The following is a 288,358-nucleotide window of genomic DNA, read 5'->3' as shown; positions in this document are numbered from 1 at the left end:
TAGTTCAGCAGTGGAATCGACTGCCTACGGAGGTAGTAAGCTCCCAGTCATTGACAGTATTCAAGCTGGCAGGCAGGCAGACCAAGACTGGCAAGGATCCTCACATGTAAATGTGAGAAGAGAAGCCTAATTCTCTGGGAGAATTGACTGTGATGATCGCAGAAGTGGGGAGGGGTGTTGCAGGCCTCACAGAAAAAAAGAGTCATGCAGTGAGACAGAGGGAGGTCAGGGAGAGACAACCAAGCAGGCAGTTATCGTTGTGGTAGAACCCTGTTGTGGTTCACCCCTCTCCAGCCTTCTACTGTTTTTGTTCAGCTAAAATTGCTGAATATTTTTATTATTATTTAATTTATTACCCGCTATTCCAAAGCAGGCTCGTGGCAGGTTACAGATGTCCAGTAAACCCCCCTCCTTAAAACCCCAATAAAATGGACAGAAAAATATCAATACAGCCCAACAACATGGAGGAGAACCCCCCCCATCCCCAACCCCTTCCTCTAGAGAGAGGAGGAAGGAGATATGAGGTAATAAAAGTTGCAGCTTGACACCAGGGGGGCCCCCTCGATCTTTCCCCCAGCCTCAACCATAGACCTGGCTGGATCCTGGCACAATGGAATAGTCCTTGGCTGTTTCCTGTGCTCTTTTTAGTGCATCATCCATGACATTGATTCAATAACCCTGTTATATCAGCTATTTTAGTGGAGGATGTAAATACTTTATTTTGTGGTTTAGAATTTGCCATGTTACTGCATTTATCTGTTTTCTTGGTTAGGCACCATTGGAAACTTTGGGCTGAAGAGTGTTAAAGACTTTGTCTTTTAGCAAGAGTCAACCACTGACCACAGAAAAAAAAGGTCAAAAGATTTACTGTCACTTATTGCAGTGTGAACAGGCATAGTGGGTCATGTGATATGTTTTTTGGTATGCAAAGTGTTTGCCACCATTGATAAGGTGTCTATTTCCCAGGCACGCAAATGACCAGAAGAGAAGCAATTCTCCTTCCTGCTATTGTCATTGCTAGAACTGTTTAGGTCAGAGAGGGAGATCCATCTTGGAGTTTGACCATGTAACAGCTAGGGTTTAGGGCTCTGCCATGAGCTAAAAGAAGCTATGCATTTCTTCGTTTTATTTCCAAGTTCCCTACCCTGGTAGTGTAGTAAAATACTTTTTTATACTTTAATACTGCTTTGTGTGGTATCATCATTTATATGTTAACTTTGTTACTTTTGAATTACAATATACCCAACATACCAATAAATATATCAAAAAGCAGGTTCAAAAACACTGGAATACTGTATTCATGTACCCTTGGTAATTGAAAGTAGCAACATGTTTTTTGGCTATACAATGCCAAAAACAAAAAATAAAAAGTTTTTTTTCCTATACATCCTTTTTAATAAAAGGAAACATTGCATATGTGTACCCATTTATACAGAATTATGGTGCCACTGCTAGTCTTAACTAACCAATATTTCTGTTAACATGTATATTTGCCCATCTTTGAAAAGATAGATACATACACTGCAATTAAAACAAATAACAGCATACACAGGGTTTGTAGTCAATATCTTCTTTCAATTAGTAGTGAATCTTGTACAGAGCTACATCCAAAAGGAATAACTATATGTATGCACTGTACATTCCCTCCAATGGAGGAAAACTACTATCAAATGAATAAGTTTTAGCAGAAGACATTGGATACAAAACACTGTTAAGTAATTTCATTTCTCTAAAGTGTCCAAAAAGTTTTCCACAACCTCATTAAGAAATAGTTTGTTAGAATATTCAGTTTTTAAAAATGGACAGAGTAAGAAAAGCTACAGAACCTTGTCTTCATGTGAGGGACAAAGCACTATATGTATACCCATAGCTTAGCTAAGAGCATGCAAAAAGAGTACCAAAAACCTTGTGGTGCCTTAGAATTAAATACATTATTAAAGCTTATTCTTTAGCCATGCTACTGAAATAGCCAGTGCTCTTGGACTTTGGATAAACAGTCAGTGCAAGCATGTTTGGGGGAAAAAACTTATTAGCTCTCAGTTATTTTCTTCCTTTGTTGTCTTCTTAAACACACCCATCCCTTATTTTTTTCCAGGTTCCAGATTTGTCTAGCTGCAGGTGCATGTTGCCCAGCATGAAACAGCAAGGCTGAATCTCTCCTGCCTCCAAATGTTGCCCACTCACCAACATATAGCAAAACAATAATTTTCAATAGTATTCACCAAATAAGTGCTTTCAAGTTCCGCACAGAAAAGAAGTGCTGTGTCATCAGCTAAGTATTTAAATTCTAGAAATGTAGCCATGTTAGTATATTACAGCAAAAAAACAGATTGTAGCACCTTAAAGACTAACTGATTTATTAACCCATGAAAAGTTTACATTTTGATAAGTCTGTGACTTTAAAGTACCACAAGGTTCTGTTTGTTTTACCTATATAACATAAACATTCAAAGAGTTATAATCCACACACACACTCAAGTTCTTTCACAAATAAGTCCCTGTTATTTCAACTAGATTTTTTTTCTTTCTGCCTGATCAGAGCCACCAAAGTGGCTAACAATTAGATCTGAGTATTTTAAAATTGAGCACAAAAACATTTAAAACCAAAACAAAAATGTGTATGTAAAACAGGGCACTTAAAACAGGGCAGGGAGAAAAGACACTGAGGAAAACTGGACTTCACTTGCTGCAGGAAAGCACACACAGGACTGCAGCCTTAGAAACAGCAGAGCATTTGGGAACGGGACCCATTTGCTGTTCACAGGAAATATGTTTTGCCATTTTCCCATCTTTACTATCAACAATTAACTGGTGATACTTTTACTTTGAATACTTAAGGCCTTCTTCTGGATAATCAACTGTTATATTCCCCCTTCTCAAAGAGAGAGAAAATCAAGAAAAAGGCAGCTCATGGCCACCCAAATGTATGCCAGTCATTTGGAAAAAGCCAAGTTTAGCTGAGCAGAAATTGTGTACCTCCATATAGAATTACTGCACCAATACACAAAAGCGCGATTCTACACAAATGCCGCAGGTTTGCACCATAATTAGGAAGTACACTGGTGACTTTATGCTCAAGGCTGCAGCTCTGGCAACTTCCTTCTTTGATGTTATGAATGTTCAACACTCACTCTCTCTCCACCTTCTCTCTTCTGATCCTTTTTACCAGGAGTGGAGAAGAGAAGTAGCATTCATTTAGAGTTCCCCTGCTTACAAAGGTACACCCTTAAGCACACATATTCCAAACTAGACAAAATAATTTCAGTTCAGCTTGAAACTGGAATGGAAATACACTTCACTGGTTCAACACAATAAATTGTAAAAAATATCTCTGCTTCTAGCAAACAACTGTGGATGGTGCTTAAAAGCAAATCATATGAATGACGATAACAAGAGAAGGGCCTTAACATAAAGTAGCATGCTTGTGTATACTAATGCATTCTGTGATAACAATTTTTGTAGAAAAACCCCTTTTGGCTTCGGAAGCAAAATACAAGTGGGGAACTCACAAGCACTTGTAGATGTCATTTCATTTTACCCACATATCCTTTCTCCTTTCCCTGCTTCCTTCTCTTCTTTCCACTCATCAACAAACTTTTCTTCCTCCAATCTTCACCTTTAATTATTTACTTAATTTATACCTCACCTTACTTCCCAATGGAGATCCAAAGCAGCTTACATAATTTATTTATTTGTTTGTTTGTTTAATTTCTATACTGCCTTCCCAGCAAGCTGGATCAGGACAGTGTACAGTCACAAAACATAGCACTACAATAGATAAAATTATATTAAAATGTAAATTCTATTTAAAATAGTTAATTTTAATTTACAACTACCCAAATTAACAACTACCCATTTCAGAGATGTTTCCTATATTCTCGCCAAACCGGAGAACAGCCTCGGGCTTCTTATGATGGTAGTAAATAGTGAGTGATAAATGGTAAGTAGGTGGGGCCCTGTAGATGTTATCATGCCATTGATCCCAACCGGCAGAAGACCGGCATCTTGCAGGCCCTGCAGAGCTGTGCTAATTCCAACAGGGCCTAGATGTGTTCCAGTAGCTTGTTCCACTACGTCAGGGCTAGGACGGAAATGTCCTTGTCCTGGTTGAGGCCAAACCACCTCCTTGGGGCCAGGGACCATCAACTGATTGGTAGTCAAGCAGAGCTTTCTTCAGGGGATATATATAGACGGTCCCAAAAATACACATTCTTCTTTTTCCATTTTATCCTCACAACACTGTGAAGTGAATTAAGATGAAAGAGACTGGCCCAAGATCACTCAGCATACTTCTATGACAGAGTGATGATTTCAACTTTATCTCCCAGATCCTGATCTTACACCACACTGGCTCTTTTCCACTTTTACTCCCCACTGGCAGCCTCTCCCTGGTAAAGCTGCACAGTTGACACAAGTTGCAAAAGTCATAGAGTGACAAGTCACTCAAATGAGTTGTGTGCTGACCAGGCCAAGGCCCAGCCAAGGCTTCCAAGATTGTGTGTAGGCAGCTGCTGAATGCAGGTGAGTTGCATGGCATCAAATCATAGCTACTGTCACACCTTGGTGACTTGCACAAATTGCATGGAACCAAGTTGCTCAGTTCTTGCTGAACATGCCCCTGATGAGTTCTCCATCTGGGGCAGGAGGGAGGACAGCAGGGTAGAAAGACAAGTGGAAGTAGCCCTGGAAAGCCCATCCCCCTCCAACTTTTACTCACAGAAACCAGTGTTAAGACTCATAGAATTGGAAGGGATCTCCAGGGTCATCTAGTCCAATCCACTGCAGAATGCAGGAAATTCATAACTACCTGCCCACCAACAGTGACCCCAATTCCATGCCCAGATGATGCTTCCCCCCACAAAAAACACACACACACTAGAATCCCTGACAAGTCTGGCCTGGAAGAAATTTTCCTTCCGAATTCCAAAGTGGTGATTGGCATTTCCCTGGGCATGAAAGAAAAGGCCACAAGAGCCAAGCACTGACACAATCCCTTCTCACAATCTTCCTAAGTTCACAGAAACAGCATTTCTGTCAGATGGCTATCTAGCTTCTGCTTAAAAACTTTCAAAGATAGAGAACCCACCACCTGCCGAAGTAAGACTGTTCCACTAAGGAAGTGCTCTGTGAGGAACTTCTGCATATTTAGCCAAAAATTTGTTTGAATCAATTTCAACCCACTGGCTCTGGTCTGAGCCACTGGGGCAACAGAAAAGAACTCTGCTCCATACATGATAGTCCATCAAGTACTTGAAGATAGTTATCATATCCCTTCTTAGTCATTTTCTCTCCAAGCTAAAAAGACCAAACTCCCTAAACCTTTCCTCATATCGGTTTCATGTATTGTTCTATTACGTTCTATGTGAACCGCTCTGAGCCTTAGAGGATGACGGTATGCAAATATAATAAAATAAATAAAAATAAATGTCTTGGCCTCCATACTCCTAACCATTTTCATTGCCCTCCTCTGGACACACTCCAGTTTGTCCACATTCTTCTTCCAAAGCTGAACACAGTACTCTGAGGTCCAACCTGAGCAGAGTAAAGCGATATCATCACCTCACACAATCTGGACATTATACTTCTTTTTATACAGCCCCAAATCCTATTTACCTTTTGAGCCATGGAGTCACACTGCTGACTCATGTTCAGTGTATGGTCTGCTATAATCCTTGGAACCTTTTCACACATACGACTTCCAAGACTCCCCCATCCTATAACCATGCATCTAACACAGGTAATACTGTTGCAATTGCCCTGTAATTCCCACAATGGTTCCAGACATCTCATAGAACATGCATTTCTGAACGTTCATGTGCTACTATTATTTGGGGGAGTTAAGACACACACACCAACATTGGGAGAGAGGATTTAAGATTATTCTATAAATATGGAGCTTTTCTCACTGTTGAGAATTAGATATATTTGTTTACACATAGGCCCAGTAAGGCCACAAGCCTATTATCAGAATCCAGGCTTTAATTTTCACAAAGTATCAAAAGGACTTTGAAAACCAGTTCCATTATTCTATTTTTAAATGTACTTAAAACTATAATAGCCAAATTTTATTCAGACATCATAATCAAAATGTGATGTATTAGTTGTTGCTATTCCAACAACACTGAACATCATGCAAATTCATAGCTTTGGGGCTGGATGTCATCAATATGCAAATGATACACAGCTCTGTATATCCTTATCGTAATCCTCTGGTGATACAATAGAGGTCCTGGATGTTGCGGTAACTGGCTGAGTAACAAATTAAAACTGACCTCTGACCAAACAGAGGTAATATTGGTTGGGAGGTACATATCTTGAAGGACATTGTGCTCCCACTTCTGATGGGAATTCAGCTGACCCTTGCTGACTCAGTTTAGAGCCTTAAGGACCTAACATTATTACTGGAGAAGCAAGTTAATGCAGCTGCTGCCAACTCAGCTTGGCCTCTTATCTTGATCCACACAAAGGAAACATAGACTAATATAAAGCAGTGTCCATTGGTCTCAAAATCAATTCAGAAACTGTAGTTGATGCAGAATTTTGAAACTCAGCTGTTATGGGGAGATAGATGGAGCATGCATATTGTTCCCATCCTGCAAGCACTTCACTGGTTGTCCATCAGTTACCAGACTCTTCAGTTGCCAACCAACTTGCAAATGGGCAAAATCAGCAACTGCTCATATGCATACCCTCTCTGTTGCAACCCCCAGCTTATGCAATGACCTACCTTGAAGAGGTCAAGAAGGCTCCCACTCTCCTAGCTTTTCACAAAATATTCAAAACTAAATCATTCAAGATGACAATAGAATCACACTGTACTAAAGGTTTCACAAAGTTAATTGAATAAATTATTAGGGACTGTAGTCTACACTACTGTATGGAGCTTGCTGAAACTAGGGTCCTACTATGAAATTTTTGTATCATTAATTTGCCATTTTTATTCACACTGCTTCAGCTCTGTTTTTAGACTTCTTGTTGATTTAACAAGCCTAATTTCTATTGCATGTTTCATTGAATATCCCTTTTTGTCAATTGAATTGACTCATTCTGTTGTAATCTATCTCAAGTCCAAGAGAAAAAGGCCAACTGTTCAAAATGTGTATAATATAAATGAATAAATGTTTCCATTCACACATCTGGACACTCCTTTTTTGTGTGTTAATCTTTGACCTGTGCTCTAACAATCCCAATATGTCGGGAGAGGCCATCAAGCAGCAAAGGGAGTCTGCCAATAGATGGGAGAGTCTCAGAAGTATCAGCACAAACATTTCGTCTTGGATCTAACCATCTTGAATCATGAACCATTCCAATATCTGATGAACACAGAATTTGAGTCCTATGCTTCTATCAATATATCTGATTCTCAATGTGGGCCAACTTGTGGATACTTAAATTCAGAGGCTGTGGCCATGGACAGACAAGACAGCTCTTTCTAGAAGCCTGAAAAAAGCCCGAGGTTTACACTGATGGGATTAAAACCCTCCAAAATGACAGAAGCAATACCTCTAGCTTTCAGAAACAAAGGCCTTCAGTGACTATTTCTAGGCAACAACAAAAATATTAACAACCATACAGCCTTGGTTTCTATCTGCAAAAGGTGAGGCAGGGTGCTTACAGGGCTATTTTGGAGGATTTATCAGGGCCAGGTAGCAACTTATTCAGCCATGCCTGCCTGTTTGCTACTGATCAACCGCAACCAGCCTATGATAAACAGTGTTGTAAAGAGTTTCAGATTAGGATCTAAGAAACTCTGGTTTAAATCAATATTCTGCTGTAGACGTTTATTGGGTGACTCCAAAGTCACATATTCTTACCCTAACCTACTTCTAATGGATCAAATGAAGAAGAGAAGAATGATGTGAGCTGCTTTGGGTCCCCATATTGCAGAGAATGAAGTAAATAAAAAATATAGGTGAAGATGGGGCAGATAAATGGCAGGCTGGTGCATGAGAAGGAAAGAAGGAAGCAGAGAACGTTGAGGATATGCAAGCTGCCTGGAGTAGGGAAATAGGAAGTAGTATGGTAATGAGGACATAAGGAAAAGTGAGGTGTCCCCAGCAAATCCTTGCAAGTTCCCCACAATGCAAGTGGGCCTGGACCAGCCTGTACCACACAACCCAGCCTGACCCAGCCTACAACTGGTACTATGCAGTGTCCTCAGAGATATGCTGAGCCAGAGTTCTCCCAGGGATATGCTACCAAGTGGAGGGAAGGAGGGAGAGCTGGAAAATGGGAGGGGGTTTACATGAAAGGTAGGTTAGGTGATGAATGGGAAGGAGAGAAAACAGCAAGGACATGTGGGGGTATGGGGGTTACCAGGAGAAGAGAAAGATGAAACAGTGTGGGGAGAGAGATACAAGGGAAAGTGAGGTGCCCTGCCCCTCCAAAAGACCTTGTGGATTCCTTACCATGCAACGGGACCTGCTGCTGCTGCTCCACAACTGGGTCATAGTTTTCCCAGACAGAGGCTGGAGGGGTTTAGGGAAGGAGAGAAAGCTGAAGAATGGGGCCAATAAAGACAGATTGGCTGGTAAATGGGAAGGACAGAAGGTAGCAGAGTGACTACAGGGGCTTTCAAGGAAGGGAGAGAGGAAAGAGTAGGTGAGGATAAATTGTGATGCTACCTGCATGTCCCTAATTTATACATTTCTATCAATAGTAATCATTAAAGTATCCACAAACTTTTATGTAAAAATTAAAACCAAATATAAACATCAAATCATGGTTGATAATACAACTGTGCATTTAAGAGTAAAATAATTAGAAATCGAACTCTGATTGTTTATTTTTGCAAAAGCTTACACTGCATTAGATTATGAAATGAGGGCCAAATATGTATTACCTGCATTTCAATCAAATAATGACAAGTAATGATCCATCAGCATAATGAAAATCAACTGTTTAGAGTTCCTGATTCAGTATATTCATCCCCAGAAGACCAGTCTTTCCTTCTGAAATTTCTCATAAAACAGGAGACTCAATCTACATAATGCTTTACAACTATTTGGTACTATAAAAACAAAATCCCTTATGTGCATTAACACCTTTCATGCAGAAGGCTCCCAAAGTACTCTACATGCTACACAGCCATAGGCATCTTGCACTAACTGAGGCTAGAGGTTGACTCGCATGACTGGGATTATTTTACTCTGAACACAAGTTAATTTTTACTTTTACCCACAATATTCTCCACATAAAAGAGGATCACAGAACAACACAAGATCAACAAGCTCAAAAAGGCTACTTGCTCTTTGTATTATTCTGCAACACAAATGTATACTTTGGCTCCTAAGCATGATCTAACTGTACACAGTTGTCACCAAGAAATAATTGGTGAAATTTTGTTTCTTCACGGTCAGAGAAACATGATTGTGTGACCCCACATTTCTCACACCAGTAGCACAGAACATGGTAATATGCTCACTATGCTTCTCATTGTTAGAGGTTCAATTGTAAAACAGCTGAAAAAGGAACTTACTACTGCTTTAGAATGCTCTCATTTTACTTTACATATATGTAGTATGCCAAGGCCATAGAAGGAATAAAAAACAAGACAAGATTACAACCCTTCACATATTTCTACCACCCACATATATTTAGGAGGAATAAGAGAGCTTTATGTGAGTCAGTCAGATATACAGGAGAATATAGACAAACAACTTCATCCTATCTTTGCTAGAATTTCGCCAGGATACGGAATGCCAATCTCTTGTGAATATAAATGATGCCTATTTTTCTGTTCCTCGGAAATCATTTGCCTTAAATTTTCAACCAAAAAGGCTATTTTGTAGTCTCTTAGTACTCTTAATATCATTCTTTCTTTTAATACAGTCTCAAGCCAGGTATTGGGTCCATAATCATAAAAGTCTTTTTAAAATAATACTTCCAAGAGTCACAAAAGATTATCTAAAATACACGCTTCCTTTCCTTTTGAAGTATTTTTTAGTATTAAACAGAAGTTAAAAAGAACTGAACTCCCCTAAAAATATATCAAAAGGTACATGAAAAGTGTGCCAGGAGCAGAGAGCATTCTTCAGAGTAATTTGCTCGTTCTCTTTGCATTGTGTAAGGGATTAGTCAGAACAAGCAAATGTTCATTGTATCTGTAAAAGGAAAAGTCTCCCTGATCATTCACTGAATTTATTCTAAAATGCAACCTTCAGTGCTCTTGTCAATTAGGCTATGAAAATAGTTTCATTATGACCTGAAAATTAAAGAATTTTTTCTAATCACAAAATAAGGAAATATACAGAAAGGGCTGGGAGGGGAAAGTCTTAGGAAACAGTAAGAGAATCTGAATATAAACAAGCCATCATTCTGGTAAGAGGAAATACAAACAACTGGAATAAAAATAGTTGATGCACAAAAGCCATAATGAGGGGGTTGCTCCAAAAAAATAGCTCTGGCTTTGAATGGCTTGGATGAAATACAAATTATCCGCAGAAAATGTGGACTGGCATAAATGTTCACGCAAAATTGCAAGTGTATTTCTAGGAGTATTCAAGTAGCAACTAGAGGCATTCAACACAAGGTCCGAACAATGCTCTGCTTAAGTGATAACATAGAGTCCAAACCCCTGCATTTTAATTACTTTGCAGCCTCAGATATATTGCCTTTGATATGGAAATGTTCTTGTTCTCTCATCTTCACATACGGTCTCATGCACAGAAATCTTTATCTGATTCATAAAAAATAAACTAGAATCCAATCTCAACACCTGACCTCAGTGCTTAGAAGTTTTTTTCCTAAGCATAGTGTCACTATAAAAAGAATGGCTAATATTGGCGTAAAGTTAGATATTTTGAACAATGATATGAAGGGCCTGCAGTTAGGAATCAAATCAATACCGAATCTCCAAGATGTTAAGGTTTCATTCCATATTCTATCAGGGTACTAGACCAATAATGGATGATATACCTTTACAGTATATAAGTGGCAAACACAGCACACATTCCAACATTTTTCTTGCCTTCAACTTCTGAAAAAGGTATAACATTTTATCGCACCATATAGAAACAAAATATATCAACAAGATTCTTTAAAATATCAATGCAAAAATTATTTTGAAACAGGGCTGCATATAACTTCATATTGTATAATGTCAATATTTATATACAAGTTTTCACCATGTCTAATCAGTACAGCTCAACGGGGGTGGGGGACTCTGTTATTAACTGTCACTATTGAACAGCTTACATACAGTATATAGATAATAACTGTAACAGGTCAAGACTAATAATTGTGGTATGCTGCTTGTCAAATTCTATCAAACATTCAGTAAACAGTCAAATATTCAAATAAACAGCCAATAAGCAAAGATGAAAAATTTTGCTTACAAAGCTCCTTTCATTCATAAAAAAGACATGCTTTTACATTGCTGCTGCAGATACTGACACCACTGTAAATCATCTGGTGGTATTTTATCTGTGTTTCATCATTTCTGTTACCTATCTGTTCTCTTAAGTACATAAACCTGATGGAATGTTTTGCTTTACTTTTAAAAACATCAGCTTATCTATCTGCATTTTGAATGGCCAACCAGGTTCTCTAATTAACTTAGCTATTAAGGACTTCTAAACTGGGGGCATTTTCTTAAAATTTCAAGTGAGGAACCTCTTTCTTGGAGATGCATACAAGGCAACTACCGATAAAGACCTGTCAAATATGCAAGAAGGAGGGAAGAAATCAGTATGTACTGGTTCTTGTTTCTTTAACAGAAATCCATTTTTCAAGTTCTTGTTCTACTAATTGAAAGAGAATTATTTAAAACTTCACTGAATACTTGAATAAATGATGGCTGTGTGTAGCAGTTTCATCAATGTCAAATAACTCAGGACTTTCTAAGGTACAGCACAAAATTATTCATGAGAATACCAGCCAAATATTAAACCAAACAAAAGGAATTATAGGAATCATTTCCTATTACAGTATGCCACTTTTCAAAAATGGTGGATTTCAGTACTAATTTATTTCCTAGTTCTATTTGTAGTATGTTCAGAACAAAGATATTTCTACATTCTACATTTCTACATTCATGTGACAACTAACATGCCAGCTCAGAAATGCCCTCCTGAATGTCTGACGTCTATTACCATTCCTTTTTAATCAGCTTATATGGTCCTAGAAAACATAGATCCTGAAATACCATTAAATAACAGAAAAATATATTGAGCTCAAAAAGAAGTTTTCAGTGGCTCTACAGTAGTAACATATAACTGTTTTCCTGCCAAAACTGCGAGAAGAAACATTTTGGATTAACATTCTGATAGGAGATGAAATCTGGAACAAATGACATCCAAATTACCATAATATTGCATAAAGCATGTCAGAATTCTGGTATCATTCTAAAAGCACTAGTGAACTTTCATAATTTGCACCGTGATCCTAAACACATTGTTAAGACTGAGTCCCACTAACTTCAAGTCAGCGTTTTATAGTAGCTGCTAATTCAATAAAATATTTTTAAAAGCAGTGTGGAGAAACTATAAAATTCTTTGCTAAGTTATTCAATGCCAGGATGCAAAACAAAAGCAACCTTCCTTTTTTCCCCATCAAGTAAGATGTTAGCCTTTTCTCCATCCAGGGAGAGGTTGGCCCAAACTTATCCTCATTTACCTCTTATTAAAATATACCTGGTCAAAATATCAGATATGCACTACAACAGGGGATACAAAACTGATCAAAACAGATCTAAATTTTGTCTCAGGTTAAGAACTCAGCATGAAGTGATGCAGTATTTCCATGCCATTACATTCCATGAGTATTAAAAAAAAAACTTGCTTCTACTTAAGAACGAGGCGGCTGAAACATGTGCACTTTAAATCCCATTAACTCAATGTGTCTTACTTCTGAGTAAGCCTTCAGTCTTTCATTTCAACAGGTTGTAATTCAAAAGAAGGACTTTATTGTTTTTTTTTTTAGTAAGTGATTTGTATACTGACGCTCTTGGACACTGCCGTCTCGGGGCAGTGAACAACAATTGAATAAAACTGATAAATCAAGTAAAATTTTCACATAAAGATAAATAAAATCATAATCAAAACTGCTGTCAGCAGCCACAATAGTTATTGAGCTTAATCAGCCAGTAAGATATTAGATGTAAGGAGGGGTTGGAGGGAAAAGAGTGAAGGAGGGGGGAGGCTTGAAATTTTGATGTAGATATTTTCTAGTTTGCCTCAACCATAAACCAGGTGGAAGAGCTCCATCATACAGAACTTAGCAAGTTCAGGGTTCAAATTGATCCTGTGTTCTCCCATAATTGCTCCAGTCATTGGTTTCTGACTAATATGCCTTGAGGCACAGTGAGAATAACATGAATAAAAATAAAATTAAAATACATGAGAAATTTTGCTTTGTGAATATGAACTCAAGCTGGCCACATTCACTGGACTTCTCACTCTTGATACACTGTGCTCAGTAGTGTGCCCAAAAATATATATCCATATTTATTTGACTGCACATTATATCAATTGCAAACTCCTGTGTGTTTAAGGAAGCATGATCAGAATAGGAGAGTGCATATCACTAAGGTTTGTTTACCTTGGCTATATATGGTTTACTTTCCAAGATAAATTGTTCAAAACCACCTTAGTCAATAAGCATGAACTTTACTGAGAGACAGAAGTACACTCCCAACTATGTATGTAATTAAATGGCCATTGGGGGAAAATGGCCATGTTCCCATTACAATGATACAGTATCTGAATATATCTATGGGAACTGTAATGAATGTGCACTATCGGACACAGAAGTCACAACTCATTTATCCCAGAGGAGTCGTGAGACCGATCCACCGTAAACGGGTTTTGGCACTCTCACAAGTCGTCCACAGGTTTGGGAGGACGCCCTCCAGCTGCTTCCAGCAATGCTTCAAATGAATGAATGAAAGAAAGAGCGTGACTGGCAACCAGGAGAGGCATTTCCACCGCGCAGCCCTGTTGCGTGGGCCAGGCATGTTGTGGGGCTGAGGTTCTACAGCGTGTGACTTCGCTGCCCACCTGCCGCTCCTGGCTGCCACCGCCACACCAGCTGTGGGGAAACTTGCTCGAAAAGGCGCTCAACCCCAAGAATCACCTCACTGCCCCATATTGCCTGTGGGCCTTGCCGCGACCGAAGCACTTAACCGTCCGCATCTCCCTCCTCCTGCAATTCACTACTTGCTTCCAGGGTAGCAACATTTCAGCCCGAAGAAGTTCGACCTTCCCCCGGCGCGCGCGGCGTGCACGAGGACCACCGACTAACCCTAACTCAGTGTTCTCCTTCCGCAGGAATGAGGAGGTCACTGATTGGCGGGAAGGCGCTGAGAATGCAAATCACCTTCTCCCGGGCCCAACCGCCTGTTCTCTCGCCGCCTGCGGAAGAGCGTCCGTGCCCCTGGGCTTAGGCGGCGGCAGTGGCGCTCCCTGCTCCTCCCCACCACCACCACCACCACCACCACGCTCCGCTCTGCTCCTGGTGGCGGCAGAAAAAGCCCGCGCAGGCCGGCGGCGTTGCTTGAGTGCCATGCTCTTTCCCCCCCCCCCCCAGACTGTTTTCGCGCTTTTCCTGTGGGTTTCTCTCGACATCTGAGCTCAGAGTTAAGGGCAGGTGCCCTATCTTGCTCTTTGACTGCCGCTGCTTTAAAAGATGTTGCTGAATAGGTGGGCAGGTGGGTCGCTCTGTTGCTCTGCAGCAACGGAACAAAGTTCGAGTCCAGCGGCGTCTTGACAACCAGCCAAGTTTTATTCGCGGTAGAAGCTTCCGTGTGCACGCACACTGCCTCAGATGCGAAAGCTTATAGTTATCTCTACTAAAACTTTGCTGGTCTCCAAGGTGCCACTGGACTCGAGCTCTATTCTGTCGAGCAGGGCAGGAAGTCTGTTCCTCCCGCCCACGTCAGACTGGCTAACTTGGTTGGGTCACCCCCCACCCCACCCCGGCTCCAGAGTATGGGGGGGGAGGCTGTTGCCAAATTGGCATTTGATATATGGATTCCAGCTACATTGGGAGGATTGCCTTCTCTCTGTTCCTTGGCTTTTAATAGCACGCGGGGGGGGGGGGGGGAGCGACTGATTGTTTTCTTTCTCCCCTTTCTCTCACTGCCTATGCTAAATCTGATTCCCAAGTTGAAGTGGTTGAATTGGCTAATTCTGAATACAGGGTATTGAGAGAGGCCAGACACAGCAGTATATCCCTGTATAGCAATGGATACAATGTGCTGAATTGGCAGTCTAATTATAAATGTGGCATTTGGACCTCCTTTCAGACCCAGTGCCACCTTACCTTATGAGGGAACTTCAACTACAGCAACTGTTCAAAACAAAATGCCATTACAGGATCAGCTTCACCCAACACTGGGACTAGCCAGGGGATTGTTTTACAAACAGCCTTTCTCACTTAACACAAGAATGTATTATAGGGAACGCAGTTATGGAGAAGGAGGCAAGAGTTTAAAGAAAACGCTTAAGCGGGTCTCTGCCAGGTGTCAAGCTACTTCAAGCTGCAAACGTAATCCAAGTAACCTAATTATTTTCTGTAAAATATGTACCTCCCTAAAAATACACTGGGGGGAGGGGGGGAGCGATCAATTTTATTTTTAAAGAAGATGAAGTAGATATGGTTACCGGTTATAAAAAGGGGGTGTTAGACATGAAGAAATCGGATGCAAAAAATGCCCCCCCCCCTAAATTATTTGGTACAAGTTTCACCCAACAGGAACTGCTATGTCAAAGGTGATGTTCATTTATTTTAGAGGTGCTGCTTGGCCGGGGCGGTTGGATTCACAGCTCCAGCTCCAGCACAGCAGTCCAGAGTCCGGAGTTCCCAGCCCTTTCTCCCTCTCCCCCTCATCTTCTTCAGGCATTACGACGCAGTTTTTCCCAAGATGAAATGGGCACCGCTGGACCGACATGCCCATGGCCATTAAAAGACCGGAAAAGTTTAAACATGTCTTTCCTTTCATCCTCACCCCAGCGCCAAGAAAAGTAGCATTAGGCTACAAGTTGCCCATCCTACGTGGACAGGCTTTCTTTTTCTGTTCTTTAAAGAGTAAGTTATCTGTATAACAACAGAGGAGGAGACAGGCGCTTGCTTATCTCTGAAAGTTTCCCTGTCTGTACTTTTTGGAGAAACACCCTAGAGGGCATCGTTAATCTCTGGTCCGCAGGCTCCCAAGCCGCGGCAAGCTCACCCTGACACACCCAGGCCCAACCACACTCGGTCGCCTTTTCCCACTTGCCCCTGGCACTCTCTCTCCTTGCCGTCCTTTAAACACACACACCGGGGAAGGGAGCTCTGTGCGCGAAGCAGAGGCGGCGGCAAGCAAATCGATACGATCTGTTCCTCGGAATGACCCCGAGGCCCTGCTCTCCTCCGGAGCCAACCGCACAAGGGCCCCCGGCTGAAAACCGGTTCCGCACAGCGAGAAGAAAAATGGAAAGGTACAAGCTCGCCCCGCAACAGAAAGCCGGTTAAATTATTTACTCGTGTGTTGCTAGGTGTGCATCACTGGTGCGCGTGCCCACAGCTGCGTGCACCGTCTCACGCATGTACACACACACTGGTGACCATTCTATTTTAACACTGAGCCGAGCAACGAATTCTTCCCGAGGTCGTTCTTTCTCTTTAGACGTAGGTAACCTAAACTATGTAGTTCTAATGAGAATGATACATAAATCTTTGCAGGACCGTACTTAAAAACAACAACGTAAAGCAAAACTCATCACACGATCGTATGCAAACATAGAGTGGCGTGTAGTTTTGGAAGGTCATCCCAGGCTTAAACAAAGCAATAAAATGCTTTTTGAAACCCCTCCCCCAAATGCCATTAAAGATAAACGCAGCAACACATTTTACATGTCCGTAACTAAAAGAGATTCTTCATCAAGCAAGAAGCAGCACTGAAAAGGAAAAGAAAAGCAAAACTCCGTCTGACGCACCTTGCCTTACTCACATTTCTGCAAGTCCTTTTTAAAATTGTTCAGCATAGCTCCGCCGCGATTAGACTGGCAAGCAATAAGAATAGAAAATAACAAAATGAATGCAAGAAAGAAAATACTTCCCGAGAACTTACTTTGCATTTACTTTAGGCACTACTTTTTTCGTCCAGCTCGCAAAGGAAGCCGTTTTGTTCAGGTCAGGTATTGTCTGCTAATGGATCAGCCCGTGGCTACGGGGTTTATTTTAATTTATGGCTTATGCATTCTTTTAAGGTCGATTTGCATGACCTCCGGCAAGAGCTAAGACACAGCAAGAAATCCTCAGCTGAATGTTGGGCAAGCCCACAATGCAGCCAAGAGCTCCCCTTCTCATGGTGTAAGCAGAGCCCTGTCTGTTGTTGGGCTCTTTTTTCTCTCCCCCTCCCTGTGGAACACAAATTAGGGTGTGATATCAATTTTAAAGTTTTCAGTATAACTTTATCCCAGCCTCTGCCTGTACAAAGATAAGGAGCTACTGGAATGGCAAATGTTCCGTATACTGCCCCTCTGTGGTCAAATACAGCATCACCGCCTAGCGGTCCAATGCCGCTCGCTCTTTCTTTCCTTTCTGTCTTCTGGCTTTAAAAAGATCTGCTGCACAGATATATAAGCACACTATCGGCGAACTTCTCAGAAAGTTTACCCACCTCAAAGTTAACGGAGGACTTAAAGGCGACAAGAAAGCTCCTTGTTCTGCCATCTTTACTGTTTCTTGTAAGGACAACCCGCCACCCTCCACCCCCCTTCGGAGGAATGACAGCAGGTTTTTGCTCCTAAGACTGAGGGCTCTGCGTCGCGTCCCTCCCCCGCCTATGTTAGTCTCTCTCTTACGTACAGTATCTCTCTAGCGCCATGTGTTCGCAGACAGCGGGCGATCTTAAAATACAACGCTGATCTGTCACTACGTTTTAAAATAGACACCACTCGGAGGTCGGAAGGAGGAGGGAAAGAAACAGCAGTGTTGTGACTTCAGAGGAGCGGGATCTTTTGTGCGGCCCCGGGATCCACTACAGAAAACTCACCTAGGGTTGGAAGCTTAAGGATTTTCTCCACCAGTTCGCCTTTTCCCATCCCCTCCCAGACGCCGCCGCCAACACCATCACCCTCCCCCCCAAAATTAATAGTAAGCGCCCGTGCCGGGGATTCATTCACAAATCTCTTAACTTCACAATCTACCTCCGGACGCGGCAGCGGTTGCTGTGGCGGCGGCGGCGGCGGCGGCGGCGGCTGCTTTGGTCAATCGCAACTAACAAGCCCTTAAAGACAGCGCGGGAGGATACCGTATTCTCTAGTATAAAGCGTCACAGATAAAACGTGGAAATCCCTTTCAGACCACGACCCCCCTTCTCCGTAAGAAGGGGGAAAATAGAGCCCACAGCACAGGCAGGCTGCACCACACAAGACCACAACCAACAACAGGTATCAGCAACACGACAGCGTTGGGTTGTTTTCTTTTCCCAGTTACCTCCTTAGCGATCCAGTGTCGAGATTTTTTTTTAAAGCCTTGGGGTCCTTCCCGGGGGGCAGGGGGGTGCAGCAGCGGGAGGGAAGGAGCCAGAAAGAGGTGGCTGAATGACTGCAGGGTGAATAAGCTGCAAATAACGCACTAACGAGAGAAATCAAGTCAATGAGCTACAGGCAAGCTGCTGGTTGGTGTTTCTCCGGGCCATAGAGGTGCAGGATTGCAGGATCCCGATCGTCAGAAGAAGTTTGCTGACGGGTTGCCTGGAGATTTAGTTACAATCGGCTTCATTATTGTTTGTTGTCGGGCTTGGCTTCCCTTCCCTCCTCCCTCCCCTCCTCCCCTCCTCCCCTCTCCCTGCCCCCGCCTCTCTCTGTGTCTCTCTCCAGATACAAGTGAAGGCGCTGGTTTACTGCTGTCAATCTTGGCAATCAATGTGAGCGGCCATGTCGTAAGTATTCAAAGCATTTCCCGTCGTGCAACATCAGAAAGTGAGTGGCCAGGGGCATTGATCGGAGGAAGGCGAAAGGAGGCAGGGCTGCAACTGCCCCCACCCCCACCCCCACCCCCACCCCCACCCCCGACTGCAAAGGCAAGACGAGACGACACGCACAGCGAGCGCACAGCCGAGAGGAAAGGAGGGCGGGAGAGAGCGCGGAAGGGAGCCGCAGAAGGGAAAGTGAGCGGAAAAGAGAAAGTGAAATCTCTTTTTCCCCTCGCTCGCTTCTCCCCCCCCCCTCCCCGCGTCCCTTCCAAGTACACAGGCGCGCGCTCCTTACAGATTTCCTCCTTGTGCCGCAATCGTCCCTCGGGGAGCCAAAGGCTGCCATCTGGGCAATCTTTCTCGGGTTCGGAGTCAGCCCCATGGGGCTCACTTGGACCTGATCCCGAGGAAATAGTTCCTAGGCTCGGACTGGGAGATTCCCGGTATGCTTACTCGAAAGGAAGCCCCACGAAGACAGTTATGTGATTCCCAGTAGACGCCTTGACATGGATGACGTTTGCTCCCAAATAAGTACGCAAAGGATTGGCGTCTTCCTTGGAAATGACTTTGATTTCAAAGGAAGTCTGTCGAGGACGGGCAGCCCTGCAGCCCGATCGCGTAATGTTCACTCCAGTCATGTCCAACGGCTCGTTCCTAAATAACTGCACATAAAGCTGAAGTTCTGCACCGCGAGTCTGCATATTTGCTCACAAGTAAATAACACGGAGTTCCGTGTGTGCAGGCTTTCATCCTTCCTTGGATGTTAGAGACTTGCGTTCTAATATAACCAAGGACACGTGTATAATCCAACCTAATCTAATGGTTTCTGTTAAACCTTGTTAAAAGGGAGTAGGACAAGGATTACATGGAGCTGAATCGGGCGTTTTATTGTTTGGACTCCCGGTTTACAGTTCAAGTGTAGCAGTTAGGCGCTTTGCAGATGCGTCCTAAGTATCATAGTTAAGATTTTTAAGGAGACTTCTAATTAAGCATTGTAGGAGTGCAGCCGCGCAGACCGATCCTATGCGTGTCTGGTCAGATCTCGAATGACCGGTGATAAATCTGTCATCGTGATGCTTTCAGCCACAGTTCTAAAATAGTTCTGAAATCACCCACGGAACCCCCAAGGGTGTGTTGACCAGCAGGTCTCTGTTGTGTAAGCACCCTAACCGCCTGATCCTGACATACAGGGTTGGAGTAGATGTGCCCACAAACCGCAGCGTGCCATTGAAATAGACCGGATTTACTCGCAAGTAGGTGTACAAATAACAGTAGGTACCTTATCTCTCCTAAATCATACTAAAAAGGACCTGAATTTTGCGCAGGTTGCTTAAAAGTGAGCCCCACCGAATTCGGTGACTTTACTTCCGAGTCAGCATAGGATCGGGCTGCGCCATTGTCGAAGCAAGGAGACCAGAAAGATGAAGGGTAAAAATGGGAGGGAAGGCAGGGAGCGGTTGTTGGCTACAAGAAGTAACTTTGAGAGGAAGACAGCGTACACGAGGCACGGGTAGTGTGGAACCTGTGAGTACAGGAGCTGCCACAAGCAGAAAAGAACGAGGAGGTGACTTGCCAAAGTAAGGAAGGAGGCCTTAGCGGAAGCCCTCAACCTGCGTAGGTACGTCTCCTGCGTGCTGACTCGGAAGTGAATCCAGGGGCCTTCAGGATCCCTGGGTCAGTGCGCGCCTAACTAGCTCTTCATCTGCGATGTATTGATGGGGGCCGAACTCAAAAGTTACCAAGTTACTTGCAGGCGGACAGTTCAGTACGATCCGATCCCCACGTGGGAGAAGGAAGTCCTGGGGAATCCCGCGGGCACACTTCTTGGTCAACGCGCAGGGACCGGGCGGCCATCTCCGCATGAAGTCCGACCAAGTTAAGGGGGGGAGCGGAACCCGCCGCGTGCTTCCCTCGAAAGTCCCTGCAGGATTCGCTCCCAAGTCACCGGGCGGATGGGCGCGACTCAGGGGACGTTCCGCGACACATGACCCGAAAGGCTGCCACCTAGCAAAGGGAAGGAAGAGCCGTGCCGCCCAACCTGGATGCGAATCGCCAGGAGAACCCGCTTCCGCGAGTTGGGCTCGCTGCCGCCGTCCGCACTGACAAGTCCCCGGGGTGGGGGGGTGTAAGAAAGTGGGGGCACCAGACAGTCGAAGGGGAATAGGCTCTCTGGGGTCCCGGTTTTGAGAAGGCCCTTCTCTCCCCTCCGTTCCCCCCTCGCCTTGCCCGAAGGGAGAAGCCCTGGCCCCAAGGGGCGGCGCAGGACCTCCCAGTTCATTCAAAGCCGAGAGGAGGCGAGCTGTGCAGGGGAAAAGAGGCTCCTGGACTGTGGCGTGGAAGGTGAAAGGCTCTCGGTCTTTTCTTTTTCGCGATTCCAAAAAAGAGGGAGTGGGAGAGGCTGGAAAAGGTTTTCCAAACTGTCCGGGATCTTGTGAGCAAACCAAAGTGGGGAAACTTCACGCGGCGCTTTTCCACGGTATGATTCTCACCTGGGCAGAATGCCTTGTAGAGGGGGAGGGAGGATGGAGAGCCCAGAAGATACTTGCGGAGGTTTCTCTGTGCTTGGGATCCTTCTCCACCCGTCTTCTCCCCCCCCCCCTCACTTACCTCCCCCTCTCCAACGCACACACTCCTTTCCAGGAGGGTCAGGGAAACATTTTAGGTTTAGAATATCTATCCGAGCTCGCCAAGGCCAAGAAGGGAGCCTCAGGTCTCTGAAGTTCAAATCTGCGGGCTGGGGTAGAATCCTAAAATTCAGCAAGAGAGAGTGCTGGCATGATAAATATTCGTCCTTAAATCGTAATGGAAGAGAAAACGTTCCAGCTAGCTTCGATCTGTTTTTATCTTAATTCATTTGGGAAGGGGGTTCTTTTAATCCTTTTAACCTTTACAATGTAATAAACGCTTTTCTTCTTCCGAGCACTATGAGATATGTTCTCTTTCACTTAAGACTGTTGAAGCATGTAGTTCAAAAGTCCTATTCCCTTAAAACCGTCTGATTGTTGTTTAAGCGTTAATTAAAATAGCTCTGCCCAAATAAAAACTCAGCAGAGTTCAGCAACTATCTCGGTGCACCGTTCGAAGACCGGAGGTTTTAATTCATCCCGCCTTGCCGATTTTTTGGTAAATGCTATTAAACGCACATATATAACAAATCCTAATTCTATGTCCTTTTTATTCCGTTCAAACCTGGATCGCTAATTTGTTTTCAAAACTAAAAGTCAAGGATGAAGCTGCCGGAAATTGTTCTTTTAAAAAACTTGTTTTAAAATTCAGCTTTGTCTCGCTTGTCCCCCCCCCCCAGTTTATTACACAAATTAAGAAAACGTTATACAAATGTCACAGACATACAAGAAACTGGTACTTGATGAAGAGACCCGTGTAACTCGGTAAGCGGGCACAGCAGAAAACAACTGACATTGAGCTAGCCAAGGATGCTGCTACATCTGCTTCCTATCACTTACAAATGTGTCAATTTCTGATATCAACTTAGATATTGTCTTAGGTTGATTTATTTGGGGGGGGGGGAGTAGTCTGAGGTACCGAGACCCGTGTTTGCGGCGCTGCCAGCAGGGTGACATGCTTGACGCCTTGTATCAGTCAGTCCAGCGAAGAATCCTCAAGTGGCACGAATTCATTCGCAAGCAACCAGATCGCTAAAGCGCAATGAGGGACGTGTGGCGGCGGCATCTTTGCAGAGGATGGCGCAAACGCGCAGCTGAAAGGCCGGGCAGGGAAGCTCTCCTGAAGGAGCAGTTAGGCGGGCATGAAGAGGCTGCTGCTTAACTTTGTGCAGAGGGTGTGGCTACCTCGTAGCAGCCACGCTCCCCTCTGCTGGGCTGCTGGATTCGAGCCAAGCCCCTTGGAAGCGAGTCCGCCGGGCCAGCGCAACTTTCTGCCACAGGAGACTTCGTTCCAAGCAGCCCTGCGCCTCCGCGGCCCCGCTGCGTCTGCCAGGGAAAGAAGGAGGAGGAGGAGGCGGGGCAGCGGCCCGATCCTGAAAGGCCTCTGGGCAAGGGCGTCTCAGGGATGGGAGCGCAACCCGCTCCCGCGAGTAACCGTTCCGTGGTCGGGCGTGCCGGAGCCCCGGCGCTAGTGCCTGAGCCTTGCGGCCACCTGCCTCGCCTGCGCGGCGCTGGGCGTCTTGTGTCACGCCAGCCTAGCGGGGGCGCCGAGGAGGCGAGCGCCTTTCGCCCGTCCAGCAGCCGGGGCCTGGGGCCGCCGAGGGGCGGGGGAGACCGGTCCGGCGCGGTGCGGAACAGCGTCCTCGCCCTCTGCTCCCGCAGCCGACTCAACCTTTTGCGACGACGGGAGGGAGGGACTGAGAGAGCGCAGCTCTTCCAACCAGCCTCCCTCGCAAGTCGGCTACATCTCTCCCCCCCACCCCCACCCCCACCCCCACCCCCACCCCCACCCCCACCGCCGCCTGCACGCCACCTCCCGAGTCCTGCCGCATCCGCAGGACGGCCGGGACAAGTTAAACAACCCCCCCCCCCCGCCTCCCGCGGAGCAGTTCGGGGAGGGAAGTCCAGGGTTCCCTTCCCCGGGAAAGGTTTCGCTCCGGCGCTCTGGAGGTCCGTCGCTGGCCGGATGGTGTCCAGGCAGGTGGGGCAGCGGCGGGTCTCTTTAGGATTCGGAAGTAATACTTTGCAGAAAGTCTTCCTGACTAGTAAAGGCGCAGTCCCCGGCCCGGTTGCGCGGAGACCAAACTTAGCGGCACCTACTCCCAAAGAAGCATACTTAGGTTGGGGCTCCAGGTGCCATTCAGCTCCACGGGCGGCGCCTGTTTCCTCCCCCCCCCTCGCAAAAAAGTGATGCAGAAGCTGCAGGGACCTCATCCTGCCTCTGTCTGACAAGACAACAGTTCCGAAACAGAACTTGCTGCTACCGTGCGTTAGAGCACGAGGGTGTCGTTTCTCGGGCGCAAACTTGGAAACAAAATGTGTTAAGGCTGGAGGGGGAGAGAGAGAGAGTTCTGTCAGGGGAAGAGCGCCTCACGTTTCTCCACCCATCGGAGCGGTTCTGAACTCCCAGGCTGAAGCGCCTGCCCGATGCTCCCTCCCCAGAGAGATTTGCCTGCGGAGGGGGGGGGCAAGCCAGCCCACCGCCTGTCAGACCCAGCCCGGAGCAACCAACTCCAAACATTCCTCAGGTCTCCGATTGTCATCGCGCCTCATTGTCCTGCTGGCAGAAGTAGCATCTCATGGGCATCTGAAACCGAAGCTCGAGAAGCATCGCCCGCCACGAAAACCCCCCACCAACCAAGACCAACAACAAACACACACACCAACTTTGCATGTCTTCATCTCTCCCCCCCCCCGTGGCAAATCGGTTAGGTAACTCCCCCCCCCCCAACACGCAATCTCAAAAGAAAGTTGCACGTGAGCTCTTTCCCCAGTTTAGCAAAGTTGTTGAGAAAGATTCTCTCCTCTCCACCCCCCCCCCCTTCCTTGGCGTTCTCCGTGTGGAGGGCACACGCGCTGGGCGGCTGCTCCTGAGAGCGGGCTGGCTCTGAGGGTACTTACAGCGCGAGAGGGCAGGCTGCCTGCGGCAGGCTAGGAGTCAGCGAGGCTGCGAGGAGGAGGAGGAGGAGGAGAGAGAGAGAGAGAGGGAAGAGGGGAGTGCCAAACTGGATACACCTTCACCGCCGCTCATCACATCTGCCAGCCTCTCTCCCCTCTCTCTTTCATTTCCACATTCCCTTTGTTCCTGGGGAGAAAAAAAATCTGCACGTCACATCAGAGTCCCCAGATGCAGTCTTCTCTAGCCCCCCCAAAAGAGGGGGGGCTATGAATAATTCAATCAAACAGTAGAGAGTCTCTAAGGTAATAAAATGTACAGCACTTAAGGCTACCCAGAGTAATTATTACGGCGCAGGAATTCGAGGCAATCTAACAACAACAGCAAGTTCCTATCTCTACAAACTTCCAGGGGGCAAATGATACAGAAAGCAACTTTCCTTTTTCTTCTGTCCTCTAGTCTTTCCCCTTCAAAAGAAAACAAGAGAGTCCGAACTTGCTCCGGAGGGATGGGATGGGATGGGAAATGTCACCAGAGACGGGAGAAGTGTGGGAGCGAATGGCTTGCAAACAGAACAGGGCAAAGAGGTTCGTAGGTGACAACAGCAACCACCACCACCACCAGACTCTTGTCCTGAATTCTTTTGTTTGCTTGTTTGTTCTGGGAAGTGCTTTCCGCGCCTCACCTCCGGGGGTTCAGCCTGCGCCCCCCCCCCCGCCCGCCCGCCCGCCCGCCCGCCCGCCCGCGGATGCGACCACACACTCTGCGGCTCCTCCGCCGGCTCACTCGGCCCCAGCCTGCGCTGTCTTCCACTCCCTCGCGGCGCGCAGCCTTGGCAGCCTTACCTGCTTCCTAGAGCTCAACAGAAAGCCTCACAAGCAAAAAGTCATCCTGGCAAGCGGCTATTTGTTCCGCGCTCCAATGGAGGGGGGGGGGGAGAGGGAGAGGGAGGGGGACGGAGGGGAGGGGGGTAGGGACGCGTCGGATCCGAGGACAGAAGGCGCGCGTGAAGGCGGCTGCGGCGGCGGCGAAAGAGGCGGGGGGGGGGGGGCGAGACTCGCTGTCAATGGACTTCTGGGCTGCTGGGGCAGAAGAAGCGCGGGAAGAGGGGAAGGGAAGGAGGCGCGCGCGCCTGTCCCTCCGGGGCCAAAAGGGGGGAAAGGCGAGCTGGTGTGGAGGGGGTGTCGACTCCCGCCAGTCTCGGACGGCCCCCTCCCCCCCCACCCCTCAGGTCGCCCTTCGGCGGCGGGAGGTCCGCGTGGCTGCCTCCCTTGTGTTGCTGACTGTCCCCTCTGCCGCTGCTTGTGTGACTCGAGGTGGGCTCCCCTCAGCGCCTCAGCTGCTGTTGCTCGGCCGGGCCAGCGGCGGACGGGGCGACTCGGAACCGGCTGCACCGCACAGAGGCCCCCGTGGCGCCTGTCAAACCGCAGCGAGCAGGTAAAGGGCCGGCTGGGGAGGGGGCTGGCTGGCTGCCCGGCTAGGGCGCCGGGGGCGGGGGGGGGGCGGGCTGCTGAGGCTTTGGCTTAGCGTCCGGCCTCGGGCGCGGTGGCCTCGCTCTGTCTCCGGCGTGCAGGGGAGCCAGGAGCGTGTCTTGCAGCGTTTTCTCGACCTAACAAGGCAGACGTGACGGATGCGAAAACCCAAACATTAGTGGCCCGTTAGCCTAATAAGAGGTAAACGGCAGCAAGACACACGCTCGCTTGGCAGCCCGGCCGCCGTTTGGCGGCGCTTTTGTTTACGTGCCTGAAACGCCACCTCGAGGCCGACTCGTTCACAGCAGCCGAAGCCCTGGCAGCGGCGCGGGGTGGAGGAGAGGGCGAATCCCCAACTTGCCAAGGATGCAAAAGTGAAGAGTGTCAGGAGGATCCCCAAAGTAATCGAGGAATGGCACGAGAAGAGTGAGGTGGAGAGAAGAGGAAAACGCATTTCGGACCAGGACAGCAAAAAGCAATATGAGCGGCAGCGACAGCTCTGCCTAGCAGCTCAGTCAGGAATAGGAAAGATCAGGGTAGAAACGTTACCCATTCGAATGCAATTTTATATGAGGGAAGCTCTTGGACAGTAGGACTTGTTTCTTCCTCTCAGGCTATGCAGAGAGTTGTAAGGAAATATGAGGAAGAACAAGAACAAAGCAGGTCTGACTTTTCTTCTCCAAAATCCAGACTTTGCCCATTTTGGCAAGAACACCAGTCAGCTCTCCCCAGCCACTTGGTGTGGGAAACCAGCACTGAAATAGACCAGGGTGGAGGGAAGCTGCACCTTTCTCCATTCCTTTCCCAGGACTCCTCAACCCAGGTCTCCTTCCAAGGCAGGCAAATTCACATCTTTCTCTGAAAGTTCTTCCTCCAAGGTATCATGCTGTGTGTGTTTTTGGAGAGGACTGGAGAAACTTGATTTATGTATTAAAGGTTAAGTGGAACTTGAATAATTTTTTAAAGTGGAACTGGAATAGTTAAAACAACTTTTAAGTGGGCAAACACTTTTAAGTCTGTTTTATTGCATTCCTACTCACTGCACCTATACAACTGGACCCTATGCATAGTTATTTGAAAAGCTGTGCCACTGAATTCCGTGAGGTTTATTCCCCAGCAACTGTGAATATGAAAGGTATCTATAGCATGTACTCAACAATCATTTTATTATTCCCAGGTATGCCAAAGATACGCTTTGGCCCTAAGACAATGTCATATTCCACTAATATAATGCAACCATGTAACAGCATTATATTTGAAAGCGGGGTTGGATTAAAAATAAAGCCTACAAGTCATTCATACTAAGCATAAATACCAAAGGCACAGAGTAATGTTGTGTCTAGGTACAACCCATAGGCTCTGGTGTAGAAACAGGTTGAATGTTTTTTGCTAAACCTCAGGAAAAGAAGCATCCATCATCAGCCAGGCAAATACTCTTCCCTGGAGAAACTCTTATTTCTCTTCTACAGGTTGCGCTGAACAGACAGTCTGTTTACTACAGCTTGGAAGTTATTCAACTTAAAAAAAAATCCTGTTCCTCTCATTTTAGTTGTTTGAAAAAGAAGTTGAAATGATCTCCTTGGGGTTGGATGAGCAACAGTGTAGTGAAAGACTAAAATAATGAACATTGAGAGATGGGGTAGCTATATGCACCAACACTTCAGAAAATAAACTGTTCTCATAGACTGTCTCGTCATGCCTAGCTAGATTTTTTTAAAGGAAAAACTGACCTCATTATTTTAAAAAACACGCCTTCCTTTTAGACATTCCTTCAAAACCAGCAATATGAGCTCTAAAATATGTCTTGAGAGCTCTAGGCAAGGATCACACTTAGTGTTTGCCATTTCATCCAGCAATATGTCTAGCAATGCTGCATAACAGATGGCCTAAATCTATGCCTGTTCAGTGGTTTCTTCTGTAACTTGTAAAATCAGCAAAGAAAATAATGCTATAATTCTAGGCATACTTTTCCCAGGAGGAATCAGTGCCACTGAATGCAGTGGGACTTACCCACTTGGTAAGATCAGGTTCTATCCTGCTTTTCTTAGAATAGCTTAAAAATGGTCTGCAGAAGTTATACAAAAGGACAGCAAACCCCCTGAGAAACCATCATTTTGGCTTGGTAGTGCACAGCAAGTCACCTAAGTGAAGATGAGAATGTTTCTGACCTTTGGATGAATGCAAGTTACAGAAAATGCCTGTGCTGAACACCTCTTCCCCCAAAGAAATGTGAAAATCCTGAGTACTTATCACGTTACAGAATGCTATCAACAATAAAACACCAAATGATTTAAGTGAACATGGACTACTTTCTAAATGTGTTTATTTGTTAATACGGTCACCCTTGTTCTTAGATTTTCAAGAGACAATTTTTTATCACATCTGTACTAGGATGGAGATAATTATTCATCTAATTCATTTAGCCTCATATATTTACCCATACAGATATGTGTGTGTGCGTGTGCGCGCACACACCAATATGAAAAGTATATATAGATATGAAAAATGCCAATAAATGGTGGTGTCAGGAGTAAGAGACTTGGCTGTATAAAACCTTTCACCTGTATACATTTGTCTTGCAAATAAATGCACAGATGCTACAGGAAGATAATCCACTTGACAATCTTTTTGTGCCAGCTCTATTTAACTGAACAGGAGTTTCATTAGGAGTGCTGTGATCAAACAGTCACAGTCTTTTCAATGGGTTTGATGGGTTATTGTCTAAGCCATTTGCCTGCAAACACTCAGGAGGAAATTTTTTTTGGAAGACGCTGATTTCATTCCATGTTATCCCTATGTGTGTTATAATGTTATATGCATGTTGTGCTCACCAATAGCAATGATAATTTATTATTTCTTATAAGTATTAAGAAAACAAGATACTATGCAAAATTATTGCCTAATTGTTGGATTTGGAAGGCCTTGTCATTATCATTTACCAGTTCTTGTGGAAATGTTGCCTGAATTTTAAGATTTTGTTCAACATTCCAAATGTATTTCAGTGACCATAGGAAAAACAATGCAGCAGTTTCAGGGTTTAGCTTCTTCTGTCCTTAAGGAAAGGTTAAGATGTTGACTTCTGTTAGATATTATGGGGATCTAAATGGGCCATACTCAAAGTATGGTATCCTCCATTATTACCTGGTTTATACTTTAGTGGGACCTACTTCAAGTAGATGCCTTTATAAAAAGGGAGGCTAAGTATTAAATTGCACACCAGGAAGGAAAATGGATAAATCCAGACCTACAGAGTAAGATAATTGTCGGAAATCTTCCTTTCCCAAAGATAAAGAAATAATCATTATGTTAGATACCTCAACTGATATGCTTTATGGTTATAATCAGCACAGCTGCTAAAATGAGCATAATGTTCACAACACCTGCATTTTGCTGTTTTTTTTATTATTAGCTTTATTGGAAAAGAATCTGAGAAAAAATTGTATAGGTTACAATTAATCATGCTGATTCTTTAACCTTAACTTATCCTTAGCTTTTGAAACTGTGTCCTAATTTTGAATCCTTTAGTCAGATGCTAAGAGCAAACAGAATCTTTCTAAGAAAAAAATGTGAAGGATGTAGCCAACTGGATGACTTACCTGAACAATTAACAAATGAAAGCAGAAGTAGCCATTAACATTTGAAAGTGCTCATTAGCACATTCCATATGAAGTGTGTATTTTATTCCAACAGCAGAACAGTCTTAAATATAATATTCTCAACCCTTAATTAAGGATTAAATGGTAATAAGATATCTCGTAGGTAGTGAATCTCCAGTTTTGATGCAAAGTGATTTTTAAAATTTGCCTAATAAGTAATATAGCTTTTATAATAAGCGTATTTCAGAAAAAAACATACTCTAGCATTTAATTGTTTTGATAACCTACACAGCATTAACAGTTATTTGATGTATTAATGTCTAAATGCATTAAGTTCTGATACACAGTTTTGTACAATGTACTTTTGTCCCCCCCCCCACACACACACAGATATACACAATCATGGAGCTGTGATTTCCACATGTAATAATGGAAACTGAGACGTAGGTTGTCAATGTAAAGTCCATATTATATATAAGCAAAACAAAGTTATATTATAGTCAAAAGCTATGCTATGTTTTACAGTCACAAGTCACTGTGTACTTTCTATCTTTATATGAGAGAAGAAAGTATTAGTATTCACTGGCATTAATATCCTCAAAGTTTACATTATACCAATAATTCCAAAAGAAATATGAGAAAGAGAGAGAGAGAGAGAGAGAGAGAGAGAGAGAGACAGAGAGAGAGAGAGAGAGAACAAACAAAAAGACCATATCAATACTGAGACATCTTTGAAGTGAGTAAAACTGAAATGTATGGGATTTTTGGATTTAGGATTATATTGATTCTTATCCTGAACCCGTATGGTTACAAAATGGCAGGACTTTGGATATGAACTTTTTATTTTGGATTTGAACTGTATATATAGTAATCAAATCTTAATTCTATGTCCTTCCATTTACTAACTATACTTTTTAAATCTTTGAGATCATTGGCATCACTGTATGGTTGTGGCTAAAACTGCAGTTTAATTAAATTTTATACGCAGCAATGAGGTTTATGTTGATAGTTCAATAAAATGAGAGGGTAAGTGAAGATTCTAGAGCAAGGGAAATGAGATAAATATGTATAGCTTACATTTTTAATGTCCACCGGTCTATAAACTAACAGAACGATGTATCATTAAGTTAAAATTATAAGTTAACATGCAACAGAATGGATTTATTTATCAGAGGGTTTGAAATTAAGAGAAATACACAGAAAACATTTAATTGAGAAGTTCTACATGAAGAAAATGGTTAGAAGTTAGTGAAGCATGTCATATATATCTAATGAGAGAGAGATCTGTTCCAGTTTAATAAATATACATTAATAATACTTGAACTGCATGTATTTTTCTTCTTCCAAGTTGAGGAGCAAAAAGAGAAGAATTAAGCATGGCAACAGCAAGGTAATAAAAACAGTAATAATAATAATAACAATAATGTCATTTTAAAATAAAAAATCATCATGGATAGATTGGTTTCTTTTGCCTTTGCTAATGCAACAACTATATTGGTGAATACAACCTGAAGCAAATCATTGCCAAGTAGATTCCTGTGGCTTTAATTATTTGATTATTCGGGCAGAAAAATTTACTAAGACTGTATTCCACAAAAGTCAGTACATTACTATACTTATTTTCCATTGCATGATTTGCTATATAAGTAATCCAAGAACATTTGTTACAATTTTTAACCTGTGATTTTTCATAAAATACTGACTGCAAGGCTCAAATATATACAATTTTGCAAAGTTATTTGGCAGCATTAAAGTTTTGCTCAAATACAATACAAAGCAAGCCATGAAACATATAAAATTCTGCATTTTCCATGGCTGTTCACTGAGATTCAAAAAAAGGTTTGCACATATTTTTAAAAATCTACAGATTTATATAAGAAACAAGCTTGAAAACAAATGTAAACTAACATAATTTTTTGTTAAAGTCTGGAGTAGCTGCACTAGAAAAAAAAAGAGGGTAAGAATCCAGTGCTTTTCTTCTTACAAGATTAAGGAGCACAACAAAAGAAGCATTTAAATCTCTAATTTTTCCTGACAATTAACAATGAAAAGCAGATGTTTACAAAGCTGTTTTATATGCTGGTTTATAAGATGCTAAAAGATGGTTTGTGGATGGTGAGAAGGAAGAGCTGGATAACTGCTTGTCTGGTGTATTTTTAAAAGCATTTTCATTGGCTCAGTTATTGTTAATAATGAAAGAAACACTTTGTGCTACATGGTTGGGACTAAACTGCCATCATAAAGTCCTCAAGGAAAAAAAACACAACCAACTCTTAAGATGTAATTTACAAAAGATAATGATAACACAGAATGATTTCCCTTCCCTGAATGCAATGCATTTGCATACCAGGACTGTGTACAATGCACTCATAATGCACATTCATAATGACAAGGACTTCTTAGCAAGGCAAACTACCGTTCAAGATCTGCATGCTGCAAACAGTCGGGGAGAACCACATTCCTCTTTCCAGCTTGGGAGAAACTGCTTGTGGAGGGATCCCAGGTGCAAAAAAATGAAGTGTACATTCATTTCTACACCTTTTGGTGGACATGACAATCTAAATAACAACATTGTCTTTATATGGTTCAAAGCAATTGTGCTCAGAGTTATTTTAATTCATGTCATGGAGTAGAATAGAAAATCACCATTCACATTAATTGCTGTTTTGAAATAATTATTATTGTCTTTTCCGTAGCACTCGGTGTTTTATTAAGCCACACTGAAGGCCACTTCAGATTACAGATATTATACATGAAAGTATTAGCATACTCTTTTGTATGTAGGTTGCCATGCAGATTTTTAAGCCAGGTCATGGCCAGCATTTGGATAATCACACATTATGATTTGTGAGATATTGCATATTAATTCACACGTGGAACTTATTTTTCAGGAATGCATTTAGTAATGTGTGAAGCAGTCCTGAGACACATGGCTGAATTTTGACCTGGTATTGCAACTCATTAACCATTCTTCAGTTTATTCTTACCTAATTGTTGTATTCTACTCTGAACTAGGAATCAAGAAACATTGTTTCTAGTTCTTCCACCACCATACACATGGACCCTTGTAATGCGATGCAATGCACACTTGTACAAATATATGGAAAACATACACACCTATTTGAATGTGGCCAGTCCCAAAGCAGTAGCAGAACCTGGAAGGTGGAGGCAGGGATGTACACCTATATTCATACATTATGTTATATATATACCGAGGAGGTGTATTTGTGAACTGGGAGCCCTACAATGTTTACAGTATTCCTACACTGGACAAACATGTGAATCCATCTATTATTATTCCCATGCAGAAGAAGAAGGAGAAAAGGAGTTTGGTTTTATATCCCACTTTTCACTACCCAAAGGAGTCTCAAAGCAGCTTACAATTCCCTTGTCTTCCTCTCCCCACAACAGACACCTGATGCGGTAGGTGGGGTTGAGAGAGCCCTGACATTACTGCTCTGTGAGAACAGTTCTAATAGGACTGTAACTATGCCAAGGTCACCCAGCTGGCTGCATGCAGAGAAGTCGGGATATACACCAATCAGGCTTTCTGCATAGATAGCAAAGCAATATGGACAGTAAACTCATGATGAAATGAAAGTGTCATTTTTTGAGGCGTGAAAATGGTGGCCATATAATGCATGTGGTATTTTTTCTCAGATGTTTTATTTTTTCCTTTTTTATATAACTAAAGGCAGTCTCCAGAGGTGGTTAATTCCAACAGAGAAACAGTAACAGAAAGATATTTTAGCTCCTTCTCAGTTTTGCAAATCAGACTTTCCCTCCCTAGCAACACTGTGGATACTCAAAAGTTTACAGATCTCCCAAAGCAAACCAAACTAGGCTGGCTTATATAATCTTTCTTGTTATACAGAGCCCTGTCCTTTCTTTCATCTTTCCCTACAGAAATAAAGAGAGATTAAAGGAACACACTTTCACAAGAAAATGCTGCTGCTTTTAGTCTGTGTTATATTTCGGTCCAAACAACCCTGAGATCTCTTCACAAACACACACACACGTTAAAGAGACTTTTGACTATGGCCCCAGAAACCACAACAAAATGTTAGGGAACTGAAGGAGAAACAACAGATGCTATCTGTGCCTAGGGCTACCAACTTCAAGGTGGGACCAGGAGAATTCCCAGAATTACAGCAGATATCCAGACTACAGAAATCTTCCTCAGGAGAAGATAACTAAGATTCTATGGCATCACATGCCCACTGATGTCCCTCCCCAAACTCCACCCAGCCAGGCATTGTCCACAACTCTGCCCAGCTGGACTTGGCTACCTATCTCTACTATAGTGGGTTTTATACTAGTACAGGCTAATGGAAACAACTAACATGGTAAATGATTCTGGAGAACTGCTAGTAGGGAAGCAGGAAAATGGCACCATTCTGAAATCAACTTTCTGAAAAAGATTGTTCCATATCACTTCATGGCAAATCCATCTTATAAGGGCTTTTTCGGAGCAGCTGGTTATAGAGGATAGCCTGAGGAGGACACTAACCTATGTTATTTTATCCTCAAATCAATATTATAAGTAAGTTGAAAAGGGCAGCCTTTGTCCATTATGCCACACTGGCCCCTCCTATATTTGGGATATGGAAATAGAACCTTTATGAATACTCACCAACTGTTTGGTGCAGGGTTGAGACCAAAGAAGAAATGAGAATCTGACCAGTTTGAAAAAAGGAGTCAGAACACTTTAAGATCCAAAGTTCATGGTGGAACAGCCAGATGATATATTCTGTGTATAAGGAGGAGTTATCTAACACTGAAGTCTTGTAGAAAGTTCTAAATGTTGGCTAAGTTTAAATATGCCAAGGAGCACAACACGAAGCAGCTTAAACTAATAAAATAGTTTTATTTAGAAGAGAAGCAACCTTATGCAGCTTTGTTTAGGATTGTATGGTAGACTGTCAGCTTTATGAGAAATTGTGACAATGAACACAACCTTGGTTAGCTGTGGTGCCACAGGAACTGTTTTTATGTGATTTGTCCTCTTACTCCAGTAATGCTGGGTCTCACTTCAGTGACACTGCTTTACCAGGGTTACCTTGCATAGTAAAGTTGTGCCACAGCCTATGTCCTGTTGTTGGCTTTCCAGAGGAAATGGTTGACCACTGTGTGAGACAGGCTGCTAGACTAAATGGACCACTGATCTGATCCAGCAGGGCTCCTCTTATGTTTGTTATTTTTTAATTATTTATTTGCAGACTTGTATACCGCCCCTCCCCCCCTTCAAGGATCGCTGCCTTGTTGTGGCAAGGGGGCTTGCGTAGTTCAGTGAAGCTATGAGCTATACCGTGCAGGGCCACCCAAGACAGACAGGTCATAGCTGAGAGCTCTGACAAAAGGTGATCCACTGGAGAAGGAAATGGCAAACCACTCCAGTATCTTTGCCATGAAAACTCTCTGGACAGTTCCAATAGGCATAACGATATGACGCTGGAAGATGAGCCCCTCAGGTCGGAAGGTGTCCAATATGCTACTGGGGATGAGCAGACGGCTAGTACGAGTAGCGCCAGAATGAATGAAGCGGCTGGGCCAAAGCCGAAAGGACGCTCAGTTGTGGAAGTAACTGGTGGCGAAAAGACAGTCCGATGCTGTAAAGATTTTTATTCCATAGGAACCTGGAACGTCAGATCCATGAATCAAGGCAAGCTGGACGTGGTTAAACAAGAAATGAGAAGACTGAACATCGACATTTTAGGAATCAGTGAACTAAAATGGACAGGAATGGGTGAATTTAATTCAGATGACCATCAGGTATACTACTGTGGACAAGAATCTCGCAGAAGAAATGGAGTAGCCTTCATAATCAATAAGAGAGTAGGAAAAGCAGTCTTGGGATACAATCCCCAAAATGACAGAATGATCTCAGTTCGAATCCAAGGCAAACCATTCAACATCACAGTGATCCAGGTCTACGCCCCAACCACTGCTGCTGAAGAGGATGAAGTTGATCAGTTCTATGAAGCCCTACAACACCTTCTAGAAGCAACGCCCAAAAATGATGTGCTTATCATCATGGGGGATTGGAATGCTAAAGTAGGAAGCCAAAAGATAACCGGGATAACAGGCAAGTTTGGCCTTGGAGTACAAAATGAAGCAGGGCACAGGCTGGTAGAATTTTGTCAAGAGAATACAATGGTCATAGCAAACACTCTTTTCCAGCAACCCAAGAGACGACTCTACACATGGACATCACCAGACGGTCAACACAGAAATCAGATTGACTATGTGCTCTGCAGCCAAAGATGGAAAAGTTCTATCCAGTCAATAAAAACAAGACCAGGAGCTGATTGTGGTTCAGATCATGAGCTTCTTGTTGCAAAATTTAGGCTTAAATTGAAGAAAGTAGGGAAAAGCACTAGGCCACTCAGGTATGAACTAAATCATATCCCCGACGAATACACAGTGGAGGTGACAAATAGATTTAAGGAATTAGATCTGATAGACAGAGTGCCTGAAGAACTATGGACGGAGGTTCGCAACATTGTACAAGAGGTAGCAACTAAAACCATCCCAAAGAAAAAGAAATGCAAGAAATCAAAATGGCTGTCTGAGGAAGCTTTACAAATAGCTAAGGAGAGAAGGGAAGTGAAAGGCAAGGGAGAAAAAGAAAGATACACCCAATTGAATGCAGAATTCCAGAGAAAAGCTAGAAGAGATAAGAATGCCTTCTTAAATGAACAGTGCAAACAAATAGAAGAAAACAATAGAATGGGGAGGACCAGAGATCTTTTCAAGAAAATTGGAGATATGAAGAGAACGTTTCATGCAAAGGTGGGCATGATAAGGGACCAAAATGGTAGGGACCTCACAGAAGCAGAAGAACTATACAAGAGCGAGCTTAACATCCCTGATGACCACAATGGGGTAGTTACTGACCTGGAGCCAGACATCCTGGAATGTGAAGTCAAATGGGCCTTAGGAAGTCTGAGCAACAATAAAGCTAGTGGTAGTGACAGCATTCCAGTTGAACTATTCAAAATCTTAAAGGACGATGCAGTAAAAGTGCTACACTCAATATGCCAGCAAATTTGGAAAACTCAACAATGGCCACAGGATTGGAAAAGGTCAGTTTACATTCCAATCCCAAAGAAGGGCAATGCCAAAGAATGTTCAAACTACCGCACCATTGCACTCATTTCTCATGCTAGCAAAGTTATGCTCAAAATCCTACAAGCTAGGCTCCAGCAATATGTGGACCGAGAATTTCCAGAAGTACAGGCAGGATTTCGAAGAGGCAGAGGAACTAGAGATCAAATTGCCAACATACGCTGGATCATGGAGAAAGCTAGGGAGTACCAGAAGAACGTCTACTTCTGCTTCATTGACTATGCTAAAGCCTTTGATTGTGTGGAGCACAACAAATTGTGGCAAGTTCTTAAAGAGATGGGAATACCAGAGCATCTTATTTGTCTCTTGAGAAATTTATATGCAGGTCAAGAAGCAACAGTGAGAACTGAACATGGAATCACTGACTGGTTCAAAATTGAGAAAGGAGTTCGGCAAGGCTGTATACTGTCGCCTTGCCTATTTAACTTGTATGCAGAGCACATCATGAGAAATGCGGGATTAGAGGAGTCACAAATTGGGACCAAGATTGCAGGGAGAAATATCAACAACCTCAGATATGCAGATGATACCACTCTAATGGCAGAAAGTGAAGAGGAACTAAAGAGCCTGTTGATGCGGGTGAAGGAGGAGAGTGCAAAAGTTGGCTTGAAACTCAACATCAAGAAAACAAAGATCATGGCATCCGGCCCTCTCAATTCCTGGCAAATAGAAGGGGAAGAAATGGAGATAGTGACAGATTTTATTTTCCTGGGCTCCAAGATCACTGCAGATGGGGACTGCAGCAAAGAAATTAAAAGACGCTTGCTCCTGGGGAGGAAAGCTATGGCAAATCTAGACAGCATCCTAAAAAGCAGAGACATCACCCTGCCAACAAAAGTGCGTTTAGTCAAGGCTATGGTCTTCCCAGTTGCAATGTATGGCTGCGAAAGTTGGACCATAAGGAAGGCCGAGCGTCAAAGAATTGAGGCTTTTGAACTCTGGTGCTGGAGAAGACTCTTGCGAGTCCCTTGGACTGCAAGGCGAACAAACCGGTCAGTCCTAGAGGAGATCAACCCTGACTGCTCTTTAGAAGGCCAGATCCTGAAGATGAAACTCAAATATTTTGGCCACCTCATGAGAAGGAAGGACTCCCTGGAGAAGAGCCTAATGCTGGGAGCGATCGAGGGCAAAAGAAGAAGGGGACGACAGAGAATGAGGTGGCTGGATGGAGTCACTGAAGCAGTAGGTGCAAACTTAAATGGACTCCGGGGAATGGTAGAGGACAGGAAGGCCTGGAGGATCATTGTCCATGGGGTCGCGATGGGTCGGACACGACTTCGCACATAACAACAACATACCGCCCCTCCCAGTAAGCTGTCTGGGGATGGTTTAAATGCAATAATTACATAAGCAAACACTGCAGTCAATTAATATTAAATTTAGGATAATTAAAACCTATTAAAACTATTTAAAACCACAGTTATCATTGTTGCATCAGTGATGATGATAATAATAATAGTACGCAGCCAATCAGATGTCCTTATGTCAACTGCTGGGGTTGGAGAAAGGCAGGGTCCTATCTAACATCTTTGAATGGAATTGTATTACATTTTGTGCCTCTGCAGGCCTGAGAGGCTGGCATGAGCATCAGTGACTAAGTAAGAAAGTCAGTTTTGCCTCACTTCACTTATTTACTCAGTCTTTGAGTCCAGTGGCACCTTTAAAACCAACAACATTTTCTTCAAGGTATGAGCTTTCTTCATTGGCCTTAAAGGTGCCACTGCACTCTAAATTTGTTCTGTTGCTTCAGACCAACACAGCTACCACCTTGAACCTTACTCAGATGCAGGGTGCTTTGTACCGTTAACCTGCTGGGGTCACATTTCACTGCAAATAAGCAGTTTTTCAATCTTATGGAAATTTAAACCAATCTATAGGATTGGTTTGTAAAATTACAATGATAACTGTTCACATATAAATGGCCATTGCCAATTTGTGATTTATTTAATATACTAGATTCAAAGCCCGTTCATGAGAAAGACCCCCCCTCCCCGCTGTGGCCGCCCAGCAGAAACAAAGAGGCGGCGTAGCCCCCGGGTGCGGCGTTTCTGGGCCCGGTGGGAAGGCCTGCTTCCCCCCTCACCTCAGCAATGGGGAGGGGGTGCTTCTAGGTCTGAGGGGAAGGCCTCCTTCTTTACTCAAGATGTCCTGCCGCTTCCCTGTTGCTTTCTGGCCTGTCCTGATGAGGGCCTAGAAGCCTTTCTGTCCTGTCCTGGTGAGGGCCTAGATTGTGCCCTCACCCGATTGGCTAGAACTGCTATCTGTCCTGGTGAGGCCCCTCACCCGGACTAGTCCCGCCCACTCTCCACCCACTTAGCCCTTAAAGAATTATGAAGAAGGGAAAGATAAGCAGTTGTGCGCCTATTTATCAGAAATCCTTCAATGTAAAATCATACTTTTGAACAGACTTTTGAAATGTTTGGTGTAGTAGTTAGGAGTACGGACTTCTAATTTGGCATGCCGGGTTTGATTCTGCACTCCCCCACATGCAACCAGCTGGGTGACCTTGGGCTCGCCACGGCACTGATAAAGTTGTTCTGACCGAGCAGTAATATCACGGCTCTCTCAGCCTCATCCACCTCACAGGGTGTCTGTTGTGGGGAGAGGAAAGGGAAGGCGACTATAAGCCGCTTTGAGCCTCCTTTGGATAGAGAAAAGAAGCATATAAGAACCAATTCCTCCTCCTCCTCCTCCTCCTCCTCCTCCTTCTTGAGCAGAGTAACAAGGAAAAATAAATCCCTTAATTGATTTTCTAATATACTAATTTTTTTGGTAGTAAGAATAGCCAACTGGATATCTTAAAAACCATAGAAAGACATCCAGTCATGCATGTTCAAGACAGCAGTCCCCAATAGGAAACATGAGGAATAAAACCCAAAACTTTGATTTCAGTGGGAAAAGATGCAAAATTAGACAATGGGATGAATCTATTGATCTTATTCTTGCATTTGTCCAAATACCACATATTGATTTTCAAAACAATTATTCAATGTTAAAATAAGATATGTGGACAGATAATACTGTCCCAAGGTTACCAAGTAATCTTCATAGATGAACACCAGTTTTAATTTGTGTCTTTTTTAGCCAACTCGTTCTTCATCATACAATTCCCTGTCATAACCACTGCTCCATGGTGGCTCAGTATTATAATATTATATAATTCTCATGACTTTAGATGGCTTGCTGGCAACCAACACCGTTAAAGTAATTTTAAATTAAAAAATTAAAAAATTAAAAAAACAAACCTAGCGGTTGTATTAATATAAGCTGTGTTTTATTGCAATGGGGAACGCATGATGAATTCTGGCCATGAAACTTGTGTGTAAGGAACAGAAGCAGGGCAGTTTTGTCAGATGGATTGTGGGATGCTACCTCTCTGGCAGTAGAGTTTGATTGGGCACATTTCCCACCAGTGTGCTGCTTCACAAAAGATCCTCAGGCACGCACAGCTTCTGTGGAATGTGTCTTGGAATATAAAGAAGTTTCAGATAATTAAGATGCAAATAATTGTTTTTCTGCATTACCCAATTTAATGACTTGGGCATAGCAAGCAAAACAGATACAGCCTTGCCAATTTTTAATTTTATTGCTGAATCCTTAAAGAGCCTTTTCTGGTATAGCTTTGAGGCTCTTCATTTCTTAGAAACATATCCCTACCAAATATTATATATGACATATCTTTTTAAAGAGTAAAATCTAAAACTTTTCGAAGACCTTTCCATGAAGATCTTTAGTTTTTCTTCTTCCCTCAATAAAAATTAATAAATGTGCAACAGTATGATTTGAAGAAATGATTGATTTTTGCAAATATGATTTAAAGAATCCTGTTGTTGACATTTTCACATTAATATACATCTAAATAATCATTTTTCACATCTAATATACATCTAATAAATCATCTCAACAGGGTGGTGAAAACAAGGGAATTGCAAACCTCCAAAACCCTCGCAGGAATTGGGAATCTCTGTAATTGGTGGCAGCAGGGGACTCTTTGTGTTGCAAGTTACAGTCAAGGTTCTAGGAGGACATAAGTAATTGTGCTGAATAATGAGCAGACAGGAATATGCAAACAAGTTTCAGTTCAACACGGCAAGATTTCATTTCTACCAAATCTTACCAGGACTGATCTCCAGCATCTATTTTCAGTGTGAGTGTGGAAGGCCAGAATACGTAAACTAAGACTAGAACAAAGGGTTTGCAAGTAAGTTCAGGGAGCATTTCCTTCTCTCTAGTGAAAAATAGAGAAAGTTTTCAGGCAACAGAGATCAGGGAAAGCTGTGTTTCCAGAGAGATGTGAGCCCATGCTCTCTCTTTTTCTCAAAGTTAAGAACTGTGAGTGAGCACAAGACTTGCCCTATTATTAGCAAAGCAGTAATATATCGTCCTGTTTGCTAAATTTCATTTCAAAAAGTTAACTACATTTTCAAGCACCGTTACTGGACAAAGTAAACAGTTCTATATGTAGTCACTGGAATCTGACCAAGCTGTAGTTAAATATCTGGCACCTTTTCATTTTAGGTTTTATATGGAAACCTCAGAAATAATGTTTTCTCAGATGTTTTCATTGCTGTGTTAAAATTCTTTTGGGGGGAGCCAGACCATACAGCCCCTACAGTCCAAGTACATTTCTTTAAAAAAAAAATTCAAACCCTTGTATGATAGAATAACATGTAGATAATAGGCTGGGGTGCTGGTTCGGAATTTAGTGAAAGAGAGTGCTGTTCCTTGATACCTTGGTGGAGTGGCAGCAGTGCCCTCCTACCCATTACATTAGGAAGGAAGAGGGTTCAAATTATCCTGGGGGGAGACACTCTGCCTACCCTTTTCTCCAGATTACTCAAGGGCAGGCTCCCTTTGGAGAAGAATTCCCTCTTCCTCCTTCTGGGACAATCTGACTGAAAGTACTGCTCTTTTTTGCCTTATGGTCATGGTGGTTGTTTGTGTTTTGTTGGTGGGCTGGGAGTGGGTAAGATTCAGTTGGGGGCAAAAGCATGTAATTATTATATTCCAAAATTCCCCAACATGAATAGAGGATTGTAATTAGACTTATTGTAGAATCCTAATCATATATACATAAGTATGTCCCACTGAGTTCTGTGGGACCTACTTCTTAGTAAGGGTTTCAGTTATTATCTGATGTTCCTGATTGCAAAGAATGAAACAACGGTGGACAAGGAGAACAAAGTGCATTTATCTATGCAACAGTATTTCTGACTAGGGTGGCAACTAGGGTTGTGCAGGGAGGCCCCGATTTGGACCGTTTCGGATCCAAATCGGCCTGATTTGGATCCAAATCAGCCAATTCGGACTGATTCGGACCGGTCCAAATCGATTCGGGGCCAATGCAAGTCAATGACTTGCATTGAAAAGCCTCCCGAATCATTTCAGATGATTCGGGGCCAATGCAAGTCCATTGACTTGCATTGGAAATCCTTCCCCCGCCTTCCCCGGGGGCTGGGGGGGAGGGGGTGTAAGTTGCACCACTGAAACTTCTTGGGGAGCTCAGGAAGGGTCTTCCCTGAGTCCTCTGAAAGTTTCAAGAAGGTTGGACCAAGGGGTCCAATCCTAGGGGCTCACAAAGAGGGTGCCCCATCCGCTCCATTGGTTACAATGGACAGTCAGATTCTTTAGTCTGAACATGTTTCCCCATAGACTTCTATAGGGAATGTTCCTTGGGAGCCCCCAGGATGGGACCCCCTGGTGCAATCTTCCTGAAACTTGTAGGGGACTGAGGGAAGAGCTCCCCTGCAAGTTTCAAGAAGATTGGACCAAGGGGTCCCATCCTAGTGGCTCCCAAAAGCGTGAGAAAAAAATGATTTCAGAACAAGGAAATTGCCAATTTACCTGCTAAAATCATTTTTTTTCTTGATGGCTCTGGAAGAGTTTTCTGAATGAGTGGGACTTAATTTTTAATCTATTTTTTAAATTTGTTAAACATTTATCGGGTGATATGGTCATGCTGTCACCCCTCCCCCCAAAATGGACAATGATATGCTTGGAGGGGATGGGGAGGGGCCCCAGGTAGGTATGTACACAGCTATGCTTCCCAGCCATATTCTGCATGATTGTGCCACATCTGGGGTTGCTTGAAGCCTGAAGAATGTTTCAGGAGTTTCTCAATGGTAAAAAAGTTGAGAAAGGTTGCCATAGAGTTTCTACTAAATCCTTGAGCAATTTGATATTACTTCTGGGATCACCCTGGAAATGAGATCATGCTATCACACTGTTTTTGGCTTCATTTTTGCCCTGCTGACTTACCAATGTTGTTGGGGTTGTCAGCAGTTGGGAGACTGGTCAACTTTGAAACCAGTTAGGATAGAATAAGTGATCATAAAAGATTACTTCCTATATGAGGGAGAAAACAAAAATTTGCTATGTTTTGATGTTCTTTCAAAAAGCTGGCCAATTTGGGATCTAAAAACTTATGAAAGGGCCAGTGAAGACAACTGTAGAACTTTGTCCTTGCCCTTGTAGGAAGATCAGAAGCAGCTTCAATTCAACTAATTCTTATGTTGTTCCTGTGACACCTTTGTCAAGTGAGAACATCCTTCAGCTTCTGAGCCAGTTTGGTGTAGTGGTCAGGCGTGCGGACTTCTAATCTGGCATGCCAGGTTCGATTCTGCACTCCCCCACATGCAGCCAGCTGGGTGACCTTGGGCTCGCCACAGCACTGATGAAACTGTTCTGACTGAGCAGCGATATCAGGGCTCTCTCAGCCTCACCCACCTCACAGGGTGTCTGTTGTGGGGAGAGGAATGGGAAGGCCACTTTGAGCCTGCTTTGGGTAGGGAAAAGCGGCATATATGAACCAACTCTTCTTCTTCTTCTTCTGAGGCAGCAGAATTGGAGGAGGATGTCAGTATTTCCAGGATATTTGGAGCACATTGCGGAGGAATCAGGGGAAGAAAGAAAGTAATTATTTTGTCTGGGCACCCAGCAAGATAAAAATAGTCAAAAGACACTTCCCACAATCCAGCACAAATTTAGAATGCTCTGATTTCTGACCTTTCCTATGTTCCTATGCATTCTATTCCATTTGCTCTTAGTCAGGTAAGATGGGCTACTAGTCAGTCCTGCCCAATGGCCACACAAATCCTGGTCCTCCTGGGCCCATTGTAACTTGTTATAAAGTTTTGCAGACTTTGCAAATAGTTAAGGGTAAAGTCTTTCTTGCTCTCTGTGATTTCTCTGTCTTCTTGGTGTTCATATTAATGTCCTTTCATATTTGTGATTCATATACAGTAAAAGATGCTATTTTCCCCTGTGTAATTAACTCCCTATCTGCTGAAGAAAGGGTAAGAAACAATCAGCTGCAACAGCAACTTCAGGTCAAATATTAGGATGCTTTTTAATTAGAACTGATGCTTAACTGAGTTGTCACTGCTGGTGGTGGTAGAAAGCACTATCAAGTCACAGCTGATTTATGTCCATCCCATTGGGTTTTCAAGGCAAAACACATTCAGAGGCAATGTGCATTTCCTGCCCTCTGTATCTTGACCCTGGTATTCCTTGCAAGTGTCCTTTTAAAATATTAGTTAGGGCCCCTCTGCTTAGCTGCCAAAATCTGATGAGATCAGGTTAGCCTTCCCTATCCAGGGCTGATTCTGAACTTACTTTGCTTTTTCTGTTGTTGATCGAATTCGGCCACAGGTGGGGTGTTACTCCAGAGGGAGGACAGGAACTAACAGGCAATTTATGGCTTTATGACAGCAACCCCGGAGTCTCTGGAAGAACGCAGGTAAAACTTGGGTCAGGAACCCGGGTTCATGACAGCTACAAGGTATGGAGCAGGAAGTTAATTTGCAAAAAGGAGAAATATACACACTTACTGATGGCGATTAGGCCTGGGGAAGAAGCAGTGAAGTTGTTGGGAAAGGCCATGGGATACATAAATATATTATCACATTATTTTACTTGTAAAGTAGGTAAAGGAATACGGATTTTCATCCAGTTCAATTCTCAACATAGGGTTAGTGTTGCCTTATGTATGGCATAACAAGGCTTATCTCCACTCCTGGATATCATAAGGAAAAGGTAGAGTCACTGTGGATCAATCATATATGTTGCAGAGGGAAAATTTAAAGCGCTCAAAATCAAAATGGAAATCAAATTCAATGTAGTCAGGAGAGATTTATTTGAGCTGGGAATGAATAAAAAGCCCTGTGCACACTACACCCAGGTCAGGGCTAGTTGTTACTAAGATGTTCTTTGTTCAGTCTATATCACACAGTCACAAATCAAGTTATACATTTATAAGTCACATTTTAAAACACAAAGGTCCCATTAGAGTGGAATATAAATCCCAGAATAAATAAATGAAACAAAGATTATATGCTGTGCTCCTTTCATAGTATGTAGTATGTATTATAATAAATTGTATCTTTGTAGAATAATGTGTATAGCACAGAGGATCCTTTTAATCTATATCACTGATGTGTACCTACAAGTGGGCCAGTTTATTACCTCAGAATGCCTCTGCATAAAGAAAACCATCACCACCACAATCTGGTCCAGGCTGCTTTACTATAAGAGCACTTGGTGATTCTTAGTCTATTCCAGAACTTTTCTTATTGAAAGGAAAAAAAATGTCTGACAAGTGGTCTTTAAACACAGTCTTTAAGCACCGGCTTGGCAGATACTTATAATGCTTTAGGATGATCCTTCTAGTCCAAGGGGTTGGACTAGATGCCTGTATGGCCCCTTCCAACTCTATGATTCTAAAAAGACATGGATCAATAGTATGTCCTGTGCCTTAAAGTCACAATGAACTTACTATGCATGCTCCTTAAGAACATGAGAAGAGCCCTGCAGGATCAGGACAATGGTCCATCTAGTCCAGCTTCTTGTCTAATACTGTGACCCACCATTTCATAGGGCATTGAAGCTGAGACCTTCCCATTATGTTGCTTTCTGCCCTTGGGATTCAGAGATTCAGTGCCTCTGAATGTGGAGGTCCCATTCAGCCACCATGGCTAGTAGCCATTGATAGAACTATCCTCCATGAATCTATCTAATCCTCTTTTAAACCTGTTTATTCCTGTGGCCATCATTACATCCTCTGGCAGAAAATTCCATATTTTAATCTTCTTCTGGATAAATAGGTATTTTTTTCCTTCCTGAGTCTACTGCCCATCAGTTTCATTGAATGACCTTGAGTTCTAGTACTTCGGGACAGGAAGAAAAAGTTCACTTTTGTCAACTCTCTCCACCCCATGAATCCTTATCCATGGTTCCTCTATATATTTGTGCAACAAGCTGGGCGGTGGAACGTCCCCAGTAACCCACTGAAGTTGGGATTTTCTTTTGTCCCATGCATCCCTTTCCAATTACCAGCACTGAACTTCATTTGCCACACTATTACCCATTCACCCAGTTTGTGGAGGTCCTCTTGTATTCTTCACAGTCAGCCTTGTGTTTCACCATCCTGAATAATTTTGTGTCAGCTGCAAACTTGGTAATTACACTACTAACCCACCTAGATCATTTATGAATAAATGAAACAGTACTAGGCCCAATGCCCATCCTATGAAACCCCATTGCTTACATCCCTCCATTGTGAGAACTGTCCATTCATTCCTACTCTTTGCTTCCTGTCATTTAACCAGTTTTTAATCCATAAGAGAACGCATCACCTTACCCCATGACTGCTAAATTTACTCAGGAGTCTTTGTCAAAAGCCTTTTGAAAGTCAAGGCATATGTCTTCCAGGTCACCAATGTCTACATCAGGCATTTTCAACCAGTATGCAGCAGAAGCCCCTGAGGTGTGCCACGGTATAGAGAGATTTGTTGTTGTTGTCTCTTAATAATTTAATATTTCCCCCTTATATGGATTGGTCAACCCACTCCCCCCCAAAGTGGCCAATGATGAGCCTGGAAGGAGTGGGGAGGGGTGGGGGCCGAGCCATTCAAACTTCTGCAAGATGAGGCTCCTTTCATTTTGAGTCAACCTGCATCAGTAGCTATTTGATGAGAAAGGTGAGTGTTTTCGTTTTAACTTGGGGTATGTAGACTGGGAGAGGGCTTGGGCACTAGGCCACGGAAGGCCCCTGGTAAGGTGGGTGGCAGAAGTAAATAATACAGAAAATCATGCCCAAAATGAAACTAACTTCTCATTTAATACTTATTAGTAATGCCATGCACACTGTAAGCAAGTGAGAACTTATTTAGAGGGCTTTTACAAAAGTGTTTAGAGTTTCCCAGGATTTGTGTGTGTGAATCTATCATTTAGATTGCTTTCTTTGTCTTCCATGCAAGATCTAGGCTCTAGCTCAATTTGTAGTTCTTTGAAATCTCCAGGCCCCATCGGGAAATTGGCAGCCCTAGCAGTGCAGATGAGTTGTGGCTGGTTGATGTAACTTCTGGTGAAATGTCATTTCTGGGGGGCATTGCAGGGATGTCTGGCCAGCTGACATCATTTCAGGCGTGTCTCCACAATCAACAGTTGAAAAAGGCTAGTCTTCATGCTTGTTCACTTTCTCAAAGAACTCCTAAAGGCTGGTGAAGCAGGACTTCCCTTTGCAGAATCCATACCGATTTTCCTTCAGCAAGCTTTGTTCCTGTATGGGCCTAATAATTCTCTCCTTGATTACTTTTTAAATAATTTGCCTGGGACAAAGGTTAGACAGTCTTTCTCAACTTTTTTACCATTGAGAAACCCCTGAAACATTCTTCAGGCTTCGACAAATGCCAGAAGTGGCACAATTGCACAGAATATGGTTGGGAAAGAGTCTCATGGCGCAGGGTGGTAAGGCAGCCAACATGCTGTCTGAAGCTCTGACCATGAGGCTGGGAGTTTGACCCCAGCAGCCGGCTCAAGATTGACTCAGCCTTCCATCCTTCCGAGGTCGGTAAAGTGAGTACCCAGCTTGTTGCTGGGGGGTAAAATGGTAATGACTGGAGAAGGGAATGGCAAACCACCCTGTATTGAGTCTGCCAAGAAAATGCTGGAGGGCGTCACCCCAAGGGTCAGACATGACTCGGTGCATGCACAGGGGATACCTTTACCTTTATGGTTGGGAAGCACAGCAGTGTACATGCCCACCCAGGGCCCCTCCCCTTCCCTACTCCCTCCAGGTCCATCATTGGTCATTTTGGGAAGGAGCGCAGGTTGACATATGACCTGATAAATGTTTGACAAATTTTAAGAATATATTAAAAATGTATTAACTCCCACACATTTGGGAAACCCTTTTAGGGCTGTCAATTGGTGTAACATTTTCTCCTCTCCAATCTTCTGGGACAGTGGCTCCATTTACTGATAGGTTATATATATGGGGTGGATATAGGAGTGGAAAGTGCTGTCTTGCTAGATTAGAGTGAGAGTTTATGTAGTCCAGAATTCTTTAATGGTCCACCAGAGGTTTTATGAAGCCCACCAAATTCTTCAAGAGTGTAAGAGGCCGTATTGCAAAGATCAAGAATGTCATAGCGCAGGAAGATTTGGCAACAGCATTACACCTGCATGAACATAGACTTACTGTTCCCTTCTGTGGTGTATATCACAAAGGATACTAGATGCTTTGAATGCTTTAGTTGTTCCAGCTATGTAACTAATTAATCAATACAACTGTATAGAAGGGGTAAAAATCCTAAGCATATTCATGTCATAAATTTGAATGTTTTTTTTTAAATAATTGGAATTCTCAGACTGCATTTGTATTTCTTGCATCAAAGTTAGTTTGGTCCTATTGCTTTAGTGATGCCAGTTTAAGAGAATAATCCTATACAGTGTTACTTGAGTATAAATCCACTGAAATCAATGAACTTATCCTGGAATAATGTTGCACAGAATTGCATTTTGGATTGCCAACCTCCAAGTGGGGACTGGAGATCTGCTTTTATGCCAGATTTCCAGACTACCGTTCCCCTGGAGAAAAATGGCTGCTTTGGAGAATGAACTCTATAGCATTGTACCATACTAAGATCCCTCCCCTTCCTAAAGCCTACCTTCTCCAGGATCCATCCCCAAAATCTCTAGGTATTTCGCATCTAGAGCCGACAACCCTAATTGCTCTGTTAGTGCATCAAACCAAAGTTAATGCGCTCTTGAATGCTGGGGCCTCCTTCATGGACTATCCAGCAATACCACAAATCAATTCTGCCTTCCAAAGTGCAAATGACATGGAATATAAAATAGCTCATCTTTCCTCATGCATTTACCCTTCCGCTACAGTTACACAGAGAACCATGGTGAATTCTGCTTTCTGCTATATTAGATGTCACAGGAAAAAAAACCTTTAAAAGAGTAAATACCATTTCTTTTTTAGTTTATTTACAAATATATTTAATTAAAAAGCTTATTTTCTCCCATTCTGACTGTAGTTTTGCCATATGTTGTAAAAGACTGTCTCATATTACTAATAATATTGTAGTACAATCTGAGCATTATTATAGATCCTTAGTTTCACAGTGTCACAGTTTGGAAACTTTACAGTTACTTAAACAAAATGATCAATAAAGATGTAGATCAATCATCAGAAAGGCCAAAGCTGAGAGTGAGATAAGATTGGCCAGGGAAGCCCATTGTAACAAGAAAAGATTTTTCAGTTATGTGAGGAGCAAACGTAAAGTAAAGGAGGCAATAGGCCCACTGTTGGGTACAGATGGACAAACTCTAACGGAAGATGCAGAGAAAGCAGAAAGGCTTAGTGCCTATTTTACATCTGTTTTTTCCCACAGGTCAAAGGGTTTAGGCACATCTAGAGATGGCAGTAGCCAAAGGATAGTGTCTGGGTGGCAGGTTAACATGTATAGAGAGGTTGTCGAGAGGCATTTAGCTGCACTGGATGAGTTCAAATCGCCTGGGCCGGATGAAATGCAGCCGAGAGTGCTCAAAGAACTTTCCAGAGAACTTGCACAGCCCTTGTCCATCATCTTCGGGACCTCTTTAAGGACTGGAGATGTCCCGGAGGACTGGAAGAGGGCAAACGTTATTCCGATCTTCAAAAAAGGGAGGAAGGATGACCCAGGAAACTACAGACCAGTGAGTCTGACCTTTGTTGTGGGGAAGATAATGGAGCAGATATTAAAGGGAGCGATCTGCAAACATCTGGAGGACAATTTGGTGATCCAAGGAAGTCAGCATGGATTTGTCTCCAACAGGTCTTGCCAGACCAACCTGGTTTCCTTTTTTGACCAAGTAACAGGTTTGCTGGATCGGGGAAATTCGGTTGATGTCATTTACTTGGATTTTAGTAAAGCTTTTGACAAGGTTCCCCATGATGTTCTGATGGACAAGTTGAAGGACTGCAATCTGGATTTTCAGATAGTCAGGTAGATAGGGCATTGGTTAGAGAACCGCACTCAGAGTTGTTGTCAATGGTGTTTCATCAGACTGGAGAGAGGTGAGTAGCGGGGAACCTCAGGGCTCGGTGCTCGGTCCGGTACTTTTTAACGTATTTATTAATGATCTAGATGAGGGGGTGGAGGGACTACTCATCAAGTTTGCAGATGACACCAAATTTGGAGGACTGGCAAATACTCCAGAAGATAGAGACAGAGTTCAACGAGATCTGAACACAATGGAAAAATGGGCAAATGAGAACATGATGCAATTTAATAAAGATAAGTTTTGCATCTGGGTCAGAAAAATGAAAAGCATGCCTACTGGATGGGGGATACGCTTCTAGGTAACACTGTGTGTGAACGAGACCTTGGAGTACTTGTGGATTGTAAACTAAACATGAGATGTGTGATGCAGCGGTAAAAAAGGCAAATGCCATTTTGGGCTGTATCAACAGGGGCATCACATCAAAATCACAAGATGTCATAGTCCCATTGTATACGGCACTGGTCAGACCACACCTGGAGTACTGTGTGCAGTTCTGGAGGCCTCACTTCAAGAAGGACGTAGATAAAATTGAAAGGGTACAGAGGAGAGCGACAAAGATGATCTGGGGCCAAGGAACCAAGCCCTATGAAGATAGGTTGAGGGACTTGGGAATGTTCGGCCTGGAGAAAAGGAGGTTGAGAGGGGACATGATAGCCCTTTTTAAGTATTTGAAAGGTTGTCACTTGGAGGAGGGCAGGATGCTGTTTCTGTTGGCTGCAGAGGAGAGGACACGCAGTAATGGGTTTAAACTTCAAGTACAACGATATAGGCTAGATATCAGGAAAAACATTTTCACAGTCTGAGTAGTTCAGCAGTGGAATAGGCTGCCTAAGGAGGTGGTGAACTCCCCCTCACTGGCAGTCTTCAAGCAAAGGCTGGATACACACTTTTCTTGGATGCTTTAGGATGGTTAGGACTGATCCTGCGTAGAGCAGGGGGTTGGACTAGATGGCCTGTATGGCCCCTTCCAACTCTATGATTCTATGATTCTATGGCATTTCAGTTTAAATGACTGCAAATTAAGCTGAGTAACGCCCTATATAACTTGAAAAAATTAAGCTCATTTTTTTAGTCTATAAGTTTAAGTTTAGTTAATTTTAGATGCAAAACTTTCTTTGCGCCGTGCAAATCATGTCTAGATGTCAAAGTGAAATAACAACCCTAATGAGCAATGTAAAAAAAAGGCAGGGCCCATTAGTTTAAAGACACATGGAAACAGCCAAAGACGACAAACACACATAAAATTCAAAACATGATGGAAAAGAGAACAGGCAACTGAACCACATAAATCAGTGTTTTGAATTTTATTTCTCTGTGGGTATAATTGTACCTTAGTTTCTTATAATGATTTATTGAGGTAAATATTCTGTATGGTTTAACAGCTACAGCTTCAAAGTATCAGCCACACAGTCCCCCTTATTCATGAGGCAGCTGAGTACGGGAGTTGTGAATTAGCTTCTGTATTCTGGGACTTGGCAAAGTTTGATTTTTAAGGTCCTTATAAAGGATTCATATTGATGCAGCTATTCAAATGTGAAAAACACTGTGCTGTAATGGATGAAATAGAAAACCTTTACTGTAATTCCTGAGGAAAAAAAGTAAATAAATGGAAATAAACCATGCAGAATTGCCCTCAGCAAAAAGAAAAAAAGGAGGGGGGAAAAGGAAATGTCCTGAAGTTGGGACTGCCCACTGTTCAATATGCATATAAGGAGAATACAAAATATTAAGAAGAAAAATTAAAAGAAAAGATTAAAACAGGAGAACAAACTAGAACATAGTTTTAGACTGTGACATTTGCTGTTTGGGTTGAATACCAGACCACACTTTCTAGCGCTCTCTGACCAGAATAAACCAACCATTAACTAATAAAGGAGTCATAGTCTGTAAAAGCTATGATGGCATTTTAACAGTTCTTCATCTATTATTTAAGAAACTCTAATTTGCAAAATACAGCTCCTTGTCTGTTTATAGTTACAGGCCAATGATGGCAGAAATTATGTGTTCCCATGAAGTGGAAAGCCATGGAAGCTGTGAAAACGCACTGACTTTCCTTGTGGTCTATGCCAAGATATTCAGCAGGAAGCTTAGCCATTGCCAAGAAATTCGTGTGCCTCAGATACTGAAGACTTGCATGTGCTGATGTTTCAACATTCCTGGAGAGAAATCTGACCCCTTGATGCCTATCCTGGGCTCCCTGGCATTTCTGCACTTTCCCCCATCTGTCCAGAGTGGCATTGTGCCTTTACATGTGGTGTCACACCAGTTACAGAGCACAGGTGCCAAATATCAACTGAGCTCAAAATCTTGTGACGATGCAGTAAATGAGTTCCTTGTAAAAAAGCATGCAATTTCTTGCTAAATTAGTTCTATGCTTCATTAGAAAAAGGTGGCTCTGATTTTCCATTGAAGCCTCATTAAGAAACGACCAATGTATCTTCCAGTTTAAACTCCTTTTGCCCTGGAACTAAAAACCCACAGTTGTACTGGCATTACTGGAATTTGGATTGGCTGCTGACTATAGCACTTTCCCTGTATATTCCACATTAGATGTTTAGTCAGTTATGCTTCTGGGCAACTGAATTACATTAGGGTTTGGCCACCTCATGAGAAGGAAGGACTCCCTGGAGAAGAACCTAATGCTGGGAGCGATTGAGGGCAAAAGAAGAAGGGGACGAAAGAGAATGAGGTGGCTGGATGGAGTCACTGAAGCAGTAGGTGCAAACTTAAATGGACTCTGGGGAATGGTAGAGGACAGGAAGGCCTGGAGGATTATTGTCCATGGGGTCGCGATGGGTCGGACACAACTTCGCACCTAACAACAGCAAAGCTTTAACCCCCAAGTGACTGGGGGGCGAACTAGACATGATAATTGGAGACCTGTGTGTCAGAATTAGCTTTCTGTTCATTCTCTGTGGAGCAGTAGGTGAGCAGATTTAAAGTGCAGCTCCACTGGGTGGAAAGAAAAACTGAATTTGGTTTCAGGCTAGGCTATGGAGTGAAGGTGCTGGAAACCTTAATTGATTATTGTCTTCTGAATGTGGACAAAGGCTGAAGGACATAGTAGTTCCCAAGGAGTTTAGTTGACACTTGCTGACTTAGTCAAGGCTGCCAAGAGGCACCATAAACTTCTAAACAAAATTCTATCTGCTCTCCTTTTGGTCCCTTATTTTAAACCAAATTTTGATAGCAAAACAAATTACTTCCTGATAAAATGAATAGAATTGTTCATTAAGTAAAAAACAATAAAGGGGGGGAAATAAGCCCTACTCAACTGAAAACATGGCTTAAAATATTTCTATTCGCTCCAGACAACAAAAGCTAGTTCAAAACAATGTAAAGATGCTCACGAGGGAAGGCAAATTTGGGAGAAGTGAAAGTCCATTGCATTCTCTGAAGAGAGGAGGCACATTAGCTAGAGTCCTCAGATGGTGGTGTTAGTTGCTAAGGTAGCACAAGACTCCTTTTTAATTTTGCCACAACAGACTAATTTGACTATTCCTGATGGACCTGTATAATAAATTTGCCTAATTACCTTTTAAAACGTTCTGAACCAGTGGATAAAGTTTTCTGAACTTCATGCGGAGTATGATGTAGTTCTTCCTTTTGACTCTCCTGAACCTACACAGTCAAATTCACTGTGCATAAACTGTAATAGTAAGGCAACAAAAAAGTTTCATTTCCTTTACATCATTCATCTCTTTATATGCTTCTTTATTCATGTAGAGGCAGATAATGGCAAATTACCTCTTTTTATTTTATTGATTTATTATCAGATTTATAGACTGCCCCATCAGACCTGCTGTCTCAGGGCGGTTTACTGCATTTAGTAAGAAGAAGAAGTAGAGTTGGTTCTTATATGTCGCTTTTCTCTATCTGAAGGAGTCTCAAAGCGGCTTACAGTCACCTTCCCTTTCCTCTCCCCAGACAGACACCCTGTGAGGTGGGTGGGGATAAGAGAGCCCTGATATCACTGCTCGGTCAGAACAGTTTTATCAGCGCCGTGGCAAGCCCAAGGTCACCCAGCTGGCTGCATATGGGGGAGTGCAGAATCAAACCCGGCTCAGCAGGTTAGAAATCTGCACTCCTAACCACTATACCAAACTACATCAAGATTAAAATCATTAAAACAATTTAAAACCAACCAACAACTGGTGCCATCTTTGTGTAGTTCTTCTCATTAGAAAGCGGGGAGGGGGGGTGTGAGCCATTAGGGCCCTAATGTTCTCAGGAAGCCAAACACACCACAGGATGCCCTGTCGGGCCTGCTGGAGGCAGCGGTCACCTGGGCAATGCAGTTTCCCAAGCTTATAATCCTGGGTGACTTCAATGTCCAATGGATCTGTCATCCCCAGGCAACAATAGGGTTCTCACAGTTTGTTGCTGGTCCAACCCATCAGGAAGGCCATACCCTCAATCTGATCTTTGGCACAGGGGGAGAGGTGGATCTGATGGTACCAAACCTCATCCCATGTTCAGACCACCATGCCCTTACTGAGCATACCACCCCCTTCCTATTTGGGGGATGGGCATATTTTGGCCCACCCACAGAGACTTATGGAACCCGATGGATTCCTGAATACTCTGGGACCCAATGTCCTCTGGTGACATCTTTTTGCATGCTTATGAAGACATATGAGATGGCAGTGAAGGTGGCAAAACATGAGTTTTATGCCACTAAAATCGCTTCCACAAGCTCTTGCCCAGCACAGTTATTTAGGGTAGTTCATACTCTTACCATCCTCAAGGAAGGGTGCCAAACTAGTAGTAAATTGGACTTGGGCTGTGAGACATTAGTGAACTTTTTTGTGAATAAAGTCTTGTCTCCCCTATGTGACCTTCCTGTCACGATTGATACAAAATGTGAACTGGAGGCTCCATGGCTATCATGGGGTATGATGCTTCATGGTTTCAGGTGGGACTCTTTAACAAAAGACAAGTCACTGGGCTCAGTGCCCCCTAGATCCCCATTCATCATAGTTGCTTAAACTCAGCATATTCTTAAGACAGAGTATTAATGTTTGTGTTGTTTTATCCAGAAAGGCATTCACTTTCCCAGTATTAGACATTTATAACCACAACCACTAGAACAGATTAATAAAGATCACGATAAATGTAAAGGATGGAGATGGGTGATCACCTTTCTGCTATGTAGATAGATTATTGGGGAAACAGTTAACTAAACAGTTCATAATATTAACAATTCTCTACTGTTCTACTGTTAAGTATGTTTTAACTTCCCAACCATGGTAAGAATAAGAAGGGAGGGGGCCAAAATTTGAAAAGACAGGGCTTATCCTGCTCTAATACCATCTTGGTTGATGGACTTAGCAGTATCTCAGGATAGCCAAGTGCTTGCTCACTGTATAAATACCACCCATTTGATGACTTCCACAGGGGCTATCTGCTTCAGCTTCAATGCTCTTGGTAAGTAGGTAGTTTTTCCGCTTTCCTACAATATTGCAGTGCATTTGTGCATCTCCCGAAATTTCACTGGCTTTTCTCTAACTCTTCTCATAACACGGCTACTAATTTGAATCTTCTCGAATCTGTGTTGGTCCAATGTTTTGGTAAGGATCAAAGTAAAGCCTGAATAGCTACTTTACAGCTGGGGGGAAATCTGGATTTCCCCTACACGTAAGTTTGCCAGCTCAGCTCCTGGCTGGGAAATTCTTGGATATTTGGGGGGGGGTATCTTTTCAGGGAAGTCTGGAGGCACACTCCTACAAATGAGCAAGATCACCAGACCTGCTTTCTCTGTTTTGGCTTTCACCATGTGGAATAGCTTGCCTGAGAAGTTCAGGAAGGCTCCCACTCTTCTGTCATTCTGCAAAGTATGTCAAACATTATTGTTTATGAGACATTTACTATAAAAGTAATAGGGCGGTAACAGAATACTTCAAAAAGGCACTTTAGAAAGGATTAAGAATTATACTATTACTAGCTTCAAAGCCCGTTCCTAAAAACGGGTTATGAAAGCCCCCCCCCCATGCCACTTAAGGTGGCTTTGGGCCGCTCAGACTCTGGAGCAGCTCACAGCCAGATCAAGTGGTGTGGACTGGCCAGCTCGTCAGCAGGCCCGGGACAGAGCTCGTTAGCAGGACGAGATGGGATGGAGCCTGTTAGTATAGGGTGGGATGGAGGTCGCTAGGAATCCTGGCCCTATATCAATTTGGACACCCCGGACACATTCTATTCCCCCGGCTGTTTCACAAATATTAAGAAAAACAATGCATAAGAATGTATAGGACATATCAGTTTGCTGCACCAATCAACCTGTTGTCATTTCATAGTTTTCTGACGCAATACCATGTTTTCTGATGCAAAACCATGCCACTAAAATCGCTTCAGGAGTTCCTACCTGAACCCCATGTTTTCCAGGGCAAGAGTACACAAATAACCGAATGTTCTGTAAAAATGCCATATCACATAGCAAAAGTAGGGACCACACGTCAAGCCTTAACCTTAAAGAGACACCTGTAATGAACAACAGGGAATGTGGTGCTTTATTAGACCTCTAGTGTTTCTAATTTCTAAAATCTGCAGGAATAGATCACATTTGAAAGATGCTAGTCAGGAAGGACAATTAGCTATTCATCTACCTTTTCATTGCTCCTGTCAAGACTGATGTCTCTCTACTGTCCATTCTTTCTTACACTGTCAATTTTATTGATCATGTATTACATAAATTATTCCTGGGAGATTAATACTGAGATATGTTTGCTAATGCTGAAAGGTTTTTTTTACCCTATTTTTGTTTCATACCATTCCTTAATAACATTTTATATCATATTTTTAAACAAACCTAATATTAGTCTGATTAAATAAAGCCGTATCTCAAAATCATTCTCCTACTTCTTTCCATCAGGTTGATCACAAGACACTTAGTTTCAACTTACATGGAATGTATTACTAGGTATATTATCATGCTTTTTTATCATTTATTATTATTATTTTGCTCTATTGTATCAGAGTTTGTAATAAGATTTTTATTCTAATTTGCCCATCTGTCAAAGAACTATCAAACTTAAAACAAAAAAGAAAGAAGCTACCTCAGTCACAAATTACTTAGTACTTAAACCATCATTAGATTGCTTGTTCTATTTGTGAAAGTTACAGTTGTGTGGATTTAGCAACTATAATAAATGGTAAAGTGTTCTTGGTTTAAGGGTATGCAAGAGGGAATTATTCTTTATTTGTGGAAGAAGTGACAAGATATATGTCATATTACATGCACCATATAAATATATGATGGCATATATTTATATATGAGGTGAGGCAAAGAATAGATGTTGAAGACAGAGGGTTTGGTATGATTTTGGCAGCCCCTTTCCACCCCCATTTAAGAGAGAAAAATGAGGTGTCTGAAATGAACTTGGACTTTTATAAAGTTGGCATTTTAAATTAATACTGTAAGAATAGAAACAGCTGTCTTTCTGATTTTAAAAATCAGAATTCAAACATAATTTTTTATCTTTAATCCTTTTGTACTAGGCCATCAGATTGTATAAACACATTGAACTTTTAAGTGTTTTTGTTTTTATAATTTAGGCTGTAAATTGTCTGAGACGAAGTTTTGAAGGTATTTTGTGTTCTGTTGAGGTTGTGCCCAGTCTTTCCTAAACGACTCAGGCTAGTATGCAAGTTTTGGAGTTATCCACAACTCTTCATCAAATTTAGTTTTATGATCTTAAGCTTGATGAAGACAACTTATAACCCAGCACACTGTTTGGTGTCACTGAGTGATATCTGCTCCCTCATCCCATTTGTTCTGTAACATCTAGAACTCTAAAGTTTGGACAGTATGTGTGATGTTTTGTTTCGTTAATCCAGTCCAGTGTTTCAGATTGCCTTAGTCTATTCAAGGCCTTGGTGTGAACAGGGACAGTGAGAAAGGATGCTATTCCCCGTGAGGTCCAGACAGAGAAAAAACTGGGTCTATTAAACTGTGTTACTGTTTGAAACTATACAGCCTCTGTGTCTCCTTAGTTTGATGTGTAGCATTAAAGACACAACACTAAACTATGTTATTTTGGCTGGTCCAAATAAAATACATTATTTAGCTTTCTTTTATCTTTGGATATTACCTTTTAGAAAATTGTTCCTTGGGCTGCTCAACAGCTATATTGGAATGTACTTTGGTTATCTTTGATACAGATTTTCTGTTTTCAGGAGTGTTATGTTTTGCCTACCTGAAATATGACCTGTCAGCAGAAAGTTAAAACAGCATCTTATCAGGAAAACCAGCAAACGCAAACATGTACATGGAGCATTTAAATACTGGACTTTAAATAAATACAATTTGCCATCAATTTTACAGCAAGCTACCCCAAGGAGAGACATTAGCTGGCAGTTATGTTAGAATCTAACAGCTTCACTCAAAATTACAACAAGCATGAATATTCTTTTGAATTTCTTGGTCTTTTGTCTCTGCAAATCATTTATATGAAAATACAGAACTAGAATTGTGTAACTGGTCAGAAATTCCTAATCTCTAGTACTTATAATATCTGCCTACTGTCTCAGTAATGACCCAAGACCTTCCTTGGTTTTCTCTTGCATTCAGCAGATAACAAGTTTGCATAGCATAGGTTCTGAATAAAACAACTCAAAGATTGCAGTTTTAAAAGCGTTTCTTGCTATTAAGCCCCCACTGAATAAAATGTTACCTGTTGGAATAAGCAATGTCTGGTGTACAAAGAACAAGATAAGAAGGTCCTGCAGGGGGCAGCAAGGATAGTGTTAGATAGGATAGTGACATCAGGACCTTCTCTCCTGTTAAGTGTCATTCCTTGTCTTCCCCAGATTGCTACTCTTAGGAGCAATTTCCTGCTTCTTCTCAGAAGCCACATTACTCTGCTAACATGGGTTATGGGCCCAGATAAGCACATCTCTGTTTAAGGTAGGAGAATCACCTGGGTCTGGGCATGAGCAGGCAAAGACAAAGGATCAAAGATAGCCACCACCTGTGATACTTGATACCACTTGATAGATAGGCTTACAGAGAACAATTACCTCATCTGGAAGGAACGAATAAAGACCAGTCTGCTTGAAGATGGAATATGCAATGCACTTGAGAATTCTCAGCCAAAAGATGCAAATTGGGATGCCCAGAATTTGTGGAACTCCCAGGATCAAAAGGCCAGAGGTTTGATAATAAAGAGCTTTATTGATAGAGATGTTTTAAGAGTGTTAAATAAGTTTACAGCTACAGCTGTTTGGGAGGAACTTGAAAGGCTCATTAAAAAGTCAAATGTACCTTTTAAAGCAGCTATATACTACCAAGATGAAAGAGGGGGACGAATCTTAGAAATCACCTTGATAAAATGCTTGCACTAGCACAACAGTTACTTAGTTCTGGGAAGGATCTGCCTGATCAGGATTTAATTGTGATGCTCCTGATACATCTGCCTGTATCATATGAACGTATAGTATCTCAGATTGTAAAAAAATACTCAATCCCTCAATGAGGTCTTGAACTTATTGGAGCAAGTGTATAAGAGCAAAATGTTTGAAAAGCAATCGTAACCTAGTGAGCCGCAATTAGCTCAACGTGAATAACAAAGGAGAAATTTGCTACCTCTGTGGGAAGAAAGGTAATATCAAAAGCCGGTGTAATGCTTCTAAACAGAGGGATACTGTTTTCAAACACAGAGGCAAAATGGCAGAGAAAAAGTCAAATGAAGGAGGTTTAAGAAAATACTTCATATTATCATAGATCCTCTGCAGGAAAAGTCCTGGCTCTTGAGGAGACAACAGAAACTTGCAGCCAGAACAGGAGCCCTAACCCACTATTTCTCTCTAGAAGAAGAAGCAATGTTGCCATTGGAAGGCTTCCTCTGCAGGGCCTACAAAGTCTGACCTAGCCTTCACAGATACTAGTCAGAGTAGTTCAGCAGTGGAATTGGCTGCCTAAGGAGGTGGTGAGCTCCCCCAACTGGTAGTCTAAGCAGTGGCTGGTCAGATACTTATCAAAGATGCTTTAGGCTGATCCTGCATTAAGCAGGGGGTTGGACAAGATGACCTGTATGGCCTCTTCCAGCAATATGATTCTAAAAAATCATGATGGAATGGCTCCCATACAAAGGCCAGGAACATAAGTTATGAAGGTGGTCTAAATATAGGCATTGTCACTTACACGAAAAGGCTCAATTTTTTGAGTAACTTAGAATAAATATATTATTCTTGCCTTGCCCACAGCTGCTTTGGAAGGGTGTTACAAGAAAGTCCCCCTACTCAAGAGGCTGTGTCCTTATAACAGTGGGCAGGTAGAAACTAGAGAGCATTTCTTCCTCTGTTGCCCCTTTTATAATACAATCCGAGGCAAATTATTACAACCTATTCTAGGCAAATATTCAGGACTGTCATCAAGAGAAAAGATAAATATGCCACTAAATGATGGGGAAAGCCATACAACTATTAAACATTGCCAAATTTAACAGAATCTTAAATCTTTTTAAAAATCATTTAAAATGTTTTACTATTGTTATTGTTATCGGCACACTTCTTGGATAATTTTCAACTGTACATTTATGCTATATGCTGTACATTTTGAACTGAAATGTCTTGTATCTTTTTACTTGCCAACGGTTATACTGGTCTAAATGACTGCAAATAAATGTCTTATCTATAACATTCTTACAATACATAGCTATAGATCTAAAAGCTGATTTATCACATCCAAATGACTCAATTTCACTAAATTATATTATGCCAAATAACACATAGAATTCCAATCATGTTCTCAGAGTTCCCTTCTTCCACCATTGCACTATTAATGGCACCCAAAATATCTGACTCATTACAGTGTGTCTAGGTACCAGCTTTGCTACTTTTCATGACATGGAGTAAAGACTTCTGAATTTCTTTTACTTCTTATTCAGCAAAACTCTTTTTGCCCTAAAATATTATTTTGTCAGTATTAGCACTAGAACTAAGAAAAGAAGTCTAGATCAGAGCCAGTTTGGTATAGTGGTTAGGAGTGTAGACTTCTAATCTAGCAAGCCGGGTTTGATTCTGCACTCCCCCACATGCAGCCAGCTGGGTGACCTTGGGCTCACCTTGGCACTGATAAAACTGTTCTGACCAGGCAGTGATATCAGGGCTCTCTCAGCCTCACCCTACCTCACAGGGTGTCTGTTGTGGGGAGAGGAAAGGGAAGGCGACTGTAAGCTGCTTTGAGACTCCTTCGGGTAGAGAAAAGCAGCATATAAGAACCAACTCTTCTTCCATGGAACAGACATCACAGAAGAAACTGAAATTATAAGTAGCTGTGTTGGTTCACAAAAAAAATTTCAAAGCAAGTCACATCATGATTTTTCCTGGATCAACCTAAATATCACAAAACAGTGAGCTTTCGAGTTCTGCAGAGGACCTCATTTAGCTGGATGCTCTATACAGGCCCCTACAAAAGGGAGGAAGGAGAAACTGTTTGTGTGATATATACTCAGAACGCACCTGTTTCATATCCTGAAACAACTTATTTTCTACACTTTCCTCCTTTTTTTAACTGGATGTTCAGCCTGAAGAACTCAGAAGTTTTCATATTACATGAATTTTGTTTATAACCACAGCTACCTGCCCTGGACACTTGCAGCTAGTGTACAAAAGACATCAGCCTCTTATCACACAGTATTCTATATTCTGTTGAGTTTCACTCTGAAGCAATCAGGGAACGTAAAAAAACAACAACCCAAAACTGGCCCCCAAATCCCCTTAATTTATTGGATAAATGGGAGCAAGGCATATCACAGAAAGAGTGAAGAGACACAGCATGAAGTGTAGCTAACAGGAAGGGATAAGCATTTGTGGTCTGATGGCCATGTTCTTCCTGACACAGTTTTATTCCACGTTCTCAAATAATGCTACGCTTCTACATCAATTCCATGTCAAATTGTTATGCTTCCGATGCTTTGACTCAGCAAGTTAAAGTACCCTGAAGCAACACATGGAATTGCTGTTCTTGAAGCCAAGATAAAAATGGTTTTGCCAAGCAATGTGTTTGCAGCTGTTTGAGTGCAGAACTTGGTAAGGACTGCTGCAAATATGCCCAACAAAAGTCACTGTTTATACAAAGGGCAGGTCTGCACATGAGCATTCTGTTACTCACATTTTAGCACTTTAGGACAAATCTGGCTATGTGGGAAGCTAATCTAGCGTTACATTTATAAAAGATACAGCTTGAGAGGCCTCACTGCAGATATAACATTGCAATTCTTTTGCTTCTTTCCTGCCAGATTGGAAAATGGATGCATTCAAGCTGGAGTTTGAAGATAAATCACATAACTGTGTCCTAAACTTTCATTGCAATATTTCAGTCATCAAGGCCAATATTGTATTGCAATGTATTTTACATTGTTCCTTCTTTCCCCTTGAAAAATTATTCAGGGGTCAAATGGGTGGTCAAATTTCAAATGGAGAATTAGGCCATCAATATGTATATAAGAGCCTCTTGTGGCGCAGAGTGGTAAGGCAGCGATATGCTGTCTGGAGCTTTCTGCCCATGAGGTTGGGAGTTCGATCCCAGCAGCCGGCTCAAGGTTGACTCAGCCTTCCATCCTTCCGAGGTCGGTAAAATGAGTACCCAGCTTGCTGGGGGGTAAACGGTCATGACTGGGGAAGGCACTGGCAAACCACCCCGTATTGAGTCTGCCATGAAAACGCTAGAGGGCGTCACCCCAAGGGTCAGACATGACTCGGTGCTTGCACAGGGGATACCTTTACCTTTACCTTTTATGTATATAAAATGCTATTGTGTACCCAACTGTAATTTTTCAGTGCCTAAGGAAGATATACAGATCCATTCTAGAGAGCCATCCTTTTTAAGCTATTTAATTTATTGGACTTAAAGGTAAAGGTATCCCCTGTGCAAGCACCAAGTCATGTCTGACCCTTGGGGTGACACCCTCCAGCGTTTTCATGGCAGACTCAATACTGGGTAGCCTTGCCAGTGCCTTCCCCAGTCATTACCGTTTTACCCCCCTGCAGCAAGCTGGGTACTCATTTTACCAACCTCAGAAGGATGGAAGGCTGAGTCAACCTTGAGCCGGCTGCTGGGATCGAACTCCCAACCTCATGGACAGACGGCTTCAGACAGAATTTCTGCTGTTTACCACTCTGTGCTGCAAGAGGCTCTTGATTGGACTTAGAAGTGTATAACTCTATCTACCATTACACTGATAGTACTGTAGTGGATACTACAATGGTTTTACCTCTTCCCGCTCCAATGGATCTTTCCTGGCCCCACTAAAAATTGGTGTGTGAAGCTCAGAACCATGTATTGGATATTAAGTATAGAACTATGCCCCAAACATTATTTCAGATGTTATTAATTGATAGGGAAGATAGCAGTCTGAGAGCCACAAATGTTGAGGACAGTTTAAAAGCTCTGAATCCCCAAATATGATTTGGACTGTTGGAAAAGACAATGCCTGGTATACAAGGAAGAAGAGAAGAAGGCCCTGAAGGGGGCAGGACAATTAGATATGATAGTGTCATCTACTTTTGAGTGTCATCTTCTCTACTTTTGAGTGTCATCCCTTGTCTGTCTCCAAATTTGCCCTTAAAGCAATTTTCTTTCTCTCTGGAAGTCCCTGCCACACCATTATGTTAACTCTTTTATTATCTGTATATGCTAATTTGCTGCTATCCACAGGTTTTACAAAATGTGTTACTCCAATTTTAGCTGTATTTAGCTGTATTTATTACTCAGTTATTACGCTAGCCATATTCCTCTCAGACGTGCCATTGACAGAGAGAGACACACAGAGCCCTGCCAGACCGAACACGAGCCCTCATTCCCTCCTATCACTCCTGCTGCGAGGGAGGCAGAGAGCTGCCCCTGCTGCGACGGAGGGAGAGAGAGAGAGACTGACAGAGAGCTGCCCCAAACTGCATGCCAGCCCTGCTTCCCTCCTACAAAACAGCCCTAACTACCTGCTCTGCCTTCTGCTGTGAGCCACACCTAGAGACACGCAAGGAGAGGGAGAGAGACACACACAGAGAGAGATCTGCACCTCCCGGTGTCCCCTGGGTCCTAGCGCCCATTGCATTCCTGGTTGCAATGGACTTTCTTGCTAGTACTTTAAATCAGTGGTCCCCAACCTTTTTATCACTGGGGACCACTCAACGCCAGGGACCACTCACCGGGGACCACTCAACGCCTTTTACTGAGACCCGGTGGGGGGGTAGTTTACTCCTCTACTCTCAACCACTGCCCTAGCGCTCTCTGATTGCTATGTTTAAACATCCCTTCAAAGTAAGATACAGACACACCACAACAATGAAGTGTGTTGTAAAGGGCTGGGGGGGGATGAAGTAAAGGGCCGGGGGAGGGAGAAGGCGTACTTCGGGGCCCACCTCCAATTAGTCAAAGGACCACAGGTTGTACACTGGTACTGTGTTAATTACTCAGCCAACATGGACCACCACAAATCATAGACTCCACATTAAGAGGCCTCTGAGAAGACAAAAGCTGTTCCCATTTAAATGCCAAAGTAGCCTGCTCCAGGACAAATGGACATGCAGACACTGGGGCCAGGTTATACCCCAAAGCAATCTTTACCCCAGGCTAAACCCCAAATCAAACATCCTCATTCTGGAGATGCTGTCCCCTGCAAGAAGACATACATTGGCACCTAGTCTAAACCCTGGTTCTGTTAGCATAGCTTCTGTTTGAGTTTCTCCCAAGAATCCTATATTGCAAAGATCTGAATAAGGAACTGGAACAGCTGCATGTCCTATGCACCACAAGATAAAGTTGAGACCCTCACACACACACCCATGGTCAGGGGTCTGCCCTCTGAGAGGATATAAGCTGTTTTCTGGTCCAAAGCCAATTTCTTGTGCCAGCTGCTCCAAATTGTGGTGCCCCCATGGGATAATTACACAGGAAACCACGCAGACAGATACTGGGGCCAAGACACAAATTTAATTATAAATAAGCTGCATCTCAAAGCAATCCCCACACTCCAGGCACTGGCCCCTGGCAGAAGACATACAGTAGTGGCCAATCCAAATCCTAGATCTGGCACCACGAGCTTCTATTTGGGTTGCAACCCTGTATGGTGAAGAGCATTTGAAGAACTGAAATGATAGCATTATGCACTCCAAAATAAAGTTTGGACCATCACATATCAATGCCCTCCCACGTTCAGGGGACGTATGCTGTTTCCCAGTCCAAACCTCAGTAAATTAGGAAGTACTTACAAATGATCTATACCATAGTACAGGGATTTCCAACCAGGGGTCATCAGGAGCTTTGGAGGGGGTCTGCAGCTTTTCCCTTCTGCCTGAATGGGCACAGCAACAAGCTAGGGAACCTGCCACTTCCATTGCTTTTCCCCACCCCCAGCATGAGTGAGTGAATTCTCTCAGGAAACTGCCTGGGAGGGAGTGGAGCCTGCCTTAAACCACTTCCTGACTCTTCCCCCACTGAGTTCTCCTTCTGCCTGTCTGTTAAAGTGGATGGTGATGTCACTTCTAGTGATATGTCACTTCCAGGGGCGTGGCAGGGAGGCATGGGCAGCCAACATCACTTCTAGAACTCAATGAAGCCTGAAAAATTATTTCAGGGGCTCCTCCAAGGTTAAAAGGTTGAAAAAGGCTGCTGTAGTGTAATGAGATTCTAATGAGTTGGTAGAGCATTGTGGTTGCAGAATACACTATACCAGTGGCCCCCAACCCCCAGGCTATGGCCCAGTGGCGAGCCACAAAGGCCTCAGCGTCGGGCCGTGGCTCCCTCTTCCCGCCCCCCCCCGCAGCGAGAAGCTCGCCAGGCCACGAGCAAATCGACCGCCGAAGTGGCCGATTAGCTTGCGGCCTGGCAAGCTTCTTGCTTCAGGAGGGGGGGAAGAGAAGCTTGCCGATTTGCTCACGGCCTGGAGGGGCGGGAAGAGGGAGCCACGGCCGCTGGCATGCCGGCAGCGCAAACGTGCATGTGGGGACTTGCCGCGCATGCACGTTTGCATCCGGTGGGGGTGCAAACACGCACGCACAGCAGTTTTGCGCATGTGCAGCGATGCCATGCGTGCGTGTTTGCACCCCCACCGGACGCAAACGTGCATGCGTGGCAAGTCCGCACATGCGCGTTTGTGTCAGGGGCTGCCACGCATGCGCGGGGCCCCGGGTTGCCCTCTCCTCCCACCCCATCACAGCGGTCCACAGCCGCAGAAAGGTTGCAGACCACTGCACTATACTACTGCAAACTGCAAATGAGATATTGCATTATTTAAAATTCTGTCAGAACAATCATTCCTTGTAAATGGGAAAGTTAGTAGACCATATGATGGGGTAGGCTCACACCTTTTCTCCCTGATTTTACATTTGCAGTAAATTTTTTTCATGAGAAACATTAAAATATTATTGGAGACTAGTCGAGTTGTTAACCTCCAAGTGGGGCATGGAGATGTCTCACTATTAGTGCTGGCACCCACTGCTTAAGGAATAAATGGCTTGATTGAAAATAGAAACAACTTTGTAAAGAAAGAGAGAGACTCCTACCAGTCTGACTAATTGCGTTTCACTTACCGGGCCCTTTCCAGGTCGCCCCCCCCCCCATCTCCAGGTATTTCCGAAACCAGAAGTGACAACTCTAGAGAGTCGCATCTGTACACTTCACAGCAAAATTTCAAGGGGTGGTGTTGGGATAAGGGTCTTTCATCACTTGTAGGATAATTTTTTTAAAGCAAACCAACAATTTGATAATTCTTTAATCCCCTCGTCCACCGCCAGTATAATTCCCCATGTGCATTTGGACTTTCGTCTTTCTTTAACTCTAACTGTTTATATTGGATGCATGTAGGGGAAAGGAGGAGCGGGAGCAGAACTACAACTCCCAGAAGCTCCTGGGCCGGGCGGAAAGACCCGAGAGCGACCACCTGACCTGCCGCCATTCTCCCGCGCATGCGTCGTGCAACGCGGCTGCCTTTTCAAGCAGGGCGAAAGTGGTCCTCGGAGGGGCTGTGGTCTCGGCGGCCTCGCGCGGGAGGATGAGCGCCGCCAGGGAGTCGCCGCCGGAGGCCGCCCACGGAGTGAAGCGAGCGGCTTCCCCTGATGTGAGCCGCGGCGGCGGGGACTGGGCTCTGCGCGGAGGCCCCAGGGCGGCCGGGGGGAGACTAAGGAGGCGGAGGGGCTGCTGCGGCCGCTGCCCCGGGGCCCCTGTGCAAGCCGCCCTCCCCTCCCCTCCCCTCCCCTCCCGGTGGAGGAGCAGGCTTGGGCGGGAGCTCTTGGCCTGCGGAGCTGGTGCGAACTTCCAAGAACAGGAAGGGGCCGGGGGGGGGCGGGAAGGGGGTGGAGGGTGTGGGTGTGTGTGTGTGTGTGTGTGGGGGGGGCGACTGAGGACTCTGGGGCTCCAGGAAGGATGCCGCCCCCAGGTGGGACCCCTGGAGTTATTGCTCATCTCCAGGCGAGGGGAATCAGTCCCTCTGGAGAAAATGGCTGCTGTGGAGGGTGGACTTTATATTAGCATCATATTCCCTTAATGTCCCTCCCAGTCGCAAATCCTGCCCACTGCTGGTTCCACCTGCAAAGTCTCCAGGTATTTCCCAACCCGTAGCTGGCAAGCAGGGCTCCAGTTTTGGTTGGTGCAGGGCTCAGGCTGTTAGGAAGGTTGGACCACATGCAGGGAAGTTTAATCTCATGATGGATCTAGTTTGTTACAGGAAAATCCAAATTTGGATATTATCGCTGGCTAGCTGGTTCTTGTGAGAATGCACTGCCAGTTTGTCCAGTTGTTTATATGTATACTAGGCTTCAAAGCCTGTCTGTAAGGACAGGCTTTGAAGGGGCTGGGGCACCCCCCCCAGGCCACCCCCTCCCCCAGGCCACCCCCTCCCTGTCGAGTCCCCAGGCTCCCTGCGGGCCTGCTCCGAGGCTGGCAGGGGAGCCTCCCACGGCGCCCCCCCTTCCCGCTGACTCCTGCTATAAGGCCCTCACAGAAGTCTCCCCCTGGGTGGCCGCCTACCTTCCAATTCCCTGGGGCTGTGGCAGCCTCCAGTCAGTGGGGTAATGGGCCAATTGGAGGGCGCTTTGCGCCTTCCAATTGGCCCCTCTGCGTGCACCTTCCGATTGGCTCCTTGGGGTTCTGTATCCCGGACACCCCGCCCCGCTTAACCAATTATTTATACCGCTCCCCAAGCAGTGTACAAATATGCTTGAGTGCAAAGGTGTATCTGTTCCCTCCTTGATATTTAATGTTTAGAATGTGGGTTGAAACTTTAAGAGCTGTGTTGTGCACTAATGCAAGATGTTAAATTGAAGCCAAATCAAGATCAAAACAAAGTTTTTTATATTGGAGGAAGAGATTTTTTTTTGTTATTGTTGTGTTATGCTTTGTAAGCTACTTCTGGTTACCTAGATATGTCTTGTAGTCTCTGCTTTCAAGTTTATCATGAAGGATTTGTTTAATTGCTCTGTTAATAAAATCATACCAATCTTAAATTGAATATTAATACTAATATTCCTAGCAAATGTTAGGCCCTCACCTCCCAAGAAGCTGTCTTGTGGGGTCCTAAAGCTACCACAGCTACTGACCTGTGCAGCAGATCCAAGGAGAATTTGGGCTGCTTCATATTTTATGGTATTACATGACATGCTACTGGCAGTACGCATATTTGGTCACTGGGGTCCAGAGTCACCTGCATCTCACCGTGTAGATTGTAAATATTAGAAATGGATCTGCAAATGTGGCATACTCACTTGTGATGTATGTTCAGTAAGGTTGTATGTGTGTGTGTGCTGTTAACTTCTGAAGCAGTCTTAGACTCACTGTTCACACTTCTTAAAATTAACCCCAGTGGAAAGAAAAATATAGTGTTTCTGTTTATAACATTTTTCGGGGACGGAGTTTGTCTCTTTTGTAGCTGCTATTGCAAATGTTCCATAGAAGCTGTTGTGTGTGTGTGTGGTACCTTTGTAGTAACTTGATTGCCTTGGGCTAATGTTACTGGGTAGGAGGCTATATTTAAAGACCTCAACTTATTTCTTTACTGGAGTTAGTGCAAACTAGTGCGGCGAACCTTACACTCCTGCAAAGTTTATTACATTCTGGTGGTCTTAAAACACTCATAATAAAAGTTTTTGACTTGTTTTAAAACTCTGTAATAAGTTAATAGAAGATGTTGTCTACTTACTGTGATGTCTTCTTTTTCCAGCTTGGATCAAGCAGTTGGGAGGCAGCTGACTTGGGTAATGAAGAAAGAAAGCAAAAGTTCTTGAGACTGATGGGTGCTGGGAAGGTGAGGCTTTACCTTGTAATTAAGCGATTAAATGGTAGTACTACTCTTATTTGGCTGATCAATTCCAGAAGGTAGTGCTGGTCGTCTGCTGCTTGTCCCCATGGCATTTTTGCTCTATCTTACTCCCTGTGCTGTTTAACCTCTATATGAGATTGCAGATGATGCCCAGCTCTGCTTCTCCTTAACAGCTGAGTCGTGTGAGACTGTGGAAATCCTGAGCAGGTCCCTGAAGTAGGTAATGGGATGGATGAGGGTCAGTAAACCGCGACTCAGTCCAGACAAGGCTGTGGTGCTGCTGATCAATGAGAAATCTGCTTAAGGGTTGAGGAATCAGACTGTCCTGGAATGGGGCTGTACTCCCCCTGAGGGAATTGGCTTGTAACTTGGGGCTACTGTTGCCTCCTAGTCCAGGGGTAGTCAACCTGCGGTCCTCCAGATGTTCATGGACTACAATTCCCACGAGCCTCTACTGGCAGGGGCTCATGGGAATTGTAGTCCATGAACATCTGGAGGACCGCAGGTTGACTACCCCTGTACCTAGTCTACAGTTGGAGGCTCAAATCTCCTCTGTGGCATGTGATTTTTAAAAAAATTGTTTTTGTTAGGTGCGAAGTCATGTCCGACCCATCGCGACCCCGTGGACAATGACCCTCCAGGCCTTCCTGTCCTCTACCATTCCCCGGAGTCCATTTAAGTTTGCACCTACTGCTTCAGTGAATCCGTCCAGCCACCTCATTCTCTGTCGTCCCCTTCTTCTTTTGCTCTCGATCACTCCCAGCATTAGGCTCTTCTCCAGGTAGAAGGAATCCTTAGAAAAATTTAAATCCTTTTAAAAATTAGTCTTGGCTAATATGCCAGCTATGGCCCTTTCTCAAAATGTAACCTGTCCGTGGTGATCCATGTCCTGATTACATCTAGGTTAGATTATTATACTGTGCTTTATGTGGAGTTGCCTTTGAAAATGGTCTGAAAACTAGTTCATCCAAAATGTAGCAGCCAGGCTATTGCCAGTGGTGGGAAACAGGGATTATATTATCCCAGTGCTGCAAGATCTGGACTGACTGTCCATTTGTTTCAGGCACAGTTCAAAGGGCTGATTCTTTTCTTAATGCTCTATATGGTTTGGGGCTAGATAGAGTACCTGAAGGATCATATTATATATTTCTCCAGTTCAGATGTGTCTGACAAACCCCGCTTTCTGCGCCTCCCACCTTCAGAGGCGAAGTGAGTAGCAATGAGAGATGTTTTCTTTTCAGTAACAGCACCTTGTTTGAGAAACGGTGTTTCCTTTGGGGTTCATGGTGCTGCCTACATTGCTTTCTTTTAAGTGCCAGGAGAAACTTTTTCTGTTCACACAGGCTTTAAATTTAGATGTTGATGTTTTAACACTATTTTAGTCTGGAAATATGAACTTATACCACAAGAAAGTTAATGCTGGAATAAACTATATTTGTTTCTAAGGATGTTAGATTTCTAAGGATTCCTCTTATGGTGAAAGGGAGGGTTGGGATACAAAGCAGCCCGACCTAGACATTACTGCTGGAGGTCTCAGGGCTGACAGGAAGCCAGCAGAATCTTGTGGAAGATCTATACTGAGAGTTACAGTTGGGGGTGTAAAATCTGCTGCTGGTGTTCTCTAGTCTCAGCTCACAAAGCATCTTTTAGGATCACTTATAACATAGTTGGTATGGTATTTTCACCCATTGCTTTCACATCTTTCAGTTTGTGCATTGAAAGCAGAATGACTGATATTATTTACCAAAGTTTCTCAAGCAGGTTTAATTTGATCTTTTCCTCCAGTGCAAAACGAAAAGATCCATATGCATTGTGTCTTGCTAGATACCACTGTCATCCTTTCTTCTGTGCCTTTTGTTTTCTGGCACACCAACATCTCCATGGGTAGAAAGTACACATTTTGGTCTTGTTAGCACTGAGGCTAAACAAATGGTTATGCACTCCAGAGAAAAATCCTTTATGGTCTTTCACGTACTACAGGGTTTTTTATTATGCTACATGAGGTTAGCACGATTATGCCTCTGGTATTTTCTTCTTAAGTGAATTGGGTCTCTAAAACATTATCTGAACTTTGTCTGATGAGGATATAATGGATGTTGTGATTCATGGGCTGTTACACCTTCTTAATAGTAGGAATTTGATGTCCATGCAAGACATAGACACCTATGGCTGCTGAATGGTGAGAAAAAATTGCCCTGTGACACCCTGGTCAACATTTTTTGTTACACAGATCTTCTAATGGGGGAAATTAGTAGCTAAAATGGGGGACAAAGACTATTTTCTGAAGCTAAAACAAAGACTAATATTCTGAATGAAGAACTCTGAATGCACAATAACTACTTCAGTGATCAGAATTTTGAAGAGAGCTGCTGGGAGCAATATATCAGTATAACTGGGTGGTATAGAGCAGTGGTCCCCAACCCGCAGGCCGCGGCCCGGCGCCAGGCCGCGAAGGCCTTGGCGCCGGGCCGCAGCTCCTTCTTCCCTCCCCCCCGAAGCGAGAAGCTCGCCAGGCCGCGAGCAAATTGGCCGCCCGGCAAGCTTCTCGCTTCGGGGGGGGGGGAGGGAAGAGAAGCTTGCCAAGCCGTTAGCTAATTGGCTGCTTTCGCGGCCGATTTGCTTGCGGCCCGGAGGGGCCGGGAGGGGGAGCCGCGCCCGCCGGCATGGCGGTGACGCAAGCGTGCATGCGCGGACTGCCGCACATGCGTGTTTGCGCCCCTGCTGGGCGCAAACGCGCGTGCGCGGCAGTCCGTGCTTTCGCGGGGGCTGCCGTGCGTGCGCGGGCCCCCGGGCCGCCCTCTCCCTGGACTCCGGAGCAGTAGTCCGCAGCAAGCGGAAGCTTGCGGACCGCTGGTATAGAGTTCTACAGGATAGATAGTTAGGCTTTCTCTTCTGTTCTCTGCATGAATTAATGATGTCCTTGAAATATAAATAATGGTTTTGGTAAAGGAACAGTAACCAATGGTACTTTAAACCATTATTAAGAAATGTCATTCTGTCAATATTTAGAGTAGTGGTTGGCTAAAATTAAACTAGCTTTCTATTGAGTTTCTGTGTTAGAATTTTTGATGTAAGTTGTCAGTAAACACTTTGGGGGAGACAAGGGCTAGTTTAATTTTGCATTTTTATCTTTTTCTTAAACAAACTTGGCTTATTCAGCATTTTGTCAGAATTATAATTAAACCCAGGTGCAGGGACATCATTGTTAATTGCAGTTTTGTGAGTGTTATTATGAAGTAGCTTTGGACACTTGAGAGCTGCCTAATATTTATGCACACCTTAATCACTTGTGTTTTCTTTTAGAAAGAACATACTGGCCGCCTTGTAATTGGAGACCACAGATCAACTTCTCATTTCAGAACAGGTTAGTCGCACACATAATATCATCAAATGAAAATAAATTTGAATTACCGTTTATGAATTGTAGCTGTGATTTTGGGGACCCACTTTTGTGACTGCGTGGGGACTTCTCAAATCTATTCAGTGAAAGTCACAGAGCAAAGATTTGAAATGGGATTTATTGCACTCAAAGCCGTCTTGCAAGCTGCAATACTGGAATCTCCAACCTTGGTGTTCCTGTGATTACTGTTTGAATTTGGAGACCAGGTAGTGTGCGGCTAGTCGCAAAATGACTGTTGTAGGTCTAGTGCCAATCATGTAATGTTTGGGTTCCCAAATCAAAATACCTTCTTATGCTAGAGTTAGCTGATTCCAAAAGGGTGCTTCTTGCAATTGCAAAAGAGGGATGTTGTCCTGTTCTAGTATGGTAGACAAAAGCCAGCACATTGTTTGCAGTGAGGAAGAAAGTTGATTGGTGTGTGCCATGTTGGGGTCACTACCCTAAATTACACCGACCCTAGACCATGGATGTGAACAGAAGCAAGAATTGATGGGTTTTTCCCACAGATACCTACGTTTCACTAGAGGAAATAGGATTACCCAATTTCTAAAATATGCCAGGATCATATCTCAGTGAGAAATTCATTTCTCTGCCCTATTCCATCGACCCAAACAGAAAAAATATATTCCTGAAGGACTAAATTGGCACAGATGCATGAAGAGGACTTCCAGTCTTTCTCTGGCCCTCCACTATTTACACTTAGGCACAGAATCAAGTGTTTGGACCTTTACAATTAGAAAGACAGGGAAATAAAAATGAATTATAAATCTGATATTTGAATAGTGAAGTTGGCCAATCTTTAAATACTTAAATCTGACTAGAGCTGTGAACAGGTAAGGCAGATCTTTCTACAAACCTGAAAAGGGCCCCAGGTTTGCAGAGAAATCTAACATATGGAGTTTTAATTCTGGAAGCTGTCAGCCCTTGGCTTGACAGGAGCCCCTAGGTGACTTGATACCACTAGGCTTGCATGACACAACTAGGTCTGGCTGCTTGCTACTGTTCATCAGCAGCTACCCCATGAAAGCCAATATTGTGTAGAGTTTCAGAGTAGGGTCTGGGAAGACCAGCTTCAAATCCCCATCTTGCTGTGGAAGGTTACTAGGTGATTTTGGACCAGTCACCTACTTTCAGACTATCTAGGTTGTTATGCAGATAAAAAGGAGAGGAGAAAAGTGTACGCTGCTTCAGTCCCCATTGTGGAGAAAGCTGAGGCATAAATGGAAATAAATACATAATAAATATGGATAATAAATATAGCTGAAGATGGGAGGCAAATAAAAGTAAGGTTGGTGAATGAACGAGGCAGGTAAAGGGAAGAGAATATGGGGCTGCCAGGGGAGGAAAAGAGAAAATAGTGTGGGGAGGAGGATGTAGAGGAGGTATCCCCTCACAAGTCCTTGAGGATTCCCTACCATGCAAGTGGGCTTGGCCCAGTGGCTGGCATCACCTAACTGGGCTTTAGTTGCTAGGATGAGTCTGTTGGGGGAGGGGGGTAGGTGACAGAGGGGCAGATAAAGGGTTGGCTGTTGGATGGGAAGAAAATAGATATTGGGGGTGTGGCCTGGGGAGGTAAGTTTTGAGGAGAGGAGGAATCTCAGAGTGGTATAATGTTATCGACGCTATTATCCAGGGGAACTAGTGTTGCCAGCTTCCAAGTGAAGGCCGGATATCTCTTGAAATTACAGCTGCTCTCCAGATGACAGAGGTCAGTCCCCCTGGAAAAAATGGCTGCTTTTGAGGACTGTACCTTGTTAAGTTCACTTCCCTTTCCAAATCTTGCCCTCCCATGCTTCTACCCCCAAATCTCCAGGAATTTCCCAAATTGGCAATCTGAAGGGTTACTGACTTCTAATTGGAAGATCTATTTTAATTTCAAGAGATCTCCAGGTCGTCACCCCTAGAAGGAGAGAAGAAGCCAGGAAATAGGAGAAGCTATAGGGGCATTTAGGAAAGGGAGAGAGGAAATAGTGGGAGAGGATGAGATGCCTTCTGCAAGTGCTTGTGGGTTCCTACTTGCTTGTTCTGTTCTTAAATCTAAAAGTTATGCTTAATGATAAATGAGAAAGAAAATACAATCTTAACTTTTAATTTTATGGTGGAAGACAAGGTTTTCTCACGTTTCCATTTTTCATCCAGCTATCTTCATGGAGCATTGGCTCCCATTTCTAGTTGATGAAGAAGAGGAATAGTTTTTTCCTTCTGCTCCCAGATACAGTGATGCTTTATTTTTTCCCATTGGAGTACATTAGTTCTACCTGCACCAACCTAAAATTTTCTTTGTACCCTCTCTGAGAATAGAACTTTGCATAAACTAGGGAAGAGAACTTGTTTTGTTATATTAGTTGCCATTATCTCAGCCATGCTGAAAGCTTGCAAGGAGAACTATTTCTGTAGTCTTTGTCCTAGTGGACACATTTTAGGCTAGTCTCTGAGCACAGGCAGAATTTAAATTAAACTTTTGCCCTCAGCGCTGTAAATTTCACACAATTGATGGGTTTTCAGATACCAGTTCTTTTGTGTAATGGCCCAAGACAGAGATAATATGTGCCTGATTTTCTCTTGTTCCCTGACGCAACACATTTAGATTTCACTTGTATTATCATATTCTAGCACCTCTGTTCAGGTGACATTTTAGTCTTTATACAGAATAAGCTTAATTGTGGTCTGAATAAATTATTGATTGCTTGAGATTTCATTAATTGCCTTTCCCTAGATTCAACAGCTTTCCTCATTGCTGGGAACAAAGCCCTCCCTATAACTTTTGCAAGTCTTGTAGTGTTCTTCTTTCAAGCCATCCTATCAGTTGGTCGAACACACATAGGTTCTTTAAGGACTAACAACAGTTAAGACGGTTCACATGACATATTCTTACTCCAGAAATGATGATAACCCATACGTATTGAACACATAGGGGAAGAAGATAAGAAAATGAATGATGAGCTTGAGACGCAGTTCCAGCAGAGCATGGATAGTACCATGTCAGGAAGGAATCGGCGGCATTGTGGACTCGGTTTCAGTGAGGTAATACATTTAAATTGAAACAACGACCCACAAATACATGTGGAATAATTCTGTACAATCAATACTACTTACTGCAGGACCCCAAACAACTTTTAAAATCAAGTGAGCAAAATTTGCCCCAAAGAAATTAACTTGGCCTCAAGCAGGGCAGGGCATATTCAGCCTTGGCCCTGGTCTGGTGGAACACTGCCTAGTAAGATCAGGGCCCTGTGGGACCTTAAACAGTTCTACAGGGCATGTAAATGGGAGTTGTGCCGCTGGGCCTATGGTCGAGGCCTTGAATTAACATCAGGAAAAAATTGCTAGCCTTCCTATCTAGCTTAAACTCTGAGATTATTATTCTGCCCACCGCCCCCACTCCTTTTTTTTTTTTTTTAAGGATTCAGCACTGGGGAAATTAGTTTTAATGCATATGTTTTTAAGATGTTGTAATCTGCGTGGAGCATCTGGGGAAGGGCGGAATACAAGGCATAATAAGTAAATACAGCCTAGGAGCTAAATGTTTTATTTTACTTCATTTAAATCTAGCTCTTTTCTCTGATGGTGGCCCAAAGTGACTCACATTATTTTCCTTCGTATCCTTGGAACATCCTGTAGGGCAGTGGTCCCCAACCAATGGGCCACGACCCGGTGCTGGGCTGCGCCCCCCCCAGTGAGAAACTTGCCAGGCCGCGAGCAAATCGTCCGCCAAAGCAGCCAATTAGCTTGCCGCCAGGCAAGCTTCTTTCTGCCGGAGCGGGGGTGGGGGATAGGGAAGCGCGGCCGCCGGCACGCCAACGGTGCAAACGCGCATGCGCGGCAGGTCTGCACATGCGTGCTTGCGCCCAGTGGTGCCGCAAACGCGTATGTGCGGCAGTTTCATGCGTGCATGTGCGGACCTGCCGCACATGTGTGTTTGCGGCCCCACCAGGAGCGCAAACGCACATGCATGGCAGGTGCACACATGCAGGCATGCGCGAAACTGCTGTGCATGCGCGTTTGCGCCCCCAGCGGACCCCAGATCACCCTCCTCCCCACCGGCCCGTAACCCAAAAAAGGTTGCGGACCACTGCTGTAGGGCATATTAGTTGGAGAGTGGCCCAAGGTCACCCAACAAGCTTCCATGACAGAGCAGAGATTCAAGCCTGAGTCTCTCAGATTCGGGTCACTAATAACCACAGCACACTGGCTTTTCATTTTTAGGCTGCCAGACTGCACTTTGAACAGATTTCCCATGATTCCTTAGCACTAATTTGTTGATTCATTAAAAAGGCTTTCCATTAATTCTGTCTGCTGAAACATTAATTCTGTTCTACTGAAACATTCATTTTCCTGTGATTAATGAAAACAGCTTGCAGTTTGAAAGGAAATTCTGCTTGCTTTCTTTAATTTGAATCTTTATTTTAGCTGGAGGAAGCTAAAGAAGAACAGGAGGATTCAAGAGATTCCCTGGAGCCAGAAACCTCGGAGGACTCTGAAAGTGAATCTGACTCTGAGGATGAAGACGCTGCAGAAGAGCAGCCATCCACTGAGAAGCACAGTAACACTGAGAATCCTGAAACCAAGAAGGATGCAAAAAGCAACTATAAGATGATGTTTGTTAAATCCAGTGGTACATAGCTACAGATCCAATCAGCCTTTAAGTACAGTAAGCCTTATGGTTACAGTGCAAAGTGTTGGACTGCTTACAGCACAGACCTTTCTATTATGGTTTTAGTAAGTCCTTTTAGAAAAAGAGTAGTGTTTGCTTTCCCAAAGTCATTAAATATTTTTATCAGCATGACTGTACCCATTTCGTTTTGGAAGTATAAGAAGAGGGGGAGGACAAAATTTTTAAGTTTTCATCCTGATTTTACAGTATTCTTCTGTCTCCTAATTCCATGATGGCTGTTGAACATTTCTGACGCTTGTTAAAATGATTTATCTAAATGATACCTGATGTCTTCATCTGTGATTTATTTTTCAAAGCAGCATTCTGCTTGGGTTTTGAATGATGTGCAGTTATTAAAAAGTGAGAATTGGTGTTTTTCCCCCCTTTTTGTCTCGCTCATAGCTGTAGTGGTACATTGAGCATCTGCCCTGCATTAGGTTCTTCTGCCATGGACTTGTGGCATCAAAGCTAGGGCTGTGTGTGCCAGAGGTTACCTGAAAATAAGGGCTGGGCATGATGTGTTGCCATCTTCGGCATTGATCAGTGAATATGTTTTGTCGCTGTTTATACAATTGATGGCAGAAAAAAAAACCCTATATTGATAAGGGTGTCTTGAGAGTATAAGACAAAGGAAAACATATGTACTGTACATGAATTGCTTTAAAGAAGAATCAATTCTGATTTAGGCTGGCTCAGCCTTCTCTAAATCCATTGGCCATGAAGCAGACCAGCCACAAATTTTAATTCTGTTGATTTCAGGGTGATGTGTTTAAATTGTGTGTGTTAAATTCTGTATAAAAAGTCCTATCTGGGTTTTGTTTCTATATTTAGTTGGGTTAACAGAATTGGGAAACATTTTGCTTGGAATAGAAGACTTTGGAGGGCAGTTATCATGCCAGGATGATTTCTTCATGCAATTCCATCTGGGAGTATAGGTAAATTCCATAATGATAATTAGCTGTACCCAACACTAGTTGAGATTAACATCATTGTGTTCTGCATAAAATAGTATGTATAGTTGTCTCATCATTGCTGGTTGTTTCAGAACTACCATCAATTTTTAATGCTTGGATCACTTGTACCCAGGAATGTATGTAGTTAGAGGACTTTGTATTTCTTTTAGACACAGTGCCAGTTTCAGCCTTAATTTCACCTGCTAACATGTATGTCTGTGGGTTGGATGTAGCCATTTCTGAAGGTCCATTCCTGGAACCGTGGGGAGCCATATGGATTAATAGCAACAAAAACTGGGAGGATGCAATGTGGAAGGCAATTTAATTGTCCTTTTGGCCACTTCCATTAACATAGCATATGTCATTTATGTGTATTTTCTAGCACCTTTTGAAATAGAAAAAAATCTGATTCATATTTAAATAAATAAAATTTAATGGAAAAATAAGGCAAACGTACCTGCTGTAAGCAGTGGGGATTGTCCATCCACATCCCACATTTGATTTATTTTTCAAGAACAGCTCTGATAACTATAGATAAACAGAGATTATATATGAGACAATTTTCAAGAAAACACTGTTTTGGAAATATTTTCCCCCTACCTTTTTCTCTCTCTTCAGTATAGTATGATTTTTGTGTCTCAAGCTTCTGATCCATGGAACTATGAGATTCCACGTGGATCTCACAATCCCAGGAATGAAATTTCCTGGGGTTGGAAATGGCTTCTATGGGAAGGGGAATGCAAGAAAGATCTGTGGCCATCTGCTGATGGTGAACTTGAACTTAGTCTAGAGTAACACAAAGAAAAGTGTTCTCCCATTCAGAAAGATTTGAGAACCTACTACCTTCAAAATAAAAGACCTCTTACACCTGTTGGGTAGGTTAAGGTAATTACACAAGTAAATTTTGTTCATATTCCCTGTTTCTAGTTTCATGGTTGTAAGCAGGTTTTTGTCATAAATTAGCAGTTGCAGGCAAGACAGAGGGTAACCACTGAACAGATAAGACAACCATGTTCCCTGTAATTGGCAGTTGGCTTCTGTAGATGGGACAGTAGCTATGATACCTGAAGAGGACTTACAGCATTGAGGTATGATGGAAATCTCATATCCATCCTAGTCCCATTTGATAGCTTAAGCATCTATGATGATCCCCAGGTCTGTTTCATAAACCTGTCTCTTTCAAGAACTAAGGTCATGTTCACCCCCCCCCCCACACACACACACTTTATCCTCGTATAAGTCTATGTTGGAGCTTGGACTGAGATGACTTGGTGTAGTGGTTAGAAATGCGGACGTCTAATCTGGCGAGCCGGGTTTGATTTCCACACTCCTTCTCCTCATGCAGCCAGCTTGGGTGACCTTGGGCTTGCCACGGCACTGATAAAGCTGTTCTGACTGAGCAGTAATATCAGGGCTCTCTCAGCCTCACCTACCTCACAGGGTGTCTGCTGTGGGGTGATTGTAAGCCGCTTTGAGAGTCCTTCTGGTAGAGAAAAGAGGCATATAAGAACCAACTCTTCTTGCCCAAGATAACTTAGTGAGCCTTATGGCTGAGTTTTATGCACCCTAGCTGTAATGTTGATATGACTTAGGTAAACATAACAGACAGGATTTTTAATCTCAGTGTTTATTCTTTCTGGCTAGACCCAAGAAACTCTAATTTGGATAACAATTGTGGAACTATATTATCGGCCAGCGGAGATGAGCTGTTTTAGGAGAATGAGAATGGCATTGGAAGATGTGTCCCATGTAAATACTAGCTATTTCCTCACTCTGGTTCCTTTAGGTTTGCTTAATAAAGTAGTGAACTATCATAAAATGTGTTTCTTGATGTTGGTCTTAGACTGAGCTCATTTTTAGGCCCATGGGCTGCTTGGTTTTCTATGTGGATTTCCTTTCTTGGACCCATTATGCACGGGGGTTTTAGCGCACATTCGGGGTGGAATGGCGGCGACTAAAATCACGGATAACGCACGGAGCCGGCTGCAACCGGCTGCAGCTTCGGTGCATGCCGCCGAAAAAGCCGCGTCAGTGAAACACGGAAGAAAGCGCAGCTTCCGGGTGAGCGGGGCGCAACCAGAAGCGGCGCCCGGATCGGCGCGTGCATAATCGGTTACTCTGGGTTTTGCCGCCGTCGCGCCCCGCCCCGTGTATAACCGGTATGCGTCGCGTCTTCCCCCTCCGCGTTTTCCATGTGACCCGAAATCGCCGTTTCAGCGGCCGTGCATAATGGGCCTTGGAGAGTTTCTCTTCATTATTCCTGGTCTAGATCTGAAGTTAGCTTTAGCAGCCATTTGTGAGTTTCAGGCCAAAGTGTAACTTGCTGATACAGTTTCCTGTCCATGTAACATTAGACCTCATGGAATAGCTGCTGAAAAGTGATTGTGTACTGATCAGTATAGGTGTTAGAATGTTTGAAACATGCCATGAAGATCACTCCTGGTGTGGGAGAGTCTTTCTCAGTGGTGCAATCCATGTGGGAATTAATTTCCATACTTTTAAGAATAGTGTGCTGGCTAGCAAAAGTATTTTGAATTGGGTCTCAGGGGAATCTTTTTATTCAAGCTTAGAACTTGTGGGCACTCTGCCCACTCAGCGCAAGGGACAGGTGTATTGGGGCATGTCACCAATTATCCTATGCTACAAAACACGTGACAAGAATATGCCTTTTTAGCAACATGTGTTTAATAGAGTTATGCTGTTCTTTTAAAAACTCCTTCCACATCGAATAGTACATATTATGGAAAACAATTATATGTGTCTCCCTAATAGGCCAATTGTTATATGTATGGATATTTTTATGTGTAAATGTATAGCATCCATATTGTATAAACACACCAGCTGCAGCCCAAGCTAATTTCCACAATATTATGAAAATGAAGTATTCTCATTAAAAGAGAAATTTCTTGGTCCAAAGGAAAATAAAGCTTCTAGTAGCCAAGAGAAAATACTTCACTCTGGTTTAAAAACAATCTTTGCTGTAGCTAAAAGGGAAGGATCTTACAAGGTGCTATAACTTTATACAGGACTTCCATAGTGTTCTATCTGGTTTTCCTGAGAAAGGAACCTCAAAAGTTTATTTGAGAGCACATTTTTTAGGGCAGCATCAAAGCCATAGGTCCTTCTAAGGCTACGGTTGGGGAATTCACATCAAAGGAGGCATGCACATGTTAGTTCTCCTAGCAGGGAGGACTGCTGGTGGAAATCTCTTGTGGTTTTACTACAGTCCCCAAAAGAGATTAAATTATGCACTGAAGCTCCCTCTATAAACTCTGGTAGACAAAGAGAATCAGTGCCACTGCTAGGTTTCATAATCAAAGCCTGGCATCATTATTTGCTTCAAGTCCTTATGAACTGTCAAGAGAAACTGAGTAGGAACCAGGAGTTGAGGAAACAGGTAGGCCAGTCTGTATATTCTGGCTATTGAAAGGCATTGCTTTTCTTAGCTGCACTTCCCCCTGGTTGTAAACGCTTTTTTAAAATATATTCTTTGAAGAATATATACAGTATTCTGACTTCTGTTGAAAACAATGCCAGTATTGACTTAATACGAATAAAATTTCTCACAGTTTCACAAGAGTATCCACAAACGGGATTGTTCCCCTTTAATACTGTGTGATACTATTTTAGACAATGATTCTGGCCTATAAGTTTTGAGAGTCAAGGCTCCCAGTCAGATGGCATCTTATGAAGGGAACTTTCAGTCTGGAAAGCTCATGCTCTGAAAATCTTGTGGGTCCCCCTTGGTGCTCCTGGACATGAATTTAGCTGTCCTACTGCAGACCAATATGACTACCCTCTACAACTATGTAATATCAGATTCCTTAAAATATGTGATGGACAGGGGAAATAGGTTTTGTATAATTTGTTTTTTTAACATTAAAGTTTGCTATAATGTTTTACCAAGTACCTGTTACCTTTGGTAACAACAACCTCTCTTATGATAAAGCAAAGCCACTGAGGTAATGGGTCGTCCTAGTTAATCCTCTTCCAAATGCAGGAATGGAACCTACCTTCTTGGACTTGATTTTGACTTGTATGCACAAGATGTCTATTTAACAAGGTAGAAAGGTTGGATAAAATATGCTAAACAGTGGTAGTTACTGTTGGAAATAGTATTAACTGTCATTAAATTGTGGGGATTAAAATGAAACTGAATGAACAGAACACATTCCCTGTCCAGCCTGGTTCACATTACTTTTTAGGTGTATTTTGCAGGGATAGACTATGGATATTTGATGGCATGGGTATTCTCTCTGCCTTCCACTGGGGCAGCTGAGGATGGCATAGGAAATATCCATGTGACAGGGGGAGTTTTGTGGCAGCATTTTGCAAGAGATAAGCTTCCCAAACTTTACTAACAGCTGTTTCACCACTGACCTAGTTAACTGGAATAATAAGCCCCTTCCTATTTGAAACTAGTTCTTAGCAGTAACATTGTTTTTGCTTAGCCAAGTTGTGGTAAGGAGAGGAACAAGCCTTGGCCACTGATGTTTTCAAATGGTGAAGTCTGTAGATGTCTTTTTAGCCAATTTGAATAATTTTTTGAAGAAAAAAAATGCTGTAGTTTTGGACACACAAAAAGGGTGCAGATACCTGAATCAGAACAACTCTACCATCTATGTCTAGCCTCTTCTGCTATACATAAACTTTTACAGCAATGTATGTTGTGTGAATGGTACATAATTGGATTGTTAGCAGTGCCTTAAACAAACCCAAAGTTTGACTTGTTCTATTATTCCATGTTTTATGTACATGAAAACAGATAATATGCACTTTTGAAAGTTTCTCGATGATTTTATTTTATCCTGGGAGTGGCCATATGTTCTGGAAGAGCCGACTAACTTTTCATTTCCCTCTTGCCCTATTCTCCTCAGTACAGCTATGCATGGCTTTATCCTTACAGGTCTCATGATTTCACAGTGTAACCTTTCTAAGTGGTCAAAGGGGACCCTTCCTTCATTTTTTGACAGTAGAAAAGCTGGTTAGTTTGCCTGCCCCCCCCCCCCAGTGACTGGGGTAGATGTTTTAACTCATACTTTGTTCCTTGTAGTAGCTCACTGGCTACCTTGACGTAAATCACGCAGAAAAGTTTCTAGTTGGAGTTTATTCAGATGGTCCAGAACTAACTACAGAAGGCATTTTATTAATTTTGGACCATTATGTAAGGGATTAGAGTATATCCTTCAGACCATTCTAAACTGTGAGGATAAAGCGCCCGCAGGCAGTGGCATGCAGCAGAATGCCATTTTATCTGAAAGCATTATTTGACATTTCTATTTGTTTCACAGGTGAAAAGGTTTCTTCAGCTCCCCCATATCATGGTATTCCTGAAACATGTTCAGGTTTTTTTCTTCTTAGATTTACCTGTAGTTTAAAACATTCAAAGTGTGTCTGGTACAGAATACCTCAACAGGCTTATATTAAAAATGCCCTTTAAAATTCTGAAGCTTTGAACTAAAAGAAATATCTCAAGAAGTTTTTATGGAAAGTTCATCACAGTTGGTTCAATTCAGCTGCACTTAGATGCACCTTTTCAAATAATAGAAAAAAGTGTAAAGAGGTCAGACCCAATCAATACACGTGTTCAAACAGAATTCCAGTCACTGTGATGTATGTACATTCTGTACTTTTCCTTTGTACTGCTCCACTATGAAGAAAGGTTGCTTTCACTAGTAGGCAATAAAAGTCTTAGCCTTTTGAATGCAGCTAACCAACCAGTGGCAATGTTTATCAGGTACAAACGTAGAGCAATTTTTCCATGCCTTCTCTGTACTGCTTATAACTGTACGATTCATACATATCCGCTGCATTAGCCAATGCTTTAAAAATATAGGAAGACAAACAAATCAGAGGAGCAAAGCTTCAGAAGCATACTTTCTAGGTCTCAGTAGTTCTGCTATTTCTCAAGCACAGAAAAAATAAATTGCTATTACTGTGTCTTCCCATCTACATTTTCAGAGGCAGCCAAAATATTTAAAAAAACAATTCTGGAGGGAGCTAACTTTTGCTGCTTGATTTGAAATGTGCAACTTTGCTCACTGCACTTGTTTTTTTCTTGTTTAGGACAGAAATACTGACAAATGGCTGCCACATGTAATGATGCTTAAAGCTACAGGTATTGTTCACATTAATAGTAGGCATAAGGGGATTTGCACAGGCACATATAGCGTAGTGGTTAGGAGTGTGGACTTCTAATCTGGTGAGCCGGTTTTGATTACCCACTCCCCCACATGCAACCACCTTGGGCTTGCCACAGCACTGGTAAAGCTGTTCTGACTGAGCAGTAATATCAGGCTCTCTCAGCCTCACCTACCTAACAGGGTGTCTGTTGTGGGGAAAGGAAAGATGAATGTAAGCTGCTTTGAGACTCCTTTGGGTAGAGAAAAGTGGCAGATAAGAACCAACTCTTCTTATTCCCATATCCTAGCAACATTGAACATAATTGTATCAAACCACCCCAGGCTAGTTGGACCTAAGAGACAAATCCAGCTATCCAAGTAGTAATGCTTGCAAGAAGTGTTAAAATATCATTAATAGTGTGGATATGAAAACTCCCTTAGACAAAACAGCAAACAGTTTTAATGGTTTTAGAAATGATAAAATGCTTCCTTGGACTTGGGGGGGAAAGTACACACGAGAGTGCATACTTCAAGCATGCTAAAATCATGCCTACTATAATAACAGATACTGAATCTTTTATATGCACCCTGTTGGAAGACAAAATTCAGTAACTATTAAAGGAGTTCTGAAATGATTGAGGGACAGATGCATGCTACTTTTATCCTTTTGTATGAAGCTGAGATGGACAATCTTAGCAGAACAGCCCATTTAAGTCACTGTGTTTAACAAGAGAATGAAGTTTGAGTCCTGTGGCACCTTTGAGAGTCGCTGGACTCAAACTTTGTTCTGTTGCTTCAGACCAACACAGTGCCCCACCTGGACCTGTGTTGAAACAAGGTTTTTTAAATCAGTATAATATTAAATAATGGAATACTGCATCAGGACAATGAGCTAACGACAAGGTCTTGAATGACATACAGTTAATGGAAATAGGAAGTATTGATTCGTATCCCACAAGGTCACTGTAATTTGAAACAGTGAGAATGACAATTAGAAACAGGCAAAAACGGTTCAGGCCAAAATGTACATACAGGATTCTGGGTTTTTAAAAAAATCAACAAACAGGTGAAGAGATGGAAACTCAAAGGCAGATACAAGTGTTAATAGTTTAATATGTACATATACATTTTTTCAAATGGTTACATTTTATTTAAATTAATGAATTCTTGCAAAATATTTATTTCAACATTTTTATAAAGGCAAAAAATAAAATCATTTAATTTTGGCAAAATATTAGATTTGACATTGGCAGTACTGAGTTAGTTAAAATATACTACATTTTCTAAATATACTTCTCAAGAATAGCTTCCAAGTTTAGTAAAAATAGAGTAAGAATTTTTCTTCAATAATTTTAATCACTTGCAATTTCTTTTTGATAAACAGACAATACTTTTAGTTTCCTGGCAATCCTATGCTGAATTATTCCATTCTAAACTCATGAGACTAAACTGAAGTAACTTTGCATAGATTGTACCATAAGCGGTGGGAATGTGTGTGTGTGAGAGAGTGCATGTGTGTAGAATTCCTTCAAGCTGCTATGCCTAAATAAGTCCCAACAAAAGGGATGGGGGCTTAGGACTGTACTAGAATTGATTTGTTAGCCCTTAAAAAGATAAATAACGTGAGAAAAAAGAGTACAGCTACTAAAGATCTTTCTTAAATCTTTGTGTACAGAAAAAAAAATACTGCAGCTTGTAAAATATAGTAGCCATGTGGTATAGGGTCTGCACTGAAGGAGGTGAGATATTTCATAAGCACAAGTCTCTGGATGAGAGGAGGGGTAATTTTGCTCCTTCTCCTCCTCATTGCTGGCAGTTGATGTGCAGGGTCAATAGACCATGGTTATTAGTTCTGCAGTATCAGGAATCCACTTCCCTGGGATTGGAAGAGACTGCTGAGAGGAGAATGTGGCAGCTATCCATATTGGACAGTGCCTTCCACTGATTATTCCTTCACTTTCACCAACTAAGTGTCTAATAAAATGTATGGGCCACCAGCCAGAGAGCTTGTTTATATGTAATGAAGGGCTCGATGCTCCTAGTCAGATATATTTTAAATAAAGAGTGACAGCACTCCTCAGAAGCCAATAGCACTACAAAAGCCAATAGTGGCTTATACAGGACAAAAACAAATTAGAAAGCTTGGATACACAAATGCAAGTTGTCCAATTCTTTGTATTTTCACTGATATCTTGCTATTCTCTGCTTCTTATTTTGAGGAGCCACCATGACACTAAGATCTTGAGCTAGTATTTTACATGTTTAATTCTTATAGCATATTTCTCTTATACTGCAAGAACTCATCAGTAACTGGCATATGAAACCCCAGGGCTTCCTAATTCTCATCCATAACAAAGCAAAGGTTTCAGTTTTTTTACTATATGCACCAACACTTCTAACAAAGAGATTGGGATGATTCTGCAATTGGGAATTTTGGCATCTCAAAGCTAACTAACAGCCAATCTATGTTACATTTTTATCAGGCGAGCAACCTCTACTTAGTGAACATTCAAAACTTGCATACCTTAATTAGTTTATTAGGTTGGTTCCACTGCAAGTAACAAGGTATTATTCACTTCTCCCTTTCCAATCCTGGGGTTGTGCAGTCCAAGTGGATTAATAGCCATATGGGTTGGTGGCTTGCAGTGAGGAGAGCTCCATGAGTGGAAGAGTGATTTTGTCCCCTTAACTCCTTCACTTGTCCTGTATTACTATTTTTAGTCCAGGTGGATCCCATGAGCCCGGGACTCAATTTTCCCAGATTCAAAAAGGACTGTTGTGTGAAAATGAAACCAGGGAAGATCCATGACTGTCAGCGTCTCCTGCTGAAGGATCCCTGGATCTGCTTGATCTTTCATAGGGGATTTTTCATAGTGGAAGCTGGGGACATCATGAGGCCATTCATCATGGTTGTCTTGTGGAGAGTGCAATGTAATTTTGAGGCTACCGCATTATAAATTCTACCGCTATATCAAATTATTTTATATTGTATTTTATAAATTATATACATTTGGTATAAAAAGGACATTGCAGCCAAATGCTACAGAAAAGTAAGTAAAAGTTCACAATACAAAGAATTCAGAATTTACTTTTTGTTGAACTTAACCCAATGCAAACAGTGTATTAGGAGATCTGCAGCCTACTCAATTCAAGCACAAAAAGACTGTTTTTCAAGTAAAAAGCATCAGCCATTCATTTAACTTTTTTCCTTATTTTAATGGTCAGCCTTTTGCCAAAGACCAAAAAACAAACAAACAAAAACATTGTTTCAGCAGACTGTGGGGACAAGATGAATTAACACAAAAATACATAAATGTTAAGTTTTTACTTTTTGTTACTGAAAACATAAGGAAAAAGAGTATAGATTTATTTTTAAAAAGCCAGATTCTATTAAAGGTTTTATTGTGCAGTTTGAATGTGATGATCCAGTTTAGGTACAGCAACCACTAGCCAGGTTAAACCTATTTCCTTCTTCCATCTCTTGGGTATGCATAAAGATACACAAGTAGAACAGTAGCCCATTGCAAGGAATGAGAAGTCTGTGTCTCCCACTAACTTCTTTGAACAATGCAAGTACTGAAGGTCAGAGCCTCTAATGGCCTGCTGTTCTCAGCAATGATATGCCCATGCCTTGAAGAGGGGAGAAAAAGAGAGACCAGAACTCTGTTAATCCACGTGAGAGTGCTGTGGGCAGGGCACCATTCCTGTAGTGGAACTGAATTCCTCCTCAGTGTTCTGAATCTTTGTTTTTAAAAAATGCATATCTAAAAAAGAACTGCATTGTGTTATTCCACTGGCCAGTTATAACAGCTTACCAAATTAACAGCAATACACCCTTTACAAATTTTATTTCTGCTTTTTGTTGTTTACATGAGATTCCAAAATCATCAACATTTTAAATACTTTACGAATAATACATTTGATTGTTTATCAGTGGTCATAAAGGTTTTATCAACTCTGGAAAACTAGAAAAAGACTTGTTAATCTAATTGAAATACTATGCTGTGCTTCAAAACCACCTTTTAAAAACAAAAGCAAAGAAACTGCCTTTACAATATGTGTTTGAACTTAAGGATACTTTAAAAAATGAATGTAGCCCTTGTTTTTTTTTTAAAAAGAATTAATATATATTCTGTTTCTAAAAATACACTGGCTGCAATCCCACATATCCTGAAGATCTCTGGAAATAGGATACAAATGAACTTCCTATATGGTGCGTTGTGGCCAATGCTAGTAGTTTCCACAGTATATTAAAAGTGCTTTTTATGTAAAAGTCCAGAACAAAGATAAACTCAATTGTTGTTTTGTGTATGTCTAGAAAATCCCTTGTTGCAGTTATTTGTAAAGTGTGCTCAGGGGAAGATTAAAGTTGAATGGAAGCTAATGAAGGTAAGTCTGTCCTCCATCTTCCTTCTTGTCCTCCTTCAGGTCATTGCTGGTTGATATCCGATATCAGCGATCAGTCACTGCTTTTGCTAGCATGAAAAGAAACCAAAAATGGTTAACATATTGTTAAATCTGTTCTGACAATGGAGATATTCAAGATGGCAGGAGAGTTGTGAAAGCCTTAGAATGGGCATGCAAATTAACCACTTATTTGAAAGTATGTGATCGTGGCAGCTTTGAAAAAGTCCCCTGAATAAGGCTAGCCCTTACAATATAAAATAAAAATTACTATTTCCTCCCTACTTTGTTGGGAAAAGAAATTCAGGGCAGTCATACTTCAGCGATGAGCCAACAGTCATTGCCACTGTGGCTGGGGTCCAGGTCAAGAGACCCCATGTTTAGTGCCAGCACTGCAGAAGTGGTAACCATCCACCAGCCTGCACCACTGGAGTTTTCCCAATGACTTTAAATGTCAGCAATTTCATATTGTTCTAACAATATGTAGAACATACTGAAAAAGAGAGGCTGATTCCGGGAAGGCTTAAGGGGGTGGCAGGTTACAGTGGATGAGCAATAGGGTTGTGAGTGTCCTGCATAGTGCAGGGGGTTGGACTAGATCAGTGGTCCGCAACCTTTTTCAGGCTGCGGACCGGCGGCGGCAGGGAGGGCAATTGCCCGGCGACGCATGCCGCACATGCGTGTTTGTGGCCGTGCATGGCACAAACGCACATGTGCGGCCTGGTGTGGCCCTGCGGAGGCAGGGAGCTGCGGCCCGGTGCCAGGGCCTTTGCGGCCCGGCACCGGGCCATGGCCCGGTGGTTGGGGACCACCAGACTAGATGACCCATGAGGTCCCTTCCAACTGTTATTCTATGATTCTAAGTTATCTGAATTATCAGTTTCCATTTAAAACATAACTTTTCATCTCCTTCTACTGTGGGAAAATACATATCTCTACCACAAAAGGGAGCAGAGATGGCCAACTGTGGTTCTACAGATGTTCAGATGTCTTGGCCTCGTGGTGATTGTAGTCCATGGACACCTGGAAAACCATAGTTTGGCCACTATAGCTTCAAAATGAGAACTTGGGAAGTCTGGGAATGGCTGCTGTGAGGACGGCATGGGAAATAGGTGAGACCATATGAACTTCCTCCCCACATTAAAATCAAGTGTCCAGTAGCACCTTTAGGGCCAACAAAGATTTATTCAAGGCGTGAGCTTTAGAGTGCTAGCACTCTTCTTTGTTGGTCTTAAAGGTGCTACTGGACTCTAATTTTATAGTGTTACTTCAGACCAACACGGCTACCCATTTGAATCTTTCCTGCCCACATGGCAACCATGCAGCTTTGCTCTGGTTTTTGCGAAAACATTGCAGAATAGTCAAGGGAAGCCTAGGGGGTGCACAAATGCAACATGATGCTATGGGGCAGCTGGAGAAATCTTACAACTCAGCCACATCAAAGCTTAGGAATATATCCTGCCTGCAAAAGTTTGCTCCTGACAGAACAGGAATACTGGAAACATTCCTGCCAACTGCATAACACGTGGGTTGAGCTGTTTCACTTCCAGTTGCAAGAAATCTTAAATAATACAACAAATTTTATTAAGTAAACCTATAAATGCACAAACAAAAGAAACCTTGAAGATATGCAAGTATTTAGGCCTTGGTGTAGCTACAGGCACAAGCTAAATGGCAAGAGCAAAAGAGGTCTTGGCCCTACAGCTCCCAGCTGATTCCGTATCAGTCCAAGAAAGTGCTATCACACCAACCCATCCACCCCAGAAGATCCCCTGCTTCCATCTCCCATTTTCTGCAGCTATTTCAAATGATGGTGGGAGAAGAAAAAAAAAGGCTGTTAGGCTGATGATGGTGTAACATCACTTCTGTAGAAATCCCAGACATTATGCTGTGCCTCTCTAGGAATTGCCAATCACCAATTAGGAATTGTTCCACTTGATTCCTAGAGAGGCACAATGGCAATTGCAGGCTTCCCCTCAAGTGATGTCATGCCATCCGTCCAATGGTTGCTTCCCATGCCCTTCCTCTCCAGCTGATCAATGAGGACAGGAACACAATAACCTAGGGACCCAAGACCAGGATGTAGTTTATTTAATTATTGCTACATTTTTATATAAGGAATTTTTACATTTCCTGGGGAACCTGCTCAACATGGCTTACAGTAACAGTAAATGGTAACATTAAAAGTTTTAATTAACAACATTAAAGAAATCCAGCCAGAGAATAATAAAAGATAAGTCACTGAACAGCTTAAAATGATTTTTTTTAATCAGACAAAAAGCACGCTATAAAAATATTTTAAAGTATCATGTCCATAATTAAAGGCTGGCTCCTAAAAGAAAGTAATGCAGGTGCCAGGTGAGGTTCATGGGAAACAATTCCACAGTTGAGGGGCCACTACTAAAAAAACCCTATTTCTAGTTGCCACCTGCTTTATCACTGAAGGCCAAGGGTAGAGATAGCAAGAATTGTGAGACAGATCTTAACTGGTGGCTGCACAAAAGGAGAGGAGGTTGTCTCTACGTTCCTCATCTCTAAGCCATTTAGGGCTTTAAAGATATGACCCGGTACTTTGAAGTGTGTCTGGGGAAAAAATGGACACCAAATGGGCACATGTACTCTTACCATTTTTGATTTAAAATGTATATTTGTAAGGTTCACTTCTGGGGCGGGGGGGGAGTGAGATAACATTCTTAAATAAATAGAAAAAGAGTTGGGTTTTTGTAACCTGCTTTTTACATCCGGCAGGAGTCTCAAAGCTCTTTACAATCACCTACCCTTCCTCTCCCCACCTGCCTCACAGAATGTATGTTGTGGGGAGAGGAAGAGAAAGCTGCTTTGGGACTCCTCTGGGTAGTGAAAAGTGGGGTATAAGAAACCAGCTCATCTTCCATATGGCAGTAGTAATTCCCTTTTTTGACAGCAGGTGGGAATGACATTTGCTGTGCCATTTGGTGCCTTTGCCTCCCCTCCGTTTTCCTCTGCGCAGAAGTACCAAGACGGTGGGATTGTGCTGGGCAGCCCCAGCTATCTATGGTATAAAGCAATACTGCAGCTCAGCTGGGACAAAAGTTCTTTAAAACCATCCATTGGAGAGAGGAGTATAACTCTGCTGTTCTTCCCATTTTCACCATTAGTGGAGTGTCCACATCTACCATAAAGTTCCTTCTTTCAATTGGATCAAAAGCAGGTTAAACAGATTTCAAGGAGAATAGATCCATCAATGGCTATTTGCCATGGTGAATTAACAAAACTTCCACATGCGATGGCAGAAAACCTGACTATCAGCACTGGGATACAGTATCAAGGGCTTTTATGCTCTGTTTGTTGGCCCTTCAGAGCATCTGCTCTTATCTTTATGTTTCAACTTCTTAGCCCATTTAGCTGAAGGCTTGCCCAAAGTCTCCTCTTTCGCAGCTACGGTTGAAACCAAACTCACCACTGGAGCAGTAAGAGGCATCTAGGCTGTTTAGGCTGTTTATTATAAGCGCCCCATGTGTGTTTCCTCCAAGAAAAGGAGGCAACACTTGTGTTCATCAGTGTGGGGCATTTTAACCCCACACTTCAGACATTTCTTAAAAATGGCTTCTGAGGCCGTAATAGAGAAGAAAACCTCAGCTGGAGCTCTTCACTACCTGAATCAGTCACGGTAAGTGATGAAAACAGGACCAGTTGGAGACACTCCTTCACAGCAGCAAAAAAGGCACTAAGGAAAGGGGGCACTCTACCCTTGGAACACACGATGCGCCAGGCAGGAAATGGGGCGCATGCATGGATGGGATGAGCCGGAGTGCCCCCTACAGGAGCTGGAGAGAAAAGTCTTTCATGGCTGGCCTGCATGTGCGCAGTACCAATGTGGGGGACTAAAGATTTTCAATGAATTCTTGGACAGACAGCTAGCATCCTTGAACTGGGAAGTTGGCTATCACAAGTTTAACTGAAGAGTAATTGTTGGTTCTTTCTTAGTATTTTCTTCAACTAATTTCCTCAAATTTAATTTCCTAAACAAAAAAGGAGCTAAAAAATCAAAGCACCTAAACAAAGGTTCATTGGAAATGTCTAATAACATTTATATCCACTTATGTTTCCCATATTTATCTGTTTTGTCAACATGCAAATTGTACATTTACAATTAGATTCTAGACAAAAAGGGCTTTTATGCGGCATTGGAGATGTAGAATTTCCAGACATTTTGAAATCGGGGTGGGGGTGGACATTTTGGTGGGAAAGAGTAAAAAATGTTGTATACTGTCTTTATGTAGAAACATTAGCACTGCACATTTTGAATGAACATGATTGTGTATTTAAAAGCATTCCACTCATCCTAAAAGAGAGAACCTATCACACGAAGGGGGTTTTGGTCCTTGTTTATGCTTATCAAAATCTTCAGTTTTTCATTGATAACATGCGTGAAAAATTCCTTAGGGAAAATAAACTGCAGGGTTGTTTGTGCCTTCTCATCTCAGGTGACGTTAAAGAAGAGGCATTTGCAAAGCCCTTCTTATATCAAGCATAAAGTTTGAGTCTGGGGGTACCATTAAGACCAACGACATTTATTTCTAGGTATAAGACCACCATGGCTACCCACCTGAATCAATCTGTATGAAGTATGTTCTTAATATTATAGGTATATAACATACAATATTTACATTTTTGACTGGTGTTCAAGTCATGGCAAAGATTTATCTCAAGAAGAACTTTTAAATTACCGGGATATGCAAATAAAATAAGATATTTCACAACAGCAATTTTTTCAGCTGCTCTTAACCAAATTGTAATACTATCAAACAGTATATTCCCCCCAAATATTACAATGTCCATCATTAATCTGTTTTCCAAGAGCTCTCATTGTCTTAGTCTACATGGGAAGAGATATTTTGTGCTACTTTGCAAACATAATATTTCATCTCCATGTTTTTAGGTACATTATTCCTTAGGCTGCTGCTAAAAAACATTTTATATTAAATGTTATTTTATATCTTTGTGAGGTAGCAGTAAAAAAATTCTTGATCTCACAGCAGTTAGTATCTACTCCCATAGGCTCATATGCACTTCATAAGAAGATTTTGTTATTGCATTAGGCAAGACCACTTAATGTTGCAAGCACTAATTAGGATTACATTTAATGTAGCATCCAAAAATGTCAAAGCATACAGTTAATGGCAATATAGGCAAGCCAAGAGCAGTTAGTTCTTACTTTTAAGATGTTTAGACAAATGTGTAGTGAAATCCATTGCTTAAGGGGAGTGGTTGAGGTACAGAAGGTGAGGGTGCATTAGATTGGTAGGTCAATTGCGGAGCTAGAAGGGATCATACACAGGAATTAGGCACTATGATTGTACATATACGCACGTACACACACACATAGAAACAGACACATGTGTTTGACAACATAGTAGATATAGCCTTAGGTGAGTGAAGACATTTTAGTATTCTATTCATTCAAATGTATAAAAATTCTGCACCTGACAAAGACAGGATCTGTGATTTGATGTGTGTACTTATGAATGGGCATGAACCAGTTCATGTGAAAATTCGGCACAAACTTGGCCCAGTTCATAGCCTCCAAACCAATGTTCAGGAAAGGGACCTTGCCCAAACATTTACTGGACCTTTGTCTGATTCAGTTCAGCTGTTTGGGCCATTTAAGCCTAGCAGCTGAGCAGGATGGGTCCACCCTTCAGCTGTTAGGTTCAAATGGCTATGAGCCGTTTAACCACTCCCTTTTGCTCCCCTCTCCAGCTTCCAAGCAGGGGAAAGTGAAGTGGACCAGTGAAATTGATCATAGCCTAACAGCAGCTAGATTTATTTCATTTCTTTACCGTCCTCTCTTGTGGCTCAGGGCAGTTCACAGAGATCATGAAACCAATAATACATAATATGGTAACTGCATCAAACTAAATCAATCAGGAAACAGTAACGTTCATAACAGAACATTTAGTATTTGCTTATCAATTCGAAAATAACCCTACATGTTGCTCAAACCGGAGGGATTCTGGAGGGCCTCAGAGTTGTTGTCAGATATGCTTCCATGGGGCCAGGAATCACTAGACGGTTGGAATTGGCTGAGCACAATGTTCTTTGAGGGGCGTAGGCAGACAGATGGTCCCTCAGGTACACTGGGCCCAGACTGTGTATAGCCTTGAAGGTAATTACCAGGACCTTAAGCTTGATCCGGAATCCAGTTGGTAACCAGAACAGATATTGGAACACGGGTTGGATGTGGGCCCTCCAAGGTGATCCTGAGAGAACCCTGGCTGCTGAATTCTGGACCAGTTGTAGTTTCTGGAGCATAGGTAAGGGTGGGCCTGCTTAGAGCAAGTTGTAGAAATCCAATCTAGAGGTTATCATTGTATGGATCACTGTGGCCAGGTGTTCCACGTCTGGTAGGGCACTAATAGTTTGGTTTGGCACAAATGGAAAAACCCCAGCTGCACTATTCTTGTGACCTGTGCCTCCATAAAGAGGGAGGCGTCCAGAATCATGACTTGGTTCCTGGTGGAGTGAACTATTGACAGGTGCACCCCACCCAGGTTGGGAATTGTGCTTCCTTACTAGGACCCTTCCTGCCTAGCCACAGGACCTCCATCTTTGAAGGATTGAGCTTCAGACGACTCTGCTTGAGCCATCTTGTCACTGCTTCCAGACATCTGGCTAAGGATTTTGGGGATGAATCCAGGTGGTTGTCCATCAGGAGGAAGAATTGGGTGTCGTCTGTGTATTGGTGACACCCAAGTCCAAACCTGCATACCAGCTGAGTAAGAGGGCGCATGAAGATGTTAAATAACATTGGAGTGAGGACAGGATGTACCTGTCCCACTATTAGGCTGAAATGGCTCACAGCCATTTCACCAGTCAATTTCACTTTTCCCTGCTTGGAAGCCAGGGAAAGCAAAACTGACCAGTGAAATGGCTGCCAGCCATTTAAACTTAACAGCTTGGCGGGTCCCTCCATCAGCTGTTAGGTTTAAATGGCTGCAAGCCATTAAATATGTCAGTTTCACTCTGCCTCCCACTATGAATTGAGGGAAAACAAAATGGGGAGTTAATTTCATCCTCCCCAGACTATTCCCCCCCTCCCACCGAACGGGCCAGTTTGGTTTTGGAAAATTCTGGCTTGGTTTGAGGGCCACCCCAAACCAAACCAAAAATTTTAGGTTCATGCCCATCCCTAGTGCTTATATCTTTTACATGCAATGAAAAAGGGCAAAAAAAAATCCACTGGAGCTTTTGCATTGCCCTTCAGCTCTTTTCTTTTTAAGCGTGAATTGGAATTCTCAGAATGAATGTAAGTATGAACTGCTGCTTCCTAGTGAGCAGCAATGGACAAATATAGGACTATCTCCATTTGACAAAGGAGTCTCAGGCTCCTTGCTTCACTTTTTTTCATTTGAAATGAAGTCATATACACCAAAATACTACTAGGATGATAATTTTTTTTCTAATACTATAATGGTCTTTTCTTAGACAACTATGAAATTTTCTTCTCCTACAGGAACATAAAAAGCAGAGCTTGATTAACTTCCTGGCTTCTGTTTGGGAACAACCTTTGATACCTAAGCAAGCTGGTCCTTGGGCCTTAGTAAACACCCATGTATGAAGAACGGGATAAGCAGTCTGTCCCTGTTGACCATTACCAATAAAACACAACTAGGTATGATTATTTGATAATTGTATGAAGACTTAAAATTTCTATCTGTCCTGACAGAAATAAAAATTAGCAAATAGAAGACAATAGACAGGCTGCTACACACTTTGGAAGCATTGCTGTCCCTAACAGATCAACTGAAAATAGCACTGCAAGTATTAGTGAGGCACTGAAGTATTAAGATAGCTGGGAAATAATACTGAGTAATAACCATCTACTGTTTCTGTATCATACTAGAAGTTTTAATACATGTTGTGAAAATTATTTTTCTCCTTTACCAATCTGAACTCTAAGGAGATACATATACTTAAAATTTCAATAAAAGTTTCCACTAAAACCAATTGCTAGTTCTAACTCTTGGGGTAGAATTAACAGCTAAGTTTCAGCATTTTATTTTTATGTGATGTGCTAGGTATGTGAACAGAAACAGAGATGAAAGGATGTACTAAAAGACATAATGGTAAAGCATAGCATATGGAAAACAGGGAACACATGGACTCTCACTGACAACATGACAGTCTAATCTTATTCATAGCTGTATTGGAGCAGACAAACATGGCCTTATACACTAAACTGATAACTGCTTTCAGTATATAAAGAAACTGCCAGAAGAACATGGCACTTAGAAGCAGTGTTAATATAATGCTGAATAATTAATTCTTCATCTTTAAATTTCTATCCAAGCTTTTGTAGCATGTTTCGAACTTTTTCGGATTGGGCTGTCTTGATTTTTACCATTTTCATCCCTAGATCTTAACCAGTATATTATGGCTTAAGATCTGATTGGAACGATCACCATACTTTAGCAGAAATGCAACAAGTTTTCTGGAAAAAAAATCCTGTTTAAATATCCACTGGCCTGCTTCCTTTCCTTGCTCCTTACCTCACACATTGCCTCTGAGTCTTCTAGACTGCAGAGACAATCTATCTCCCGGACTGTGACTGATTAATATGGCAGAGACAAACAGTACAAGACAAACAGTGGCTCCAATCTGCATGGAAATACTTCCAAATAGCTCTAGTTTTGGGATGCCTATCAGGGCACAGCCAAGGGCTTGGGTTTTTTATTGGTCCATACTGCTGAGCAGAAATATCACAGAACCTCAGAAGTTGTTGCAGGAGGAATAAGAGACCACATTGTCACAGACATTGCTTTATAAATAACTGAGCAATACCTGCCACCTCCTTGCTCCGCTGAGAGGCTTCAGAAGCCAGTGCGTATGATATGGTAATGATGCGTTCTTGTTCTTGCAACTGTGAATCTAAATTAGCTGAGTTGTGTTTGTCCTGAGAAACTGGAAGCTGTAGGTTGTGCATACTAGAAGGAAAACGAGAGGGTGGGATTAATCTTAAGGGCATCCCATGTATACAACATACATTTACACTCCAAATCCATAGTCCAAAGTAGAAATGTCTTCAATGTCTCATAGTGGTTATGATATTCCTGAAAACTAGGGATTCAACAGGAGGTAGTGTTTAGTCTCCCGATTATGTTTCAATTCTCCATTTTTCAAAGTTGGTAACAATATTTGGCAGCATTAGGAGCGAGGTAGGGGAGGAAGGAGAAATAATCTGTTCTTTTGCTTGAAACACAATAAAATCAGAGTCCAGTAGCACCTGATTTTATTGTGCTACTTCAGACCAACACGGCTACTTATTTGAATTTTTGCTTGAAACAGTATCATCTGATTATCAACAACTGTGGTACAGATATAGGAACTGTTCTGATGTTTATTAAGTGGTTTAACTTATTATGACTGATACGAAACTTCAGCGCAAAGCAAAGTGTAAACGAGGTTTAGAAACATCAGGTACCTACTAAGATCTGAAACCATTGATGCCAAGCAGTACGACTTAATTCCCATGCGTGTGTTACTGGCACTAATTTGGTGTAGTGGTTAGGAGTGCGGACTTGTAATCTGGCATGCCAGGTTCGATTCTGCGCTCCCCCACATGCAACCAGCTGGGTGACCTTGGGCTCGCCACGGCACTGATAAAACTGTTCTGACCGGGCAGTGATATCAGTGCTCTCTCAGCCTCACCCACCCCACAGGGTGTCTGTTGTGGGGAGAGGAATGGGAAGGCGACTGTAAGCCGCTTTGAGCCTCCTTCGGGTAGGGAAAAGCGGCATATAAGAACCAACTCTTCTTCTTCTTCTTCTTCTAATTGTGAGTTAAATCGAAAGAACAATGAGCAGAATGGAAAAAAATGCTACAATTGTTCCATAAATGCTTATGCTTACTCTGGAAATCCACACAGAGTTATAGCAGTTAGTCGATTCTGCTAGTGCGAGTGATTCCACAGGCTGTTGCACAATTGCTTGTACAAATCAAAGTACAAACATTCTATATAAAACATGCAATTGGCTTTGCCCCTGTAAGTATGGTACATGGTATATAAAATTATACTTTTGTGTTATGGCTTGGGAGTATAATCTTTCAGTTTTAAATGATATAAAAACAAGATTCATACAATTTAGAAATCTGACCTTGATTTAGTTAGAATATTCTTTATTTTCTCTGCCTTCCGGTGCCTTGCTGCTAATTCTTCTGGAGTGAGAGGTTCTTCGGGCTCCAGTTCAACATAACGCTCTGGAATTGCAACCTTTTCAGGTTTTGATAACTGAAGGGGAGAGAAAATTGTTATAAATTGGTCATGCTCAGTAGATACAGAAAATCAACTGAAGAAAAAGAAGAAGAGCTGGTTCTTATATGCTGCTTTTCTCTACCAGAATAAACCTGTTACACAGAATCTGTAGAAAAATGGACAAAACAGCCACTTTAATACTTCTGTTATTGTATTTTACTAGTCCAGTGAGATTTGTAGCATATTATATTTGTATTCCTAATTCTAAATGTTTTTCCAACATATTCTCAAAATGTGTTGGAAACACAGAGTTTTCAGGATGTAATATTTTATCTGCCCTGTCCTAGAAAGCCCAGGCTAGCCCCATCTCATCAGATCTCAGAAGCTGAGGGTCGGCCTTGGCTAGCATTTGGATGGTAGACCAGCAAAGAATACCAGGGCCATGCTTTGAAAAAGCTACAGGGTGGCCATTAGTCAGCTGTGACTTGATGTCACTTTCTGCCACCACCAATACTTTAGATGTGGCACTTACTGTACAATAGTTGTCACCATGTGAACACATAAGTAATTACCTGTGGGAGGCATATCATTTTCCCCTCCACCAATATTTCCTCTTCTCCTTTCCTGAGAGACTTATAGCCAGTCTGGAGATCTCCTGGAATCACCATGGACTTTCCAGCTACAGAGATCAGTTCCTCCTTAGGGTTGCCAGCTCAAGGTTAGAAGATTCCTGGTGATTTGAAGGAGACTTGGCAGGGTGAGGTTTGGGGAGGGAGGGAAGCAACCTTAACATAGAGCCCACCCTCCACAGCAGCCATTTTCTCCAGGGAACTGATCTCTGTCATCTGGAGAGCACTTGTACCTAGAAAATTGTGGCTCAGTTGTGTGATGCTGGCCATTGGGACAGGCTCCCTTTCATGATGGGGAGCCCATTCCCTGCCTCCTCCTCTCCTCAGCCATTCACCAACCAGCCTTTTATCTGCCCTCCATCTTCAGCTACATTTATTATTTATTTTATATTTATGCCCCACCTTTCACCAGCAGGGACCAAAATAGCTCATGTTATTCTCATCTCCTTTTTATCTGCACAACAAACCTGTGGGGTAGCTTAGGTTTAAGGTATATGACTGGTTCATAACTGCCCAGTGAGTTTCCACAGCAAGATGGCAATTAAAACTTGGATCTCCTAGAGCCTATTATGAAGTTCTAACCACTAATCCACACTGGATTTCACAGGATAATTGCTGCTGAACAGTAGGAAGAAGCCAGGCCTAGATGAGTCATGTAAGTCAAGTGGTATTATGTCACTCAGAGACTGCTGCCAGGTAGAGATCTCCTAGAATATGAACTGAATTCCAGACACTACAGATCTATCCCCCTGGAGAAAATGGCTGCTTTGGAGGGTATATCCTATGACAAAATATCTGGTTGAAGCCTCTCCCTTCCCCAAACCCTGTACTCCTAGACTACCAAAAAAAATCTCAAGGAATTTGCTAACTCTGAGCTGTCAACTCTAGCCAGGCCTAGCCCCAATGAGTCTCCCTCAAAGGCCAAACTAGGCCTCGAAAATACCCCTCCCCTTGACTTTCACTGACAGAACCAAGCCATGAATACTGTGGTTTCCTAGCAACAACCACTAAAAGCTACTTCTTAAAGCTATAGCTGCTCTTTTGATCATTTTAGGGGGTTTAAGCCACCCAATTTTTTTTTTTATTTCACATTTTTCTGCAAACCTAGGACATTTTTCAGGTTCGTAAAAATATCTTGCACATTCACAGCCAGACTTAAATCACTAGATTTAAGTATTTTCAGATTTTGCTGACTTTACTATTAGTATACAGCTAGAATGAAAACTCATTTAGAATGCGAAGTGCTCAAGCAAATATTCATTCCCCTGCATATGTGTTAACAAAGATATTCTTTTACTCTACTTTTCCCTCAAAACCTACTAGCTTCTTAAGGGCTGCATAAACAATTCTGTTATGATGTTCTCTGTGTTTAAGTAATTTCTTTCTTTGTGCAGTTAAGGAAAGGTATCTGATGCAATTACATCTTAATGACGTGCAAGGTTACTGAGGATTCATGAGGAATGAAGGACATCCCTTTAAGCCTCAGACCCGAAGGTGGTGTCCATATTGTTCAAATAAAAGTGTCAGAATTTCTTAGTTCACTTAAGGAATTTAATGGTTATAAAACTTTCAAGGAAAATTCTGTTCCTATTGAAATGTCAGATATACTTCCTTTTACCACAAGGTGGCTCCACAGCATTTCAAAGTACCTTGACTTTCTCCCAGAAATGTAGAATTCTTTTCATTTTTTTTTGATAATACAATGATTCAGTTTAGATAACTGAAGACTGAATTCATGGTTTAAGTCCCTGTGCTCCTCTTTTCCATGTAGCTTTATTTTCAGTTTAGTACAAATCACAAAGCAGTAATCTATGGTTCACATTTCCTCTTCAAGACATGATTTCCAGTTTTGGCTGGAAAGTGCAAACTCAAGGAACTTATAGTTTGTGCTAAACTGCAAGCCACATGAGAAAACATGTAGAAGACAGAGAAGAGCCCATCATACTCATATCCAAAGGAAGAGACTTCTATGCATTTTCCTTGCAAAAATACCTTCCCAGTAAATGTTGATGCTACTGATGTAATGAAAAACAACAGAAAAAAGACGTCAATGGATATAATTTAGAAATTATAATTTAGACATTATAATGATAATATCTTACCTCTTTGCTAATATCTAAGTTGTATTGTTGAGGTTCTATATCTTCTTCTGTCACTAACACAGGATCAACTTTTAACCAGTTATTTTCCTCTTTTTCCTCTGGACGTACTGCCCTTTCCAGTAGCTGTAAGTCAAATTCTTGCTCTCGCTTCCACTAATGACAAATAGGAAACAATTAAAGCTTGTCCACTTTCCCCAATAACATTTGTACAAACATGCACTGTTATTACTATAACTCCCCCCCCCCCCCAGGTCCATCAGACCTGCACTCACTCCCAGTGGAAGAAGACTTGGCCTCCGGCTGAACAAGATGGGATAAGATTGGGTTAATTAGAAGAGTATCCAACCGCTTTCTGCCTTCGTTGTAATTGGGTTTTTTTATAGGGTTTTATTGTATGTTAATGGTTTATTTCTGTGAACCGCCGTGAGACCATTGGAGGAGCGGTGGTATACAAATTGAAAAATAAATAAAAATAAACACTGGCTTGATGAAATGAAAAACTAGAACTTACCATAATATTTCTATTTGGACATTTACTCGATGGGTGTCTTTGATGGGATACTCATCCTCCCCAGCCAGCAAAGGGCAATCTAATCTCAGCAAAAAGACTCTAAAAAGACTGAGGGACTCATCTTTCATGTCCAGAACCAGACATAAATTTCAAATTTAGCAATCCTAATAAAATGATACTCTAAATTTTCCATGAAAACTTTAACTTTGCAAGGGCAACTAAATTCAACTACACTGTCCATAGATATCATTACATGAAGAAATCTTTCATCTCTACCCCCAGAAAAGTAGGAGGGATGGATTGCTGTCCACCAAGCATCTAAAAGAGAAATTCTATATATACAGACTTTCATTGCTCTGTGACTGAGTAGCTCTCTTTATTGGGCAGTTCAGGAATATGATATACATTATACTGGAGCAGGATACTTTTTGTGGTTTCTAAGGTAGGCAATATACATTTCAAAATGCCTTATATATAGGAACAACTCTGCTATTCCTACATATGAGTATTGAGATTTAAATACCCAAGGAAACTGACTATAAGCCAACAAGCAAAAATGTTGGGGAGGAGAGGAAAAACTTGAAGTGCTGCAGAGTTCCCCTCTGTAAGAACCAGCCCATCTGCTACGAATATTTTGGGAAACAGAAAGAACTTTCCAAGACTGTCAACTGCATAAGCATCTATTTGGGATAGTACAAATCCAGGGACTCTGAAACCTATAAAGAGCATATTTAGATGTGGATTTTGGTGGTATGTTACCATTTACAGTACATGTGGGTCTGCATCTCTGGGTATGGTATTGTTAGAAGTCACCCTTACATGATTCAGGCTTCATAGTTTGACATTATTCTACTCTTGTTTAATCTTGGAAATCAGTTAGGGCAATCAAGAAATCTAGTACATTAAATATTAAAAGGTTAACCAGTGTGTTCTTTGAAAACAATAAGAGACTGCTCAAAGAGGGAAAAAACATCTAACCTTGTTTCCTTTCACTGAATGCAAAGAGTCCTGACAAAAAAGTGCCTTGCTCTGCCTCATTCTACATAACAGTTCTAATATAGTAGTAAGACCTGTGGAAGCCTTCCTCCCATATTTCCAAGTTAAATTGTTTAGGTATTCTAATTCTAATTTTTGCCCTGCCTGTTTAAAAAAATGCTTTAAAGGGCAGTAGAGCTAACTGCTGGCTTAAGAGGATGGGTATCCCATTTAGGCTCACCATATAGGGAAAAGATTCCATTGTTATTCTGTTAAATTTATTGCACAAGCTGAGGTCCAGTGACCTGTGTTTTCCAGAAACATATTTTAATAAGGTGTTTATTTTGTAGATGGGGTCCAACAATGCATGGTCCAGAAAGCTAACCATTAAAATTGACATGTCCACATTAGTGCAATGTCCCTAATTTTTTACAAGCACAATATATGTATTCTTAGACATTCATGTTAAAGAACTATTGGTATGCACTTAGTGATTACTGATATTCTTATATACTTCATTTATACCCCACCTTTCTCTCCACTGGGGACCAGAAATGGTTTTCAGCATTTCCCACCCTCCTCTATTCTAGTCTTACAACAATCCTTTGAGGTAGGTTTGGCTGAGAGAGTGTGATGGGCCCAAGGCCACCCGGCAAGTTGGGATCCAAACCTAGATCTCCCAGATCCTAGCACTATACTCTGCTGGCTCTTAGTTCAAAAGGATAGAATTAATTCAAATGGAATCCAAATATTTACCATAAGACCACCTGAAAAATCTGAAATGGCCAAACATTTAATGTATATTGCAACTTGTAAAACCATCCCAAAGCTAAGATAATTATTCTTACTCTTCATAGAACAAGATGCATCTTTACATAGTAATGTCTCTTACATTAGTAAGAGACACTCAGATGGAACACCAGTTGATTTGGAATGTAAATTTGAACGTAATACACGTATTCCTTTTACTGCTAAAGATACAATTTCAATCTGTAAGCAATCATAGACCACATTCCAGAAGAGCATATATTACCACTGTTTTCTGGATTATATCCTTCATAAAAAAAATTAGAACATTTATATTCTCATCCAATGCCACGAGTGCTTTATAAGGTCACAAAATGACCATCAGTGTACTGAAGCCCTGAAACGTTGCTCTTATTTGTGCCACTGAAACAGAAATGACTAGCTGGTTTGCTTTCCCCCAGTCTATTAATGGCATGAAAATCTGCCCTCAGACTATTAACCTTAGAAACAAATGTATATGATTACATCATATTTGCAATTGTAACACAGAAGACTTTCAACCTTTTGGCGCAATATAGTATGTTAAAAAATTCTATTCATGCACAAGCTCTTGATTTTCACTCAAAATGTATAAAATATTTGTATTTGTTCAAATGTGAAAATGTTTATTTTAAAGTCAGTAGTTAAATGCACCATAATCAGACATCTACTCAATATTCAAACCAGGCCTGATTGCCAGAACATGTATCACAGTTACACAATATATTTTAAATTAATTTGCTAGTGTAAGAAAAACATGAACTCAATATTAGAAAGCATGTTTATTGGCTTTGATACGTCGTCCTTTACATTAAAATTAAATGACAAATTCAGGTATGCTGCTCAATGATTTAATGTCATGCTACATTTTAAAAGTGATCTTTTTAAAAAACATCAGTGCATTGTATTAAAAGTAGATTGACACATACAATGTAGAGAATGTTAAAACTGTGCACACTGATTTCATATTTCACTGTCTACCATTTTGGCTGCTAAATTATTATAGTGCTGTCAATTGTGCTATCAAACATTACTGAACTTTATGTGCACTGGAGCCCTTTAAACGCATGAAGATGAAACCTTCAGGAAACATTTTATTCAGGGCTGTACTGTGCCATTTTTTATCTTTTACAGCAAGATAACACACCAACAAGGCACACAAAAATGTAAAATCATTAGTTTAAATTATTTAAAAGTATGAAATGTTCATTTTAGAAATATGTATGCAAGAGCGATATAACCTTTACAAATCAGTTTTAAATTCTGCTACTTAAAAACATGACTATGACTGATATTCACATTTTCATAAAGCACTATTGGATATCTTGGCAAAAGATTAATCTGAGTATGCCAGAGTCCCTTAAGAGTCCAAATGTATTTAGTAATGAAAAGTAAAAGAATTGCAAATTAGTGCTACCAAACTGTTGTTTAAAACATGAAACAAAAAGGTTAAAAGTGCAAAAAAGCAAAACTTCACCCAGTAGAAAGTTTAACACAAAGCTACTAAAATGCAATTAAGCCTGGCAGAAACTGAGTAGTCTAGTTAATTATTGTTTTAAATAATTAGAAAATTTAAAAACAAAGAAGCCATTATGTATGATGAGTAAAAATTCTAAAAGCAAGAGACCTTGTGCAATGAATTAAGCAGGTGATGAACATTATAATTCTAGTATGCCAAAAGGATTAAAAATATATATAAAATTAATGTTGCAGTGCTTGAGCAAATCCTTCAGAATTATGACAAAATTATAAACAGGATACCTTGAAAATTAACATATTGTGGCATAAATCTTTATTGGCCACAGTCCCCCTTATTGAATGCATGAAGTGTTACCTGTGTGGGCAGTACAATACCGCGTCATGTATACTGCTCTCTCTTTCATAGCTTAACTTTTGTGTTCAACTTGCAACAAATAAACAAAAGCATTCTCTGTTCTCAGGGTACATATATAACTGCTAAAAGCTGCCGATGCCTTCATCGTGCAGCGGCCATTGCAAGAGCAGAGGGCCCAGAGCACAAAAGAGCCTGCTGGGCATGTGTGCTCCGGGTCCACGGGATGACGCAAGCCGCGTGACAAAATGGGCACTGCTGGGAGCAGCAGAATAAAAGAGGGCTACACAAGCCATGTGCCCTCTTGCTGCCGCTATCCCAGGCTGCTCTGGTCTCCCTCCCTTTACTTCTTCACCTTCCGATGGTGTCTGTGTTTATGTTGTCATCTTCTTACATGTCACAGCTGGCGGTTTATTGGGGGTGGATCCAAGGGCACAACCGGCGCCTGTGAGCCAGGTGGAGGCCCTCTTGGGGGAGTCTCCCTAAGAAACTGCCATGGGAACCGGGCAGCATCATGAACAGGAGCTGGCCTACACCATGGTGGGGCATCTGAGTACGCTTCAATCGAGGTGAACGCCCATGGGGTCTACACTGTCTTGCCTTCCCAGGGGTTAGAGGGCCTGATGGTTAGGGGAGCTGGGCGATTCGTCACCCAGTCCCTGTGGGCAGGCCCGCTATTGGTTTCTCCCCTTCCCTCGGGGCTGCGGCCTGCTAGCAACAGCAGGGAAGGGGCCTGTTGATCCGCCACCACACCCTGGGTGTGCCAACGCTCATGGCTTGAAATTTAGAAGTTTTAATAAAGCTGTGGCCATGTTTACGCCAATGATAAATGGGTAACGGATATGGGTAACGGATATGCTGTCCTGCCACCGCAACTTCATTTCATGCATTCAAAGAAGTGGGCTTTGACCCTCAATAGTTTATGCTTCGGGTTCCTCTCGCTCTCTCTTTGGCTGCAATGGGTTAACAAGGATTCCTCACTCTGGAATTTTTCTCAGTACCCCCAACAAACACAGCACACATATATAGTTATTTTCAGAAGTGATACTTAAATTGCTCTTTGCATTTCCGATGCCTATAATTGAAATTTAAAACTGACATGCTTCTTCAATTTTAAAGTGGCCTTATACTTTCTGTGTTGTCATAAGGGACAGTTTATAGGTAAGGAAACATTTTGACTATAATTTATGAAAATACACAATGATCAAGTTCTATACTGCCTTAAGTACCCTTAACTGTATACTGGATTAAAGTCAATTAACAGAAGTAAATCCTGTAGAAATCAGCTGAGATTATTTCAATGCAACCATTCTTAGGACAGCAGCTTAAGTACCTGAACCTAGACAAATGGGCTGTGGTCAAAAGAAGAAATGCAGCACATAACACAAAACATCATGAGCAGCTGAGATTTACTCAAATCTTCTGCCATAGACAGTGAACGCTGCTAAAAAGGTTCAAATGTACTTCATTAAAAAAAAACAGTTTGTCTCTTTGGCAACAAAAACTGTTGTGGCAGAACTGACAAGTGAAGTTCTTTCTCTGCTGGCTATGAATAGGGATGCCAGACCCCAGGTGGAACCAGGGGATCCCCCAGTTTTACAGCTCATCTCCAGGTGAGAGATATCAGTTCCTCTGGAGAAAATGACTGTTTTGGAGGGTGGACTCCATAGAATTATACTCCACGCCCCAAATTTTGCTCCCTCCTGGCTCCACCCCCAAAGTCTCCAGGCATTTCCCAGCTCACAGCTGGCAACCCTATGTATGTGTGTATCACGACTTTGGATCACAGCTATCACTTGACAGAATGTCCTACTCATTTTAAGGAAATATACTTATAAGTACCAATGGAGGACTTGGAGGTTGATTTGTTTTGGGGAGTTGCTCAAAACCAGTCACCACAGAGCTGTGTTTAAATTAAAACAATATTTAGCAACTGAAATAACTTATTTCTCACTAACAATGTGAAATTGCTAGAATATTCTATGCACTTTAAACATAATTTATAGTAAAGGATTACTAGCAGCTGTACAAACATCTATTAACTTAATAGTTATATAAAATTTGTTAAGTTCTATTTTTAAAAAAATCCTTATTTGATAGAACCATTAAACTTGCAATATAGATTTTTGTTTTAAAAAAATGCATTACTCTACATTCTAAGAGGTTCATTCTTTCACGGTGCAATCAAGAAAACGTACAAACTTACTATTTTCATGGCATCATTTGAATAAATTGGAAATAAGCCAAGACCAACCCAATATCCATCTCTGAATGCATTCCAAGAAATTATGTTCTTTTTGCTCCATTTTCTGCCAACTTATTTCTGCACCTGCTACATTAAGCTGTAGCTATTTTTAGTAAAAAGCTATTTTCTGTTATTCACACTGCAGAACTATACTATAAATATTATATCATACAAGTATCATGCACTCTCAAATAAAAGTGCTTACGAGGGAAGCTACAGGTCATATTTCTAGTCTAGTCCTTTTAAGGCATATCTAACATACTGAGCCTAGATCTGCAGAAACAGGCCGGATGAACGGTCGTGATGAGACAGATTGTCTTTCTCCTTGACTAAGAGTTCTCTTGCGTTCACGAACTAATGCCTTTTGGTGTCGCTTCATTCTTTCTAGTTGTTCCTCAGCACTCATTTTGCCTCTTTGGTGGTCTCCAGAATACAACCGTTCCAAGGCACTCTTTGGTCTCTCCTGTTAAAAGTAACAAGTAAAGCACATATTATAAAACTTTAAAGCTGGAGGAATGCATTGCCAATGCATGCCATATGGAGCTCTCTGGAGAAATGGTGGGAGTAAAGATATGAGTGACAGATGAACATGAGAACTGCAAACTATAACCCAAAGTTACTATTCCATCAAAGCTCCTGGTCATCTTTCATTCTCTTTCCTCAGTGCAAGTTTTGCTGTGTACTCTTCTACACTACAGAAAGAATATCAGCACTGGAATTAGTTTCCCTTAGAGGGGGAATATAATCTGCAGGAATGGCCTGTGACCTCCTACTCTACAACAAACATGCTCTGCAAGATTAACAAGCATTTCATTTTCAAGAAGGAAAAAGCAGGTTTCTGGAGTGCCAGAACTAATAATACTGGTAAGTGTAGTTGCCCTAACAAAAATAATTATATTTAAAAGCCGGATTTAAGTTCAAACCTAGTATTAATTTTTTCTGTGATCATTTTGAAAGTATTTTCGTCTTGTTCAAATTGAACCACTGGGGATATTTTGATGGGGGAAATTTTGGGCAAAGCATTTCTTAAACCCTTAGTCATCTGGCATTGGTGGAAAAACTGGGAAGCTTTTCACTCCCCCGCCTCTGGGAAGCAATTCAAACTTTGTTATTCCAGTGGGAAAACAGGAGGTGAAGAAATGGTTAGCATCACCTCCTGTACTGTTCTCTTGAAAACACTATGCCAATGCCTGCATTTTGAAAAGGGGAAAAAAGAGGTTTTAAAGATGATAACAGAAGTAAACATAACATCCAGTTTGAGGCTAAGGTGACGAGTATAATTATGGTACAAATGGGGTTAACTACCAGGATACGTTAAACTCCAGTGCAGACTAAAGCAAAATACATCACTACACATCATGGTTGTTTAAGAAGATTGGAAACAAGTTTGCAAATATACCTTGGAACCATCTCTTCGAAACGTTGCATAAGATGAAGTTGCTGACTGATGCAGTCTGGAAGTTGAACCAGATAATCCTTTACAAAGAGGGGAAAAAGCCTTTCAAGAAAAATTGTAATCAGGAAGAGAAGTTCTACTCTAGCATTTGTGATCACAGTTTCACAAGGCAGCACAGTAATAGGACTAAAGAAACTTTAATAACAAGCAACAGTCATATGACTCAGCTTCCAAACATTCATTGTGATGTGAACCCAGTTTGCAGGGCTGTCTGAAGGATATTGGTCTTTAGCCATTCTCCTTGCCTTTCATTGCTCTTGTTCCAATCTGAATTTATTTTTCTTCTTGATTTTCATATTAGCTTCAGACACATCCTTTTCACACATAAGGACCAAATGTGTCTAAAAATATATGATTCAATCCTAATGTGTGAATATGGACTGTTCATGTGTTAAATCAATTTTTAAATGATGTGATCTGCCTTGCGTCACTGGAGACAGGGTGGGACACAAATTTAATAAATAAAAATAAATAAATAAATAATTCAAACTGGAATGAGAGCACTGAAGCATCAGTACAATGACCAATATGGTTAAGAGCATATGTTATACAGATCTGCATTTGCCGTGAGCATATCATTAACAGACTGCTATGAAGGTGGCCTTTTTTGCGGCTTAGAATTGCATGGATCAACAATAGAAATTCTAGCAATTGCTTGTAGAATCCCTTTTTATGTATGAAGTAGTACTGCCCTAAAGACACAATTTGGGGAGAATCATAGCAAAGAGAATTTCTGATAGCTTCACTATCAAAGTACCATGGATTTCTTATTTGTTTTCTCCAAGGTTACGCTGCAAGGAAGAAGCTTGTAAAACTCCTAACACAATTACTCATAACTCAGTTAATCTTTGAAATTGGAAACGGAATACATGTCCTTAGAAAGTTAACGGTTAGAGAAAGTTAAGGAACTGTATTTATTAGTCAGGCTAACCACACTGCAAAAGGTCCAAAATATAACACAGATATATACTGGAGAATGTTACTGAGAAGAAATGTAAGATTATTGAATCATATCTTTAGTATAAATAATTTTTTATTTTCTCTTCCACAATGAATACTGAAGTATTCTTACATATTTATGAGCCAAAAAATTTTTATTGGGTAGTTATACATACATTTTTTGGTTGGATATTAATGCTTGCTAATAAATAAAAAGGCAAAAAAGTAACTTATTAGAAGTAGTTGGAAAAGGATCTCTTATTTAAAAACACGGTGAAATAAAGCATCACAACATATGGACTATGTGCTGTGATGGATAGAAGGCACCCCTAGAAGGAGTTCAGTTCAGTCCTACTTCAGGGAGAGAGCAGCGAGAGCTCAGGTCTGCCTCAGGAAAAGAGCAGACAGAGTAGATGCCAGCTCTGCTTGATAGTGCAGCAGAATGGCTTAGCTTTACTTCTGACAGAGAATAGAGTACCCAAGGCCTGAGAATGCGCAGACCTTGTGCCATTTAGTCTTACTTTTGGGAAAGGGCAGGCTGGTGTGGGTCGTTTATAAACTAAACATGAGCAGGCAGTGTGATGCAGTGGTAAAAAAGGCGAATGCCATTTTGGGCTGTATCAACAGGGGCATCACATCAAAATCACAAGATGTCATAGTCCCATTGTATACGGCACTGGTCAGACCACACCTGGAGTACTGTGTGCAGTTCTGGAGGCCTCACTTCAAGAAGGACGTAGATAAAATTGAAAGGGTACAGAGGAGAGCGACGAATATGATCTGGGGCCAAGGGACCAAGCCCTATGAAGATAGGTTGAGGGACTTGGGAATGTTCAGCCTGGAGAAAAGGAGGTCGAGAGGGGACATGATAGCCCTCTTTAAGTATTTGAAAGGTTGTCACTTGGAGGAGGGCAGGATGCTGTTTCTGTTGGCTGCAGAGGAGAGGACACGCAGTAATGGTTTAAATTTCAAGTACTACGATATAGGCTAGAGATCAGGGAAAAAATTTTCACAGTCAGAGTAGTTCAGCAGTGGAATAGGCTGCCTAAGGAGGTGGTGAGCTCTCCCTCACTGGCAGTCTTCAAGCAAAGGTTGGATAGACACTTTTCTTGGATGCTTAGGGCTGATCCTGCATTGAGCAGGGGGTTGGACTAGATGGCCTGTAGGGTCCCTTCCAACTCTATGATTCTATGATTCTATGAATCCTATGTGTATGAGGATCCAACGTAGTGGCTAATCAGTAATCTGCTTATACTGGAAAGTATAAAAGAAAACTACAACTAGTCTCTAAATCAGCCTTTCTCAACTTTTTTACCATTGAGAAACCCCTGAAACATTCTTCAGGTTTCAAAAAAACCCAGAAGTGGCACAATTGTGAGGAATGTGGTTGGGAAGAATAGCTGTATATATGCCCACACGGGGCCCCTCCCCTTCCCACCTGCAAGCTCATCATTTGTCATGGGGGGGGGGCAGGTCAACATGACCATATATGGTCATATCACCCGATAAATGTTTAACAAATTTTAAAAATATATTAAAAATGAATCAACTCCCACGTATTTGGAAACCCCTCCAGGGCCATCAGGAAACCCCAGGGCCATCAGGAAACCCCAGGGTTTCAGGAAACCCTGGTTGAGAAAACCTGCTCTAAATTAATGTGCCTCAGCCAGGTTTCTGTTTTGTCTGTCTGGAGGCTTGTGCTGCTGATCTGTTCCTTGAAACTTACTTGTAAATAAATAAATATTCTGTGTCATTAATGTATAATTCCTACCTCAGTGACCTCCATATTCTACCTGGCACCACAAAACTTACCTCACAGCAGCAAAGTATAGACACTTGCAGCTTTTAATTCTCCTGGTAACTGAGAGGAAAGTTTATAGTTTAAAATAAACTTAGGTACCCCAGAAGGCTGTGTGGGTCACCTCAGTTGACAGAAATGGTCTTTCACATGCGTTATCAAAAAAATCCTGAAGCCTTGAAACAAGCACACCAAGCCTAAATAAACAATCATTTTACTTACCTCTGATAGGCAATGTTTGGTATCTGCTGTCAGTACCTATAAAACCACTGGAAGATTGGCTCAGATCACTGTTTATTGTTGCCAGTTCAGGTTCACTGACGTATGAGCGGAGTTCCACCTACATGGATGAATACTTGATTAAATGAGACTGAAAAAAGAAGCCGGGAAAATGCTCATAATTTTGCTAAGGACTTAAAGGTTCAGTTCAGATCTGTAGTGAGGCCATGGCTTATTTGAGTTGCGGTTAGTTAGTAAAACCAGAATTCTACCCAAGTTCATTGAATCCTGACTTCAGTGTTGTCATTCTTTCACTCACCAGGGACCCAGCTTCTATCTCAGTCTGTCTTGCTGTGGCCAACCAACAGCAAAGCCTAAATTCATATACTAGTGATCACCAGCCCATGAGGTTAGTGAGTCATAAGCCACTCTCACAATAAGCATCAACTACCAAACCACCCACCTCTCCACCACCAATTAGAGGCCAGCAATGGAAGTCACCAAGCAAATAGCTTCCTATTATCACTTTCAGTACACAACCCACATTTAAATACTACTGAATACTACACCACAAGTCTCTGCTCATGCCATGCACTGCACTGGCTTCTATCTGCACTGCACTGCACTGCACTGGCTTCTATCTTTGTAAGCCAACCTTCTACAGTGTTTGTCCTTTGGAGGCTGGAAAGTTTGCTGTTCACATTATCACTTAATTTTGTATTCTTAATTTTATTGCATTGTTCACTATACATGTTCACATTGTTACTCACATTATTATTTAGTTTTGTACTCCTAGTCTTACTGCACTGTTTATTCAATATCCTATACTGTATGATTATATTCCCCCTGCCTTTTGCTTTGTATATATCTTAATGTAAACAGGATCCTGCTATGTAATTTTTGCATTGCTTACGATGCTATGCTTCTGTTCTGTCTTATAGATTTCTGGGTCATTCTGGACTTCTACAACCCTAGTTCACTGTTTATTCAATTTCCCTTTTTGTTGACTGTATTGACTTACTTAGTTTAATCTGTCTTGAGTGCCTGTGAGAAAGGAGGACTATAAACAATGTAAATAAATAAAATACCTAGAATTTGAGTTGCAGTGAGAACGGTGGGCTAAAATAAGCTCTACCACACCCCTTCAGTATTCACTTATATGCCCTGTCAAGTTTATGACTCCCTGTGAGCACTATATACCAACCGCATACTGGGTAGGGTATTCACACACAGTCAAAAACCCCAACAAAGGCCTTTCAGTTGATGCAACATACAAACATGTGAGATGTGTCAAACATACATTATCGAACAGAGAAAGCAAGTATGATGCAGTAAAATTCATGAATACTAACAGACTGGGGGGGGGGGTTGCTGAGGAAGCTGCTGCAGCAAACACTGGGGTGGGGTTTTCTTTTGCTTTTTCCTCCATCCAAAGCACAAAGTCCATTACAGGGTAACAAATGAGAATAGGCTGTTAGTGGAAACTGCTTTATGGATGGGGATCAGGCACTCAAAATACCCACAGCTCCAGTGAAGTTGCTTAGAAATGCATGGTGCTATGGCTTAATTAATTAATTAATTAATGGGATGATGAATGAGACAGGCTCCAGGTCAAGGGCTGGGAAAAATTCAGTACTAGTGAGCACCATCTGAACATAAAAGTAATTTGGTATGCAATTCTACCAAACCTGATATACTGTTTAGGAGTGTGGACTTCTAATCTGGCAATCCGGGTTTGATTCCTCACTCCCCCACCTGCAACCAACTGGGTGACCTTGGGGTTTAAGATACTGTTCTATCCAAGCAGTAATATCAGGCTCTCTTAGCCTCACCTCCCTCACAGGGTGTCTGTTGTGGGGAGAGGAAAGGGAAGGCAACTGTAAGCCACTTTGAGACTCCTTCGGATAGAAAAAAGCAGCATATAAGAAACAACCCTTCTTCTTCTAGGTGGAGTTGGCACATAGCATTAGGATGAAAACAACTTGGACATAATGTGGACCACAGTTAACACTTACTGCCGTTAATAAACTAAATTCACATCCTGGCTTCAGATCTTGGTTTAAGATACACAGACTATCTATTATTAGCGTTGTGTGGGTTCAGATGATTAAATAATTATTGTGGTTAGTTTAATAAAGTGTTTTTGTTATGTCTGAATAAAGCAACGTATCTCTTTGAAAACAACATATATAAGAATCACTATATTCATGTACAATTTACAAAAGGACAACTGGATTTTAAATATGAAGGCTTACTCTATAATCTCCATTCACATACTGTCCCAGTTCTCGATCTCGTTTTCTTTCATCTGACTGACGTTTCAGTCCCCGCACTGATGTATGCCTGATTACAGTTGCTTCCCTGGGAAGAGGGGGGATGGCTGGAGGGTGGTCATCAGGACTATACAACTGTGGGAGAGGCGGTCGTGGTGGTGCTTCATCTTCCTGATCAAATGTTAAAAAACAAATGTTTTTCATTAAATGTGACTCCTAGCATTTTTCATTACAGAGCAGACTACTTTTTCAACATACATAAAATCACAAACCATTAAAACTCCAGAAAATAATGTGTATGAATTTCAGCTTCATTGTTTAAACACTATTCCACAAATGTATCTTAGAATTTCTTATTTACCAATTTGACATGCAAGCTCAAGGGTAACAAGAGTATTATAATTCTAATGTAGAAGAAGGCAGAGAAAGTCTTAATTAATTAATTTGTATTAAAAATCCAGTTCAGATGTATTTGCAATAAAATTATATATTATATTATATTATATTATTATAACATGCAATAGATTAGGACACTTACAACTTTTGGCTTCAGTTTTACAGATGACTGAATTGAAGGCTCAACTTTTTTCAGTTCTTGAGATGGAGAAAACATTCTAGGCTGTGTGTAAGGCTGAGGAAAGAGTCTAACTTCCAGAGAGGATTTGACAGGACTAGATGGTGGACTTCGCTGAGTAGAAAGTTTGTTTACTGATGTGAGAGTAGATGCTAATGAAGGCACTGAAGGCTTAGAAAATGAAGGCACTGTTTTTCTCTCTGCAAAGTGGAACATACATTACACAAAGGTAAACTGAAGAATCTGCCTGCATATTGAATGTTACCATGTTATATTTACAGCTATTTTTGGAGATATATGAAGTTATAGAAATAGAAATGACACCTACAGGTTGTGTATGGGAAATCTAATGAGAAGCTGAAGGTGTAAACAGTGAAAGGCAGGATAGAATTCTGCCAGACAAGATATACTGAATAAGGCAATTTTGATTAATGATTTTGTGCCTTTTCTCAACAGAGAGAACTAAATATGCTCACTATGACTGATTATGCATAGGCCGGAACGCCTGCGCTGGCGGCGGCAGGGCATCGGGGAAAATCCTTGATTATGCATGCTCCCGAGGGCCCAAGCCCTTGGAAGACCTGCGTTAACAGAACGTGGGTTCTTCCGGAGTCCTGGGACTCCTGAGGGCACAGGTAAGGACCAGCTTGATGGAGTCCCATGCATAATTGGAGGAGCCGAGCTTTCAGCCTGGCTCCTCCCCACAACCTATGGCGTCCCTGCAGGGATGCCTCTGGCCTCTGCTGGCTCCGCGGAGCCAACAGAGGTGACCCCCTGCCCCTGCCATGGTGGGAGAGCAGCATGCTGTTCCTCAACATCCTGCAGTGGGGTCCCCCTGCCACCAATCTCCCCCCAGCCACTGCCACTGCTTACCTGTGCTCCCGGCTCCGCGTTGCGTGAGCAGGGCTGTTGTGCCGGTACATTTGGGGGAGCTCCGCCCCCGTATGTACATGGGGGATGGCGGGGCTAAAAGCACGGCGGCAGTGCAGCGTAGCTGCCACCGTGCATAATCGGTCTATGTAAAAAATTAAAGCTGGACTAAGGAGAATCTTTGGTGATATGAACATCTTTGACCTAAAACAACAATTGGAAATCTTGCAAAAAATAAGCAAGTGTACTAAATTACACATTTGACTATATTATGATACCAGATACAGCTTTGAATGTCTGCATTATATTTCTCTTACCTGGATTCTTTATAGATTCTATGATGACTTTATAGTTGGATTTATTTGCACTTAGGCCAGCTGTAACATCCTCAATTCTCCATAAATCTTTCTGCATTTGTGTTCTCTCCTAGTAGGCAATAAAGATTGAGGAAAAGATAAATAATTAACAGCGCTTATTCTGGAGCAAAATGTCTTGCCTTTAACAAACAAACCCTTTTGATACTGATTTCTTGAACATGGCATTCCTAAAAATAAGAGCTCTTACAGCATTTACCATTGCTTTACAGACTGATACGTCACAAGATCTAGCCTCCCTGATGACAGCAAAAATTGATGCTGTTTCCATACTGCACAACGTAGGTTTGCTGCTCAAACTACTGTAATGAAGTAGACTAGGTGAAAGAAACAGGTCAATACACAATAATTCTAATTCCAATGGTCAATTAACCTATTCTCATAAATATGTGACGAAATGCAATCCAACTGAGCCAGGGAGTTTTCAAGGGTGGCAACCCCATCTCTGGAATTTCCTCCCAACATGTATTGTCTATCAGATTAACTTTCTCAAATTAATCTTATTTTAAGATTTTTATCTTTAATTTTAACACCCTAATAATGATTTTACTTGTAGTACAGTTTAAACTGTGACAACACATTATAAAGGTGAAACTGAATTATTAACCTGTGACCATTATGTTAATTTATTTAAGTAAATGGGAATTTTGGCGTATTGGAGGTGAACGGGGGAATGTAACAAAGTGTGAAATATAATTTAAAAATAATATTCTGCTATGATAATTAATCTATAAACGCATCTAGCCCTAGCAACAAGCAAAAAAAAACCTCCTGTGAACATGGAGATTAGGAAAGCAGAAGAATATTGTAACTCTGTGTCAAAAGCATAGATAAGCACAGGGACATTCAAAGCAGCTTTAGTTAGACCATACCATTTATCTGAATTGGCAGTGGCACTCCAAGGCTTAATACAGAGGATCTTCCTCAAACTTAGTACACAATATGATTATGTATAACCAGATATGAAAATATAAATAATAAATCAATTATTTTAAGTTATAAAAGCGTGCCAGCAAACAGGATTAGGGAAGGCAACTTCCCTAATGAAGCAAAATCCAACCATGAAGCAAAATTCATGACAAAGCCAGTTTCAGAGGTTTGTGGCCAAAACAGAAAGCCACAAAAACAGCTGAGATGCATGGAGTGTTCCCCACTGCTCAGATATTTGGATCTTTCTTGGTCTATCAGCATCAGTGTATTACATGCAATTGAACGTAATTCTTCAGGATCTCAGACAGAAGTCTTTGATATCTACTACTTGATCTTTTAAATTGAAGAAGCAAGAGATTGAACCTACTTTAATGTAAAGCAGATGCTATACCACTGAGCCGCAGGGGAAATGGAAAAAGGAAGTTATGTGATAGGGTGGGGCCTCCCTTCACTTTTCTATTGTAGTCTTCTTGAGAATTTTCAAGAAGAAAGAAATCAAGACACTACACTTGAATCCAAGAAACACAGATGCCCAATTGAAATGCAAATCATAGTACTTTGGGACTGAGAGCTTATTTTCATGAATCCCACCAAGTTTTTTTAAAAAGTTGGTGTGGCTCTTGGCCAGGAAAGCTTCTAACTGGCCACTGAATATTTGATTGGCTGTTCAGATTTATTTATTTGTTGCATTTGTAGATCACCCCTATCAGGTTAAAATAACATGATATCAATAACAGCTGCTACCACCACTGGTTTTATTCTCTCATTCCTCTTTTTCAGTGTATTTTTTAAATTACATCTTTTTTTTTCTCCTTCACTCGGATTTCTTCTGGGGAGGGGCTAATTTTCTGTGGCAGCCATTTTGTGGTTGTCCTTGCCTACCACAGAAGCAATTTTGTGTTTGCATCCATCATTTTATGTTGGAATTCCAAAGGTGTCTATTAGATTCAAAGAGGTTAGGGACCCCAAGCTTATAAAGAAAGAAAGGCTATTTAAATATAGAGGCTAATGAATGCTCTGAAGAAAATAAAGAGTGAGAATATTTTTCTGCCTCACCACTACAGTTTATCCATGGTGAATTTGTTTGGCAGTATGCTTAGAAAAAGCCAAAACAAAATACAACATCACATGCTGCATAACTGAATTACTGAATAAACTGATATTAAGAGGTGGTTCAGAAAACTTCAAGAGCGGATTAGACAGACTCAGGGAAGTGGATGGGTCTACCAGCTCTTACGGCTAAATAGAATCTTGATGTTCAGAAGCAGTTTATGCTTGAAAGTTCTATGTTTGCTTCAACAATCAGACCTTGAACTGGAAAGAAATTTGTAAGCAAACTGAAAAATAACTAATTGAGACTTTCAGGATTGAAAAATACACTCACCTGAGAGATAAAAGATCTATTCATCTGTTCCTGCAAGGCTTGCTTCAGCTGGTTGACATCCTTCTCCAGTTTCAGGTACTCATTCCAAGCATTTTCCATTTCCTATTGGTAGAAACAAAACACTCAATTTTATCCTATAAAATACTGTAGGCCTGCTTAAAATTTTAAGCTTTAAGCAGTGCAAACTACAAACTAAGGTGTATTATATTACAATCTTATGAATACTTATGTAGGAATAACACACTGAATATATATGTACAGGGCTATCCTATAAGAAGGAAAATTAGAGATAAACTACACATTATGGCAGACATGGGTTCAATCCATTTCTGCCAATGCCATTTTATAGAAGAATTTAGCAGTTTAAAAATTGCTGGGAGGGCTCATCATACCTACAGCACAATATCAATAAGTCATCTTGTTTCTCCCCATAGTGCCTTTTCAAATGCTGAAACAGCTCCCTCAACAGCTGTTTTGACCATGGGTTGGACCTGTGTCTGCCATAATGTGTAGCTTGACCCTTAGGGAATAGAACATAGATTATAACCCTGAGGGTACTTGTTAATGGTTCAGCATCTTCTTGGAAAAAAGAGTGACAAATGGAGTACCCCAAGGATCTGTCCTGGGGCCTGTGTTGTTCAACATATTTATAAATGATTTGGATGAGGGATTAGAGGGGATACTTATTAAATTTGCAGACGATACTAAACTGGGAAGGGGTAGCAAACACAACAGAAGTCAGAATCAGAATACAGGATGATCTTGATAGGCTTGAGAAGTGGGCTAAACTGAATAAAATGAAGTTCAATAGGGACAAATGTAAAGTTCTGCATTTAGGCAGGAAAAACCAAATACACCAATATAAGATGGGGGAGACTTGTCTTGGCAGTAGCATATGTGAAAAGGATCTAGGAGTCTTAGTAGACCATACATTGAACATGAGTCAGCAGTGTGACTTGGTGGCTAAGAAGGCAAATGAGATTTTGGGCTATATCAAATGGAGTATAGTATCCAGATCACAGGAGGTGATGATACCGCTTTACTCTGTTCTGGTTTGGCCTCACTTGGAGTACTGTGTTCAGTTTTGGGCACCCCAGTTGAAGAGGGATGTAGACAAATTGGAGCGTGTCCAGAGGAGGGCAACAAAGATGGTGAGGGGTTCGGAGACCAAGACGTATAAAGAAAGGTTAGGGGAGCTTGGTCTGTTTAGCCTACAGAGGAGACGACTGAGAGGGAATTTGATCATCTTCAAGTATTTAAAAGGGTGCCATATAGAGGATGGAGAAGAGTTGTTCTCTCTTGCCCCAGAGGGATGGACCAGAACCAATGGGATGAAATTAATTCAAAAGAAATTCCATCTAAACATCAGGAAGAAGTTCCTGACAGAGCGGTTTCTCAGTGGAACAGGCTTCCTCCATCTTTGGAAAGTTTTAAACAGAGGCTAGAAAGCCATCTGACAGAGAGGCTGATTCTATGAAGGCTCAAAAGGGCGGCAGGTTACAATAGATGAGAGATAGGGATGTGAGTGTCCTGCATAGTGCAGGGGGTTGGACTAGATGACCCATGAGGCCCCCTCCAACTCTATTATTCGATGATTCGATGATTCTATGAAAACCTTCCTGCTTAAACGTAAATACATTCGAATTGGAAAAAAATACATTGAAATAAGTAAAAACACTACAATGGATCCAATGGAAATTTCTGCAAATTGTGACATTTTCTTCAGGGTAACAAGTCTTGTCCCAGTTGAAGGTTCTTTTCAGTGAAGGTAAATGATGCCATTATTAAAAGAGTTCCAAATAATCCAATCCATGGGGCGATCCAAATACATACTGTCCATATTGACCTGACAAACAAAAAGCACTGAAGCCACTGTCACTAATTCACTTTTCCAGAAGTTATTTACGTTGTCCTTCTTCAGATACATCAAATACTTACTGTAGATACTTTGGATATTTCAGCCCGAATATGTATAAGATCCTCCTGTAGAAGTCTCTGTTGGTATGAAATTTTCTCTGTGTGTTGTGGCTGTTCTTTGTACTGTTCCATCTGCCTGTGCAATACTTCCAAGACGGATTCTAACTGATCCTAAAAATGTGATTAAAAAAAATTAAAAAGCAGCAAATAATTATTTAAAAATATTTATGCAAAGTATAAAGTTTGGAGACCAAGATGTATGAAGAAAGGTTGAGGGAACTTGGTCTGTTTAGCCTGGAGAGGAGGCGACTGAGAGGGGATCTGATAATCATCTTTAAGTATTTAAAAGGCAGCCATATAGAGGATGGAGAAGAGTTGTTCTCTCTTGTCCCTGAGGGATGAACCTGAACCAATGGGATTAAATTAATTCAAAAGAAATTCTGTCTAAACACTGGAAAAAGTTCCTGACAGAACAGTTTCTCAGTGGAACAGGCTTCCTCGGGAGGTGGTGGGTTCTCCATCTTTGGAAATTTTTAAACAGAGGCTGGATAGCCATCTGACAGAGAGGCTGATTCTGTGAAGGTTCAAGGGTGTGGCAGGTTACAGTGGATGAGAAATAGGGTTGTGAGTGTCCAGCATTGTGCAGGGGGTTGGACTAGATGATCCAGGAGGTCCCTTCCAACTCTGTTATTCTGTGATTCACACTGCAGAAATGTGCCACACAGAGGTGTTGGAGGAAGGGGAGGGGAGGAGAAAGATGCAGCAAAAGGAATAAAAGTCTGTTGTGGTAGGAGGGAGGAAAGAGGAAAGCAATGTGGGAACCAAAGAGTTGGGAAGAAAGGGGAGGCCAGCAGATATTTACCTTGCCCTACATGTTATTATGTCTTGGCCAAATGTCTATTTTAGTAATTAGCCTATTTTCATAGAGCCTTCATTGGTGTGCTTTACATCTTCCTCACCATGAGGACACCATCAGAAGGTAACATCAAAACAAGCAACATTACAATTATACAAAGTCTATTTAAAGGCAAGAACCACTGCAATCATATTTACTTTGTTTTCCTTAAGAGCTCTTATTTTGTCTTCTAGGTCTTGGAGGATCTTGTCTTGTTCACAGAGAACACTTAATTTCACCTACAAATAAGAATATACATGAAATCAGAGTAGTAAATGGAATTCCTTCCATTTGCCTTAGAACAACTGTCCCACATTTTTGTCCTTTATAAAGCAATGTTTCATACTTACATCAATATCACTTTCTGCAATCTTTATAGGTTTGATATTTCGTTCTTTTATTGTATCACGCCCCGTTACCTAAAAAATAATAAATATTTTAGGCTAAAATGTGTGGGTTATATGAGGACAACAACAAATGTAAGTATAGTTATATCTGAAAATCTTTTAATTAATTCCATCAACCTTCAGTGTAAATTTTGCACTATTTTGTATCATTTACACTAGGATTATTACAAATGTCTTACATAAAAATTGAAATGCTATTAAACATTACAATACCTTATTAGCTAGTTCAAGTTTTCTTTCCACTGTGAAAAACAATAAACTAATTTTGTAGTTCAGAAACTGCTACTTGTAGTCAAGCTGAATAAATTTTACATAGGACCACAACACACAACCTTTACATGGGAACATAGGATAAAGCAGAAAATATTGAATGGCATTCTTCAAGCAAATAGTACAAACCCAACCCTAATCAACCCTATGAATATCTTCACCTAATGTTAAGTATGAATGGCCTAATATGTAGTGCCTAAGTATCAAACCTTATTCAAAAGATATAGATGTTTTAAAATGTTTTCATATTTACAAAGGTCATCATTAGCTACAAAGAAGTGGCCCTGATATACATGTGCTCTTTTTTGTCATTTCCTGTGGTGAATCAGAAGCTGCTATTTTGATTTCCCACATTTCCAAAGCAGCTTTGGTATTGTAGAGGGAAAGTTTTTTATTCAAAATCCTGCAGCACAAGATCCTTTGTATTAAGAGTTCATTGGTTTTAGGAAATTGCATTTTATTTTTAACTAGTCGAAAAGCGCCACTGCCGCCCACATGCCACCGCCAGTGCTTCCATGTGGACAGTGTTGCTGCCGCTGCCAGAGATCAGTGGGCAAGGCAGGGTGGTGCGGCAAGCATGTGCCGGCATTTTGGCTGCCGTTCCTCTCCCCGGGGGTTGGTTGACTGGCACCAGTGCTGCTGCCAGGCTGCTGGCGCAGTTGGGCATCCCCAGTGCAGCCTGTGCAGCGGAAGTGCAGCCTCCTGTGTTCAGCGGTGGCGGGGCAACAGGCATGGTGGTAGTATTGGCACAGTTGCCGCCTCCTAGCCACTGGCGGTGGCTGCTGTCGTGCACCACCACCAGCTGGAGGGAGGGAGGTGAATTGAGGGGCCAGCCCAATCTGGGTGCAGCCAGGGCCAGATTTGAGTCTGGAGACTCTCCACCCCCTGGGGAGTTTCACAAATATTATAGAGCGCCATGGATAAGGATGGGATTTATCACCACATGCTCAGTTAAGAACATAAGAGCTCCCCTGAACACGTACAATAGTGCAACCAGTCAAGCACCCTGCAGCTGACCTTACAGACTAGAAAGTAAACAAGATGCACAAAGGCATTCTACTGCTTCCTCCATCAATAACTATAATTTAAAGCTACATTTTCAAACCAAGGTTACACAACCCCAGAGCCCGAGAGATTATGTGGGTTGGGGGGGGGGGATTTAGTTTCTTTTAAGAATATATCATATGGAAGTTTTTCACTTAAAATAACAAACTAGGGTGATAGAGGGGGGGGATACATGTCACTTCCAGGGTTGTGGCCAGCTGACACTTCAGGACTACTTCAAAACCTACAATTTTTTTCAAGGATTATTCCACAGTCAAAAGATTTTAAAAGGCCAATTTATTTATTATTTTTATTTATTTATTTCAATTTACAAATAGCTCTCTCTGCCAGAGGCCTTATGGAATTCAGTGAGCTCCAACTGGACCCTGATGTTTTTGGGAGCTCATTCCATCAGGCAGCAGCCAGGGCCGAGAAGGCTGGGGACCACTGGCTTGTTTGTATTTGCAGAGCACAAGGCTCTTCTGAGGACATATTTGGAGAGGCAGTCCCTTAGAGAAATACAGCATTTGAACATGACAATCCTATTCCATTATTGTGACTAACAGTTGTTGATGGTGCAACATGGGCGCTCTTGAATTTAGATTCCAAGTGCTCTCCAGCCCAGAAAAAAAGTATGAATTTGCTGAGGAATTAAATGTTTAGTCTATAGCCGAGAAAAAAGGAAGACTTCCAGTTGAAATATGGCCCACATGCTAAGTTGTGACTAAGAACCGGACACAGCCAATTGCTGAAAGACCATTTGGTATGTATCTGAAAGTGGAAAAGGTATCTATGACGGTCTCTTGCATTAATATCTTGAAAATAGAGGGGATGGAATAGCTTATGAAATCATTTAAAATAGAAACTACTGCTTTAAGCAACAAAATGTAATATAGAAGAAGAGTTGTTTTTTATATGCCGCTTTCCTCTACCTGAAGGAATCTCAAAGCTGCTTACATTCCCCTTCCCTTTCCTCTCCCCACAACAGACACCCTGTGAGGTGGGTGAGGCTGAGAGAGCCCTGATATTATTGCTCAGTCAGAACAGTTTTATCAGTGCCGTGGCAAGCCCAAGGTAACCCAGCTGGTTGCATGTGGGGGAGCGCGGAATCAAACCCGGCTCGCCCGATTAGAAGTTTGCACTCCTAACCACTACACCAAGTAAGGAGCAAGAATGAATAGGAATGGTTAGGAATTGCTAAATCTTTAAGCCCTTACTTCACATGGCCACATGAAATTATGCTTGTCTTGACAATATGTGGTCAGAACATATATGGAAACGAAACATTGGCCTACCTGAAGGTTTCTTCTCTTCAGTGGGGCGAAGTCCTCCACACTGGTTAGGTCACGCCTCCAACTGCTCCTTGCAGGGTAATGCAAATTAGCAAGCCTTCTGGGATCGTGGTAGGCTGACCCCTCCAGGCCTGGAATAGCCAAGCTCCCACCAATAATGTTCTTATCCAACCAACTTTATGAATCATTTAACTTCTTTAATTATTGAACTTAAACATGAACAGCAATATCAACATGAAAACCAACTTTTCATAACATATCTGCTTTTCACCAGTTTTGCAACACAACCTATTGAGGAGGGTAAATATATTGGAGGACTTTGCCCCACTGAAGAGAAGAAACCTTCAGGTAGGCCAATGTTTCGTTCTCCTTCAGTGGGGGAAGTCCTCCACACTGGTTATGTAACCAAGCTAAATAGGGTGGGCTTATGTATATACATCTTACAGATTCAACCTGCCACCTGTTTCAAGACTCGTCTGCCAAAGGTTCCTCCTCCTGAGCCTCAATTTTGTAATGCCTCACAAAAGTAGTAAAGGAGGACCATGTGGCTGTCCTACAAATCTCCTCAATCGAGGCTCTGGTTCTAAAGGCTGCCGAGGTGGCTGCGGCTCTGGTTGAGTGCGCCGTGATATTATTTGGACAACTCAACCCTTGTGAATCATAAGCCTGCTTGATACACAGTCTTATCCAATTGCTCACTGTAGACTTTGATACCTTATTACCTAAGTTTGTTGTGCCGTAAGCCACAAATAAGGCCTCCGTTAATCTAAAGGCCTGAGTCCTTTTGATATAACATCTCAGTGCCCTTCTGACATCTAATTTGTGCCAGTTCTTTTCTGTTTCCCCTGAAGGGTTTGGAAAAAATGACGGAATCACTATTTGTTGGTTCAAATGAAACCCTGAATTGACTTTTGGCACAAAGGAAGGATCTGTACGTAACAAAACAGACCGTTTACGGAATATACATAGATCTTTGGCAATCGATAGGGCACCCAGTTCAGACACCCTTCTTGTTGCTGTAATCGCAATCAAAAAGGTCACTTTCCAAGACAAGTACTTTAATTCTATCGATTTTAGGGGTTCAAATGGACGTCTCGTAAGCGCCTGAAGCACCCTTGAGAGGTTCCATGTCAGAAACCTATGTTGCATAGGTGTTGCTAATTGAGCCGCCCCTTTGAGATATTTTCTGATCAGTTTATTGCTTGCAAGGCCTTTTAGACCTTTGAACTCCAACACCGCTGCTAAGGCTGACACCTGACGTCGCAGTGTATTAGGCCTTAACCCTTTACTTCTACCATCATGTAAGAATGCCAAGATATCTTTATAAGACGGCTTCATAGGGTCCAAATTGCGGTTCCGTGCCCATTTTTTAAAGGCCAGCCAGGTATAATTATATATTCTCCTGGTTGCTGGACGCCTAGCATGAAACATTACATCCGCAATCTCTTTGGAAATGCCAGACTCTACTAACGCTTCCCTACCAATTTCCATGCCGTCATTTTTAACCACTGAGGATCTGGGTGCCAAAGTGGCTCCTGGCTTAACAGATCTGGAGTCACTGGCAAGGTCCATGGTTTCTCTACTGATAGTTGTATTAAGTCCGAGAACCATGGTCTCCTTGGCCACCAGGGTGCCAATAGTATTACAGTTGCCTGATCCTCTCTGATTTTGTTCAACACTTGGTTCAGCAGTCGAGTTGGGAGAAACACATAGAGAAGCCCCTTCGGCCAGTTCTGGAGAAGAGCGTCTATGCCTTCTGACCCTTTTTCCGGAAACCTGGACATGAATCTGTTCACTTTCTTGTTTTTTGCTGTGGCAAACAGATCCATTATTGGATTTCCAAAGCGAAGGATGATCTGCTGGAACACTTGATTGTTGATTGACCACTCTGTCGGATCCACATCCTTGCGGCTCAGCCAATCCGCCATCACATTCTGGGTGCCTTGAAGATGCTGAGCCTTCACTCCTTGGACATGGCTTTCTGCCCACTGGCATACCATCACTGCCTCCTTGTGTAGCATCAACACTCTTGTTCCCCCCTGTCGGTTCACATGTGCCTTGGCTGTCACGTTGTCTGTTTTGATTAGGACATACTGGTCCTGGAGTAGATCCTGAAAAGCTACCAGCGCTAATCTGATAGCCCTTAACTCCAACAGATTTATGCTGTACGTGGACTCTGTTTTTGTCCACTTTCCCTGGACCATCTGGTTTCTGCAGTGCGCTCCCCAACCTCTGAGGCTCGCATCTGTGGTCACAATGATTGGCACTGGCTGAATACATTTCACTCCCTTGGTCAGGTTTGCCTTCGAGCGCCACCAGTTTAAATCCTTTTTCAGTCTCTGAGATGAAGATCACTTTGTGTCTTTTCTTGATGATCTGACATTGAAATGGCAGTAATGTCCATTGTAGTGGTCTGAGGTGTAACCTTGCCCAGGGAACTGTTTCTATGGTTGCTACCAAGAGGCCTAGCAGTTGTGCCAAGAGCATCAAGTCTACTTTTTTTGTCTTGCAAACCTTTGACACCATATCCTTCACCTTCCTCACCCTGTCTGGAGTCAGGAATACTCTGGCTTGTTTGGTGTTGATCAGAGTGCCTAAGTGAATCAGCTCCCTGGATGGTGTCAGATTGCTTTTCTGAAAGTTGATCAAGAACCCATGTTCTTGAAGTGTGCGTACTGTAACCTCTACACTCTTCTGGGTTTCCCTGAGGCTCTCCCCCCTCAGCAAAACGTCGTCCAAATACGAATAAATGTGAACAGCTCTTTGTCAAAGAACTGCAACCAAAGTCACCATCACCTTGGTAAAAACTCTTGGAGAGGAAGAGAGGCCAAAGGGTAATGCCTTGTATTGGTAATGCTTGTTCCTGAAGGCAAATCTGAGGAATTGTCTGGAAGTTTGATGTATTGGAATGTGTAGGTAGGCTTCTTTCAAGTCTAAAGAAGCCATGAAGTCGTTGACCTGAAGTGCCTGTAGAATGGAACGAAGGGACTCCATTTTGAACTTCTGTTTTCTGATAAATAGGTTCAGTTCCTTTAAGTTCAGAATTGCCCTCCATTCTCCTGACTTCTTGGGCACAATGAACAGTATAGAATATACGCCCTTGCCCCTCTGAGATGTTGGAACTTCCCCTATCGCCCCAATGTCCAGTAAATGTTGAATAGCTTCCTGTACTAAAGAAGCTTTCACTTCCTCTTTCGGTATAGGGGACGACACAAATTTGTGGGGAGGTGTCTGAACAAACTGTATCTTGTAGCCGTGCTCCACAACTGACAGGACCCACTTGTCTGAAGTTGACTGCTGCCATGCAGGAAGAAAATTCTGAAGATGGCCTCCTATTCTGGCGTCATGCTGTAGATTTTTTGGATACTGTATTTCCATCCCTTTGTTTGTTGGGTTGATACTGGGGTCTCTGGTATCTAGACTGGTATGGGAAGGAACGTCTCCCTCTGAAACTATCTCTCTGGGAACGTTGAGACTTGTACGAACGAAAGGACTGAAAGGATTTCTTTTTGAATTCCTTGTCCTTCGGAGAAGTTGATGGCATTGCCTTTTTCTTTTCTTTGGTCTCTACTAAGACTTTGTCTAGCGCACCTTCCCCAAAAAGAAGTCTGCCTGAAAATTTTTCCGTTGCCAGATTAGATTTTGATAGGGTATCCACTTTCCAGTGTTTAAGCCAGAGATTACGCCTGGCTACTATATTGGCCCCCTGTGCCCTGGCTGAGAACTGCAATGCATCTTGTGACGCATCTGCAGCAAACTGGCAGGCTCTTTTGATCTTCTCAACCTTAGGGGGTCTGGCTCTGGATCTTGCAACAAGTCATCAGTCCAGACTACTGCCGCTCTGGCAAAATTAGAAAGAACTGCATCTGCCCTTATAGCTAAGGAATTGGCTTCATGAGCTTTCTTTAACACAGTCTCATTTTTTTTGTCTACCGGATCCTTTAGGACGTTATCTCCATCTTTGGTTAGTACTGCTCCTGATAACATAGCCACTACAGGAGCATCGACCAGTGGTATTTTTAGATCCTGCATGGTTTCATCTGGAAGCATATAAAATCTTTTGGCTACAGAATGCAAGGATATCCCACTACCAGGAATTGCCCATTCAGCTCTCATGACATCTTCAAAATCATCAGTAAATGGGCATACTGTCAGCTTATTGGGGGGTTTCTTGAAACCTCTTGCATCCAAGTTAGCTGATCTCCTGGTTTTTCCTGAAGCAGAACTGGTCACAGTCTCCTCCTCATAATTGAGACTTTTAGTGACCTTTTTCAAAAGTCTTTGAAAATGTTCTGCTTGAAAAAGTTTGGAGGAGACTTCTTTGCAGTCAGAATCTGTCCCTGACCATTCCCCATCCTCCTTGTCTGAAGCCACTGTAACTGATGTAGCTGCTGACTGAAGATCCTCCCTTTCTGCCTCTGAATGTTGAAAGGTATGTCTGTCCCTTGTGTGAAGTCTCTTTGGTCTCCTGCTAGAGGAAGAGGCTGCTCTCTTAGATCTTAAAGAGGATCCTTTTCTCTTTCTCGATCCCCTGCTCCCTCTAGTGGATGAGGAATCCGTATTTTCACTTGGGCATGGGGAGGAACTGGACTCCCTCCTTCTATTTTGGGAGGGTGGGAGGGACTTTTCTTGCACCCTGGCTGCAGTCTGGGCTTGTGGAGGAGCAGCTGACTGTGGAATCCACAAAGTCTGCCATTGTTCCCCCCCCCACTCTGCCAGTGAGGGTGCTAAAAAGGCGGGAAAAACCGGTGTGCTGGTGTTATCTGCAGTCATCACATTTTCTGCTCTAGCAAGGGAGGTTTGTAGAAAGAGGGGCCCCACTGCCCCACCTCCCAGCCCAGCCACAGTTCCTGTTACAAACACATTACCAGCCTGCTCTTGTAATCTCTCAGTGCTGGTCCCGGGTGCGGCTGTATTCTGCCCGGGGGCGTCACGTCTCTCAGGCAGAGGAGACACGGTCGCCTCCGACCAGGCGATTTCTTCCCCTCCCCGCTCAGCCAGAACGGGGATGAGGGAATTCTCCGCCTGCAAGCCTGCAGACGGAGCTGGAGAAGATGAAAGCTGCTTCCCTGAATTCAGCATAGCCGACCGTTTCTGGGCTTTTGCAGCCTCTTTCACCTCCAATTGATTTGACCTTTCCTTCCTTCTAGATTCTGCCCCCGAGGCTGTTTTCCTCTTAGCGGAGGTATTTTGCATATTCTGTTTGCTTTTTGTTTTGCAGATCAAGGAGCTCAGCTTCTAAGATCCTGCTCGGAGCTTGCAGGGCAACAGGACTGGAGGGGTCAGCCTACCACGATCCCAGAAGGCTTGCTAATTTGCATTACCCTGCAAGGAGCAGTTGGAGGCGTGACCTAACCAGTGTGGAGGACTTCCCCCACTGAAGGAGAAAGACAGCTGAAAGGAGGCGGTGTAACTGAACTTTTGACCTGCCTGTTGAAAGCAACAGAAACATTTTTCTGTTGGTGGATGAGGTGAAGGAGGTGGGGACCCTAGGGGGAAGTGACCATGTCCTCATAGAATTCCTTTTGAGATGGGGTGCCAAGGAGGTTTGTAGCCAGATGCAGATATTGGATTTCCGTAGGGCAAACTCAGAGATATGATGACTGTCATACCATGGACGAGAATGCTGGAAGGGAAGGGAGCATGTGAAGGGTGGGCACTACTCAAACAAGAGCTATTGCATGCTCAATCCATGACTATCCCAGAAAGACAAAAATACTGCAGGAGCTCTAAGAAGCCTATTTGGATGAACAGAGAACTTCAAGAGGAACTAAGAAAGAAAAGGGAAATGTTCAGGAAATGGAGGGAAGGACAGAGCTCTAAAGAAGAGTGTCTACAGGTTACTAGGCACTGTAGATCAATCATCAGAAAGGCCAAAGCTGAGAGTGAGATAAGATTGGCCAGGGAAGCCCACTGTAACAAGAAAAGATTTTTCAGTTACGTGAGGAGCAAACGTAAAGTAAAGGAGGCAATAGGCCCACTGTTGAGTGTGGATGGACAAACTCTAATGGAGGATGCAGAGAAAGCAGAACGGCTCAGCACCTATTTTACATCTGTTTTTTCCCACAGGTCAAAGGGTTTAGGCACATCTAGAGATGGCAGTAGCCAAGGATAGTATCTGGGTGGCAGGTTGACAAGGACAGAGAGGTTGTCGAGAGGTATTTAGCTGCACTGGATGAGTTCAAATCCCCTGGGCTGGATAAAATGCACCCGAGAGTGCTCAAAGAACTTTCCGGAGAACTTGCACAACCCTTGTCCATCATCTTCAGGACCTCTTTAAGGACTGGAGATGTCCCGGAGGACTGGAAGAGAGCAAACGTTATTCTGATCTTCAAAAAAGGAAGGAAGGATGACCCGGGAAACTACAAACCAGTGAGTCTGACCTCTATTGTGGGGAAGATAATGGAGCAGATATTAAAGGGAGCGATCTGCAAACATCTGGAGGACAATTTGGTGATCCAAGGAAGTCAGCATGGATTTGTTTCCAACAGGTCCTGCCAGACCAACCTAGTTTCCTTTTTTGACCAAGTAACAGGTTTTCTGGATCGGGGAAATTCAGTTGATGTCATTTACTTGGATTTTAGTAAAGCTTTTGACAAGGTTCCCCATGATGTTCTGATGGATAAATTGAAGGACTGCAATCTGGATTTTCAAATAGTTAGGTGGATAGGGAATTGGTTAGAGAACCGCACTCAAAGAGTTGTTGTCAATGGTGTTTCATCAGACTAGAGAGAGGTGAGTAGCGGGGTACCTCAGGGCTCGGTGCTCGGCCCGGTACTTTTTAACATATTTATTAATGATCTAAATGAGGGGGTGGAGGGACTACTCATCAAGTTTGCAGATGACACCAAATTGGGAGGACTGGCAAATACTCCGGAAAATAGAGACAGAGTTCAACGAGATCTGAACACAATGGAAAAATGGGCAAATGAGAACATGATGCAATTTAATAAAGATAAGTGTAAAGTTCTGCATCTGGGTCAGAAAAATGAAAAGCATGCCTACTGGATGGGGAATACGCTTCTAGCTAACACTGTGTGTGAACGAGACCTTAGGGTACTTGTGGATTGTAAACTAAACATGAGCAGGCAGTGTGATGCAGCGGTAAACAAGGCAAATGGCATTTTGGGCTGTATCAACAGGGGCATCACACCAAAATCACAAGATGTCATAGTCCCATTGAATACGGCACTGGTCAAACCACACCTGGAGTACTGTATGCAGTTCTGGAGGCCTCACTTCAAGAAGGACGTAGATAAAATTGAAAGGGTACAGAGGAGAGCGACGAGTATGATCTGGGGCCAAGGGACCAAGCCCTATGAAGATAGGTTGAGGGACTTGTTCAGCCTGGAGAAAAGGAGGTTGAGAGAGGACATGATAGCCCTCTTTAAGTATCTGAAAGGTTGTCATTTGGAGGAGGGCAGGATGCTGTTCCCGTTGGCTGCAGAGGAGGTTGGATACATACTTTTCTTGGATGCTTTAGGATGCTTAGGAGTGATCCTGCATTGAGCAGGGGGTTGGACTAGATGGCCTGTATGGCCCCTTCCAATTCTATGAATCTATGATTTTTCTTTAAGAGTGGACCAGCTAATCAATGGAAGTTCAGAGCAATCTATGGAGAGAGAGCGAGAGAGAGTGAGCGAGAGCGAGAGACCATCCCAGGAAAACAAGCACATTTAGAAGCTCTCCAACCACAGCAGCAGTAATAGTAGACATGGTTGTGGGTGCCTAGCTTCTCCTTTGCCATCCCAGAGAAGACTAGAATGTCTGCGTTTCTGCAGATTACAATAATGCTCAGTCTACTGAAAATACTTGCTTAAGGAAAGTTATCTCCAACTTTTCATCTCAACTTTAGGTCAAAGTATATATGTATCAATCCCTTAATATTCTGCACGCATAGATGGTTACAATAGAATCACTGCTGCAAAAACTTTAACAATAAATTTATTGGGAAGGCTACTCTAAAAAAGCAAAATGATTAGAACAGAGGTTCTCAACCATTTTGAGCAAGCAGGCAGGTACCTTTATTATTCTGACTCAGGATGTAGTGGGGTCACAATCACAAAATGGCTGCCACAAGAGGCGGAGCCGATCACAAACCATCAGGGAGAAAAAGCTGAGAGACGACTGAAGATGGCGCCATAAAAAAGCTGGACTTCTGTTCAGCTCTTAAGCCATGCCGAGGGTCAGGAGCTTCTGCACCTGGCTGACCTGAGCAGATACGCAAATCTGCTCACCGGTCGCCCCAGGAACCGGGAACGGCATCCTGAGGGTCCTACAGATCCGTGGGGAGATAGGAGGACCGAACTCCCCGGATTAATAGCGGCCTGTGCTCAAGGTCACGATGGCGTCTTTGTCGCAAACAACTTTACAAGCTTGAAACGACCAGCTGACCTTACATTCTTCCCAGACCATCATTTACCAGATCGACAGGAGCAGAAGCTGACAGAAGCTGGAATCTGCAACAGTAAGAATTGAAAGCTTTCTGGCTTTTCTCTCTCTTCTCCCACAAGCTCTTCCCTCCCCCCCCTCAACCAATTCACAAGCGAATTCCTTCTTTCGCTGAGTGAGAAACTCCCAGCTAATTATACCCATTAACCAAACAAAGAGAGTGCTTTGAAGATTTATTGGTGAAAGTTCAGTGGGGGAATTTGACTTGATACGGAGATCGACAAACTGATAATTTGGGATCGCTCGTGCTCCCGCGAGACCTCACGAGACTTTCTGTTTATAGTTTGTGACTGCCTAGAACTATGGAAGAATTAACTAAGGCACAGCTTTTCCATTTGTTATGCAAAGGAAACTCAAAGATACTGAAAGCAGTCAATAAGCTGGAAAAGGAAATTCGTGGGACTAAGGGGGAGCTTTTGGATGGAGCCCATGGTCCGGAGAGACCAGCTGATGACGTAGCTCAGCTAACAATAAATCAAGTGAAACTTCAATGTCTGGAAGTTAATCAACTGGAGGGAGAGAGTGCCAGAGATGTAAAAACCCAAAGTACCTTTGAAGAACCTGGGAAAACAGATTCAAGGAAGGAAAGTACTGAAAACCTGGAAGTCTATTCAGAGCAGGAAATGATTTGGATCAGCAAAATAAAAAGAGTCTATTCAAAAGCGACAGCAACTAGGAAGCTATCAGGAGATATTCCTGTGCGACCAGAGGAAGAGATCCAGATTGACAAAGGATTCAGAGCCTCCTCAAAGGCGACTACAAGCAAGAATCAAGTAAGAGATTTCTTTGGCCCTGACAGAAGGACAATCAGAAACACTCTACTATGGAAAAAAACACAATTTCATTTTCTGCGACCACCTGAAAGATGAGCTGAACAATGAAGTATTCTCCTGGCTTCCTGTGGGAAAAATAGCAGCAGTAACTTTTAGGACAGGTCCAATATATGAAGGGAACTGACTTTATATCATCTAAGACAATAATAGAATATATCCTTATAATAGATTATACCCTCCTATGTATCAACAACTACTTTGTTAAGAAAGATGGTAATAACTCCTAGATCAGGATTAATATGCGATGGGAATTGAATATGTATGTCAATATGTATGCTAAAAGAGGATGACAAACCATATTTCATAGGCATTAACAAGACGGCAGTAGTAATTCTTGGGTCAGGGCCAATTTATGAAGGAGACTGACCTAATATCATTTAAGATAATAACAGAATGTATTCTTATAACAGATCATACTCTCATATGTATTAACAATCACTTGGCTAAGAAAAATTGTAAAAACTTCTAGATTAGGAATAATATGTGATGGGAACTAAATATCTATGTTAAAAGAGATGGCAAACCATATCAGCTGGTCGCTTTTTCTTCACAATTTCTCTGTAAATGCTTTATATAATAATAAACAATAAAATTATAAAAAAAACATCAGGGAGTTAAATTATGCATAATATTTCCTACAGGACTTTAAAAACAAACATACTGTAATATTTTCTTGCTTACATATAGCTTATCTTGTGCCACGCAGTGCCGTGGTGGCAGCTGCAGCTATATATATGTTTTTGCATTTGCACAACCAATCATACTTTCAAAAGACCCTGCTCATGTTCTACAAATACCTGGTGGGCACCAGAGAAAGTGTGTTGGTGGGTACCATGGTGCTCATGGACTCCACACTGAGGATCCCTATATTAGAATATCTGGAAGAATTTTCATTGTCTCTGTTTACATATAAATAAATAATCACATAATACATTTTTTTAGAGTCAAGGAGTTTTTAATTACAAATAGATAAAACTTATTTTATTGAATGTGAATATCTCCACTAAGATTAGCTTAATTCTATTTCTGCTGCAGAAGGGAATGTGTATCTATGGATGCACACAGCTCTCGGAACAGACCCTCCCACTCACCCTTCACTGTAAGGATCACATACGAAGACCCAGTCTTTTTGGTGCACATATGGGTAGAATCAGTTTGCACAAAAGGCAAAGACTGCCCTCAGAAAAGGTGAAGGCAAATAAAAACAAAATGCTATCGTTTTCTTTATAACAGAGAAGCCATGGCAAGGGCTTCAGAGGAACGGAAAAGAGGCTGAGAATTTCACAGGTGACAGAGGGTGAGGTTTGGGGAGGGATATCAGCTGTGTGAAGTTTGATGTTTCACTACATTTCTTGGAAGTGACCAAAATAGCCAATTTTCAGATGTTTTAGGTAAAGCAATCATGATATTATTTAGCCTTACTTTCAGCTGGGTAATGGGCTTGCTTTATCTAATGAAGTTGCTGGCTCAAGTGGTAAGGATGCTCTCCCAGTATTCTGAGCATATGTACTCACCCATAGCATTATCCTACAAATGTATACATCTTATATGTAATCAAAATCCACGTTAAATTGTGGAATATTTCTATTCTTACAATCTGACTACCTTTTTCCTTTTCTTCACAATGAAGTAGTCAACCAAAATTGTATAATCTCTCAACTTTAGTAAGGCCTATGGGCCACATAAAATTATATCAAATGATTGTTCCTACCAATAGGCTGCATCTGCACATTAGAGAAAAAAGTTTAAAATGTTATTCTACTTTTAAGACAGGAAGCAACAGGTGATATGATATAATGGCTAAAGATGTGAATAATGAGCTAGGAAATCCACAACTCACCTCTCTCATAGCAAAATGCTATCTTTTTGCTTTAGTCCCCTCTGCCCCTCATTATGTATACATTACTGATAATGTATGTGAACATTCATAAGAGACTGTATAAATATTATAATTAAATTTACTATTTGTCCCAACTCCCATCATAGTAATGCAAGAAGCTTACCACTTGGCAATACATATCATTTACTGATTCCCACCCACCCACACACAATATAGCACTCTTTCCCTTTAAAACTATACTTGACATATTTTGTAAATTCTAAACTTTCTGAGCAGCAAGAATTTAAGAGAGAGATTTGTATAAACCACTGTAAAATAATTACTATAACAACAAATACACAAGCAAGGGAACCTTTCTAAAAGCCAGAAGGCACAGAGAACAGAGGGAAAATGCTACAACTGTATCAAAAATTATATAATAAATAAATGTAAAAATTGCCTAAGCAGCAAAACTTCAAAAATTATTCATAATTAGCATGCTTCTGTATTTTTAAAAATAGAAATGGAATTGCCACCAGAAGTTTCCAACATATGAGAAAATGCACCAAGCACTAGTAGGCCAGCCATAATATTGCACACAGCCTCCACAAACACACATCTTGCAGAAAGCTGTGGGATACACACATACATAAATTATATATATATATATATGTATCATGAGACACCTGTGGAAGCTTAGCTGTTGAAACATTGACTGCTATTTGAGAAAGCAATGGGATGGTTACAGTTTAGTTATAAGCACTCTTACATTTATACTGGACAGTAACCCTTGTGCTGAGCTCTTTAACACTTTGTAAACCATGTTGATCAGGGGTCCATTATTTTTTATCTGTTTCAAACAAAAGTTTAATAAATACTTTGTTATAAACTAGAAGCGAATCATACTAGAAGCCAATGAACAGCAAAACAGGCAGGAAATGTATTCTGATAATATTATTTTAATAATGTAACTATGTAGAACTATACACTGTATTCCAAATGAGGCTTTACCATAGATCTATATATAGGCATTATAATATTGGCTGTTTTATTTTCAGTCCCTTTCCTAATAATCCCCATTTAAAATGAATGGCTTTCAAGATGTTATATACTTATCAGCAACAATATATTACAGCTATTTTGATTTTGTCTATACTGCAGAGAACATGGACTATACCATATGACAGGAATACCAGTTTCCCATTAGTAGTAAGAGATTTCCAACCCTCCTACTCTGTTTCCAATCCATGACCATTGGGAGAAAATTGATAAAAATGTGGGTTTTTACCATCGGTGGGGGTGGGGGTGCAGAATCCTAAATTCTTGCTGATCCTAGAATATCCCTCTCCCAATGTTATGATGTCACTTCTAGTTTTTGATGGATTTGGTGTCAAACTACTAGCACCAATCAGGTGCATCAAGTTTCATTATCGAAGGTACACATTAATTGTTGGTTGCAGGCTCTGGCAATTCTATTCCTAAGCATTCTCCCTAGTATGGATCTGGTCAATGCCTCTTCTCTTGGGAAAATGGAGAAAATATCATGAAACGAGCAAAAGTTTTCTTAAGTCAGTGGAAAGAATTATTCCAATTCCTACTTCTTGCTTCAGCCTCCACAATGCATCCTGTGCTGTCACTGAGGGTCCCTCAATGTTTGGAAGAGGCCTCTAATGGGAGACAAATGAGTTCTGCAGACTCATTTGGTTCAGAGCACAGTTGGATCCAACTAATTAAACCCAAACTTTTCTCCTCAGATATCTAAAGGTAACGGAAGTATTATCACTTGTTTTCACTATCATTAAATGAATTTATTTCTATTTTTGCATAAAGGTAAAGGTATCCCCTGTGCAGGCACCGAGTCATGTCTGACCTTTGGGGTGACGCCCTCCAGCATTTTCATGGCAGACTCAATACAAGGTGGCCTTGCCAGTACCTTCCTCAGTCATTACCATTTTTGCATACTGCATAATAATTAGTAGTATTTTAAATATCCATATTAATTTAAAGCTATGTTGTAGTAGGGCTTTTTTTTTCTAAAATGTGAATATTTTTTCTTTTGAACACTTTATCCTCAGGACAAAAGATATTCCAGATCTCATTATGATTATATGTCTAGAATGCTTTGGTAGTTAGGCATGTTGTAAGCCATAATGGGCAAACTGAGGGAAATTATGAGATAACTAGTTCTAAATCCAGTTTTGTTGAATAGCTGTACGAGCTCCCATATTTAGAGTAATATCATGACATTTTTACAATAAAAGGAGAAATTACAAGAGATTGCTTTGCTATGTTCAAGATGGCATATTCCCTCTGCCACCAGTACACAGAAAAAACATTTTCTATGATAATTCAAGGTGTGTCTATCTTACAACAAAGACAACAAAAACCGATGTTGTTGTTGTTGTTAGGTGCGAAGTCGTGTTCGACCCATCGCGACCCCATGGACAATGATCCTCCAGGCCTTCCTGTCCTCTACCATTCCCCGGAGTCTATTTAAGTTTGCACCTACTGCTTCAGTGACTCCGTCCAGCCACCTCATTCTCTGTCGTCCCCTTCTTTTGCCCTCAATCGCTCCCAGCATTAGGCTCTTCTTCAGGAAGTCCTTCCTTCTCATGAGGTGGCCAAAGTATTCAAGTTTCATCTTCAGGATCTGGCCTTCTAAGTAGCAGGCAGGGCTGATCTCCTCTAGGACTGACCGGTTTGTTCGCCTTGCAGTCCAAGGGACTCGCAAGAGTCTTCTCCAGCACCAGAGTTCAAAAGTCTCAATTCTTTGACGCTTGGCCTTCCTTATGGTCCAACTTTCACAGCCATACATTGCAACTGGGAAGACCATAGCCTTGACTAAGTGCACTTTTGTTGGCAGGGTGATGTCTCTGCTTTTTAGAATGCTGTCTAGATTTGCCATAGCTTTCCTCCCCAGGAGCAAGCGTCTTTTAATTTCTTTGCTGCAGTCCCCATCTGCAGTGATCTTGGAGCCCAGGAAAATAAAATCTGTCACTATCTCCATTTCTTCCCCATCTATTTGCCAGAAATTGAGAGGGCCGGATGCCATGATCTTAGTTTTCTTGATGTTGAGTTTCAAGCCAACTTTTGCACTCTCCTCCTTCACCCGCATCAACAGGCTCTTTAGTTCCTCTTTACTTTCTGCCATTAGAGTGGTATCATCCGCATATCTGAGGATGTTGATATTTCTCCCTGCAATCTTGATCCCAATTTGTGACTTATCTAACCCCACCTTTCTCATGATGTGCTCCGCATACAAGTTAAATAGGCAAGGCGACAGTATATAGCCTTGCCGAACTCCTTTCTCAATTTTAAACCAGTCAGTGATTCCATGCTCAATTCTCACTGTTGCAGTTCTCACAAGATGCTCTGGTATTCCCATCGTTCCCGGCCCTAGGGAAGCATGCCTGGCCTCGACCAGGGCCAGGGCCTTTTCGGTCCTGGCCCCGACCTGGTGGAATGAGCTCCCGGGAGAGCTGCGGGCCCTGCGGGATCTTTCAACGTTCCGCAGGGCCTGCAAGACGGAGCTCTTCCGCCAGGTTTATGGTTGAGGCCGGGGCTGATAATAGATCTATGCCCCCCCGGGGACTCGGGTTCTGGACCCGAAGCAAAACATCATCAGGACCTCCTCTCCACCCGCTAGTAATGGGAGGGAGGGGGGGGGAAGTTGAGCTGCCGTTCTTGCCATGCCGGTAATATTGGCAATGTTATTATTATTTTTATGGGGTTTTAATGGGGATTTGTAATATTGTTACCCGCCACGAGCCGCAAGGGAGTGACGGGATAGAAATCTAATAATAATAATAATAATAATAATAATAATAATAATAATAATAATAATAATCTCTTTAAGAACTTGCCACAATTTGTTGTGCTCCACACAATCAAAGGCTTTAGCATAGTCAATGAAGCAGAAGTAGAACTCCCTAACTTTCTCCATGATCCAGCGTATGTTGGCAATTTGATCTCTAGTTCCTCTGCCTCTTTGAAATCCTGCCTGTACTTCTGGAAGTTCTCGGTCCACATATTGCTGGAGCCTAGCTTGTAGGATTTTGAGCATAACTTTGCTAGCATGAGAAATGAGTGCAATGGTGCGGTAGTTTGAACATTCTTTGGCATTGCCCTTCTTTGGGATTGGAATGTAAACTGACCTTTTCCAATCCTGTAGCCATTGCTGAGTTCTCCAAATTTGCTGGCACATTGAGTGTTGCACTTTTACTGCATCGTCTTTTAAGATTTTGAATAGTTCAACTGGAATGCTGTCACCACCACTAGCTTTATTGTTGCTCAATTCTTTGACGCTCGGCCTTCCTTATGTTCCAACTTTCACAGCCATACATTGCAACTGGGAACACCATAGCCTTGACTAGCTTTAAGACTCTCTGCTTACAGTTTCAAAAGGTACCCCTAGTCTGTAATTGACCAATAAGCAGAGACTGCAGCACAATGTCGGTGGGGAAGCATGGCCTCAGGGTAGAGGGAAAAAAGCCGATAAAGGATTTACATTTGCTCAAAGAAGACTGTGAGATCGGCATGTATTTCTCAGATACAATGGAGGAAATCTGCTCTCAGTTACCCCAGGCGGAAGTGAACTGACTCTGTGGTTGAGCCTAAAAGTGGGGAATACCTTACAGCTTTTTAAAACAAGTGAAATGCACCCAAGTGGAATGCAGCATGAGGTACAGTTTTTAAAAAACAAGCTGAATGAATGTCAAAACCTCCAGAAACGCCAGTGTATAATCAACCCAGGACAATCAAAATTCTGTCTATCAAGAACATGGAATGTTAATTACCTTTAATCTTGACCTCCCCCTCACACACACCCCTACTATTGCTGAAATTGCCAGTGTTATAATTATTTTGGAAAGAAAATATTATAAAGATATGCAGTTGTGCTACTTCTTTACTGGAAATGTAAGCAAGGTCTGAGGAGAAAAACACTAGTTTGATTACTGGTAGGTAAGAATACTCAATTTTAGCTAATATAAAGTATGTTATCTTTTATTCAGGACAGATTATATGTCTCATAGCTGCACGTAACCTTATCCAACATTTTTTAATGCAGCCATGTAAACAGCACAGTACATGAGAGAGAAATTTGTTAAAGTTTTATCTTTCTTTTTTTGGATAAAAATCTTCCCTATCTTCCCAGATAGCCATCTGTTTCACCCCAAAGGAAAAGGTGGCGGTGCTATTAAATTAATTAGAAGGTACAGGGTAATGTCTCCTCACAAACATTACACTAGTCTTCCATTGCAAATTTCAACCTCCATCGTTTGTTTGATTGTTTTAATGCTGGAAAGAAATATGGAAAAAGCACAGAAAAACGTGAACAGTAATCTACAACAAAATTGTAGTAAGAAACAAATATTATGGATTCTAAAAAAAACTAAAATTTACATATTGCATAGGGCAGCAGTGTAAAACAATGTAAGCTAAAGCTGGACATCTCTAGAACGTTTTACCTTTAGATCCAGATATTCCAGGTCTTTCTTTAGCTGGATGTAGGTATCATCGGCCTGCATATGAAAGTACACACAAAAATGATGGCATACTGCATCATGACATTGTAATTAACAGGCAAATGCTACTGGACTCCTTTGAATCAGAATTAAGTTGATAAAGTAGCCATCTAGGAAAGAACTGGGTTTTCTTAGCATCCCATGTATAGCTAAATGAGAAATGAATAAACTTCTACCTATTATATTTTTCTTTCACCCTTTCTCACAGGAGCTCAGGGTAGGGTAAAAAGTCTCCACTCCTCTATTCTAACCTCTCAACAACTTATGAGGTAGAGTTAGGCTGAGAAACTGTATGACTGGCCCAAGCTCAAGAATAAGCTGACATTGGAACTCTGGCTTCCCAGTCCTAGTACAACACCCTATCACTATACCACACTGGCTCACAAAGTGCCTTATTGTTTTAGTTTTAGTTAATTTGCTTGACAATTAATAAACCACTTTAAAGGTAGCTATTATTTTCAACTCTATGAGGCAGATATATCAAACTAATGCAAGAATATTGTTTTCAATTTTAAAATAAATCTCCTTCCATAGAATGCAGTACCAGTCATGCAGCTAAACTATTTAGGTACCGCTTCCACCTATCTATTCCACATACAGTATTTGCTGTCGTATAAGACTAATTTCCCCGAAAAACATGCCTCCAAGTGGGGGGGTTGTCCTATACGCCGGGTGCACTTCAGCTGAGATAGACTTAGCTGCCCATAGTGGCCCGTAGTACTGTAATGTAATGTAACAAACTCTATATTTTGAGTGGAAATGTTGGGGGGTCATCTTATACGCCCAGTCATCTTATACGCCGGCAAATACGGTAATATATTTCTGGTAAGGGCTTGGAGGAAGAGTGTGTCTCGTGGCTTATGTCCTGCTCCTGAGTGCCTCCTCCTCCAACCAGCTTGCCTGTCTGTCCAGCAGCCAGCCAATCACCTTCTGTCCCCCATCCCTGACCACCTCCTCCTTCTTCAAATTCCCCCGAAGGCTCGGAAGCTGCAGATCCCTGCTGCATGAGAGTTGCCCTACCAGTGAGTTCCCTAACAGCTGCCTGCAGCCTTTCCAGGTCCTGGGGGAGGGGGAGACTGTCCATAATCTAGTGCCTGTTGTATTCCTGAATGCAACGGGCTTGGCCCCTAGTCTAAGTTTTATGTATCTGTTAGAGTCCTTGGCTCTAATAGGTTTCTAGGAGTATCTAGATTTGCCATGGTTAGCAAATGTTTTTCATCATTAGTTTGTGCTGCAAACTATGACTATGATGAATTAAAACAAGTGACACAGTGCCTTTCACAATACTGGTACCCTTCACAATTTGCTAAAATAGTTTAAAGACAGAAACAGCATGATAAAGCAAGCCTCTTCCACAATTAAGACATTTACTTTTTCAGCCACAGTTAATAAATCTGCAAGCTTGATTTTGAACAATTTTCATTAAGGCAGTGACATTCACAAAAATAAACACCGAAGCAAAATAATATCCAAAAAGCAATTAATTCACTTGCAGCAGCCCCCCGTAGCTTAAAATGCTTATAACCTCCAGCACATGCTAGAGCAATAACCATGAATGATCCAGGGACTGAAAAAATACTGAAGAATGGGTAAGAATGCACAGACTCAAGCATGGTACCAGTGAAGCACTTGCGGAGTTACAGAACATCATATACAGCACAGATGAGCCAACAAGCAGCTGACCTGATAGGTAGAATTAGTTGGCAAGTGCTGCAGTAATTGGGCGATTGTGCAATTTCGTATACTAGCCAACTTAGCCTGATGTCTCCTTAATCGAATGAGAAGCAATGTTAGCTCTTCAGGCTGCAGGTATTTGGACACATTGTAAAGAGGAAATTAGCAGTTTTCAGGGAGAGTCACTGTAGCTATATTATTTAACTACGGTGCCCAGAAAATGTTTATTTAACACAATTAAGCAACTATTTCATAGAATTGTCTGAATGGAATACTGTACTTTAATGTCAGAACACATAAACATCAAAGCAGGGTCAACTTGTCTTCTGACTACAGCAAACAGTTGAGCTCATAATGGCTTCAGTAGAAACTGAAGGTTCAAGTTACTTGACTCTGTAAGCAACACATGAAAAATCAATACCGACTCATTTGGATTCAGACATCATTAGAACCTACTAGTGGTACAGAAGAGAAAAGAAACAGAAATTCTTATACTTACCGATTTCCCATGCAAACTTGGAGCACTTACAGTATGGGTCATATATCCCATTGTAGGCATGGATCGTCTGTCTATGTGTGCTGAATTCTGTTCAAATTGAAAACCGACATTAAAAGTTACTTTTCTTTTCTTTTTACATTTTCTTTTTAAATGCTCCATGCTCACAGTCCCTAAACATTGTACTCATCCAAGGTTTCTGTCAATTTTCATACTAAGATTTTCACACACAGATTCATACATCTTACAGCTGGATCTTCCTGTGCAAAACAGGAAAATGTGTGCAAAATAGGCCATTACATTTTCATCCTACTCTTCTTTCGTGGTGCTCAAAGTGGCATATATGGGCCTCTGCCAATTATATCATGTGTAATGTAGATCAAGTTAAAAGTCAGTGATCTGTCCAAGATCCAGTGAGCGTCCTTGCTGAGTACATCTTAACCCAAATCTCCACAGTCCTTAGCTCTAATAGGTTTCTAGAACAGTATCTAGATTTGCCTGCTGCTATGATAATGACAAAGAAATCTCTGGAATCTTGAAATCAATACTATCATGGGTTACTGTTTAAAATTATTGTTGACTGTTTTGAAACCTTATGGAGGTGGGATAAGGGAATTAAAAGGAATAAATATATGTGGGCAGACAGTGAATGAACTCATTCTCACTCAGCTTGTCTGCCTTATGAAGTAATTATGCACTACCATTCTTCACTCAGCTGGCAGAAAATATAGCATTTAAGTGTTTTACTTCCTTATCACAGGCTACAAGGATAATGGAGCTACACCGCTGCACTAGGTAACTAGTTCAGGTAAGCTAAACTTACAACATGCCATGTACCAAACAGCATATAAATTGTTTTTGAAATTTCAGCTGTCATCTAATGAGAGAACACTGTTGAAGTAACCAACTACTGCATGACCTAGTTCCATTGGCTTGTATCCAACCATTCATGCACAGAAAGTACAAGAGTTTTCCTGCCTTCCTCTCCTTTCCTGCAGTCCCTTTTAATGCCCTGGTTCAGAGCCACTGTGGTGCAGTAGTTAAGAGTCACACGCTCCGATCTCTCGTTTAAAACCCCACCTCTGGCATGAAGTTCACTGGGTGAAATTTGACCAGTCACATACTTCCAGTCTCATCAACCTGATAGGGTTACTGTGAGGATAAAATGGGGAAAGACAGAACCATGTATGCTAACTATTCCTGACAGTTAGAGCGGTTTCTCAGTGGAACAGGCTTCCTCGGGAGGTGGTGGGTTCTCCTTCTTTGGAAATTTTTAAACAGAAGCTGGATAGCCATCAGACAGAGGGGCTGATCCTGTGAAGGCTTAAGGGGGTGGCAGGTTACAGTGGATGAGCGATAGGGTTGTGAGTGTCCTTTTGGACTAGATGACCCATGAGGTCCCTTCCAACTCTATTATTCTATGATTCTATAATATGATTTGAGTTTCATGGCAGAATGAAGATAGAAAGCTGAGTCTCAGAACTTCCGTTGAGGAACAGATAAACATGTTGGATACTGGAATGATGAAGGTGAATGGGGTGAAAGTGCTTACTCCTTTCAGACCAACTGCACTTTTGAAAGAGGAACAATCTGACCCTTTTGTTCCTCTTCACTCCAGCCCCCCAACCATACAGCTGTTTCTTTGCATTGGTCCCAGGACCCTGAGAATGATCTGTCCGGGAAAAATTCCATTCACAGGCTGGATAGCAGCCATTAAAATAAGCTGATTAGTAAACTAGGAAATACGCAAGTACAATTCACTCACCTTTATTGTATGATTTCGAACCTTCCTTGGAGATCCCGCAAAAGGAACATCTATCATTTGTCTCCCATCAGAAGGCTTGACAGTAACTCTTTCTGCAGGAGTGTGCGGCCTCCTGGGTAGAAAGGTTTTAGGGGGTCCTGGTGGAGGTATATCAGAAGGAGATGGAGGGACAGAAACGGAACGTGGAATATCTAGTGAACTTCTTCCTTTACCATGGTCTGTAAAGTCTGGAGAACCTACATAAATAGGGGCAGTTGGACTGCCATGTTTAAATTGTTGCCTCTGTTGCCACTCATATAGTTGCCATACAGTACCATCTTTATTAGCTCTTCTCTCATCATGAGACATCTTCAGATGGCTAACTCGGTCTTGGGCATACTTGTAATCACTTGGCAAATTGCGATTTGGGGGAGGTGAATTTCCTGAAGGCTGCCTGGTATTCTTTGGCAAAGTGTGATAATTTTCAGGAAAAGAGACAGAATGGCTGGGAACTTGGCGAATCTGATCAGATGCAAGACTGTGAGATTTAAAAAAGTTTATTAGAAAGTAAATTAACATATTATTATTAAACTCAAACACTCAAGAAAATCAAACAATTGCAGCATCTTACTAGCTACAATAATGCTTAGGACAGTAGACAAATCTTTTTTAAAGGGCTGAAAATAATTTGAGAGAGAGATTTCCTTTCCTGACAGGTACATTCATCCTAATTTCATAGTGAGCAGGTTTTATATAGTTTCAAAAACCTTAGAAACCTGTTTACCAGGGACTATGGTCACACCAACGAAATGTGTGTGTGTGGCTCACAGGAGTCAATGATTCTGTTACAGTTGCAATATGGTGTTAATCTTTACGTATTAGTTGTAGTGGAGTGCTTCGAAGTTCTGGTTTGTCACTCATGCTCTTCAGTATTTATATGAAACTAGATATTAAGCCTGCTGTGCCCAAAATACAGCGGGCCCTAGCATGATGGGTGGGTGGAGGGATGGGGCGAAGGAAGGAGGAAAAGGAGAAAGAGAGACAGAAAGACATAAAGAAAGGGAGGAAGATAGAGACAGAAGAAGAGGGAGAGAAACAGGTAGCCAGAAAGAGGCAGATGGAAGAGAGGGAGGAAGGGAGAAAGGGAAAAACAAAGGGAATGCTGGGAGGAGAGGGAAGGATAAAGGGAATGCTGGGAGGAAGGGAGGAACAGAGTAAGGTAGGTGGCCTTGGGCCTTCTGCTGGGCCTGGGGGCAGGCTCGGCTGCCGCAGGGCCTGGCAGAAGGCTCAGGATGGGGCGGTGGGCTCTGCGGCCTACTGCCGGGCCCGGGAGCAGTCTTGGCTGCCCCAGGGCCTGGCAGAAGGCTCGGGACAGCGGGAGTGGGCTTTGTGGCCTTCTGCCGGACCCAAGGGCAGGTGAGCCTACCCCAGGGCCCGGCAGAAGGCTCCCTGGGCGAGGGGAAGCCGGGCGGAGGACTTACCGCTCAGGAAGGCTTCTTCCTCTGAGCGGCGACTCTCCGGCAGTGCCAGGCGAGGCTGGGCCAACCAGCTTTGCGCGGCTCCCCATTGGCTGCTTGGCCCCAGAGTGACACTCGCTTCGCGGCTCCTGATTGGGCCCTCCGAGTTTTTATCATGGACAGGGCCCACCCTAACGCCTCCCCACTTGCCCTTACTCCTTTATTCCTCCCACTCCTCTGGAGCGGGGGAGGTTTAAAGATTGTCTGGAACTTTGGGGTTGGATGTCATCAATAAATTACACCTAGGTTTATATTTAGATATCTTTGACTCCAGATGCATCTTTCTTAATTCTGAACTAATGCTTTGACGACATAATCATGTGGCTAAGACACATGAAATGCAATCCAGACAAGATAGTCCAAAGGTACATCAAATCAAGTATTTTGTGCATACAGTAGCAAACCAGCTTCCACGTAAGTCTATAAACAGGATGACTGCAACAGCACCCTCCTGCTCCTGCTCTCCAGCAACTGATATCCCCATATAATCCTATGCACCAGTTATAGTCCTCTAGTTGGCTGTTCTTAGGTGTATCCATTCTTAATGTTGTCTGACTGGCATCTATTGCAGCCCAGTCCCTCTTTAACTATGGCTGTCACCTAAGGTTTCCTGAGGAGGTGCCACCTTTAGAATGTTTAAAAATAAATATAAGTAAAGCTGCTAGGATCGGTTAGGAGGACCACTTGCCCCCTTGATCCCTGCCCATCTTGGCTCCTCAAAGGGGGTGGCCAGGGGATAGGAGGCCAGCTCAGGAACATTATCAATCTCTCCCTATCTACTGGCGAGTTCCCTGAGCAGCTGAAGTGGGTGGACCTCTCCTTAAAACACCATTTGCTGGACTTGCAGGACCTGGCTAGCTACCACCCGGTTTCACATTTAGCATTTCTGAGTAAGGTAGTTGAAAGGGCCGTGGCGGACCAGCTCCTGGCACTCTTGTAAAAGACTTCGGAGCCCGATCCATATCAGTCTGGCTTTCGTCCTGCAACGGGGTAGAGACAGTGTTGGTCGCCTTGTTGGATGGTATCTGTTGCCAGATGGATAGAGGCGGTTCGGCCGTGCCAGTTCTGTTAGACCTGTCAGCTGTGTTTGTCTTAGTCGACCATGAACTGCTGGCACACCGCCTCACCCAGACGGGGATATGGGGCACAGCTTTGAGCTGGATACGCTCCTTCCTCCATAACCGAACCCAGAGGGTAGTGGTGGAGGATGAGTTCTCATGCTCCTATAGACTCCCTTGTGGGCTTCCTCAGGGAGTGGTCCTCTCCCCCACATTATTTAACATCTTTATGCACCCTCTGGCCCAGATGGTACTCAGATTCGGGCTGGGTTGTCATCAATATGCAGATGACACCCAGCTCTATTTCCTCATGGATGGCCACCTGGACTGCCCACCGGAACCATTCACCAGATGGAGGCTCAGGTCAAGAAGGTAGCCGGCCAGGCATTGTACCATCCTTGCCAAGCTCAGGTACTAGCACTCTACCTGTCCCCTGAGCACCCGGCCATGGTGATCCATGCGACGGTGACCTCCAGAATAGATTTCTGTAACTCGCTCTATATGGGGCTGCCCTTGTCCTTGATCCGGAGACTCCAGCTGGTACAAAATGCAGCTGCTAGGCTCCTCACAGGAACACCATGGACGGCCCATATCCAGCCTGTGCTGAGGCAGCTGCATTAGTTGCCAATTGTTGTCCGGATCCGGTTCAAGGTTTTGGTATTAACTTTCAAGGCATTATGTAGGTTGCGACCCACATACCTGAAGGACCACCTATCACCCTATGCCCCCCACAGTGCCTTATGCTCTGTGGGTGATAACTTACTGGTTGTTCCCAGCCCCTAAGAAGCACGCCTGGCCTCAACCAGGGCCAGGACCTTTTCAGTTCTTGCCCCAACCTGGTGGAATGAGCTCCCAGGTGAGCTGCGGGTCCTGCAGGACATTCCAGCATTCCACAGGGCCTGCAAAACGGAGCTCTTCTGGCAGGTCTATGGTTTAGTCCAGAGCAGTGGGGGGGAAGATCGATGGGCCCCCCTGGTGTCTAGCGACAACTATGGGTATCTTATCTCTTCTGCCTCCTCCCTCAGGAGGTAGTGTAGGAGTTGGGGATGGGGGGGGGGTTTCTCTACCATTTTCCTAGGTTGTCGGTTATTGTATCAGTATTTCTTGTCTGTTTTAATGGGAGTTTTAACTGGACACCTATAACACACCACAAGCTTGCTTGCTTGGAAGTGGCGGGTAACAAATTTAACAACAACAACAACAACAACAATAATATAAAGTAAATAAATAAGATTGCTTTAGTTGCGTGAGTTTTTAATGGGTTTAAGCTTCAGGGGTGTTAATGGGTTTTATTGTATAATGCAGTGGTCCCCAACCTGTGGGCCGCGTCCCGGTGCCGGTCCGCGAAGGCCATGGCGCCGGGCCGCGGCTCCCTCTCCCCGTCCCCCCCGCAGTAAAAAACTTCCCAGGCCGCAAGCTTGCGGCCCGGGAAGCTTCTTACTGCGGGAGGGCGGGGAGAGGGAATCAGGGCAGGGCCGTGCCCCGTGCGGGCGCGGCCCGATGCGCGGGCGCGGCCCGATGCGCGGGCGCGGCCCGATGCGCGGGCGCGGCCCGATGCGCGGGCGCGGCCCGATGCGCGGGCGCGGCCCGATGCGCGGGCGCGGCCCGATGCGCGGGCGCGGCCCGATGCGCGGGCGCGGCCCGATGCGCGGGCGCGGCCCGATGCGCGGCCGTGGCCCGCGCGGGCGCGGCCCAATGCCCTGCCGGTCCCCAGCCTCAGAAAGGTTGGGGACCACTGGTATAATGTACGATTTTAAATTGGTATTGTATGTGAACTTAAACCTCAGAAGATAGGCAGGATATAAATGTTTTCATTCACTGATAAAAAAAAAAACTTTTGAAAATGGCTGCTTGACTTCAGTCTGAGGTCCTAAAGCATATTTTTTTCTTTACTTTTCTCAACAATATGTGGCCACTAGGTGGTATAATCACTCAACAAGAGTGATTCCTTTATCAACGGTTCTATGTAGCTGTTTAGCCTGGAGAGAAGATGATGCAGAGGTGATATGAAAGCAATATTCAAGAACATGAAAGACTGTTATCTAGAGGATGGGAAAAAGTCGTTTTTTGTTGCCCTAGAAGGTTGAAATTTTCAGCTAAATATCTGGAAGAAGTTCCTGACAGTTACAGCAGTTCCTAAATGGAACAGACTTCCTTAGGAGGTAGTGGGTTCTCCTTCTTTGGAAGTTTTAAAGCAGGAGCTATATAGCCACCTCACAGAAATGCTGATTCTGTGAACTTAAGGCAGATTGAGAGCAGGTGAACATAAGGGATTATTATTATTATTATTTATTTATTTATTTATTTGATTTATTACCCGCCACTCCCTGGCGGGTTACATACATCTGAATAAAAAACCCATAAGACACCAGACATAAAATCACAAATCATTAATCAAAAACCAAAAAGAAGAAGATATGGAGGAAAACAAAACACTCACTACTGTGCACATGTTCATGTGGATCTCCACAAACTGAATGAATGGATAACAATGTAAAAAATGAAGTGCAAGGTGACACACTGGAACAAAAAATCCCAACTTCAAGTATATGCTAATAGGCAGTGAACTTGCTGAGACCAGAAGAGAAAGAGACCTTAGGATTCTAGTAGACAGCTCAATTAAAGTGTCAGCCTACTGTACAACAGTGATGAAAAAAATACACTCTATGTTGGGGATTATTAAGAATGGGATTGCAAATAAAAACAGCCAATATTGTAATGCCTCTATGGTACAACCTAATTTGGAATACTGAGTGCAATTTTGGTTTGTTGTTGTTGTTAGGTGCTCGGCCTTCCTTATGGTCCATCTTTCACAGCCCTACATTGCAACTGGGAATACTCTATGGACAGTTCCAAAAGGCAATTTTGGTTACGTATCTCAAAAGGGGCATTGCAGAGATGAAAAATCTACAGATGAGGACAACCAAGATGATTAGGGAGTTGGAACACCTTTATCATAAAAAAACAATATCAGAAGGTTCTGGGACTTTTCAGTTTAGAAAAGTGATGACTAAGAGTCATGATACAGATTTATACAATTATGAACAGGTGGAGAGAGTTGACAAAGATACCTTTTTTCCCTCTCCCAGAATACCAGAACTCAATGGAATCAATTGAAGCTGCTGTGATAGATTCAGAATGGACAAACTTTATACAATGAGTGATGGAAGCATGGAATTTGCTGCCTGAGAATTTAATTATGGGCCACAGGAATAGAAGGTTTTAAAAGGGGATTAGACAGATTCATGGAATGGTCTTATCAATGGCTGCTAGCCATAGTGACGGAAGGGAACCTTCACATTCAGAAGCAGTAAACGTCTGAATACCAGTGCCAGGAGACACCATCAAGAGAAGGTTTTGGCCTCTATGCTCTGTTTGTTGGGGCTCCAGAGGAAACGGTTGGCCATTGTGTGCAACAGCGTGAACCAGTGGTCTGATCCAGCAGAGCTCTTCTTATGTTCTTACAAGAAATATAATTCTTTTCCAAAATGTTAAAGAAATAAAGCAATTAAACTCCTTATTGGGGATGTTCTGACAAGCCTAGTTATTTGAATCAAAAGCAAAGAAACATTTTGATGGTGAATGGCACAGCCATTGTCCTGCCACTGAACTCCTTTACTCTGCTGCATGAAACACGGACAGGGAAATTTACAATTTAGGAATTATGAATTACTTGAAAGGAAAACAGAGTGATCCAATATACTGAATATATTACCCACCTTTTTGTGTCTCCTTTTTGGACTTTTACCCAGTGCTCTATATGAGCCATGTTGTGCTTCCTTTGTTTCTGTTTATCTTGAGTTGGTCTGGGAACAAATCCTCGTTTATACAGCCCAGTACCATTCTGCTCCACTGGGCCAGTAGTTGTATTTAATGAACTGGAATGAAATCCATTCTTCTCAACAAGTGGAGCAATTTGGGATCGAGACACTGTTACCTCAGGATTCAGAGTGCCATCTTCTGACATCAATGGATGTTTAGATTTCTTCTTCTTGGATTCTATGGTGTCCTTTCTGACAATGTAACAGTTATCTTCTCTTGCTTTCCTCATCTCTTCATGCTTTCCATATCGAGAGCTTTCAAGTGATTTTCTGTAGCTTCTTTGTGCATCAGTGGAGCTTAACTTCGCACATTCTTTGCAGGCATCCACATGATTGGCTTGAGGAACAGCTTGCTGGTCTATTTTTTCTGTTTCTCTAAGGAAAAAAATATATGCAGTTGAAAAACAGATGTTTATTTGACTACCTAATCTGGTGAGATATATTAATATACTCATACGGCTTCCAGTTGTTACACAACATTAAGTTAGAGAGGACATGGCTCTGTTAGGACAAGTCAGAGTACTGGCATTCTATCAAAAATTTTTGGGGAGGAAGCAATATGGAAAGAAATTTACATACAGTTTATTCTATTGGGCTGTTTCATTTATGTCCTTGCAACCTGATTGCTGAATTAATAGTGACCTTAAATCCAAGGAGATAAGGCAGGATAAAAATGTTTTAAAATTATAAAATAAATACAATTGCTATTATCCGCTTTTAAATAAAGGCACATATATTACTTATGATGCAATCCTATGCAGTTACTTCAGTGGGCTTGACCTGAAACCACTGTTAAATATGCAAATAATTAAGGTACTTATTAAGATCTGCTAGACCGTAAGGAAGGCCGAGCGTCAAAGAATTGAGGCTTTTGAACTGTGGTGTTGGAGAAGACTCTTGAGGAGATCAGCCCTGACTGCTCTTTAGAAGGCCAGATCCTGAAGATGAAACTCAAATACTTTGGCCACCTCATGAGAAGGAAGGACTCCCTAGAGAAGATGCTGGGAGCGATCGAGGGCAAAAGAACAAGGGGATGACAGAGAATGAGGTGGCTGGATGGAGTCACTCAAGCAGTCGGTGCAAGCTTAAATGGACTCTGGGGAATGGTAAAGGGGAGGAAGGCCTGGAGGATCATTGTCCATGGGGTTGCGATGGATCGGACACGACTTCGCAACTAAAAACATCAATAATTAAGATCTGTAATACTGGATATTTTTCCTTTGCTGATGGCTTGGCATCATATAAGTGGAATTATCTGCTTATGTGCTTTTCATTAAAGTGACTAAACTAATTTTTAATACACTGGAAAAATTATTATGTATCAGTGACTTCTGAGTAGCAACTTCATTTTCTCTGGAACTTCCTTTTAAAACATAATAAAAAACTGCTGTTACTTAGTACAAGAAAGTTTAAGTCCAGTGGCACCTTTAAGACTCACAAAGTTTTATTCTAGATACTAGCCCATTGTATTCAGGAATGCAATGGGCACAAGCGGGCAGCAGCAGGGAGAGCGGGCTAAGGGGGGGACATACTGGAGCCAATGGTCACGTAGGCGGTAAGGAGGCCATTGGCAGCCAGGCCGCTGGAAAGGTGGCCAAGCGGTGGCGGGCATGTGGAGGGCTGGCGGCCAGTGGAGAGGGCTGCGGCTGGGCAATCGCAGGGGTCACAGCGCGTCCTCACCGTGCAGCAACTGGCCAGGGAGCATGGTGCTGGCGATGAGGGCCATTGGGAGGACCTGGTTCGCCGGTGGGCGGCCAGAGGGCGGTATGGCTCCGCAGGTGGGAAGGCCCCTATAGAGGCAGAGGCTCCGTGGCATGTGGTTACTGGGCTGTGGGGCGCCATTTCTGAGGTGTGTGTGGAGCAGGTGGCTCCGTGGCAGGTGGGCGGAGGGCTGCGGGGTGATGCTGCCAGGCACGGCTCTTGGGAGCGGGTGCCTCGGCAGTGGGTGGGTGGAGGGCTATGCGGTGCCCTGCAGCCTGGAAGGATGTGAGTTGGCCAAGCGGAGCCCTTGCTGGCCTGGAGCTGTGTGGTGGTGAGGCTTGGCGTGCGGTCCCACGCGGCTGGGGGAGTCAGGCACTCTAGGGGCCGTCCCAATCCGGAGGCACCCAGCTTTGCTGGGCGCTTCCGGATCGGCCCGCTGCCTGTGGATTCCGAGGCTCAGAAAGACCCGCACAGCACAGCGTTGACCTGGACAGCGCCGCCCAGATGGCTCTTTCAACTTTATTTAAGAGCCAACTGGTTAAAATATAAGCTCACACACTTCTTCAGATACAATGAAATGGAAATTACCAGTCTATACATATAGGTAGAGGATGAACAGTAAAACACTTGGTATAACAGAGAGCAGAGGAGATCAGCGCTATCCGATGGTCATCTTCATCCCTACAAGAGCTGACTGAAATGCTAGGAATAGCTCCAATGTCTAAGTTTTAGCAAAACATGATAGCCACTTAGCATTTGCAGAATGCATGAGCTACACAATATATAAACCACTACTTTGTCCATGTAGCTGTAAAGAAAAGTAGAACTTATATAGGCTGATGTCTTCACTGTACAAGTAATTTATTTTATTCATTTATTTTATAACATGATTTAACCAAGTCATTTAACTGAATCATTTTATTTCTCATCCCAGTTTGGTGTAGTGGTTAGGAGCACAGAAAGGGAAGGTGATTTTAAACCACTTTGAGACTCTTTCGGGTAGAGGAAAGCAGCATATAAAAACCAACTGTTCTTCTATCTTCTCCAAAAATTATTTATTTTACAGGATTCTGTCTACTTCTTAATTCATTTAATTTTTATCTGACATCAAGAAGCACACGACTGTCAAACCTGTAGGACAACAATCTTCCAAGTCATTCAAAAGTGAACTCAAAGTATCTGTTTTATTGCAAAGGAACTTCAGGAAAAAAACTGAAAAGAGACATTAATTTTTATCTGAGCCCTGGAACAACCAAGTACTCTTTGTTATAGCCACTAATGAATGCACTAAAAGTTATTCCTGAAGAACATTATAAAAATACGGACATTTGCCAGAGTAAAAATTGGCATGCAAGTATTTTAAAGTGATAAATTGTCCTGATTCCCAAAACCATCTAAGAATTGAATTCTAATCTCACAACTCCAGCCATTTTATTTTCATTTTTTTTGTTTCAATGTGAGTCCACAAGGATAAATTAGTAATATTAGATTTTCACTTGCCTCTAATGTGATCCATATTTATTACAGATCAGAATTGCTTCAGTTCACTGTTTGCCTCCACTTTGTCTTTAAATAAATTGCATCGACAACTGCTACCTCTATGGCCTTTTGTCAAGACAGTAAGTCACTGCTTAGCATCGTTTTCCTAACTGCGTGGTACATTAGAGTTCTGTTTCTTCTCCTTCACTTAGACCAACTTGGGTTGTTAAACATGCCCAGACATGCAGTTTTGTTACATGGCATTCAGTTCAAACTACTTATAAACCCATCATGTCCATATTTGAAAGAAATCTCTGAACTTGCCTCTTTGGTGATGAACAGGTTTGCATAAGGGCAGCTTGATTCATAGCCCGGATCCAGCTATTCATATCTTCTTGAGTATCTGCACTAAAGTAGTATGTGCGCATCCCTGAATGTTCTGCCTGAGATCCAATGACAGAACTCTTATTATAGATATATGCCCTCATGCCTGTATGGACAGCCTGTAAGAACATAGAAACAGATAATTCTTAATAACAGTAGATATACAAACAAATGTCATCGTTTAAAAAAAATAATTAATGTATTTTGAAAGTTAATAGGAAATTAGGTTGCTTTTGATACAGGTAGCATTGGAGACCTGTGGATTCCACAGAGTGCAGTTTTGTCAATCTTTACTTAAAGCACTTAGAAAAATCATTTGTTGTTCTGGGATTAGATGTCATTGTATCTGACAGCTCTCTATCTCTCTATCCAAAACTCCTGAAGATACAGTAGAGGTTTTGGGCCACTGCCTGACTACAGTGGTCAAATGGCTGAGAGCAAATAAATGGAATGGAACGCTGACAAGACAGACATAATGCTGGCTGAGAAGCCCAAGGTCTTGAAGGACGTTATGCTCCCAATTTTTCATGGGGTTCAGCAGACATTTGGTGACTGGATCGAAATAGGGGTTATACTGAACCCAGCATTACAGACAGCGAAGCAAGTTAATGCAATCACCGGAACATTTTCTTCCAACTTACTTGGAAGATGGAAGATGGCCCTTCACCCTGACTTGACTGAACTGGCTACCTAGATCCATACCACAGTAACATTGAGACAAGATTATTATAATGCATTCTATATAGATTTCCTCTCAAAATCAAGTTCCAGTTAGTGTAGAATGCTGTATTTTTTATTATTATTATAAACTAGGCACTGCATACATATTACCCCTATATTGCAGTTACTCCACTGGCTGCCCATTAGTTACAGGGTTCATTTCAATGTATTAGCCATCACCTACAAAGCCTTTCATGGCCCGGGACTCATAATCTGCAGGACTGGCTCTCCTCCTACACACCACCAAAACAACTTTGCTAGTCTGAACAGGGCCTTCTACAAGTGTCACCTGCAAGTGGTCAACATTTGCTTGTACACGTGCATTCTCTGTAATGGCCCTTATTCTATGAAATAGCCTGCTTGAGGAAGTCAGGAAGGTTCTCATACTTTTGGATTTCTGCAAACTATGCAATATAGGCATTTTTATAAAACCTTGGAGAAGAATTATGACAGGAAGATGTTTCAACAGTGGGAATTCAACTGTGAACTATATTACTATTACATATTATTTGTAATATTACTATTACATATTATTTGTATTATTTGTAATACTTTGGCCACCTCATGAGAAAGAAGGACTCCCTGGAGAAGAGCCTAATGCTGGGAGTGATTGAGGGCAAAAGAAGAAGGGGACAACAGAGAATGAGGTGGCTGGATGGAGTCACTGAAGCAGTCGGTGCAAGCTTAAATGGACTCCGGGGAATGGTAGGGGGACAGGAAGGCTTGGAGGATCATTGTCCACAGGGTCGCGATGGGTCGGACATGACTTTGCACCTAACAACAACAATTATTTATTGCTCTATGTTTTTGTCTTGTTCTCACTGCATTACATTTCTATTTATGTAATACTATTTATTTTAGTGTCCAATATGTCATATTTATGCCTTATTTCAGATTTGTTTTCCTAATCCTATTACATTAGTAGATATCTCCTCCTTTTGATTGTACTGACATAAATTATATAATTTGTCTTGAGTAGAGAAGGCACACTATAAATAAGTAATATATTGTGCTACCAAAATCACTGCAGTGCAGCAAGCTGGCTTTCCAAAGTTTTCCAACTAAGCATATATTTGTAATAAGAGGAGTTTTTTTTGTATTTTCTTCCATACCATGGTGATACTATTATAGAAATTTATTTGGATTTTGTATTAGCAAGTATAGCTCTTCATGTTATTCCTCTGACTTGATTTTATTTTTGGAAATATGATATAAAATTAACTGTTTTATTTGCAATCTTTTTGCTGAATTTTTATTCAAAAATATAGTTCATGGACCACTATGTGCGATAATCTAAGAAGAGCCTCTTAGGAGTGGTGGGTAACAAATTAAATAATAAATAATAAAAATAACAAGGCTGAAATTTTACAATGCAACTGCTATTATTTTTAAAGTATATTTTTGGAAGAATTGTTTTCCATTCTATTAGATTGGATTCAAACTTCCTTCTGCTAAATGAGATTCTTCTTTTTTAAAAATTGAAAAGCTTAATAATTTTGAACTCAACAGTCCAGGGGTACATTAGCAGGAGTGGCATCTTACAGTAACTGGTTCACAAGCCATGCCAGTAGGAGCCATAACATGCATGAAACTAGAGGACAAAAGTATGTCCACACTTTGGTAGAGAAAAGAGTGCAAATTTCACAAAAGCAAAACACATAACTAAGTTTTGCAGGCGTACATATCCGTATAGACAATGAATTCATTTTTACACATTAAGTATCCTTGCCTGCAGATGTATATAATCAATGCAACAACAATTAAAAAAACACAATCCAAGCACCCTTGGAACACTCAAAATTATGGGACATTAGCAAAGAGCATTTACATGAGCACAGCCAGAATGATGTACTTGTGAGCAGCAGCTTATGTTTCACTATTGGGCATCAAAAGCAGTAGCTAAAATATAGGGTCCTGTATTTCCCAGAAAGTTAAAAAACGTGAAACCAGAACAATCTCTTGTCAATGCCAGCAAATTTCCAATACAAGCACCCAAGAATCTGTATCAGCACAAGAAGATGATGAGCTGCTTTTTTGTACCCCACTTTTTACTACATGAAGGAGGCCCTGCTGACTTCGCAGGTACTGGCAAGACATAAGTAATACTAATATGGGTTTGATTCAGCACTCCCCCACATGCAACCAGCTGGGTGACCTTGGGCTCGCCACAGTGCTGATAAAGCTGTATTGACCAAGCAGTAATATCAGGGCTCTCTCAGCCTCACCCACCTCACAGGGTGTCTGTTGTGGGGAGAGGAAGGGAAGGGAAATGTAATCCGCTTTGAGACTCCTTCAGGGACAGAAAAACGGCATATAAGAACCAGCTCTTATTCTTCAATCATCTACCCTTCCTTTATCTCCTCAACAGACATCCTGTAAGGTAGGTGATGCTGAGAGGGATCTGAAAACTGTGACTGGTCCAAGATCACCCAGCTGGCTACATGTGAAGGAGTAGAGAATCAAACTCAGTTCTGAAGCCCAGAAGCCGCTCTTAACCATTACACCAAGCTGACTGTCAAGAAGAGGAAGCCAAAAGCAGCACAGAATTCTGTAATATTCTTCTAGCTACTAAGCTACTAAGGCCTGGTATCCTACATGTCCTCCTCTCTCTTGTGTCTATTCCGGTTTAATCCACCTATTACAGCAAACCTCTGGGATACAATACAAGACAAATGCATATAGAACAACTAGGGCTGATTCTGTTTACAAGCAAATAGGGCAGTTTCATACACTATGTTCAGATATCTATATAGTGATATCTGCCAGAGTAAAATATTGTACGGTGTCATACTGTATATATCCTATTACTTCTCATCAGCACAACTTCTTATGGCTCCTTCTTATGGTTAAAAAAATCCAAAAGCAGTATAGTAACAAGGATTATCATGATTATTCAGATACATATTTATATAATGTCTGAAGCCTACCTTCTGAGACAATCCTTATGAAATGACACCAGAGTACAATTTATATATACCCCAAATAATCTACAGTTCAGGTTATAAAGATCCTCTAAATACTGAAAATTACTAAGTTACTTGAAGGAGGGCTCTTAAACATGATATCATTAAGTGCCTCACTACGTTTTAAGCTTGCAGTATACTTATTTATTTATATTTGGATTTTTATACCACTGCTGCCAATACTATCTCATGGCCGTTTACAATAAAACAAAACAATATAACCCCCCTAAAAAACCCTTAACAAATTCATCAGATGGCAGTACTATCAGAGTTCCAATCTCCCACCTGGGTCTGATGAGCTCTTTTCACTGGAAGCAAGGGTCCTGATCTGAATAGACATTAAGGGATCCCCCATTGGTAACACCAAGACCCACCCCAGCCTCAACCATACACCTGACAGAAGAGCTCCGACCTACAGGACCTGCAGAATACTGGTAACTACAACAAGGCCCTTAGCTCTTCAAGGAGCTCATTCCACCAGGTTGGGGACAGGGCTGCAAAAGCTCTGGCCCTGGTCGAGGCCAGGTAGACATCTTGGGGGCCCAGGACAACCAGCAGATTCATACCTGCAGAGCGAAGTGCCCTGCAGGTGCATAAGCAGATAAGTGGTTCCGCAGATAAGTAGTACCCAGGCCGCATATAGCCTTAAAGGTCAAAATCAATACCTTGAACTTGATCCAGAAGCAGACTGGTAACCAGTGCAGATGTCGCAGTACCAGCTGATTATGGGCCCTCCAAAGTGTTCTAGTGAGGACCCTCACAGCAGCATTTTGTACCAGCTGGAGTTTCCGGATCAAACCGGGAGGCCCACACAGCGCGAATTACAGAAGTCTAACCTGGAAGTGACTGTTGTGTGGATCACTGTGGCCAAGTGTTCTGAAGACAATATGTGCTCATACTGATAACTGCCAATAAGATACTTTAAACAAACTGTAACTTTAGCTCCTGTGACTACAACATGTGCCCAAACCAACAAGATCCCATTTCTAGTAATTATGTATCATCTAGGTTTCTATCTGTGCAACCATGGATTACAGCACTGCTTTTTTTGGGGGGTCTAATACCCCTCCTGACTAGAGATGGCAAGAAGTGATTCACAAATCAAATTTTGGGTCAAACTCAGGCTGGTTGGGATATCAGGAACTGATGTGCAGGAAAGGCACCTTCCCGGAACATTTTTCTGACTTTTGACCAGTTTGGTTTAGCTGTTCAGGATCTGCCACTTAAACCTAACAGCAGAGCATCACAGAGTCCACCAGTCAGCTATTAGGTTTAAATGACTCTCAGATGAGAATCAGCAATCCCCCCCACCCCAAACAATGGGTCTGGGACTTGCTAAGAAGTTTTCCATTAGGGATGCAGAAAGAGGAATAAATACCAGCTCACCCATTCTCACAAGGAAGGAGAATCTTCGTAAAGCAGGGGTGTAGTAAGAAGTATAATGTGTGTGGGGAAGATCACAAGGTTATCTCCTATGGGAGTTACACCATGTACCCTAGACTTCGTGGGGGGGGGATCAACAAAAATTTCAGATTTTCATTTCTGAACATCTACCGTATTTGCCGGCGTATAAGACGACCCCCCAACATTTTCACTCAAAATATGGAGTTTGCCGCCGCCGTGAGCCCAGTGGGGAGGGGAGCTGCCGCCGCTATGAGCCCAGTGAGGGGGAGCTGGCTCGCCACCGCTCGCCGCTTGCCGCCACTGTGAGCCCAGTGGGGGAGAGCTGCCGCCGCACGCCCAGTGGGGGGGGGAGCTACCACCGCTGCTGCTCGCCGCCGCTGTGAGCCCAGTGGGGGGGAGCCGCTCGCCGCCGCTCGCCGCTCGCCGCCACTGTGAGCCCAGTGGGGGAGAGCTGCCACCGCCGCGAGCTCAGTGTCGGGGGGGGGGGGGGAGCCGCCCGCCGCCGCATCCAGACTGAAGTACACCCGGCGTATAAGACGGCCCCCCCACTTGGAGGCATGTTTTTGAGAGGGAAAAAGCCGTCTTATACGTCGGCAAATACGGTAATTGTAAAACTTCCAGTACATAGGTTCAATTAAAAAAAACTGTATTTCTGACAAATAACAAACATTGATTATCTGAATCCTAGGCTGGCTATTTTTTAAAGTTTCTTCTTACTGCTGACAGATTAAATTGAAGGATAGTTTACAATTCATGCCTGGCTTCAGAAATACCATTAGAATTTTGACAACACAAAATCTATTTAATCTTGTGTCAAACTTCCTACAAGAGCTAAACTATCTGACACCAAAAAAATGGTCTCCCCATTTTCACTCCAGAATCAAGTTTTCCCATTATATCACTGATTTTTTAAAAGTATTTTATGGAACTCAGCTTTTCCTTTTACAGGGGAGAACTGAAATTATGCATAACCTAATCAGAGTCCAATAGCACCTTTAAGACCAACAAAGATTTATTCAAGGTATGAACTTTTGAAGAAAACTTTGTCAGTCTTAAAGGTGCTATTGGACTCTGATTTTGTTGTGCTACATCAGACCAACAAGAAAAGTTGGTTCTTATATGCCGCTTTTCTCTACTCGAAGGAGTTTTAAAGCATCTTACAGTCGACTTTCCTTTTCTCTCCCCACTCCCTCCTCAAAACTTGGCATCGATACTGGCTACCCACTCGAATCTGTGCACAACCAGTCTTTCATCTAGATGAATTCCATTTAGAGCTCTTTTCACTTCCTTCAAATTTTCAACATATATTCTGCTGTTCTCACTTGACTCTTCTGGCTACTTTCAAGAATTGCAGCATGCTCTTTTCTTGCACATGAGACAGCTATAATCTCATTATACAAGCAGAAACAGCTGCTGGATCCTCTTCCATTATCAATCTAGTTAGCGGCAGTGGGTGGAATGAAATGCAGAGTGTTCAGCTCCACATACAGCAGCTGCAGAAAGCATACTCACAATATTTGCATGAACATCAAAAGCAGCGTTATAAAACTTTTTTTATTATAAGAGCTATATGCAGAATGTATAATTGGTTTTTAAAAAGCTGTCAAAATATATGCACCTTATCTTGGCAGCACACAGGAATGGTTTTCTTATGTGAGAGGACAATCAGTGTTAAGAAAGAGTTCTGTGAAGTCTCAAATTAAAACTAAATATTTCTACCAAACAGTAAAGACAGTCTGAAGCACAACACATACACGTTCACAACAGGGATGAAAAAATAATATTGGTACCTATTCATGCATTCAGATGCCCTTATTCGGGGAAGAATGAGAAGAATAGGCAGGCTCTCTCTCATATTGCACAGAAGGAGAAATGGAGACAAACCCCAAGAGTATATCAGTAAGAACAAAACAAGGACAAAAGTTGAACAAGTTAAAAAAGCAGGAATCCTGAATAATTAATAATTGGCATAATGACGCCTATCTCCTCAAAACCTGGCATCGATACTTATTTTCACAGAGCAGCTCTCTCTTTCTATAACCCTTAAGGAGTTCGCCTGCTGAAAATGCTCTCCTCCTTAATTTTTTCCATCTAATCCCTCAGGGTCAGAAAACAGCAGGAATTTTAAATGTAATCAAGTTGGTAATTCTGACTGGAAATAATTAAATACTGCTTGAGCCAATTTAGTTTCACTCAGTAGAGAAGGACTGTGTAATTGCCAGCATTGTACCTTCCAGATTCACACTGGCACTCGCCAATCAGCCAGTCTCCAATAGAGCAGAAACTCATGAGATAGGAATAAATGTGTAACAAATACACCAGATTTAGTCATGTGAAGGAGCTAAAGGCCCCTGGAACTCAATGGAAGTACACATTAACCTCTGGAGTTTGAGGTTCCATGCTACAAAGTTAAAACAAGGAAGAAATCATGAGCAACATACAGCAGCTAGGTTTGGGTGGCATTGTAATTGTTGCAACAATTATACATTTTTATGAGATACATTTTAAAATATCTTATAAAATAAATGCAAAGCCCTGAAAGTGTTCTGAAATTATGGGTTACATTAGACAACATTCTACTTTTAAATTGGTTTAATAATGAGATATGTATTGAATATCTGTATTTCATCTCTTTCATTTTGTAAGCAGCATTTATGACACAAATATTTTCAAAAAGGACCTACATAAATTTACAAAAGTTGAAAAAGTTAAAGAAGCAGTAATCCTGAATAATTAATACATAAACTTACATCAATAGTAGAAAAGCTAGGGAACAGGGACTCTGAACAAACTTTATAGAGAAAGGCTGCTATTTTAAAAATTTCAATAGAAGAACCAGTACAGCTATCATAATGGTACCTATATCATGATCCTAAACATGTTTATTTAGAAGGACTTTAGTGGAATCTGCTCTCCAATACTATGTTTACTACTATAATACTAGCATGTATTTTAATCAGTGTTCCAGTATTCTGAAGGATGTGACATTTTTAAGTTATGTAGGAGATATAAATTAAATGGAGACAAAGCTTTGGGACACAGAAATAATAAAGCATTATAGAAAAGACAAATTTCTGAACAGTTTTCTCAAAGGGTTGATTCAAATATTACATTTTCACGAAGGGAAATAGAGGAAGGACAGAGTCAAACTGTCTGGGAATTTGTTTCACATAATTTCTCTACCTGCCTACAAAATAATGTATGAATGGTCCTTTGGAGACACACTGTCTAAGAGTGTAATCCAGATGTCAGATTTTACTTTTAGCAGATTACTCTCAGGAATGATTTGAAGAAGAAGAAGAGTTGGTTCTTATATGATGCTTTTCTCTACCTGAAGGAGTCTCAAAGCGGCTTATAGTCGCCTTCTTCCCTATCCTCTCCTCACAACAGACACCCTGATAGGTGGGTGAGGCTGAGAGAGCCCCAATATTCCTGCTCTGTCAGAACAGCCTTATCAGCGCCGTGGCGAGTCCAAGATCACCCAGCTGGCTGTATGTGGGGGAGTGCAGAATCGAACCTGGCATGCCAGATTAGAAGCCCACACTCCTAACCACTACACCAAACTGACTCTCAATTTGCACATGAAGAAAATATGAACATATAATTTAATTCTTCACCAAACCACATGTGCAAGTTTTCTAAAGTTTAATCTGGCATACACAGTAGGGAAGCAAATTAAAATACTGCACATTTACACTTTAGCTTTTTCTTGGATATCAAGCATCGGATTAATGCCTGAAAATGATACCCTGCTTGGTACATATATCTCAGCATGGTCAGTATCAAATGTGCACTGATATTTTTTTCTACCCATATCACCAAGGCACAGCTTGCAAACATAGTTAAAACGTATTCATAAAATATGATTTGCTATAACTATAGTTTGGATTAATATCAGCGATGATGTAACAATAAGATGGGAATGAACATTTATTCTTGGCATGCTTTCTACTTTCAGTTGCATTTTAAATTGTTATAACGATAATGCAAGGTTCATACTATAGTTAATAAGCAACATAATTCTGGTCAAATAAGGCTTTTGATTCTTTGTATTAAATACATAAATCATTTAAAAATAACTATGTTTCCACCCTAGACAGTAATACACAACTTGGCACTGAAATTTGTCATTTAATTTGGACTAGCATGAAATACTAGAACTATTTAAAAGAATAACAAATACAAATATGACAGTCCTTGATAGGATTCTACTGGATGCTGTCATAAATCCATCTATATTACTGAATATGTATCAAATGTAAAGATTTTTTAAAGTTTTAAACTGAAGGATTTGGAATGTGATAAAGATTCCTTGAAGAAGTTATTGAACTCACATTCTTTTTATAGATATACATTTTCAATGTCAAGTTTATGAAATAGACTGGGGGTATGATGAAACCGCTGCCTGTAAGGAGCTGCAGATGCAAAGACCATCACTAGTAGGAGATACCCTTGATTGTACAACTAATACTAGAGCTGCCAGCTCTGGGTTGGAAAATTCCTGTACATTTGGAGGTGGAGCCTGGGGAGGGCAGAGTTTGAGGATGGGGGGGGGACTTCACAAGATATACGATCCAAGTCTACCATTTTATCCATGGGAATTTATCTCAATAGCCTGGAGTTGTAATTCCAGGAGATCTCTGGGCCCCTCCTGGAGAATACCAATCCTGTGTCACACATGTATAGGCTTTTAATCGCAACCATTGTCTATCAATGATTACTTATTTGAAAAGCCAGGGTGGCTAAAGATGCTTAAAGAGTTAGTGTGGTGTTATGGTAAGAGTGCTGGACTAAGACTGGAGAGGAAACGTATTGGGTGACCTGGGGCCAGTCAATGTCTTTTAGCCTAACCTATCCCATAGGGTTATCATGAGTATCAGCTGGAAGAGGGGAGAACTATGCATGCTGCACTGAGTGCCTTGAAGGAAGGACAGGCTAAAAATGCTCTAAGCAAGGTGTCAAAAAAATTTCTCAATCAATTTAAATGAATACAAGCAGTCATAAAAAAAAACCCTAAATATTTTTGCAGTTAACTTTGGGTAAGAACTAAGGATTCAACTATGCACAGAATTATTAAAGAATTCAACATATGCATTAACAAGCACATATATAAAGTACTAGACCTAAAATCAGTAGTCCAATTTATAAGTAGCCTTTAGTTATGAATTAAAGCAGTTTTCTAACTGAGAAATCAAAATTAAAAAAAAAAAATCCCACTTTGGACTGTTAGAAGGAAGTGTCACAAGGGTTCAAGGTTTGGGTTTTTAAAAAATCTCTTAAGAAAAATGGACCATCACAGAAACATAGAATCATGTTGGAAGGGGCCTCCAGACTCGGTCCTATAAAACAAAATGTAAAACAAATATTTGACATTAAAGAATGTCTTTAATACTTCCCAATTTCAGACAGGGGTGGGGGGGACCAAGCTCCCCTGCCTCCAGGTACCATAAACTTCCACTAATAGGAGTTGTGGTATGAGAAAAAAATTGCCTTGAGTACTTATCAGTAGCTCTTACTGGAAATTTATGATACAACTATGGTTTTGTGGCAATTCCTAGAGCTACCCTTTGTCACTTCCAGTAAGAATTTCTGAAAGGTACATAAGGATGTATTTTTTTAAAGTTATCCCACAACACTGGATAAATAATTGTGTCTAATTGGATTTTTAAAAATCACATTTATTTATTTTAAAAGAACAGCTATTTCACACAGTTCCTCTCCCCTGTATTAATACCTTCCTCACTGGTTCACAGTAACTGTATTTTGGAGTGACAGCAAGATTGGACAAAGCGTAGTTTGTGTTCAAATACGAAATCCATGTCATACCATGGTTTCTGATCCATTTTGCCCAATTGTGATGGCCGAGCAAACTATGGATACTTGAATCTAGAAAGAGGAACTGAAACATACAAAACTAAAACAGAGGGGAAGGGGACATACAGCTCACAACAATGACCAAACCTTGGTTAGACTGTTATATCTGATCTGGGTCAGTGCCAAAAAATATGCAAAGAGCTACCAAATTATATTCTTCCTGTTGACAGAGGCAAATTCTCAGTTCAACCTATTTTCTACAGCTGCCAAACACTACTTCTGAGGACTGAGAAGTTTGCAGGAACAGTATAGGCTGGAACATGGTGGGGCAGGGGGAACAACAGCTCAAATGGGAAATTAGGAAATTTAAGTAGGACTTCTTAGGGTCCAACTCATACCTTTGCTTTTAATATTTTTCACTATCTGGAAAATACAATCACTAAGTGGAACTTATATATATATCATCATCATTCTACATAAAACATTTCTTATGTTAAAATATTACTATTTTCTTTTACTGGAAAAATAAAGTGGCAATTCCACGGCAATTTTTTAAAAATCACATTAATTTTAAAATAACAGCTTTTTCAAATGAATTACTCAATTACAAGCAAAACATTACAGGATTTAAATTGTACTGCTCTGCTACAAAGAAAACCATTATCCAAAAGGACACGCTACATGATCAGGTACAACTAGGCAGTCAGGACAGTCTACTGACTTTCCAGAGCAGCTTCTCAGTGAGCACAAGGATATCGTCAAAAAAGGAGTGATTCAGATGTATGTACAAGCTACATCCATAACTCTTCCTACTCCACATATCTATAAAAAAAATTATTCTGGAAAGTGAGATTATGTTCCTATAGCCCCCAAATAATATAATTTTACAAAGTCATGTGGTAATTATAAAAAAGTAAAAATGAATTTTATGCTTTGAAAAAATCATATGTATCTCAATTACTAAATGTACCTTAAAGGAGTACTTGCGGTTTATATGATCTTCAGGTCCAACTGCTGATATTACATAGCTAGGCAATGGTATACTTCCAAGAACAGACTCTTCTCTGCTGTCTGTTGAATAAAGAAAGGAACATCTTAGTGGCTATATTTCAACTAGGATTGTAAAACAGTAATTATAGCAAGCCTGAGAAAATGCAATTCAGATTTAATGATTAAAAATTATCAGCTGGGAGTGAACAAATCGACAAAGCATAAAAAACAGACTATAACGCTTTTAAATTGCAGTAACTCTGCTGGAGAGCCTGCGTGGTGTAGCAGTTAAGAGTAGTGGCTTCTAATCTGGAGAGTCGGGTTTGATTCTCCCCTCCTTCACATGAAGCCAGCTGGATGACTTTGGGCCAGTCTCAAAACTCTAGCAAGTCCCACCTACCTCACAAGGTGCCTGTTGTGGGGAGAGGAAGGGAAGGTGATAGTAAACCACTTTGAGAGAGCCAGTGTGGCGTAGTGCTTAAGAGCAGCGGCTTCTAATTTGGCAAGCTGGTTTTGATTTCCACATGCAGCCAGCTGGGTGACCTTGGGCTCATTACAGTCCTGATACTTCAGTTCACAAATATCAGTTCTGTCAGAGCTCTCTTAGCCCCACCTATCACACAGGATGTCTGTTGTGGGGAGAGGAAGGAAAGGCGATTCTAACCCACTTTGAAACTTCTATGGGCAGTGAAAAGCAAGGTATTAAAAAACCCTCTTCTTTTTCTTAACATAAATAAAACTAGGGTATAAAAATCAACCCTTCTCTTCTTGCCTCTTTCCCTACAACCAAACAGAATCACTGCTATCATGACCTCCTTTACATAGAGCAGCTGCTGGCACACTAAGGCTCCTAGGTAATGTTTGAGCATGTTGATGTGGAATACATTTTCTGGCATGCTAGGTGAAACATGGACATGCCATCTGTAAGTCCTCCCCCCCCAGCACACCAGAAGATGGAGGTGGCCAGCAGTGGTGGGCTGTAGTGGCACAGGCCAGCCCAGCTGTGGAGGCAGTGCCCACAGAGGGCGAGGCAGCCATGGTGGCACAGGCCAGGCCAGCTGTGAAGGTGGCATCACGACCCATGGAGACTGGCTCAGCTGTGGGAGCTCCAAAGGAGTCCTGCAGCAGGGAGCCACAGGTCTCCCAGCTGAGGCGATGGAGGACAGCCTGAACACAGCGGCCCTCCTGCCACTAAAAGTAATGTGAAAAGGTAGAGGGGAGAGGGGGAGTCTGGGCATGCGTGTGTCTGAGGGGGGGGGGGAAGCGATAGGTAAGGGGTGAGAATCTTTGTTGGTAGATTTTTTAAATTGGTAGATAAACCAACCAAGTAATTAATCTATTACCAGGGAACTCTAGTGAAAGTTGGAAAATAATCAGTAGTTTAGTTGCTGGAGACCTAATTAGACCGTTGTTAACTCTTTATTATCTGTATGCTAAGTTGACAAATGAGTTAGGAATTGTGGGTGAATCCAGACTAAAGCAGGCTACTGACTGAATCCCGAATAAGGCTTAAGGTCTTGGTAATCACTTTCAAGTCTATATGCAGTCTGGGCCAAGTGTACCTGAGGGACTGCCCCTCTGCCTATGCCCCCTAGAGAGCACTATGCTCAATGAATTCCAACAACCTGGTGATATCTGGTCTCAAGAAAGCACACTTGGTCTCTACCATAGCCAGGGCTTTCTCCATGCTGGGCCTCACTTGATAGAATGAGCTCCCAAAGGAAATCAGAATCCTGCAGGAGCTAGCACAGTTTTGCAGGGCCTGCAAAATATAGTTCTTCTGCCAAGCTTTCGGTTGAGGCCAATGAGCCGATACCATAGACTGGGGCCCTCTAGAACCCTCCCCCACTAGATACACCACCTGATACAGCACGTGACCCCAAGTCTGGCCACATCAAATGACAGACCAAAATGACTTCTGAAATCCTATTCTTTAAAGTCCCCTTTCCACCATGATCAGGAAGTCAGGGGGTATTTTGTGCTGTACAGGAGGAGGGAAGTAAGCTCTAATTTTTCCAATTAAAACACCCAATAAAAAACCCCAATGGCGTTGACAATTCCAAATCCCATAGCGCTAGCTATCATCCAGTCTCAAAGGAACCCCGAGTGCTGGCCCCATCTCCCACAGCGATGGTCAGCTGGTGGGGACTCTCCCATTCTAGATTTTTCCTTCTCACCTGTCAGGGGGTGTCAGATCTTCCTGGGCTGGCCTCAACTGGAGACCGGAAGAAGAGCTCCATTTTACATGCCCTGCAGAACACTGAAAGCTCCCACAGGGCCCTCAACTCATCCAGGAGCTCATTCCACCAGGTTGGGGCCAGGACCAAAAAAGCCCTGACCCTGGTCGAGGCCAACCAAACTTCCCTGGGGCCCAGAATCACCAATAGGTTACTATCCGCAGAGCACAAATCCCTGCGGGGGCCATAGGACAACAGGAGGTCCCTCAGATATGTGGGTCCCACAAAGGGCCTTGCTTCATTCCTACCCAACCACAGGACCTCTGTCTTGGAGGGGTTGAGTTTCAGACAACTCTGCTAACAGGGTTATTACCTAATAGGGTTGCCAACCTTCAGGTAGTGGCTGGATATATCCCATTATTACTGTTAATCTACACTTGAAAGAAATTAGTTCACTTGGATAAAATGCCTACTTTGGAAGATGGCACTATACTACACTAAAGTCCCTCCCCTCCACAAACCCTGCCCTCAACCCACAAAATCTCCAGGTATTTCTCAATTCAGAATGGGCAAACACTGCTCCATAGAGAGAGCCTGAAGAGGTGGAGAGGGGAGGAAAAAAGGTGGCAGGTTTGACCTTCCCTCACCTACAGTAGCCCTTCCAAGAGGCAGAGATTACACCATATTAAAGAATCTTTAAATAGGACAGGGTCCTATTAAATAAAAGAGTAAGGCCACCTGGGGAGGAGTTAGGGCGGGCCCTGTCCAGGATAAAAACTCAGAGGGCCCAATCAGGAGCCGCCCTCCGAGTGTCCCTCCAGGGCCCTCCGAGTGTCCATCCAGGGCCAAGCAGCCAATGGGGAGGCGCGCAAAGTGCCTTCCTATTGGCCCCTCACCAGGACAGACCAAAATTCCATTCACCCAGCCCAGTCTGGCTGCCAGTCTGCTCCTGACCACCGCAGGGAGAGGAGGTCAGTAGGGCTGCCAAGGGGGATGAGAACAGAGGCTTGGACAGGCTGCACCAGCCCTTTTCACCCCAAGGCTGTCCTAACTGCCATGTCCAACTGCAAATTGCCTCAGAGCCCTGACAGAGCTGGCAGGAGGCTGCAGAGTGCTCCCCCTCCCCCTCCCTTCAGGCCTGCTGCGAAGGAGCCTCTGACAGGCCCTGATTGAGGGGAGGGAGGCCTTTCCAAGACCAACGCAGGGGAGCCTGAGAGCCTTCCTTTTGAGGGGGGGACTTTCCCCTTCTGCCAAACAGTTGCCTGACAGGGAGGCCACAGAAAAGCCCCTTCTCACTTAAAATATTGCTCTGGCTGGGGATTAGACACAGCCAAGCTATGTGTCTTTCTTCTTTGCAACTCTCTGCAGATTTGAGGCCACTGCACAGCGTTATTCTGCAGAGGAAGTTGGCTCTTTTGTCTCCTGTTTCATCTGCACAACAACCCTGTGCAGTAGGCCTCAAGTCTTTCAATTCAACAACAACCTGTGTGGGAAGCGTTAAATGTTTCTTCTCTACCACAACCCTGTCCAAAGTAGCCCTTTCTGCCTGGGGAGCTGATTTTTATACTCTGCAGGTGAGCTGTAATTCCAGGAGCTCTCCAGGCCACACCTGTAGGTTGGCTACCCCTGGGTTGGAAATATTCCTGGAGGTTTGGAGGTGGGACTTCAAAATCATACAATGCCTCAGAGTCCAGCCTTCAAATGAGCCATTTTTGCCTGCAGTTGGTAGGAAATGGTGCAGGAGTGTCCCTCCTGGCCTATGGGTTATGGCCAGCCCTTATCAGCAACTGTTTGTATTCTGGGGCGCAGACAGGCAGACCAGCATCAGTCCTGTGAGTCTGGAAAGTGCAGGAAGATCTAAATAAATATTTACAGCCTGAAACTAAATAGAGAACAAGTAAATGTCTGGAGACACATCGTCACTGAAATAGTAACTGACAAATAACCTTGGCTTGGCAAATAAAAAAACAGTATTAAAAACCTTACTAAGGTCAAGACTGCTGTGCACATACAGTCTTCCTCTTAGGGTTGCCAGCTTCCCTGTGAGGCTCGCTACCCCACCTCCCTCATGGGGAGTCTGCTATGCGGAGAGAAGGGGAAGACGATTGGAAAATGCTTTGAGACACCTGAGGCCTGCTGGGTCACTGCGGCCCATTCCCAGTTCTCTCAGATCTCTCACAACCCTACATACCTCACAGGTTGACTATTGTGGAGAGACAAATGGAAAATGTTTTTGTAAACCGCTTTGAGACTCCTTTGGGTAGTAAGCAATAGGGTACAAAAATCCGTTCTTCTAAGGAGCAACCATGAAAGAAGCATGTGGGCACATAACATTTTACCAACAGTGAAAATATGGGAGACAGAAGGAACAGGGTGGACACCTGTGTACTGTGACTACCCTATGTGTATTAGGCAGAGGGGCATTTCGGTGAATGTGGCCTAATTCACACAAGAAGGGAAATGACGCAGAACTGGGGGGAATTGGTTGCCATGTAATCTTCCCCTAAGAAGAGTCTCCAGTCTGATTTTCCCTTCACATATCTGAGGACATGGCTCTGGAAAGCTCATCTGTAACCACTATGCCACAATTCCCAAAGGTCAGTCCTCTCCCACAATCAACGAACGTTCCACACCACAGGTTCTTGACACCCATATCTCCACACCCATGGCCTCATTTGCCACCATGTCACCACAACCTCCCACACAACACACATGACAACCCCATGCCCTTACAGACTGGACAACTCCTCCCCTTCCTCTTCCCACTGCCAAGCTCTAGCGCCCCTTGTATCTTGGAGACAACGGGCTTTGCCCCTAGTTATATGATAAAGTAAGAACAACATTAAGCCAAACATTAACATGTTACTTTGTGTAACATTTAAGCTGTAGTATGCTATGCTATTATTCATTCCTTAGCATCTGGCAGCATTGACTTTACACTGAGTAATGGAGTAAAATGCAGTAAGGTAATACAGAATCATCTGAAGGATGCAATGTTAACACAGCTATTAAGTCAGAGTTGTTTTAAAAGGGACAGAAATGAATAACAGGCCTATTACAACTGCTGTGCTGTAAGCTAAAATGGAATATGGCAACTTTTTTGTTCTCTATCACAGCAGAAAATGTAGTATTCTGCATATGTTTTTTCCAATCATCATCATCATTATTATTATTATTTAGATTTATTTCCCGCCACTCCCCGTAGGCTCGTGGCGGGTCACAACAGTCCTATCCCCATTAAAATACCCATTAAAAGACTTTAAAACAATCCCAACATGGCGGAAGTTCTTATTATTCCCACCCCTGCTATCAGAGCGGCAGGGAGGGTGGGGAGGAGATCTAACTTACTAGGTCCGGGGGGGGGGGGGAATGTTGGCACTCATTCGCTGACCCCGGCCTCAACCAAAAACCTGGCGGAAGAGCTCCGTCTTGCAGGCCCTGCGGAAAGCTGGTAAATCCTGCAGGGCCCGCAGCTCACCCGGGAGCTCATTCCACCAGGTAGGGGCCAGGACCGAAAAGGCCCTGGCCCTGGTCGAGGCCAGGCGCGCTTCTCTAGGGACAGGAACGAATTAAAAGTAATCCCACATGAGCCCATAAGAATTGTCCCCTTGGAATAGGAGTAATATCTGCAAGTAAAGCTGTATTCAAACTGTGAATTTTCGTGTGCATGCATACTTCCACAGACGATGCCACTGTCTTGAGGAAGTGTGCATGCACTCCAAAGCTCACACCTTAAAAAACCTTTTTTGGTCTTAAAGGTGCTATTGAACTCGAATTCTGTTGCACTACTTCAGACTAACATGGCGACCCTCTTGAATTTATCAGCATGTAAGCCCATTCCAGTGTTTTAATGCAATCAAATGCACTTGATGGTTTCAACAGCTTTAACAGTTTTAATCATTAATGTTTTGGATGTAATGTTTAGGATGCTATTGAAAACTGTTTCAAGCTGGCATCTGGGAGGAGCGGTCATATAAATCTAAATATATAAATAATAAATAAATACAATTTAACAAAAGTAAAGTTCATAAGCTTCGATGAAATACTAGCAGATGAGGTGGAAGTAAAGGAGGGGGGCTGCACAGCAAAACAGTTCGCAGAAACAAAATTTTTAAGATGCCGTCTAAGAATTTAGGAACAGTTTTGAGATACACATTCGATACTTATGGCCAGCTCTCAAGAATTCTTAAAATCATAATAGTATTAAACTAACCTTTGTAGTAAAACAAACAATAATCAGCAAGCACAAACCATCGTCTTTTCCATAGCCTCATTCCAGAGCTATCCTGGAAATACAAACAACAGGTTTTAGCTTGGATTTCTAAAGCGCAGAAAATAACATAATTATAAACTAAAGACAATTTTAAATTGCTGTAACCTTGTTGAGACATTCTAACAGGATAGAAGGAACACTTGTGGAAAGTAATAGGACCACGGTGGCAAACTTCCACCTGTGAGAGCAAAAAGTTGCAGAAGAACATACATGTGTACTTACAAAACACACATACATGTATGTTATGCACTATGTTCATCTGCAACTAGACACACATCTGTATATCTACCTACCTACACATACACATATATACCCAAATAAAAATTTCCCTACACGTTTTTTTTTAATAAGATGTATCAACCAAGAAAACACACTCACATTATTCAACAAAAATCATTGGTTAGAAAACTCTCTCAGAAAATTAAGAAACTTATTCACAATGGTGAAATGAAGCACATTAGAAGTAACAGTTACTATATAGAAGAAATGACCATTGCACATTTTACAGGCCTTAGTGCACTAACCAGAACAAGTTCATTGGACACATAATATATATAACTAGTAGTAAATTCAGTTGCATTCTCTAATACAGTGGGCGCTAGCTCATGGTTTGATTTGGGTTTAGTGCTTCACTTGGAAGCTGGCAACCCAAAGAAGAGGTCTCTTTGTGCACATCAGTCTTGATCCTAGTCAGGTTTATGCATACCTAGGTAGTGTGGAATTCCAGAATATGAACCTATACCAATCTGCCAACCTTACCTCCTCTCTGCAATGTTTTCTTGATTTGAAATAGATCAGGTGGTACTATGTGGCTGGTTAGGTGGCTGAGGAGGCATTACACACTTCTGAGGCCCCACTTCCAAACTGCAAGGAATATGTTCAGAGCAGAGACCGCCAACCTCCAGGTGAGGCCTGGAAATCTCATGGAATTGCTGTTCATCTCCAGACTATAAATGGCTGCATTGGAGAGGTGACTCTGTAGCATTGTATCCCACTGAGTTTTAGGGATGCCACCCTCCAGGTGGGGCCTGAGAATCCCCTGAAAGTACAGCTCATATCCAGACAGCTAGGCAGAAGGGAAAGCTCTCCCCCCTCACATGCACCACTTCAAAAGGCATGCATGTGGCTTGACTAGCACAGTTACTTGAAGAAGAAGAAGAAGAAGAAGAGTTGGTTCTTATATGCCGCTTTTCCCTACCCGAAGGAGGCTCAAAGCGGCTTACAGTCGCCTTCCCATTCCTCTCCCCACAACAGACACCCTGTGAGGTGGGTGAGGCTGAGAGAGCCCTGATATCACTGCCCGGTCAGAACAGTTTTATCAGTGCCGTGGCGAGCCCAAGGTCACCCAGCTGGTTGCATGTGGGGGAGCGCAGAATCGAACCCGGCATGCCAGATTAGAAGTCCGCACTCCTAACCACTACACCAAACTTGGCTGCTCATGCCTGCCCTTCTGAAGCCTGAGGCCTAGTGCTGGCAACTGCAGTCCCTGCTGTTGTCCACAAAGCCAAGTCATTGCCTAATAAAATTGAATCACCTAGTTCCCCCAAAAGTCTCACTGTCTATTTTCCTGTAAAGCTAACTCCACTTGAAATTCTGGGCCATATGCCTTTGATTTCATAGGACCTTCCTGGCAAATACTGATTTTTATTTACCAGGCCAAACTTGAAAAAAGTCACTTCAGTTCCTATGTCTCCCCAGCCATTTATTTGTTCACCATTTATAGTTTCTCGCTGTAAATATTCTTTATTTACATCTTCCTGCACTTTCCAGACTTGCAGGACTGATGCTGGTAAGGGCTCACCAAAGCCCATAGTACAGGAGGGACACACCCGCACCACTTTACCCCAACCTCAGCTTGCAAGTTTCTCCCATCGTCTACTCTATACCACTGCTCATCTCTAGATTATAATGATCAGCTCTGCTGGCAAAAATGGCTACTTTGGAGGGTAGACTCTGAGGCATTGTACCATTTTAAGGCCCTCCTCCAAACCTCCAGGAATATTTACAACCCAGGGATAGCCAACTTCCAGGTGGGGCCTGGAATGCTCCTGGAATTACAGCCCATTTCCAGATTATAAAGATCAACTTCCCAGATGAGAATGACTGCTTTGGAGGGGAGACTCTGAGGCATTGTATGATTTTGAAGTCCTACCTCCAAACTTCAAGGAATATTTCCAACCCAGGGGTAGCCAACCTCCAGGTGGGGCCTGAGGAGCTCCTGGAATTCCAGCTCACCTCCAGACTATAAAGATCAGCTCCCCAGGCAGAAAGGGCTGCTTTGGAGGCTGGACAGTTTTGTTGTACAGAGGAAACATTTAAGGCCTCCCAGGCAGGTTGATGTAGAGTTGAAACACCTGGGACCTACTGCACAGGGTTGTTGTGCAGATGAAACAGGAAGCAAAAGAATATCCGCAACAGCATCCAGTTTCATCTGCACAACAACCCTGTGTGGTAGGCCTCAAATCTACAGAGAGTCACAGAAGAAATAAACATGGCTTGGCTGCATCTTCCATCCAACAGTGAGACCAGCCACAGCAGTATTTTAAGTGAAAAGGCGCTTTTCTGTGGTCTCCCTATCAGACAACTGTTAGGAAGAAGGGGAACCCCCTCCTCAAAAGGGATGCCCATGCATGCCCACAGACTCCTCTGCATTGCTTGTGGAAACACTTCCTTCGCCTCAGTCAGGGGCTGTTAGAGGCTTCCTTCTCATCAGGCCTGAAGGTGGGTGGGGGGGGAGCTAGCTGCCAGGGGCAACTAATTCACCAGGAGACACACTCCGATGAACTGAATGAACTGTGAGGTGAAAGAACTGTGAGGAGACAGTCAGGGGTGGGACACGCATGCTAATTGGGCAGCCATTGGGCGGCTGGCTGATCAGGCTGGGGGAGGACACAGCCAGGAACTGTACAGGTGATCTGATTGGCCAGTAAATGGTGGGGCTCAACTCCTTCTAGGATCCCTTACTGCCTTTTAATGCTAATGGTTACAGATAAGGCCCTCCTCCAAACCAAGAGGAATATTTCCAACCCAGGGGTAGCCAACCCCCAGGTGGGGCCTGGAGAGCTCATGTCCAGACTATAAAGATCAGCTCCCCAGGCAGCAGGCCTGAAGCGGGGGATTACTTGCCAGGGCCCAACTCCTCCTGGGACCCCTTACCGTCTTTATTATAATGCCAATGGTTACAGATATCTGTAGCCTTTTAATTTTAGGAGACAGGTACAAGGCAGTTGTACTAGGTTCACTATAGCAGGAATATTGATTAAGGTGGGGTTTATCTTTCAAAATTGCAGAATGATGCACGCATTTACTAGCTAGAAACTCTTTTTGTTCAGAGAATTAATGCTAATTCCCTTGCTTATCTTTTGTACACTGCCCATATTTGCCACGACCACAGTAAAATTTATTTAAAACATGTATGGAAGAGATATATATCTGCATTGTAAAAAGTTAAATGATGTGTTTAATTATATTTACTGACAGATTGACAGACTAGTGTTCCTTTGCTTACTGCCTCCTGTGAAAGAGTTCATTCATTGTATGTAAATAATACATAAATGAAAATTTACCACTGTTCAGCTGGAAATGTTCACAGAGATTTTTTATCACTCTTTGCCTTAAAATATTACATTCTGATAGTACGAACAGGGGCTCTGTACTTTCAAACTACATTGTATCTCCCTGCCCAGATACTTTATCTAGTGACCACTGGTATATTAAGGTATTATCAGGAAAAAGATTATAATAGTATTACAAACTCTCATTAGTGACACTTTCACAAGCCCAATGGAAATACACCATTTTAAAATATATATATGATGAATTGATATGATGATCTGGGGCCAAGGGACCAAGCCCTATGAAGATAGGTTGAGGGACTTGGGAATGTTCAGCCTGGAGAAAAGGAGGTTGAGCGGGGACATGATAGCCCTCTAAGTATTTGAAAGGTTGTCACTTGGAGGAGGGCAGGATGCTGTTTCTGTTGGCTGCAGAGGAGAGGACACGTAGTAATGGGTTTCAAGTACAACGATATAGGCTAGATATCAGGAAAAAATTTTCACAGTCAGAGTAGTTCAGCAGTGGAATAGGCTGCCTAAGGAGGTGGTGAGCTCCCCCTCACTGGCAGTCTTCAAGCAAAGGTTGGATACACACTTTTCTTGGATGCTTTAGGATTCTTAGGGCTGATCCTGCGTTGAGCAGGGGGTTGGACTAGATGGCCTTTATGGCCCCTTCCAACTCTATGATTCTATGAATTAATACAACTCTTCAGCATTTCCACAGGTGTAGCTATTGCAGCAAAATAAAACAGATGCCTGTGGTACCTCGAAGACTAAAACAATTTATTCCAGCATAAGCTTCATGAGTTAGAACTCACACCACACCATGGTGTGCAAGATTGTCTGATTCTGTGAACTCTGACTTATGAAACCTTATGCAACAATAAATTCTAGCACTATTTATAAGCTACCTACATAATATGATGTAAACCAGTGGTCCCCAACCTTTTTATCACTGGGGACCAGTCAATGCTTAACAATTTTACTGAGGCCCGGGGGGGGCGGGGTAGTCTTTTTCCAAGGGACATCACTGCCGCCAAAGCCCCTGCTCCACTTGCTTTCCCGCCAGTGCCCGACTTCCCACCGCCCGCTGGGGGGTGCTGCCAGCAGCAGCTGCGCAGTGCCACGCCAAGGGGGAGCCCCAGCCATGGCGGCCACCAGAGAGCACCAAAGGTGAGCCGGCGGCAGAGTGGCAGTGCAGCCCCCGAGGTAGCAGCTGGGGAGGAGGACGAGGAGGAGCTGCGGACCGGGTACCGACTGATCCACAGGCTGGTCCCGGTCCCTGGATCGGGGGTTGGGGACCACTGATATAAACAATACAAACATAATAGAAACATATTTCTTATTCCTTATTCAAAGCTTCTGTAAACACAAACCAAAATTTAAAAATTTCTAAAAGTTATAAAAGATGAATTCTGAGATGCCCTGAGCATACCAGGTACTCAGCTTAAGCATTTTTAAATGTAATCCAAAAGCACACAATTATTACTTCACATTTGAGCTCCATTAAGGTAGATAATCATGCACTTACTTGCTTATGAAGCCAGCCTCTCACCACAACAGGGACATTAGGGTTCCTCCTTATAGCATGATCCCTTTTCCCAAAACTATGGATTTTATTCCCAGTTTTTACCACCTTGGGGGAGAAAAGGATAATATGGAGTTAATAAGAATGTTATATATTATTTTTTAAAATTACCTAGGGCAAACGCTGGCAGAGGCTCATGGGAATTGTAGTCCATGAACATCTGGAGGACCACAGCTTGACTACCCCTGCCCTAGATGATGTCGATGAAGTAGGCAAACAATTTTTCCAAGTCAGGAAAGCATGGTGCTAAAACAAGAACGCAATTTTTGCATTTACTGTAGACCTGTTAAAAAATCCAGCATGCCTTTCCTCTCCATCTTCAAAAATTCTTTTGCAGAGGTCATTTCTTCTGAAGATCCTCTCTGTAGAAATCTAATAATGCCCCCCAAGTAAAGATAGGTCTAGTTCCAGATCTTTACATCCTGCAATATTAAATCCTTTAAATCCACATTATAAAATCCTAGTGAATGGTAATCAAGAATTCAGATGACATGAGAGCTGAGAAATCAGTATTTCTAGCCTATCCTTCTCCACAAGAGAAAAACTGGAAATTAACCTTAGTTTGTTTACTGTACAACCATTGTTAAAGGACTTTTTTCAGACTTTAGCTGGCAGAACCATTTCTTTCAGTGGGGTTTTTCACTAGGGTTTGATTTAAAGCTGAAATATCCTGTGTTCTGCTGGTAGGTATTCAATATATTTTTGCTTTCTTTGGAAAGCTTTGTGATTTTGTGATCTATGATCATTTTTGCAAGCTTTGTCAAACTATATAGGAAAAATGGAGTATAAATATTTTTAAATGGAGAGGAAACTATGAATAACCTTAACAAGGAGACTAGAATTAAGATCTCCTGCATCTTGGTATCTGAAACCAAATCTCCTCTGTCTGAATTTCCATTTTAACATAACGAATATGTATCATGTTACTTTTGCTTTCATATGCCACCACCTCGGAGTCAGGAATCTTAATGTATGGGCTGGATATCTATTTTATTTATGACTAGAATTTAAGCCCGCTGTAAGATTAATACAGCGGGTGCTAGCGGGGGGCCCAGGATCAGCCTGACCGTGTCTGCGACGCACCAAGGCTGTTCCCAGGGCCGGGAGCAGGCCGCCGCCTACCCACCCGGCAGCGACCCGGGGCCTTCTTCCGGCCCCAGGAGCAGCCTCGCCGTGTCTGCAACGTGGCAAGGCTGTTCCCAGGGCCGGGAGAAGGCCGCCGCCCACCCACCCAGCAGCGACTCGGGGCCTTCTCCCGGACCCAGGAGCAGCCTCGCCGTGTCTGCATCCAGAAAGGGAGGCATCCAGAATCACACCCATATTTCTGTCCGAGCACGAGATGTTAAGTTACACCCCCGGCAGAGTGGGTAGGCACGCTCCCTGTTCTGCCGCCTTCCTGTCCAACCACAGGATCGCTGTCTTGGAGGGGTTGAGTTCCAGGTGACTCTGCTTTAAGCATCCAGTTACGGCTTTCAAACACTTGGTAAATGTATCTGGGAGGGACTCTGGGCAGCCGTCCATTAGGAGATAGAGCTGGGTCTCATCTGCATATTGATGACAGCTCAGCCCATAACTATAAACCAGCAGTGCGAGAGGGCACATAAAGATGTTAAAAAGTGTAGGGGGGGGGGAGAACCACTCCCTAAGGAACCCCAAAAGGGACTTGATAGGGATGCAATAACTCTTCCCTCACTGCCGTCCTCTGTGTCCGGTTCTGGAGAAAGGATCACAGCCCCTGTAAGGCTGTCCTCTGAATCCTGGTTCTGGCATCAAATTCATTCTGGGACAGTACCTCCCAGCGGTATGTCCTAACCTGTGGAATCCCACAGGGAGTGAGTTTCTCCCCAATGTTGTTTAACATCTATATGCATCCCCTCGCCCAGCAAAGATTTGGGCTAGGATGTCATCAATACATCAATGACATCCAGCTGTATTTGTTAATGAACAGCCATCCATCTAAATCCCCAGGTGTACTGACCAGTTACCTGGAAGCAGTGATGGACTGGCTCAAGCGGAGTCAGCTGAAGATGAATCCAGCTAAATTGGAAGTGCTGTGACTGCTTCAGCATGCCCCAGATGAGGTGCTTTAACTCCTAGCCCTTGAGGGTTCAAGTTAACAACTTCAGCCACTGTCAGGAGCCTGGGGTGATTCTGCATTCCTCATTATCGATGGAAGACCAGGTCATGAGTGCTGCCTGCCAGGCTTTCTACAAATTTTGCCAGGTATGCTAGTGCATACTTATTGATGCCAGACTTAGCAACTGTGATCCATGCAACAGTCACCCCCAGATTATATTACTACAATTCACTCTATCCACAACTGACATCCTGACCAATCGGATGCACAGCAGCAGCCACACTGGACTGCTGCCGGGTCCTTACGCCAGGGTGGCATGCCCTGCTGCTTCCTGCTTATGGATGGGGGAGGGAATCCCCTGGCATACACAGATTGCCCAGTGGAAGAGCCCAGTGCGCTGCGTGGTAAAAGTGGCAGCGGGGTATAGTGGGGGGGCAGGGGACCCCCCCCCACTGTACAATGGCTGGAGAGCGGCATGCTGCTTTCCTGGAAAGCTGGGGGGATGCCCCATGAAGCTACACAGAGCTGACAAGGACGTGTGGTGTTCCTGCAGGGACACTGTAGGTCGGGGGTGTTCTTCTGATTATGCATGGGGCTGGCCCGGAGGGCTGTGGATGGCACCCACAGTATCGTGGGGAATACGGGAGTTCCCGAATTCGCATCCTGTGGGCTATCCAGGGCCCTGTGCTGGGCCAGGGCAGGGATGGCAGCGGCGTCATGCATAATCGGGGATCAGCCCCACTGCTGCCACCCTCGACTACCCACCCCATGCATAATCGGTCCCTGTGAGGTAGGTGAAGCTGAAAGAGCCCTGATCAGTCAGAACAGCTTCATCAGTGCTGTGAGAAAATCAAGGTCACCCAGCTGGCTGCATATGGAGGAGTGGGGAATCAAACTTGGCTTGCCAAATTAGAAGCCGCCACTCTTAACCAGTACACCAAGCTGGCTCTCAAGCCAGGTTAAGCATGAAAAATCTCCTCAAGAACCCTGGGCCCAGAGAAGTGAAACTGGCTTCAACCAGAGCTTTCTATACCCTGGTGATAGAACTGTCTCCCAAGAGAGATCAGGATCTTGCAGGACTTAAACAGTTTTGCAGGGCATGTAAGACAGAGCTGTTCCACCAGGCCTATCATAGAATCATAGAATCATAGAGTTGGAAGGGGCCATACAGGCCATCTAGTCCAACCCCCTGCTCAACGCAGGATTAGCCCTAAGCATCCTAAAGCATCCAAGAAAAGTGTGTATCCAACCTTTGCTTGAAGACTTCCAGTGAGGGGGCGCTCACCACCTCCTTAGGCAGCCTATTCCACTGCTGAACTACTCTGACTGAAAAACTTTTCCTGATATCTAGCCTATATCGTTGTACTTGAAGTTTAAACCCATTACTGCATGTCCTCTCCTCTGCAGCCAGCAGAAACAGCATCCTGCCCTCCTCCAAGTGACAACCTTTCAAATACTTAAAGAGGGCTATCATGTCCCCTCTCAACCTCCTTTTCTCCAGGCTGAACATTCCCAAGTCCCTCAACCTGTCTTCATAGGGCTTGGTCCCTTGGCCCCAGATCATCTTCGTCGCTCTTCTCTGTACCCTTTCAATTTTATCGATGTCCTTCTTGAAGTGAGGCCTCCAGAACTGCACACAGTACTCCAGGTGTGGTCTGACCAGTGCCGTATACAATGGGACTATGACATCTTGTGATTTTGATGTGATGCCTCTGTTGATACAGCCCAAAATGGCATTTGCCTTTTTTACCGCTGCATCACACTGCCTGCTCATGTTTAGTTTACAATCCACAAGTACCCCAAGGTCTCGTTCACACACAGTGCTACCTAGAAGCGTATCCCCCATCCAGTAGGCATGCTTTTCATTTTTCTGACCCAGATGCAGAACTTTACACTTATCTTTATTAAATTGCATCTTGTTCTCATTTGCCCATTTTTCCATTGTGTTCAGATCTCGTTGAAATCTGTCTCTATCTTCCGGAGTATTTGCCAGTCCTCCCAATTTGGTGTCATCTGCAAACTTGATGAGTAGTCCCTCCACCCCCTCATCTAGATCATTAATAAATATGTTAAAAAGTACCGGGCCGAGCACCGAACCCTGAGGTACCCCGCTACTCACCTCTCTCCAGTCTGATGAAACACCATTGACAACAACTCTTTGAGTGTGGTTCTCTAACCAATTCCCTATCCACCTAACAATCTGAAAATCCAGATTGCAGTCCTTCAACTTATCCATCAGAACATCATGGGGAACCTTGTCAAAAGCTTTACTAAAATCCAAGTAAATGACATCAACCAAATTTCCCCGATCCAGCAAACCTGTTACTTGGTCAAAAAAGGAAACTAGGTTGGTCTGGCAGGACCTGTTGGAGACAAATCCATGCTGACTTCCTTGGATCACCAAATTGTTGTCCTCCAGATGTTTGCAGATCGCTCCCTTTAATATCTGCTCCATTATCTTCCCCACAACAGAGGTCAGACTCACTGGTCTGTAGTTTCCCGGGTCATCCTTCCTACCTTTTTTGAAGATCGGAATAACGTTTGCTCTTTTCCAGTCCTCCGGGACATCTCCAGTCCTTAAAGAGGTTCCGAAGATGATGGACAAGGGCTATGCAAGTTCTCTGGAAAGTTCTTTGAGTACTCTCGGGTGCATTTCATCTGGACCAGGGGATTTGAACTCATCCAGTGCAGCTAAATGCCTCTCGACAACCTCTCTATCCATGTTAACCTGCCACCCAGACACTATCCTTTGGCTACAGCCATCTCTAGATGTGCCTAAACACTTTGATGTAAAACACGCAGATGTAAAATAGGCACTAAGCCTTTCTGCTTTCTCTGCATCTTTCGTTAGAGTTTGTCCATCCGCACCCAACAGCGGGCCTATTGCCTCCTTTACTTTACGTTTGCTCCTCACGTAACTGAAAAATCTTTTCTTGTTACAATGGGCTTCCCTGGCCAATCTTAGCTCACTCTCAGCTTTGGCCTTTCTGATGATTGATCTACAGTGCCTAGTAACCTGTAGGTACTCTTCTTTAGAGCTCTGTCCTTCCCTCCATTTCCTGAACATTTTCCTTTTCTTTCTTAGTTCCTCTTGAGGTTCTCTGTTCATCCAAATAGGCTTCTTAGAGCTCCTGCAGTGTTTTTGTATTTCTGGGATAGTCATTGATTGAGCATGCAATAGCTCTTGTTTGAGTAGCGCCCACCCTTCACATGCTCCCTTCCCTTCCAGCATTCTCGTCCATGGTATGACACTCATCATGTCTTTGAGTTTATTAAAGTTTGCCCTACGAAAATCCAACATCCGCGTCTGGCTACAAGCTTCCTTGGCTCCCCATCTCAAAAGGAATTCTATGAGGACATGGTCGCTTCCCCCTAGGGTCCCCACCTCCTTCACCTCATCCACCAACTCTTGCCTGTTGGTCAGTATTAAGTCCAGTATGGCTGAACCTCTTGTGGGTTCATCTACCATTTGATAAATGAAATTGTCAGCCAGGCAGGTCAGAAAGTTGCTTGACTGAGGACGCTTCGCAGAGTTTGTTTCCCAGCACACATCTGGGAAATTGAAGTCACCCATGATGACAAGGTCCTGCCGTTTGGATATTTTCTCAAGCTGCTCACAAAGTGCAGCATCCACATCCTCTCGTTGTTCAGGCGGTCGGTAGCAGACACCAACCACCACACTGTTTGTTTTCCCCTCGCTTATTTTCACCCAGATGCTTTCCACTGTAGATATGCTCTCCTTCACTAGAATTTCCTGACAGGTAAGCCCTTTCTTCACATACAGTGCCACTCCTCCACCTCTTCGATCTATTCTGTTTTTTCTGAACAGTTCATATCCATCCACCATTACATTCCAGTCATGAGAATCATTCCACCAAGTTTCTGTGATGCCTACTAGATCATACCTTTCCATCAGCATGAGAAGTTCCAGCTCTTCCTTTTTATTGCCCATGCTTTGGGCGTTAGTATAAAGATATCTGAATCCTTTTACTTTTGGTTCCCTATGAGCTGGCCTTGCCGGTTGGGCTGCCTCTGATAGTTTTCCTTCCATACACTCCCTATGTTGATCATCTCCTTCCCCTAGTGGCTTTAGTTTAAAGCTCTCCTGATGAATCTCCCCAGGTTCCTGCCAAACACATTCTTCCCCAGTTTCGATAAGTGCAGTCCATCAGGTGCTAGTAGGCCTTCCTCAAGAAAGCCTATCCCATGGTCCCAGAAACCAAATCTCTCCTGCCGGCACCAACTACGCAGCCAGTGATTCACCTCCATTATCTTCCTGTCCCGACGCATTCCTCTTCCCTTGACAGGCAAGATTGAAGAGAATACCACTTGTGCCCCCATTTGCTTGAGCTTCCTCCCCAGATCTTGATAGTCTTTTTTAATAGGAGCGATGGTATTCAGGGACATGTCATTCGTTCCCACATGGACCATCACAAATGGGTAGCGATCCGTAGATTTGAGGAGTTTGGGCAGCCTTTCTGAAACATCTTTAATTTTTGCCCCTGGCAAGCAACACACCTCTCGGGTTAGGGGGTCGGGCCCAGCCACATGGCGATCCATTCCTCTTAGCAGGGAGTCTCCAATTACCAGTACTCTCCTTTTTTTTTTCTTCTCAACTCCATTTCCTTCTGTCCCCGTGGCCTCTTCCCTTTGTCTTAGAGTTTGATTTGGGACCTCTTCCCTTGTTGACCCTTGCACCTCCTCTGCAAGGGCCTGAAATCTATTCTGGAGCTCCAAAGGCCCCGAGAACTGTCTCGCCCTTCGCCGTTCAGTCTTTTTCCGAACTGCCTGCAGAGGCTCCCTATTGTGGTCAATCTCCTTGTCCTCTTCAGGACTGGTTGTATTCTCTTTATTCTCTTTATTCCATGTTGCAGAGCTCTGGACTACGAACTCCTCCCCTTTCTTACTTTGGGTCAGAGTAATAATTCTGTTTTCTAGTGCCCTAATCTTTTCCTCCAAAAGTCTTACCAGCTTACACTTGGGGCAGCTGTAGTCCATCTTGTCTTCTGGGAGGAAGGCAATCATGTCACACTCACTGCAGATGATGGGATGAGTGTCCTGGAGGTCCATTGTAATGTCTAGGCAGTGGAAGTACTAGGGAAATATAATCTACTGATATAATCTACTGATTTGTCTCTCGCCTCTGGTGAGGAGTAGCCCTTTTTAATCCTCCCAACAATTACCCAGCAATCACCTCACCCAGGCAGAACAATAGCCTCACCTGGTCAGCAGCAACTCTCCCCAGTAGCTCTCTCCACGTGCTCTCAGTTGTCTGAGCTCTGCCTCTGGTGAGGAGTAGCCCTTTTTAATCCTCCCAACAATTACCCAGCAATCACCTCACCCAGGCAGAACAATAGCCTCACCTGGTCAGCAGCAACTCTCCCCAGTAGCTCTCTCCACGTGCTCTCAGTTGTCTGAGCTCTGATTGAGGCCTCAGTTGTCTGAGCTATGGTTGAGGCCTACAGAAGCATCAGCAATAACTGGCCTCCCTATGCAGACAATAACATCTGGACACTATAATTCCATCTCAGTGAGTCCCTGTGGTTTCTAAGACAGATTTTAATGATCATTTAATGTTTTAATTGCTTAATTACTGGATTAATGTTGTAAGCCGCCCTTAGCCCACAGGAAAGTGTGGCACAGAAATGAAATAAATAAATAAAAAGCAACCATAACATAATATTTCTGGCCCTTCAGCAGTCAGTTCTCTCCCCTACATCCACAATTAAGGTACGGAGATTTTAAAAATGCAGACTTCCTTGAGGTCACATCAGTATGTCTATAAAATGCTTGTCAGTCCTCTTTTCATCAACCTTATATCATAAATTTGTATAACTATTCAATAGGAGAGTTTTCCCTTAGAAGAAGAGTTGGTTCTTCTACGGTGCTTTTCTCTATCAGAAGGAGACTCAAACAGCTTATATTCACCTTCCCTTTCTTCTCCCCCAACAGACATCCTGTGAGGAAGGTGAGGCTGAGAGAGCCCTAATATTACTGCCTGGTCAGAACAGCTTTATCAGTGGTGCGGCGAGCCCAAGGTCACCCAGCTGGCTGCATGTGAAGGAGTGGGGAATCAAACCCAGCTCGCCAGATTAGAAGTCAGTGCTCCTAACCATTACACCAAACTGGCTCTCTTAGACCAATTATGCATGGCAGCAGCGGCCCCAGGCTGCTGCCAGTTCCTTGCGGCAGGATAGCATGCCCCACTGCTTCCCAAGAACGCATGGGGGATGGCACCCCCCCAGCACATGTGGACTTCCCCAGCGTTGTGCGTGCATTCACACAACGCTGAACCTGGAAGAGCCTATCACGCTGTGATGCCATGACAGCAGTGTGGGGAGAGAGGGGGGCATGGGGGACCCACCGAACAATGGTGGGGGAGTGGTATGCCACTATCCCTCCATCACGGGGGTGGAAGACTGCCATGTTCAGCTCCATGAAGCTGTCCGGGGCATGCGGTGTCCCTGCAGGGCTGCAAATTATGCACAGGGCTGGCCTTGCAGGGGTATGGATGGTGACTGCGGGTTATCCGAGGCCGAGTCAGGCCAGGGCTGGATGGTGGCTGGGACTGTGGCGACATCATGCATAATCAGGGATTAGCCCCGCTGCCCCATCACTGCCAACCTGGACTTCCCGCCCCGTGCATAATCGCTTTTTTGTGATTAATTTCTCCTTCACATCTTTATTCAAGAATAAAAATCTGTAGAAACATCTTCAAACATAATAAGAATAAAATTAGTGAAAAGCAACTGGCTGTACTCTCAAAAATTCAAGAGCAAGAAAGTAAAAGAAAGCCTCTGCCAACACACTCTAAAGCTCTCCAAACTGGGACCTTTCATTTCAGTAACTGTACTTATACCAGCAGGTACACAATCTCTAGAATAGCACTGGTTAGAAACTGATAAAATGGCATTCTGCCTTTCCCCAACTATTATTTATTTATTTACTTTATGTCTACCCAGTCTTTCTTCCCAATAGGGATCAAAACCTTTTACATCATTCTTCTCTCCCCCATTTCATCCTCTCATCAACCCTGTGAACGGGTTTTGAAGCTAGTTTCATATATTGCCTAATAATGAATGTACATGCACAGAATTTTTATATAAAAATAACCAAATCTTACAACAGCATATGAAATTAGTATTTTTACTAAACAGCTTGACTCTAATAAAGACTACAAAATAAAAACAGCATTTTTTAAAGTTTGAGTATTTTTTTAAAATCTAACGTTAAAAATCCCATGTTACTAACTCAAAGCTCTCACATATAATTATATTGAATGTAAAATGTGAACAAAGTATAAAATGGAAACAAATACCAATCATGTGGTATTATACAATGTTTTCTGGATATTTACCATGGCCCATTAAAAAGGCAAACATCATAATATTGTTTGCATTCTAAACTCTTGCTCATCTTAGTCCAGATATTAGCAATCCTGTCCAAGTGATAAGCTGCTGGTTAATATATGGTAATATTCTTAGCCTAGGAAGACTGCTGTTTCACTTTTACTGAGCATGCAACTACATAAAGTGACATTACAAGGTACAACCTGCATTTATAAAAACCCCACATATATTCTAAAGCTAAAACAATCGTGATTTTTTAAGAAACTGTTATGGCTGACAACTATTATGCAGGCAAACTTTGAGACAAATGCTTGTAATAAGTAGCATGCAAGCAATAGTTTTCTATATAAAACACTTGAACATTGAATAAGAAGCTTCTAATTAATCTTGAAACTCAGTCATGACCCCTTTCATTGGTAAGTTAACAAGAGGTAAGGTCAAGTTCTGTCTGAGAGAGAGAGAGAGAGAGAGAGAGAGAGAGAGAGAGAGAGAGAGAGAGAGAGAGAGAGAGAGAGAGAGAGAGAGAGAGAGAGAATTCATCTTTTTGGGGGGAGGGGATCATACTTACCTTAGAGCTGGGCTTTGTATCTACAGTGGATGTGGTTACTGCAGTAGATGTTTCACTGACCATGCTTGAGGGTCTTTGGTTTAACTGATTCTTGGACGCATGCAAATTATGCCTAAAATACAGAAGAAATAAATCCATGGCATTTCAGGGTTTTTTAAAAATTGAAGTGTATTTTAAATCCTGTGCAACAAATAAGTAGGCGAATGAATGAATGAATGAATAATAAACTATTTCAAACTTTATTATAACTTCATTCAGACACCACTGGAAAAAATGTACAGTCAATTCCGTTCAGTATAAAATATAAGTAGCATATTTTATACATCTGAAATTTTATATGTACATCATATTAATTCTAGTCAAATATTTCCAGATTAATAGATATTAATAGCCTATCTCTGATAGGCATTGATTGAAATGTTGCACATTGCAATTCAGAAAACTTCATTTACTTAAATTTAAAATGTTCAACTCAATATTGTCATTTTTTGAGGCTAATGAGAGAATATTTTCACTTTGTTTCTGCTTTTATAATGTCCATTATATTCCATGATAAATTGCCCAAATACTTAAATCCATTCACTAAAGAAAATGAATAAAGATAAATGTGCCTTCTGCCCTGTGTCTCATAATGTTTATACCCATAGCCATTTGTGATGCTACTGCTTAACACAAAACCATCCATCACTAATTTCAGGATCAGGGACTTTAAACTGTCAACAAGAACAGAATGACATGCCTAGATAAGGTATCTTAAGTTAATGGCCAGATTGGTGAGACTGCTGTCAGAGAGGAACAGCCAATAAATGGAATAAATTACTCCAACTGAATACATTGTACTGTATCAACCAAGTTAACCTGGAATAGTGATATCATACTGCACCTACCTCATGAGACACAGAGAATGTTTTTTTACAATAGGAGGTATAGATTAGAATAGAAATCACTACTGAACAGATGAGGACACTTTGGTAACTGTTTGGAAACTTTCATTGGCAAAAAACAGCATCTAACCTCCTTAATTGGAGTGTCTAATTATGCTTTCCATATGCCAAGTATCAAAAGGCCATGGCACACAGTTCTCTTGATGGTTATAAACCATAACTATAAAAACACAAAGACCTTTAATTTGAGTAATAAAACCTAATCACAACAGGAAGATAGGGAAGAAGAAACAAAGGGGGGATAAACTAGTTTCTGTTGGATTTGTTTTGTACACACACACACACACACACACACACACACACACATATACCTTTCTACCCCCAATCATATCATAAGCATTCTTGCTGTGACAGTTTTAAATAGGAACAAAATATAAAAATGAAATATATACCATTAGCTATGAAGCACTTGAACATCTATCATATCATTACTTCCCATATATGCAGGTAACAACCCCAACCCACACACTGTTAGTTGTCAGATCCCTCTTCTCCGTGAGGGGCAATTTATATTTAGAAATAAACATCCTTCCTTCAATATTATTTCATATACTGCCTGGCTGAAAATGACACTAAGTCATATGTCAGCCAGATCATGAGCACAAATACACTGTTTGGCCCAATAGGGCATAAAACGGATGCCAGCCAGTAACAAGCCTGGGCGTACAATTTAGAATATGAGAGAAGGAATGGCTGACCTGCTGATGACCTTCACCACCCCAAGGAGATGCATAGACAATAGACTTCCCAGGAACCTGCAACTAATGTCATCAATTTCCCAATCTCATTTTCCTGGCATCCACTTACCTTAATTTGGCAATACATAACACCCACTGATACTTAAGAGGGTCATCTAGAACCATTTTACACCTGTAGTTAACATCAAGTAAAGCAGTCACAATTATTGTTTATTTCCCGAGAACCCATCAATGTTTCTCCAAGATCATTATTTCATTCTGGAAACGTCATCAAACCATTATTTTTAGGTAAGTATGTCAGCATTGTCCCAGGTGGAACGTTTTCCCTATATATACCAACCAGTGCTGTATATGTGTTCTTTGACCCCCTTCCTTCTTTCTTATGTGAACTGCTGATTGTTTTGCTGCTGACATCTCCTTGTCTTGATTGGTAAATATTGTCTTCCCCAAAATTCTCTTCTTCTCCCAAATTTTCTCTTAGCTAGCCTTGTATGTGTTTTTTTCCCAGTGTGTTTTGAGTGTGTTGTACTGTTTTATTTCCCCTCAATAAAGAAAATTTCAAGTGTAACATTTGACTGGTTATTTGGAGATTGGATAGTATTGGATTTTCTCTTACTGAAAAAGTAAATACGTACACGAGGGTAGCTACTACCAGCTTTTCTACCATTTCTCCTGATTCCCTTCTTTACTGCAGTTTGCATCCCATGTGGCTTTTTGACCCTCTGCCCTGTTGTGCCAGCAAAAAGGCTGCTAAGATGCAAGCCAGAGACTGGACAGTCTATTCAGAGGTTTTCATCTTTCAATATAGGAAAATAAACATTAAGTATAGATATAAGTGCCATATCATAATATCATAAAAGATATCAACTATTTTCTTCATAGGTCAGAAAATGTCTTGCTACATAGACTATAGATCAGTGGTCCCCAAACTTTTCCAGGTTGAGGAACGCTTCTGGGGGTGGGGGAGAGCCCGGGTGCCATGTGTGCGCAAAGCTGGTGGGTGCAAACGTGCACGCATGGCAGCTCCACGCAAACACGCATGCGCAGAGCTGCCGTACATGCGCGTTTGCGTCCACCGGGGGCGCAAACGTGTATGTGCGGCAGCTCTGCGCCTGCCTTCCCCCCCCAAAGCAAGAAGCTCACCGGGTCGCGAGCGAAGTGGCTGCATTGGCGGCTGCTTTGCTAGCCGCCTGGCAAGCTTCTCGCTGCAGGGAGGGGGAGAGGCAGGCGCGGTTGCCGGCGGCCAGGTACCGAGGCCTTCGTGGCCTGGCACCGGGTGTTGGGGACCACTGCTACAGATGATATATCACCTGTTTTCTTGGAATGCTCTTTGCCACTGTTGTGCAGTCTTAGCAATTCTAAATTCTTAGCTTTTGTATTATTCTGAGGCTACTGATACTATTTACCTGAAATCAGCTGCAAGTTCTGACATGTCAACAAAAGGTCAACATTAAATTGCCCCACAAAAGGCCGATTTTAAAAACAGATCCATAGCTCCCCTGCCTCCCTTCTGGTCTAGCCTTAACATAGTTTACTATGATTTCCATGTCAGGGAAACTATGAATAAAACTACTTAGGTAAGTTTTCTTTAATCTATTTGTTCCTTCAACCCATTATTTTTCCAAATGTCTGGTCTACAATAAACATAGTTCGATTCAAATTATGGCTGGAGGTCAAGAGAGCAAAGGGCGGTATATAAAAGACATTTTAAACAACCAAAATTACCCACAAAGGTGTTCAAAATTTTGATTTTTACAATTTTATTATATATATATATAGGATAAATACAGAGTGTATAAAACACAAACATGTTCAAAATTTGAAAGACATTGATCTACTATGTAAATGTATGTGTGTGTAATATTCTAGCAATGCAGTATGTACTTTCAAAATCTATTTTATACTGTATTGTGAACCACACATAGGTTAAAAGGAAAGTAAGGCTGATACATCTGTGTAGTTAAAAGCATTCTGTCACCTCTGCATGCTAATTAAAAATCCAAGCCCACGCTGCATTTTCGGAATACAAGCTTAATGCCATTACCTCTCAGGAGAATTGATTGTTCGTGTCAGAAAAGGGGGCACAGAACAGCAAACAGGAAACAACAATGAATCATTGTTTGGTTTCAAAGAAAGCAGACTAAAAGGACAAGGTCTGTGGAGGACAAGGAGGATGTTCAATTTTGCCTACAGAAGAATGTTGCCATATTAATTATCTGTTTCAGAATCAAGTCATAACATGCTGGTTAACAAAGTCAATTTTCACTAAACACATTTATTTAATAAACTTCAATTAGATTTTATGCTGCAGAAAAATATGCTTACACAGCCTTTGCAAAGCTACCGAAACATGAGTGAGCATACTTTGAATTTAATACAAAAATTATTTAAGATTTTAAAATAATTTTTGTCTGTTAGGGTAAAAAGATACTGACATAAGTATCAACATGCTATTTTTTGTACTAAAAGGAATAAAGATCATTTTACTAATGACATAGGATGCTAGCATTGTACCTTTCAAATACAATTTATAGCTGAGCTTCCTCTAGTAGGCAGGGGGGTGAATATTCCATAATTTACAGAAAGTATAAGAACAAAACAGTTAATATTTTGCAAACTGAGATGGCTTTAAACTATTCATTCCATACTGCACTTTAAAGCCACAAATCTGTCAAACATCCAATGTAAACTGGCAAATGCAAATCGGAAACTTAAATGCTAGCCTCATGAAAAACAGATTTTCAATCTAAACATTCTAATGGATGAAGAAAGAACGTACAAGTGAAACCTCATTGCTCCTTATCTATCCTTAACACAGCTAAATAAAAGCTCTGACAATCTAGCTGTCCTGAACATATCTATGCCTGTCACTGAAATTCAGTCAAAAAAATTAATGAAACAGGTAGGTAAGAACAATTCTTGGGTCACTGGTCATTATTTCACCTACAAAAGAGCAAACTATCAAAGAAAAACAGCTTCTGAACATGACAATCACCTCCAAGGTTTCATTCAAGACAGCAGCAGATCAGGTTCTAGCATCTGTTTCTGATTTTAAATTTTTTTCTTCAGCAGCTAAGAGTTTGACTGAATCTACACTTCAAAGCAAGTTATTTTAAGAAGAATTTGCACATGTGCAGATAGTGTGCCTCTGTTCAGGAGGAATTAGACTCCCCTCCATCTCCCCCACACACCAGTTTTCGGATTTTGCAGCAAAGCTGGGTGTATCCCAAGTTTGTGAAAAAAAGGTTTCTCGGTAGCCCAGGGCTAGGCCTTGGAGCTCTGCTGGCGCCAGCACCTCACTTCCCAGGCTGGTCCTGCCCTCTGCAGAGTGGGGCAGACCTGAGAGAAGTGCTGATGGCAGCACCCCACTTCCTATGCTGACCCTGTCCTCCACAGAGTGGGGCAAGCCTGGGAAGTAGGAAGACATGTGGCCAGTGCCGGGAGAGCTCCAAGGCCCAGCCCTGGGCTTCGGAGCTTTGCTGGCACCAGCACCCCATTTTCCAGCCTGGTGAATTCCAGCAGCAGCAGAGGCAGCACAGCCTGCCCAAACCCCGCCAATGTTGTCCAATATATCCCGGGCAGCAGCGGAGGTGGTACAGGAGTCCCAAAAGTAAGGAGGGGGAAGGGAGATGGAAGCTGTATTAGTCTGAGTGTGTGTTTGTATGTGTGTCTAAGAAGGGGGAGGAACCAGGGACAAGATTGGGGAAGCAACAGGTAAGGGGGGAGAGGGCAGGTGGGAGTGGGGTTAAGGGTCTCTGTGTATATGTGTCTGAGAGAGAGGAAGTGGGGAGGGACCAGGAAGGACGTCAGGGAAGTGTGTGGTAAAGGGGAGAGGCAAGGGAGAAGTAGGGCGGAAGGAATCGCTCCATCTGCGTGTGTGGCAACAGACCCCTCCCATATGTGGATGTGTTCCACATAAGGTATAAGAATCCTTGTCGGAAGATTTTTCTTAGATTTTGAAGAATATTTTATCACACTTCCATGTCCGTGCAATAGCTGGGCCCTTTATTTTTAAACATTAAAGCTAGTGGGAAGTAATTTCACAACATAGACAAACAAGAAAATTAAAAGGGGAAACTTTAGGTTCCATTTGTCTGACTCATAGAGATGATTTTTGTAGTTCTGCTGCCTTGAGCAGAGAAAAAATATTTCTTTAGTCATTGTGATGGATACCTCTCTAAACTCTTCCCTCCACTGAGGTAAATTTTCCTTCCAATAATTTATTATTATTTTAATTTTTATTTCCCACCACTCCCGGGGACCGGCTCGTGGCGGGTTACAATATTAGTCCATAGACACTAAAAACCACAATAAAACCCCATTAAACATTAAATACATGAACATAAAAATACAAAGAACGTAAGAAATAGAATATGGTAGTATAACTTTCTCAACCTTTTTGCTATTGAGAAACCCCTGAAACATTCCTCAGGCTTCCTAAAACTCAGAAGTGATGTGATTACATAGAATATGGTTAGGAAACATAGCTGTGTACAAGCCCAACTGGTGCCCCCACCTCCTCCAGGGCCATTATTGGCCATTTTGGGAGGGTTAGGTGAGTCAAGATGACCATATAGGGTCTTATCACCTGATAAATGTTTAACAATTAAAATATATATTAAAACTAAGTGACTCCTTCTCATTCAGAAAACCCTGGTCTACTCAGAAGTTTCAGCTTACTGGGATCACAATACTACTAAGAAGCATTTCATGCCTGAATATATTTGCCTGGGGAGTGGAGGCTTCCTTGGAGCTGCCCACTTACAAACTTGCCTTGACATGTCTTGACACAGCAAGATCACAGAGAATGTTCACACAAAAGTAAGTTTCCACTTTGGCTAATGAAGCAGGAAAGAGGGTTTACTTGTGGGGGGAGACATGGGGGAGAGCCCAAGTTTGCAGGCAGAGCCATTGTGATGGTCTACTTGGATGTAAGTGACACTACGGCTCTTGCAGTTAATTGCTGTCTCCACCCATCAGGCAGGACACACCCTGGATTTGATCTTTGGTGTCCTGAAGGCCCAGTCTCTAGGCCTCCACTCCTCTGTGTGGGCGGTGAGCATATGTTGACCTGCCCACAAACATTTATGGTTTTGGATGGATTCCTGAATGCTCTTGATGGAGTGACCATCACTGGTTTTCCCTATTTTAAAGTATCCTGTCATTAGAGAAATGGAGAGGGAACTTTGTACAGACTAAAGATGTGCTGCAGTGACCCTGATACAGGCTAAGAGCTCTACAAACTCTGATATGAATTTCATCCAGGATTCTGGTTTTTTTTGGGGGGGGGCTATCATCTGGCCATGGAATTGGGGTCACTGTGGTGGACAGGCAGTTGTGAATTTCCTGCATTCTGTAGGGGTTCGAGGTACCTTCCACCTCTATGATTCTATGATAGGGTTAAAACCTTGGCAGCGTGCTTGGACAGGGAAAATCTCTAAATAGGGTGTGAACACTGCTAATCTATCTTGAGCTGTTGTTGTTATTATTATTATTATTATTATTATTATTATTATTAGATTTATTACAAAAGTCCAGTTAAAACCCCATTAAAACCCATTAAAATAGACAATCACAACACAATAGCAACATAACAGCAACAACATGGCGGAACCCCCCCCCCCAACCCTCCTTCCATCCTACGTTAAGAAGGAGGAGGTAGGAGAGACAAGAACACAGATGGTTTTAAAAGTATTATTAACTATATTTTAATTAATTATTTATTGTTATTCTGATTTAGGATTGTTGTACACCATCATGAGCCAGTTTGCTGGGAGGGTGGTATATAAACCCCCAAAATAAATAAAGTCAAGCTTGAGACTCGATTACTCATAACACCCGCAGAATGATCTGCATGCAAAAAAGGCCTATGCTATAGTCACTGGTTAACTGGGTATCTCATGAAGGGGGCAAAATATTCACTGACAACTGCTGAACTGCACAAAGGATTGCACTCTCCTCGATCTAGATGTCCAAAGTAATTTCCTACCCCAGATGCACTTTTCTTGCAAAAAACTCAACAATTCATGGATTTTTATGCCATTTATTATTTCCTTTCTGCAAGCAAAATATCTCAGGTACAACGTTAACTCCGATACGGGACTGTCTCATGAAATACCTTAAGTATTTCAGTCCAAGTTTATTAGGGTACAGATTTACACCACATGTTAGACGTGTTAACCTTCATTTCTTTGTCTCAAATATATCTCTGTTCTTCGTGAAATCTTGAGTTTCAATTCTTTCTGTAAAAAAAGTATCCTAAATGTTTCCTAGTTGCCATCCTAAAGACAAACTACATTATGAAAAGAGGAGAAATAGCTCTGGATGCTAGACCTTCCTACAAGCAAAACCTTGTAAGTTTTTCTTTACCATCTCCATCTCCAGCTAAGATAATACTGAACAACATATCTACCGAGGAGAGACCCAGACCATGGAGAAGAGACTCAGAACAATTTGGCACACTTGCACATAACCAATGGCATTACTTTATGTTAGATACTAGTAGTGAGGCCCATTGCATCCAGGAATGCAATGGGCTCTAGCGGCGTACCTGGAGGCAGCAGGCTGGGGAGTGAGGCGGGCAGGGAGAAGGTAGGCGGCTTGTGACAAAGGGAGGAAGTAGGCGTCGCGGCAAGGGCACGGTGCTCGAGCAGTTGGAGGCAGCGAGGGCTCGGCCAAGAGGCACTGGCGCCACATGAGGGCAAGGCTGCCGCCAGGCTGGGTAGACGGCCGTGGCCAGGCTGATGGCAAGAGCCACACGGGCAACATCCGCATGAGTGGACGGCGAAGAAGAAGAAGAAGAAGAAGAAGAAGAGTTTGCTGGGCGCATCCGGCTTGGCCCGCTGACCCAGACACCACCCGGGTGGCTGTCCGAGGCTGGGCAGGGCCACCTACAAGGCTCTTTTATGTTACCTACTAGGGGCCAAGCCCATTGCATTCAGGAAGGGAACTCACCGGCTGAAGAAGAACAAGAACAACAACAACAACAACAGTTGGTTCTTATATGGCGTTTTTCTCTACTAGAAGGAGTCTCAAAGTGGCTTACAATCACCTACTCATTCCTCTCCCCACAATAGACACCCTATGAGGTAGGTGAGGCTGAGAGAGTCCTGATATCACTGCTTAGTCAGAACAGCTATATCAGTGCTGTGGTGAGCCCAAGGTCACCCAACTGGTTGCATGTGGGGGAGCGTAGAATCAAACCCAGCTTGCCAGATTAGAATATGTGCTTTAAAATATAAATCCAATTAACTCAGAAGTAAATCCTTTCCATTTAAATAAAACTTCCAAATAAATGTGCATAGTAATGCAGTCTTAAACATCTTGAATATTCTATAAAAGACTTTCAAAGAAAAGCAGATGTTCCAGGGGAAAAGTAAAATAAACTAAAGATTAAATGCCTATTTGGAATAATGTTGCTCTGGAAATATTCCTAGTGTAAATGGCAGAAAATGAAGAAATAACTCCATTCAACACTTTGGTCAAAGTCAATGCAGGAAAGAGATCTCTTTTAAACCATGCATGGATAGAAAGTACCTGGATCTGCAAAGCACTTGAATGGTTCAGGAGGGCCTGTCCACCAGGCCTACGGTTGAGGCCTATAACATTGAGAAACTGAGCTGGCCTCCCTATCAAAGTCCTAACTGCACATCATTTGGGGCTGATAAAACTCCTCTACTCCTTCTTGCTCCTTGCCATTGAAAGTTAGAACAAGAAATGTGGATGGAATTGTTTTTAGATGTTTTAGACATAATTATTTATTGTATGCATTTATATATTTCATTACTCTGTATGTTTTTATTATGACGGAACCCACCCTGTCCGAGACGAAAGGGAGGGTGCTAAATTCAATAAATATTGTATCTGAGGAAGTGTCCGTGCAGACGAAAGCTCATACCTTGAATAAAACTTTGTTGGTCTTAAAGGTGCTACTGGACTCTAAATTTGTTCTGCTGCTTCAGGCCATCATAGCTACCCACTTGAAACAATAAATATTAGTAATAATAATAATAAGATAGGGCTTCAAATATCTTTGCAGCCTTCTCTAAAACAAAATACTGTATTTTACTTTTAAAAATTGTTCTGCTTCCTTTTCAACGCTGAAAGTGCAAAGATTTTCTTCGAAATGTCTAAACTTCATTTCAAGATGAAAGTCATGTTATCTAAGGAGATGCTGGTGGAATGCAGCACCGCTCAGCAGAATTCTGTGCAGAATTTTTTGTAAAACCCTTAAATATCCCAATGACAAGACAAGGAAATCTCTCTGCCCGATGGCAAATTTTGCTGATTCTGCACTAATGGTGCCACTCTGGGTAACCACTGGCACATTGCAGCGGAGCTGGAAGCTCTGCCGCTTTCTGGCAACGGACGCTGTCTGCTCCAGATTTCTACAATCCAACAGATGCAACCGGGGCAGAAAGTCTCTGCCATGTGGGGGAGAGGAGCAGCAGGATGCTTTTCTGCAGGATGGTGGGATTGCGTTGTCATGCAATCCCACCTTCCTGCAAAAAAAAAAAAAAACTGCCCCATTTGGCCAAGTAGCACCACAAAGCCAAGTGGGGCATTTTCTGTCCCCTCAAGCCTCTGTAGGAGAGGGAGGAGCCAGGCCTTATAGGCTCGGCTCTTCCACATCCATACGGACCTGCAGCTAGACAGGACCCCATGGCCCCCATGGTGAAAAGGGCACGCAAGGCAATGAAGGCCGTGATCTGCAACCAGGATGGAATGGCAGCGACGTCACGTGGCTGTGGGAATTAGCCCTGGCCTTTTCTGCCTGTGCAGAATCAGCCACAGAGATCACCATAAGACAAACAACCAGGATGACTACTGCTTATGTGTTAAAACATATTCCTACATAATCAGAAAAATGCTGGAGCAATCAAGTAGGGCAACCAACCTCTCTTCCTGCATTAAATATCAAAAGAAAAAAATCTTTCGCTCCCAAGGGCCACGAATTCTTACAATGTAATCCCTATTGGTCTTCTTAAACCATCTCACATAAAAACATGGGTTTTGAGAGATAATTAGGGCACTTTATCCTACCACTATGTTGCTGAATTTTGAGACTCAGAACAATAAAAGTATGAACCCCCTTTATCTACATTGACATCTAAGCAATGGGCTCATAAACAGTCCTCATGTATTCATTCTCTGTCTTCCTATGGCCCAATCTCTATTCATCCAAGCAACAGAAGAGCTTTATTTCCTCACAACCTTTATCTTCTTTTGTCATCAGAATAATATTCCAACTATATCAATTCCTCCCTTCTACCTTCCAGTCCAGTTTTAGTATTCACCTTGTACTTCTCCAGTTCAAGCTTATAGCCTACTGGATCTCTTTCTCAGCACTCCCACTGCTAGTCTGAAGAGTCCTCCAACCCCTCTAGCCCCTTAGTTTCTCCTGCCATCATTGTGGAAATCTCCTATCCAACCATATTTTAAATCCCCCCAAGTCTAGACACTCCCATAAAAGGCTTTAGCCTTGTTAGTGCCTTGTGTCCTCACCCTTAACTACTTGTCTCTCTGTAATTGGTGATTACTTTACACACATCACTGAAAGGGCCTTATCAAGTTCCTCTGATGACAGCAAATAGCTTTTTATACCATCTGGCATCAGTTCGTAGCTTTTTCTAATCAATGTTCAATAACTCTTTATCTTCCATTCAATACTTGGAATTTACGTAAAGATACTATTTTACAAATGAAATACTGTATTTGCTGGCGTAGAAGACTACTTCCCCCCCCTGAAAAACATGCCTCCAAGTGGGGGGGGGGTCATCCTATACGCTGGGTGCACTTCAGTTGGGATAGACATAGTGGCCTCACGATGCCCGCCCGGTGCCCATAGTGGACTCCCAATGCCCGCCCACCTCATTCTACATACCAACCAGTATAGTGCAGTATCCAGCGTGGCCATGGTGGGTCATCAGCGTGGCTGCGGTGAGCATCAGCAGCGAGACAGGGGTGCCAGGCTTTTCGGCATGACTGGCGCTCCGCCCCGCCCCTTGTCTACACAAAGCTCACACATGCGCACTTGCACACTAGTGCTGGTCACAGGGAGATGCAGGGGTGGGCTGGGTATATAACAAACTGTATATTTTGAGTGGAAATGTTGGGGGGTCGTCTTATACGCCCAGTTGTCTTATACGCCGGCAAATACGGTAGGCATAAATGGTGGAGTTGTGAAACAAAATGTATGGCAATAATTGTAAGAATCATATTTTTTTCCCTTTCCTTTTCCCACGGTTTCTTGGGTATTTTGCCTTTCATGGATTTTTGTCTGCTTTGTTCGGATTTGTTAATGTATAATAATGAATAATAAACATTTTTAATTAAAAATATTCTGGAAGGGCCTTATTAAGTTTCACTTTTGACAGCAAGTATCTGTCTCAGCTGGTTTTAGGTGGGTATTTTTGCTGCTTACATAATAAATAATATTCTGGCTTGTACTGAATTTTAAATGTCTTTTTATTTATCCTTTGTAGTTAAACAAAATTAAATCTTGAGTTTAGAATTTCCTCCTTTTTGTTTCCCTAATATCTCCTCTAAACAGGCACACACACACACACTTAGATATCACCAAGCCTGAGTGACAGACACATTTGTGAATGTGAATATATGCCTTCATCCCATGGTTACAGTTGTATTACTAATTCTAAAACTACAAAAATATAGTCCAATAGCAAGTTTTTTTTTAATGGCATAATCCACATTGATTGCCAACTGACACATTCTGGAGTTGTAAAACAAGGTTGCACTTACCTGTAACTGTTTTTCATTGAGTGGTCTTCTGTGCAGGCACGCATGGGGCTGTTCTTTCACATGCCTGCCATGGAGAAGAGCTAGCAGGCTTTAAAATGACGTTTTTTAGATCACAGGAGTGCTCTCCCGTCACAGAGGAGATTGGTTTTCCTGCCCCAAAGTCACATGATGTGGAGTGAGCTCTCCTTCCTCTGTTCTCTGTCCACCACTGTAGAAATTTAACACCACTTCCGCACAAGGAATCTGCCCCTGAACAGCCTCTGGTTGCTATTGGGTTTTAGAGCTCCCTCTACATGATGTTACCTGCATCCCAAAGTTTTCCAGGGGTTGACTCGAGTTTTGCCCAAATTTGCTTCAGATGAGAGAAATTGCAACAAATGGATTTACCACTTTTATTTTTATTTATTTATTTAGATTTATATACCGCCCTCCCCGAAGGCTCAGGGCGGTTTACATTAAAACTAGTCAACGATACATGAAACAGTCTTCGTTAAAAACATACAGTAATTAATAACAGTGGTTGTAACCATATAACATAATAATATAACAATATAACAATATAATAAAATAATATAACGTTGGAACAGTGCAATACCACAACAGGTCCAGAGCGCTCTGGTGGAGTTCTGGGAGGAAGGGGGAGAGGTGGGGAGCGGGGGGGAGCGGGGGCCCTTCATTCGCTGTTGGTTGTGCCTGGTCTCAACCAAATGCCTGGCGGAGGAGCTCCTTTTTGCAGGCCCGGCGGAACTGTTTAAGCTCCGTCAGGGCCCTGATCTCCTCCGGGAGCTTGTTCCACCAGGTGGGGGCCAGGACAGAGAATGCTCTGGCCCTGGTCGAGACCAGGCGGACTTCTTTAGGGCCAGGGACCATTAGCCGGTTGGTGGCGGTGAAGCGCAGAGCTCTTTTAGGGGCATAGGCAGGGAGGCGGTCCCTCAGGTACACTGGGCCCTGACCGCGAATGGCCTTGAAGGTAATTACTAGAACCTTTAGTCTGATCCGGAATTCAACTGGCAACCACTGCAGTTGGTGGAGAATGGGCCGGATGTGGGAACTCCACGGTGTTGCTGTGAGGATCCTGGACGCTGCGTTTTGGACCAGCTGTAGTTTCCGGGTCAAGGCTAAGGGCAGGCCTGCGTAGAGCGAGTTACAGAAGTCCAGTCTAGAGGTGACCGTCACATGGATCACTGTAGCTAGGTGTTCCGGGGCCAGGTAGGGCGCTAGTAGTTTGGCTTGGCGGAGATGGTAAAATGCCAGCCGCTCTACCTTTGTGATCTGGGCTTCCATTGTAAGGGAAGTATCCAGAATCACGCCTAGGTTCCTGGCGGAGTCAGCCGTAGAGAGCTGTACTCCATCCAGGGCAGGCAGGCACGCTTCCTACCCAGCCACAGGACCTCCGTCTTTGAAGGATTGAGCTTCAGACGACTCTGCTTCAGCCATCTCGTCACTGCTTCCAGGCAGCTGGCTAATGCTTCTGGGGGGGAGTCAGGGCGGCCATCCATCAGGAGGAAGAGCTGGGTGTCATCGGCATATTGATGACAACCCAGCCCAAACCTCCGTACCAGTTGTGCGAGAGGGCGCATAAAGATATTAATTAGGATAGGAGAGAGGACCGCTCCTTGTGGGACTCCACAAGTAAGTTGACAACGGTCTGATGTTTTGTCTCCAATTGCAAACCTCTGTCCACGATCCCGGAGGAAGGAGATCAGCCATTGGAGGGCTGTCTCTCGTATTCTGGCATCGGTGAGGCGGCGAGCTAGAAGCTCATGATCGACTGTGTCGAACACTGCTGAGAGGTCCAGTAATATCAGCAGTGCCGACCCGCCTCAGTCCAACTGGTGACGGAGGTCATCTGTCAGGGCGACTAACGCTGTCTCTACTCCATGGCCAGGCCGGAAGCCTGACTGGGATGTGTCTAGGACCGAAGCTTCTTCCAGGTACTCTGTTAGTTGGTTTGCAACAGCCCTTTCAATCATCTTCCCCAGAAACGCTAAATGCGAGACGGGTCGATAGTTGTTGAGCTCTCGCGGGTCTAAGGATGTTTTTTTCAGCAGTGGGCGTACCACAGCCTCTTTCAGTCCCTCCGGGAATTCTTCCGTTGTGAGAGATAGATTGATTATCTCCCGGAGGGGGCCCTTTATCCTTATGTCCACTGTTCTTAGGAGCCAGGATGGGCAAGGGTCTAGTGGGTATGTGGTCGGCCTCGCTGTTGCTAGTATCCTGTCCACTTCGGTCAGCTTGAGTCGTCTGAAGTTATTCAAGGTATTCTCCAAAGACAGCCAAGGGGCCTCTAGTTCGCTTTCTGTATCTAAGGTTGGAGGGAGGTCATGGCGGAGTGTCGAGATTTTATCCGCAAAATGACTCGCGAATGCCTCACAGCTGATATCCAATTTGCTACTGTTTTGTTGCCCTTCAGCCAGGGCAGTAAGAGACTGAACTACCTTCAACAATTGAGCTGGGCGTGAGTCTGTGGATGCGATGGTAGCCGAGTAAAAATTGCGTTTCACTGACTTCACCGCCATCTCATAGGCCTTCATCTGCATTCTATAAGATGTTCTCGAGGCTTCGTCACGAGTCTTCCTCCAAACTCGCTCTAGCCGTCTCAGTTCCCGTTTCTTGTTGCGAAGCTCCCCGGTGTACCAAGGGGCCCGCTTGAGACGGGGCCAGAGAGGGTGTCGGAGGGCTATCTCATCAATGGCAGCCAGCAGTCTGTCATGCCAGTCGCTGACCAGGCCATTGAGAGAAGTGCCAGGAGGCATTGGCTCCCACAGAATGTTCAGGAATCCAATCGGATCCATAAGTCTCCGCGGGCGAGCTAAAATTTGCTCGGCGCCCAACTGAGGTGGGAGTGGTAGCCATAGCCGAGCCTTCAAGGCATAGTGGTCTGACCATGGCACAGCAGTTGCCGTGACCAGATCCACATTCAGACCTACGCCGAAAATAAGATCCAGGGTGTGACCTGCTTGGTGGGTGGGGCCAACAACAAACTGCGAGAGTCCTAGTGTCGCCATGGTTGACACTAGGTCCTGCCCAGTTCTAGAGGATGGCAGCTCAGCATGGACGTTAAAGTCCCCCAGGACTAATAGACTGGGAAACTGTAGCGTCCAGGCCGCCACCGCGTCTAGCAGGGCAGGCAGGGCATCTGGTGGTGCATTGGGCGCGCGGTACACTAACCAGATGGGCACGCTCTCGGTTGATCCCCATCCGAGGTCAACACATTCAATGCCTGGTATTGACGGCGCAGGAAGGGCCCTGAAGGAGAAAGCCTCTCGGGTCAGGATTGCCACCCCTCCTCCCCGCCCCGCTGGCCGAGACTGGTGGAGGACAGAGAACCCGGCAGGGGCTAGGTCTTTCAGGGTGACTGTTTCACCTTTCCTGGTCCGGGTTTCTGTCACGAACGCCAGGTCCGCTCTTTGCTCTGCAAAATAGTTTTGCAGGGTAGAGGTTTTGTTGTTTATTGACCTGGCGTTGCACAGCACCAGTGTCAGAGGCGGGTCCCGCATCCCATCAGAGGCGGGTCCCCCATCCCATCTCGCATCCCATCAGTGAGCAACCAGAGGTAAGCCCATATGGAGTGGGAGAGTTGCGACAGTCTCTGTACCATTCTCCTGCCCTTGCACACACTCACCCCTCTCCATATCCTGCTCCAAGTATTTTTTTTTAATGGCATAGTCCATATTGATCGCAAAGCTACATTGTCAAAGGTAAAATAAAATCTTCTTTAAACTGTCCACGGTCTTTTTGGGGATGAGGCAGGCAAAACACAGTCCTGTTTGTGTTTTTTGGAGCTGGGGAATTAAAGGGGAAAGGGGGGCAGGTGATCAAGCAACTTTCTCCCAGTCATCCAGGCACACATGCCCCTTGTTTTAAAGCCTTCCGTTTACACGAAATGATTTTTTGGGCTCCAGTTTCCCATGTGCAGCCTCTCAAGAATCCACCCAGACATAAATAAAGTCCAAAACCATACAAATCCTTAAAAAGTGGGGGGAATCAACACGGAACTGTTGGTTTTTCTTAAAAATACATCTGTGTTATGACATTACCACACAGCGACGTGGAAGTGCCTTTTAAAAAAGAAATTATTTTGAGGCTCGGGGGAGGAGTTTTAGTCCATGAGAGAACGGCTGTGCTGTGATTGGTGTCTTGCTGTAATTGACAAGCCAAGGAATGGGGGGAGAAGTTCAGCTTGTTTTCTCTTGCAGCATCATCAGGAGGCAAAAATCCACAATGGGTCAGAGGGAAAATGCGGAAGGAGAGCTGCAAACGCAAGGTTTACCATCCCGCGTTTGCAACTAGGAGGCCACTTGCATTTTAGCCTTCCATGCAAAAATATTCTGAGTATTAAACCATAAGAATAAGTATGAGTATTAAACCATAAGAAAGGAGGGAGGGATGTATGCCTACACAGAAGACCATTCAATGAACAACAGTTGCAGGTTAAGTACAAGCATGTTTTCCTCTTTGTGTTTTCTATTCAGTCTCACATGGGAGAATAGCAAGAACACTCACCATGGAGGATGAGCAGCAGAAAACAGCGTGAAGTACTGCTCTACCCACAGCAACCTCTCTCCAAGAGTTGACATCTATGGCACAGTGGCGTACAAATGTGGCTAATTCAGCTAGGTCGCCCCAGTGGTAAATATCCTTTCAGCTCATCTCATCAGCAGCTAAAAGAGAACTGAGGGAGTAATGCTCACCCCTCTCACATCATGTGACTTTGGGGCAGGAAAGTCAGTCTTCTGTGACAAGAGAGGACAGTACTCCTGGGATCTAAAAACGTGTCTTTACAGCCTGCTAGCTCTTTTCCATGGCAGGCTTGTGAAAGCATAGTTCCACATGATACTGCACAGAAGCCATGAAGATGAACATGGCCTTACAGTAGAAGAATTAAAATTTAAATTTAAAACATACCCTATTAAAGATTAGTTTATAAGAGAAAAGTAGTATAAAAAGTTAATCTACTTACTCCTCTTGTAAAATAAATTCAGTGTTTTCAGGAGAACACTGGCCAGTCACAGGATGCTTAAATGTTGTAGTCTGTTGGTTATGACTGAAAAGAAAATAATAGTATAATTTAATGAGCAAGCATATCTCCCAAAAAAATTGCATTATTTCATTGGCCCATTTCCTGCTACTCCATAGATGCAATTTTCAGCAGTGCACTACAGTGATGAAATACTTCATCTGTATTTCATTTATGGATAAGATGATTAGTTGAATACACTTGTTTATTTATTTATTTATTTAGATTTATATACCGCCCTCCCCGAAGGCTCATTTAACTAAAAAAGTTATTTCCAGATTCTCTCCCCCCACTGCCCACCGCAAAATTCGACAAGATAGAGGTTATACTGATTGGTAAAACTGATTTCCTATAGAGGAATATGCTGCCTGCCCTGGAAGAGGTTAGTTTATCTCCTGTAAATAACTCCTGGACCAAGCCTTGAAATCAGAGAACCAAGTTGGTGGTAATAGTACATCCTTTCAAGCATATCTTACACACAGAGTATCTTTCCTTGTAGTGATGGTTTTTAGACAGACTGCAGTATTCCTCTAGTTTAGAGAGTTATAGCTTGTGTGTTGATCTGACAAAGAATTTTAATTGAAGGGTGGACAGAATTGTTGATAGTATGGCCAACCTGGTGGTGTGGTCAATGAACAGAGGATTCTAATATGGAAAACTAACCAGGCTTGATTCCCCTTCTTCCACATGAAACCTGTTGGGTGACTATGGGCCAGTCAAAATTTTCTGAGAACTCTTAGCTCTGCCTACCTCACAAGGAGCCTGTTGTGGAGAGAGGTGATACCTTAAGGTAGATGGGAAAGGGGTATAAAAACCTACTCTTTGCATCTTCATTTTGTTGGTTTAACAAATTGATACACACTTGTGTGTGAGCTATTTACTGGGTGCCTTTTGATAGGGAACAAGTTGAGATAGTTTTAAATAAACAAATGAACTTGGGATATTTAAAAAGCAGAAGTAAAACAGCTATGCTAACATGCTGTTAGCAGGAATTCTACTGCTATTAGGCAGTTTTTGCTAGACTTCCATCTTTGTCCTTTTTTAAACTTTAATATCTGATTTTTTTTATCCTGAAGGCCGAAAACACTAAAAAATCTGAGAAAAATATATTTCTTTACTACAAGAAGAAAAGACTATGATTACCTTTATCAGAATGCTTTGCTGCATTTATCAGGAACAGAACTTTGCCAACAAGTCTGATACCACAGGGGTATGTGGTCTCTGCTCTCAACAACTGGTATGGAAATTTATACAGCACATTAATATGATATAACTCGTATCATAGCCTGTTGTAACAATAGGCTAAAACAGTGGTTCTCAATCTGGGGGTCAGGACCCCTTTGGGAATCTAATGGCCCTTTCACAGGGGTCATGGCAGGGTGAGCAGCTTGGCTGGGAGGGCGCTGCCACTGTTGCCTCTCCTCCTGCAGGCGTCTGGAGCAGTGGAAAAAAGTGAGATTGGCATGGTGGGAAGAGAGGCAGAACTAAATTGAGAAACCCCGGAAAGAAACCAATTTATATACAGTTGTGAACAATGGATCTACACGCCATTGGTCAGTTTCAGTTTAATTTCTGTGAAAGAACACCTGCATGATTTTATGGTTGGGGGCTAGCTGTCAGAATCCCGATTGTTGCCATGATTTATTCTGTCTTAGCCCTGGTGTAGCCATATTGTATGTCTATTCTCTAACCCAGAACTGTCTGCTAAATTGCCAGCAATGTAACAAGTGCTGTTATCACAGTAAGTAGTAACTCTGGGCGCTCCAGGGCCAGGGGTAGGCATGCTATTGTTCTTGGACGCCTTTCCGGGTGGCACCTGGACACGATATGCTTATTGTGTCTTTGTGTGTGTGAACATCTTTGGGTGGGAAAGTCGGGGAGATAAGAACTGCATTTTGAACTGACAAGCCAGTTTTGGCTTTTAACATCCTGGATAGATCTGCTATGAAATAAACGCTTGCTTTCATAGAAGCTGTTGTTTTCAAGCCTGTCATCATGACACCACCACACCATGAGGAACTGTATTAAAGGGTCACGGCATTAGGAAAGTTGAGAACCACTGGGCTAAAGGAAGCTGGGACAAGGTCACGCTTGGGGAGGCTTCCCCACCCTACACCATCCTCACCACCAGGCCTCAAGGAGAGGCCTAGCATGGAATGGATTGGGGCACGGTAGGACATCCCCCTTCCTCCACCTTTACTGGTAGTCGTGAGGCTCGGCAGTGAAGCACCTCCAGCTCTCTCCCCATTTTTCTGGCTATGGAGGACTGGCAGAGGCATGTGTTGTGGCCAGAAACAGGAGGAAGCGGTGGGTACCAAACACTCCACTCCATACCCACAATCAGGCCTCAAAGGAAGGCCCAGCATGCGATGGATTGGGGCACACAAACACACTCAGGGCCAATCACCTCATGTTTTAAGGAGTGCATTGTCACAGCCACAAACTGGGTATTATTGGGGGGGGGAGATTTGACCAATATATAATTATCTTTAACCGCTCCTCACGGAGCGGAAGAAATAAAACAGTAAGGGCCCCGAGGGCGGGCCCTGTCCGGGATGAGGAAGGGTGCCGATAGGCCCCTTCCCCTGGACTGAGAAGCGGAGGGCCCAAACGAGAGGCGCAAAGCGCCTCCTGATTGGCCCCTCTGCTTGTCAGTCAAGCCCCAAACTGCCAATCAGCAGCCGCGCACAGCTTCGTGCCTCCCAACCCACCCCACCCCCCACCAGAGCTTTCCTTCACTCCACGGCGGCCATTACTCTGCTGGCCGCCGAGAGCAAAGGTAGGCTCGCTGGCCCCAGCCCCAACAACAGCTCCCCAGACCCCGGGGAGCCTGCTCGCCGGCTCGCTGGGCCACCCAGCGCCCTCCCCGGGGCCTGGGGAGCGTTTTTCAAAGTCAGCCAGGGAGCCAAAACACTCCCCAGGCCCCGGGGAAGGTGAGCTGCGGCTCCAAGAGCCGCGGATTGCCTTTCCCGGGGCTTGGGGAGCATTTTTCAACAACGCCAGCCGACGAAAAACGCTCCCCAGGCCCTGGGGAAGCGGATCCGCCGCTCGGGGAGCCGCGGATCGCCTTCCCCAGGGCTTGAGGAGCGTTTTTCAACAACGAGAGCCGAAGAAAAACGCTCCCCAGGCCCCGGGGAAGGGATCCGCAGTTCCGCAAGCCGCGAATCGCCTTCCCCGGGGCCTGGGAAGCCTTTTTCTACATCAGGGGTTGGGGAAGCCAAACCCTCCCCCAGGCCCCTAGGGCCTGCTGTATTTTTTTTTACAGCGGGCTATAATGCTAGTCTATCATAATACTGTTGCAGCACTGCAGTAACAGAACAGTAAATGAGTAAAAGGAAAAAAGTTTAGAGATGCTATAGAAAGGAATCAATGTCCATTCACGTTTTCAGAAAATTAACAGAGCCCTGTGATCGGTTCTGTAACTTACCTGTTGTATACCAAAATAACCAGGAATCTATAAAAGGGAAATAGTTTACTAGTAGGTTTTTTTTTCATGAAAAGTGAGTTAATGCTGGAAGGTTCTGTTTTTTCATAAGTATTATATTATGATTCACCTCAGAGATACGGAGAACTGATAAAGGTAAAGGGCTGTTACAATCTCCTATGTTTAATAAAAAAAAGGAAACAAAGCTTAACCCTGATAATGTTTCCTAATATTACTATATAGATCCTATTAGTTCATAGTCAATTTGATGATCCTTCAGTTGTTCAAAGGAGTGGTGTTGGTTTGAAGATATCCAAACTCAATAGTATAATTCAGGGTTCCCCAACATGGTGTCCAAAATGGTGTCGGGCTTTTCATAAAGATGAAGGGGTGACTGAAGGCAGGGCTTATTAGTTCCCTCATTCAGATAACAACCTTTGTTTATAAATTATAGTTATAAATTATATAAATGTATATACTTTATAAATTATATATTAGCAGTACTGTATCAGATAACAACCTCTGTTTATAAATGGTATACGTGGCAACACAGGTAACAAAATGCTATAACCATATATTCCTATTTAAAATGCAATAAGGTCAGATTTTGTGAGTGAACTGGAGAGTAAAACATTTCCCATAACAAAATACAACTTGGGAGCAAAGGCAGCAATACAATATATTCTCATTAAGCTGCCTAAAAGCAGAAATTCTCTGGCTACTGAATACACTGCCCCCCTAAATTATCCTAATTTACTTTAAACTTTAATGTGTATATATTCAGGGAAAAACAAGATAATTCAAATATATGTTGCTTATTCATCTATTTGACATTCAGTAATCTTAAAAACTTTAAAAACATGACAAGCTTTACAGAACTAAAAGTAATCTCTTTTACATACCAAATAATTTGAAACATGACCACAAGCTTCTCCAAATAAGGAAATGCATGGCCATTTCCTAGGCATATTTACAAGGACCAGAGCTCTCTATATTTAGACCAATCCTATAAGAAAATCATTGAACTATTCATACATTAAGTAAGAAGAGGGAGGGAAAAGCCAAAAGCAAATTCTATGTGAAGCCAATCTCAAGCAATAGGTTTCCTGACTGTCACAGGAATGATTCAATTGCTCTGCACAAAACAGCTGTGCAGTGTGCATCTACCCTACCCCCAATGGACTTCTCATGCCCGTACCTTCGACACCTTTTGATATGTTGCCAGAGGGTACTTCAGGAACTGCAGCCAACTGAAGTGCTATACCCAGGCCAAGCACACACCCCTACCCTTCCTACGAACCCTGCCACCAAGGATCTGTCCAAGTATCACATCCGGTCCAGTCCTTGAGATAATGAACAGCTTGGGCCCAGCCAAACTCCCACCCATTCCTTCGTGTGAGCACTCTCGGAATCTCAGGGCAAGGCACCATCCAGCCTGGCTCATCTGAGAAGCAGCAACATCACCACTATGCGAATCTGACAGCTGTCAAGCTATCAGCTTGGCTGTCAGCACTCTGTAAAGCATGCTGGGGGCATAGCTGAGAGCCCTTACTCAGTTGAGGACTAGGCCCAGCTGCAGGCCCTTCAGTCAACAGCGACCCCCCCCCCCCAGCCAAGATGTACTTGAGAAAATTGAATCAAGCCTCTCAGTGGGTGAAACATGTGTGTTCCCTGCCTGTCTGCCTAGACGTCCGGTGTTTCTGTTCGCTGTGGCAAAGGCCTGCTGGTTCATTCCTGGCTCCTGACCTCGACTCAGCTCTTTGACTCTGCTCTGGTTCCCAATCGCAGGTTTCCCCATGACCTCCCTTCGGTTCATGACTTCCTTTCATCTTTAGATTGCTGTCTGATAACTAAACCATGATATGGATTGGAATTCTCTCTGACATCTCAACCCTGGCCCATCTCCCATGGTAAACTGAATTCCCTGTCTTTGATCTCACAGACTGGACTCTGGACTCTAACCTTGCTAAATGATTTGATCTCAGCTTCCCAGCTGAGGATGTAATTAATTGATATTCAGTGTACAGCCCGGTAGGGCACCACAAGAGTAGGACAACACTTGACCAAAGGCTGATCTTATCAATGATGGTGTATTGTTTTACCTTAATGTCTCTTCCCAGTGATGTAATTCTTCTGGTAGCTACTTCCTGTCCTTTAATTACTGATGCATAAAAATCTCATTAGTAGATGGTCTGCCATTCCTGGGCACCCCTTCTAGTCAAAATACAGGAGTAATCTGCTCCCAGGACTTGTTCACAAGCTTTCACTAGTTCCAGAGGTTCTCTAATAGCCCATTAGAACTTTTTAATCAAAATGTGGTTTGCCCATTAATGAATGCTTAATTTCTTTGGTATTGCCCAATTGATCGTATCAAGGCTTTGTCTTAGGGTCTCCATGCCCTGCCCCTAGTCCCCAAAAACTGCTATAAAAAGAGAGCAAAACCAAGCCATTTCTGTTCTCATGTTTGGCTCTTCCTTATGCAAAACTCAGCTTGCTGTTAGGCTGCTCTATCTGGACCCTCCTCTTCTTGACAGATGGTAAATATATTTTTTCTCTCACACCCTATCACCTCTTTAATTTAATCTGTATGGTTGTGTTTAGATTAATAGTAGGTGTGTTGTTAGGGACCCTTTTTAAAAATAAAAAATCCTTTTATTTATTTTTAAGAACTGCCTCTGCCTATGATTTCTGACCAGATACTCTTTTTGTATCCACTGGTATAGTATCTTGCTCATTGCCTCTCTCATATTATTTGCCTCCTATAATTGCTAATTTCCTCATCATAAATTCAGAAAACAAGTCTGTTTCAGGTAACAGGAGGATAGTTTTAGACAGCTGCCATTTCTTGCTCAGCTATATTAGGTATGTTCCAGATTTTTTGGTTCCTTTGTTCTCAAATATACCTACCTAACTCTATATTAGAGAGTTTGGAACACAAATGACTGTCATAAAAGTATGTGTTGGAGACATAATACAATTCCCTCACAATATACAGTATCAATTTTTTTATATCCATACTATATCTATAGCTTTGTAGCAGCAGCAGCAGCAGATCGACATCTGAAACCTTTCTTTTATCATATCTATATCTTGTCTCCAGTGGTTTCCTGTTTAAGGAATTGATCAGGCCCAGAACCACTTCAAAAGATAGAGATCAGATTTTTGCATCTTGTGAATGAATAATATGAAGCTAGTAAGGTAAAGGTAAAGGTATCCCCTGTGCAAGCACCGAGTCATGTCTGACCCTTGGGGTGACGCCCTCTAGCGTTTTCTTGGCAGACTCAATACGGGGTGGTTTGCCAGTGCCTTCCCCAGTCATTACCGTTTACCCCCCAGCAAGCTGGGTACTCATTTTACCGACCTCGGAAGGATGGAAGGCTGAGTCAACCTCGAGCCGGCTGCTGGGATTGAACTCCCAACCTCATGGGCAGATGAAGCTAGTAGATCTTCACAAATTCAGTTAGTAAAAATTTTCACCATCCAGCCTCACAGGTAATGTAACTTCTTCCACCATAGTTGCCATCACAACTGAGTGTTGTAAGTTTATTCTTCCTATTCAGAACTTTAAAAAATCAAAGTATAACTTGAAAGTTTTTCAACCCAGTTATCCCCATTTACAACAAACAAACACACACACACACACTCTTTGGGTTGCCTCTTCCACTTCCACAGTTGACCTGCTCATTTCAAAGATACATTAATATCCTCATGTTCCAATAAAGAATAAATTAGAAAAGACATATTGTACAGTTCCTCCACTGTTTGATATGCAGATTCCATAGATAGAAGTTTTGTCTTTCTGTTAATGAAGTGAATATGAAGAAATCAGGAATGTCAAAGCTTATATTTACAGTAAAATTAAAATACTAAAACAGCAACAAAATTTCAAGTATTCTAGAAGGATCAATGTGACATTTTAAAACCCATTATGCATATATCTGCAATTTTATCCTGCAAATTATTCCCATTGATTATTAGTGAAATCAGTTACTTAGTATTATATTGTCATTCAAATTGTACCATGAAAATAGCAAAAATCTCCTAAAAAGGTAATCAATAGTTTAATTATCATCATTCATTCTGTGGTCTGAATGAATCATTCTAACAAAATGTCACTGTAATTGAAGCAGTAAACACTAATTATGGTTTTAAGAATAACACATATCATGTTAATAATGTTCCTTTTCACAAGTCTTTTAATTTTTTTAGATCTTAAGAAATGTACACCTAGCATCATCTGTTTAACAAATATTTCTGAGAAATGGATTCAGTGAAATGAGCATTAAAATCTATAGTGAACTAGATGTTACAAGCATCCATATTACTGTAACCATCCTTTTAAAACTTGAATGCCCACTCATTTAGACAATAATGACAAAAAATGTAGCACAATAGAAAGGTCAACAAGAAGACATGATAGATTCTGAGGGGACCTAAGGTGACCAGATTCTGAGGGGACCTAAGGTGGGACACTGGGGGCGGCGGGGGGGCGGCTCCTGGTTGGTGGTGGTGGCGGCAGCGGTAGGCGGGCCCCCTCCCCCTCTCCTCCCGACCCTTAGATGATGACTAGCAGCGACAGCCTCCTGTCTAAATGCCAATTGGGTCCTCCACCATGTCCCTTCCCTTACTTTCCCACCGGCTCTGCAGTCCCCTCGCTCTCATGGGGTGGAGCTTGCCAATTGCTCCCCCCAGGCTTCAGGCACACAAGTGAGGAGCCGCTGGAGCGCCGGGGGGAAAGGCGGGCCCGGGCGGATATGGGGCTTAAGTTCACCCCTGCCTTCAGCTGCAGAGGGCCTGCCCTGAGCTGAAGAGGCTGAGACTGGTGGGGCGGTGGAGGGAGGAAGCTGAAGAAAAGAGAACAAACCAGCAGGAGGAAGGCAGGAAGCACCCCGCCACAGACCATGGTCGCCACTCTACTTCACCTCGCGCCTCCAGGACCTCGCGCCATTGGCAACCCGTTTCCACAGCCAGCGGGAATGGCGGCACCACGCAAGCCCCACCCCGGAGCTGGGGGGCCTGCGCAGGGGCCTCCTGAGCCCGGGCTGCCCGCTGTACTGCCTGCCAAAAAATTTAAAAAATACTAAAAAATTAATTTTAAAAAATTGCAGAACGTCATGGGACACTTGGAAAATGCCGCGGGACAGGGTGCAGATGCCCCCAATGTGGGACTGTCCCACCAAAGGCGGGATGTCTGGTCACCTTATGATAGATGCACACTGTGTGGAGAGGGAGAACTTCTCCACAGATATTCTCAGGTATTAGTGTCCATAGCTGCCAGAAAGATGCTTATGTGCAGTTCAGTGGTAGGCACAGGAATACAAGTATCACTGTAAGAATGTCCACAGGATGATGAATCCTTAATCCTACTTGCTGTGAATCAGTGGTAGATTGGGACAAAAGAAGATTGTGACATTCTGCATTTGGCCTGGGTCTTGGCAGTTATCTTTTAATTACAGCTGTGTATAAGCTTTTCTTTTTGGCAGGAAGCTCCTATTTAGTAAACACCACTGTCTTCTAATTGGTAGCATATTAGATTATGAATATCAGATTACTAAACTGCAAACCACTCTGCCCTGTCAACAGGGAAACTTAACACAGAGAGGCCAAAGGTTTCATTATGAGCTGCCCTGTTAGGATTTGGTAATTTAGAGTTGGTTCTTATATGCTGCTTTTCTCTACCCGAAGGAGTCACAAAGTGGCTTACATTCGCCTTCCCTTTCCTTTCCCCACAACAGACACCCTGTGAGGTAGGTGAGGCTGAGAGAGCCCTGATATTACTGCTTTATCAGCTTTATCAGTGCCAAGGTGAGCCCAAGGTCACCCAGTTGGTTGTACGTGGGGGAATGTGGAATCAAACCCGGCTCGCCAAATTAGAAGTTCACACTCCTAACCAATCCATCAAGCTGGCTACGGGGTGCTAGCCACCTATGAGGTCAATAACTGATGCTGATAAAACCTGAGGCTTATGAAGGCTCTGATTGCTTGTTTCTGACACATCCATGCACCAAAAGGGAGAAAATGGAATTGGCTGATAATTGAAAAATAGGAGGGACTTAACTATGTCTGTCACAATGATAAATCCTGATGGGGGGCAAATGTGGCACAGTCTGACTAGGAATTCCAGGAGTCACAGGTGGGAGAAAGCAAGGAAAGCTTTCTGCTTGGGGTTTCTCTCTTTTATACATCTCAGGCAGTGGTGACTTTACCTTTCTTTTGTTACGATTCAGAAGGGAAGATGCCTGGAGGCACATCTGTACACACCAAGAAAGTCAATCAGCAGGAGACTCATGAAAACTAATTTGATCTGTCATACTCTTTAATAAGAGTAAAGTGCCTTCCCAAAGAAGCAGTGTTTTAAGAGTCTATTTTTTCTCTTCTGATTAATTTCAAGCAGGGTTTACAGGCCATAGTACTGTGAACCTTCCCAAGAACAAAAGTTACTGATCATTTCCTTTTGGTCAATGGAAGGTTTTGTTGTTGTTGCAGGAACAGTAATGCATGAATAAGGTGGCTGTCACATTTTTCTGGTGCGAAGTGCTGCAAAAAAAGGGAAGAAAATTCTCCCTTCAAGAACACAAGGGGGAAAACTAACACCAACAAAGAAAAGAGGGGAAGGGGAACTAATGCTTAACTATATACAACAAAAGTTATTTACTTATTGTATTTATAAACCTCCTTTCTCACTGAGATTCAAAGTCCATTTCACAGTGTAAATCAATAACTGTCCACAAGAAGAGACACAAGCATAACATATGTAAATACAGTCAATTGGGGAAACATCTAATGAGCAGTGTGCTGTGGTTACTGAAATCTGAATCAGCACAGCATAGTAGGCATGATGCAGTAAAGATAATGAAAAAATGGTATTATATCAGTAGAAAGCAATAAAATGGCAATGTACAGCAAACTGATGATATGTCCTGTATATAGAAGTATAATCCACTGTCCTTTTCTCCTTATAAAGTACCTTCCTGAATTATTTTGTTACCATATAGCTCTACCATTATAATAGAAAACCTCACCTAAACAATTCAATTCTACATAGTTTGTGGGATAGCAGGAGTAAGGGAGCCCGCATGACCTTTTCAAACAGGCCATTCCAAAAGGTGGAGGCTAGAAAGAGAGCATATTCTAAGGGGAGTTGTGAATTTCACAAATTTACAGAGTGACACCTGAAAACAGCCCAGACTAAATAAGGGCTGCTGTCATGGGAGAACATGGAAGGAGATGAGGTCCTACTGATATGAGAATTCTATACACTAGAGCAGGTTTTCTCAACCAGGATTTTGTGAAACCCTGGGGTTTATTGACAGCCTTGGAAGGGTTTCCTGAATGGGTAGGAGTTAATTGATTTTTAATATATTTTAAAAATTTGTTGAACATTTATTGGTGATATGACCATATATGGTCATGTCAACCTGCCCCCACCTGCCAATGATGGGCCTGGAGTGGGTAGAGAGGGGCCCCCCAGGTGGGCATGTACACAGCTATGCCTCCCATCCAAATACTGCACAATCCAGCACTTCTGGGGTTTCTCAAAGCCTTAAGAATATTTCACGGGTTTCTCAACAGTAAGAAAGTTGAGAAAGGCTACAATAGAGTTTTTAGATCTGAGAGAAGAAAATCCATAGTGAAGTTCCCCCACACTGTAGCCAAAGTGATAAGAAAAGAAACTGAGCAGCAAAGACCTAACTCTTCTGGTATGCTTGATTCAAAGCAGTCCTTCTTGGGGGAGATTTCTGCACCTAAATTATGCCACCAGAATGTTTATTTTTTATTATTTATATATTTCAGTTCCTATACCACTACTCCCAATGGCTTGTGATGGTGTACAAAAAAAACTCCCTACCATAAAACCCATAAAACAGTAATTAAACCCCAAAAAACAATAATTAAAAGATTTTTTGGGGGGGGGAATGAATTATCTGACTCCTTTGCACTACCATGCGGGGTGCCACAGGGAGCAATACTCTCCCCTACTTTGTTTAACATCTATATGTGACTTCTTGTCCAGTTGGTCCGGAGGTATCGGTTGGGATGTCATCAATATGCAGATGACACCCATCTCAATCTCTTGATGGATGGATCTCCCCCCAGAAACATTTGGCAGCTGTTTGGAAGCAGTGGCTGGATGGATCAGGAAGAGTCTCCTGAAACTCAACCCCTCCAAAATGGAGGTCCTCTGGCTGGATCGAAGGGGGCAGGACCAGGAAACGCGTCTTCCCTGCCTGGATGGGGTACAATTGTTGTCTGTGCCCCAAGCCAGGAATTTGGGAGCGATCTTGAATGCCTCAATCTCTATGGAGGCCCAGATCACTAAGGTAGCCCAGACTGCGTTTTTCCATCTGTGCCAAGCATGGCTACTAGTACCCTACCTGTCCTTGGAGCACCTGGCCACTGTGATCCATGCAACAGTCACTTCTAGGTTAGATTTCTGTAAATTGCTCTACATGGGACTACCCTTATCCTTGGTCCAGAGGTTAGAGCTGGTACAAAATGCGGCTGCACAGGTCCTCACCAGGTAATCTTGGAGGACCCATGCCCAGCCTCTGCTGGGGCAACTGCATTGGTTACCTGTCTGTTTCTGAATTAAAGTTGTAATGTTGGGCCCCACATATTTGAGGGACCGCTTACCCCCTTATGCCCCCCACAGGGCACTTCACTTCACTAGAAATCTGCTGACAGTCCTGGAACTCCGGGAAGCACACCTGGCCTTGACCAGGACCAGGACCCTTTCTGTCCTGGCCTCTAGCTGCTGGAATGAGCTCCCTAAAGAGCTGTGGGCCCTGACAAAGCTCTCTGAGTTCCACATGGCCTGCAAGAAGGAGCTCTCCCACCCGGCATTTGGTTGAAGCCGGGTAGTGATTCCAGGGCTAAGGTCCCCCCCTCCCCTTAGGGATTTTGGGCCAGTATTAGATTGCGCTTGAACCGTGAGGTGATTAACCCCTTCTGATATCTGTTTTTGAGATCTGCCTGATTTTAAACCGGCCCAATGGTTCCCTGTGTGGGGAATGAATTTGTTGTTAACTACCATCTGTAACATTGTAGAGTTTTAGAGTAATATTTTAATGGGGGAATTGTTTTATACTGTTGACATTGTTTTATGGATTGGATCTGTATTTTACATACCTGTAAACCGCTGAGAGCCAGTTCACTGAGAGCGGTGGTTATATAATTCAAAATAATAAATAAAATAAATAAAGCCCCAATTAAACCAGCCCATGATGGTGACAGCTCTCTCCCCCTTCCCAGGCTCAACAGACTACTAATATCAATAACCAATGCCTCACGGGGACCATCTCAGGAAGAGCCTGATCTTCTGAGAGGGGCCAGATCTTCCATTCCCTGGCCTCAACTGAAAACCTAGTGGAAGATTTCTATTTTGCAGGCTCTGCTGAACTGAGAAAGTTATGACAGGGCCCACAGCTCTCCTGGGAGCTCATTCCACCAGGTAGAGGCCAAGACAGAAAAGGCCCTGGTCAAGGCCAGGCAAACCTCCTGCAGGCCGGGAACCTCCAACAGATTCATACCTGCAGTGTGCAAAGCGCTGCAGGGGGCATAAGGAGATAAGCGGACCCACAGATATGAGGGGCCCAGACCACGGATGGCCTTAAAGGTTAATACCAAAACCTTGAACTTCATCCGGGCTACAACCAGGAGCCAATGCAGCTGCCTCAGCACAGGCTGGATGTGGATCCTCCAAGGTGTTCCTGTGAGGACTCTAACAACTGCATTTTGTACCAGCTACAATTTCCAGGTCAAAGACAAGGGAAGGCCTGCATAGAGCAAGTTACAGAAGTCTAATCTGGAGGTGATCGCTCCAGATGACTGTAGCCAAGCAGTCTGAGGACAGATACAGCGCTAATAGCTTCCTAGTGCAAATGGAAGAATGCTACTCCTGTGACGTAGGCCTCCATAGGCATCCAGGTTCATCTCCACATTCCTGGCAGAGGGTCCAGTCTGAAGCTGTACCCTCCGAGTGTCAATCCTGGACCAAGGAGGCAATGGGGAGGCGCGCAAAGCCAATGCCTCCTTGGCCGCCAGACACTACGTGTCGATGTGGGTAAAGGAGCAGGGATGGCACTTCGAAGACGCGGCGGCCCTGCTGCTTTCCAGCTGCACAACCTCCCAACTTGCCGGGAAAGGAGCAGGGACGGCGCGTCGAAGCCTAGCAAGACTGTTCTCTCCCTCTTCCTATAGTTACTCTAGTTTTCTCTCAATACCTCCACAACCAGCTAGTCCAACGGTTTTCAACCGCTCCCATGCCGCAACCCCAACTGCTGAACTACTCTGACTGTGAAAAATATTCCCCTGATATCTAGCCTATATCATTGTCTTGTAGTTTAAACCCATTACTGCACTTCCTTTCCACTGCAGTCAACGGGAACAGCATCCTGCCCTCCTCCAAGTGACAACCTTTCAAATACTTAAAGAGGACTATCATGTCTCCTCTCAACCATCTTTTCTCCAGGCTGAACATTCCCAAGTCCCTCAACCTATCTTCATAGGGCTTGGTCCCTTGGACCCAGATCATCTTCGTCGCTTTCCTCTGTACCCTTTCAATTTTATCTACGTCCTTCTTGAAGTGATGCCTCCAGAACTGCACACAGTACTCCAGGTGTGGTGTGACCAGTGCCGTATACAATGGGACTATGACATCTTGTGATTTTGATGTGATGCCCCTGTTGATACAGCCCAAAATGGCATTCACCTTTTTTACCGCCTGCTCATATTTAGCATATAATCCACAAGTACCCCAAGGTCTCGTTCATACAGTGTTACCTAGGAGCGTGACACACCCCATCCAGTAGGCATGCTTTTCATTTTTCTGACCCAGATGCAGAACTTTACACTTATCTTTATTAAATTGCATTTTGTTCTCATTTGATCATTTGAACTCATCCAGTGCAGCTAAATGCCTCTCGACAACCTCTGTGTCCATGTCAACCTGCCACCCAGACACTAACCCTTGGCTACTGCCATCTCTAGATGTGCCTAAACCCATTGACCTGTGGGAAAAAACAGATGTAAAATAGGTGCTGAGCCGTTCTGCTTTCTCTGCATCCTCCATTAGAGTTTGTCCATCCGCACTCAACAGTGGGCCTATTGCCTCCTTTACTTTACGTTTGCTCCTCACGTAACTGAAAAATCTTTTCTTGTTACAGTGGGCTTCCCTGGCCAATCTTATCTCACTCTCAGCTTTGGCCTTTCTGATGATTGATCTACAGTGCCTAGTAACCTGTAGACACTCTTCTTTAGAGCTCTGTCCTTCCCTCCATTTCCTGAACATTTCCCTTTTCTTTCTTAGTTCCTCTTGAAGTTCTCTGTTCATCCAAATAGGCTTCTTAGAGCTCCTGCAGTATTTTTGTCTTTCTGGGATAGTCATTGATTGAGCATGCAATAGCTCTTGTTTGAGTAGTGCCCACCCTTCACATGCTCCCTTCCCTTCCAGCATTCTCGTCCATGGTATGACAGTCATCATATCTCTGAGTTTGCCCTACGGAAATCCAATATCTGCATCTGGCTACAAACCTCCTTGGCACCCCATCTCAAAAGGAATTCTATGAGGACATGGTCACTTCCCCCTAGGGTCCCCACCTCCTTCACCTCATCCACCAACAGAAAAATGTTTCTGTTGCTTTCAACAGGCAGGTCAAAAGTTCAGTTACACCGCCTCCTTTCAGCTGTCTTTCTCCTTCAGTGGGGGAAGTCCTCCACACTGGTTAGGTCACGCCTCCAACTGCTCCTTGCAGGGTAATGCAAATTAGCAAGCCTTCTGGGATCGTGGTAGGCTGACCCCTCCAGTCCTGTTGCCCTGCAAGCTCCGAGCAGGATTGTCATGGATTGAGCATGCAATAGCTCTTGTTTGAGTAGCGCTCACCCTTCACATGCTCCCTTCCCTTCCAGCATTCTCATCCATGGTATGACACTCATGTCTGAGTTTATTAAAGTTTGCCCTACGAAAATCCAACATCTGTGTCTGGCTACAAGCTTCCTTGCCCCCCCCCCATCTCAGAAGGAATTCTATGAGGACATGGTCACTTCCCCCTAGGGTTCCCACCTCCTTCACCTCATCCACCAACTCTTGTCTGTTGGCTAGTGCAGCATCCACATCCTCTCGTTGGTCAGGCGGTCAGTAGAAGACACCAACCAACACACTGTTTTCCCCTCGCTTATTATCACCCAGATGCTTTCCGCTGTAGATATACTCTCTTTCACTAGAATTTCCTGACAGGTAAATAAGAAGGCACTAAGGAACTAAAGCCACAATCCTCTGACTTTCTTATATACTCGAAATGACAGAAAATTACAGTAGGCCCTGAATGTGTGGGAGTTAATGTATTTTTTAATGATGTGTTGAATATTCATTGGGTGATATGAGCATATATAATGTCGACCCAACTCTAAATAGCCAATGATGGGCTTGAAGGGGATAAAAAGGGAAGGGGCCCCAAGTGGGCGTGTACACAGCTATGCTTCCCAACCATATTTTACACAAACATGCCACTTCTGGGATTTCTTGAAGCCTGAAGAATGTTCCATGTGTTTCTCAAGAGTAAAAAAGTTGAGAAAGGCTGTTCTATGTAATTCTACTATCCACTCTCTTTCCCAGCATAGGTCATCAACAAGAAAGAAAGAAAGAAAGAAAGAAAGAAAGAAAGAAAGAAAGAAAGAAAGAAAGAAAGAAAGAAAGAAAGAAAGAAAGAAAGAAAGAAAGAAAGAAAGAAAGAACTGCACACACAAGCAGCTAAGAGCAGAGATGTATTTTTAAAGGGACAGGAAGGCTATTGTTCTTGGACTTGTAGGCATTCAGAAAACATCCCTTGCCTTAATTTCAGTAGCTGGTGCTTTCTCCGATGGACTCAGCACCATATGCTCAAGAGGGAGACCAGAGTAACAGCAGTTTCCCAGCACCAGTTTCTGGAATCTCCCATCAAAGAAGAAGCAGAGACTTTGCAATGCATTGCTTTATATTCTCTACCCAAACAGTTATTCCAGAAGCCATTGAGAGGCCCAAGAGAATCAGCTGGGTCACAGTTCCCTTTTCTTCATCCGCTTAGGGAAATCATAAATAAGAAGGACCATTACAGTCTGTAAACTTGCTAGGAATGGAATCTGATTCTCAATTTTATACAGGAAAACTGTTTTATACAGCTTGCTGAATCTCGCTGGCAAGGAATGGAATGTCAGACCCTTCCCTGCACATCTTCAAATCTTTAAGACTCAGGGAAGGCCTTTTAAGTCACTTCCCATTATTCTGTCTGCACAACTAATGTGAATTATCTATCAGTTTTGATATGTCATTCTAATCAAAAGTACTAGAAACCTTGCACACACAGAAAAAGTAATCTCAATGCACTGCTTATCATCGCCTGCATAGCACACGCACTGCAGATGCAAATGCAGATTACCTGCTTACACCGCTCTGACCAGCTCCCCCCCCATCTGCAGTGTTTATTCACTAAGATATACTATTAGTAGTCATGCTGTACTATCATCATACTATTTACACAAAGGGGGCAATGGCACTTTTGGGGGGCTGGGACAATTTTTGAAATTCACCACTCCCACTGCAGAACTGCACGTTGCTCTCCATGCTGCTTATGAGTATTTCCTGGAACTAATACTGTAAGGGGCTCTCTAAGGTGAAGGAGGAAAATCCCTGTTCCTCAAGTCTTGCTCTGTTCACAACTCTTTAAATTGAACCCACAATGCATTTTCAAAGTGACTAAAATGCATTGCATACATTATTGCTGGAATCCACAGAACTATGTCAAAGTTGGCATAGTTGGCTGAGGGACAGGCTTGCCAAGGGGCCACGCAGTGAGCTTATAGCAGTCTTGAGATTAGTACCAACAACCAATAGCTCCTATTTAATACATTTTTAATCATTAACTCTAACCATTACTAAGCAAATACATTGTTAGACGCTAGAATGCTGTAAAATAGCAATCCCACCAAAACTAGTTTAAAAGCCAACCTTCGTCACCCTTTACTTTAGGAAAGAAAGCAACAAGGAGACCCTATAGAAAAACTGTACAAGCATATATAATTAAGACATAAATTAATCAAGTTTACCATTCTGACTCAGTAGGGCTATAAAAAAATGAACAAGAATAATAGTGGGTTCAGGATTTTTCAGAACAGTGTTTAATATCTACACAGTGTATTAACTGGCATATGAACAGCAAACGAAGTCACAGATGATATGTATCATGCCTCCAATCACGAAACTTATCAGAAACTAGCACAGGTACAAATATCTAAGGTTCTACTGCTGCATATGCTGTCAGGTGCATCAATTATTAACTTGTTCTTTTACTCTTTTCTTCAAACACATTTCAAACGTATGAGTAATTGTACAGAAACTCTGACTTAACTCTAGTTATTTCCTTTTGCCATTCTTAGACTAGAAAGCAGCAATTGCTCCACATTTAGAAACAGTAAACAAAGACTGCATTCCTTTAGAAAGGTTCACCAGAAACTCAATATCTTTTAGCAAGTGAAAGGTAATAAAACTTGCTTAACTCTTATTTATTCTGTACTGCAATTTCAGTCATCAGCACAATAAAAAGTCATTTAATAGAAATCTGTCAATTTTCAGCCCTTGTCACAACACGCCTGAAAAAGTTACAGGAGAGTCTATTTTTAAGAGAATACTGAATAAGAAGGAAACACACACAAAAAAATCTAAGAATCTTTCTCATATCATTTCTCCATATACATAAATGTTCAGGACCTCTCTTTGCCCTGTGTTAAATCAGGTTAATCATCACACAACTGACTGAATCATGTCGCCTATGAATAAATAGGATATGGAGATTAAAAAACAAAAACCAGACAGAATCATAACAGTGTAACAGATACATCTTTGCTACAGCATGACAAAACAACCACCTTCAGTGTTGCAATGCAATATACAGATAAAAGCTTTGCTTCTGAACAAGCTCATGTTCGCAAGATTTAGGCTCATCAAAAACCTATCTTGACAAGAATGTTTTAAAAGAAACATTTAAATGAGGGATTAGCATAAAACACATCAATATGTTATTGTTAGAAGTGCCTTTGTTCTCCAATTCAAAGTGTTTTCAGGCAAGTGTTCATTCTGCCAATAGCAAAGCAGGCACCACAATGCAGTTTTACAAGACTGAATACATCTACACATCAAAAACCTAAACATGTACGTACCTGCATGTCACCTGGAAGAATGGATGTTCCAGCTGAGAAATAGAGTTTGAATATACAGGTTTACTCCCCATTGCTTTCATGTATTGGAACTACGTACATCTCTTTCACATTCTGTATGTTAAAGCTGAAGTATTAAAAACATATTCATCCATTGGTACAGCGTCATTCAGCAGCCAAAAAGGGGGGGGACCCCAAGTGCACTATGAGCAGGTCTTAAAATTCTGACTGCATATCTGATCGCTTCTTCCTCAATGGCAACATTTTCCACAGAGATCACCCTCCACAAATACCCCAAAATTACAAATGTATATTTTTTCAAAATAAGACAGAGGTTTTTATCCAACAGAAGGCAAAATCTTGTACCGTAGTCTTCTAGCACAGATGAGGCATGTAATGCTGTAGACTAGAGAGAACAAGGGAAAGGAAAAGAGCGACAGACCTAGTATCTTAAACAGCAGCCTGGTTTGGCAGTCAGCCAGCAACCAGCAGAACTTATTGCCAATGCTGCAAATCCCTCCTATCAGCTAATGAAGATCAAGACTGCAGGTGAAACATGATTTTTATCTTCACATCTAGGTTTCCTTCAGAAATACTGATGTATGACCTTGAATTCCCTTTTCAGAGTTTTAAACAAATTAAACCAAACAGCAATTGTTTGTGTTACTTTATTAACCATATATATCTATCTAACATTGCTGCAAATCATACCAGTGCAAGAATTCAAAGTGCCTACATATCCTAAGTGAAGCTTTAAGCCTCATGAATTCCTCTCTTATTAGCATGGTTTAAAGATCACTGTCTCACATTGAAACCATGTGTTCAAATACAATATTGGGAGCAAAATGAAACATTATCTACTAATTATGAAATATGTCTCTAAAAGGAAAATAAAATCAATACTGAAAAAATAGGAAGCATGATCAAGAGCACATTCCCCAGTCTCAAAGTATTTGCATCATCTACTGTCATAATAAGTTCAACACCCAATGAATATCTTAGAAAAAACATGGTTCAAACAAAGACATAACACAGATCAGCATAGCTCTAAATACCAGAAAATGAATGAACCTTCAAAGTGCTGTGTTTTTTTTAATTACCTAAACAACATAGGTAAATAACTAAGACCCTACAGTTTGAACAAAATGACGAATAAACCATTCTAATGTATTACCAGGAATGTGGTATATAAAGATAAATAAATAAACAAGGAATATGACAATAAAAACATCTAAACAAGATAATATCCTAGGTAGAACATAGCTAAATAGCAGACAGTTTTACCAGTACAAATATTTAGGATCTAAGTCGATGAATATAGAAGCCTACAAGAAATGAAAATGTGAGAAGAAAAAATCAGGGGAAGGAGGTATATGTGGGATATTTAAATTTAATATTTAGATTTTGTTGGAAGTGACTTCACAAAAAGGGGAAAAGATGAAGGGGCTGACATCTGACCTGTACATGATGTCACATGATGGGTTATCACCTCCCTGCTGAGCTCCCTCTCTAAACTCCAACCTTCCCAGACACCATCCCCAAATCTCTGGTTTTCCTACAACAGAGTTGGCAACCCTAGATGTTATGGGACAATGTACATGTAAGTGATATATACAGCTCTTCTATAAAAACTGAAATAGGTCTTATCCCCAAAAGAGCTTGGTACAATGTGATAAGAACCTGTTACTTGGTGAAGTGTAACACTGCAATCCATGTTCTGCCAGGGCACATATCATTCCTAGGTACACTGCATCAAGATATTACATGACAATTTATGAAGACACATACATCAGAATGTTAACGGAAACCAGAAATATTTGGTGTTGGGCAACTGATATAATATTTAAAGTTCTGTGTCTCCTCAACATACCAAAAATATGTTCATTTCCAGATTATCAGTAACTATTTAAAGCTTCAATGTTGAACAAAAATCTGTCACTCTTTAACTGGAGAAAAAACCAAACCAACAGCCCTCACACACTAGTCTACAAGATATCAAAATTTTAATTCTAGTCTGCAGTTCTGTTGGCCTAAGACTTTGCTCCAGAAAATTCTTGTTAAAAATTAATCCAGTTAAATTATGACCAGAAGAGCAAGTTTCAGGACAAAAATAAGTCAGACCAAAGATGGTAAGTTTGAAAATTGCTTCACAAATGAGATGTTGTGCATTTTTCTGAATTCCAGGAATTCTTCATTATAGATCTAAATAAGATGAATGTAGCATGTAATCACATTTCATATGAAATAATTCCACTTTCCAGCTAAATGCCAGAACTAAAAATGCAAACCTAAATTGGCTAGATGAAACAACATTTCTAGACTGTCAGCTGATGAGTCATGCCATCTAAGAGGTGCAGATTAGACCTTTGATTATTTTTCTTAAGGCTTGCCAGCAAGCTGGGCTATTTTCATCCAAGCACTTTCTGTCAGATGAAAACTCAGATCTAGTACATTTATCTAACACATTTTTATCTTGCCTTACCACCAAGTGTACATTTTATACTCATATCAATCCTGAGAGGTAGATTAGGCTATGACACTAGCTCAGGATTTCTCAACCGGGGTTTAATGAAACCCTGGGGTTTCTTGCAAGTCCTTGAAGGATTTCCAGAATGGGTAAGAGTTAAATATTTTTTATATTTTTTAAAATTTGTTAAACATTTATCGTGCTATGACCTTATACGGATTTTGCGCAGTGGCGTCCTATGCGGCCGTTCCAAGCTGACGCAGCCAGTGCCGTACCGTGGGGGGGGGAAGGAAGGTGTGGGCACTGGTACGTCACTTGGCACACACACGCAGGCGTGGAGCTCCGTGTGTGTGCAGAGTTATGCACCGGCACCTCCCCCCCATGGCGAGACACTGGCTGCGTCGGCTTGGACAGCCGATTTGGACACCACTGCGCACAGCTCTAATATATAGTCATCTTGACTCCCCCAAAATGGTTAACAATGGGCCTGGGTGGGTGGGAAAGGGATGGACCCTAGGAGGTTGTGTATACAGGTAGGCTTGCCAGCCATATTCTGCAGAATCATGCCTGTTCTGGGGGTCCTCAAAACCGGAAGAATGTTTCAGGGGTTTCTCAAAAGTTAAAATCTTGAGAAAGGCTCCACTAGCTGAAGGTCACCCAATGAGCTTCAATGGCTCTCCTGCATTTTTTGTTATTGCGATTTAAAAACAACTGATTGAATTTAGAAGAAGAGTTGGTTCTTATATGCCGCTTTTCCCTACCCGAAGGAGGCTCAAAGTGGCTTACAGTCGCCTTCCCTTTCCTCTCCCCACAACAGACACCCTGTGAGGTGGGTGAGGCTGAGAGAGCCCTGATATCACTGCCCGGTCAGAACAGTTTTATCAGTGCTGTGGCGAGCCCAAGGTCACCCAGCTGGCTGCATGTGGGGAAGTACAGAATTGAACCTGGCATGCCAGATTAGAAGTCTGCACTCCTAACCACTACACCAAACTGGCTCTTAATGCTGCAAATGTTACACAGCCCCTGGTTTGTATTATAAAGTGCTCAACCCAGAAAGTGTTGGAAACAGCTCTCTGTGCTATGTCTCCTGACTTGACACTCAAACAGGATCAAAACACACTAACACACAACCAAACAACTGGACCGGGCAATCATTGAGAAGCCAACACTGGCAGTCAGAGCCACCCCACCAAACAAAAACTTCACACAACAAATCACACCCTAGACCTAACGAATAACTGGATTGGGTAGCCCTGAGATGCTTACTAGTGATCAGGGCCATTCCTCCAAAAACACACAATTCATTAAATCAAACCAGAAACCAATCCACACACCAAGCAAGAAACCAGAGCCTGAGAAAGAGCCCTAGAAACAAGAAGAAATAAAGCACCTACTGAGATCTATTAACAATCTCCAAATATGGATATCTCACACTAAGCGGCTATAACAGATGGAATGATAACAATGGGAGTGGTCAAGGGGGTCAGGGATCCCGATATTGTGGGGAAAAGGCAGAGACAGTGGTGGGAGGAGGTGAGACAAGGGATAAGGGATCTGAGATACAGACATGCTGAGATCATTTCCAACCTCTGTCCCATCCCTCGGGACACGAAGGTGGAGGCAAAGGTGAACAACCCACCTCTGACAGTGATGCTGTGCAACGCCAGGTTGATTAATAATAAGAGATACACTTTGCAAAACTACTTTGCCAATAGCAATGTAGACCTAGCGTGTGTGACAGAAATGCGTCAGGAAGGGCAAAACAGTCCCTTAAAGAGGTAGCTCCTCCAGATTCTCTGACCTCCATCAGTCTCGGACTGCAAGGTGAGGAGATGGGGCAGCAATCCTAATCTGATAGAGCTTCTCCTTCAGGGTTCTCCCCACACCCTCAACCCCAGGAATTGAATGTGTAGGCCTCGGGTGGGACTCAACAGAGAGCATGGCCATCTGGTTAGTGTACCGCATGCCCAATGCACCAGATGCCTTGTCAGCCCTGCTAGAGGAGGTGGCTGACTGGATGCTGCAATTCCCTAGACTCTTAATTCTGGGAGGCTTTAATGTCCATGCTGAGATACCACCCTATAGAAAAGGGCTGGACGTAATGTCAGCCATGGCAATACTAGGACTCTTGCAATTTGTTGTTGGCCCTACCCATGAAGCAGACCATACCCTGTACCTCATTTTCACCACAGGGTTGAACATGGATTTGGTCTCAGCTAATGCCGTACCATGGTCAGACCACTATGCCCTGAAAATCTGACTAAGGCTGCCATCCCCTCCTCAGCTGGGCATCGAGCAGATTTAACTCACCCACAGAGATGTATGGATCCGATTGGATTCCTGAATGCTCTGTGGGACCTAATGCCTCCCAAAACTTCTCTAAATGGTCTGGTAAGCGAATGGTATGACAGAATGCTGGCTGCCATTGATGAGATATCTCCCCGATGACAACTCAGCTCCTGTCACAAGTGGGCTCCTTGCTAAACTGAGGAGCTCTGTGAGAAGAAACAGGAACTGAGACAACTAGAGCTAGCCTGGAGGAAGATTCATGATAAAGTTTCAAGAACATCTTATAGAATGCAGTTGAGTGTCTATGAGATAGTGGTAAAGTTGGTAAAATGCAAATTATACTCAACCGCCATTTTGTCTGTTCAGTGGTCCCCAACCTTTTTCAGGCTAGGGACTAGGGAGGAGAGGGAGGCAAGGGCGCCGGTGTGCCAGTGCCCACAAACCAGCAGGTACACCTCCCCCCCCCCACAGCGCTCGCTGCGAGTGGAGGCAGCCGATCACTCCCGGTTGTCAGGACTCCAGCTGAGCCCAGCTAGTAGAGTCCGCGATAAAGACACATCTGGGATCCAACAGGCAGATGCAAATCCAAGGAAGAACTTTATTGAACAGAGTCTACATAACAGCTAAAGCAAGCCAAGATCTTCTAAGCAAAGATCTTGACAATAACAAATGAAAATAGGCACTTTGGAATGGATATAGGATTCTCTTGATAAGGGAGGGGTACAAAAGTATTGAGGTGGGAGAGCAAAGCATACCAAAGGTGCCTAGGTTCACAAGCTACCAGATGGCCAGAGTCTAATCTCCCTATGGCTATATTTCTGTTGAGTCTATGCTGTCTGTGCAAGGTCGCGGAAAGGGAGTGATAAAGCGAAAGGAAGACGACATCCCCCTGAGAAAGTAAGGGACTATTGGAGCCTGAGGACAGATTTACATGTTTACAACTCTTGGCCTTGCCAGGCTTCAGGAAACAAAACTAAACAGGCATGAATTGGGGTTTGTTACAACGGTGCAGTGAGCGCCAGGAGCAGGGGGAGGGGATTGGGAGGCATGCCCCCTAGTGCGCCCGCGCCTTTCTCCCCCCCGCCGCGACCTGGTACCGGGCCACAGCCCAGTAGTTGGGGAGCACCGGCTAACTCATACCTAGCGCAAATATTTATGATCCTTCAGTCTCTCACTGCCCTGGAGGAAGGGCGCCAAAACAATAACCAATTGGATATTAGTTGTGAGGCTTTGCGGCTCCTGATTCGCCCCTCCGAGTTTTTATCACGGACAGAGCCCACCCTAACTCCTCCCAAATAGCCCTTAGGGCTTTATTTAATCTGCTCCGCAGGAGCGGTTAAGGATTATCCCATAATTTTGGCTATTAACAATTTAGTTGCTGTGAGTAAATCATGAAGTATATTCCTATGGACAATAGGTATTTCATCTCCTCGTGTCCCCAACAAAAGAGTCTATTTATATGAGTGTCTAATCAGTTCAAGGTTAAACATTCTAGTTCTTTAACTACCTTCACCTGAAAGATCTTAACAGATATGAATATAAGTGTTCAAAATCTGTGGCAATAACACATTTACTATATGTATACTATTCTGTCAGACACAGTTTATTCAATCTATAAGGTGTGTACTGCTAAATGAATATGATTTTATAGTATTTCTAAATAATAGCATCCTATGGCTTGGTAGAAGGGGGCAGGATCAGGAAGCACGTCTCCCCTGCCTGGATGGGGTGTAATTAACACCTGCACCAGTAGCCAGGAAATGGAGGGTGATACTTGATGCTTCCTTGTTAATGGAGGCTCAGATAATTAAAGTAGCCCTTTTTCGACCTACGACAATCGCGGCTACTAGCGCCCTACCTGTCCTCGGAACATGTGGCCACAGTGATCCATGCAACTATAATGTGCCCTACGCAGGCCTACCCTTGTCCGTGACCCAGAAACTACAACTGGTACAAAATAAAACTGCGAGGGTCCTAACTACGTCATCTTGGAGGAGTCATATCCAGCCAGTGCTGCGGCAGCTTCATTGGTTGCCAGTTTGCTTCCAGATCAAGTTCAAGGATTTGGTTTTGACTAAAGTGACCGGAATTAAGGGAACCTAAGACGGGATGTGCCGCCGCCGGGACCCCCCTCCCCCACAACTGGTCTCAAGAAGGGCGGCAGCCCGGGAAGATCCCAGCAGATGGATCCATGGAGGCAGGAAGGCGCAAGCAGGCAGCAGCAGAGCGGCAGGGCCCGGCAGGAATGGCAGTGCCACGCAAGCCTCGCCCTGGAGCCCAGGCCCCTGCGCAGGGACCTCCTGAGCCCAGCCTGCCTCCAGGGCTGCCTGCTGGGCTGCCGCGCAGTGCACGGCAAAAAAAAAATTAAATTTACAATTTTTTTAAAATTGGTGAACGCCACAGGACATCTGGAAAATGCAGCGAGACGCAGGGCAAATGCTACTTGCCAGAATATGTCAGAATCCAATTGTTTCTAGCAAACAAATAGAAGAAAACAATAGAATGGGGAGGACCAGAGATCTTTTCAAGAAAATTGGAGATATGAAGAGAACGTTTCATGCAAAGATGGGTATGATAAGGGACCAAAATGGTAGGGACCTCACAGAAGCAGAAGAGATTTAAAAAAGGTGGCAAAATTATACAGAAGAACTATACAAGAGCAAGCTTAATATCCCTGATAACCACAATGGGGTAGTTACTGACCTGGAGCCAGACATCCTGTGGTGGTGGCAGCATTCCAGTTGAACTATCCAAAATCTTAAAAGACGATGCAGTAAAAGTGCTACACTCAATATGCCAGCAAATTTGGAAAACTCAACAATGACCACAGGATTGGAAAAGGTCAGTTTACATTCCAATCCCAAAGAAGGGCAATGCCAACGAATGTTCAAACTACCACACCATTGCACTAATTTCTCATGCTAGCAAAGTTATGCTCAAAATCCTACAAGCTAGGCTCCAGCAATATGTGGACCGAGAACTTCCAGAAGTACAGGCAGGATTTCGAAGAGGCAGAGGAACTAGAGATCAAATTGCCAACATACGGTGGATCATGGAGAAAGCTAGGGAGTTCCAGAAAAACATCTACTTCTGCTTCATTTATGCTAAAGCCTTTGATTGTGTGGAGCACAACAAATTGTGGCAAGTTCTTAAAGAGATGGGAATATCAGAGCATTTGTCTCTTGAAAAACTTATATGCAGGTCAAGAAGCAACAGTGAGAACTGAACATGGAATCACCAGTTGGTTCAAAATTGAGAAAGGAGTTCGGGAAGGCTGTATACTGTCGCCTTGCCTATTTAACTTGTATGCGGAACACATCATGAGAAAGGCGGGGTTAGAGGAGTCACAAATTGGGATCAAGATTGCAGGGAGAAATATCAACAACCTCAGATATGCAGATGATACCACTCTAATGGCAGAAAGCGAAGAGGAACTAAAGAGCTTGTTGATGCGGGTGAAGTAGGAGAGTGTAAAAGTTGGCTTGAAACTCAATATTAAGAAAATAAAGATCATGGCATCCGGCTCTCTCAGTTCCTGGCAAATAGATGGGGAAGAAATGGAGATAGTGACAGATTTTATTTTCCTGGGCTCCAAGATCACTGCAGATGGGGACTGCAGCAAAGAAATTAAAAGACGCTTGCTCCTGGGGAGGAAAGCTATGGCAAATCTAGACAGCATCCTAAAAAGCAGAGACATCACCCTGCCAACAAAAGTGCGTTTAGTCAAGGCTATGGTCTTCCCAGTTGCAATGTATGGCTGCGAAAGTTGGACCATAAGGCCGAGCGTCAAAGAATTTTAGGCTTTTGAACTCTGGTGCTGGAGAAGACTCTCGCGAGTCCCTTGGACTGCAAGGCGAACAAACCGGTCAGTCCTAGAGGAGATCAGCCTGGACCGCTCCTAAGAAGGCCAGATCCTGAAGATGAAACTCAAATACTTTGGCCACCTCATGAGAAGGAAGGACTCCCTGGAGAAGAGCCTAATGCTGGGAGCGATTGAGGGCAAAAGAAGAAGGGGACGACAGAGAATGAGGTGACTGGATGGAGTCACTGAAGCAGTAGGTGCAAACTTAAATGGACTCCGGGGAATGGTAGAGGACAGGAAGGCCTGGAGGTCCATGGGGACGCGATGGGTTGGACACGACTTCGCACCTAACAACAACAATGTAGCTAGGTATGTAGAATATAACTGGTAAAAATGGGGGGAGGGACAGCCTGTCTATTCTGCCTAGTTTACAGCCCCTCGCATTCCCTCCCTGGATTCCACCCCTCTTCTTCTCTCCCTCCCACCTCTAACCATCTTCCCTATCCCCCATATCGAGAGTTTTGGCTATGTGATGATCTCCTGCTTTTCTGGATTCCCACAGGACGGGGATTATAGGTGAAGACGTATATCTTGGGCCCCAGTTTCAACAATGCTTTGATTATTGTACTTTCCTGCTCACTAAATGAAATATTTTGCTTTGTAGAATTATAGAATTCCCCTGCACTATGCAGGTCACTCGCAACCCTATTGCTCATCTACTCTAACATGCCACCCTCTTGAATCTTCACAGAATCAGCCTCTCTGTCAGATAGCTATCCAGCCTCTGTTTAAAAATTTCAAATGATGGAGAAGTCACCACCGCCTGAGGAAGCCTGTGCCACTGAGAAACCACTCTGACTGTCAGGAACTTCTTCCGGATGTGTAGATAGAATTTCTTTTGAATTAATTTCATCCCATTGCATCTAGTCTGTCCCTTCGGGGCAAGAGAGAACAACTCTGCTCCACCCTCTATATGACACCCTTTAAAATACTTGATTATCAAGATCCCCTCTCAGTCATCTCTTCTCCAGGCTAAACAAACCAAGCTCCCCCAACCTTTTTTCATACATCTTGGTCTCCAAACCCCTCACCATCTTTGCTGCCCCCCCTCTGGACACACTCTGGTTTGTCTACATCCCTCTTCAGCTGGGGTGCCCAAAACTGAGCACAGTACTCTAAGTTGCCGAACCAGAACAGAGTAAAGTGGTACCATCACCTCCCGTGATCTGGACATGATACTCCGTTTGATGCAGTCCCAAATCCCATTTGCCTTTTTAGCCACCAAGTCACACTGCTGAATCACGTTCATTGTATGGTCCACTAAGACTCATAGATCCTTTTCGCAAATACTACTTCTAAGACAACTCTTCCCCATCCTATATTGCTGTAGATGGTTTTTCCTATGTAAATGCAGAACTTTACATTTGTCCCTATTGAATTTCATTTTACTCACTTTTGACCAGTTCTTGAGCCTATCAAGATCATCCTGTATTCTGTTGCTGTCTTCAGTTGTGTTTGCTACCCCTCCCAGTTTAGTGTCATCTGCAAATTTAATTAATATTCCCTCTAATCCTTCATCCAAATCATTTAAAAATATGTTGAACAACACAGGCCCCAGGGCAGATCCCTGGGGAACTCCACTTGGCATTGTTCTTCAAGAGGATGCTGAACCATTTACAAGTACCCTTTGGGTACAATCTGTCAACCAATTATCAATCCACCTGACAGAATTAGGATCTATACCGCATTTTACCAGCTTGTCAACAAGAATATCATGTGGAACCGTATCAAACGCTTTACTGAAATCCAGATAAACTATGTCCACAGTATTCCCCTGATCAAACATGATAATCGCTTTCTCGAAAAAAGAAATAAGGTTGGTCTGACATGATTTGTTCTTGTGAAACCCATGCTGAGTCTTACAAATCACAGCCCTCTGTTCCAGCTGCTCAAGGACCGACTGATGATATGTTCCAAAATTTGCCAGCTACAGATGTCAAGCTGACAGGTCGATAGTTACCCGGATCCTCTTTTTTCCCTTTCTTGGATCGGGACAACATTTGGATTGGGACAACATTTGCCCAAGAAGCGTCAAAAATAATGGACAGAGGTTCAGATATGACATCTGCAAGTTATTTTAGTACCCTTGGATGCAGTTCATCTGTCCCAGAAGACTTTGTTTCATTTAAAGAAACTAGGAGTTTTGGACTAAACATGTTTAAAAAGCACAAAGTCTGTTAAAATCTACTTTCCTGAAGTCACATGGTCCCTACTACCAAGTGTGCCCACTACTTCCACCTCATCCACCAGTTCTTCCTTATTGATGAGAAGCAAGCCTAAAATAGCATACCTCCTGGTTTCCCTCTCTACTTTCTGGGAAATGAAGCTGTCAGCAAGACAAGTTAAGAATTTAATGGAGTTCGTATTTTTAGCAGAGTTGGTCTTCCAACAGATATCTGGGTAATTGAAGTCACCCATGACCACTGTTTTCTCCCTCTTTGAGAATTGTGTAATTTGGTCTAGGAGTATCTTATCCAAGTCCTCTGACTGGCTTGGTGGTCTATAGAAGACGCCCACAATAATATAATTCTGCTTTCCTACACCTTTTATATTTACCCAAATACACTCAACTGAACTTTTATGCTTTATACAAGTATAAAGATTCTCAACATATATGGACTGAGCCAGTAACCCTGATTGTATTAGGATGTCATCAAAATCAGATGCAGGTCCAACCCCTGATGTCTGAGAAGAACAAAGGGGTTGATGGGCAGCTTGGAGAAGATACGGGGGGGGGGAGGTGTTGCTGGGCCTGCTATTGGAAATAGCTCTTTCATACATAAAAACCTCAGGCTGAGTGGATGGGTAAGATTCAGGGAAATCAAGAACTCTTCTTTCTGCAGGAAATCAGCAATGGATCTCACCGTCTCCATCCTGAACCTCTAAATCATATGTATCTGTTCACATACTTCATGTCCAAGATGTTGTGCCAGTCCACCTTGCTGTCCACTTGAACTCTGATGTTTCCCACCTCATCCTCTGAAACCAGACCTGGGGAGTGAATGGCAGTAACTGGCCCATCAATGGTGGAAACTTGTAAAACTCCTTCATGTATCAATGCTAAAGGAGGGAAACTGCATGTTGGCCAGCCGCTTTCACCACTATGCCCTAATAATTTTCTCGAAGAAGAGGAGGAGTGTTGTGGAACTTGTAACTTTCTCCACAGGCTCCTCGTCAAACAAAAATTCACCCTCTTCCCTGCACTGTTCCACGTGCTCAGAATCAGAAGAGTCATGGTCAATATTTATGGGAGCACCCTTCTTTCTGATTGCCTTGGTGTGCCATCTAGACTGCGACTCAAAGTGAGAATAATCAGAATAGTGCTGTCTGTTGCTATAAGTAGAGGAATGATGGGAGATTGTCCCATGTCTGAAAGGGGTCCCCCCTGGCAACAAAAAGAAACAATTTCCTCCCCCATAGTAGTTCTAATAGCCCCTAATATTTCTCGGCTGAGGGGGTCCCTTTATTTGAACTTACATGAACCAGCTGCATAGAATCATCAAGTCCGCCATGGGTCTCCTTGTCTCTGGCCTCCATATCTAATTTCACCTAACCCAACCTACATCTTTGAAATTATTATTATGCCTATCAACCCCACACCTTTCTGTTCAGGATGCAGAACTGGGGAAATTCATTTTCAAAACTGGATGTTTTTTAAATATTGTAATCTGCCGTAAGCCTCCAGAGAAGGGCAGAATAGAAGTGCAAAAAATGAATAAACTCCTTTCCTACTCAATCTAAAAGAACAGACAAAAAACCCCACAAAATAACCCTTTACATTACCATACGTCTTCGATCCTTTAGTCAGTTGCCAGAGAAATTTCACAGAAAGCCTTTTGTTATTTTCTATTGTTTTGTTTCAGCTCATATACATCCAGTATGGCTTCCATAAATTGTCCATTTGTAGATCAGAATCTGTCTGAAGTCCAGAAGCCTTTTTTTAAATAAAAAAGGTTAAGCAAAAAGAGCCATTATTGGGAGATGACTGGCAATAACTGAGGGATGGTACAGGATATAGATCAACCCCCCAAACTGTGTAGATTCATACTGAATGCACACTGATTTCAGAGCAGAAAGAGGTTAACCCAAAGATGTCGGCATATTTTACATTTTAGATGCATGCTGAAGACTCTCATAGAGGTGTTTTAAACTGATATAGCTTACAACAACTCCTGAACTTAATGGACTGATAACAAGAGAGCTTCCAAAATTAGATTTCCTTATTAAGGCTTAGGAAACAGGACAAATTGACATGCAATTATAATCACTTTCACAAACACTCTAAAATATTCCTGATAAAATATTTGAAGTACAGCTACTGCTTGGCTACAATCAACAAGAACAGGTTGAAGGTCACTTTGAGCCCACAGAAAAATAAGGCCTCACAGAGGATAAAGGCTAAAATAGTAATACTTAGAAACAAAATACAGGCACTGTTATGAGAACATTTTGTTAAACAAATATGCATGGTATTCTATAGCTCACAGGAATGATAATCTGCTGGTCTGAATATAAAATGTGTTAATTATTTTAATATACTCACATAAATCGACTGTGTTTAATTAGGTCAACTTGTCCTATAATACTCTGATGACATTTCAAGCTTGAAAGCTGCATTACAAATGCCCGTCCCACCTTCATTTTCTAGGAGGCTTTGTAATACTGTTCCTTTCTTCAATCAATATTTCCCCTTCTATTTATTCACTGTGATGCTCTCTTCTTTCCCTGCTCTAACTACACACTGCCACTCAGTTATTTCTCAGTTATATACACTCAATGTATACCAGTTTTTGCACATCTCTGTGATATCCACAATGCTTGCTTTGATCTACTGATTCTAGGCCTGCTAACTATAACAGAACCTGACATGGATGGCCCAGGTAAGCCCAAGCCCATCAGATCACAGAAGCTAAGCAGGGTTGGCCCTGGCTAGCACTTGGAAAAACAACTTCCAAGGAACACATATACCTGTGACGCCGGCACAGACAATCCAACCCACCTTCAAATGTCTCTTGCCTAGCAGCCAGACAATTTTAGGATCTTCAGCCTATATTACACACACATCATATGATAAATAACCATAGTAGTCCAGATGAAAGATTACATATTTGACAACTATGATCTTTCCTGTCCCTTCCTCTCTTGCTCAGATTTTGGAAAATACCTTTCACCTGTGCCAACAAAAGTTGTTCAGAAGAAGGCAGACTGACAGATATGCTCATATATATATGAGACATTACAATAAATCTAGGTATAATCATCTTAATGCATAAGGTCAAATAACCACTTTTAATTAACACAATTTATGTTATATAATAAATATAAAATGCTATATTTCATTAATGAGATGAAGTATACATTCATGTATTCATTCACTTAGCTATTACTTAGGATGCTGCCCTTTTCTTCTTTTTGCCTGAAGTTTAAAACAATGCAAGTATAATTTCAAATAACTATTCAAAGATATACTAAAAATATAGTATCTATATGGTATTTTAGAAGCGGAATTATTTGCACTGTTTTAAAACAACTTGTAAAAGATTTACATTCTACTTAACTGCTGGCTTCCTGAAATAGAGTTTTAGAACATATAAATTATTGAAGTATATATTTACCCATATGTGTCCACGGATTTTACTTAATTTGAGATCAGTTTCTGTATGCCCTTCATGATTCCCTTCTATTTCCACAGTTATCTCATAACCTGGTAGCTAATTTTACACTTATACATCACAAGAAGACATGGTGAAAAGCATGCAGTAATTCTTTCTAGCATGGACATTATCAGTGTCACAGCAAAGTCCACAAAGATAGTGCACAATCTTAACCTCGACAAAAATGTTAATAAGCCCAGAATGCATGCCAGCAGTGATACTAGAGGGTGCCAAAAATACTCCACAAGAGTTGGCCTAATTTATCATGATATGCATATACAACTTTCAAACAACTAATATAATCCCAAAATAAGTTTCTAAAGCTACACTGTGTAATAAAAGTGCATACATTTTATCTCAACAACTAGTTATTATATTTGAGCAATCATGAAGAACTGGCAAAAGTCCCAACTAACTCACAATAATAGGAAAAATAATGAGTAAACTCAGACTGAAGACAAAAAGTACTCCCTATTTTGACAAACCTGGGGGCCAAAAGATAAGTTGAATAGGGGCTTCACAATCTTGGCCGTTGCTTCATAGCAAGTCCTATTCATGCCACATTTTCCATGGCATTAATAAACAATTTAGTCTACACAAGCCAAGAATTAAGGATTTAAAAAAAATGTATCAGCGAGTATAAGGAACTTTAAAAAATCTACATCTATACCAGCTAATAAAATGTTCTATTATTTCTCTCTAATATTTGTAATTTATATGCTTGTAACATTGTACTATGGGGTCGCGATGGGTTGGACACGACTTTGCACCTAACAACAACAACAATAACTATGATTCTGCACTGTACATGTAAAATGCTTTATGTTTTATCAAATTTCTTATTTTGTTACATTTCACCATTTTTCTAAATCTCCTTTGAATCAGTTTTAGTTTTCCAATATCCTTTTGCATTGTAGCCTCCAAAAAAGAACACACTAGTCTTAGCTACTGACTAGAATGACAAAACTGAGGAAATGTTTATTTTGAAAGTGTTAATATCACTGCACAATTTACTCTGGAATACTGGCACTGCAATCCCAAGGGTTATGGTGGTGGTGGCAGCTGACCACCAATGGAGAAGTGGCACCAGTAGTCCATTTTCTTATGGACATTTCTCAGGAGAAATCAATATGTGCCCCTTTACAAAGCACAGCTAGCAGAAGAAACATAGCAGAGACCGTAGCAACACTGATTGCACCTACCAATCACAATAGCTGATGACATCCATGTGAATGGGCCACATAGGGGCACCTAATCACCACCCACCAATTCTGCCACTGCCCATCAACATCATGCCCTCTCTGGAGAGCCAGTGTATAGAGAGAAAAGACGTAGCAACAGCACAATCCCACCAGAAGCATGCAGCCTGAGCATTCCCCCCAGCCTTTAGGAGATGGGCACCTGTGTGCACATGACAAGGGCTGACTTACTGCAAAAATGCTGCCCACATACAGCTGTCCCAGATCCAAGGCAAAACAGAAAAACAAAAAACATTTTAAAAAAAGAAAGAGGCCATGATCACGCCCAGTTTCCCATATCCAAGACCAACTTCCCAACTCACTGGGCCAGGAGGGCAGATTTAAAGAAGGTATGTAGACTGGTATTTAGCACTCCACTGCAGCCCAAATATCACCACCGGCCACATGAGGCCAGGCAGAGACCATTGCACAGACATGCGGAATTCAGTGTAAAGGATATGAGATACCATGGCCAAGGCTTCTGGTGTGAACCCCACATGGGGAGAGGCCAGTAATAGGGAAATGACATCAGTGAAAGTGGTCATTGTGGGGCAATGGCATGTGTAAAACTGTGCACACAACAGGTTTTATCATGCCTATGCAAATACCACATTCTGGATACGTAAGATTTTTTATGCTGCACAGCTGTATATTTACAATCAGGTCTTCTTCACCTGATAAGATTTGTAAATGTTTTAAATAATTTAACAATTGTTATTATTTATTTATTATTTTATTATTTATTTATATACTGCCCTTCCTTGCAGTTCATGGCAGTTTACATTGGAACTTTCACAAGACAGTACAGTATAGCATCTTGGTTTGAATGTATAATGTCTTTAACAGTAAGAACTTGTAATAACTTTCACAATACTGTGTATAATACAGCTGTTCTCAACCTGGGGGTTGCGACCTCTGGGGGGGTTGACAAAATAAAACATAATATATGAACCAGTAACAAATCAATTTAATGAAACTGAACTGGTCAGTGAAAGTATTGTTCATGTTCTACTGTGTTGATTAGAAAGCTGATTAGGTGGTGAAAGTCTACACTGGGTTGAAATCTAATCTGTAGTTTGCAGTACAATTTCATTATCAGTGAGCTGTTCCTTGACTTAATTCTGACTCTCAAGCATAACATTTGGCTTCATGAGGATTACCACAGGAAAAAATGTGACAGATGAAGCAGCTGTTAACAGGCAGCCATGTTCCCCCTGCTTCCAAGTATGTACTACAGGAACAAAATTTCAGCAGTCAAGCCAGAAACATGGTACTATTAATAACTGCTTAAAATCAATGACAAATTGACTAGATTTTCAATTTTCTGTAACCAGGAAAGACAGATAAACTATAAGCAAATAAACAAAATAAATTGAAACTGAGGATCATAACAAATATTTATGCTAGCACATTCGTACTGAACAGGATCCGTGTGGCAATGCTGTGCAGTAAATCCAAAAAAGAAGATCACATACATTCCACACAAAATAAACAGAGTTTGTCATAGTGATTTTGAAATGGTCCTGAACAGGAATAATGCAACAGTGTCTTCCACTTTTGAGACTACTATTTCACCATTTTCTTTACAGACTTTCCATAATGGTAAAGCAATGTCATAGTCAAATTGGATTCAGGTTGGTAGCCTTGTTGGTCTGAAGCAACAGAAGAAAGTTTGAGTCCAAAATTGAGAAACCTCTAGGAGAATATTTCAGACTCCCAGGGCACTCAGTAGCAGACCTCAATGTAGCTGTTTTATTGCAAAGGAATTTCAGAAACAGACTGGCACGGGGGACTGCTGAATTATGAAGTATTACAACACTCAGGACAATGGAGCCCCCAGGGTTTAACAGAGATACTAGGTTCTTATGTCACTACATGTGCTATATTATCATTCAAAATTAGAATGTTTCCATGGTGGCATTTATCAAGGGGACCATTAGATGTTATAGGATCACTGGCCCCAGCCAAAAGCTTAGTGGAAGAGCTCCGTCTTGCAGGCCCTATGGAACTGAGCCATTTCTGTCAGGGCCTGGATCTCCTCTGGGAGCTCATTCCACCAGACATATTTCCTTGGGACCAGGGGCCACCAATCTGTTGGTACTTGCAGAGCAAAGCACTCTTTGGGGGACACAGGCAGAGAAGTACTCAACTAGAAGCCAGTGTAGCTGATGGAGCACAGGCTATTATTAGGGGCCCTCCAAGATGCTTCTGTGAGAAACTGGGACTGCATTCTGGACAAGTTTCAATTTTGGGGTCAGGGATAAGAGAAGGCCAATGTAGGGCAAGTTACAAAAGTCTAGTTTAGAGGTGACCGTCACATGGATCACTGTGGTTAGGTGCTCTAGGGCCAGGTAGGACACTAGTAGTTTGGTTTGGCAAAGATGGAAGAACACTAGCTGTACTATTCTCATGATCTGCACTGCCACAGTAAAGGAGACATCCAAGATCACACCCAGATTCCTTTCTGTGTGCACAGCTACAAGCTGTACACTGTCTAGAGAGGATAAGCACGCTTCCTTGCCGAGGCCTCTCCTACCCAGCCACAGGGCCACTGTCTTTGAAAGGTTGAGTTTCAGGCAACTCTAATTGATCCATCCTGTCACTGCTTCCAAGCATCTGGCAAATTACTCTGGGGGTGAGTCTGGGTAGTTGTCCATCAGGAGGTAGAACTGAGGGCCATCAGCATACTGATGACATCCCAGCCCAAACCCTCAGACCAGCTGGGCAAGAGGACACATAAAGATGTTTAATAAAGTAGAGGAGAGAACCACACCCTGTGGCAGTCCACACAGGAGTTGATAGAGTTCCAGTAGAATCTCCCCAACTGCAACCCTCTGTCCATGACCCTTGAGAAAAGAGATCAGCTACAGTAAAGCTATCCCAATTATCCCCGTGTCAACAAGGCAGCGAGCTAAAAGCTCTTAATCGAATATGTTGAACACTGCCATGAGATCTAGCATCATGACCAGCATCAACCCATAGTGACATCCCTTAAGCACCTACTAGTGCTGAACAGAAAGAAACTACCCTGCCATTTTCCCTCTAACAACCAGCAGCCATATGGTATATCCCTCCTTACATCAATATATAAATTCTAATTCCTTTTAGAAACTATCAATAGAGAATAGTGTGCTGCTGAGTGTTTATTCAGTTCAACTCAACAGAAAGAAGTCAGCTGATGCCAAACTGTAAGCAACTCATTAATGGATTGTAAAAAGTTATTTAACATTTAACAATTAAAAATAAAACATGCTTGGCATCTGTGCAAAGTAAATCGGATATCTTATCTTGTGATCACCCAACCACCTACTCCATAGCTGTTATGGGAAAAGGGGAGAAAACAGCATCCATAAGCTGACAGTTACTGAAGTGAATGCCATATTCCAGTACTCATTGGAATACACATTCCAAGTCCCATTGAAAGCAATGAGATTTAATTTAGGTGCAACAAAGTTACTTGCTTATGCCAGGACAAATTTATTTTACATCATATTGTTTCATAGCTATAACTTATTATATTTATTTATACATTTTAATAACGAGCTATTTGTATAATATACAGCTGTGGATACAACAAAATTTGAATCCAAAGGGACCTTTAAGATCCACAAAGATGCCATTGGACTTTTGTTGTACTACTTCAGACCATCACAACTATCCACTTGAAGCTGTGGATACAGTAAACAAAAATTAAATAAGTAGGTTTAAATTTTTAAAAATACAAATGATATACTAGGCATTCCAAGAATCATTTCTATCTCTTCTTAACATTATCTTTTATTTGAGCTTACAAATGTAAGAGGCGAATTTTCTCATAATATCTAGATCCTATAATTTTACATATAATTCCCTAATCTTTGGAGTTTTATGTTTTCCAAAAATTAATCTCATTGTAATGCTCATATGCCAAAGAAGAATCCCCCCTTTTTTCTGCAACAGCACTTTTTGAATAGTTTAGTAAATGATATTTGGATTCAAGGCCAAATTAAATTTAAGATTGCTACTTATATGGCAGAAAAACTGAGCTAAATTTGAGCCTGCAATCATTTAGCCTTGAGGTATAATTTCCAACTATGCAGAATATCTGCTCTGGTACAATTTCATTTCATTTGTTTTAGTCTTTACTATCAGATTACCTATCCTATGAGATATTAATGTTTTATAATATGCCTCTCCCCCCCACCCAAAATAATTCAATTCATTGGCAATTCAAATTCCAAATAATATATCTATGAATATATTTTGAACCATTACCACTTTCTTGCCTTGATAAAAATCAGTGCTAAAGTATGTAAGTCCTAATGGCATCATTTCCCTCATACCCTTAATGATTGCTGCTGTAGGTAAATGTGAAAAATTTTAAGGCAGAAAGAAAAAAAAATAAGAATGTTTCCCTATCCCTTAAACAGACCACCCCAAGTAATTTCTGTCCAAAAGAAACTAAAATAAGCATTTTTTCTTGGATGTGTCTCTATGGCCCAGAAGTCATGTGGTATCTGGCCATCACAGCCAAGGACACTAATCAAGAGAAAACCTGAGCACATGAGGAAACCTAAGACTGCCATATAGGAAAAGGTTTAGCATCCGCCATAGGATTTTCTTACAAAATTCTTTTATAAACATGTACATATTGACTATCTCAATATTGTGTATAACAGTGAGTATTCAATACAATTATCAAAAATATGGAAACCACAGACTGTGGTAGACTTAACTTGGAAGTAAAGAAACAACTAATCCCATGGTAATAAATACTAAAAATTGATAGACACATTCTTTACTTCATCTACTTGAAACTGCAAGAGATCTGCTACCTGAATTAGTACAAGCACTACTGCTAAGTATTTCTAATACAACAACAGGACTAAAATATACATTTACCTAAATAGTTCTTCTGTAAGCATGGTAAGGAAACAAACAGGAACACTTAGTTGTACATACCACACCTACAGTGCAGTCATAGCTCAAACAAGGAAGGGAACAATCATACAACCCATGTACAATTAAAGGTTAAAGAGGTTACAGCTTTTTAGCTTGGAGAAACAATAATTGAGGGGTGACATGATAGAGGTTTAAAAAATTATGCATGGGAAAGAGAAGGTAGAGAAAGCAGTACTTTTCTCCCTCTCACACAACTCATGGGTTCTCAATTGAATGAATGAGCAGTAGGCTTTGAAAAGAAAGTAATTAACATGTGGTGGCAGCTACAAACATACAGTTTCAAGAGGCAATTGGATAAACATATGTAGCAGAGGTCCATGAGTAGCTATTAGCACCTCTTTTAAACATCTGGAGCCAGTAGAACTACTGCCACTTGCAGTCACCTAGTTCATATCTAGTTTGAAAACAAACAGCTTGGTTGCTGGCAACTAGGGCTGGGCAGTTCAAGGAGAAAGGGGGGGGGGGGAGACTTGACTGGGAAGAGTTAAATAACTGGAAGCCATTCTACCAGACCCTTTCACTTCCCTCCACTTTAAAGTGGGTAGAAATGAAACTGACCAATGAAATTGCCCATAGCCAGTTCACCATAACAGATAGGTGCATCTGTTAGGCCCTGTGTTAGGCCACAGAGTGTTGAAAAGGCTGGCAGCCATTTAAATCTAACAAGTCAGCTGCAGACCTGCACGGCTCAGCTCTTAGGCTTAAATTATCTGAACAACCAAACTAGGCAAAAGTTTAGTAAATGTTCAGGGAAGTTGCCTTCACTGAACATTGAAAAGAAGAAAAGGAGTTGGATCTTTTATGCCGCTTTTCTCTACACGAAGAAGTCTCAAAACAGCTTACAATCACCTTTTTTTCCTCTCCCCACAACAGACACCAAGTGAGGTAGGTGAGGTTGAGAGAACCCTGATATTACTGCTCGGTCAGAACAGTTTTATCAGTGCTGTGGCGAACCCAAGGTCACCCAGCTGGTTGCATGTGGGGGAGCGTGGAATCAAACCTGCTCACCAGCTTAGAAGTCTGCACTCTTAACTACTACACCACTACACCAAGATGGCTCTCACAGTCAAGGGAAAACCTGAGCACAAGAGGAAACCCTGGCTCAGAGGCTCCAAACCTGGACAAGTTCATGCCAAATTTTGGCTCGTGAAATGGTTCATGCCCAGTGGAAACCAATACCTAAGCTGTAGGAACTCTAATTAGGTGAGTAGCACCAAAGTAGTATAAGTTCCAATACGGTAGTCATAGTTACTTCAGGTATAAAACTGGTTTTCACCCTGTTTTTCGGGTCCAAATATTTCTCCATAAAGACAGAGATACTTTAATGTGCAGCCGTAGGCATCAAAAGACAATTTCAATTTTCAGTTGAATGTCAAAAGGCATGAGTCTTTTTCCACTTCTATGAGCAGCTCTGGAAAGTACCTCAGCCTAATACCTTCCCACCCATACTTTGCTGGTTTCTAGTTGTAAAACATCAATGATGAAATTTCTGTCTCTGGCACAAAGTTCTTTTCAGTTAAGGGTGACTGATTAGAACCTCATGGAGTCCTTTGAGTTGCACTATCGAAGCAACTATCTTCTAAAATTTAATAATTGCAGTGCAGGTACATCCAGACAGCATGAAAATATTACTTAAATTCACTTAACTGATAACTGCATTTTACTGTTTTGAGGATGGAGATGTCCATGGACCATATATGACTTGCAATACATTCTGTCTGATGGGTGCCAGTAACAGAACCAGGGGAGAGTTTGGGAGCTGTGAAAATTGTTAAATCGAAATGGGGGCTTCCGATTTGAGAACAGTTGAGGGTTGTTACCACTGGATGAACCAGCAGGGTTCCTCTATAGCAGGGGTAGTCAAACTGCGGCCCTCCAGATGTCCATGGACTACAATTCCCATGAGCCCCTGCCAGCCTTCGTTGGCAGGGGCTCATGGGAAATGTAGTCCATTGACATCTGGAGGGCCGCAGTTTGACTACCCCTGCTCTATAGGCTAAACAAACTGTGACAGAGGACCTGTAGATACCACCACCATTTTAAAGAGATTTTAAAATGCCATGAATGGGGCTTTTCAATAGCCTTTCCAAATGTCAAAATAGCCACACATACCCAGTAGTTATTTCAGCCGGGAGAGGGGAGCAAGAACACCTCAGCCTGCCATGCTGCAGCTGCAATCAGGATTGGGACCTCCCAGAATTGTTAAACCTATTTAAAATGCCAGCAGTGTTTGCCACAGCTTTGTTTGCCACAAACAAAGAAGATCCTTGCTGGATCAGAGCAGTGGTCTATCTAGTCCAGCATCCTGTCTCACACAAAGCCCAACCAGTCCCTCTCAATGGCAAACAACTGGGCATAGAAGCCCTGTTCTCACCTGAAGGGGAAATTCTTCATCACAAACATGGCAAATACATCTGAGGTTAAATGACATCAAAATTATGGAATTCTCTGTCCAGGTTGATTAATCTGTTAACTTCTATCAACGTTTTCCTCTAGGGAGTAAATATTTTATTTTGTCTGGAATACCCTCATTGATTCTCACTGATCTTTCTTCTGGTTCATGTGTTTGTTTTTGTGTTAACTATTTTTATTAAATTATATGGGATTTTAATCTTATTGTAATGTTTTATCGTTCACTGCCTTGGGAAACCATTCATTGGGTTAAAAGACATCATAATTTTTAAAATGAAGAAAATGAATGAACCTTGACCCATCCCACATAACTTGCCAAAAAGAAAAGAGGTGCATCTCACGAGCTAGTCTAAATGCAAGCTTGGTGTGGGTATACATTTTAAAATATTACAGAATTTAAGAATATTCAAGGCAAACCACATAATATTACAGTATACACATTTACTAAATATTCAGTATTTCAACAGTACTTCTATTGTGCCAGCTACACTACAAACCAGCTTGTAAATGACAAATGGGTCAGCGCAGGACTAGAATGCAGAGTATTGTCTTCCTTTAAGAGTATCAACCCACCGTTACAAATTCCAGTAACCTATTTCTGTGTCTCTGTGGTACAAATCAAAGATTAAACTAGATAGTTTCTGTGGCTAAGCTCAAAACAACTCCTTCTGGTCATGGTTTTCTTTTTTTTTTACATAATGTTAAATACAAAGAACAATAAAAGTGAACTTTTCAGATTTCTCTCAGCCATTTAACAAGATTACTGCATGCAGAATATATATAGATTAGACTCACCCTATCACAAGTAGAACTCATGGAAGAAAATGTAATTAACTTTCACTTCTTTCTAAATCCCCGTCCTCCCCCAGCAAAGTCACTCCTGAGAGTCAAAACACCAAGAACAAGAGAGAAAGTGGGAAAGGGAAATGGGCAAATGGCATCAAACGGTGCGCTGTCAGTGGTTGCTTGACTCTTAAAGGGCCAGCTTCAGTTGATCTGGTGGCTGGTACTCAGACCTTTGCAGATGGGGCCGCCCACCGGGCTTGGTGGATGCTGGGCATGATAATAGGAGTGCCAAGAAGGAAGTGAGTCGCTTCCTGATGGAAAGATGTGTATCTACCCCAATGTCTTTAATAGCATGCACCTTTTAAAGAAAAAACTGGGAGTCGTCCAATAAGCTTCAGCACAGTAAAACAACATTTTAGGAAAGATGAAATAAATATTAAACCATGAAAGTGCTATTGTGCTAGTGTTTGCATAAAAGTCTGCAGAGTTCACATATTACCATAATCGGTAAATAGGTTATAAAGTAGTTCTTATGCTTCCACTTATATAAGAGACTGTACAAGCATATCTCAGTTTCATTTTTCTACACAATTTCACAATGAATACAAGAACAGGAAATCTAAAAGTGGAAAATGCCTTTTGCAAGAAAATGAGCTTCTTTGGATCCAATCCATAGTGAAACAAATGGTAATATAAACACAAAAAGATTATAGACATGGGTAGTCCCATAGCGCAAATCAAAATATGTGTACAATGTAGCCACCTTATACCTTAACACCTTAAGGCCACCTTAACATTAAAAATAAGATTAAAAACAAACACAGAAAATTACAACATGCCAATACCATTATGATAACCAACACAACCTGTAGGTCTTATTCCTTTCTTCCTATCACTTAGTCCACAATTCACCTGGTGCACAGAGATAATTAAGAAACTTCTCAAAATAAGATTAGCTCCTGAACAATTAGTAGAATTGGGATTTAGGCGAGCTAAACAATTGATTTATCAACAATTTATGGATACTGAGCTGCAAAATGAGACAGCCCTACTTTCAAGTCTATGCAGTCTTGGGGGGGGGGATTTTCTACCTCTCCATACTTAACACACATCACATATCAATGCATTTCCATCAGCACTGCTTAGTGGAAGATTTCAGCATGTGCCTATGAAGGATTGACTGTGCCCTTGCGGTTCAGGTGCAATTGAATCGATTACTCATATTCTGCAGAATTGTGATTTTTAATGGGATATCAGTAGACTAAACTTTACCTTTGCTACTGCAGTTCTCTAGCTATACTGACAATCTGTTCAACCAACTCTTCTTCTTCCTCTTCTTCATTGAGCAGCCAATTCTTCTTCTTCCTCTTCTTCATTGCCCTCCTCTGGACATACTCTAGCTTATGCTGAAAACTGAACATGTGAACTAACCAGAGTAGAATATAGCAGTACAATCACCTCACACAATCTGGATACTATACGTCTTTTGATGCAGGCCAAAATCCCATTTGCCCTTTTAACCAGTGACTCACACTGCTGGCTCATGTTCAGTGTTTGGTCTTCTAAGATTACCTAGATCCTTTTCACACATACTAAAAGAAGAAGAAGAAGAACAGGTTCTTATATGCCGCTTTTCTCTACCCGAAGGAGTCTCAAAGTAGCTTACAATCACCTTCCCTTTCCTCTCCCCATAACAGACACCCTGTGAGGTAGGTGAGACTGAGAGAGCCTGATATTACTGCATGGTCAAAACACCTTTATCAGTGCTGTGGCGAGCTCAATGTCAACCAGCTGGATGCGTGTGTGGGAGTGCATAATCGAACCCAGCTTGCCAGATTAGCTGCAAAGACAAGTCTCCCCCATCCTATAATGAAGTATTTTATTTTTTCTTACCTAATGGAGAACATTGCTTTTATCACTAAGATTTCAGATTTTTCTTCAAACCTGGACATTTTCAGGTTTATAAAATGATTTGTCTTACCTGTTCATGACAGTTCCAATCTACAGATTTAAGAATCTACAGATTTGGCCATATTGAGAATTATATTGGTAAGTATTATGCAGTTATTTTACAGTCATCCTAAAGCTACACTCACATATCAATTTGTTTTCTCTTAATGTTTGTGCACCTTGAAAGGCTAGAAAAAACAATGCAAATGTAGAGGTTAAAGCAATAGCATCCAACCCATTAGAGAAGAAAAAGGTAAATATATAACTGGAAACAGCTGCTTTCATTTCTTATGAAAGGTCATATGATACACTGACAAAATTATGCTGGGTTCTAGTAATTCCAGAAGCAGTACCTATTATAAGTCAAAGGAAGAAATACCTTGTCCAAAATAAAAGATAGCAAGAGAAAAAAGAACAAGAGACAATAAGGACTATTTCTCTGATTGCTCCTACCTTTCTTTCTTTTTAAATTTTTATTCCTCTCTTCTCCAAGTGCTCAGGGCATATCACATTTGTTTAAAAACAAACATAGATACACATACAAATATAATTAAAATTTAAACATCCTGGTTTAAATCTAAGGTTTGAACTAGTATTAGCACTAATATTGCCTCAACTGTTGTATAGAATATGGAAGACGGGAGGGACATATAATGCCCTCCCCCCTCACCTGGCACCCACAGTACTCTCTTTAAGGAGCTAAGACAAAACATTACTTTTTACCTAGGCTTTTGTGTTTGTATTTCTCCATCAAGTCGCTTCCAACTTATGATGAACCTATGAATTAAATTCTCAAAAAACATCCAATAGTTAACAGTCGTTATTACATCTTATAAATTGAGGACCATGACTTCTTTTATTAAGTCAGTCAACTCATGCTGGTTCTTTCTCTTTTCCTAGCATTATTGTCTTTTCCAGTGACTCTGGTTTTCTTATAAAGTGATCTAAGTACAACAGCCTCTGTTTGGTCATTTTTGCTTCTAGGGAGAGTTCATGCTTGATTTGATCTACAACCCATTTATTTTTCTTTTTTGAGGTCTACAATATCCATAAAACTCTGCTCCGCTACCTCATTACAAAGGAATCTACTTTCTTCTTGTCAGTTTTCTTCATTCTCCAGCATTCACACTCATATACATAGTAATGGGTAATACCATGGTATTAATTAATTTGATTTTGGTCACCAGTGAGACACCCTTACACTTAAGGATCTTTTCTAGGTCTTTCATAGCTGCCCTTTCCAGTCTCAATCTCCTGATTTCTTGGGTTCAGTTTCACGTTTGGCTGATGATGAAGCCAAGAGACAATTTGAATTTCTTGAACAATTTCAATTTCTTCATCATCAACTTTAAAGCTGTGTAATTCTCCAGTAGTCATTACTCTTGTTTATTGGATGTTCATCCCTAAGCCTGCTTTGGCACTTTCTGCTATAACCTTCATCAGGAGTCATTTCAAGTCTCCACTGTTCTCTGCCAGTAATGTGGTGTCATCTGTATATCTAAAATTATTAATATGCCTTCCACCAATTTTCAGTATAACTTTATCGAAATCTAATCTAGCTTTTCTTATTATAATATCTGCATATAGCCTGAAGAGGCAGGGAGATAACATACATCTTTGTCCAAAACATTCGCCAGTCAGAAACTATTTTGTTTCTCCATATCCTGTCCTACAGGTTGCATTCAAACAATCAATTGCTGTAATACATCTATTTCCTTTAACACCATTTTTATCATTGTTTTTACACCTGCTTCCCAGGAGCTGTTATGTAGATCCTTTATGTCATTTATACACTACTTTTTTCCCCAATGGAGATGCAAAATGGCATACAATATTCTTCCAAACTCTATATTATTGTTACATATATATACACATTAGAAAATAGTTTCTAAGCACATGCTTGGAATTTTCATTAAGCAACATACATATAGCCATCATAAAAAAAATCTTGAAACTGCAAATCAAGAATCAAGGTTGCTGTACAAGCAGTTTAACTATTAACAGCAGTCTCTAGTACTATGCATAAGTTTCTACGAGGTTGAACATAGGTTTACCTTGTCAGAAAGTTTTGATGTGGTTCCCACGAAGAATTGTTCTTGATCAAATGATCAACCGTGCATACTGTTACTTGGCATTCCAGTTTTTCTCAATTTTTTAAAATAAACAATTTAAATATTGAACGTTAACAGTTATTACTCAATCTTGCCATTTCAAATAAATATCCAGTATTATCAGGATAGTTGTAGTGAAGGACATACAAGAGAAAAAGGCAACACACAGCAGTCATTATGACTGGGCTGAACAAAAGTACCTCCAAAAGTTGAAGGTTAACACATTAACCATTTGCTCAATTTGTATACATTTCCCCTTTCCACTACATGCAAACACTATTATCTTTTCCTTCTGACTTCAAGGTGAGTAAAGCCTAGGCCAGCAACTCACAATTAACTTAGAAATTGATAGCAATATTGACTAACTTACCTTCTGAGTAAGCTTCAGACAAGAAATTCAGTCACTGTAAAAATCGCAGCAAATTGGCTTCTGGCTGCAGCAGCTAGAAACCTGATGAATTCACTGTTCCAGCTAGGAGTTTTATCATCACCTTCTGAATTAGCTTCTTCTGAAGAGGACTTCATTTTGCCTTCTAACTGTCAGAGGGAAACTTTTTCTACTTCAGTCTGCAGTGCCATTAATAATGGATTTCTGAATTTAGTACTTTTTCTTGCGTAGTTTTAAAGAAGTTCCAATATGCTATAAACATACTGTTCTTTAAAATCAGATGGTTCTTCTCTGCCCATTTTCTCACAATTCATAAATACAAATACTTTTGTTGGACCTATGTCTTTGTTTAAACATTCCTACATCTTTGCTAGTCCATTACTGCTCACAGCATCTTTCCCTGTTTTTTCTGCTGTTGATTATAACCAGCTGCTTGAATGGAATTTATGAGGCACGCATAATGAGTTTTAATTAGTCTTTCACAAGATCTTTATTCCAATTTATACACAAATTAAGTCTCCTTAATTTTGATTCAGACTACTTTTTTATCTAGAGAAATCGTAACTAGTAGGAGCACCATGTACTACCTAACTCTGTTATTTCTCTGTCTATAACCTCCAATTTCCAAGGTGAATAGAAAGTATTAAGAAAGTGTTTCTAAAGTGGGTTTAAAAAAAATTAACATTCAAAATTTTGTTTTTTAAAATAGCCTGGTTAGTATTAAGTCTGAACAGAAGCAGATTAAACCTATAACCTATTAAGACTAAATCAATAACTGAATAAGAGGTAGTCTTTCTGTGAGATGGCCACTGCATACTTTTGCTTCTAGAGAGGTGGCAATTTCACCTGTGTGAAGGGCCCCCCTTACTTCCTCGTAGGTCCAACCCTTTTCTCTTTTGCAGGATTCTACCGTCTCCCACCTGGCAACACCACACTGGAACACGTGAAGCAGGTTGTTGTTGTTGTTAGGTGCAAAGTCGTGTCCGATCCATCGCGATCCCATGGACAATGATCCTCCAGGCCTTCCTGGCCTCTACCATTCCCCAGAGTCCATTTAGGTTTGCACCTACTGCTTCAGTAACTCCATCCAGCCACCTCATTCTCTGTCATCCCCTTCTTCTTTTGCCCTCGATCACTCCCAGCATTAGGCTCTTCTCCAGGGAGTCCTTCCTTCTCATGAGGTGGCCAAAGTATTTGAGTGTGAAACAGGTATGTTTGCTTTATTCATTACTCTTCACACCTGTCTCATCTCCCGTGCTTCGTCTGTCTCCAACTAACCCACCATCACAAATCTCCCTGGCTTCCTTTTATACCCCAACAGGCTCCTTCCTTAACCTTTTAAATACCCCGCCCATTATCAACCCACTTCCGGCTTTGGGCATTTCCTCTATCCTCTTTCCCCGGCGTTCCCTCTCCTATGCTTCGAGGCTGGCGTATTCTTGGTCTGGCCTTCCCCCGAGGAGAAAGCCTGGGGTGTTGTCCTGACATATCCCCCAGGGCTCCCCCCTGGACTTGGGCTGTCCGAGCCGCTCCTCCGTGGTCCTTCATCTCTGGGTAAGTATCTCCTTGTGTTTCTGTTCCCGCCGGCCAGTCTCCTCCCCGTTCTACGCTCTCTTCCTCTTCTCTTTTCTTCATCCATAGTCCGGTCAGGTCTTTTACGGCATCGACGATCGGCTCCACGTTCGGTTCATTAGGTCTGGTTTCTTTCCCACCGCAGGTCCGTTGTTCGCCCATCGCACTGTCACCGCTCCGCGAAGACCCCTCATAGCTTCTATCGGCTATATTAATCTCGGGGTAGGTTTTCTTCTCTACCACTGTGTCCCCACCCGGACAACCTGTTCCACCCCTTCCCACCTCTAGTTATTCACAGCATATTGCACTTGAAGTTTCCCCAGTCCTGAAACACTGATTTCTGGGAAAAGATCTGCCTTTGCAATCAACAAGCTTGTTGGATACTTATGTTATTATTGCAGGGAGGATATGGCACAAATATACAAAGAGCATTTTCATTAGTGCTCTTCACTTAGAATTACCTTTTGTATTATTTAACTGCCTTGGGAACTGGACCTCTACCTGGAACTTATACAGTCATGTGAGGGATTGGGGTGGGGGGCAGAAAAAAATTTCCCTCCTACACCCACATCCTTCCCGGGGTTTTAATTCTTGTGATGAAAAAAAGCCCAGAAAATTAAGGGGAGCATTGCAAACAAAACATCTCTGCAATATTTTCTTTTAGAATATATAGAATATACTTTTTAAGGCATGTTTTTTCACATTTACAATGTATAGAATTTAAAAGTTTGAGGATTTGTTCAATTTTCCAAATAGAAACACTTATCCTTTAGACATATATACTGTTTTCAAGTTTTTTATTTACATGTAATAATTTTGTCAACAATTAACAAGCTATAATACGTTCAATCAAAATAGAGAGTCTAGTGTTTTCATGTTAATATCTGAACGTGCTGGCAATCGTATCCATGATGATTCTGTAAGAATTTGTCGAAATAATATACTTTTTTTGTTTATTGTCATCAACATTTTTCTTACCTCTCAGATGGCAAAAAAATGTAAGATTGATAGTAGCACAGAATTCAGCAGTTTCTAACCCTATCTCAAGTATTTGCATACTTGCAATTTTTCTTACAGGAAACAAACCTACTTCTTTTATATTCCTTAAATATGCCAAATTAGTACCTTTTTATGCTAAGTTATAAATGATATAAATGATGCATTTATTTTGCTGAATCGTTAAATGAAATTTACATCTGATAGGGAAAGTTCTATTTCATGTGTTTCATTTCCCCAAGAATTTCCATCCACCTTCCAACACAAAACAAAACTTTTCCCTATGGCTTCAAAATTTCTACAAAATTTACATCTCTAGTCATAAGATCCAGTGGATCTGAGTGGGTTACAGTGCAGAGTATATGTGGAATACATGGATATTAATGGGAGTATTCCAGCGTGGGATATATATATTATATATATTACTGCTGAGGTTTGCCAGTTCTCCAGAATGGCTGCTTATGAGTTATTCCCTTTAATAAACTTTTATTTCTCATTTAATTCTATCCAGATTCTCAGCAGTCCATTAAGGTTTGTGAAGGAACTATATCACTATCAGCAAATCCCTTTTGCCACTGGTGTGCATCACTGCCTAGATTGAAACATACAATTAACCACATGCAGAACACGAAACATTCCTCTATTACGACTCTAATGTAAATCTGACATGGAGCCAAATGCAAAAGATCTCCCTAACCACGCATTAAGTAACAGCCTATCAAAGTAGTCAGTCATTGAGGCCTTTAATATTAGAAAGTATTAGAAACTATAAATGAATATAGAACTACAGCAGTCTTTCTGGAATAACAGGGACTAATGGACTAATCTCATTATGATGTCTTATTGTTAACAGCCAGCATGGCTGAACAGAACTTCAGGATTAACTAGAAAAGCATCTGAGAATGGATTCTTAACATAATATTGAAATATCGTCCAACTAGCATAAAAATATAATTGTGACAGGTGATATTTGTTCTAGTACAAGTGAGGAAAAATACTTTCATTTTGGTGGAATAAAATCAAGTGTTTGGTTGATGATAAGTTGATATGCGACATTCTATTACACACTCTGATAAAGAATGTGATACATGTACAGTATTGAAAAGGGAAGGAGAACAGTAATGGAGGACATGCAGCATCGATCTTCCTCTACAATTGCACTGATATCTTTTTGGATAAACATACCAACTTCCAAAGTGAATCAAGCCCTTGCAGAATGCTAATAATTTACCCTTGCAGCCATCTGTTAGACAGAGTAGTAATTCAGGTATGTTTGTTAATTGTGGGTTTTTTAAATTCTGAATATCTGTCACCTGAAAAACTGGTTTATAGGAATGGAAGGTCAAAATCAGATGTGAATATCAGTAGAGAATGAGGCAGGAGAGAAACAGAACTTATTACAAAAAATATATTCTGCACCCACTTGTTCTGGGAGTCCAGTCTTTACCCTTATGGCAGCTTTCACAGTTCAGCCATTGCTCTCTGAAAGTATCCCTAGGGAAGTCCTCAGGCAGCCCTGCTATTCTAGGCAACTCTGTTTCTTCTTGGAAACATTTTAGATGGCAGCAGGTCTCCATAAAGACTATGCTAGGATGTGTAATCAATACCCCAGTAGAGTTCCACTCACTTCCTTAAAATTCCTGTTAAACCTAGGAATTTAAAATATTTTTCCAGTCCTGAATTTAGAACCTGTGAGCAGAGAACACAAAGCATTTGGCACCAGCAAACATAATGGCAAGAATACCGCTCTTAAACAACGTTCCTATAAACATTTTGATAAGGGGATCACAGTTATTGATACAGATATAGCTTTTTGTATCTGCTATATTTTAAAGCCCCTTTTCTTTTGCACACAGAGAGTAGAACACAATAGTAGAACAGCAGAATTCAGTTGCTAACCATCAACACCAAATACAATAAGCTGAAAAGTTAAAACTATATATCCAAAAAAAGAAGGCAACTAACAGGTGACTTAAAATATTATTATTATTATTATTATTATTATTATTATTATTATTATTATTAATTGCCCACCACAATTGGCAGAACTGGCTCGTGGCGAGTTACAAACAAAATGAATAAAAAACATTCCCCTAAAAATCCCATTAAAACACAGCATTTCATAACAATCCACTCAAAGACGGCAGCAACCAACCCTCCACCCACTCCCGCTGGGAAACAAGGGGTCCACTGGCCATAACTGTTGGAATATGGAGGAATCTTCTTCTTACTCCGCCTTTACTCCTCCTTTGTCCTCCTGGGGGGGGCACAGATTTTCTCCATGCCCTGGCCTCAACCGTAAACCTGGTGGAATAGCTCCGTTTTACAGGCCCTGCGAAAAGCAGAAAGCTCCAACAATTCAATATCAACTATAGAAGCAGAAGAGTTGATTTTTATGCGCCTGCTTTTCACTGCTTGAGGGAGTCTCAAAGCAGCTTACAATCACCTTCCCTTTCTCTTCCCACAACAGACACCCTGTGAAATCTCCCAAAGAGAAGGTAGCAATAAGAGGTGACTATGGGCAGATTGGATTTGGCAATCTATAAAGGGCAGTCCTTCAAATATGTGCCCCATCCCAAATTGTTAACTGTTTTTCAAGACTAAAAACAGCACTTTGAATTACAGTTGGAAAAAAAAAGGCAGCAAATCCAAGAGCTATATAACAAACAATACACAAACAAGTCTCCAAACCTATCAATGTTGTCATAGTGAAATATTATCCAGTTCTCACATGCTATGGTTTTCTAAGTGAACTAATCTGCCTCTAGAGATAGTGATTCCTGGTTTTCTGTTTCCATCATCTCAGGGGAAGCTCTTCCCCAGTTTTTAAAACTCTGACAAAAAAAAGTACATAATTGATCATTCTGGATAGTGAGTGAAATGCTTCTTACAAATTTTTCTTCGTTTATATATTATGATGATGAAGACAACTAGACACAAATTCTCGTGACATGAGGAACTGAACTGGTACACATATTTCTCACCATGCTTCCATGTTAAAGGGGAGAAGTCTATCTCTTAGGAAAATGCATATATTATATAAACATCCAACCCAAACCCAAGATACTGACAGCATTACAGTGAACATGGCATACCTCTCACAAACTAAAAGTGCTAAATCAGCAGTGATCTATAGAAATTATAACATGAATAATTAAAAAGGTAATAACCAAATCCACCAAGGGTCAATTTGTGTGCATTGATTACCCCCCCCCCCCCACTGCGTAAGTAAAATATTATTACCGAGCGAAAGATGAATTTCCCACCCATATGAAAAGGACAGTTATATAGAGACATGTGAAGGTGCTGCCCTCGTGGAGTACTGGGTGAGAGGGTGCTGTTCCTTCCTCCTGCCCAGCTGTAATTTTTTTCAAGAAAGGGAAATAAGAAAGAACTTTACAAACACTGCTGTATCCCCAAGCCTTTCACTAGCAATACTGTTATCTTCACAGGCCGATTTCTAGACCCACGAAGAAATCTGGTTCTGAACTTTAAAATAATATATTTCTATTATATAAAATACTTTATAAGACCTAAAAAATGACTTCATTGTAATCTGACAGTAGTAATTCTATGCAGGCCTTTTGATCAAACAATAGTTGTCAAGTAATTCAACTCCCAACTGTTTCAATATTCATTGAGAAGCTGAAAGATATACAGTTTAACATAATGTTATAAAACAAAAATATGAAAATGTATCAAGTAGCACTCATATTTGGAGAAAATTTAAATAGTTACTACTGTAATTCAGGAGCCCTCTCATGTTTCTTTTTGTTAGAGTGTGTTATTAAAGGCAGTGTAACTGCATTTTTAGAGCCTCTTGTGGCGCAGAGTGGTAAGGCAGCCGTCTGAAAGCTTTGCCCATGAGGCTGGGAGTTCAATCCCAGCAGCCGGCTCAAGGTTGACTCAGCCTTCCATCCTTCCGAGGTCGGTAAAATGAGTACCCAGCTTGCTGGGGGGTAAACGGTCATGACTGGGGAAGGCACTGGCAAACCACCCCGTATTGAGTCTGCCATGAAAACGCTAGAGGGCGTCACCCCAAGGGTCAGACATGACTCGGTGCTTGCACAGGGGATACCTTTACCTTTAACTGCATTTAGTTTCCTCCCATATAACTGGCTTGGGTCATTACATAATGTAATTTAACCAATTCTATGTTGATAACTAGTGTTAATAATTTAGTGCATGCCTAACAACAAATAACGTACAGGGCAGGTTACCAAGGTAAAAACAGGGATGAACACAATTTAGGAAATAACAGAGATCTTAGGATAACAAACCAAATACTAATCATGAGAGCAAGTCAGAACAAAGTGGACTCTGAGAATCTAATAATACATTGAACAAAAAATACTACCCAAGAAATTACCTCCAACACCACAGTTCCAATGGATTCAGGGCCAAGTAAGTGAAAACAAAGCTTACAGTGGTCTTTTTTTCTTAGCCAATATGTAATAGATCCTCATAAGATGATCATGTGCCTGAAGCAGATATTTCCAGTTTTGCAATGCATACAGGCAGATTCTGCTCACAGTTGATGGATGAACCACTTGGACAGCTACTATGTACTTCAGTGGAGAAACACTTGAATGTATGGATTTATTTAGGTATTAACATACTAAGTTGTATACATTATTGGATAAGCTGGTTACTTTAGGGCCAGGAATTTTGTCTGTCTCCAATTGGCCATTGACGCAGAGCCAGCTTGGTGTAGTGGATAGAAGCGGCAGCTACTAATCTGGCAAATTGGGTTTGATTCCTTGCTCCTCCACATGCAGCCAGCTGGGTGACAGGTAATTTTAAGCCACTTTGAGACTCCTTCTGGTAGAGAAAAGTGGCATATAAGAACTAACTTTTCTACCTTCTCCCCTTCCTGTTTTACATTGCACTGGAGACCTTAAATGTATTTAAATAGATCGGGTTAGTGTACTAATAAAATTCTAACAGGAAAGGGGAGAACAAAGCTAGGAGTAGTGATGGTCAAGGAGCCAGGGCAGACCTAAAGAAACCTTCAAGAGCCCAATAGTATAAACCTCATAAATTTCATATTTGGAGTTTAACAATTTAACAAACCATGTTGCAGCATTATTTACATATCCAATATCCAATGCTCTGGACAGAGCATAGAACTTTCATGAAAAGGACAAGAAAGCTACATTTCCAATCCTACATTTATTTGGAGCCAGCTTGGTTAGTGGTTAGGAGTGGCAGATTCTAATTTGGAGAGCTGAGTTTGATTCTCCATTCCTCCACATGCAGCCGGCTGGGTGACCTTGGGCTCGTCATTGCCCTGATAGTGATTTTTCTTACAGTCCTGTCAGAGCTCTCTCAGCCTCACTTACCTCACAGGGAGAGGAAGGGAACGTAACTGTAAGATGTTTGGTTAGTGAAAAGTGGGTTACAGAAACCTTCTTCTTGCCATTTTCATAAAATTATTCAAAAAAATAAGAATTACCTTGACATAAACTCATGGCTTTCCAGTATTATCCACATATTATTGTCTTGGTAGAAATCACAACAAAAATTTCTTACAATGCAAAGACTAGAAGAAATGATCTTCATGAGCAGAACTGCACTATAAAGTGGATTTTATAAGAAGTAATGAGAAAACACTAGCACTATGTTTAACAAAAGGCATTTAAGGTCTCCTGCTGTACTTGACAGAGGCAAGTGTTGCAAACAATTCAATACTTGAATAATTTTTCCAAAACAGCAACAGAAGACCTTTATAAAGTCACAGACCAGCAAGTGCGAAACCTGAAACCAGGTAAATGCAAATCGTAAGTGCCATTTCCCATCACAGATTTTAAATTTATATATGAATATATAACTCTATAATCAGATGTTCAAGTAATGTATACTGTTATTATTAGCATAAGTCACTCAATAGTTTAATGCTAGACATACATTTTAAGGACTACAACAATGACAACTTTACATTCACAAGATAAAGAAATGTGTATTTTATAATTACTGATGATGATGAAAAAATTTCTCATTCGTCAGTGGACAGCGCCTAGTTATTTTTCCTCCTTATGGATACCAAACATGAAGAAATAACATATGAAAAGTTAATAGGTTTTATGTAAATATTTGAAGCATCTTACAAGTCTGATCACTTAATCTGAAATTTAAGGCCATGAGGTAGGTTTCCAAGTACTTTTGTCATGCAGAGCAGGTTGCAACTTTTTAATATTCAGTTTTGAAAGGACACATGCATGTCTTAATAATATCAAGACTTTTTAAAGTTGATCAGTGAGGGCAAGAGATGTGCTACAATGAAAAATAAACTAGGAGACAGTTTATTGCTCTTTCAGCAGGGTGAACTATCAAGTATTTTACTGGTGCTGAAGCAATTGCTCTACCCTTTGTAGTACAGTAAGTCCTTACACTGCATAAATGTTCTGAAATTCCAAAGAGAGCCCTCATAATGAGCTTTATAATTTTCCTGAATAGCCACTTGATCAATGATTCACTGAGAAGGAGCAACAAAAGGATACACAAACAACGGTTTACAAAAACTTAAGAACTTATAAGGGTGAACTTTCTCCATCTTCCCCTAGCAGTCCCCAGTCCATCCCCAAAAAGTTCTCTCTGGAGGGTCTGTTGACATTTATCTATGTAACCTAACTGCATCATAGTTAGGGGTACAGTCAATAAAAGTGAGAAGAACTACACTCATCTCAATCTCACATCAACAGCAAACATTCTCACTCATGCCTTCTTCAAATACAGAAAAAAAACAACTATAGAAAGAACTAAAATAAACTTTCTTTTAGGAAAAAAATTAAGGAACCTTAGCTTGAATCAGGTGAATACTTTGTCAACAACAGGATTCAAAAACTGCCTCAATATAACAGAGGATAATCAAGATATACTCAACACTAATACAGAGCAGGATTATCCACATGCCAGTCCCACCCATTTGACTGTCACCAACAGACACTAGAGCAAACTAATCACACTAGAGTAACCAAAAGCAAGCAGTTAGAACCTAACTGGTTTTCACTGATATAAACAAAGAACAGAACAATGTAATGACATTATGTTTACCTAAGGATGAGTTCCAAAAGTGATCCAAATCACATTCGATATTTTAGCCTAAGTGTTTTTATTTTCAATCTGATATATAGAATTTGATTAAGTAATACAGGCATTTATATTAAGCCGAAGGAGTTTTTACAAGGCCTATAACCAGAGTTGCCAGCTCTGTGTTGAGAAACACTGAAAGATTTTGGGGAAGTTTAGGGAAGGCAGGATTTGGGGAGTAGAGGGAACACAGCGGGGTATAATATCATAGAGTCCATGCCCCAAAGCAGCCATTTTCTCCACGGGAACTGCTCTCTGTAGACTGGAAATCAACTGTAACAGTGGGAGATCTCCAAGCCTTACCTGGAAGTTGGCAGCCCTGCCCATAGAGGCCTCTATCCTCTCATATCCACAAAGCAATCCAGTGAGAACCACATCACCTACACATTGAGAGCAAGTCTGAGTAAAAGAGCCAGTTTGATGTAGTGGTTAGGAGTGCAGACTTCTAACCTGGCGAGCTGGGTTTGATTCTGCACTCCCCCACAGGCAGCCAGCTGGGTGACCTTGGGCTCGCCACAGCATTGATAAGGCTGTTCTGACAGAGCAGTAATATCAGGGATCTCTCAGGCTCACCCACCTGTTGTCGGGAGAGGAAAGGGAAGGTGACTGTAAGCCGTTTTGAGACTCCTTTGGGTAGAGAAAAGCGGCATATAAGAACCAACTCTTCTTCTAAAATGTTTATATTAGCTATATAACACCCAAAAGTTCAGGCCTTAGAGCAGGTTTTCTCAATCAGAGTTTTATGAACCTTGGGATTTCTTGACAGCCCTGGAAGGGTTTCTCTGATTTTTAATTTTTAATACAATTTATTTTATTATTTATTTATAGTAGGATTTATATACTGCCGTTCGCCAAAAGGTCTCATGGCGGTTCACAATAAAATATAAAATCAAAGTAAAATCACATAAAATCCCATAAATACCCCATTATTACAATAAAAAGATGGCATCCTATTCTATAATTTTCCCCACTTGTTCAGAGAGAGGTAGGACATTAATTCTGTAAGAGGGAGAGGAGAAAAAGACTGGCCGATGGATTATGGATCTTGGATGGAACCCGGGCTCTGCCCTGGCCTTAACCATATGCCTGGCAGAAGAGCTCTGTCTTACAGGCCTTGTGGAAAGATGGTAGTTCCGACAGGGCCCTTAGCTCCTCCGGGAGCTCATTCCACCAGGTTGGGGCCAGGACCGAAAAGGCCCTGGCCCTGGTCGAGGCCAGGCGAATGTCCCGGGGGCCCGGGACAATCAGTAGATTCATACCCGCAGAGCGGAGAGCCCTGTGGGGGGCATAAGCAACCAAACGGTTCCGCAGGTAAGTAGGACCCAAGCCACCTTAAACTTGACCCGGAAACAGACTGGTAACCAATGTAGATGACGGAGTACCGGCTGAATATGGGCCCTCCAAGGTGTCCTAGTGAGGACCCTAGCTGCCACATTTTGTACCAGCTGTAACTTCCGGATCAGAGTCAAGGGTAGGCCTGCGTAGAGCGAGTTACAGTAGTCTAGTCTGGAAGTGACCGTTGCATGGATCACAGTGGCTAGGTGTTCCGAAGACAGGAACTAGTAGCTGGGCCTGGTGAAGATGAAAAAAAGCCGTCTGGGCTACTTTCGTGACTTGAGCCTCCATAGACAGGGAGGAATCAAAAGTAATTCCCAAGTTCCTGACCACTGGCGTAGATGTTAATTGTACACCATTCAGGCATGGGAGGCGCGCTTCCTGGTCCTGCCCTCTTCTGCCCAGCCACAGGACCTCCGTCTTGGAGGGGTTGAATTTCAGAGGACTCTGCCTGAGCCATCCAGCCATGCTTCCAAACAACTGGCGAATCTATCTGGGGGGGGGGGGGGAGTCCAACCAGCCTTCCATTAGGAGATAGAGCTGGGTGTCATCCACATATTGGTGGCACCCTAGCCCATAACCCCGAACCAACTGGGCCAGAGGGCACATGTAGATGCTGAACAACGTGGGGGAGAGTACTGCGCCCTGCGGAACCCCACAGGGGAGCTCGCAGGGATCCAATAGTTCCCCCACTGCCACCCTCTGCGTCCGATTCTGGAGGAAGGAGGCCAGCCATTGCAGCGCAGTCCCCCTAATTCCAGTCCCGGCGAGGTGGTGAACCAAGAGCTCATGGTCAACCACATCAAATGCAGCCGACAGATCTAATAACATGAGAATGGCAGACCCTCCTCGATTAAAAAAAAAATTATCAGATGATATGACCACATATGGTCATGTTGATCTCCCCACCCCCGCCCAGGTCTTCAAAAATGGCCAATGGGCATGGAGGAAGTGGGAAAGGAAGGGGCCCCAGTCAAATTTCTGGTCCCAAGGAAGTTCGCCTGGCTTCGACCAGGGCCAGGGCCTTTTCGGTCCTGGCCCCAACCTGGTGGAATGAGCTCCTGGAAGATCTGCAGGCCCTGCAGGAATTGTCATCATTCCGCAGGGCCTGCAAGATGGAGCTCTTCTGCCAGGCTTTCGGTTGAGGCCGGGCAGCAAAAAGATCTAGCCCCCCTCACAAATGTGACGGTTGCGTCTGTCATCAGCCCCCTCCCTTTCCCTTAGTGGGTGTGGAATTGGGTTAGTTATATTGAATTTTGCCACCATTCTTGTCTTAACTTTTGTATTAATTGTATTATGTTTTATTGTGCTTTTATTGTTTTAGGGGATTGGTTTTTATGTGACCTGCCTCAAGCCTCTGGGGGGAGGCGGGATATAAATTTAATAATAATAATAATTATTATTAATTATTATTATTAATAATTATTATTAATTATTAATATTTATTAATTATTAATAATTATATAATAATAATAATTATTATTATTATTATTATACCACCACCTTGCTGGCTGAGGATTGTCACACATGGAAGTGACAAGAGTCCAGAGAAGTAAGCACTCTCATTTTAACTTAACTGTGGGGAGAGTGACAGAACAGTGTAGGCCTGCCCTAGCCCCCAACCCTGTTCTGTTATTGTGGAGGAGCGATGGAGTAGCATAGGCCTGTCCTGGCCCTGTTTCTGGTTTCTCAGCAGTATAAAAGTTGAGAAAGGTGCTTCAGAGGGTAGCTGATTCTACAACATAACAGTTTAAAGAGCCTTATCTAAGTTATAATCAATCTCACCCTTTGTGGCAGACAGAAGAAAATTCTCTTCTTGGTTCATAACTTCTAATTAGAAGGTACCGGAGAAAAGCTTTCAGAAAAAGATCAGCATCACACTACCTGTGGGTAGCAGACCGAAGCCTGCACTTACCTGCTCCAGAGATGACTCTGGAGGTGAACAGCCTCATCCAAGCGCCACTGAGTTAGGCAGCCCAATTAGGGGCTGAGAAGAAATGGTAAGGCCAAGCTAGATGCACACCTCAAAGGAGGCAATGCTCAGACAGCAAAGGGCACCTGGAAACAGGTTGCATGAGAAGGCTAGCAACAGCTTGGGGCTCCCAGCCCCACACAGCAGAGTAGGCTCTTAAAACTTCATGGGAGGGCACAGCAAGAGACAGAAGGATCCACCCAGGGAGTCCATTGGCTCACTATTTACCGTATTTATTATTACATTTCTAGACTGTCACTCCTGTGGATGGCTCGTGATGGGGAACACACATTTCCAAGTAAAATACCCATTAAAACTCCTCCCTTACAGCATAAAACCCAATTCACACTGGTGGTGATAAAAAACGCTGCCCTTCCCCCCCCCCCACGCAGGGCCCCAAACTCTGGAGAGGAGGAGGATGTTACTGTCAGCTTAGGGAGGGGCAACAGAATGGAACCTGGAGGAAGAGTTCCATTTGCAGGCCCCATGGAACTGTGACAGCTCCAGCAGAGCCCTCAGCTCTCCCTGGAGCTCATTCTACCAGGTCGGGGCCAGGTCTGAAAAAGCCCTGGCCCTGGTTGAGGCCAAGCAAACTTCCCTTGGGCTGGGGACATAGAGCAGATTAGCACACACAGAGTGAAGTGCCCTACAAGAGGCATAAGGAAGCAGGGGGTCCCTCAGGTATGTGGGGCCAAGACTACAGATGGCCTTAAAGGTTAACACCAGAACCTTGAGCTTGATCCAGGCCGCAACTAGCAACTAATGCAGCTGCATCAGCACCGGCTGTATATGGGCCCTCCAAGATGTACCCATGAGGACCCTAGCAGCCGCATTTTGCACCAGCTGCAATTTCTGGGTCAGAGACAAGGATAGGACTATGTAGAGCAAATTATAGCAGTCTAGAGGTGGACTTGCCTCTGAAAACAGGGCATGGGGGCATCCAGGATCAGCCTACCACCAGACAATCTTTGAGTAAACTAACCCAGGGAGGGAGAAGAAAGGGCCAGGCCACAATTTCACAGCTAAAAGACTGACACAAGGTCATAGAGAGGGCTCAGGGTGTAGCTGAAGTGGTCCACTTGTGCAGAATATGGTTGGGAAGCACAGCTATGTACACACCCACTAGGGGCCCCTTCCCTTCAGATTCCCTCCAGGCCCATCATTGGCCACTTGAGGGCCAGGGCTGGTCGACATCACCGTATATGGTCGTATTACCTGCTAGATGTTTAACAGGTTTCAGAAATATATTTAAAAATGATGATTAATTAATGGTGTGGTGGGAGCCATTGATCACTGACGAACAGTTTTATTCCTCCTATGATCAATGACAGTTTTATTTCTCCTATGATCACTGATGGACAGTTTCATTTCTCCTATGTTTTTGTTAACTACAACTGAATTCAAGGGGATTGATTGGCTGTTTTGGCAAAGAATTATCCTATGGCTGTATTTGGATGTGTGACACAGTTTACTAATTTAACAGAATTAATTTTTGCTTTATACTGCCACTGTCATGATGGAAGTTCATAGTCTGAGGAAGAGTGCTTGCATCGAAATCTCACACCTTAAATAAATCTTTGGTGGTCTTATAGGTGGTCTTATAGGACTCTGATTTTATTGTGCTACTTCGGACCAACACGGCTACCCATTTGAATCAATGACTCACTATGTGTAATGCCCCAAGCTAGTGAAAGACAGTCTACAAATAATGTAAATAGATTTTTTTTTCTGATAAGGTGGTCTAGTCATGGGATGTAAACTTTTGGAACCAAGATTTTACTTCAACTAATATTTTAACTGGAAAAAATCAGCTTGCCTCTCATTCCCCCAAATGCCTTCATTAAATTTTCTACAGTGCAATTCTGTGCCGTTACTTCATGCTGAGTCCACTGAAATTCAGGACAAAAAATTTGTTCAACATTTTTATACAAAATTTCATTATCATTTTATACAAACTCTGAATGCTTATTGTCCATAAAATGATAATGAAATTTTGTGTAAAAATATGTTTTTATATATAACATTACAGATCCTGCCTTTTGTCCTTGCAGCAAATATCAATTAATAATGGAAATGAACTCCAGGATTACAAGTAGGTAAGCAGATAATATCTCTTGAACAGAATATTCATTTACCATGGATATATATTATAAATACTGTAAGAAATACGTATGGATACCATGAGGATGCTATGACATGTTCTGTACACACCTAAAACTGTAAACATGCTGCAATTTCCAAAGTCAAGCTGTGCAAAAAAAAAAAAGGCTGCCTTATACTGGTTCCCTTTCACTACAATATCCTACTTACATTTTGTTCATATAAAACATAATTTAAGGCACCAATTGATCCTTAAAGTATTTCTAGATTATGTTCTTGTGCAGTCCATGGGAATATGATAACTGCACAATGCTGCACAACGAACAGGTGCAAGAAATAATTGTAATTCTGTACTACCTCTACCTTTCAGAGTAAATGCAGTTTTCTTATGGAGACATTCTGAACATACAAGTGCAAGGGTTCATCCAAAAATTGTTTTCTTCCAGTAATGTTACTCTCTCAACTTTGCTAGCATTACTATTTCTTTAAAATATCTTTCTCCTTCCACTTCTAATAAAAAAGACAAATGAAACATTCCAGCTACTTCAGAACAAATAGAATTATGGACCAAAAGAATTCTAATGTTCTAATCCTGTATAACAGAACATTTATTTAAAATATATATGCATGCCCATCCCACAGCCAAAGGATTTACTATGATGCCACTGTTTGATTCAAAATGGATTGAGGAATGGGATAATCAAAAGATACACATACAAAGTATCATATCCATACAATATTGGCCCACAATAAGTTATTCCACTTTTTCCAAAAAACCTACAAAACAAGGCACATTTTGTTTTGTCCTTGTTCTGTACATATATTCATTTTCTAAATTCCTTTCAACACCTTGGACTGTAACTCTACCACCAATTTTTCCATGTTATTTATATCTTCATCATGTTATCAATATAATTTGCCAAGAAAGCTCATTATATACAGATTTGTGACTATTTCATTTACCATAAATAATTGGTTGCATAAAGAAATGACAATCTTTCACACAGGATGTCGTTAGACTCCCTTATTATAACCTTGTTGCTATCATTCAGTTCAGCAGGCAACAGGTTCCAGCCAGTGTGTAAGGCATTCAGCCAAGTTTGGCTGACACATTCAGTCAACACCCTCACTACAGTACGATTTCCAGAAGCAATATAAGCAGCCAGAGGTGCTTGTGCCAGAGAACAGAATTGCCCAAAAGAATAACAACAAAAGCTCTTTCACTTGTTGCCATTGTTATAAAATTGCCAGAATTCATCCTTTTAAATCTATAACAGGAGCACTATTTAAGTTCTTAACAAGGTGGTGCTAAATTCGCTTATAAAAGAACGAAACTTACAACAATAAAACAAAACGATGTATTCTTATAGCAAGTATTTACCCCCCCCCCCCAGGAAATACTCACTCAATGAAGTAACTGGCTCCCTCTTCGGAGAATCCCTCCTCCCAGCCACGGGGAAGATCTAGAAAAGAGAGGAAAGGGAGGGAGGGAAAGGGGAAAGAAATAGTAAAGAGAGAAAAGGAGGAGGGAAGTGAGATCTTTGTGCCCCGGGGATATGCAAGCGTAAATCCCAGCCACACAAAGGTCGTTAGCCTCCTCCACTCCCTTCCCATGAGAGAGAGAGAGAAACACGAGAGTAGGGAGAAAGGAAGAGAGACGCGCGGGGAGCAGAGGAGTCCTCAATCCACCCCCAAACGCGACCGCGCGCTTTCCTAAACCCGCAGGGGGAGACAAGGCTGGGGCACCCACCTGAGCGGATCATGTGGCCTGAGTTGACGGGCTCCCCGGTGCGAGGATGCAGCCAAGTAGTTGAGCGGGTCAGGTCGCTAAGGAGGGAGAAGCGGCAAACATGCACCTGTTAGTACAGCCTGTGCGGCAGGGGGGAGAAAGAGGGGGAAGAATGGGAGAAGGAGATCACTGAGCTTCCCCCGCCCTCCGGTTTCCCGCCTGGACACTTACTCGATGAAGAAGACCCGGCCGTCCCCACAGACGCCATAGGACCAGTGCTCAGGTAGAGTGTCCCGCCCCACCGCCTCGGCCGCCGCCATGTTCGCCGCGCTCGCCAGGCAGCCTGTCGGAGCGGGAGGGGGTGCGAGGGATCGGGAGGGCAGGCGAGGCAAAGACAAGGCAGGCGCCCAGGGCCCGCTTCTGCTCAGCAGCGCCGCCGGGCAGTGACTGGCGTGAGGCACAGACAGAACACGACGCGTCCCGCCTGCTCCTGGTGTGTGGAAGGAAGGAGACGGAGAAGGGTGTGAAAAGCAGGGTCTCTGCGCCCCCCTTCCGCCGCATATAAACCACAGGCAGACTTGACACGCGCCCTTTTTGAAAAAATAACAACTTACGAATTATATAATGAGAAGGGTTTCACTAATTTCAGACGCCACTTGGTTATCCCGTAACACTTCAGGCAACAGGTTTTGCCTTCCCTGAATCCTCTGTTCCTTATTCAGAAACACACCAAGCCTATAATCAACGTCTACGCTCAGTAGTCGATAAGGAAACAATTTATAAAGAAAAGAGGCTGCCTTGGATAGTGCAGAATGCCTTTTCAAGAGCAGAACTGGCTGTGGCAAATCTGAAATATTTACTAGATAACCAATAGGACAGGTATGTGCCTGGAGGGTGCATTGCATGTGTCCTCCTGATGGCTAATAGTTGGATAATAGGTAAAGGTAAAGGTATCCCCTGTGCAAGCACTGGGTCATGTCTGACCCTTGGGGTGACGCCCTCTAGCGTTTTCATGGCAGACTCAATACAGGGTGGTTTGCCAGTGCCTTCCCCAGTCATTACCGCTTACCCCCCAGCAAGCAAGCTGGGTACTCATTTTACCAACCTTGGAAGGATGGAAGGCTGAGTCAACCTTGAGCCGGCTGCTGGGATCGAACTCCCAACCTCATGGGCAGAGCTTTCAGACTGCATGACTGCTGCCTTACCACTCTGCGCCACAAGAGGCTCCTAGTTGGATAATAATTCTTAGCATATCATGCAATAGAGCACACTTTACAAGGCTAGTTCTCTCAGAGACAGTCATGTCAACTTGTGAACAATTAATTTACATCCCTTGTAAATCGGTGTGTTTTTTCCTCAGAACTAAACACATCTGCCCTGAGTTTGCCCACAACAAACATGCCCTACATCTCTATATGAAGGGTTTCTGCCTTTTACTATGAACTGCCCAGCTGTGTATAGGGATACAATAGAACTTTTTGTGTTAACTTCAATCCTATTGAATACTTTGTCAAAGGAAGTTTTGAAATTAATTTAAATGTAGCTGAGACTAAATAAACCATCTGTGGGACTTTGCATTCACAGCGTTTCAAGTGGACTGCTACTCATACCCATGAAAAGCTATGTAGCTTTATATTAGACTCTCTGAAAATGCAAAGACACACCTAGGAAAAGAAGGAACTTCAGCCCCTATACATTTCATTTTAGAAATTAAGCCAAACACTTGTGTGCTAGTGGTTCTTTTAACTTGACTCACAACATACTACATATACAATATAACATCATTGTACTCCATGTTAATTAGTTTGAACTCATCTTCATCTCTCTTGACCACTTTTGTACGACTCATACAGCTAGGATGGTTGAAGGATTAAAGAGTAGATATTTCTGTGTCCTTGAAATGCATGTTTATGGATGAAATGTAGTTTCCAATATGAATTGTTCATTATGTAAGCAGGAGTGTCAAACATTTTAGTTTACTTAACATGGATTAGAAAATATGAGTTGTTCTAGTGAGAGGATAAATTCCCTATCCAGTTAAATACAGTTAGCTCTGAAGAGTGCAGAGATCCCTGATCTGGTTAGAAACTGCCTTTAGAGACCTTTTATGCATACACACACATTTATAATATTATAATATATTTATCTTTATTAACAAATTAAGACATAGTCAAGTTAAAACTGACTTCCAAACGGACATTTCACCAGTATACAATTATGAAACATCATAGTTAGTATAGTTGGGTTTCTTAATGGCAAGGACATAATGGTGTTGGGTGTATTCTGGTGCCTTTAGAGACCTCAAGAGTCAGTTAAAAACTCAAGAGAAAGGGGTTAGGTAGTGGAAAATGTACCAGCCTGAGGGAGTACTGATAGAAAGTGTACTGAAGTATTTTGGGGAAAACATGGGAACAAAAGCTTCTCAATGTAAAGATGTAGGTAACTGTGAAAAGCTTAAGAAACTCTAACCTGAAATATAAGAACTGGTCAATGCATGTACTGATTTTACTTCAAACTTACCTCAGAAATTGAGTTAACTCAGAAATTTTCAACTCCTGATTTCACTTAACCTTTTTCCTCTATGTTAAATAAAATGTTTTGTTATTTTGGAATTTAAAAATGACTTAAGTGCCATTTTAGTTGTTTACATTAAATGCGGCTCTCAATCCTTCCCTCAGGTTCCTGAGCTGAGCCAACAGTCAAAATATCGCACTGTGACAAAGTGGGGCAGCCAGAATTCTTCAACAAAGAAGTAGCTCAGTTAGTAAAGAGAAAGAAAGAGAAAGAGAGAAGGAAAGTCTTGCGATGGGATTATAAACATCAGCTTCCTCTATCACCAACTGGCTTCTTTCAGCCATCCCCTAATAATGTAGCTGTCATGAGAAGAAATTAATTATTTCCATTACAAAATGTGTATGTTTCAAGACGCATTCCCCTTTCCAAAGTATTAAAATGAAGTCTCAGCCTACAAACTCAATTATTGGGAAGCAATCTGCTCTAAAGGTTTACACTGTATGAATTCCAATCAAAATAAAAGGATAGAATTTATTCCACGGTATTAATTTTTTCCTACACCAAGAGCCAGCTTGGTGTAGTGGTTAGGAGTGCGGACTGCTAAACTGGTGAGCTGGGTTTGATTCCACGCTTCCCCACATGTAACCAGCTAGGTGACCATGGGCTCACCACACAGCACTGATAAAGCTGTTCTGACCAAGCAGTAATGTCAGGGCTCTTTCAGCCTCACCTACCTCACAGGGTGTGTGTTGTGGGGAGAAGAATGTAAGGGACTTTAAGTACTCCTTTAAGTAGAGAAAAGAACCAACTCTTCTTCTATTATGTCATACATATAGAAGAAATACATGTCTGTAATTTCATAGAATCGTAGAGTTGAAAGGGATCTCCAGTGTCATCTAGTCCAACCCCCTACAGAAAGCAGGAAACTCACAACTCCCTGCCCACCCACAGTGACAATAATTCTATGCCCAGGTGATTCCCCCCCCCCCCAAAAAAAACAGAATCCCCGGAAGAAATTCGCCTTCGAACCCAAAAGTGGTGATTGGCATTTCCCTGGGCATGCAAGAAAAGGCCACAAGAACCCAGCACCAACACAATCTCTTCTGCTCACCCACTTACAATCTGCCTACATTCTTCTGGATGCACTCCAGTTTGTCTCCTTCCTCCTTCAACTGTGGAACACAGTACCCTTGTTAAGTATGGCAAGACCCCCTGATTCACAGACAGGCACACTGTCTTTTACAACCAATGGCACCCTTCAATAGTCTAGGCTTAAGCCAAAGCCATGACACTAAGGTCTGACTAAACCAGCTCAGACTCCATCTTAGAAATCCTGCTCCTTGCTTAAGGTTCAGAATGACAGCCTCTGCCTAATCCAGGTTCCCCCTGGTTCTACACTTTCTCTCCAGCTTAATCCCCCCACCCCACACTCCATTGTACTGCTGATCAAGTGGACCGGTTCCATCCTGTTTGCCCAGGGGCTCCTAGGCAAACCTCCTCGTCTTGTAACATGTTCACACTTGGCCCCTCTGCCAGGGGAAATCTCTTCCCCAAACCCTACAGCTAGACCCACTGAGACAGTGGCTAATGTATTAAACTGTAAACTAAAAGGACACAGAGACTATGAACTGTTGTTGGTAAGCAGCACAGAGGTGAGGAAGCGTTATTTCAGAACTGGCCAACTCCATGTTTTCTAAGAAGATATATAAATTAGATGTGTGAATGATTTGCACAGAAGTATATAAATGGAGGTAAGGTACACAAAGGAAGGGTGAGTATGTGAATGGGTAGTATGATATGTGAATGGGTTGTTGTACAAACCAGGTACTGCAGCTGCTGAATCAGTGACCTATAAGCTACAGACATAAGAGAAACTTTCAAGTGCATTCACTTCAGTTATTCCCTTGAATGTGATTAGTTTCTCTTCCAGGTAACAGGCCAAAAATAGTGTGTGAGCATTCTATATAGCAGAATAGGTCAGCAGGGTGCAGAATCCTATTCGGTAATTTACAGCACTTATATATGTATTATACTTTTCATTCCTACTTTCAAAAATAGGGATGTCAAACTGATTGACGTACTGACAACTTAATAAATAGGGTTATTAATAAAAAGATACAGATCCCTAGTGGAACTTTCTATTGTTTTGTTTGAAATAAAGGGACACATTTTATAATAGAATAGTGCTGCCTAAGCATCTGAACCGTATGCCTACTTATAATATTCCTTGGATAACTTCATAATTAAACATAGAAGTAGAATTCATACATATAATGTTGAAATGAACAATAATACTGTTGATTATATGAATATTTTACTAATGTATTTGGTCCGAGTGTTGACTGGAGTAAGTCGTAGGGACTATATTATTCCAGTCTTCTTCCATCTATACTGGTTCTCAGTTTGCTTCTGTGCCCTAGTATTGACCTTTAAAGCCCTACATGGTTTGAAGCCAGCATACTTTAAGGACTGTCTTCTCCCATCTGCTCCAGTCATCTTCAGAGACCTTGCTTCAGATACTACCACCACCTGAGGTTGATAGATGACAACCTGAGAAAGGGCCTTTTAATTCATAGTGCCATAACTTTGGGATCCCTTTCCACGAACCTTCATCTGTCTCCTTTTGCCATTGTATTCCACCAGCGAGTAAAGACTTGTTTGTTTAATTTCATGTACCCCTGCAAACTTTTATTTATCCTCCTCCCTGATTTGGTTTGTTTGTTTATATGTCTATATTTCCCATTGTAGCAATAAATATTTATATAAACATTTGGAATACTGTTTTAAATGTTTTTAATGCCTTGCTATTCACCACCTATTTGGAAAACTTAACAATGACCACTGGATTAGAAAAGGTCAGTTTACATTCCAATCCCAAAGAAGGGCAATGCCAAAGAATGTTCAAACTACTGCGCCATTGCACTCATTTCTCATGCTAGCAAAGTTATGCTCAAAATCCTACAAGCTAGGCTCCAGCAATATGTGGACCGAGAGCTTCCAGAAGTACAGGCAGGATTTCGAAGAGGCAGAGGAACTAGAGATCAAATTACCGACATACGCTGGATCATGGAAAAAGCTAGGGAGTTCCAGAAGAACATCTACTTCTGCTTCATTGACTTTGATTGTGTGGAGCACAACAAATTGTGGCAAGTTCTTAAAGAGATGGGAATACTAGAGCATCTTATTTGTCTCTTGAGAAACTTATATGCAGGTCAAGAAGCAACAGTGAGAACTGAACGTGGAATCACTGACTGGTTTAAAATTGAGAAAGGAGTTCGGCAAGGCTGTATACTGTCGCCTTGCCTATTTAACTTGTATGCAGAGCACATCATGAGAAAGGCGGGATTAGAGGAGTCACAAATTGGGATCAAGATTACAGGGAGAAATCTCAACAACCTCAGATATGCAGATGATACTACTCTAATGGCAGAAAATTAAGAGGAACTAAAGAGCCAGTTGATGCGGGTGAAGGAGAAGAGTGCAAAAGTTGGCTTGAAACTCAACATCAAGAAAACTAAGATCATGGCATCCGGCCCTCTCAATTCCTGGCAAATAGATGGGGAAGAAATGGAGATAGTGACAGATTTTATTTTACTGGGCTCCAAGATCACTGCAGATGGGGACTGCAGCAAAGAAATTAAAAGACGCTTGCTCCTGGGGAGAAAAGCTATGGCAAATCTAGACAGCATGCTAAAAAGCACCCCGCCAACATAAGTGCGTTTAGTCAAGGCTATGATATTCCCAGTTGCAATGTATGGCTGCGAAAGTTGGACCATAAGGAAGGCCGAGCGTCAAAGAATTGAGGCTTTTGAACTCTGGTGCTGGAGAAGACTCTTGTGAGTCCCTTGGACTGCAAGGCGAACAAACCGGTCAATCCTACAGGAGATCAGCCCTGACTGCTCCTTAGAAGGCCAGATCCTGAAGATGAAAAATACTTTGGCCACCTCATGAGAAGGAAGGACTCCCTGGAGAAGAGCCTAATGCTGGGAGCGATCGAGGGCAAAAGAAGAAGAGGACGACAGAGAATGAGGTGGCTGGATGGGGTCACTAAAGCAGTAGGTGCAAACTTAAATGGACTCCGGGGAATGGTAGAGGACAGGAAGGCCTGGAGGATCATTGTCCATGGGGTCGCGATGGGTTGGACACGACTTCGCACATAACAACAACAAATTCACCACCTTGGGTAGAAAGGCAGGATATAATAAATGCTCAAACTAAATAATATGGCAATAGTAGTTGACAACATGTTCTGGATGGCGATTTTTATTCACCATGAAAGATCTGGCATACAGTCTTGATTCCTCCTCACTGACCCAGACAGATTGTGGCACTGGTGGTATCTACCTTTTATTGGCTTTGACTGGTTTCCCAGCTAAAGCCTTTCTTTGAAGAAAGTTGATTTGCCCAGCATCACATATTCCCTGGTAACATTCAGCTTGTATCACTGCAATGTGCAATGCTCTCTTATCTTTGAAATGCTCTGAAAATGTCTTCATTTTTCCATGGACTCTCCCCACTCCCATTTAAGAGCCAGTTTGGTGTAGTGGTTAGGAGTGCGGACTTCTAATCTGGCATGCCAGGTTCGATTCTGCGCTCCCCCACAAGTAACCAGCTGGGTGACCTTGGGCTCGCCACGGCACTGATAAAACTGTTCTGACCGAGCAGTGATATCAGCACTCTCTCAGCCTCACCCACCTCACAGGGTGTCTGTTGTGGGGAGAGGAATGGGAAGGCGACTGTAAGCCGCTTTGAGCCTCCTTCGGGTAGGGAAAAGCGACATATAAGAACCAACTCTTCTTCTTCTTCTTAAAAAAAAAATTGTTTCATAAGACTGCAGAGCAGTGGTCAAGTCAGTCTATTGAAGAGGTGAGCGAAAACACATGAAGACTCATCAGGAACTGTGTGTCTGTCATTGGTCTTGAACTGTGTTATTTTTTGCAGCTAAATGAAAAAGAGGTCCAAGGGTAACATGAAGACTGACAACATTAGTCCCAGCATGAGCCTCTGTGTCAGAGATCTCCTCAGATATGTGAAATGAAGATTGTTACTTTCTGTTGGGGAATCCCTACACATAAGAAAGTACTGTACAGACTAATCAGAGGGAACACCTAGGGTGACAAGGCCAAATGTGGCAACTGACAGGAGGGGTGGGAGAAGATATATGGGAAGAGTGTGTGTGGTGTCAGTGATGTCACCATGTCACTTCCAGATGAAACCTGGAAATGACAAATGGGTAACTCTAGGAAGCTATGGCAGAGGCACCATGTGTCACTACCATTTTTTACCCCAAAGTGTAGTGATGTTGACAGTGTTGTGATTTTTCACGAGCAGGCAACAGGTCTTGCCAGTAGGAGGCCTAGCAAGCCTAGGGAATCATACATGGACCAATTTCACCATTGAGCTAACTGTCTGACTTTCACACCCTCAGACCTTGTAGTTTTGCCTTGCCTCATTCCTCTAATCTGTCCATACCTGTCTCTTGGCTGGCTGCTTCTTATTCCAATTCTGCAATTCATCTTTTTTCCCTCTGCACCTATATGACTTAGCAAACCAGCAGGTGTTTGGACTGGTGTGGTGAGCTATCAGCAGATTTGTACTTGTGGAGGAGAGGTTCAATTTTTATCCCTTTTACCTCCCTACTGCAGACACCCTACTTATATGGCCACGCAGTCCCACAACCCTGAGAATCAGGACAAAAATCTGTTCTCCCTTGATGAACTCCTGGATCGAAGCCATTATTTCTCTTGTGTCTCCTTAGATTTGCTTTAATTTGGATTTGCATATTGATTCATTCAGTTACAATGATAACAATCAAGTGAAAATTTAATAAAACTAATTTCATTTGTAAGTTAGAAGGCTTAGCAATAATTATTCCTTTGTCCTATTAGCTGAACAGATGTCTGCACATTTTATTTAGCCACTAAATACTTTCAAATAACTGTGTTTAGATATTGTCCGTTTCACACTTTAAAGCTTGTGTCATAAAATTACTGCTATGCTTAGTCAACAATAATTACATGGAATCTTTTTCCTATTTTCCATTCTATTTTTCTGTTATTGGGAAAATACATGCTACATTTAGCAAATATTTTTTAAGATCCTAGAACATATACTTATTCATTTAAACCCATGTGGTTTCTAGCCATGCCCATCGAGTTTCTGGAAAGATTATATTAAAAGGATACATTTGAAAGACATAAATAGCATGGCCTAAAGTCACAATTACTTTACATTGATGTTTATTTTGGGGCTGTTTATAATTTGCCAAGGAAGAAATTTCATGGAGATCTGTTCATATAGATCAGAAGAGTTAACATTATTTAGTTAACATTATTATACATTATTATAGTCATTGTTTTAATGGGGTTTTAATGGGGTTTTAATGGGGTTTTAATGGGGAATTTTTAATGGTTAATATATTGTATTTCTATTAAAATATTGTGAACCGCCGCGAGCCGGTTTCCGAGAGCGGCGGTCATACAAATCAAATAAATAAATAAATAAATAAATTTTCTGTTACATGTTTAATACATTTAGAGTGGCCAGGTTTACTGTACAGTCCTAAAGACAATACAGTAGCTCCAGTGGCCTCATCTTCCCTCTGAGGCCTCCACAAGGTCATACTGGATAATAATACTGTAAGGAGTCCTCTTCCCCCCTATTTGCCAGGTAATTTCAGCATACTCAGTCATAATCTTGCATTTCTTCATGCATTTTCTATAGATTCCCATATGATTAAAACAAACCATTTACAAGGAGTTTTTCTTTTTCTTGGGCTACCTACTTCCAACTTTATTTCCTGTACTTAGTCTTCCCAATAACATTTCAATTTCTGGGTTGTCTGTCCAACTTTTTATTTCCTTCACTGTTGACAGGCTTCTATATACTTAACACATCATGAATTTCAAGCTAATGATCACAGTCAAATTAGCTAGGTGCACAACAAAACAAAATCAGAGTTCAGTGGCACCTTTAAGACCAACAAAGATTTATTCAAGGCATGAGCTTTCGAGTGCAAGGACTCTTCCTCAGACTATGAACTGACCATCATGACACTGGACTCTGATTTTGTTTTGTTGTGCTGCTTCAGACCAACACGGCTACCCGCCTGAATCTAGCTAGGTGCACATTTACCTCCTGGACAACCACAATCTGTCACTCCCACACATACACACACAAGCAAATATTCTACAAGTGAACTTCTGGGTCAACTTTGAACCCTTGCAATGCTCCCACCTCTCTACATACACAGACATTTCCACACTCCCTGTTGTAGCTGCTGAACAACGCCCATCCCATCTTTCACATACACGGCCACACACACAGAGAGAGAAGAACGTACCGTCCAGATATACCCTAGATCACAGAAAAAGATAATGTAATTTTTAAGCAGTTAATATAGCTGAATATAAAGTGTACTGTGGGATAGGTATACAGCATAAGCGGGCAGGAAATATACTAAAATAATATCAATTCTGGCTGAAGTGGGTCTATTTGTCACTAAGCAACCTTGGAAAAGAAATGTGTGATGAAAAGAGATATAATGTGCTTTGTGTTAGCATAATTTTTTCATTTGTTTCCAAGATTTTTCACAATGGCAAATTAAGCTGTATTTGAGGATATATAATACCGTACACTCAATATGTAATTGGCCACTAGGGAGATCGTCTTTATTTTACTGATGTAGAGTATTTATTTTATTTTCTATATGCATGCTTTGAATTCAATGATAAGTATATTAATTAAGCAACAGGGGCAGGAACATACACATTGTAACAGCTTGATTCATAAGACAATTTATGCTGGATGTTACAGCTGGAAAATGAATGAGTGGCCATTGGGCAGTAGTTTTCAGTGACATTTCCATTGCTCTTAGGATGGGCAGGATGATCAGATGGGGGGGATGAGGTCCCCTCCATGCATCTTCCTGGGTCCCTCACTTGTTTGTATATTTCTGTGGAACAAATGGAACAAATTATACATCTTGTATAATTTTCATGGTACTTTAACACGCTGTTCACAGTTTTTCACTCCACTTGACTGGGGTGGGTCACAGAGACCACATCACTCTAGTCCGGAGTTGTCAACTCCAGTCAAATATCCTGGCAGCAGAATGTTGTACTAACTGAATTTTCTGAACACTTTCAAAGGCAGACCTATGTATCAGGCCTGGCAACCAGTGGCTTCAAATCTGTTTCCTGGCACAAATTAGAGGAGTGGTGTTGACCTTTATAGCCGTATATGGCTTAGAACCAGTATATCTGAAGGACCACCTACTCCCTATGAATCTATGATCCACTATGAACCTCCCTATGAACCACTCTGATCATTTTCGAAGACCCTACTTCAGATGCCTCTGCCTTCTGTGATTGGGCAGGTGACAACTCAGGAGAGGGCCCTCTCAGTTGTGGCACCAAAACTGAGGGGCTTTCCGCACTCCTTCAAAATCGCACAATGGTTGCCAATTGAAAACGCTACTGATTTGCCGTTTTGCACAACATCGTTGACAATCTGCCACACACCTGAAACCGATCCGCAAAAAGCGCTTCCTTGTAGCGCTTTCAGGAAAATCCCCAAAAGTGGATTCACCCTCCGGAAAGCGCTACACTCCTGCAACCAATCTGCAACACTAGCGGGAAAGTTCTGTGCGTTACCATTGTTGTGGTTTCTACAAAGTCCCTCCCCCTGGCTCTCTCCTCTGATCTTCCGGCGAAGCGATCGCCATTTTTTTTCTCCGAGTAAGCGGAGATCAATGCACCGGCGACCCTCCTTTTAGCCAGTGAGGCTTCCCTGGCTGCAGTCCCTCTCCAGAGCTGTTTACAGTCACTAAGCACAAACAACAGAGAAGTCCGTTTGCTGATGTATTTTCCCTTTATTTTTCACACTGTTTTCGGCCGAAAATCGGGCCCGTGAGGGGGGGGGTTCACTCGGGGGGAGCGTGGCAACGATGAAATGGCAGCTCAAACACACCTGCCAGCTGGATGGGTCTCTCCGTTGCAACGAATCAACGCATCAACGGGTGTGTGTTCTTAAAGGGAAAGGGGCTGTTTGGGAGCATGCTAACGGCCGCCCATTGGCTGCTTGACGGCCAGGGGCGGGACGAGCTCGGCAATAGCGCTTCCTTTCTAGCGATTTTTGCCGAGCCCGGAAGCCTGTGGGAAACGATAGAAATGCAACTGGATTCCACTACAAAGGCAGGTATGCATAACAACGAATTCCACTATTTTAAATGGCGATTTTTTGTTCAGCAAACAATTTGCTACAAGGATCCCGGTGCGGAAAGCCCCTCTGGAATTCTGCCCTCAGGGAGACTCATTCAGCAGAAGACTTTTAAAATGTTTTATATATATATATATATATATATATATATATATATATATATATATTATTGGTGTTAATGACCGGTTTGATAATAGTGGGTTATTTCATTATTCATAATCAGCTTTTGTGTTATGTATGTGTTTTTGTTTTGTTTGAATGGCTTTTAGGACGTGTTTATTACATATGTTTTAAATCCATTAAATCCATCTTGATGGCCCTGATGAGACCAGAAACACTACATATAAATGTGCAAATAAATAAATACAAATAATACAAATAAATAATACAAATAACGTATTTAGTTTGCTAGGAATCCACAATAATAATGCTGAGCTTTCTAAGCCTTGTTTTCTTTAAATCAAAGTGAGGGAAGCAGAGGTAAACTGGAAGGCTAAAGCAGCCCCAAGAAAGGGACCCTTCATTTTCCTTCTCATATTCCTTGATGAAGGAAAGACTTGCAGGGACAAAGTCAGTGGGGACCACTACATGCTACTTGTATGAATCAGCCAGGTCTACTAGTGGTCACCATGCAATTCATCAAGGCAACACATTGTCACATGACTATCAGGCCTGGCGGCAGTGGTGGTAAAACAATTCATACAACTCACATGGGTCCAGAGTGTGGCCTAAACTCATGCGCCTTGACCAGGCCCATCAATGGCCACCACAAAACTAATCCAAGTGACCAGTATTGCATGATTTTTGCAATTTAAACAGACCAGTGAAAGGTTACCACAGTGGGGAGACTGAGAGCCAGTGTGGTATGGTTGTCAGTGTCGCAGAGTATATTCTGAGATACCCAAGTTCAAATCTGTCGTCTGATAAAACGTATTGGTTGATTCTGAGCCATCATCTGTCTCTTAGCCCAATCTACGTCATAGGGCTGTTGTGAGGATAAAATGGAAGAGAGGAAAAAATGTAAGCAGTTTTGGGGAGAACGGTTGGGTATAAATTAAGGGCCATTCCGCACCAGGATCTATGTAGCAAATTGGTTGCGGAACGAAAAAACACCATTTTAAATAGTGGAATTCGTTGTTATGCATACCTGCCTTTGTAGTGGAATCCAGTTGCGTTTCTATCGTTTCCCACAGGTTTCCGGTCTCGGCAAAAATCGCTAGCCAGGAAGCGATATTGCCGAGCTTTGTCCCACCCCTGGCCGTCAAGCAGCCAATGGGCAGCCGTTATCATGCTCCCAAAAAGCCCCTTTCCCTTTAAGGAAGGTTTAAAAAAAACACACACATTGCAACGAATCTGCGTTGATTCGTTGCAACGGAGAGACCCATCTAGCTAGCAGGTGGTGTTTGAGCTGCCGTTTCATCGTTGCCATGTTCCCCCCGAGTGAAAAAAAAATAACACCCCCCCGCACGGGCGTGATTTTTTGGCCGAAAATAGAGTGAAAAATAAAGGGAAAATAAACCAGCAAACGGGGCTGTGTGTTGCTTGGTGCTTGGTGACTTAAAACAGCTCTGGGGAGGGACTGCAGCCAGGGAAGCCTCGCTGGATAAACGAAGGCTCGCCAGTGCGTTGATCTCCGCTCGCTCCGAGAAAAAAAATGGTGATTGCTTCGCCGGAAGATCAGAGGAGAGAGCTAGGGGGAGGGACTTTGCAGAAACTGCAACAATGGTAACGCACAGAACTTTCCCGCTAGTGTTGCAGATTGGTTGCAAGAGTGTAGTGCTTTCCAGAGGGGTGAATCCACTTTTTGGGATTTCCCTGAAAGCGCTACAACAAAGCACTTTTTGCGGATTGGTTTCAGGAGTGTTGCAGATTGTCAACAACGTTGTGCATAACAGCAAAACAGTAGCGATTTCAATTTGCAACCATTGTGTAATTTTGAACGAGTGCGGAATGGCCCTAAGTATATCTATAAAGCCTTCCTGGGGTGGTAAGAGGAGTTAAGTCTCATCGGCTACCTGATTGGCCATCTGTCCAACGAATGGCCAATCAGGTAGTCTGCCCTGCCTCTGACTGCATCCCCTTCCAACTTCTTTCATGCAAAAGAAGTGTCAGCCTATGGTAGGCCAGGCAGCAAACAGGAGCTTGGAGGGAGGGGGGGAGGGCCTGGGGCTGCAATCCCAGTAGAGGAGGGGAGGGAGGCAGCCCCCACCAGCATTCCCCCTGCTCCAAGCTGCCCCTGCCACGGCCTTGGCAGGGCTACCTGGGTTGGGAAGAAGGAAGGGAGCCCACCAGTGCTCCCCCTGCCCAAGCAGCCCCAGTTAAGTGGGGAGGAAGCCCACCCCTGCCAGTGTTTCCATTACCCCAAACAGCCCTGGATGCAACCTCTCCAGGCCTCAACAGGGCTGCCCGGTTGGGATGGAGGCCACCCCTGCCAGCACTCCGCCCGCCACCCCGAACAGCCCCAGCCCTGGGGTCAGGATGAAGGGCAGGAGGGAGTCCCTGCCAGGGATCACCCCTATCCCGATAGCCACGCCATGGCCTCACCAGGTCTCAGTGGGCTTGTCTGTGTTGGGGGGGGGGGAGGCTAGCACTCGTATTTTTTGTACAATGGGCTTTTCTGCTAGTAAATAATAAAGCTGAAGATTGGGAGGGACATAAAAGGTTTCAGAGGAGCAATTAGGAAGGAGGGAGAGGATATGAGGATTCCTAGGTCGAAGAGAAGAAGAAATAATGTGGGAAGGGGGGCCTACCCTTTGCATTATCAGCAAAAGCCATCTCCTGTGGCACTGTCACTGCCAGCCTTCTCTACCTGCTCTCTTTGGTCTTTGTCCATTGCAGTGCTAGAGAAGCAGCTCTTTGGAAGAAAGAAGGAAGGAGAAAGTCATTCTGTTTGAAGGTGGTATTGATGGGAGAATATGAAAGGAAATATAGGAATGAGTGTTAGGGGAAATATAGGAATGGGAATGCCAGAGTGTATCTGGGGATGGGGTATAGGGAACTAGAGAGAGGGACACTGAAGGGAAGTGGGATCTGCACTTGGAATGCCATGGGAGACAAGAAATATACCTCCTGCAGTTATGTAAGGTGCTCATTGTTTTATTTGGGGGGGGGTAGCATGGAAGAGCAGTGGCGTAGTAGGAGGCTAAGATAAAACAGGAGACTTGAAGTATTGTTCCAACACAGCCATTTTCTCCAGGTAAACTAATATCTATTAGTAGAGATTAGTTGCAGTCCTAGGAGATCTTCAGCTATCACTTAGACACTGGAACCCCTAATTATGACAATCTTATGGGAGCAACTAGAAAATACCTGTCCTGACAATTGCTGCTGTCAGTGGACAGAAAGATTCATCACCAAGAGTGGCCTCATCTCTGAGCTTTTCCATATTCTAATTTTATTTGGTGGTAAGTTTCTGTTTCTTCAGGGCTTTTTCTCCTGTTCTGCATATGTTTTGCTCATCTAATTCTCTCTGTTACATGTATTTGTGCGCATGCATGTGAGTACATGCACACAAATCATTGTAAAATTTACAGGAAGCTCCTTTCTTGCCCTGAGGGCTTGAGCAAACTTTCAATTTTTGTTGGTTGGAGTGGTAGAATGTAAGCCATTGTTGATTCGATATCACACAAATTTATGTCTGGCTTAAAAACCTGCAGTTATTCTGCAGAGCGATATGCTGGAAATAAACCTGCATGATATTGAATCGATCACTAAAGGGAGCAAAATGAGGAGGTGGGGGGGAAACAGGAAGTTACCAGCTAGTAAAATGAGACTGTAGAAAAGCCCCCTAAGAAAAGTGTATGATATAGTAGCTGCTTCAATAAGTGACCACATAGTCTGCAAATCCTGAATTATCTACAATTACAGACAGTCCTTGCATCTATTTGTTCTGTAGCTTCCTGTAAATTTCACAATGAGAGAATGGCTTACATTCTACCACTCCAATCAACAAAAATTGAAAGTTTGCTCAAGCCCTCAGGGCAAGAAAGGAGAGTCACAGATAACAGATTAGTTTAAAGCTACTACTAGCAGGTTTGGCCATGCCTTGTGGAGTTTCTGGGTGGAGGGGGCCCAACTGGGTACATCCTAGGCTTTAAAGTAATTAGATATGGTTAGATGCACTAGCTCTAGCTTACTATACAGAAAGGAATTAGAGATAAGGGATAGGAGGTAGAATAGGGTGGTCCTTAACCTTCTTCCCTCTCTGTCTGAGGCAGACCCTGGTGCACAGCAGGTGAGGTCAATACCCAATAAGGCTTACATAAATACATGCAGAATGGTAGCGCTTTCATTCATTAGTCAGTCTCTTTACTGAAATTTACTCTTTGCTAAAGCTTACCCTGACTGATCCTCTCCATGTCTCTTCCTGTTTCTATTTCCCTTATCCCCATTCTAGAAAGAAAAGCTGGGGGCTCCATAAGAATCTTCAGAGGATATAGAATACCTGTGAGGCAGCAGGAACTGAAATATCCACTTCTTTCCATCGCCTCCTTTGGTCCATGAAAATAAACCTGAAATAGGATGGTGGAGGGGATGCCATGGCATTTTTCATGCTTTCTGCAGAGGAGTGTTTTTTACAAAAGATTGAGTGCAACTTCCTATAACTGTGGGCAGACCACCTACAGTTAGCTAGCAGCTCTGAACACGATAATAGTATTCTTATGTGGGAATGAAGGAAAGTACAGCTCTAAAAGAATAGACAATCTGTGGGTTATTTATCAAGTTAGCTTGTACATTATTAAAATAGCTTTGCAAAACATTTTGACTTCCATCTAGTGACATTTTAATCAAATAAAACTGTCTCCCTGACACAAATACTAATACACTGCTGCCAAATGACTGCAGCACAAAATTAACATTCAGGGCAGGCAGCAGAGGTCCAATTCAAACACATTCTTTGGAATTCCATGAAGAACCCAAAGCCACTTAGAGTAAACATTTGCCAGCTCAACAACTGCAATGGCTTATGCTTTCTTCTATAATAAACCAGAATGCAAAGGTGCCAGCACATCACAAACATTTAACACAATTGAGAAGATTAAACATATGACTATTTAAAAAATGAAAAGGTACAAAAGAAATAGAAATTTAAAACCCTGGCATTGTATATATACATATCCATAACAATACTTTGGGATATTGTCCACCTTATGGTAATGGAGGCGTAGCATGGGTTATAACACAACTATCATAATGACAATGGCCCAGACTAGAATAAAATATAGGTTAATTTCTTTGTACAGAGCTCAGATTTGTCTAGGATTCCCAAATAAAAATAAGAAAGGTATTTTTCCAGTATGGAAGCAGTTAGGCTGTCAGTGCTATATAGAATCATTTTTGTCACGGAAGGGTAACAGAAAGTGTACCTTCAAAATCAGTGACAAGCAACTCTTGTATCAAATAATGCTTTCATAGGAAAGGTACTTGATCTGTTGAAACAGGTCCCACGAGCATCGTTGACTGGGGGTGAGACAAGGAAAAGAAATATGGGAATAGAACACCTTTTCAGTGGTTCAAATAATTATATCGACTGTTTTGGAGACTGGGGAGATCTTTCAGTTGTACCGCCATCATTTTTATTGTACTTCATTGTTAGGTGTATTTTATTGGGGTAAGAGTTGAGGATTTTATTGTTGTAAGATTTTTATGTTATCATGTTTTTATATATATTCTGTAAACTGCCATGAGCCAGTTCACCAGGAGCAGCGGTCTAGAAATCAAATAATAAATAATAAATAAATAAATATATTATTTGGCTTTGTTCTCACTGGAAATCTTTCTACTCACACAAATCCTACAGTGGGATATTTTTGTGGGATCCTTTCAAATGCTTGATGAGGCAGAATTTAAGAGAGATGAAAAATCATGAATGTGATCAAAATCCCCACTAAGGGAGTTTCACATTCATCCAGTCTTGGAAAGCTGTAAAGGTATACTGTTGCTTTAAAGTATGGTTCTGGGTGGGAAAATAAGATTTTGGTGACCTCTGTAGGGCACCTTGCCATACAGTCCACCCTCCAAAGCAATTATTTGATCCACAGGAACTGATCTCTGTCATCTGGAGATCAGTTATTACAGTAGAAGATCCCCAGGCCCTACCTGGAGGTTGGCAATGATACTTTTATGAAAGACATTGCTTAACTACTTGCTTCACTTTTCTGTTTACCTGCTTCCTTTTGTCTACTATATCTGTCTATTTGTAAATAAACAGATATGCAATCTGCCTCGAGTCTCAACATGAAATGCAGGCTATGAATACGTAAATAAACGAATTAGAACGACTACTCATAAGGAAAAGTGATTTCTGTAAAGCTGGCCACATGACACTCTGTTTCTTTGTGAAATGGGAAGTATACATCAACAATACCATAAACAATGTCCATTTCCACGTATAGTACTGATATTCTCACTGTATGTACCATGTTTTGGTGCATGTGGAACTAGTATTGGTACAATGAAATAAAGGTTTGCATTCAGAACATTAGCAAAATTCAACTCTTACAGTAATTAGCTGATTTCCTAGCATGCCATTTCTTAGGATGCCAGAACTTCCCAGTTTGTGATCAAATGGGTCATATAAATGGGACACGGAATATAACGGTGCTCAGACAACTGAGAGCACGTGGAGAGAGCTACTGGGGAGAGTTGCTGCTGACCAGGTGAGGCTATTGTGCTGCCTGGGTGAGGTGATTGCTGGGTAATTGTTGGGAGGCTTAAAAAGGGCTACTCCTCACTAGAGGTAGAGCTCAGACAACTGCGAGCACGTGGAGAGAGCTACTGGGGAGAGTTGCTGCTGACCAGGTGAGGCTATTGTTCTGCTTGGGTGAGGTGATTGCTGGGTAATTGTTGGGAGGATTAAAAAGGGCTACTCCTCACCAGAGGCGCGAGCCGAAGGGCGAGAGACAAAGGGTTCTTGGCCTGTGGCTCTTAGCCTGGGGTTCTTGGCCGAGCAATTAGAATCAGTAGATTATATCAGTAGATTATATTTCCCTAGTACTTCCACTGCCTAGACATTGCAATGGACCTCCAGGACAC

General features: G+C 42.4%; 3 protein-coding genes and 2 long non-coding RNA genes across 34 annotated transcripts in view; 3 read left to right on the top strand and 2 right to left on the bottom strand.

The window, feature by feature from the left end:
* Positions 1-25,375, bottom strand: part of SOX6 (SRY-box transcription factor 6) — a 607,104-nt gene extending 581,729 nt beyond the window's left edge. For 7 of the 19 annotated variants that reach the window (XM_077321662.1, XM_077321650.1, XM_077321667.1 and 4 more), the window contains exon 1: positions 17,051-17,362. The gene's annotated coding sequence lies outside the window, so the exon portion shown is untranslated. Of the gene's footprint in view, positions 1-16,916; positions 16,983-17,050; positions 17,363-17,602; positions 17,661-17,977; positions 18,165-18,420; positions 18,690-24,426; positions 24,611-25,266 lie in introns of those variants that run through there. The other 12 variants (XM_077321651.1, XM_077321668.1, XM_077321671.1 and 9 more) reach the window with 10 other exon arrangements.
* Positions 25,376-25,514: 139 nt separating this feature from the next.
* Positions 25,515-60,637, top strand: LOC143829975 (uncharacterized). The gene is made up of 4 exons (XR_013228308.1): positions 25,515-25,858; positions 30,838-30,879; positions 56,818-56,865; positions 58,122-60,637. It is a non-coding gene; the product is annotated as an uncharacterized LOC143829975 (long non-coding RNA).
* A 6,162-nt stretch (positions 60,638-66,799) lies between these two features.
* On the top strand, positions 66,800-77,624 carry C2H11orf58 (chromosome 2 C11orf58 homolog). Its single transcript, XM_077321676.1, has 5 exons — positions 66,800-67,003; positions 69,101-69,184; positions 72,503-72,563; positions 75,514-75,623; positions 77,010-77,624. The coding sequence occupies exons 1-5, from the start codon at positions 66,938-66,940 to the stop codon at positions 77,220-77,222; spliced, it is 534 nt and encodes a 177-aa protein (XP_077177791.1). The 5' UTR covers positions 66,800-66,937; the 3' UTR covers positions 77,223-77,624.
* A 9,899-nt stretch (positions 77,625-87,523) lies between these two features.
* On the bottom strand, positions 87,524-270,026 carry PLEKHA7 (pleckstrin homology domain containing A7). Of its 12 annotated transcripts, none has more exons than XM_077321642.1 (28): positions 269,822-270,026; positions 269,612-269,688; positions 269,267-269,324; positions 206,033-206,116; positions 188,667-188,778; positions 178,616-178,720; positions 173,471-173,543; positions 167,061-167,161; positions 155,130-155,308; positions 151,524-152,000; positions 145,251-145,767; positions 143,489-143,575; positions 141,259-141,312; positions 122,025-122,093; positions 121,833-121,913; positions 120,801-120,950; positions 118,863-118,964; positions 116,492-116,600; positions 115,269-115,504; positions 114,713-114,901; positions 112,461-112,578; positions 109,445-109,521; positions 108,308-108,508; positions 101,698-101,850; positions 98,869-99,002; positions 97,556-97,698; positions 93,930-94,032; positions 87,524-88,803 (listed from the first exon to the last, which is right to left on the bottom strand). In XM_077321642.1, the coding sequence occupies exons 1-27, from the start codon at positions 269,908-269,910 to the stop codon at positions 93,941-93,943; spliced, it is 3,867 nt and encodes a 1,288-aa protein (XP_077177757.1). In that variant the 5' UTR covers positions 269,911-270,026; the 3' UTR covers positions 87,524-88,803; positions 93,930-93,940. The 12 variants fall into 12 exon arrangements, 11 of the variants coding, with proteins under 11 accessions (XP_077177757.1, XP_077177748.1, XP_077177750.1 ...); XM_077321633.1 differs by having other exon boundaries at positions 115,272-115,504; positions 269,822-270,015; XM_077321635.1 differs by lacking the exon at positions 206,033-206,116 and having other exon boundaries at positions 269,822-270,014.
* Positions 88,645-117,077, top strand: LOC143829974 (uncharacterized). Its single transcript, XR_013228307.1, has 4 exons — positions 88,645-88,717; positions 108,710-108,909; positions 115,284-115,533; positions 116,761-117,077. It is a non-coding gene; the product is annotated as an uncharacterized LOC143829974 (long non-coding RNA).
* Positions 270,027-288,358: the final 18,332 nt, after the last annotated feature.

The sequence above is a fragment of the Paroedura picta genome, chromosome 2 (genome assembly GCF_049243985.1).
Source record: "Paroedura picta isolate Pp20150507F chromosome 2, Ppicta_v3.0, whole genome shotgun sequence".
Lineage (NCBI taxonomy): Eukaryota > Metazoa > Chordata > Lepidosauria > Squamata > Gekkonidae > Paroedura > Paroedura picta.
The sequence above is the reverse complement of the archived record's forward strand: the minus strand, read 5'-3'. Positions and strand labels throughout refer to the sequence as shown.

What these genes read in the sequence shown, in the direction of transcription:
- C2H11orf58 (XM_077321676.1), top strand. Translation starts at nt 66,938, where the DNA reads ATGAGCGCCGCCAGGGAGTCGCCGCCGGAGGCCGCCCACGGAGTGAAG. An exon ending in AGCGAGCGGCTTCCCCTGAT is followed by an intron (nt 67,004 to 69,100) that starts GTGAGCCGCGGC and finishes TTCTTTTTCCAG; the next exon opens with CTTGGATCAAGCAGTTGGGA. An exon ending in GACTGATGGGTGCTGGGAAG is followed by an intron (nt 69,185 to 72,502) that starts GTGAGGCTTTAC and finishes GTTTTCTTTTAG; the next exon opens with AAAGAACATACTGGCCGCCT.
- PLEKHA7 (XM_077321642.1), bottom strand. Translation starts at nt 269,910, where the DNA reads ATGGCGGCGGCCGAGGCGGTGGGGCGGGACACTCTACCTGAGCACTGG. An exon ending in AGGCCACATGATCCGCTCAG is followed by an intron (nt 269,325 to 269,611) that starts GTGGGTGCCCCA and finishes TCTCTTTTCTAG; the next exon opens with ATCTTCCCCGTGGCTGGGAG. An exon ending in CCAAACATTGCCTATCAGAG is followed by an intron (nt 109,522 to 112,460) that starts GTAAGTAAAATG and finishes CTCTTTGTAAAG; the next exon opens with GATTATCTGGTTCAACTTCC.